The sequence below is a fragment of the Urocitellus parryii genome, chromosome 5 (genome assembly GCF_045843805.1).
Source record: "Urocitellus parryii isolate mUroPar1 chromosome 5, mUroPar1.hap1, whole genome shotgun sequence".
NCBI classification, from domain to species: Eukaryota; Metazoa; Chordata; class Mammalia; order Rodentia; family Sciuridae; genus Urocitellus; species Urocitellus parryii.
Window position 1 is genome coordinate 176,603,744 of NC_135535.1, and position 252,065 is coordinate 176,855,808.

Below are 252,065 nucleotides of genomic sequence, written 5' to 3' on the forward strand. Positions count from 1 at the left end.
ACTCTCTCCCCCTCCCCTCTCTCTCCCCTCTTACTCTCTCCCCCTCCCCTCTCTCTCCCCCTCTTACTCTCTCCCCCTCCCCTCTCTCTCCCCCTCTTACTCTCTCCCCCTCCCCTCTCTCTCCCCCTCTTACTCTCTCTCCCCCCTCCCCTCTCTCTCCCCCTCTTACTCTCTCTCCCCCCTCCTCTCTCTCTCTCCCCCCCCTCTCTCTTCTCTTCTCTCTCTCTCTCTCTCTCTCTCTCTCTCCTCCCTTCTCTTCTGCAACTGGCCACTATGGTCCTGCTAATAAAATCTGGGACAGGTAAAGCTTTTCCATTGTCCTTTACATATGCAGAAGGAGAACTAGAGCTTGTCCCACAACCATCTGTGCTGCCCACCAGATGGAGGCCCAGCAGAATCTCTCTGGGCTCCCACCTGGCCACTGGGGATGAGGGGCAGCTGTCCTGCTGTGAGACTATAGAGCAGCCAACAGGGCTCTGCAGTGAGGGGTGTGGGGGGCTGCCCTTCTACCCTCAGGCTCAGGCAGTTGATTCCTTCCTGCCTTCTCAGCTGGAGGGTGCTGCATGGCACTGTGAGACCCAACAGCACAGGCTTGCCCAGGGGCTCTGTGCACACTGCTGGGTGGGCACATGCATGCCCGGGAGGTCTGAGTACTGGATCAGATGAGGGAATTGGTGATGTTCTGGTCTTTATGATCTGCTGTTTCTATATGTAACTGGCACTTGGTCTGGGACTGCAGGCAGGGCCTGTCTGCTTGATCTGTCTGCAGTTTTTCCTTTAGACATAGTCTTGTGTCCAAAAAGATGCCCAGAATGCCTAGGAGCCATTTTGTCTCTGCAATGAAAGAAAGTACCATGTATACCATTAAAAAAGTAAAAAGCAAGCCAAAGAGTGAGAACAATAATTTTTTTTAAAAAAGTGAAATACAAATTAAAATCACAATGTATACATCTATTGTTCCCATCAGAATAACAAAAATTAAAAAGACTGGTGGCAGACAACTGCATCCCCTACCCTGCTGGTTATTAGGTACAAATTGGTACAAGTACTTCAGAAAATTGCTTTGGTGGTATCTATAGAACTCCTATGACCAACAATTTCACATTTTAGGCATACCCATGGAAGTACATGCAGGTGTGTTCCCAAAGACATCTTTAAAAATGTTTATGGCAGCATTATTTACAAATACATAACCAAAAATTAGAAAGCTAAATGCCCTTCAGCAGTAGAATAGACAAGTTGTGACAAGCAACAAAGAACAAAGAACAATTAAAAACGAAAAAAACCATAGACCCCCACACAATAAATGAGTAGATCTCACAAATGCAATTTTGCACAAATGTCAGACACCCGATAAATATTTTTAAAACTTCATTTATATAAAGTTCAGAGTAGGCAAAACTAATCTGTGCTGTTAAAAGTCAAGACAATTAAGCGGGCTTGTGAGCAATCACCTGTAATCCCAGCTACTTGGGAGGTCGAGGGAAGAGGATTATAAATTTGAGGCCAGCCTGATAACTTAGTCAGGCCCTGTCTCAAAATTTAAAATAATAAAGGGGGAAGGTTTATCTTAGTGGTAGAGCATCCCTGGGTTCAATTCCCAGTACCACAGAAAAAAGTCAAGATAGTAGTTACCTTTAGGAAATGCAGAGGGGTAGAGACCGAAGAGGCAGAATAAGGGACAATGATGTATTTTTTGCCCAAATCTGTTTATATTGTGATAATTAATTAAATTATATGTACTTCCATTTTTATTTTATTTTTGTACCAGGGATTGAACCCAGGGATGCTCTTAAACACTGAGCCACATCCCCAGCCCTTTTTAAATTTTTAAAATTTTGAGACAGGGTCTTGCTAAGTTGCTGAGGCTGGCCTTGAACTTGCAATCCTCCTGCCTTAAGCCTCCCGAGTCACTGGGAATACAGGTGAGAGCCACTGTGCCCAGTGACCTTTGCTTTAATGTTGAAAAAAAAAATGTATATTTAGAATTAGCAGCTGGACTCTGTTTAGATGAGCTCAGTTTTGTTGGCAACATCTAATCAGGAGCCAGTTGAACATATGCCTTATTCTCTCTAAGGTCAGGGTGTTGACCTTGGCCACATTGATGTCCCAGTAATTATTTTTTAGTTTTCGGCAGACACAACATCTTTGTTTGTATGTGGTGCTGAGGATCCAACCCCGGCCGCACGCATGCCAGGCGAGCGGGCTACCGCTTGAGCCACATCCCCAGCCCCCAGAGCTTCTTTACAGCCTGTTTGATCTGGTGTTTGTTGGCCTTGACATCCATGGTGAACACAAGTGTGTCGTCTTCAATCTTATTCAGGGCCGACTCAGTGGTCAGGGGAACTTGGTGGCATAGTGATCAAGCTTGTCTCTCTTAGGGGCATTTTTCTGAGGATCCTTGGGCTGCCTCAAGATCCTCAATGTCTTGGGCTACTGAAAGGTAGGTGACATGCAGATCTCTTTATGGCTGTGGAGGCCTTTCAACACTGCCTTCTTGGCTCTGAAAGCCTTTGCTTTGGTTTCAGCTTTAGAAAGTCAGGAACTTCTTTCTTCACTTTTGGTGATTAAACATAGCATTTGCCAGATACTGTAATAACTATCTTATCTAATCCAGAAGAATGTGCCAAGAAGTGATTTTTTAAATCATCTGATGGTGGAAACAAGATATTTGACACCATGCTGAAAAAGTAGCATTTAGTAACTGGATTTCTATGACGAACTTTTATTACCAGAGCTGGAAAACTTTCTCTGTAAAAAGACAGTTTGTAAATATTTAAGCTTTTCAGACCATACAGTCTCTATTACTTTGGCTCAGCCCTGCCCTTAGAGTATGCTTATGAGTCTATTTTGTGTTGCTATAACACAATACCTGATGCTGGGTGCTTTACAAAGAAAAGTGGTTGTGCGGTGCTATGCTTCCAGAAACCACATTCAAGTCTCCTAGGGCAAAGATTTGAACAGTGTGCTGAGAGTTTTTATAGTTCTCAAGGCTCATTTTGCTATTGTACATGGTTTTATGTTCTTGGTATGCATGAAAGGTATAACTAGAGAAAATAAAAACAACCCAAAGACCAAACTGACCAAGCTTTTATCTGTGCTCTAAAAGAAAAAAAATAAATTGGGGATGGACGACTGGGAATTGAACCCGGGGGTGCTCTATGGCCAAGCTACAGCCACCCCCCACCCCGCCTTTATTTTTAAATTTTGAGACAGACAGTCATTAAGTTGCTTAGGAACTCCATAGGTTGCTGAGGCTAGCCTCTAACTAGTGATTCTCCTGCCTCAGCCTCCCAAGTCGCTGAGATTACAGGCATGCACCACTCTCCCCAGTGAAAAAAAATAATAATTTTTATGTCATACACCATTATTTTTGTATTTATACTATTTCTATTTATTTATTTTTGTGATACTGGGGATTGAAACAAGGGGCTCTTTATCACTGAGATATATCCCCATTTCTTTTTATATTTTATTTTGACTATTTTATTTCCACTACTGTGCCTGGCATGTGATGAATACTATGGAGCTATGCTAGCTCAAGCCTTAGGTTCAGAAAGTTGAAATGAACAATCCCGTTTACACAAGATTTGTCTACTTAGTCATGAAACAGATCTTAAAAAAAAAAAAAAGCCTAAGTTTCCTTAATAAGTTCCATGTTTTTAGAAGCCAAGGACTTTATTATTATTGTACCTGTGAAACTGTCAGAGTTCAGATACTGGTTCAAAGGTGCCTGTTACCTATAATAAATGAAGGACTTTTGACAGTGGAGATGGGAACTTCTGACTTGGCATCAGTAAAATTGAGGTCAAATCAAGTGAGCACAAGGCTTTAATGGAGGAGGAAAATGAAAGGGAGCTTGACCTTGAAAAGAGAGAGAGCGGGCTGGGGATGTGGCTCGCTCCAGCGGTAGCGCACTGGCCTGGCATGCGTGCAGCCCAGGTTCGATCCTCAGCACCACATACAAATAAATTGTTATGTCCGCTGAAAACTAAAAAATAAATATTAAAAAAATTCTCTTTCTCTTTAAAAAAATATTAAAGTCCACTTTAAAAAAAAAAAGAAAAAAAAAGAGAGAGACAGCACTGATTGGGAGAGAGATCAGGCTGCCCCTGAACAAAGGAAGGGACTAGCCTGTTATAAGCAGCTACAGTGGGGAAGGGTCTTTCATTTTTGTGCTGATTTTGTAAAGGATTTTCTTCTATGGAAGATTCAGATAATATTTTCTGGTGTCATCCTGTGCCTGGTGCTTGTGGTTGATGTGATTAAGAACAAGTGGGTGGGGAAGGCATGGTCCACACTCTGTTGAAAGAGTCAGGAGTAGGGAGAGATTTTTAGAGGGTAACAGTTTATGAATTAAGGCTTGAGAGTTTATGTGCCCTTTTGTCCCTGTTCTGGTCTCTGTCTCATTCCCCACTGAGAGATTTTTATCTTCTTTATTCTTAAGGGGAAAAGGGCAGAGGTCTGTGTCTTCTTGTAATTGCTTCAGGCTGACACGTGGATGTCAATCCTACCTATCCTGGAGGTTACCAAATCTCACTCCCTGATCTAAAAAGGGGGACAAGATTTGCAATACAGGCTTCTGGTCTGGAACGGGTTGAAAACTGCCAGCAAGCTTCAGCTTGACTTGGAAATGAAGTCTGGACAATGAAAATCGTATAAGCATGCATAAATAGGCAGAGCCAGAAACTCAAAAGTAGGATAATAGTGAGTAATGGCCCCCAAAGTGGTAGAAGCCAGGTGAGATTCAGTAGCATTGTCTCTGGTGTAGAAGTGTCTGAAGAAGAGTCCAGGGAGTTCCTAGAGAGAAGGGGCAACTCAGGACCAGTGGGGCTCTAGGCATACATGAAATTTCAGCACACAACAAAGACAGGTTTATTTAGAAAAGAAGAGGCATGTTCCAGGGACAACATAAACTGTCTAGAGAGAGAGACACTTTGGGGCAGGGGCGGGGGGCAGTAAAAGCAGGAATAAAAAGTTGAAGAGAGCCTGGGGGTGTGGCTCAGTGGCAGAGCACTTACCTTGCACACTGGGGCACGGGTTCAATCACATAAAATAAATAAATTAGTAAAACCAAAGGTATTGTGTCCATGTTCAACTAAAAAAAAATTTTTAAAAGTTGAAGAGAGAAAGCAGGCTATCTCCAAAGGAAGAAGCAGCAACCTGTTGGTGTGGGTGTCAATATTTATAAAGAGATTGGATGCAGTGGCAGATGCCTGTAATTTCAGCTACTTGGAAGGCTAAGGCAGGAGGATCTCAAGTTCCAAAGCTAGCCTCAGCAACTTAGCAAGGCCCTATGCCACTTAGCAAGACCCTGTCTCAAAATAAAAAATAAAATGGGTTGAGGAATTAGGGATATGGCTCATTGGCTAAGTGCCTCCGGGCTTAATCCCCAGTACCAAAAAAAAATTAAAAATTATACACACACACACACACACACACACACACACACACATACACACACACACATATATTTATTTATTTGTTTGTTTGTTTGTTTGTTTGTTTGTTTATAGAGGAACTTTTGCTAGGGGCTGGACTAGGGGTGGATCAGGGTGAATTACACAACTTCTTGCCAGTTTTTCTGTATTTGTACATTGCCCTCATGTTATTTTTGCAGGCAGTGGCATGGGTCATGAGTGCAGGCCCAGTGGCTCAATAATTCCAACTATTCAAGGGCATTTTCTGTATTCCAGTGGTTAGTGGGAGCTTCCTTTGAGACTCATCATTATCTCTCCCTTTTCTGTATCACCAAATTCCTATCTTAGCTTTTGGCATATGCCTTCCATGGATCCTTTCTGGTTATATTTATGTAGCTGTTCTTCTTCCTTGTATATGTCCTTAATGTTGACCTCTACTGGTCCTAAGGTGTTTGCCCACATGCAACATAAAACTCCTCCTGCTCTGCTAATATGAAATCTAATGCCCTCTTTTTTTTTTTTTAATGCCCTCTTTTTTTTTTTTTTTTTTTTTTTGGTATTGGTGATTGAACCCGGGGCACTTAACCACTGAGCCACATCTTCAGCCCCTTTTAATATTTTATTTAGACAGGGTGTCACTGAGTTGCTTAGGGCTTGGCTAAGTTTCTCCTATTTTCTTTTTTTTAATATTATTTTAATTTTATTTTTTAGTTTTTGTGGTACTGAGGATTGAACCCAGGGCCACTTTACCATTGAGCTACATCCCCAACCTGTGACGAGCAGGCTGTCCTGCTCTGAATTACTCCATGGTGTATAGAACAGTAGTTCTTGGACTATCTTACCCTGAGTTACTCTATTTTATAAAGCAGCAGTTTGCCATTAGTTTCCCCATTTTGAGTGCAAATGCGGGGATAGACTCTACACCTTGTTTGTACAAGTAAAACAATCACTCTTACTCACCCTGACTCCACAGCTAGTCCAGCCCCTAGCAAAAGTTCCTCTGTAAATACATATAGTTATATGTACATATATGTATATATATATATATATATATATATATATATAATATGTGTGTGTATAATTTTTTTATTTTTTTGGTACTGGGGATTAAGCCCAGGGGCACTTAGCCAATGAGCCACATCCCTAACTCCCCAATCTATTTTATCTTTTTATTTTGAGACAGGGTCTTGCTATGTTGCTGAGGCTGGCTTTGAACTTGAGATTCTCCTTCCTTAGCCTCCCAAGAAGCACAACTATAATAAAGAACAAAATAATAAATAAATTGTGCTAATAAAAATGACCACCGATGGGCTGTGGCTATGGCTGTGGCTCAGTGGTAGAGCACTTGCCTGGCATGCGTGGGGCACTGGGTTTGATCCTCAGCACCACATAAATAAATAAAAGGTATTGTGTCCACCTACAACTAATTTTTTTTAAATGACTGCCTATGAACTTAATCCAATTAATGAGAAGAACATATATGTATGCACACATCAAACTTAAATTGGAAAACCAGACCCATGAGCTAATAGAACACACCAGACAACCAAATGAAGCAACCCCCACACCTGAGACAGGACGCACCCTGATCCCATCACCTGGTCACTCATAAGGAGCTTTGCCCAGGAATACTGCCTCAGCCAAGAGCCACTCAATCTCTGTCCTTGGACTTCAGCAGAGCGTGGTTTCTCTTGCCCATCGGGACCACACGTAGCCCCCTCCAAGCCGATATCTCAAAGTGAAACTTCAAGATGATGCTCTGAACTGCTGTCCAGATGAACTCTGGCCTAGAGTAAGTTCTTGCTTTGACAGTTTCCTAAACAAGTTTTTTGGCTGGTCCTTAATCTTATCTGACCACCTACATTGACTGTTTTGGTTGGGATCTGCTTTCCATATTCAACCAAGGCCTTTGCCCTCAATTCAGCCTCCAAAACCCCAACAACAGCTTACACTTTCTTAGCCTTTCTGTAACCTATGTATGTAATCGTGTAAAGTGTCATGTCATGTGTGACTTGAGTGTTGTAGACATAAGAAATTAAGACTGGAATAAAAGAACTTGAGTTTGGCCAGCGTATGACTATCCGGTGACCCACAAGCAGTCAGTCAACTGTCACCACTGAAAATGGTGTATCCTGTGAATTTGTTATTCAATGCATTCTGATATTTGTGTCTGTATTAATGACACACCTAGCTCACCCAGCCCTTTTTGGTTTTTATTTTGAAATGGGGTCTCACCATTTGCTTCAAACCTGCCATCAGTCTTCTGAGTTGCCTGCCAGGATTATAGACATACCACTTCTCCTGGAACCTTTGGATTTTCTTAATGGTATCTTTATTTTATTTATTTATTTATTTATTTATTTATTTATTTTAGACAGAGTGAGAGGGGGAGAGGGGGGAGAGTGAGAGAGAGAGAGAGAGAGAGAGAGAGAGAGAAGAGAGAGAATTTTAATATTTATTTTTTAGTTTTTGGCGGACACAACATCTTTGTTTGTATGTGGTGCTGAGGATGGAACCTGGGCCGCACGCATGCCAGGCGAGTGCTACCGCTTGAGCCACATCCCCAGCCCCTTAATGGTATCTTTAGAAGAAAAGACATTTTTAAATTTGAAAACTTCAATTTGTCCATTCTTTCCTTTAATGTTTTCTTTAATGGTTTTCTGTTGAGGCGCACACTCAGGGCCTCATGCGTGCTAGACAAGCACTCCATCACTGAGCCACACCCCCAGCCTCCAGTTGCATTTCTCCTGTTTTCTTGTAGTTTTATAGTGTTGGCCTTTTTTTTTTTTTTTTTTTTTTTTGTACTGGGGATTTAACCCAGGGGCACTTTACCACTGAGCCACATCCCCAATCCTTTTTATTTTATTTTATTTTTTATTTTGAGACAGGGCCTCACTAAGTTGCTTAGGGCCTCACTAAATTGCTCAGGGGCTGGCCTTGAACTTGCAATCCTCTTGCCTCAACCTCCTGAGAGTCACTAGGATTATAGGCATATGACACTGCACCCAGCTTAATTTTTGTTTTAATCTGTAGTCTTTTTTGAGTTAATTTTGTAAATACTAATCGGTGGGGGTTAGGGTTCAATTCCCCCATAAGAATACCCCTCATTCTAGAACTATTTGCTGAAGGATAAATGTTTCCCCCATTGAATTACAAAAACACTTTTGTCAAAAACCAATTGCCAAAAGTGAAATCAACATGTAGCTCTATTTCTGCATTCTCTATTCTATTCACTGATCTATGTCTGTCCTTGATCTAATACCACACTGTCTTGATTACTATAACTTTGTATAAGCATTCCTCTCAGGAAATATAACTTTGTTCTTTTTGGAATTATTATTATTATTATTATTATTATTATTATTATTATTATTATTATTTTGGGTACCAGTGAATGAACTCAGGGGCACTCGCCTCCCCAGCCCTATTTTGTATTTTATTTAGAGACAGGGTCTCACTGAGTTGCTTAGCACCTTGCTTTTGCTGAGGCCGGTTTTGAACTTGCAAACCTCCTGTCTCAACTCCAGAGCTGCTGGGATTACAGGCATGTGCCAGCACGTCCAGCTTTTTGGAATTATTTTAACTATTCAAGATTCTTTGTATTTTCATGTGAATTTTAAAATCAGTTTGTGAATGTCTACCAACAAAGCTTCTGGGCTTTTGATAGGCATTGCTTAGAACCTATAGATCAATGGTGGAGAATGGGTATCTTAATAATATTTTTGTTGAGGTTCGGGACACACTGCCCCAAAACATGGCACTTTGGCATTTGAGACAATAGCAGAAGCAGGAAGATCATTCTCACCTTCCCTCACCCTTCTGCCCAGGAACGGGCCCTAAAGCCTAGGAATGACTTTCTGTCATTCTCCTGAAGCTGGTCATGAGATTCATTCAAAAGGTGCCCTCCCCATACCAGGAGGAAGAAAACACCCTTTATCTCTGAAGATATAAGGTAAACACAGAAGACTGAACAAATAACCTACTTACATTTCCTTAGGTTTTTCACCATTGGATCATACATTCTTATCCAATCATACTTTTCCATGACTACCTGAGATAGGGATTTAAGATAAAGTGAGAGAGATACTGAGTCTCAAAGAAAACACCCAAGAGCCATCAAGATGCAGAAAGCACTGTTTAAATCTTCAGCAACATGGCCTTGGCCTATGCCCTTGTAAAATGAGGAAAATAAGGGAGCACAGGAAAAACTGGTGAAAATTGTTTGGTTCTACCTGGCTCCACCTCCAGCCCAGCCCCTAACTACTGCCCTTCTGTAAATACTGGACCCCAACCCAAGGCAAGGCTTCTCATCCTTGAGAGAGCCTGCATTCTCCCTTGATTGGGTCTCTGCTTCCTAAATAAACCTCTGTCTATGCCTTTGTCTGGATCTTGCTGAAATTCTTTACCCTCACGGATGCCAAGAACCCCAGTGGTCCTGAGTCGAATTCCCCCTCTCCTTTGGGAACTACTCAGACCCTTCTCTGGAGACATCTCTCGGCCCCTACAGGACTCTTCAGAGGCATCGATTTTGGTAAGTGTTCTCAAACATTTTGTTTTTGTCTTGCCAATGATTTCTTCTGTTGGTTCCTATACCTATAATAACCTCTCTCTCTGCTTTTCCTCGTTTTCAAAGTCCAGAGAGCATAACCTGTATCCGTCTCATTTGCCATGGCAGCCCTTCTTGGATGGCTGGGAAATCCCCAAGTCGTGTAGATTCGCCTGGCAATAAGGTGACAGCTGGTGTGGTCCTGGGGATCTGGTAAGGGTTTTTGAACTCTAAAAACTGTGGGGGAGCTCAGTAGTCTACCAATAGTCTTCTCTAAAATCCCTTCTTTCTCTTCTCACACTGCACAGCAGATCACATAGTTTTCTCAGTCTCTGGGACTTCTCTCTTTATCTTCTTCCTTTCCTTGGCCAAGACCCCTTTTCTCCCTTAGAAGATGAATGCTTGTTTATAAAAGCACCCAGCATATGAGATGCCCCTAGGCCAACATACCCTATTCCTGGATCCAGGGGAACATAAATTCCTTATCCAGAAAACACATATGAGGTCTCTCAGCCTCTTGAGTGCCTACTTTCACCAAGTACGGGGTTAACCCAACACACAGTGTTGGAGGGACCTGGCCTTAATGTGGCAATCAAAGACGCTCCATTGATCACCACATTCAGACCCAATGCACTCAGGGCCCAATCTCTCCATTCACTTTATCTTCAGCTCTAAATCTCCCAACCTTAAGCTGCAGCTATAACTCTCAGTTCTGAGGTCACCCTCCTGACTCTCCACTCCCTCAGCTTTTCTAACCTATCTGTACATTCTCATGTTACCTGCTCCTACTCTGTCCCATGCAGTTACCTTCAGCTACAAATGATACCAAGTCTGAGTCCTTGCCCCCAATGTCATTCCAGTGAGGAATAACATTACTGGGTGGGGAGGGTGTTTGTGGCTTTGCTGGCAAAGGAGGGACACAGGAGACTCCTGTCCCAGCAGCTGTGTTTCTCACTTGTCAGGGGAAACCTTTTGATGAGGTGATGCAAGGGCTGCATTCCAGCTGGGCCCTGTGTCATTGGGAGTCAGGATTCATTTGTAGCCTTGAGCAACAGCCATTTCTTGGATCCCCAGCTGCCAGCCCTCTACTCCTATAGTCTGCAAACTAAAGGATGGGTGGCTGGGCCTGGGATGGGAAGAAGGATGATCCTGCTTTCTCCATGGTTAGGATGGGGGTGGGGGCGAGGAAAAGATGTCAGTTTTAGTGTAGACCCTGGTGGAAGAGCAGGAAGGGTTATGTCCAAAGCAAGGAGTGGACCCCTGTTATAGGAACAAATCTCTAGTGAAACTTAAGTGACTTTGTACCATCCCCAAAGTGCCTCAAAACTCTACAAGGCTTTTTTCTTCTTTTTTTTGTCTATCTTTATTTATTGTTATTATTTAAAATAATAACAACAACAATAATAATAACAACAAAATTGTAAGTTCTTAAGCACACACAAGTTACTTGAGATCTTAGGGATGTTCTTTTAGAATTTTTTTTTCCTTTTCTCTCCTTCCTTTCTTCTTTTTTTCTTCTTCTTCATAGAGGGTTTCTTTTCTTGAGGTCTAAGTAGGGGCTATCGAGTACCCTGAAACTGCATAATGGGGACAAGTATGTTCATCCCGCTGATAATTTGCAGACAATTTGGGACAGACTTAGAAATTCAGTCCTGATGAGTGACTCAAAGAGTACCCTGAAGGCTATGTTTTTGTTTTGTATTTCTTTTCTTTTCAGAAAAACACTGAAGATGGGTAATTCTGTGTCTATCTCTGAGAACCCACCACTTGGGTGCATAATAAATAATTGGAATTATTTTAAGACAGAGGACATAAAAGAAAGAAGTTGATTTTTTTCCCCCTGTAATACAGTTTGGCCTCAATACCACTTAGAGTGAAAAAATATGGCCTAAAAATGAAAATCTAAAATTTTGGGGGGGGGGAGGTATAGAGGATTTAATCTAAGGGTGATTTCCACTGAGCTACATCCCCAGCCCTTTTTAAAAAACATTTATTTTTTAGTTATAGGTGGACACAGTATCTTTCATTTTATTTTTATGTGATAGCTAAGGATCAAAACCAGTGCCTTACGCATTCTAGGCGAGCACTTTACCTCTGAGCCACAACCCCAGTCCCATCCCCAGCCTTTTCTATCTTTTATTTTGAGACTAGGTCTCACTAAGTGGCTTAGGCCCTCACTAAATTGCTAATGGCCTTGAATTTGTAATCCTCTAATCTCAGCCTTCTGAGTTGCTAGGTTTACAGGTGTGCATCACTGGGCCTGGCTAGAAATCTAAACTTTAACACAACATGGCCAGTTTGATTTATTCTGTTAAGCCCGAAGGAAAACAGACAGAAATCCCACATGTTCAAGCCCTCATGGCCTTATACCAAAACCCAAAGTCATGGGACTGTGCTAAGATCTGTTATGCTCAAATTCCCTTGAGCCTACTAGGGCGAACCAGATCCAATGGAGGATTTATTTCTAAGAGCTCTAAACAGGCCTCCAGCACCCACGGCTCAAATTGAAGAACCAGTAGCCTCCCTATAGGTTTTTAATGAAATCTCTGGACAAAGTTCTACAGGTTCATCTGTTCCCTCTTCTCCAATGACTTCTCCCTCCTTACCACCTGCATATCAGCCTCTTTTTTTTTTTAAGAGTTATTTTTTAACATTTATTTTTTTAGTTTTCGGCAGACACAACATCTTTGTTGGTAGGTGGTGCTGAGGATCGAACCCGGACCGCACGCATGCCAGGTGAGCACGCTACCACCTGAGCCACATCCCCAGCCCATATCAGCCTCTTTATCCTCCATTACCAGAGGACCCTAACCCAGCTGGTGTAACAAGTGGCACTTTTTATCATCCAACCACTTCTAAATCTTCTCATGTTTGTTTTGAGAGGTGGCAGATGGGGAATGGAATATATTGAGGGTACAAGTTCCTTTCTCCATGACTGACTTAACACAATGTAAACAAAAATTGGTAGCCTTTCAGAGGACCCTAACAGATTGACAGTTGAGTTTCAAGCCCTTGACTATCATGTGCAATGGAACACGAGCTGGCATGCAAGTAGTCTTTTCCATTTGCCGCAACCCCGCAGAAAAGACCTGTCTATGGGCAGCAGCATACACATAGGGTGAAGTCATGCTCACAATAATGAATGCCCTGTTGGGGAGGACACTGTCCCCAACCAAAATCCTAGTTAGAATTATCAAAACCTAAGCTGAGAACTTATGAAACTATTCTTCGCATTTAATAGAGGAAATGAGAAGATGTATATATAAGTTAATTATGAAAAGACCAGGGAAAAACCCCACAAGATAAAGATAAAAATCCTGCTTCATTTTAGGGATGCTTAACTGAAACCCTCCAGAAGTACACAAATCAGACTCACAAGAGACACAAATCTTTTTAGGGACTCAAGTAGCCAATCAGCCTCCATATTAGAGAAAAACTCCAGGAATAGGTGTTAGGACTCCCCTCAATCAACTTTTGAACTTAGCTTTCGGGATTTTCAACAAGGAGTAGGAAGAAGGACATATTAGGGACTGAAAGGGGTGGAAGCAGGCACAAGAACAAGTCCAATTACTTGCCCTCGAGTTAGATAGTAAGCCCCTGCCCCCTCAGGGTCACCCAAAGGCTCCCAATGAGAAAGGGGTAAAATCTTGAGACCTGGAAACTGCTACCTTTGCAAAGAGCCTTGGTTTTGGAGCAAGAACTGCCCTAAAGGGACCTACACCTCAGTTATGCCCTTTCTATAAAGACAGAAATCATTGGCACCATGATTGCTCCTTCCTCCAAAGGGAGAAGTCATCTGTCCCATTACGGCGGCCCTGGAAGACTGAGGATGCCCAAGTCTTTGCAAAGCCCCCTTTGATCACCTCAGAGGAGCCTCAGGTAACTCTTGACATGGCAGGGAAAGATATTAACTTCCTTTTAGATATGAGGACTCAGTTTTCCTCTCTGCTTGAACCTCCTGGACCCGTTTCTAATCGAACTGGCATGTAATTGGTATTGCCGGCACCCCAAAGCCAAAGGATTTACAGAGCCTTTAACTTGCAGGTTCAGAGAGCTAGTTTTTACTCAGCCTTTCCTGGTTCTCCAAGATCCTGCTCCTTTTCTGGGAAGAGATTTTCTAGCTTTTCTGGGTGCAAATCTTCACTTAGCACCAAGACATCCTCCCCCTTTCTTAGTTGCAACAAATGATAAAGGCGTACCTGAGGATGTTCTATCTCAAGTAGATCCTCAAGTCTAGGACTTTGAAATTCCAGGAAAAGCAGTTAATTCTCAGCCTGTTTCTATTTCCTTAAAGAACCCCAAAGTTAGCCAGGCACGTGGGTGTACGCCTGTAATCCCAGCAGCTCAGGAGGCTGAGGCAGGAGGATTGCAAGTTCAAAGCCAGCCTCAGCAACTTAGCAAGGTCGTAGGTAGCTTAATGAAACTCTAGTCTCAAAAAAAAAAAAAAAAAAAAAAAAAACAACCAAGGGCTGGGGCTGTAGCTAAAATTTTATCCCCAAAAATAATATCCTGTCAAACCAGGAAGCCCTTCAAGGACTTTGGTCTCTTGTTTCTTAAAATGTGGTCTTTTTTAAGAGCTGTGGCTGTGGCTCAGTGGTAGTGCACTTGCCTGGCATTTGTGAGACACTGGGTTCGATTCTCAGCACTGAATATAAATAAATAATGGTCTATCAACAACTAAAAAACATTTTTTAAAAATGTGGTCTTTTAGTTCATTGTCAGTCCCTATGTAATGCCCCATCCTTCTGTGATTAAATCAAATGGGGACTATCAATGGGTTCAATACTCATGGACAATTAATGAGGCTGTAGTTCAATCCATGCTGTAATTCCTAATCCACATACTATTTTTGCCTCAGAACCCAGCACATCTGCGTGGTTCATTGGTTTTTGTTTGTTTGTTGGTACTGGGGATTGAACTCAGGGACACTCAACCACTGAGCCACATCCCCAGTTCTATTTTGTATTTTATTTAGAGACAGGGTCTCACTGAGTTGCTTAGAGCCTCGCCATTTGCTGAGGCTGGCTTTGAACTCATGATCCTCTTGCCTCAGCCTCCGAGCTGCTGGGATTACAGGCACGCACAACAGTGTCCGGCTGATTCACTGTTTTTTTATCTTAAAGATGCTTTCTTCTGCATCCCATTACATCCTGAGTCTCAATACCTGTTTGCTTTGGATACCTTGGCAACTGCCCAGTATACCTGGGCACTGCTCCCTAAGGGTTTAGAGATAGCTCCCACTTGTTTGGAAATGTGTTAGCAAAGGAATTAGGATCTTCAACTCTTGAAACAGGGACTCTGCTCCAGTATGTAGATGATCTCCTTATCCGCAGTCCTAATAAACAAGACTCTGATAACAACACTTACCTTCCAGGGAGTTGCTGGATATTAAGTGTCTCCACAAAAGGATATTGAGTGTCTCCCAACAAAGGGTAAAATGTTTAGGCCACATCCTAAGTCCAAGGAAACAAACTCTCACCCCTGAGAGAAAAGAAGCCTTTATTTTTATTTATTTATTTATTTTTTTAGTTGTAGTTGAACACAACACCTTTATTTCACTTATTTATTTTTATGTGGTGCTGAGGATCAAACACAGGGTCTCACATGTGTGAGGTGAGCACTCTACCACTAAGCCACAATCCCAGCCCCCCCCCCCCAAAAAAAAAGCCTTTTTAAAGATAGGAACACTGCAGACAAAAGAGCAACTTAGAACCTTTCCTAGGCATGGCTAAGTTTTCCAGAATTTAGATTCCCAGCTGTGGGCTTATAGCTAAGCCACCCTACAAAGCCTCACAAGGGCCTGAGCATGAGCCCTGAGACTGGATGGCTATTCAAAAACTCTGGGTCTGGGGCTGGGGATGTGGCTCAAGCGGTAGCACTCGCCTGGCATGCGTGCGGCCCGGGTTCGATCCTCAGCATCACATACAAACAAAGATGTTGTGTCCACCAATAACTAAAAAATAAATATTAAAATTCTAAAAAAAAAAAAAAAACACTCCGGGTTGCTGCTGCCCACCGGTGCCCTGAGAATTCCTGATCCTGATAAACCATTTACCCTATGATGGCAGAACGACAGGGTGTGGTACTGAGAGTCGTTATTCAAAGAATGGGGTACATCCCATGACCTGTGGCTTACTTTTCTAAACAGCTGGATTCAGTGTCACGCAGATGGCCTGGATGCCTGTGAGATGGGGCCACTACTGCACTCCTAGTAAAAGAAGCTAACAATTAACCATAGGATACGCACTAGAGGTCCTGACCCTCCAACAGGTTCAGAGTGTTCTTGACATTAGGGATATCAGTGGCTCACTGGAGGACAGTTATATAAAAATCACTGGAGAATGGTTATCTAAAAATCCAGCCCTCCTATTAGAATCCCTAGAGATTACTCTCAAGGTCTGCCAAACTCTAAATCTAGCAACTCTCCTGTTCACTCTAGGAGAAGGGGACAATTTGCTTCACTCTTTTTTTTTTTTTTTTTTTTGCTGGGGACTGAACTCAGGGATGCTTTCCACTGAGTGACATCCCCAGCACTTAGGACAGGATCTCACAAGTTGCTTAGGTCTTCACTAAGTTGCTGAGGTTGTTTAGAACCTGCAAGCCTCCTGAGTCACTGGGATTACAGGTATGTACCACCACACCTGGCAGTTTGCCTCCCTCTTGTGTGGAAGCTGTAGAGTCGATCTACCTTAAAGAACTGTTCACAGATGGAAGCAGCTACATGAGCAAGGGGACTTGAAAAGCAGGCTACACAGCTGTTAACCTTCAGGGAACTGCAGAAGCAAAGCTGCTTACTCCAAACACCTCAGCTGAGAAAGGTTGAAATAATGGCCCCCACCTGAGTTTTACAATTGGGAAAAGATAAACAAAATTCATATCCATATATAAATATGAATTCTAGATATACTTTCTGAATTCTTCATATTCTCATGCTGAAGAAAGGGGAACTTTCTGGAAAGAAAGGGGACTTTTTTTTTTTTTTTGGTACTAGGGATTGAACTCAGGGGCACTCAACCACCGAGCCACATCCCCAGCCCTATTTTGTATTTTATTTAGAGACAGGGTCTCACTGAGTTGCTTAGCACCTTCCTTTTGCTGAGGCCGGTTTTGAACTCGCAATCCTCCTGCCTCAGCCTCCCAAATCACTGGGATTACAGGCATGAGCCACTGCACCCGGCAGGAAAGGGACTTTCAACAGGAAAAAAATTCCCTGATCAAACATGGATCTGAAATCCTCTCTCTTTTGGAAGCCGTAAGGTTACCTACCCGAGAAGCAGTCATGCACTGCAAAAGACATTGAAAAGGCAATTCCCCCGTAGACCAGGGAAATGCACCCACAGATCCAAGTGCGAGATGAGCAGTCCTTTGAAATGTTTCAGAAATGGCTCTAATTCCTCTACCCGCAAATGTAAAGACTAGCTTATGGTACACAGAAACCAAAAGGGAATGGGCAAGTCAGAGGGGATGTAAACTAGCAGAAAATGCATGGTGAGCTAGAGAAAGAGATTATAAGGTTTGATTACTAAGGCTGACCAATGGAATATTATCAAAGGAATCCATGGTTCAGTCATTTGAGGACAGAGGCACTGAGCACCTTGGTTATCCGTGCCTTCAGAGGAAAAGGCCTCGAGACTCCATACAAGAGGTCACAAGAGCTTGCCCCCGTGCCTTCATAATAAGCCAAGGGAGGGAACTGAGCCACTGCCTTTTACTAACTCAATACAACAGTGGGACACTTTCCCTGGGAAAGATTGCAATCAGACTTCACCCAAATGTCCCCATGTCCAGAATATAAATATCTTATTTAAAAAACTTTTTTTTTTTTTAGCTACCTTTATTTTATTTATTTTTAAGTGGTACTGAGGATTGAACCCAGGACCTCACACATACTAGGCAAGCGCTGACTACCGCTGAACCACAGTTCCAGCCCCAATATCTTTGTTTTTGCTGACATATTTTCTGGGTGGATAGAAGTGTACCCAACCCAATTGAAAAGTCCCAAGAAGTCATTAAAGCCTTATTAAAAGAAATTATTCTTACCTTTGTATTTCTAGGTCACTTCAAAGTGACAACAGACCTTTCTTTGTCTCAAAGGTAACCCAGGAGGTCTCATGAGCTTTGGAAATCACTATCTTTACACCCCAGGCACCCTCAATCAGGAGGAAAAGTAGAGAGAGCTAATCTACATATCAGAACCACCCTCGGGCTGGGGATGTGGCTCAAGCTGTAGTGTGCTCTCCTGGCATGCGTGCGGCCCAGGTTTGATCCTCAGCACCACATACAAACAAAGATGTTGTGCCCTCCGAAAACTAAAAAATAAAAAGATTTAAAAAAAAATAAAAAAATTTAAAAAAATAAATTAATTAAAAAAAAGAACCACCTTGGCAAAACTATGCCAAGAGACTTCAGAGCCCGGTTACATTTACTACTTATTGCTCTGTCAAGAATCAGGATTGCTCCTAAAAAAAACTCTCTAATAAAATGAGCTCTTATGAAATGCTTTACAGAAGACCTTTCCAGACCTCAGATCCCTAGAATGCAAGAAATTATTAAATATGTAATTAATTTGAGCCAAGTACTAAAGGCCTTATTAGAATATGCCAGCAAGATTTTCCTGGCTCCTGGTGATTCAACCCGTATATCAAAAGTTTGACCTGGTGACAAAGTCCAACTCAAGACCTAGAAAAGGGACTCACCTTTAGATCAGCTCCTTCTAAAATGGAAGGGTCTTTTCAAAGTCCTTCTGAGCACCCTGACAGCTGTCAAACTAAAGGACCAAATATCATGGACCTGTTTATCAAGAATTAATTCTGTCCTTCTTGAGGTTTTGCAGGACCACGCATCACCCCAGAGACGAACAAAAAAAGGACTCCTATTCATGTGAGCCACCAGAAGATCTATGGATTCTGTTCAAAAGAAATAAGAAACCTGTTTAAGCTAAGTTAATCTCATTCCTTTTGCTCTTTCTCTGTCATATCCTCCTTTGCATGACCCTCGGGCTACTCCAGAGAAGTGCATATGCCAAGGGTAATTACCATGTGGCTCACCTTACTGCTCATCTCCATGTTTGTGTCTCCTTTCCTGGCTCAACACTGGCAAAATAATTTTCTTTATATGTTAACTCAAGATGTGCTAGAAGGTAATAACCTCACTTCTGAATGTTGGATTTGCCATCGCCAACTCACCCAGGGGGGGAAATCCAAGCCAATATTAGAAGGTATTTGGGCAAATGAGACTGATATAATTCATAATCTACCTTACCGAGCTAATGCCACCTATCCAAACCCGACGATTAAAATTGCCATCCCCACAAAGACCCCAACATGGACTTTTCAACCCTCCACCTTGACCTGGTGGACTAATATAGCTGGATCTAATTTTAGCCACTCTAGAAATCCCAGGTGTGGGTTTTCAAAATCAACGTCCATTCACATATTTAGGAAACCGTCTAAGGCCTTCTTCTCTTGTGATAAAACCATAGATTCCTGTTGTAACAAGACTGGGTGTTATTCGGTCAAATTGCCCCACCATTCCTCAAAACCATCATTATACAATGCTACAGGTTTTTCCAACTGTACCTGTGTCCCTCCCACTCTTGGCTGTGAGAACACATGGAAGATTCACGACCACTGGAAACAGTGGGTTGACAGTCTACACCAGTCAATCAGCAGAAGAGGCCTCCTTGGCCTCCTTGAAAACACTCATCTGTCGCCCTTAAGCGAATGGACTAGCGACCCTTCTCTGATTCCTAAAGATAAGATAGATGCTAGTCTTGAGCCTGGGCTTCTGTGTTTACCCAGAGGCATGTTCTTCATGACGCAAACACAAAGTCATTTAGGGACATATGAAGGATATGCTGTACAATGTATAGATTGGAAAGAGATGACTGGGACATGGGGAGTAGGGTATGTCGTCTCTCCAGCAGATAAAATACAAGTTTTCACCAATGACCCTCAAGGCGCTGTTTCTACATTACACAGGCACAGGACCAAAAGAGGTCCAGGCCTACTTATAGCTGGGGTAGTAACCCTAATTGGATCTCTTATTGGATTAGCAGGAGGAATAACTTATAATGCAGTAACTCTCAAAAACATTGCAGCAACCATGGGGGAAATTGCCATAGAAACCGGACAGGATTTTAAACTGCTGGCAAAATCTCTGGATTCACTAGCACAAATGGTGATAGAAAACAGGCTGGCTCTGGATTATTTGCTGGCCCAGGAAGGTGGAGTTTGTGCTCTGGCAAATACCTCTTGTTGTTTTTATGTCAATGTATCAGGACAAATAGAAACTAGTGCTGAAAAAATTTTACAAAAAGCTGTTTGGCTTAAAAATGTTTATCCAGGTAATACCAAGGATATATGGGAAACTGTTAGCTCTTACTTACCTAACTTCACTTGGTTATTCCCACTATTGGGACCCCTGGTAACTATATTTCTGCTCCTATTATTCGGCCCTTGTCTTTTTAATCTCCTAATAAAGTTTGTGTCTTCCAGATTACAGCAAATACATGTTAAGACGATGACAAAGCAAGGATTCGAACCCATTTCAACAACTGAGACTAAACACAGTAAATCAGGCAGGAAAACTTGAGTCCCCTGGGTAGGTAGGGACAACGACCCATATCAGCCTGAAGCAGATACAGAAGACGGAACTACCCCCTTCTGCACCCCTTAAGAAAAAGGGATCTAAGTCTGGGGGTGGAGAATAATAAAGGGATATAAAATATAGATTCTCAAAGAAAACACCCAAGAGCCATCAGGATGCAGAAAGACAAGTTGTAAATTTCTAGCAATATGGCCTGGGCCTATACCCTTGTGAATGAAGAAAATATAGGAGCGCAGGAAAAACTGGTGAAAATTGTGTGGCTCTACCTGGCTCCACCTCCAGCCCAGCCCCTAACTACTGCCCTTCTGTAAATACTGGACCCTAACCCAAGGCAGAGCTTCTCACTCTCAAGACACCCTGCATGCTCACTTGAATATGTATCTGCTTCCCAAATAAACCTCTGTCTATGCCTTTTTCTGGGTCTTGCTGAAATTCTTTTCTGTCATGCCAAGAACCCCAGTGGTCCTGAATTCCTCCTTCCCTCTGGGAACTCCTCAGACTCTTCTCCAGAGACATCTCTTCTCCCCGTGACACACCTGCTTCATTAAATCTAATACACACACACACACACACAAAAACAAACAAAAACCCAAAACTTGGATTTTTCTGGCTACTGTGGCACACGTTTATAATCCCAGCAACTTGGGAGACTGAGGTAGAAGGATTATAAATTTGAGAACAGCCTTAGCACTTGAATGAGAGCCTCAGCAACTTAGTGAGACCCTGTCTCAAAATAAAAAATAAAAACAATCTGGGGATATAGCTGCTCAGTGGTGGAACATCCTGGGGTTCAATCTCTAGTACAAAAAAAATGGATTCACCCGTTTCCTTGGGTCTTTATTTCCTTATAAAGGCTCTTATGTTGTATGAAGCTTATACAAAATAAGTTTGTATGCTTTTCTTTTGTTAATTTGTCCTTTATTATAGGGGCTTTGGATGAAAAAAGTTGTTTTAGCTCACACTCAACAAAGAACTTTGACATCAAATGTGTGTGGGTTTCCCCACACACTCCAAGAAATTCTGCAGTGAACACCAGCTGGGTGCAATTCAATTCTCAAGCATCAGATCCTACAAATTAAGGGCTCAGTCCCACAAGTCTGCCCCCCACTCAGTTCAGATGCCAATCACACGTAGTAGGTTACCACCTGTACTTCTGACCAACAGGCTATAAACTGCACCCCTCTTGGGTTTAATTTGCTGGGATGGCTCACAGAACTCAGGGAAACAATTACATTTACTTGCTTATGATGAAGGATATTACATAGGATACAGACGAACAGCTAGATGAAGGGATCCACAGGGCTAAGTAGAGTGGGAGTGGGGAAGGGGCACAGAGTTTCCATGCCCTCTTTGGGTATGCCATCCTCTCAGCATCTCCATGTGTTCAGCTATCCAGAAGCTCTCAGAAGCCTGTCCTTCGGGGTTTTACAGAGGCTTCATTATATGTGTATGATGGATTATATAATCGACCATTGATGATCAGCTCAACCATTTGGGTGTGAGGTAATGGCTACATATCTGATATCCAAACCATATATCTGAATATCCAAACCATAACACAGGGATTGAACCCAGGGGCATTTAATCACTGAGCCACATTCCCAGCTCTTTTTATTTTTTATTTTCAGACAGGGTCTCATCAAATTGCTTACAGTCTTGCTAAATTTCTGAGTCTGGCCTTGAACTTGCAATTCTCCTGAGTTCTCTGAGTTGCTGGGATCCCAGGTGTGTACCACCATGCCCAGCTTCTTCCAAATTTCTAAAAAGATCCCAGGTGCTCTCTATTACTCCAGGGGCCATAGGAAGGAGAGCTTCACTGGATTTAAGGTCTTAGCAGGCTAGGATGTGTGGATCTGGATTAATCTCCACATGCTGGGTGATCCTGCAGGCAGTGGTGATAATTAAGCCTAGAAAAGTGGAAACAACAGTGGGTGGGGGGAAAGGAGCACAGACTGTGAGATGACTGGTCTTCTACTGTCCAAAATAGGCAAAGGTTGGGAGGGTCAATTAAGATGGTGCATGTGAAAAGGTGAAAAGCAACTGCCTGATTGGGGCAAATGCTCCCCCAACTCACCAGGGTCTCCCTGTGGCTCTTGTTGTCCTCCCTACTGGAATCCATGTGGAGAAGCCTGAGGCAGTTTGCTTACTACCTTCCAGCAGCTGTTTTGAGTCCCCGCCTGGCCAACACCCACACCATGATGTCAGGATCCACAGAGCTCCTGGTTCTCTATCTTTTGTTTTTTTCCCCTCTGTCTTTAGCTGTTCACTTTCATTGGAGCCAATTTTTTTTTTTTTTTCCTGAATCTTGGGCCTGCCTATCTTTCAGGCTGGCCCAGAGCAAAATGGCACACAGAAACATATTCCTTGAATGCAGGTGGCAATCCTCCTAGTCACCCCCTTTCAGTTCTTGTTGCTGTCATGGGTAAAGGCTGAGGGCCCAGCATGGGGTTACCAGGTGAAGAGAGTCAAGGAGTTAGATGTTGGGGGCAGAAGGACATGCTGGGGGGGCTAGGCTGGGAGTAGGGGTCCACGCATGTGGGCTACAGAAAGCAATGGCAGGCAGGTTGGCTTTTCTGCTTCCCTTCTGCCCTGACTGCTTGGTCTCCTCAGGCAGCTGATGTCAAAGTAAAAGAAGGGTAGGTGAGAAGGGCAGGCTTACTAGCACCCCTCTTTGGGTAGAGAGGGAAAGTGTAAGGATCTGTGGGGTGTGGGCAAGGTCAAACCTGTGGATGCCAGGCTTAACTGAACCCAGCCTATCCTCTGGGTTGTCTGGTGCTAGAGTATCAGGTAGATAGCTATTACCTCATCACATTTTCTATTTACCAAAAATACCCAAGTATTGAATGGGTTGTAACCCATGTCCAACATGATAATCATTATTGTGGGGTCCAGGTGGTTGGGGAGTGGCTCCCTAGACTGACTCACTAGAATTCCTCACCCTGGCTTGGCAGGTGGCCATGTTTTGGTCTAGTATATGCCTCTGCGTCGGGTCCACAGCTACTATTTGTTGAGGCATTTCACATTAGTGGAAATTTGAGAGGAAATGTTGTACCTTGTGTGCAGGACTTGCTCCTTCAGCTGAGATAAAGTAGTCCTGTTAAATGGGTGACAATCTGTGACCATGATGTACAGAATAACACCCAGGCTCCAGATGTCCACTGCAGGGCTGTTATATTCTTAACCCTGGGAAGATTTCTGGGGCAGCGTACCAGAGAGTTCCTCAGATCCTGTCCAGCTTCTGCCCAGGCTGAAGTCAATAGTCTGATGTCTCCTCTGGCATCCATGAGGATGCTCTCCAGCTTCAGATCCCAGTGCACGATGCCCTTCTTGTGGTAGCAGCTCATGGCACGTATAATCTCTCCCCACTCTCTGAGTTCCTCTTCCTGCATGCTACCAGCCTCCAGGATGTAGTGCTGCAGATGTCATCCACCTGCATGCTCCATCACACAGGTAGATATTTTCAAAGGTGTCAATAACTTGAAACAGCTGAATCACATTTGGGTATTCCAAGGTCTCCAATATAACCAGTTTGAATATAATGCAAGGGAAGTTCTGCTTTATTTTGGGCAGAATTTTCACAGCCACCTAAGTTTCTGTGAGGAGATGGTAGGCCAATTTCACCTGGACAAAGTTGCCCTGCCTGATGTCTTTCAGGACCCTATAATGGTCCATGAGGGTGTCCTTTTAGGAAGAACTGACTGAGAGGCCCTATCATAACCTTACCACTCAGATCCTAAGCAGCAGTACTAAGGATGCTAGCTAAAACAAAACAAAACAAAAACTCAAAATTGAAAACCAAAATAGGGCTCGGGTTGTATGTACTTCAGTGGTAGAGTGCTTGCCTTGCATGCGTGAGGTTCTGGGTTCGATCCTCGGCACCACATAAAATAAATAAATTAATAAAAATAAAGATATTTTGTCCATCTACAACTAAAAAAAGTTAACAGAACAAAACAAAACATCCAGGTGTGGTGATGCTTGCCTATAATTTCTACTACTTAGGAGCCAAGACAGGAAGATCACAAGTTCAAAGCCAATTTAATGAGGCCCTAAGCAACTCAGTGAGACCCTATCTCAAAAAATAAAAAGAACTGGAGATGTGGCTCAATTGTTAAGTACCCCTGGGTTCAGTCTCTGGTAATAAAAACAAAAACTAAAATCAAACAACAAAACCTAACAACCCCAAAACAAACAACAAGAAACAAAACCCCAAGTCCAAAAACTAATATCAAAAGACCAAAACCAGAACCACCAAACAAGGCAGCTATGCATGAGTCCAACAGGTAACCCACAAAGAGCTCCCCCTGAGCTTATGAACAAAAAATCAGCTGCAGCCAGGACCTTGTATAGGTGATGTTTGAAATTCTCTGATTCCTTCTGAGCAAGAAATGGCTTAAGTCATAGCTGGGCATGAGCCACAGTGGTCACCTCACTTTGGCCTGCAGGACATTTTCCACTTTAATAATAAGAAAGGAGTCCAGTAGTTTTAGGCTTCAGTGGTTTATGGAAATTGATATTTACTTGATTAGAAATTAAAATTTGTAAGATACTTAAAAAAAAAGAAAAGAAAAGAAAAAACTGCCCTTCTTGTTTCACGAATAAATCAATGGACTTGGAAGCTATTATAGGAAATCACATGGATCAATAAGACCTGTAGTCTAAAGATCTGAATGGAGGTTTGAATAAAAAAAAAAAAAAGGTACTGAAAACTATAAAGGAATCTGATGGTGAAAGAGAGGAAGACAGCCCTAAATCATAACTTGGGGTTGCTCTTGACCTCCATATCATCCATCCCTAAGCACAATGCTGTCTGTGTGGGCTGAACAAATGTCCTAGGCTGAAAACAGAGGAATGGAGCCAGATGGCCAGCATGAGTAGAAGTACTGATGGGGTCAGAGACCAGAGACTGGACATCTGCCTAACCCGCAGCTGGAGATGTGGCAAGAAGATGTAAAGATTAACCGTAAAGGAGAGAGATTTTTTTATTTTCTTCCCTTTCAAGGCCAGGAAATACACCTTTCTGAGGTTCAGGTTAGTGACAATACTTACAATCTGAAATATGGATGTTTCTTTCTTTCTTTTTTTTTTTTTTTTTTTGAGAGAGAGAGAGAGAGAGAGTTTTTTAAATATTTATTTTTTAGTTTTCGGTGGACACAACATCTTTTGTTTGTATGTGGTGCCGAGGATCCAACCCGGGCCGTACACATGCCAGACGAGCGCGCTACCACTTGAGCCACATCCCCAGCCCTGAAATATGGACGTTTCTATTTTACAAAAGTGATCTATTTCTAGGAGTGTGAAATTGGTTCGTCTTCCATTCTCCAATCTGGAAGCAGAGCACAGCTGGAGCAGCAGGGATTGATGCTGGGTGGGGTGGACCTGCCGGGAGGGAGGAGGTGAGATGCTGCCCAACAGAAGGGTGTGTTGAGCATGGCCCATGTGCCCAGAGCACATCTGGTTGGCCCATGTTCCTGCCAGCTGCGAGCTTTAATATCTGGGGCTGGGCACCAGGGGCGTGGCCATGGTGCCAGACTGAAGAGTGAGGCTGTTTGAAATTCTCTAACTGGTTCCTTCTGAGCAAGGAACAGCTTAAGACATAGCTGGGACAGTGTTGGCACCTTCCAAGTGGGCCCAGTACAGCAAAGGGACCACTATGATGCCAAGCGAAAATACCTTCTTTTGGTGCCTAACCTTATCTGTAATGTCCGGATTGCCTTCGCCATCACTGCTTTCTAAAAGTCATGCCCTCCTGCCTGCTCAGTCTCCTCCTTCTACCTGCTCAGCAGACTTCTGGAAGCTTTTGTTGTTGTTGTTGTTCTAATTAGTTATACTGACAGCAGAATGCATTCTGGACACTTTTGATGGACTCGCTGCTAGAGCCCTTTATCAAGGAGCCTGGTTTGGGGCCATGTTGGACGTGCTGCTCCACCATGTGTCTGTTGGTCAACCTGACCCTGCTGTACCCTTGAGCTACCCTTTTCTTCCAGCTCAGCATGAGTTTGGAGGTGGCCAGTCACTGGATGCACCACTGCAGTTCTGTGATTGGAGGCAGTGAGAGTCACAAGATGATGGACCTGTTAGGGAATCCAGTGCTTTGGATCTATATATTTCCAGGCCTGCTCTGTTCACCCTCTGTGCTGCAAATGAGCTCTTTTACTGCCTCCTGTACCTATTCAATTTCTCTGAAGGACGATGAGTTGGCTCCAGCTCTGTGGGGCTTTTCTGAATGGGCCTCTGGGTCACTGCCCCATTCACCTTGGTCAAGTCCCTAATCAGCATTATCCACCTGATCACAGCTGCTAACATTGCTGCCCTGGACCCAGCAAACTGTGCCAAGAAATGACCCTGGCACCTCCTGGTATCCCCACCTGACCTGGGCATCTTATTGCACACAGGGTCCCCCTCTGTTCTCTTCCTCCTCTCCTATGAGGTCCATCCTCATGTCTTCCTAATGTGTCCTCCAACGGGCTGGGATGGGGGTCAGCCTCTCTTTGGTGATATCACAATCTCTGTAATCCTGAGAACCAGGTCCACCCTTGTTATGCTTGATGACCTGGCCTACAAATCAGAAAGGATGGAACACCCCGGTGGAGAAACTGAGGTCATCAAATTTGAAATATTTAAAGTGGATACAAAACTATTTCCACAATGCAGACAATTAAATGCGTTGTTGTGGGCGATGGCGCTGTTGGTAAAACATGCCTCCTGATATCCTACACAACGAACAAATTTCCATCCGTATGTACCAACTGTTTTTGACAACTATGCAGTCACAGTTATGATTGGTGGAGAGCCATATACTCTTGGACTTTTTGATACTGCAGGGCAAGAGGATTATGACAGATTACAACTGCTGAGTTATCCACAAACAGATGTATTTCTAGTCTGTTTTTAAGTGGTTTCTCCGTCCTCATTTGAAAATGTGAAAGAAAAGTGGGTGCCACTGTTCAAAGACTCCTTTCTTGCTTGTTGGGACCCAAATTGATCTCAGAGATGACCCATCTACTACTGAGAAATTTGCCAAGAACAAACAGAAGCCTATCACTCCAGAGACTGCTGAAAAGCTGGCCCGTGATCTGAAGGCTGTCAAGTATGTGGAGTGTTCTGCACTCACACAGAAAGGCCTAAAGAATGTGTTCGATGAAGCAATATTAGCTGCCCTGGAGCCTCCAGAACCAAAGAAGAGCAGAGCCGCAGGTGTGTGCTGCTATGAACATCTCTTCAGAGCCCTTTCTGCACAGTTGGTGTCGGCATCACACTAAAAGCATTGTTTAAATCAAACTAAAGGGCTGGGGATGTGGCTCAAGCGGTAGTGCGCTCGCCTGGCATGCGTGCGGCCCAGGTTCGATCCTCAGCACCACATACCAACAAAGATGTTGTGTCTGTCGAGAACTAAAAAAAAATAAATATTAAAAAAAAATAAATCAAACTAAAGATTAAAAATTAAAATTTGTTTCTGCAATAATGACAAATGCTCTGCAACTACAAACATGCACTCATGAGACAAGGCCCATAGGTATGCTTCCCCACTCGCCATACTAGTTAACTTTGAGTAATTGCGTATTGTCAGAAAGTGATCCGTACTAGTTTTTGTTGTTTAAAAAGAAAAAAAAAACACTTTTTTGGGGGGTTTAAAAGCAAGGCATGTTTGTGATGACTTTGTAACAGACTAATTTGTTGAAGCCATTCCCTGGTTCCAACCTGGAGAGTAATGAGTAATCTGGGACACTTTTGCACCCCCCCCCCAGCCTTTTTTGGTGTAGGGGGAGTGTGTGTGGGGGTTTATTTTTTAGTCTTTTTTTTTTTTTAAATTAACTGATGGACAGCCATTAGGAGAGGAGGACAAATTGATTCCACATTCCACTTCCTAGATCTAATTTAGAAAAATGTGTTCCCCACCTAGTGCTCTTAGGAAGGAGTATAGTAAATGCCTCGTTTAATAATATACTCCTTTTTGAAAGTTGCCTTTTCTCTCCACCCTTGAGTAGATCCAGTATTTGATGAAATTCATGAAAATGGGTGGCAGCTGTCTTGCCCTCCTCTTTTCTAAGACGCACTCCTATATGTGACTGTGACTTTCAAGGAAATTTGTTTGCCGTTTTTTTTTTTTTTTTTTTGGGAGGGAGGAGTTCATTTCTAACTTCTTTCATTGATAAATGAAGAATAGTATTGCACCTTTTGAAATACACCAGATGAATTTAGTTTGTAATTAAAAAACAATTTTTTTCCCGTCAGTCATTGTTTTGTATACTTAGCATAGATTTGCAACTCACTGTGTGGTGGTCCTAGAACCCAGTTGAAGACCTGGCACACAGAAGAACTTCGAGGGGTGGTGCTAGAAGACAGATGCATGCAGGATGATTGGCATCCTTTCAGGTTTGAGGATGTGGGCCTGCTTCATGAAGAAGCTGGTGGTGGATGGGGTGGGAGAACATTTACCTACAAGGGGACTGACCAGTTGGGAATCCCCTTATTTCTGTTATTCGTATGAGGCCCCCCTAGCCCAGTGATATTCTTTAATGAAAATCATGGCTTGAGTCTTGTGGAGAGTCTTCATAAGTGTTAATAGGGATTATTTTTTTCAGCTTATTTGGTTGCAATTTCCAGTTTTTAAAAATGTTTAATCTTTTTCCACTTTCCCCAAATCCTAAAACTTGTAGATTCATTAGTGTTGAACCAATGCTTTTTTCTGTCTCAGTTCTTTGTATATGCATTCTTTTCAGATGTATTAAACAAACAAAAACCCTTAAAAAAAAAAAAAAGGATGCTCAAGAGGCCCCACCCTTAAGCCAGTGCTCCTGGGTGCCGGGCGACCTGAGGATTGGGCGTCCCCATGCACCCTATTGGCTCAGCCCTGGCTTCTGGCTGGCCTGGGACTTTAGGGACACTTGAGTGAGAGAGATGGTCCTGGGGCTAGGTTTCCCAAAAGACATGTCAGTCAGACCTCTGCCCCTGGCCAGAGGAAGCCCCACACCATGCTCAGGAGGGAAGGGGCCATCTAGATCCTTCCATGGCAATCTCCTCTGTCGGTCTACCCAGGCCCTGGAAGCCCTGATAATAAAGACTAGAGCTTTCTCTTCTGGACTTGGCTTCCTTTGAGACATTTTGGATCAAGCCGAGAAGTAAAGGGAGACGGGAGAAAAAAGGAAGATCTACCTGAATGCTTTCTCCCAGTTTGCTGCTGGCTCCTTCCTGTCATTTCACAACAGAGAGAAGCCCTTCCTGCCACCCAAGCTCATGCCACATCTTTTCAGCCCACTTTCTTTATGTCCATGACTGTCTGCTTTTATATTTGCTATCCCCCCTACAGTGTAAACTCCATGAGGGCAAAGACTTTTCTTTCTTGTTCCTTTATGTCTAAAATGAACATTAACCTTGACACATAGTAGTTGATTAATAAATATTCTGGGGGAAAAAAGAGAGTGGGAAATTGAGTCATTTATTTCAGCAAATTATTGTTTCCCAGATATACTTTATATATGAATTAACTGCTTTCCACATTAGGAATAATGAAAGCAAGGAATCTTGTCAAATTGGGATGTTGAAAGATAGGCTGAGGATTGGTTTAGGATTTAGTTCACTAAAACTTATAGAAATAATACAAATGCAAACTCCAGAGTTTTAATTCAGCCAATTTATTGTAAACAGGAAAACCCTAGGACTCTATCATACTGGCTGTGTCACATGCTCTTTCACATCAACTAGTCAAAAACAAGACTTAAAAAGTCCCCAGTAACTAATAACTTAATGTGTTTCACAAATCTCATCTGCTAAACACAGATTAAATAGAAGTATTTGGGGTAGTCTGTTATTGCTCATGGACTGCAGCTGGGATCCATTTAAATGAATCCATTAGTATGCCTGAGTGACCCAACAGTAGCTCTAGATCCCATTTGGAAACCAGAAAGTGCTAGAGCACACTAAACAAGTGCAGGTTCATGGAAGACTACAAGGAATTGCTTTCAGATCTCTTCAGGTGCCTTTCCTCATACAAATGACACTTGTAAATTTTATTCATTTTTGTTTTTAAAGAGCTAAAAGTTACTCAATAGCACATAATTTTCCACAGAAAAGGTAGGTGGATTTTCATTTACTTTTACAGTGATGGATTTAAACACTCAGGACAAATTTTAGATTCATCTTGTATATATTTGTAGTTTGATGAAAAGCTGCATAGTCTATAAATGCATGAGACCAGAAGGAAGTGATAACTTCATACACCTTCTGATGGACCAAGACAGCTTCACACAAGGAGGCTCTTGAAGTTAGATAAAAAGACAGTTACAGCACCACATTGACCTGACAATAGAAAGGGAGCCCTGCTTTTGAAAGCAGTCTCCTAGGTTGTGACTAGTTATCATTCTTGCCCCAAATTGAGATAATTTGGAAAATGGAAAAACCTAAGATGTGAAAAGACATGACTCCACAGAAAGAAGTCCTGGCAAATCAAGTCATAAGGGGAGGTTACATTTCATTTGAAAATGCCATTCTTTGCCTGAGTTAGTGGACAACAGGACCACTTACTATTACTAGTGCCTGTATGTGGAAATATATTCACAATTTCTCTTGAAGCAAGTTTTAATAATAGTAAATATTTCAAAACAGCTGTTAAATCTATAATAACAATTTCACCTAAAATAGTATCTCATGAAAAAAATATTTTTAAAAGTCCACTCCAGTCATCTGTATGTATGTTTATATTTATATATTAAAAAAAATAACACTTAAGGCAAGATCAGACTGGTATCAACGAGGGATTTAATCTTATGGAACTCACTACTTAAGAATGCATATGTCCAAATAGGTGGCTTTGTATTTGCTGCCTTTTAAATTCATAAAGGGGCAAAATATTGTGGTTCACACACTGACTGCAATTTCACTGTAGTAAAAAGTTAAGGGTGGTAACAATAGCTGATGTTGGAAAAGCATGTCACACACTCAGTAGAATCTGAAGTTGACTCCATTTGTACTTGTTAAGTAAATACAGCAACATGTTGATGAGAAATGGTAAAACTGACAGAACACTGCAAACCAACTATGAACAAGAATGGCAATATAATTCAATCAAAAACAAACCACAGTAATCCTGAGAAATTCAGTTTGGGACAAAATTGATGTAGGGTAAATCTGTATTTCTAGCACTGTAAATAAGTAGGGTATTCTAGATTTTTCCAGCATTTTGCTAGTTGGAATAAAAAACATGTTCAAATTTTATAAAAAGATTAAAACCATGCCTTATATAACCAGCAATTTCACTAATAAAAGAAAATGACTTTGCTTTGTGCATTATCTGCCAAATGTCATGTTCTCCATTGATTTACATGAAACCATCAAGTAGAAAGCAAATTTGAAGATCAATTTTTAAAAAGGTAATACCTTTTTAAATGTTTTAAAGCCTTCTATGCCAACCTAGGAGGCTTTTACAAAAAAGCTAACTTTTATTTTCTTCAGACAAGTGACTATTTTACAGAATAGGGAAGAAAGATTCTATAGGAATATCATTCATCATTTTAAGCAGTTATATAAGGGAAATTTCTCTTAGTAATGAAAAGAAAAATGTAAAATATTTGAGGCATGTATTTTAAAAATATTCTACATCTCTAAGACTGTAATTTAATTACTTTGGATTTTTAATATTTCTACATAATGACATATGATAACTTCTTTTTGTCTGTGTCTCTGATAATGAACCAGAAACTATTAAAGTGGCCAAGACTGTTTTCCTAGGCTCTGGAAGACTCAGGAATACATCCTCTTTTACTTTCCCAGCAGTGAATGGGAATCTTCAGAGTTTTGCAGCCATGAAGTTAATATGTGGTTTCACAAGGGGAAATAGTGGCAAACCACGCTTGAACTCAGTCATGTTCTGAATCACTTCAGGCTGCAAAGAAAAAAAAAGTTTCCTTTTAGTGTGTTTAATTTAAAAATAGACTGAAGAGGACACCAATTTTTCTTCAGGGAAAGAAAGTACACCATATAAGGGGATACTCCATAGATTGCTATCTGTTGATCTTTTTTAGATCAGTAGGGGCAAGGGGTCATAGATTGGTTTATGCAAACCTATGGTGAGTGTCACTAGTGGGATTCTGGGCCAGCAGGCAGACTCCTGGCTTTCAAATGGGCATACAAAGGCTGGCTCATCAGGGGCTGGGCACCAAGGCTTCAGCAGAGCAGCACAAGCTGGTATGCCCATCTAGCAAGGGCCTGCTCATATTGTCACTTGCCACAGAGGCACTGTGGAAAAGACTAAGAGGTCTCACTCTAATATTCTGGGGATACATGTGGCCAGAGATGACTCAATGCAAAGTGCTACAACTGTTCAAACAAGAAGCAAAGGAAGACAAGGGCAGAACTTAAGTAATCAGACAGTGTAGGGGGAACTAAAGTAGAAGCTCAAACTCCTGGTGACTTGAAACCTCTAGGTCTTATGTGTCCTGATGAACAAGCTTTTTCTAAGTCCTCTGACAGTACAAGCTAACATAATGTTTCTTACTTGTGGCAAGGCTGGTGCTTGTGACAAATTTATATCATTTTGACAGGGGAACTCTCCAACAACAGGACCTATAAGAAAATGAAAGGTTTAATGCTTTGCTATACTCATACTTGCATACAAGAGCAAATCTGGAAAAAAAAAAAAATCCAAGCCAGATCCAATCAGGTCTAACTCATGTGCATCTCAGATTCTCTCAGGCTGCCTGCTCCCAAGTAATTGATTGCTTGTCCTGCCTTTTGAGTGTCCTCAATGATGGTTAATGATGTTACTGAGGTCATAAAACCTTGGCTGCAGCAGCAGCTTAGTGCTCAAGTTTGATTTAACAGGATGGATCTCCACACACCCAGAAGGATGCAGTAAAACCCAGAAGGTCAGGGGGGTTAATGGCTAAATAGTAAGAGGAGGAGACAAGTAGGTAAATTGCTGAATCTTGCTTCCCACACATAGTGATACCATAAAGCCTCTTTGGAGTCAGCCCACTGGCATCAGCTGTGTTTTCCTGTGAATCTGTGGCTACCCTGGCACTGTCACCTGGTACTGTTTTTTTTTTTCCTTCACAGCTTCATTTCCCCTTCCCTCTTATTTTTGCTTCCATAGAGCAGACTCTATTTCCCCTTATCTGTCTACATTCTAATGCTCTATAAGTCATATGGCTATGGCAATGGATAGCCATCATATGATTCAACATGAGCCTAAAACACAGACTTAAAAAAAAAAGTCAATATTTAATACTTACAAGAATCCATTTCCCTGGCAAGAACGTGAACGGATACCTTATGTCTCCTTGGGGCATCTACTGCTAACATTTCCTAGGCAGAAAGAAGAGCAAGGTCACCATTTTTCAAAGGGGTACAAACTGTGATGAAGGGCTGCTGGGTATGGTGAACCACACTTATAATTGTAGCAACTTCAGGAGGCTGAGACAGGAGGATCACAAGTTCAAGGCCAGCTTGGGCATTTCAGCAGGACCCCATCTCAATATTAAAAATAAAAGGGGGTCAAAATGCCAGGCTTGGTGACTCCTGCCTAGAATCCTAGCAACTTGGGAGGCTGAAACAGGGGGATAGCAAGTTCAGCAACTTAGTGAGGCCCTGCCTCAAAATAAAAAAGGCTGGGGTTGTAGATTAGTGAATGCCCCTGTTCAATCCCTAGCCCCTCCAGCATCCTACCTCCAAGACAGGGTGCGGATGTGGTGGGGGAATTGTGATAAGGTAGGAGGAGATATCTGATGCCTTAGCCAGATGTGATGTTTCACAGACTAGAGAGATCACTGGGCAAGCCAAATTCACCCAACAGTTATTTATGGAGCAGTTATTATAAGTCTGGTCCCGTGTGGCTACAAAGGAAGGCCTGATGATGTTTCACTGCAAGCCTGACCATGGTTGCCCCTGTCCTCTGTTGACAGGATGGCCCAGATGACCCCCATAGGCCTGTTCTGACCTCTCCAGCTTTTTTTAGGGTCTTAGCCCAGGCCTGCCTCCAGTAATATGTAAAACCTCATCTAAGAATGTCTTTCTTTTCTTTTCTCTTTTTGCAGTCTGGGGACCAAACCCAGGACCTTGCATATGGTAGGCACTGAGGCACACCCCAGCCCTAAGAAACACTTTTTCTTAGATGCCTCTGTTAATGTCTTGTAGAATACCAGCTGGAGCACAACTAGGGAAACACTACTCTAGATTCAGCTTAAGCAAGTTACATTAGAACATCATCTTTTGTGAACAACTGTAACTAATAATACTTCAAGATGAATATCTGAGAAACCAAAAAGTACAGAATGTGATAACCTTTTTTTTGTAGTTAACTGAGGATAAATACCTATCCCCACAAAACAAAATGGTCTTGAGTGGCAAATAAGTACAACTAAAATTTATTTTGTAACATCAAGAAGTAAAACATGGGCTGGGGTTGTGGCTCAATGGTGGAGCGAGAGTGGTGCCTAGCATGTGTGAGGCACTGCGTTCAATCCTTGGCAAAATATAAAAATAAATAAATAAATAAAAGGTATTGTGTCCATCTAAAATAAAAAAAAAATAAAAAAAAAAAAGAAACAACACATTCTGATTTATAGCACCAAAACCTTCAACACTACTTATTAAATGCTACTAAGTGCCAAATATTTTAAATACCTCATTCCTATAACATTCCAATCAATTCTACTTTGTAGATAAGGAAACAGGTTTTAGCGCTTAAGTAACCTGGCTGAGGTCACAAAACTACCAGTTGGTGTTGGGGTGGAGCCTGGCTCCACATGTTCCTGTTGCTGCCCCACAAACAAAAGAACCTCAGAAGGAGATAAGATGACAGTAGGTTAGCAGACCACTTATTGAGCTGTCTGTCAAGAAACACATGCCCTATCCCCAATCCTCTGCTCCTCACTACCCTACTGTAGCTCTCTTTTCATGTACATGAAGACCACCTGAGGTTATAGTTCATATCAAAAACTTTGTTCCAGGATCCCTAAAGCTTAGGAAATAACACCAAGAGTGAATATACAGGATGGCATCAAATTAAAAAGCTTCTGCACAGCTAAGAAAACAATTAGGAATGTGAAGAGAGAACCTACAAAATGGGAGAAAATCTTTGCTAGCTACTCTTTTGATAGAGGATTAATATCTAGAATACCTAAAGAATTCAAAAAATTTTACACCATAAAAATCAAATAACCCAATTAATAAATAGGCAAATGAATTGAACAAACAATTCTCAAAAGAAATACAAATGGCTGACAAATACATGAAAAAATGTTCAACAGCTATAGCAATTAGGGAAATACAAATCAAAACTATACTGAGATTTCATTTCACATCAGTCAGAATGGCAGTTATCAAGAATAAAATAATAAACACTCGAAAGGATGTAGAGAAAAAGGACCACTTTCACACTGTGGCAGGACTGTAAATTAACACAACCACTATGGAAATCAATATGGAGCCTCTTTGAAAGATTAGGCATGGTGTCAACATACTTTATATACAAATAGAGATATGAAAAATTGTGGTATGTATGTGTAGTAAGAATTGTAAAGCAAAAAAAAAGTACATGTATGAAGACATAAATTGGCGTGAATATACTTAGATTAGGCATGGGACGGAGGTTGCAGCTCAGTGGTAGAGCTCTTGCTTAGCACATTTGAGGCACTAGGTTTGATCCTCAGCATCACATAAAATAAATAAATGAATAAAGGTATTGTATAAAAAAAATAAAGAAAAGAAATATTACACATGGAACCACCATATGATCCAGCTATGCCACTCCTCAGTATTTATCCTAAAGGACTGAAGCCATCATACTATTCTGATACATGCATACCCATGTTTATAGCAACACCAGTCACAATAGCTAAACTACGGAACCAGTGTAGGCATCCATCAGTGAATAAATGGATAAAGAAAATGTGGCATATATACACAATGGAGTTTTATTCAGCCATAAAAAAGAATAAAATTATGTCAGTTGCAGGAAAATGGATGGAACTTGGGAACATTATGTTAAATGAAATTAGTCAAACTCAGGATGGTCAGGGTCTCATTTTTCTCTCACATGCGGAAGCTACAGAGGAAAAAGGAAAAGGTGTATATACAGGGGACTCTCATGAAAATCATAAGGAGATCAGTAGAGAAAAAGGACCAGCGGGTGAAAGGTAGGGAGAACTGCTGGGATGAGATATTGACCAAATTATATTATTATATTGTGTGTATATATGAGCATGTAACAACAAATCCCATCATTATGTACAACTATAATGCATGAATAAAAAATGTGGAAAAAAAGTTTCATATTTTTATTACTGCAAAAGAGCATGAATAGTTGAGATAAGACAGAGATGCCTTCCTCTACACAAGACAAAGGGAGAAAATAACTTGCACAGCTATCTATTTCCACCACCAAAATGGCACAATTCTCACTGCCTAAAAATAAGAATTCCAGGGGCTGGGGTTGTGGCTCAGAGGTAGAGCACTCACCTGGCATGCATGAGGCACTGGGTTTGATCCTCAGCACCACATAAAAATAAAATAAAGGTACACAACTAAAAAATATTTTTTAAAAAATGTGGGGCTGGGGTTGCGGCTCAGCAGTAGAGCACTTGCTTATTATCATGTACAAGGCCCTGGGTTTGATCTTCAGTACCACCTACAAATAAAATAAATAAAGGTATTGTGCCCAACTACAATTAAAAATATATTTAAAAATATGCATTCAAAATATTGGTTTTTGTTGTCAAATTCTGAAACTATGGTGCTACATCCATCCTCTTTTTTATCAATAAGGTGTTGTCAGCTACATTAATCATGTTTTACGTAAGAGAACAGCAGTCTTGCAGTTTTGCAGATTTTGGGGGAAGAGGTGTAAATAACTTCTAGATGGCGTAAGAGAACCACTTTCCCCTATGAAAATTAAATGGGCATTGAAAGCCCTAACATATGAGAAAAATGTGATAAGGCCTTACTGTGCAAAAATCATGCTAATGAGGACTGCAAACAGATTCTTATGCAGGCAGCTACAATATACTCTGGAAAATGACATTTTAAGTAAATGATCTCTCCTCTAAAGGGATGTGAAAATGGGATGGGATTGAGTTCCCGATGAAACAGCTTCTAATCACAGATATAATCTAGGCAAAATGGCTAGACCACTTAAGAGACAATTCTAAGGTGTTATAGTAATCAGAGTATTATTTTTTCCAGGCACAAAAGTGTTCTATATAAAGTAGTGGTCCCAATAAATTACAAAGAACATATGTAGCATTTAAAATTAGTATAAGTCCATTGCAGCATAAATTTTGAATTTCTGTATTTGACATGCTATTTATATTATATGACTACTTACTACAAATTTTGCTATTCTTAAGATTTTATTATGGAGGGGAAAATTTAGATGATGTGAACTTCTTTTTTTAAAAAATATTTATTTCTTTTCTTTTTTTTTTTTTTTTTTTTTTTTTTAGTTTTAGGTGGACACATTATTTTATTTTTATGTGGTGCTGAGGATTGAACCCAGTGCCTCATGCATGCTAGGCGAGCGCTCTACTACTGAGCCACAACCCCAGCCCCTGATGTGAACTTCTTAAAGTTGTTCTGGGAAGACTTTAATGCTTCTTTTCTCTGCATGATAAACTTTCTCATTAAGCACAGGCATTTAAAGCTCATAAGATTTCTGAACACAGTTCAAAGGGGAGTAATTATGTATTTAAAAAAGGAGGCACAGTTACGCCTAAGTAGTTGTCAGAGCCTGGAAAATAATCTGATTCTCCATTTTTTTTTTTTTTTTTGTTCTTCCTCCCCACCAAACAAGCTTAGCAATGTTCTTTGTAGTGGAGTAGAAACAAAGGAACAGCTGGGCACGGTGGCACACACCTGTAATCCCAAGGGCTTGGGAAGCTGAGGCAGGAGAATCATGAGTTTAAAGCCAGCCTCAGAAAAACAACAACAACAACAACAAAAAAAAAACCCAAAAAACACCAAGATGCTAAGCAACTGGGTGAGACCCTGTCTCTAAATGAAATATAAAAAAGGGCTGGGGATGTGGCTCAGTAGTTGACTGTTCCTGAGTTCAATTCCCTGGTACCAAAAAAAAAAAAAAAAAAAAAAGGAGGTGAGGGAGAGTTCAGAGAGGTAGATTTAGAAGGCAGGAAGAGCCAATGTAGACCTCAGTTCAGAAGAAAAGCAAGACACTACTGGGTTCAATAAAAATTGTCTATTTTTTTCTAAGAGTAATAGGTCAAAATGTGTCAAAAATACTTAAACTCACAAAAGCACCTTCATAAATCCAAGCTAAATGTCAAACAGTAACACAACATATAACACATTTCCTTCACTCAAAATGTAAATAAATATATTCAACTTACTTTGTAGAATTTGATGATGTCTTCCTTGGTAAGGGTCTTTAAATATGCAACTTCTATATTATCTGAAAAAGTAATCAAACAATAGTTTTCTAATATTTTCACATTAAGCAGTCAAAAATACTAATAAACTACAATACATTTCACTCCAAGCCTTTCAAGTATCTAGTTTTGTTTTTTTTTAATACTAGAGATTGAATCCAAGGGCACTCTACCGCTGAGCTACACCCTCAGTCCTTTTATTTTTTATTTTGAAACAGGGTCTTGCTAAGTTGCTGAGGCTGGCTTCAAACTTGTGATCCTCCTACTTCAGCACCCCAAGTTGATAGGTGATAGGCAGGCATCACCAAACCTGGCTAAAAACAAAACCTTGGTTTAGGAACGAGGCCAGCCTTGGTTACACATCATGGCTCTCTGCTATTTGCTGCTGGATTTTGGGTTAGTCACTTTGACTTTTCTATTTTTTTGTGGTGCTGGGGGTTGAACTCAGGGCCTTGTGCATGCCAAGCAAGTGCTCTATCAACTGAGCTTCATCCCCAACCCTCACTCCAACTTTTCTGAGCCTCAGTTTCCCCATCTAAAAATTGGGGGAAACTACTCAATATGGCTGTAGTGAGAAAATCAAGAAAATGACATGTGATGTTATGCACATGGTAAATGCTCAATAAATGCTAGATACATTCGTAGTGAATCCAACTTCTAGAAAAATTACAGGAAACTGAGGCCTCAAAAAGGTGATTTGGCCAAAATCTTCAACTTGTCGATATCAGAATATATACACTACTCAACTCCCCTAACTTCTAGTGTGGCTTAGTGAACTCTATTATTGATCTCTGTTCTGGAGGAAAGGTAAGAGGAAGCTGACAGGGGACTTCAGAAAGCACAGATCTTCCAAATCTGAAAGCTGTGAAATTTTTAGGAGAACCCTAAAGAAAATGTTTGAAACCCCATGCCTCTAGGGCACTACCTGGCTCAAGGGGATTAATTCATTCTTTTTTTGGGGGGGATGGTAAGGGGAAGGGGTCTTTACCACTGAGTTACATCCCCAGCCTTTTTTATTTTGAGACAGGGTCTTGCTAAATTTCTTAAGGCCTCACTAAGTTGCTGAGGCTCTGGAGTTGTGGGATTACAGGTGTGCACCATCATTCCTCACCTTAGAGGAATTCAATCTACAAATTTTTCATTTTTTCAGTGTTATGGGAAATAGGTACCTATGTATCTGTGCTCAGAGTCTCAGGGGTACACTGATAGAACAAACAAACAAATGAAATTAGATTTGTTATTAATATACCAATGTGAGTTACAGGGAGATCTAGCTGTAGTTTTGGAGAAGAAAAGGAGATAAGGTTCCTAATAGGAAATGTTTAGGGGTGGATGGGAAGAGAGGGGGCAGGGGATTAGCAATGATGGTGGAAGATGATGAACATCATTATCCAAAGTACATGTATGAAGACATGAATTGGTGTGAATATACTTTTTTTTTTCTTTCTTTTTCTTTTTTTTTTTTTTAGAGAGAGTGAGAGAGACAGAGAGAGAATTTTTTTTAATATTTTTTTTTTTTTTAGATTTCGGCGGACACAACATCTTTGATTGTATGTGGTGCTGAGGATTGAACCCGGGCCGCACGCATGCCAGGCGAGCGCGCTACTGCTTGAGCCACATCTCCAGCCCGTGAATATACTTTATATACAACCAGAGATATGAAAAATTGTGCTCTATATGTGTAATATGAATTGTAATGCATTCCACTGTCATTTATTTAAAAAATCAAATAAATAAATTACTGTACATAGATGTTTACCACAATATTATTACTAATAACAATGTTAAATATAGAATGTTCACATTTTAGTATATGTCCATAATATTTGACATATTTATTTCCATTTTTGGAATGTCCAATATAGGAAAAAGTCATTAGTACTTAAAGTATTTGTACATATTTATGGATATTAAAATGTGGCTCTGCTATATTTGATCATGAAAAGTATTTAAAGCAATGTGTACATTATTATTTCATTTCACCAAAAAGCTGTATTTGTTAGAAAATACATTTGGAAGAACTTAGAATTAAACAAAGATTTTTAAAAATTATGTATTTTGTATTTATTTATTTAGTTGTAGTTGGACGCAATACCTTTATTTCACTTATCTATTTTTATGTGGTGCCAAGGATTGAACCCAGGGTCTCCCATGTGCGAGGCAAGCGCTCTACCACTGAGCCACTATCCCAGCCCAATGCTACTTTTGTATTTTTTATTCATCTAATTAGTGTGAATCTTAAATAACAAGAAGGTTTCTTTAAAAAATAAATAAATAAATAACAGTTCTTTTAAAGTGCCATCCCTACTCTACTGCCAAATCACAAAATATATACCATTTTGTAGAATGGCCTCAATGTTCTCAAATTTTACATTTAAGTGCCATAATATATTAGGGTTCTAATTTTACCTTACCTCTGTCAAAATTGTATTGCTGGGAGATGATTTCTCCCCAATATTTAGCACACTCTGCAGATAATTTCTTTGGTTTGTCAAGTCGACGAATTGCTAATGCTTGAATATGTTTTTGGAAGGCTTCTTCTGTCATGTCCTCTATGGACTTTTCCATAGTAATTAAGAAAGCTTCCACTCTGCTTTCTAGGTAGTGTGGTGGCTTTTCTGACTGGATGATGAAGCGCAAGCCCTGTATACCATTAGCTCGACGTGGCCCACTGAAGACAATGTAACCTAAAACACAAGCATCAACCAGTCAGGATCTTGGCATTTGAGACGTAGGCCACTTTTAATCTTTTGGAGCAATAAAATCTACTTTAGAATTTTAGATTATCTATCCTTGGAAAAATATTAAGACAGTCTCAGTTTCTAAAGACAGAACAGAAGAGCTCACTGAAGACTAGTTAGAAAGTTGGAGATGACTTTTTCTTCTTTGGGAAAAACAAAACCAAAAAATCTCCAAACAACCCCATTCATCATTTGAACTCACATTCCACCTCCTCACTTTTTGTTAGTTAATCCCCTTCAATCTAAGCTTAAGTAATTCCCATTCCCATGACATGCTGTACTCATTTTCATCCCTAACTACTGTCCCAGTTATCTGCTTTTAGTATTTAAGTTTCTTATATGAACCTGGCTCTACCACTGCATTTCTTGTTAGATAATCCATTCCTGGAACTACTCTATTCAGACTGTAACTCTACAGAGACTGGGCTAACTAAAGGTTATACTTCCATTGGCATCTGGTGATGCCATGAACACAGTGCTTCAAGGACTTTCTAAACTGAGTTCTTGGCTTGCTTCCTTCTGCTGTTCTGCACCTCTGACAACTTCATTGTGTTTGGGCTCTAATTCTGAGGAAGTCATTATCTTCAGCAGAGCTTTTTAAGCCACTGGGATTACAGGAATGCTTCATGGCGCTTGGCTTCTTGAACATCTTTACTCATTTATTAAATCTGCCAGGAAGTCTAAGACTTTTACCAGTGCCTAAAATTTTGCAAATACATTCCGAGTACCTTGTATGTGTTCCAGGTTTGGGATATAGTGATGAATAAGAGAGAATACCTGCCCTCAGGGAACTTGTTTGGTGAATCCAAGCTCCTCTGAAGGGCTGCTTTCTATTTTGCTACTCGAGTCTGCCCTCAGCATTCTCTCCTCTCTACCTGAAATGTCTTCTTTATTGACATGTATGTAATATAAATACAGGGTCATCTCATTAAGAATTGCTTTGACATCTACAAGATATTGACTGCTTATCTATCTTATTTATACCGAGGGGCTGGGGATAGAACCCAGGATCCTGTGCATACAAGACAAGCATTCTACCACTGAACTACATCCCCAGCTTGCTTATCTTTTAGAAGTGAATTCTCTGTCAACAAGGTTTTCACAAGTCTCTCTTCTACATGTGGAGAGTGTTTTCTGAGGACAACTGTTTTTCGTTAAGGTCTATAGTATCTTGCTATTACCCCACTTCCTTCTCACCCAGCTGCTCCTTTGTACGCAGGGTATTGAAGCAAGGCTCAGAGATAATCTGACAGAAAAGTTCTAGAAACATGTTCTCCGAGGTGCTCTGCATGTCTGTTTGGTAGTATATCTCGATGCCACAGTTATTATGAACTTCATTCCTCTGCTGATAAACAAACCATCCTCCTAGAAGTTTCAAAAAGAGAGCAACAGGTTAAAAAATTAATTTAGGGTTTAATAAAGTCAATGCTATGTTTACCCATTAATATATGTAACTTTCTGATCATAAAATGGCAGCACTAAATTCTTATCAGAAGAGGGAGGAGAATCTGAGCTGTAAAATCCTACCCTTTCCATTTTCAGACTTTTCATTTATATAACAAATGTCTCCTTCACAGTGCATAAAATTTTTCTTTTTTAATTTTTATTTTTTGATACTGGGGATTGAAGTCAGAGGTTCTTTTTACCACTGAACCACATCCCCTGTCCTTTTTATTTTTTGTTTTGAAACAAGACCTCACAAAGTTGCTTAGGGACTTGCTAAGTTGCTGAGGCTGGCCTGGAACTTGTAATCCTCCTGCTTCAGCCTCCAAATTGCTGGAATTACAGATGTATTCTACTGTGCCTAGCAACTTTTAATTTTTAAACCATAAATGCTTTCCCATGGAGAGTTAAATGAGGGATTATTTAAGGCATTCATATCTGATCACTTGGCTAAATTGAAATAATTTCCTAACACCTGGCATTTTGAAATATGATTGATGTAAACTGTTTTTGTCTTTTTGTGTGTGTGTGTGGGGGGGGTACTGGGTATTGAATATAGGGCCTCTTACATGTTAGGCAAGTGTTCTACCACTCAGTTATGCTTTCAGCCCTTTGAGACATGGTTGGGCTAAATTACCCCTTGTTGGGCTCCACCCTGCAATCCTCCTGCCTCAGCCTCCTGAGTACCTGGGATTATAGGCTTCTGCCACTGAGCCTGGATTAAACTGGGCTATTTTGGGACTTGAGGCAATGTAGGGCCCAAAAGACAGGGTCCTAGGAGAAGAAAAAGAAAGAAGATGAGCTGGGGCTATAGCTTAGTGGCAAAGCACTTGCCTAGTATGCATGAGGCACTGGGTTCAATCCTCAGCACCACATACAAATTAACAAAAATAAAATAAAGGCATTCTGTCAACTACAAAAAAAAAATTTAAGAAAAGAAGAAAGTAGAGTGAAAGAGTTATGAAAGATTCACTTAGAAATTTTGTTTTTAGTTGGGCTCAGTTTGCCTAAAGATAAATGTTATAGACCTTTCTTTCTTTTTTTGTGTTGGGATGAACCTAGGACCTTGCACAAGGTAAGTAAACACTCTACCACTGAGCAGCATTCCAGCCCCAATGGTATGGCTCTTAAAAAGCAGATCTTGATTCTTCCTCTTTGCCCTATTTGTAATGAGAAACAAACTAGAAGATTGACAACTTCACGATGACTGGGCGTGAAGAAGAGCAGAGCTATGCTCAAGATATCCCATTCAACAAAGATATTCTGAGGTAGTGTGTAGCTATTTAGAGACAGAGACAGACTTCAGTTTTAAGGACTGTATAGTCTAATAAAAAGATGGTGGTGCACTTTTATTTAGTTGTAGATGGACACAATGTCTTTATTTATTCATTTTTATGTGGTGCTGAGGATCAAATCCAGGGCCTCACACGTGCAAAGCAGGTGCTCTACCACTGAGCTACAGCCCCAGCCCCTTGGTGGTGCACTTTAATCCAAATGCAAGAGTAGAAATGCTGAGTAGCTAAAACAGAGGTTCAGAAAACTGTTAGGAGTTTAAAAGTAGAAGTGACTACTTGTAGATAAGAGTCTTAGAAAAAGTTTAGTGGATGTTATAGTTTGGATCTTGAATGCCTCCAGTTGTGGTTTAGTTGTGGTGCCCCTAAAAGCTCACATATGAGACAAAGCAAGGTTTGGAGGAGAAATGATTGGGCTATAGTCTTAATCTAATCAGTGAATTAATCCATGATAGGATTGACTGGGTGGTAAGCTAGAGGCAGGTAGGGTGTGGCTGGAGGAAGTGGTTCACTAGGGGCAGGGTCATAGGGTATATATTTGTATCTGGCCAGTAGAGTCTCTCTCTGCTTTCTGATCACAATGTGAGCTCCTTGCCTCTGTCACACTCTTCTGCCATGATGTTCTACCTGGAGCCCTGAGGAATGGAGCCAGCCTTCTATAGACTAAGACCACTGAAACTGTGAGCCCTTTTCTCCTCTACAATTGTGCTGGTTGGGTCCATCAGACACAACAGCAAAAAAGCTGCAAAAAGCTCATGTATTGAAGGCTTGGCCCTGGCCTGTGGTGCTGCTACTGGAAGGCAGTAGAACCTTTTGGGAGGCAGAGTCTAGTGGAAAGAAGTTAGGTTATTGGGAGCATAGAAGAGGATATTGGGACCCCATTCTCCTCTTCCTCAGGCTGCCATGAGGTGAAGGCTTCCTGATGTACTGCCTCAATTACAGGCCCCAAAGTAAAAGGCCATGACTGAAACCTCCAAAACTTGAGCCAACATACATTCATCCTCCTTCTTTTTGGTGGTGGTGGGAGATCAGGGATTGAACTCAAGGGCACTCAAAACACTGAGCTACATTCTCAGCCTCATTTTGTATTTTATTTAGAGACAGGGTCTCACTGAGTTGCTTAGCACCTTGCTTTTGATGAGGCTGGCTTTGATCTCAAGATCCTCATGCCTCAACCTCCTGAGCTACTGGGATTACAGGAGTGCTCCACTCCACCTGGCCACCCACCCTTTTTATAAATTGTTTATCTTGGGTATTTTGTCAATGACAAAAAGCTAACACAATGGAGTAGGTGGTTTATATAATAAGTTTGGAAGAATGAGTAGGGTGTAGACAAGGTCCATGGGGAAGAAGGGGCTGAGGGGAACACTATTTTAGGAGGATAAAAGAGCTGAGAGAAGAAAAGCACAGATGCTGCATGAATGGGAAAATACCACGAAATTCGGCCAAGAAACATCAATGCTCTCATTCTTGGTCTAATATAACTCTCATGATACAGTCTGGAACAATATTAAATAATGTTAATGTATTTTTACATGAAATAGACAATTGTTGCCAGGTGTGGTGGCCAATACATATAATTTCAGCAACTTGGAAGGCTGAGGCAAGAGGATTGCAAATTTGAGGTCAGTCTCAACAATTCAGCAAGACCCTGTCTGAATATAAAAAGAACTGGGGATGTAACTTAGAGGCAAAGTTCCCCTGGGTTCAATCCTCAGTAGTAAAAACAAAACAAAACAAAATCATTGTTAATGTAAAAGTTACCCAATGTTGCAAAGCCAAATACATGAATAAAATCAATTATTGATGTTGATCCCTATGAAAACATTCTTTTTTTTTTTTTGCTTTTGTTTTTTAGTTATAGTTGGACATAATACCTTTATTTTAATTTTTACATGGCACGGAGGAATGAATCCAGCACCCCACACATGCTAAGTGAGTGCTCCACTGCTGAGCCACAACTCCAGCCCCAGAAAATATTCTTTTTTATGTGTGGCATTGAGGATTTAACCTGGAGCATACAACTGAGTGACACCCCGAGCCCAATTTTAGTTTTATTTTGAGCTAGGTTCTCACTAAATTTCTAAGGCTGGCCTCAGACTTGTGATTCTCCTGCCTGACTCCTGAATCACTGGGATTATGGGAATGTGCTACTGTGCCCAGTTATGAAAATATTCTTTTTTTTTAATATTTATTTTTTAGTTTTAGGTGGACACAATATCTTCATTTTACATTTATGTGGTACTGAGGATCGAATCCAGTGCCTCATGCATGCTAGGCGAGTACTCTACCACTGAACCACAACCCCAGCCCCTAGCTATGAAAATATTCTTATAATAAATATGTTACCTGCACCTATAACTTTACTAAAACCTTTTCTGCTAAAGATTATTATGGGTTTCCAGTGAAATAATTTTTCTTTCTATCAAAGTGAATTCAACCTACCTGTCATCACTCATATTATTTTATTTATTTATTTATTTTTAATATTTATTTTTTAATTTTCGGCGGACACAACGTCATTGTTTGTATGTGATGCTAAGGATCGAACCCGGGCCGCACACATGCCAGGCGAGTGTACTACCGCTTGAGCCACATCCCCAGCCCCAAATACCTAAAGTTTTAACATTTCCACTTACTGTCAGGGAGCTGAACTTCTCTATATCGAACCAGCTGACTTGGAAGAAGAGGTTTGGTGTGAGCATATTCAATAAGGGTGTCTTCGACCATTTGCATGATTCCTAATGCAGCCTGGGAAAAAGATGCCATAGCACATTACAAAAAAAAAAAAAAAAGTATCTGGTCTGTGAAAATAAAAAGAGTATACTGGACAGTCTATTACAATATTAAAAAAAAAAAAAGAAAACATGCTTGTAAAATAAAGTAGCTTAGTTTATCATAAAAATAGGTTTGAATTCCACTAAAATGGATAAAAGTTGAATCTATCAGTCAGTATGGTAGTAATGAAGAGAAACAGAGACCCACACAATTATTAACACTGATGCCAACGCTGGGGGACAAAAACACTGCCCAAATTGAAGAGGAATTGGTAATGGAGAGCTGGTCCTTAATAAATGACCTTGACTGCCGCACCTGGGGTCAAAGCCAAGCAAAGAAGGTGAGCATAAAGTTTTGTTGTGTGTGGAACTAACCTTGGCAACAATCCTGTCTCTACCGCTTACTGGAATCTGACTTTGGGCATATTATTTTGGAGGCAGTATTGCAGAGTGGTGGAGAGTGAAGGCTCTTGAGACAGACTGCTATGGAAATTTTGTTGTGCTTTCCATGTGCTTAGCGCTTGGCATGTACTATTTAATTCTTATAACCCACAATGTAGCTGGCAACTCTAACTCTACTTTTATAGATAGGTAAACGGAGCAGAGTTAAGACATTTTCATAAGATTACATACATATTTATTATTTGGCAGGGTCAGGACTTGAATGCACATTATGTGAATCTACAGAATAGAGGCAATTATTCACATTTTCTCCTATGATTGCACAAGGCACGAAATGAAAGCAGGTCTTAGTTAACTATAGTCTTCCACCTCATCCTTGCCTTCTCCCATCTTCCTCCACAGAGTAGAGAAGAATTATCTTTCTACTCATCTACTCATTGAGCGAACTCTAATGAGCTTATCACTGTGCTGGTTAATAATCTTAAGATAGACTAAAGGAAAAAAATTTCTTCCAGTGGTCTACATCAGACCACTAAAACCTCAACCACTCACCTGTTTTGTTATGTTTCCATGGAGAAGGGCCTCAATGTGCAGCCGTGACAGAAGCTGAGGTATGAAGGCCTTAAGGCGAGGAAGAGTGACATCTGTAAAGGAATAAAAAATGTTGACATCTACATTTAAGTGTAAATACAAAAACCAAGCAAGCAGATAAGAAAACTTTGTATTTGAGATAATTTAAGATTTACAGAAGATTTGCAAAAATACCACACAGTTCCTTTATTATACACTTCACCCAATTTCTCCTAACTAGTTAACATCTTTCCTAACCATAATACTCCCTGAGAATTAGATTTAAGATCTTTAGGAAAAAACCAGGACCACTCTAGCAAAATTGGCTGCTTGTCATTATAACTTTTCAATGAAAGCTACAGAAAGAGTTTGGCATATTAAAAGTCTAAAATTATCCAATAACTTTGACATAATCATCTTAAACTTGATTTTTACACATTTAGAAAAAAATCCCAAATCCAGGTATACTGAAATAAAAAATAAAACAAGACATTCAAAGAATTTAACTTCTCATAAATAATTTAAAACTGAGGAAGATAACATGAGATATCTTTATAATAACTAATAGCAAAAAATACAATTTCACATTTCCTAAACACCATAATCAAACTTAAGAAATTAACACTGATGCAATACAATTAGCTGAAAATGCAAAAGAATTATTATTTTTAATTTTAAATATTTACTTTTTTTAGGTGTAGATGGACACAACACAATGCCTTTATTTTTTATGTGGTGCTGAGGATTGAACCTGGGCCCCGCTCATGCTAGGTGAGCGCTCTACCGCTGAGCCACAATCCCAGCCCCTATTTTTTATTTTTAATATTTATTTTTTTTTAGTTTTAGGTGGACACAATATCTTTATTTTATTTTTACATGGTGCTGAGAATCGAACCCAGTGCCTCACGCATGCTAGGTGAGCACGCTACCACATGAGCCACATCCCCAAGAATTATTTAAAAATTCTTATTAATGAGCATACAGAAAAGATTAAGTAAAGTAATGATGGAAATGAAAAATATAAATAATAATGGATGATATATCAGTCTGTCCAATAAAGCAACTTTGAAAGTATTTTATTCCATTCAATAGACACATTGAAGGCATTACATTAAACTAGGCATCAAATAAAAGGATAAAAAGAAGACATAATCACAATACTAAAACAATTTAGGACTTTCAAGCAAACTCCCTGAGATTTAGATTGAAGATCTTTAGGAAAAAACAAGGACCACTCTTTAGGCATTAATATATTTTCCAAAATTTTAACTGAGCTTAACAGATCTAAAGATGCCAGGGCTTGGAAAAAATGCCTGAGCATACTTTCTATGTGATAAGACTTTCAAGCTCAGTCTTTTCCCTCTTTTCTGAAAAGTTTGATATTAACAAGGTAAACTGCTGTCAGAGCATTTTAGTCATGTTCAGAAAGCTAAGAACAGTAATAATTAACCGTATAAGTTCAGGTTGAAAATAGCAAATGTGGCTAACCTGCCAAATGCAAAAACTACTTCAAAGACCACCAATGTTTTTATGAAAAACATACAACACTGGCAAGTTTTTTTCTTTTTTCTTTTTTTTTTTTGATAGTAGGGATTAAATCCAGGGGCACTTTACCATTGAGCTACACCCTCAGCCCTTTTTATTTTTTGAAACAGGGTCTTGCTAAATTGCTCAGGGTCTCGCTAAATTGCTAAGACTGGCCTTGAACCTGCCATCCTTCTGCCTCAGTCCCCCAAATCACTGGGATTACAGGCACACGCCATCATGCCTGGCTCACAGTTGGCGTTAACAGAACTATATTATTAAAAAACATAACACTTGATACCAGTATAAACCACAAACATCTTAGGAAAAAAAATCGAGACAGCATTAATTAGGCTTTAAGCAAAAAGGGTCTCACCATCCAGGGCTTCTTTTAACTCATCTTTAGTCCAGGCCACTTCAGTCATCAGCAAGCGGAGGTAGTACATGGCATGCTGGTGAGGCTGTTCAGCTCGGAAATTGTTGAGAGACCGCATATACTAGTGAAGGGAGATATGGATCCATGAATTTTATAAATCTCATTATATGAATTATGTGTTACTGGCATGTGGGAATATTTACTTCTTTCTTCTCCTGAAGTCACATATTTAAGAATAGGGCATAACCCTCTCTAATCCTTAAACTAATTGACATGCTTAAAAAAAAAATTATAGTTGTAGACGGACATTATGCCTTTATTTGCTTATTTTTGTAGCGGTGCTAAGGATCAAACCCAGTGCCTCACACATGCTAGGCAAGTGCTCTGCTACTGAGCTCCAGCCCCAGGCTCCAGCATGCTTTTTCATTGTCAAGGTGGCACCTTTACCCTTGGCAACTGATTTGTACTGTAAATGCTTTCATTATGAGACATCTTTCACCTCTCAGAAAGTTATTTCTGGTTTCCAGGGCCTTCGTCTTTTTGGCATCCTTAGATAGTATATATACAGCCATTTCAAAAGTCTTGGTAAGCAAGTAACATGGATAGATATATTCTGGATCTTCAGTTGATAACAGACAGTAATTTTTAATGATGTACAATGAAGACCACAGTTTAGCTATGAAAGCAACAATCCATCCCATACTTTCATTACTGGGTCTAATATGGGGTGAATTTGAATGGAAGATATATCAAACTTAAATATGTCTGCCCTAATGTGACAAAGCTCTTTCGGTAAGGCAGAACCCAGTCTGTTCAAATGTGTTCATCTGAAACTCCCTGAATGCCACTAGCTGCTTCTCTTTGAAAGTCAGTACTGCAACTGCATGAGCTCTTGAAGCCCACAGAGAAGGGGGCCAGGTGTCCACCAGAGTCAGCTTTCTTTCTGGTATAGATTAAGCAAATATAAGGTGAGATGAATGCAACAGGATTATGAATGCTTCATTTACTCCTCTCTTCCTTTATCAAAAATTTTCAAAATATGCCAAATAGCAATAGCTTTAAGAATTCAAATAAAGCACAAAAATGAGTCAGAAAACTTACCGCCTCTTTGATAATTTCAAATCTTTTTTTATCAATCTCAAAGGTAGCCATTTTCTCAGTGATCTTCTTTAGCAAAATTGGCTGCTTGTCATTATAACCTTTCACTGAAAGCTACAGAAAGAGTTTGGCATATTAAAAGTCTAAAATTATCCAATAACTTTGACATAATCATCTTAAACTTGATTTTTACACATTTAGAAAAAAATCCTAAATCCAGGTATACTGAAATAAAAACAAGACATTCAAAGAATTTAACTTCTCATAATTTAAAACTGAGAAGATAACATTAGTTATCTTTATAATAACTAATGCCAAAAAACACAATTTCACATTTCCTAAACACCGTAGATAAACTCACCTGATGCCAAACTATGGCAACACACATTAAATCATCAAAATCATATTCTCATTATATCAAATTTAATCACAGAAAGTGTTTTTCCTTTATTTTTCTTTTTGGTGCTGGAGATAGAGCCCAGGGCCTCATGTATGTTAGGCACATACTCTACCACTGAGTTTTATCCCCAGCCCCTAAGTTTTATTTTAAAAAAGAATTTCTAATGAATGGTAGGCTTAAAAGTTTTTATAGCTAGTAAGAAGATAAAAATCATAGGGGACTATCATCTAGCTAACTACTGGGCAAGTCCCAAAACAGTACATAAATGTATATTTTTTTAAAAATCACCTTTGGAGAAATCAGGCAGATCAAATGATGTATTACACTCAATATTACCCAAGAAGGACCCCAAATTCTAAATATTTGTTTACTTCACAAGTTCTGCTGATATCTCAAAAGCTGATGTCAAAATAAATGTTTAGGAAGGAGACAGTTAGAATTTGCCTTAGGACAATTTACTTCAGTAATCTCTGAAAGTCTAACACTTTGAAAGCAGTGAATGGGGAATGGCTATTACCATATTTTCATATAGTAGTATCCACAGCAGTTTAAGACACACTGCAACTAGAATACTTATGAAAGTTTTATCCTGAGAAGAATAATAGTCAAGAGCCTCAGCATGAGTGAAGATCACTGACCACTGAAAACATATCATACTTGGTAGAAACCAGACTAACAATTAGCAGAAAGTTAATTGAAAATCATAAATAAAAATTATTTGTTTTAATGTAAATATACCACTAAATGTTAACAGCAACAATTAGAAAACTGATTATTAATTTTATACTTGGAGTTAATTTTGATCTCTAAATCTAAAAATTTCTGTGGATTCTGAGAATAATTAGATCACATAGATTCTTATACACTCAACAAAAGCTACTGGAAAACATATGTGAAGGAAAAAAGCCACTGCAAAAATGAATAAAATTTTAAAAATCCTAAAACCATTTGTGTGAGAATTTTTTTAGAAAGAGTATTCAGAAATGCTCCAATTTTAGTTTTCTGAAAACAATTTCAAGAAAAATGAAAAATGAATATGTGCCATAAAAAGTGTTAATTTGAACTGAGATATAATCAAGGTTGGAAAAATCAGAAACACTATTGAAGATCTAATTTTTTCTTGAGATGTACTTAATAATGCTTTAAAAACAAAAAACAAACACATGTAAAATAGTTAATGATGCATGCTACAAAATAAAATTTCAAGTGTGTTTGAACACCGGAACTTTCTATCACTGTCCACAAAACTAAAAAAAGCTGAAGTAAAATTCAAGCACCACAACAATAACTATGTATATCTTTTACTTCAGATGGCAATATAATCAAATATATAGAAAGAAAAACATGCTTTTAGGATTAGTATGTTAAACATCTCAAGCAGAAGAACATGCAAATAAATGTAGCACACATATATGTTCATAATATGCACTAAGCATTATTAAATCATGTATTAGTGGAACTAATACTAATTTGAGTTCTTCAATCACTAAAAAGGTGCAAGGAAAAAAAACCATCAATCTTCTTGTTTAAAAATGCAGAAGTTAATAGTTTTTCCAAGCTGAATATAATGTTTCAATGGTGTGGTGCCTTTCTTTGGTTTTCATTTTACTTACAAGTATTGCATTCATTCCTGATGCAATGCCATAGCTCAAACCTGAGAGGCGTGCTGCATATGTATACTCTTTTAAATCATCCTTCAATAACCTGATAAACAGGTATGTCATGTTGCAATGGAGAGGATCAGCATAAATGTAGCGACTAACAAAAAGAAAAACAAAAGAAATGCTTTGATACCTCAAGCAGTGGCATGATATGAAGAAACATGACCGAAGAGTATGGATATGCAGCCTCATGATCTGGTTTTCTAGGGAAATAGTACAGGCCAACCTTATGTTTTACAAAGAGACTTCATTCTCTTGCCGAAGATCAAGACTTCAGATACAGAATGGGTAAGGCTAAACCTATACCAGAGTCCAATTTTGTTTGAGGAAAAAAATATGACAATCTGATGAAAGATGTAAAAAAAGAAAAAGGAAAAAAACCAAGGAAAATCTGTATAATATGAATGTATATATATATCTGAATACTTATAAGAGCTAACTTAAAAAGTAAATGAGAAAATATGATTAGGTATAAAGATTTTTTTTAAAGAAATAAAACTCATACCCTCAATCAAAAATGCTTCCATCAAATCAATATAAAAAAATGTTGATGAGTGGAAGGCTCTAAGACGTGGGTACTTACATACATCCCATAGATGGTATTTTGGAGGTCATATCTCAAGCCTGCTAGCTCTGCTGCATATGCATACTCGTTGAGTGAGTCTTTGAGGAGCTCAAGGTACAAATAGGCCATGTTACAGTGCAAAGGGTCCACATAAGCAAATGGGCTGGAAGAAAACGTTGACAGTAAAATAGCTGATTTATTACTTCCCATTCTGATGTGGACTTTTGAGATGGATCAAGAAATTGCATATCAGTTAATTTAATTTCCCGAGGATAGGGTTGAATTCTTGAGTCTATTTCTTCTTCTCACGAGAAAAAAAAAAATAAAGAAAAAGAAGCCTGAAATATGCCATGTGTATGTGTCCTGGTGGCAGTGAAGGAGGAGAAAAGAAGTGTTTACCCCAGGTGGTGTGGCAGAACTGATAAATTAGAAGTGCAAGGCAGGTAAGAGTGGGAAAGGGACACAAGACATGCCTGTCCTTAGGCTAACAGAGCATTTGCAGGTTCCCTCTCTCTCTCTCCAAGCAAGTCACACCCTTGGTCGACAAGAATGTAAGATGGAGAAATTTGTATACTACAATTATATGAACTTAAAAGAGAAAAACTGAGAAGAACTGTAAAACATAAACTAATCCCTGAGTTTTTCCCAAAATCAAAAAGCCAAAATCACTTTTCAGTAGAATAATTGACAAGTTCTATCATATAACTGGAGCTAGAATTAGGAGAAAATATTAAAATAGGAAAATATTTAAGTGAGAAAGAGAAGAAATAATCATAGAATACAAAAGCTAAACAGAACTGGAGATCAACTAATCTTTATTTCCCAGATTAGAAAATCTTCATTTCCCAGATAGGAAACATACTTGTTGTCAAGTCACCTGAGCTGGTGGCAGCAGAGATGGGATTCAAATGCAAGTCAAACAACCTATGCATTTGATTATGACACTGCTTGCCTTTATCAGAAGCAAGTAAAAAATTAATTCATTCAATACATAGATATTGCTACAGTGCCAGGCTCTTCTTCAGGCACCGAGACTGGAGGAGGAACAAATCAGGCAGAGTCCCTGACCTCACAGAGCTTACACTCTGGTCAGAGGAGACAATAAATTCAAACCTGATACAACATATGGTAATAGTGCTATGGAGAAAAATTAAACTGAATAAGAGGAATAGGGAATGATAAGGTGGTGGCAGCCAGGAAGGAAGACTATGAGTTTATATAAGATGGTTAATAGGCCACTCTGATAACTTGACACCTAGGTCTTGACCTGCAGGAAGCAAGGGAGCAAGCCCAAGGGGACATCTGGAGAAGCGGGTGGAGAACCTTACAGGCTGAAGAAACAGGGAGTCACAGACTTGAGGCAGGTGTCTGCTCAGTTTGTGTAGTAACAAATTAAAATTTCACTTAATATGTAGCTCAGTAAATATAAATAAATATAACACAATATGATGTATTGATAGTAAAGCCAACAATTGTATCAAAGCTAATAATAAAGCAAAAATAGAGGTAAAATACTTTGCAATTAGAGAATTAAAATCAAAGAGAATATTCTATAGCTATTCAAAAATTTTACAAATGGAAAACCTAAATGAATATTGTGCCACTTTTAATTGTCTCCTTTTTTTGCCATGCTGGGGTTGAACCCAGCACTGTAACACTGAACTACATCTTCAGCTCCTGCTACTTAATTCTTTCAAACATGATATAATGATAGATTTCCTTCTTTAGGTGAAACAGTTCAAAAACTTAAGACATGATTCAGAAAAACAAAATCATCAAAGAGAGGCTGTGACTGAGCCCCATAGGCAACTGTGCACTTTTTAGGTGGAACTGCAGAGTCAGAAAAGCCAAGTCTGGGACCTCAAAGCCATGTGATTGAGGTCAGAATATGATTCTAGCAAGTGTTTAAAATGCTGCATCCACAATAGCTGTGCTAGTGCACTGAAGCAAGCCTTAAACTAACTTAAAATACAACATGATTCAATTGCAATACGTAAATTTTGGTTCATTTGTTAGTTTTAAAATATATTATTTTGGCTAGAAGGGATGACACAGGCCTGTAATTCCAGTGACCTGGGAGGCTCAAGCAGGAGGACTGCAAATTCTAGGACAATCAGGGCAGTTAAGTGAGACTCTGCCTCAAATAAAATAAAAAAGGCTGGAGATGCAGCTCAGTGGTAGAGCATTTGCCTAGCATGTGCCAGGCCCTGGGTTCTATTCCCAGTACCACAGACACAAAATGTAATTAGATACTATATACTTAAATACAGGTTTTAAAAAGTGTAATTAAGTACACAGAATATAATCCTATTACTTTTGAAAAAGATGAAAAGGATACACATAGACACACACATACACACTTCTACTAAAGTGTACAAAAAAACCCAATAGTGATTACCTCTAGGAAGACCAGACCAAGATAGGTAGATTTGTGTGACACAGATATTTCCATTTTTAAGAATTGTGTTAGGCAACCCAGAGGACACTCAAAAGAGATTAATAATTAAAGAAAATACTCATAATCATAGCAGCCAAGTAGAAAAGTGACAAAACTGCTAAGAGTCTCAATAATATTACTCTGAACTATCAAAAAATAAAAGCAGACTTTGTAATGCTTTTGACCAATAGTAAGCCATAATCTGATAGCCAGGTCTGGCCTAAAATTTTAAAATATTAGCACAATCCTAGAAAATATGTGCATCTGATGTTGGACATAACACCTTTATTTTATTTATATGTATATCCCTACAATCTCAACATATTTGTTAATGGAATATTAACTTTCTCTTTACAGATTCTTTTCCCCAAACACTTATAAATGCACCTCACTTTAATTTCATGTCTAACCATTCAAATAATGAAAAACTAATAAAAAGCTGATCATTATATTAAACATCAGTACATGATAGGTTTATTTCACAAACTCATAGCAATGAATTTTACAAATGTAAAGTTATAAAGTATAGATTCACAAAGTAAAATTTCAACTATACAAATAAATAAATGTTTTTACTATACAAATAAATAAAAGGAAACAGATGAAATGACAACAGAAACATTATTCATAAATTTTAATAAACACCTTCCTTTTTATTAAATAACTTACAAGTACCCAAGCCAGGAACAGAGAGAGCTCCAGACAATGAAAGGACAGGAAAGGACTCAAGATCATTGTGCAACTACTACCTCTTCTAAGCAAGTTCTAAAAATATAAAACCAAAGCAACAAAAACACCCCAAATTATGTAACTTTCTGGGTAACTCTGTAGCCTCTCCAGATTGCAAAATCCTGAAGGCTAGGAAGGTCCTCTTTTTTTTTTTTTTTAAAAGAGAGAGGAGAGAGGAGAGAGGAGAGAGGAGAGAGGAGAGAGGAGAGGAGAGGAGAGGAGAGAGAGAGAGAGAGAGAGAGAGAGAGAGAGAGAGAATTTTAATATTTATTTTATTTTTTTTTTAGTTTTTGGCGGACATAACATCTTTGTTTGTATGTGGTGCTGAGGATCGAACCTGAGCCGCACGCATGCCAGGCGAGGGCACTACCGCTTGAGCCACATCCCCAGCCCTAGGAAGGTCCTCTTAAAAGCAGCTAATACAGATCATTTCAGTAAAAGGGTATACTCATTAATGGAAAGGAAGAATAATTAATAATCTTGGTTCTTACAGTATATCTTCTCCTTTCTAGGGTAAATAACTATAATTCTTTGTATTTTTAGAGACAGATGATCAAAAATGACAGAAAACTTTAAGAGAAATGTAACTCGTTAGAAGCTTTATAGCTATATTCATCTTACATACCTGAAAAATTCAAAGTTGAGACAAGCCTTTGGCAAGAAAAACTTATCATCTTGTTTGAACCATAGTTTGCTCATAGCTGTATCCTATGATGAAGAAACAACTTGGTTAGGGAAATAGGGACACATTCAGCAAAACTGTTCAATTAAATCACTTGTCAGGAGGACAGAAACAATCAATAGCTGATGTTTTGTACTGGAGGTGGGTATTCCATGGTCTTAAAGCATAACCAGAGGATCTTGTTGAAAGCAGGAAACTTGAGAAAGAAGTCTGTTGACTCCTTTAATAGAGAGAAATCAGCTTCCTATTAGGGAGATGGAAGCCTATAGCAAAGAAGCCAATACCAACTACCTTGTGCTCATCTTTCTGGACACAGGAGGCAAAAGATGTAAGGCAATATGATAGAAGTGATGGTATGATTCCTCCAAGATTAAATTATAGAAGACTTTGGCTTCGATCTCAATCATTCACTTTCCCTTTTGGATCAATCACTTCAGGAGAAGCTGGTTGTCATGTCAAGCAACTCTATGAAGACACCCATGTGGGGAAGAACTAAGGCTGCCAACAACCACATAACTGAACTAGGAAGAGAATCCTCTAGCTCTAACTGAGTCTTCAGATGATGTTAGCCCTGGCCAATAGCTTGACTCTAACCTCAGATGGATAAAGCAATACACAATTATGAAACTTCCAGATTTTTGACCCTCAGATACTTATAAACATAGTAAATGTTTATTTATTTATTTATTTATAACACGTGTGAGTCCTTTTGTTATTTATTTATTTAGGTGCCAGGGATTGAACCCAAGGGTGCTTAAACACTGAGCTACATTCCCCAACCCTTTTAATTTTTTGAGGCAGGGTCTTGCCAAGTTGCTGAGGCTGGCTTTGAACTTGTGATCCTCCTGCCTCAGCCTCCTGAGTCACTGAGATTATAGGTGTGGGCCACTGCACTCCGACCCCCCCCCACTTTTTTAATATTTATTTTTTAGTTGTAGTTGGCATAACACCTTTATTTTATTTATTTATTTTTAAGTGGTGCTGAGGATCGAACCCAGGGCCTCACACATGCTAGGCAAGGGCTTTACCACTGAGCCACAACCTCAGCGCCCCCAGTTCCTTTTTTAAGTTTTATTTATAATACTAGGGATTGAACCCAGAGCCTCATGTATGCTAGAAAAGCATTCTACTACTGAGGTACAACCAAAGGCTGGGGGTATAACAGCACATATTTAGCATGTACAAGGCCCTGGGTTCAATCCCCACTCCTAAGAAGACAACCAATAAAAAATAGGAGAGGTAAACAAGCTTTCTCTTTGTATAACCTAATATATATCACATAAAGATGACTTGAATGTTTTCTCCTCTTTTTAAAGATAAATACTTGTCTCCTTAATAAACTAGTTACTCAAGATAAATTAAATTTCATGTTCCTAAACAGTGATTCTTGTTTCATTGATTTAATCTGAATGTTAGGTCATTTAGACGAGATAAAAACAATGAAAGATACATATCTACAGTAATGACTTTTAGTTTTTAAGTTTAGAAAAGAGAATATGCTGTGATAATTTGATTCATTTTTCTACATTCTTTATCCAAGGTGTGAAACAATGACATGAAAAGAAAATTCTGAAAAAGTGGGAAAAATACACTTTTCAGTCACCCTTCCCACTGACTTATAACACCATTAACATCACATAGCCACTGTGTCATAATGAGAATTATTATTATTATTTTGTGTGGGTGGTGCTGGGGATCCATCCCAGGGCCTTGTGCGTGTGAGGCAAGCACTCTACCAACTGAGCTATATCCTCAGCCCTGAGAATTATTTATATTTAAAAAAAAAATTTTATCTTTACTTTTTAGTTTTAGTTGGACCCAATATCTTTATTTTATTTTTATGTGGTGCTGAGGATCGAACTCAGGGCCTCACACATGCTAGGCGAGCACTCTACTGCTGAACCACAATCCCAGCCCCCTGAGAATTATTTTTAAGAGGAGAAAATCCAAAGCTTTTCTTGGGGAGGCTCTCTTCTATGTTTCAGAAATTCTTTCTTATCTCTAACTTTCATGATGCAACATAAACCTACTTCCTTATTGGGTCTTCAGAGGGTATGGAAACGAGGCTGGTACCTTTTGACAGACTTGTAGTTATAGCCCAGATGTTTTTTTCTGTAAAGAAAACAATTCTTGGGGCTGGGATTATGGCTCAGCGGTAGAGTGCTCACCTAGCACGGGCGGGACCCAGGTTCGATTCTCAGCACCACATAAAAATAAAGGCATTGTGTTGTGTCCATCTACACCTAAAAATATAATAAATATTTATTAAAAAAGAAAGCAAGCAATTCTTGGGCTGGGGTTGTGGCTCAGTGGTAGAGCGCTTGCCTAATGTGTGTGAGGCTCTGGGTTCAATCCTCAGCAGCACATAAAAATAAATAAATAAAGGTATTGTGTCCTTCTACAACTAAAAAAATAAATATTAAATAAGAAAGCAATTCTCTAGATTCTATGCTGTTTAGTAGCTTTGTTTGCTTCCTTGCTTGAATCTTTTTTAACCTTCTTATATTTCTTATTTTTTTTCTGTGACATTTTCTAAAAGATGTGAATTCTACAAATCAACTAAGTACCAAATACAAGCCAGGACAACACAGTGAGACTCCATCTTAAATAAATAAATAAATAAATAAATAAATACTGTTCTAGCACATTACCTTAATAAGAGCAGGGTATGCTGTTGCTTCTTTTTCTAATGATACAATCTCAAAATTTGTAGGAATAAATTCATTCTTTGTTGGAAGTTTAAATTTCCCATTTAGGTCAGCGTTTTGCCATTTCTAGATGAATAAAACACACACACACACAAAAGCAATTAGAATCTGATTAAGAGTTTTTAAAACAGTGCTTTTGTTCAATATCCAAACAAATATTAACGGGATAAATGTCACACAGCATTCTTTTCCATCACATATAAAAAGACTACAACTGGAACCTATTGTGGGTTTTTATGAAACTTGAGTTGGTCTTTCTGGCACAAATGAAGATTTTTGTATTCATCTGTCTTCCCCTTCCACATCTCCAAAATGACCAGCTGAGGTTAAGGAAAAACCTGAATGGGCTAGAGGAATGTAGCTTCGTGGTAGGGCACTTGTCTAGTATACACCCTGCCTTGGGTTCAATCCCCATTACTCCTATACTCCATGAATCATCTGAGACCGAAACACAAAGAAGTTGACTAGTCCACATGAAGACCATGATTATTCTAGTTCTTTAAAGAGGAAAGAATAATCTGTACAGGGGATATATTTCCACAACTGTGAGACAATAGGTCATTTAAATAAGAGTCACACTTTTGGCTAGGTTACCCCCATACATGGGTTGAAAGCCAGATTAAAGAGGACTTTTTTGTTTTTTATTTTATTTTTTCTATTTTTTATTGGATATTCTTAGTTATACATGATAGTACAATCCATTTTGATAAAATTATACAAGCATGAAATACATTTTATTCTAATTAGGACCCCATTCTTGTGGGTGGGCATGTTGGTGGGGTTCACTTAGGTATTTTTATATTTGTACATTGGAAAATTATGTTAGATTTATTCTACTATCTTTCCTATACCTACTCCTCTCCCTTTCCTTTGTTCCCCTTTGTCTAACCTATTGAACTTTTCTTCTTCTCCTCCCTCACTTTATTGTGGTTTAACTTCCACACATCAGTGAAACCATTTGACCTTTGGTTTTTTGGAATTGGCTTATTTCACTTAGCATGATGAGTGTGATAAACACACCTGTTTTGAAATAAATCCTAATTCTCCTATGTGGACAAAAAGAGCAATGATATATTAGGAGGTATAATTCACTTCCTAAATAAAGCAATTACAGTATGAATCCCAGAGACTACTCCTACTCACTGTTCCAACAAGACTTCTAAGCCCTCCAGAGCCCCTGCATCTGTTTTTCATGTTCCCTACTTCCTCACTGCTTCTTATCTTTCTTCTTATCTGTGCTTCTCTGTGTACCCTGTACTCCCATGCTCTTTGACTGCATGAGATTAGGAGTCTACTTTATAGGCCAGCTTGTTTGGCAGACACACAAGAAAGGGACCAGAGAGCCATTTCTTTATGCAAAAGCATAAATTCCACCTCTCTAGCTCCTTGTTTACTCCTCTCAGGGCACTATAGACAACAGAAGGCCATCGATCTCCACACTCTAGGCCTTGAGTTGTTTTAGAGCCCAGAGTTGGTGGATCTAGGGAGCTCATGTTCTTGAGGTTCCTCACATATCAGGCTTATTTATAAGTGTGTTCACCCTACCTTAATGACTTCATCTGGTATAGCTTCCTGTTTGTATTGGGTCCCATACCATTCTTCTGTGCGATCAGTTTTTCCTTCAAAAGATTTGGAAACTATTGCAACCCTAGAGATAGATGGAAAAAACAAATAGAAAAAACCTGTAAACTCATTTAACTGTATACACAAATTTATAGAATCTTATTCAAGGAAATGTAAACATCCAATAATGTGATGGGTCTCTTAAGATCCAACAAATCCTGTAAACTTTAGTCTAAACAGGTAATATGTGTCAGGTTTCTGATTATAGTTGCTATTATCCTTTGGTTATAGCCCCTTATTTTTAGTATGAAAAAGTGCTTACAGCAGATATTCTTATAGGAATGCTATTGACTAATTTAAAAAGAGTAGCAAAGGAAAAAGATAGAACAAGCATATTGGTAATAGTCCAAACAAAACAGTACTCTTTCCCAAGAGCGGCTCAGGATTAAGAGGAATGGCTAAGAAAACCCAATGACTCATCCAGAGATGAGACACCTCAAAGGAACCTTTATAATTACTTGCTAAATTTGTTTGTTTGATTTTTTTTCTTGCCACAGACCAGCATCAAATATATTCACTATATGCCCTTTGTCTTTTCTGCTGCTAGAGAAGGGGACAAGACCAAAAATTGCCTATTTTTTGGTTTATAAAAGCTTTTTTTTTTTTTTGGTGGGGGATACTGGGAGATAAAATTAGGGGTACTTTACCACTGGGCTACATACCCAGCCCTTTTTATTTTTTCTTTTTTATTTTGGAACAGGGTCTCACTAAATTGCTGCAGCTGGCCTTGAATTTGGGATTCTCCTACCTCAGCCTCCCCAGTCACTGGGATTACAGGTGTGTACCACTGTATCAGGCTAAAAACTTTTTTGTTAAGAGAGCAGAAATGGTCCAGAAAAGAAGTCAAATGGGAATTAAAAAAAAAAAAAAAGACTCAAGAAGGGAAGGTCGAGGTAAAACAATGTCAAAAGGTAAATGAACAGAAGATTTTAAGAACAGAGGAGCAAAAGAAGTTCTTTATTAGAGGAACTTTATAAGATCTCCCAGGGAACAACAACAGGGACATTTCTTTCTGCCTGTGCTTTCTCCTAATTAATTAAGTTGGAATCATTACAGCCATCAGCAGACTCAACCCAAGGCTGGGATCAAGTCTATTTTGAATTGTGTGATCAAAAAATTCTAGCTAGTTCACTTGGATGGTTTGGTGTGAAGTCAGTTCCCCTGTATTTGGTTCTGCTTATCCCCAACTCCTGCTTTTTTTTTTTTTTTAATACTGGGGACTGGACCTAAGGGTACTTTGTTACTGGGCTACATCCCCAACCCCCCCCCTTTTATTTTTTTAAGTTTTGAGACTAGGTCTTGCCAAGTTGCCAAGGCTGGACTTGACTTGCAATCCTCCTGCCTTAGCCTGCTAAGTGGCTGAGATTACAGAAGTACGCCACCATGTCAAGCAATTTTGCTACTAGATCCATGTCTGTACTTGCTTGTACCTGTCCTCCTAGATGTTGGTTCTAGCCTCTGAATGTTGGCCTCGCAGCCCAAAGCTTAGTATATGCAATCAAAACACCTCTCTACTGAATACACATCCATTTTTAGAGTCCCGATCTCTGTGTTCCAAACCTTGGACCCTTTTTGGACATTCCAAGCTGTAACATCTAGTTGTCTGAACTACTTTGTTTTTTTCTTATTTATTCTAGACAAGATGTTCTACCTGGCTGACTGGACTTAATCTTATCACCTGCTTTTGGGTGGAAATACTAAGCAATCTTACTCACTTGGTTGTCAATATGGCTGACTCATCTTGCAGCTCCTACTGTTCCTTGTCTGATTTACCTGCCATGACCACTACAAGTTCTAGAAAACATGCTAAAAAAGGAGAAATATATTCCATAGAAACATAGGAGGAATCCAAGGGTTTAGCAGATGAAACAGTTCTGTCATTATTTCCAGAAGAAGTAATGTGTGTTGGTAGTTCCAGAATACCTTTTGTGGGGTATATATAGAACTCACCTGGTCAATTGAAGGGTGCGACCTGTTTCTTAAGAGCATTCAATACATGACAGAGCCTACTGAGATGGCCCTAGAAACAGCTGAATCTCTCAAAGGTTCAACTGTTTGAATCTTTCAAAGAATGAGTAGATTGATTCTCAAGACCACTAAAGAACATATGTAGGGGGCTGGGGTTACAGCTCAGCGGTAGAGCATTACTTCGCATGTGTGGGGACCTGGGTTCAATCCTCAGCACCACATTAAATAAATAAATAAATAAATAAAGGTATTGTGTCCAACTAAACTAAAAAATAAATATTTTTAAAGAATGGTTTAATAGGGGGCTGGGGATGTGGCTCAAGCGGTAGCGCGCTCGCCTGGCATGCGTGCGGCCTGGGTTCGATCCTCAGCACCACATACAAACAAAGATGTTGTGTCCGCCGAAAACTAAAAAAAAAAAAAAAATATTAAAATTAAAAAAATAGTTTAAAAAAAGAACATATGTAGGAAGTAGAAGAACCTGGTTGAAATGTGTATTCCCATTTTTCTCTTCTATGAGATGACAGATTTTGGAAGAGTTCATTACATGGGTGGCTTTGGTTTCTCTGGATGATAACCACCGGCACCAGAATAATGGATAGGAAAATGAACACAAGTTAACAAAGATTGACACATTCATTTGGCAGTGAACCTGCCCTCTGAAATAAAACTTTAAACTCATTTCAGAGAGATAGTAAAAACGTTCAGGAAACGCTGCCAAGTCTGATGCTCTGGAGAAGACTATATGACACAGAGAGAAGCAAATACTGAAGCCCATCCAGTAATGCTCAGGTCAAAAAAAAAGAGAAGAAGAGAGATATGTCAGGTACAATTCTTAGGGATTTAGATAATTCCATACCAAGTAAAAAGTAAGCACATGGGTAACTTTTGAAATATCATAAGAAAGTAAATAAGTAGAAAAACAGTTCAACTAGGCACAGAGGCGCATGCCTTAATCCCAGTGTCTCAGGAGGCTGAGGTAGGAGGATCAACTTAGCAAGGCCCTGTCTCAAAGTAAAAAATAATAAAGGGTAGGGATGTACCTCAGTGGTTAAAGTGCCCCTGGTTCCCTAGTACGAAAGAAAGAAAGGAAGGAAGAAAGAAAGAAAGAGAGAGAGAGAGAAGGGGGGGGGGAGGGAGAGGGAGGAAGGAAGAGAAGGAAGGAAGGAAGTGAAAATAAAAACATAGTTCCTCAAACTAGGCACATATTAAATATTGGACTACAAAAAGAGACAACTTCGTAGACCATAAGTTTGTATATTATTAAGAATTTCAAAACTGAAATATACAATGGAAGGATATATATACTGAAAATAAATAAAGTTGGGGAAGGGAATGACAGTAGAGATAAGCTTATACACAAGTCAGATCCATATAAAGATCTATGAATCGAAGTGTGGAAGTACAGGGAAGAACACTTAAATTCAGAGAAAAGGGGAAAAAAAGGCAACTCACATTACTTGAGGTATACTGAAGACAGCTGTATTACACACCATCTCTTAAAAGCCTAAAAAACTGTTCTGATGACAGGCTCTTTTTACACATGGGGGAAGCAAGAACTGACATGATCCTTGGAAAGGTGACAAAAAAAATGACCATTTCTTTTCATATTAAAAATTTAAAGAGTAAGACAAGAAAATGTCAGCCTAGAATGAATGCTGATTGTTGACTTCAAGTCAGCACATTTAAACTGCAGTTCCCAGAGAATGGCAAAAAGTCCCTGAGAGAAAAAGAGGAAGACAGCCAACGAATGAGAACAGGTCTCATAGGCAACTGTGATAAATTCAAACAGGACCAGTGGAAAGGGCACAGACCTGGCAATCAGAGACTTGAATTCTGGTAGACATTCTGACTCACTTTCTTGAGACCTTGCCAAAATCTCAGTTAAGATCTAAATCAAGGGTTAGGATTGTGGCTCAAGTGGTAGATTATTCACCTAGCATGGGTGAGGCACTGGGTTCGATCCTCAGTACCACATAAAAATAAAATAAAGATATTATGTCCACCTAAAACTAAAAAATAAATATTAAAATAAAATATCTAAATCAGGCAAGTCAGTTAGCCTCTCTGGGCTTCAGTTTCATGACTTTTTAAATAGAGATTCAAATTAGATAAACTCTATCCTCCCACTAATAGAATCCTACAAAATCATATCAAATTAAAAAAAAATTGGGGAGGAGGCAATGCTGGAGATCAAAGGTTTTTCACACACTAAGTCCAGTGAGTGACGCCCTCAATCCCTCACATCAGGTTAAAGAAACCTAATAGAAGAAAAAAGATGTGTGTGTAGGGGAAGTGGGGGAACTCAACAATACTGATGAAATTTAAAATCAAAGAAGGCTTTAGAGCTGAAGAAATTAAGGCCATGAAAAATCCCAAAGACCATTTTTAAAGTTTCTTAAAGTAAGAAAGAGTCAAGGAGGAACAAATCAAAAAAGGTTGGGCTAAAAGCTTAAAAATTCAATCAACTTTTATTGAGCCCTAACCAGCTTAAATCTTGGGAAAGATAAAAATACAGTTACTATCTGAAAGAAACCCACAATCAATAGGATACATGACTTAAAGCAAAATGTGATGAGCTGATCTCCTGTTAGTAGATGATAGGACTACACTCCTTATTTACATTGTCTTTAAGGAAGCATGGGTCTTTAAACTGTAAAGGAAGACTAAAGTGAAAAAAGGTAAAATCCAGGATAAGTAAGCCAAGTGATTCAAATGATATCACATTTCAAAGCATATAAGTCATATTCTCTGATGCTTAGGCAACTAAAAAATTCGAAGAAAATCACTATCCATCATCTTTTAGAAATGCTGGAAGATAGTAGAAAAGAAAGAAGACTAGAGATGGGCAAAGGCTTTCATTTTCCAAAAGGTAAGAGTTTGAATACCACGGATTAGGCATTGGATTGTGATGGAATCCTACATTCAACAGCCAGACTATTAAATTTTAAGATAAGAAGACAGTTATTAGCAGGACTTGAGTGGATTTACCAAGAATAACTCCTTTCCTCAAAATGGAACTTTATTTACAGTCATGTTGTAAAGACTCTCCTGCTAGCTGGTGTGATGGCACATGCTTCTAAGCCCAGTAACTCAGGAGATAAGGCAGGATGATTGCAAGTTTGAGGACAGCCCCGGCAATTTAGTGAGACTCTGTTTCAAAATAAACCAGTAAATGGGAATGGAAACACCTTTTGACCCAGTTATTCCACTCCTCATTCTATACCCAAAGGACTTAAAAACAGTATACAACAGGGACACAGCCACATCAATGTTTATTGCAGCACAATTCACAATAGCTAAACTGTGGGACCAACCTAGATGCCCTTCAGTAGATGAATGGATAAAGAAAATGTGGTACATATATACAACTGAATATTACTCAACAATAAAAGAGAATAAAATCATGGCATTTGCATGTAAACAAATGGAGTTGGAGAATATAATGCTAAGTGAAGTTAGCCCATCCCAAAAAACTAAATGCCAAATGTTTTCTCTGAAAGGAAGCTGATTCATACTGGGGTTGGGAAGGGGAACATGGGAAGATTAGACGAGCTCTAGATAGGGCAAAAGAGAGAGAAGGGGCAAGGGGGTAAAAAAGATGGTGAAATGAGATAGACATCATTACCCTAAGTGCATGTATAAAAACACGAATGGTGTGAATATACTTTGTATATAACCAGAGATATGAAAAATTGTGCTCTATATGTGTAATGAGTTGTAATGCATTCTGTTATAAATAACAAATTAGAATAAAAAAATTTTTAAAAAAGATTATCATGTCATGTTCGTACATAAATACGCCACAGGAAATTTTATCTTGACATCTAAGTAGAAAGAAAAATCAAAAATAAATAAATGAGTGAAATTAATATCAGTAGAGTAGAGGAAGGAGAATGGTGGAAGGGGGAAGGGGAGGAATGGAGGGAAAAGGTGAGAAATGTGAACTGAAATTGAATTCCATACATGTAAGGATTTTTTGAAATGAACCCAACTACTGTGTATAACTATAATGCTCTAATAAAAATTAAAAAAAAAAAACAGTAAAAATGGCTGAGGATGTAGCTCCATGATGAAATACCCCAGATTCAATCCCTAGTATTCTCTGTGTACTTGTAGACTTAGTATGATAAAACAGGCACCAAATAATAGATCAAAGAAAGAGGGTAACAATACTGCAAATCCCTTTGAACAGGTAAAATTTTTTTCCAAAAATTTGGACTGGAGAAATGGAACTGGACACCTTGGTATTTAATAGATTTCCCTGTTCTTGGAGGAATTAATTTTATTTATTTATTCATTTTTAAATAATGCCTGGCTTATTCATTATTTTTAATTAATTTTATTTATTCTTCAGTTTGTTTATTTGTTTTTTTTAATATTTTTTAAATTGCCAATGGACCTTTACTTTTGTTTATTTATATGTGGTACTAGAATCGAACCCAGTGCCTCACACATGCTAGGCAAGTGCTCTACCACTGAGCCACAACCCCAGCCCCTTGTTTATTTGTTGATGGTGCTAAGAATCAAACCCAGGATCTCACACATTCTAGGCCAGCACTCTACCACTTAGCTACATCCCCCAATCCTTTGGTAAAAATTTTTTTTCTTTTGAGACAGGTCTCACTAAATCGTCCAAGCTGGCTTTGAACTTTGCCATCAAATTTAGAAACATGCAATTTAAACAAAAGTAAAATGTATACTCCAGCAAATTCACTCCTACAAAGAGTTACTGGGTCAAATTACTAAGTCTAGGATATGATTTAAATCATGACTTTTGGTGGAATGGAGGTATAGCTCAGTATTTAGTATCAAGAGGCTGTGGGTTTAATCTCTAGCACCCAAATAAATAATTTTTTTCCTTGCAAAAAAAGCATTTTTATTGCATGATATAATATAAAATAGCTTGTATTTGAATAATACCTTTAAAATTTGGTAAATAATTTTGCATGACACAAAAGATAAAAATATTATCCCCATTTTGCAGGTTCAAGAAAATTAAGTGAGAGCCAGTGTTCATAACATTATATTGAGTTAACTTTTCATAAGTCTCCTTTACAGGACTCTGAACCTGAGTTTCACATTAGTAATTTAATAAACACTGGATTGAAGAAAACAGGTGATCTATCCAAAATTTCATGACTAGTAGGTGACAAAACCACAAAACTAGTCATTGGAAATAAGATTACAGATCATCTACGGAGTTCTATTATTACACTTAAAACTCTTCCTTCCCATATTAATCCTTAGTGCCCTCAACAAAAAAAGAGTGGGAGAAAAAATGACACTGATGGGGTTAAAATGCAGGTTTTATTTTACTTTTTGTACTTGGGATTGAACTCAGGGGCACTCAACCACTGAGCCACATCCCAAGCTCTATTTTGTATTTTATTTAGAAACAGGGTCTCACTGAGTTGCTTAGCACCTCACCATTGCTGAGGCTGGCTTTAAACTTGTGATCCTCCTGCCTCAGCCTCCCCAGCAGCTGGGATTACAGGCCTGTGCCACCACACCCGCAAAACACAGGTTTTAATATGGTCCCACTGAAGAATGAATGAACTGAAGGGAGCCCCTGATGGTCTCCCAATGTTAAAGGACTGTATACAAGTTTGTTGTGTTATCCCAACTTGGAGGAATTCAGTCAGAATGCAGGTATTATGGGCTGGGGTTGTGGCTCAGTGGTTGAGTGCTCACCTAGCACATGCAAAACCCTGGGTTTGATCCTCAGCACCACATAAAAAAGTAAATAAATAAAATAAAGGTATTGTGTCCAACTACAACTAAAAGATAAATATTAAAAAAAACAAACAAAAAAAAGAAGGCAGGTATTACAATGACAGATATATTCTGAAATTACCTGGGGCAATGTCAGGCAAATTAATTAAGATAAAGATTAAGAAAAGGGGGCTGGAGTTGTGGCTCAGTGGTAGAGTGCTCACCTAGCATGCACTAGGAACTGGGTTCAATCCTCAGCACCACATAAATGTAAAATAAAGATATTGTGTCCACCTAAAACTTAAAAATAAATATTTAAAAAAAAAAAGATTAAGGAAAGGGCCAAGGTCTCTTTGCTCAAGCCTTTGCCAAGGACCCAAAGCCTTTTGTGCAAGAGAGAGTAAAATAATCTAGGGGTGGAGAAGAAAAGTTTCTGGGATTAAAACATAAAAATGTAAGGGTTGATAAGATTACAAAAGTTGGAATTCTTAAAGAGACTTTATATCAAGAAAGTGTGTCTCCTTTAGGTAAATGTTTTATGGGAATGGATATTATGCCTGGCTGGGGAAAACTTTGCTTACTAAGTATTATAAAATAGAAGCCCCCTTTAAGCAATATTAATTACACATGCTAAGTGGAAACTAAGATGGCCCAAATCCACACACAGTTCAAAAAGGAAGTTGAAGTGCTAGTATGGACAAATTCTTTGATAGCCCTATGTGGAATGAAGCCTGGAGCTCAGAATCAAACCCAATAAACGGTCCTCTCCAGGATAACACCTGGGACTTTTAACTAGAGAATTTCCACTTGAAAGGCATTCAGTAGTTTGCAATGAAACATTGAGACTATCTCAATGAATTAAGGACATAAAATAATCCTGAAACCTGAAATACCCACAAACATTCTGATGGCACAGCATTCCCCAGAAAAGTTCCACAATAAAATGGAAATGATTCATACAGAATCTTGTCACCTAAAGAATACAGGGAGGTGCCGAAGCCCCGCCCCGCGCGGGTTTGAACGGAGCCCCGCCCAGCGCTCGGCCAATCGGCGGGCGCGCAGCGGCGCCAAGGCGACCCTTTGCGGGCGCTGAGCGGCTCCCGGGCTCCAAGCTGAGCGGATGACCCCTTGCAAGGTCCAGTTTCTGAACTTTCCACAGTCAGCTCAGCACAGGTGCCAAGGAACACTCAGAGTAGCCTTTGGGATACAGGCAACCCTCGAGAAAACAGAGGAAGCTTTCAGAAGTCTCTAGATCAGATATTTGAGACCCTGGAGAACAAAAGTCCCAGCGCTGTGGAGGAGTTGTTCTCAGACGTGGACAATTCCTACTATGACCTGGACACTGTGCTGACAGGAATGATGGGTGGCACTAAGCCAGGCCTCTGTGATGGGCTCGAGGGCTTTGCCTCGGCAGCCTCACCTCCCGGCTCCAGCTGCAAGTCCGACCTGGCCGAACTGGACCATGTGGTGGAGATCCTAGTGGAAACCTGAGGCCCCTGGTGGGCCATGGACAAGGCCACATGCCCCAGAGAGCTTACCTGATATACTGTGGCCCATGTAGAAATGCAGGGCACCAGTCCTGTGCAGAGTTCTCACCACTGCAGCCTGCGTCCTGGCCCTGTGGGGCAGTCTGTTGATTCTGAGAGTGTCCTGGGACAGACTCAATGGCTCTGGCTCTGGCAGCAGAGGCCGGGGCTGGGAGCTGGAGCTCTCTGAAGGCTCTTCAGCCCTGGGCTAGGTGGCATCCCACAGCCCCAGGCCCTCCCTGTGCTGGCTGCACCTCCCTCGGAGATGTTGAGCCACAGGCTGCATTCAACCAACCTCATTAAAATCTAGATAGGTGAACTTTTAAAACTCAGTCTTATACATTTGGGGCAATATTTTGTCTTTTAAGATATATTTTTTAAATGTTTTATACTCTTAGATTTTTGCAGCTATTTTCTTAAAAGTCTATTTTTTGTATAAACATCATTTGCTGCTACATTAGAAATTTGTATAACCTGAACAATTGCAGTTGTGTATTTCATTGTTTGAAGGTTTAAATGGTCATTTCCCACACTCTGATGCAGCAGCGTAAGTGTTCTGTTTTCTACTTCGGTTGTTCGCAGCACCCTTATGTCATGTTCTGTGTTACAACAGAGGATGCTTAAAATGAGAACTACATGCAATTAGAACCCTCTTCACTAGACCTGCTCTGAAACTGTGTCTTTTTAGACTTAGTGAAAATAATGGAGGTTTCTGTTTATGCCTATTTATATATGTAAATGCCACTGGAGGGGAAGGTTGGGTATTTGTGTGAAATCACAGGCACCATTTGATCTTAAGAGTCTGGTGTCTCAGCTGTGTCTTCCTTGAGGTAGTCACAGAGGGCGCCTCCCATCTGTTCCCAGCACAGTCCTAGCAGAGCTGCGTGCCCTTTTTAGAGCATACACATGGGCTGCTGTGTGCCAGGCATGTGTGTTTGGAAAGAGCGTATGCCTGTGTGCTGTGGTAGAAATGCTTATACCTGCTCTGTTAAATTGGTGCTAGAACAGAATTGTAAGGTTAAATTTAAGTCCAGAATGAAAGAACTCTAATTCATGTCCTCTCAATCCGAAGGGTCACACAATGAAGGGAGCTGGTGTGGCCCTGTGCCTGGCTGTCACATCTCCAGATCCTTGTTGCCTGCCATACACGGGTTTCCTCGTGCCTCTTCTGACCTCCCATCTCTGAGCCTGACAAACGTGGTTTTCCTTTGTGCATATGACCATATTTGTTTGTATCAACATGACAGTGATGGATGTAAACCTCACTTTATTAAAAATATCCAGCACACACACACACACACACAAAAAAAAAAAGAATACAGGGAGGAGACACTCAAAGGCAGAAGGAAGCCCCTTCTGCCCAGGACTGACTCTGAAACTGAGTGAGAAGCAGCTGGGTTCCTTGATTGACTGACAAAGAGGTGCCCAGTGTATAGGTGTTAGTTTCAAGGTGAATGAAGAACATTCTTTTTTAAAAAATTTGTTCTTTTTAAATGTACATGACAATATATTTTGACTTATTATACATACATGGAGTATACCTTATTCTAATTAAGATCTCATTCTTGTGGATATATGTGATATGGAGTTTCACTAGTGGTGTATTCATATATGAACAGAGGAAAGTTATGTCCAATTCATTCTACTGTGAAGAGTATTCTTTTTGGGGAAGGATGCCACTCGAAGAAGGTAAAAACAAATCAGTTTTGTGGGCTAAACTGCATGCTGAAGGACTAAACAGTGGTAAAAGCCCCTGTGTTTTTTTTTTTTTTTTTTAAACTGGCTTTTTTACAATGGCCAAAGACCTGGACTATATGCTCACACAGGAAGGTAATGGAAAACTGGCCTATTCAAGGGATGTTGTATGGCTTTGGCCAGGTAGAAACTTGAGGGGCTCATTAAAGTAGGGCATTCTGATGTCCATCAGAAAAATTCCTTTCCAGGTTCAGAAAGCAACTGGAAATGACAAGCAGATATTTCCAAGTGTCACCTAGGATGACCATCTGGGCCCATGAAATAAATGGACATGGAATACTAAAGCAATTCAGAGATGTACTGAATCTACACATGTTCCTCGGGCACACTTTGTAGAACAAAATTCCGAAAAAGAAACTATACTGCCTGCCAGCAAAAGAGAGATTGCCAATGGCTGTGTGGCAGATTCTCTGGTGGGAAGCCCCTGAACATAGCTGGCAAGTGAGAATGGTGTGGATAGCCCTGGAGGCAGGGAGAAAGCTAAAAATGGGTCTTACTGGAATAAACACTAACTCTGGACTGTGCTTCAATTATCTGATGGAACATGCAATGCCTCAGAAGAACCAGAATGGGAGAAGAATTTGGATGGCAGAACTTCATTTTCTCAGACTAAGAAACACACTGTGCAGACTGTGATGTCCAACTATGAACAAAAAAAAATTTCCTTTACAGAGAAATAGTTTAATAAAAAAAAATATAATAGACAACTGAAAGGTTGGTTGTTTAAAATAGGAGGTGATAAAGGCCTTAAGGGTTGGCTTATGTGCCTTTATGAGTGTGTATACACCCTCAACATGAGTGGTATACTAAAGAAGTGTCTCCACTACTAGATATTGCTCCATTTTATTAGATCTGGGAAGAGGGGCTGGTGAAGGGTTGGTATGACCATACAATTCTTGGTATAATGACTTTTTTTTCCTTCCCCACATACTCTGTTCCCCCACTTCCATCTAATACAGTGGTTGCAGGACCAGGGCTATAACCCCAAATGCTAGAAACAGGAATGCAAGAAACTGTTTATTATACCATTAAATCTCTATGTCAGAATTCCTAAAGGCCTAATGAGGAAGAATTATGTCTTTACTATGTTAAGAAAAGTCAGCACTAAAAGTAAATGCCATCAATTTGTCTAGTGATCAGCATAGCCCACTGATTCTGCACCTATGTAACTCTGTCCTATCTGGAAGAGGACCAAGGGGAGGCACTTGCTATACCAGTATTGCTGTCAGCAGTCTGGACCAGCCTGGTGGCTGAACCAAATGTCCATTACAAAGGTGAGAAAAGTTTGGGTATTAATGAAGAGAAGGAGAAAAAGTAGCTGAGGGTTAAAGAACTAATAAATGGCCAGTGACACACACCTATAACCCCAGTAGTTTGGAAGGCTGAGGCAGGAGGATCACAAGTTCAAGGCCAGCCTGAGCAACTTAGTGAGACTATCAGGGCTAAGAATGTAGCTCAGTAGTATATTGCCTCTGGTTTTAATCCCCAGTAGGAGGAAAAAAAAACAAAAAAAGATTAGCTTTATCTTTTTATTATCTTTATCTTTCAGTAACTTTTACTAGTTCTTCAATAGGATTTTCCATACTGTAATCAAGTCTTGATTAATTAAGGATTAGGCAACAAATATGTAATTAAAATACTGGCAACAAGAATGACTGTGAGACCTGCTATAACTTATTGTTACTGGGTACGTGAAATAAGAGATTTAATTTCTATACAATCATCAGTTATTATCATTAAGGAAGTTTTTGGTTTTTTTTTTTTTTTTTTGGCAGTGGACTGTGGATTGAACCCAGGGAAGTTCTACCACTGAACTATATGCCCAAACCTTTTTGCTTTTATTTGACTCAGTTTCACTAGGTTGTCCAGGCTGGCCCAGAACTTGTGATCCTCCTGTCTCAGCCTCCTAAATCACTGGGATTACAGATGTGTGCCTGGTTCACTGAAGAAGATTTGTAAATTTTGATGCTTACTGTATTTTTTAAACTAGGAAATCAAGAAATCTCATTACAAATTAAAAATTCCAAGTTTAATAATTATCTGTACTTACTGAAATACTCTACTATTAAAGTATTTAACTAAATCCAGCTTCAGGTCATGTCAGATCTGCGCTATATTGCTGGTGTCTAGTGCTGCAGCACTCTTTGCTTGGTGGGTGAGCGTAAGACTCCCACATACCTGGTGTCAGAAGTGTATATTGAGTGGAAGTATAGGAGAAACTGAGTTTGAATTTGGTTTGTTTTCCTCTATGTCATATCCATCACTTAGCTTTAGACTGTACACATGAAATTCAATTTTAAGGCAGAAATATGTGGTAGCCCACAAGCTCTTTTGGGAATAATAATCTCTCTATAGCAAAAATGCTGCTAATATAAAACCTTGAATTTTTTATTTCCTGGTTATTCACTAGTCAGAAGGATTTTGGGATTGTAATCCTTACTTTACCTTGAAAAAAAGAGGTGCCACCTGGGTGTGGTGGTGCATACCTGTAATCCCAGCAGTTTGGGAGATTGAAGCAGGAGGATCTTGAGTTTAAAGCCATCCTCAACAACTTAGCAAAACCCTGTTTTTAAATAAAATGTAAAAAAGGGCTGGGGATGTGGCCCAGTGGTTAGGCACTCTTGGGTTCAATCCCAGGTACCCCCCAAAAAAGAAAAGAAAAAGGTGCCCTCACTTACTTATAAAAGCCATATAATATAGGTGAGCTAATACTTCGGTCACTTAAATAAAAAAGAAGACAAGCTAAGAAAATGTATTATATTTCACTCATTATAATACAATTATGATTGCTTTTTACTTCAACTTTTAGAAATATTTCCTCAAAATAATCTAGGAAATCAGGATGATGAATAAAAAAGGGTGAAAACAGACAAAAAGATAGGCCATGTAATTGCTGAGTCTTGGTGTTGGTTCATTATGCTATTCTCAACAACTTCTGTAATCATGCTTGATAAAAAGTTTGAAAGTATTTCATTCACCATTTCAAATTTTCAGATTCTAATCATTATTGAAAATTTTTAATGTAATAGTAAAATCTGTAGGTGACTCACCGGACATTTTCTGGTCTGAGCTTATCAAGAACCATCTCTATTAAGTCAGGTCTAAATTCTTCCAGTAAATATTCAGCTGTGAGTACTTCTTCTAGGGGATAATACTTTGAAAAAGGAAAATGTAAATAAATAAAAATTTGTAAAGCTACCATAGAGCTTCATTTATTAAAGCAAACAGATCTCTAGTATATTAAATCCATTATTTCACCCCCCCACATCCCTTTCTTAAGTTAAATTTTACTGTACTGGAAAAAAAAATCTGTATTCTTCAATCCTTTTCCTTCACTTTTTTTTTTCACTCCTTTGCAGTGCTGGGGATCAAACCCAGGGCCCTGAGCATGTTAGGCAAATGCTCTACCACTGAGCTACATACAAATTCTACCTAACACATCTTTAAGTAGGCTCATACAAATTCTACCTAACACATCTTTAAGTAGGCTCATACTGTGTGATGATTCTGCCAAATACACTTTTTTTTTATTTTTGGTACTGGGGATTGAACCCAGAGGTGCTTAACCACTGAGCTACATACCCAGCCCTTTTTAATATTTTATTTAGATACAGGGTCTTGCTAAGTTGCTTAGGGCCTTGCGAAGTTGCTGAGGATGGCTTTAAACTCAAGATCCTCCTGCTTCACTCTCCCAAGTTATGGGGATTACAGGTATATACCATCAAGCCCAGCTCCAATATACTTTTGATCTCCAAATATACTCTCAGTGTAGATAGCAAAATCACATTTCTTTTAAGGAAAAATGTGAGTACAGTACTTGGTAATGAAGAAAATTTGATAGTGAAATGCTGATACAGTTTAAATATATTGATACAATATTTTTAAAAATTTTTTTTTAGTTGTTAATGGACCTTTATTTGTTTGTTTATATGTGGTGCTGAGGATCAAACCCAGGGCTTCACACATGCCCCGTGTGGCCACATTCTGTACCACTCTCTGTCCCACCTGTCCTATTCCCATTCACTCCAGTTATATTGGCCAGACCATCTTACAGGCCAAAGAAAAATTTGAATTTTATGTCAATTCTGATGGAAAATTATTAGAGGACTTTAAATAGAGGAGGGAAACAATCTGATTTTAGTTTTGGAAAGATCATCAAGGTTATAGGAAAAAACCCACAGTGGGGAACAAGACGATGAACAAGGCTCCAGGTAAGAGCCAATGACAGTCCAGGTAAGAAAAAACTATGGTAGCTTAGACTAGAGTGGTAACAAAGGAAATGGAAGAAAGTAGATGATCTAAAGTTTTCACAGAGGTAACACTTGACATATATAGAAGTGAAATATATTAGGGAAATACAAGGAATTGATATTGACTAAATTATATTGTCATGTCATGTGTATGTATGAATATATTACAGTGAATCCTACTATTATGTATAATCACAACACACCAATAAAAATATGGAAAAAATTAAGCCAATAAACAAAATATCTATGTAATGAAAATATTATAGATGGTAATTTTTAGGATAATAAAAATTAAGAATTGAAACATATCTGGTCATTAGTTTGCCTCATTGCTATTATGTCTAAAGTTCTATGCACTATTTGAGATATTGTATACACTAATATAAAAAGGAAAATAACAAAAAACTTACATGTAATATTCCTGCAATTTTAGATGTATAACCTCGTGGCCTCTCTTTATCTTTAAACCTAAAAGCAACAGCATTCAAGTCCTAAAATAGAAAGTGAATAAAAGTCAACTATTATTTAGATACTTTTTGTATTTCAGTTGAACCATAAACTTTCTACTCAGCATTTAACTTTATCACACTTTCTGAAAAAATAGCTATGCTTAATTTAGAAATGCATAGAATATGGAAAGAAAACTTCTTAATGTGTATCAAACTCAACCCATCAATTTAGACTTAAAATCAAAGTAAAATAGGTGAACAATAGGTAAAATAGATATAATTCTATAGCTTCAATTTTTAGAACTATTACTCAAAGAATTAGAGAAACTGCAAAAGAACCTTGCTCGATAAAACTATTTCATAGATGATGATTTTGGTGACCTGGTGAAAGAACCGCAACCAGATTAAAACTTTTTAAACTTTTACCTAGAGAGGATGTTTCTCAACCTAAAATATGTTTTCAAACCTTGATAGGCCTAAATACAAAGTATACATGTATTTAAAAAAAAAAAAAAACTTTCAAAAGAAAACATCTTTTGTTTAATGTAAAATAAATGTAAAAAAAGAATAGCTAGGTTTTTCCATACATACAATAATAGAATCACTTTTAAGAACACAATCATACATAAAACAATTCACTATTTCTTTTGAGTATGCTACAGATTTTTATTACCAGATCTGGAAATGACAGACTTCATGCAGTTTCAGGCAGGGAGTAACATAAGTCCTGAAAAATACCAGCTTAACGAACTGTAGGTTTTCTTCTAAGGGATAGAAAAGCAACCCATTTTCTTTCCTTTTCCCTCCTAAAGAAGGCCACATAATGCCTTACCCTTAATTGTGCCCATGTAGCAAATCAGACTAGTGCAACTAAGTCTTAACTAATACTACAATGCATTGCAAAATTTTAGACTTTAATGAGGAAAAAAAACTTTAAATGGGCCTTAAATTTAAATTAATTCACATATATTTGTTTTTGAAAAATAGATTCCTTAAGAAAAATTTTGGTGAAACAAAAGTACCTTGCACTCTTGGAAAACCCATTCTTGAGGTCCTTCTGCACGTAACTTCTGAATGTATTGAAACATGTGCAAAATTATATCTTCAACATGTACTGGAAAAAAGGGGCACACTTAAAAACCATTCAGTCCTTGAATCCTTCAAAGCAGTGAGCTCACTTCTAAGGGAAAGTCAGGTAAGTGAAAGATGGTTCCTCTTAGAAAACAGAGTCCTCACCTCCCTGACTGTTTTTAGGTGACCCACACATGGCCCTCTGGGCTCAGGGATATGCGACAGAAGGGTTTGGGGTAGGAAATGAGCAAATGAAAAGCCAAGTACACATTTTACAAGTGCAACATAATGATCAATTGTTAAGGGGGAAAACTCATTCACAAAACAAATGCCAAGAAACACGTGAAAAATACATGAATAAGTTGTATGAATTAAAGTGTTTATAGCTTTTCCACATAAAACAGATCCACAGTATAAAGAAATAAAGAAAAATCATAAAAATTCAATTTTCATTCAAAACCAAGGTCAACCAACACTTACATAATCCTTCCTCAGTTAAGTCCACATTAATGATAAAAAACATAAAACCTCGAGCTCCTTCCTTCTGTCCACCAACCAGGGTATTTACCCAGCCTGCAACATTCAAAGAAAATTAATATGAATTCATTTGTGGTTTCTTTCAAGGCAAAAGATTTTTTAAAATTTCATTTTATAGTCTATGTTCCAGGAGATTAGGGAACCTATTGCAGGGGGCAAAAATCAGTTTAGAAAAGGGATTAAGGGATTTATGGGATAGAAGCCTTCCTAAATATTCTTCAAATTAATTTCCAATTAAGAAATTATGACTGGGCTGGGGATGTGGCTCAAGCGGTATCTCGCTCGCCTGGCATGCGTGCGGCCCGGGTTCGATCCTCAGCACCACATACAAACAAAGATGTTGTGTCCGCTGAAAAACTAAAAAATAAATATTAAAATTATCTCTCTCTCTTCTCTCTCTCACTCTCTCTTTAAAAAAACAAAAAAAAGAAAGAAATTATGACTAGTGTGCTTTAAATGTTATGTGAAAGAAAATCGTGTGAGATGGGAGGATCCCTGGAGATCATCTATTATCTAGATTTTACACCCTTCTGATCTGATGGATTACAGTAGGCAAATAAATATTATGTACTGACATTTCACCAAGATGGTAAAGAATATCCTATATAGGCTGTTATTTTTAACCTTTTTCTTATTCAAAACATGGCTGGGGGTATACTTCAGAGCGAGAACACTTGACTAGCAAGCACACATGAGATTATGGGTTTGATCCCCAGCATCACAAAACAAAAACAAAAATAAAAAACATGCTAGATGGTATCTTTTGAAATTTCTAATCTTCATGGCTCAATACTAAAGATAAAATAAAATTATGAAAAAAAAAGTCCCCAAACTAAAAAACAAAGCACATTAACAATCACTTTCACTCAGAAAGTGCCACCCAAGATACTTACCCTTTGATTTAAGTTCTGATAACAGACTTCCAGGACCTTCATGCCCAATCAGATGACCAAGATAATGACCAGGATTTGATTTATAGTATTTCTGAAGGTCAGGTATGGGAAATGTTACATAAAGATTCCTAATATCCTTAATGGGCACTATTTTATAAAGTTGCTGGGGAAAAAACAAAAAACAAAAGAATCACAAAAGATGCACTATATTCAATTCCTACTGAATAAAATATTTACAAGTTATGAAGAATACTGATTTTCATGGAAGAATCCCAAATTTAGGAGCAAAACTGATTGCCAGACCACAAAGAATTGGTCACTAAGAAATAAATGAATCAGGTTCTCAGCAGAATTTCATTATAGTGGGTAAGCTATCCCAGAACCCCAGGACCTTAAAGCTAGATAGTTTGGGATGCTTGCCTCCTGGTAGTATATAATACGTTCATAGCCTTGCTAAGGCTACAGACATCAAAAATGCTTTTAGCATGCAGAGATCAGAACATATTGGTATTTTTATGGTGATACACACTCCTAATAAATATAAAATTGATTTGATTATTCTGACAAATATATATTTTTCTGGGGAGGTGGGAACAGGTGCCAGGTACTGAACCCAGGGGTGCTTATCCATTAAGCCACATCCCCAGCCCTTTAAAAAAAATTTTTTTTGAGACAAGGTCTCATTAAGCTGCTTAGAGCCTTGCTAAATTGATGAGGCAGGCTTTGAACTTACAATCGTCCTGCCTTGGCCTCCTGAGCTGATGGGAATATAGGCATGTGTCACCACCACACTCAGCTAACCTGACAAATATTAAAAACTAAATTAAGGGGCTGAGGCTGTGGCTTAGTGGTAGAGTGCTCACCTAGCACATTCAAGGCGCTGGGTTTGATCCTTAGCACCATGAAAAATAAAAACAAATAAAAATAAAGGTATTGTGTCCAACTACAACTAAAAAAATATGAAAAAAAAAAAACCTACGTAAGAGGCTAGGGTTGTGGCTCAGCAGTAGAGCATTTGTCTAGCATGTGTGAGGCCCTGGGTTCGATCCTCAGCACCACATAAAAATAAATATATAAAATAAAGATATTGTGTCCAACTACAACTAGAAAATAAATATTTTTTAAAAAACTACATTAAGTAATGAAACCTCTATTTTCTTATAAACTAGATATATATGTTCACAAATTTAAAAAAAATACCAATAATACATGGACTTACTTTAAGATGTTCTTCTTGGAAAGGGTGCTCAGGAAATTCTGGCAATGGGACATTTTTATTCTCTACTTCAGAAAATAACTTTACCACAAGATTAGTTAAGTCATCTAAAGATTCTATAAAAAAAATACATTGAAACAGTTTAATTAATCATAATACAAAGCAAATAGTATTTAAGACCTTATGTTTCCTGAAAAGTCTAGGGGCTTTTCAAGGAGGAAAATCTGTTAATAAAAACAAACAAAAAAAGGCATCTGATAAAGATGAAACACTCAATTAAATCCTATCAGTGCCTATGTATATTCTAAAGTTGCGAAACAATACTAATTGATTACACTTCACACATATCTACCTTTTCATGGTATAAAAATTTAAACATTAAAATATTCTCAGTCATAATATTAATACTAACTCACAAATATTATCTTGCAATAAACTTAAAACATGTATTAGAAACAGTAATAGAAAATTTAGCTTTATTTGGAAATAAAACTATGATTCCCAATACTGGCAGAGTATAAGGTATAACATTTACCTTATAAATACAGTCCAAACTCACTGTTAAAAGTCAAATGTTAAAGTTTAATAAGTATTTGATTTGGGGGAAAATACTATAAAATGATGAAAAGAATCCTAGTTGAGGGATCAGGGCACTTGCTTCTAACCCCAGCTTTACCAATCATGACAACAAAATACTTGCACAAACTTAACTACTCCATAAAATAAGGCTCTCGGGTAAGATGATCAGAACTCTCTTCCAAGATCTGTAAGATTTTATATCATAATGTGCCAAAGTAACTCAACGACTTTTAACTGTTGATAAAATTATATAGCCACCTAAATGAGTTACTTTTATATTTTTACCTACATTATTCTTTTATAAAGGGTTTTACTTATAAAGTTTACAAACCTATACACACACACACATACCCACAGAATCAATCTACATGTGCTATTAAGTGAAAACTGCAAATTGTAGTATAATCTCATTTTTAAATGTTTTGAACAAACACACACAAGCATATTAACAAAATTCTACGTTTAGAAGTAAAACAACAAGCCAGGCATGGTGGCCCACGCCTGTAATCCCCAGAGGCTTGGAAGGCTGACAAAGGAGAATTGAGAGTTCAAAACCAGCCTTAGCAATTGCATGGTGCTAAGTAACTCAGTGAGACCCTGTCTCTAAATAAAATACAAAATAGGGCTGGGGATGTGGCTCAATGGTCAAGAATCCCTGAGTTCAAACCCTGATACCAAAAAAAGAAAAAAAAAAAGTAATAAAACAACAAAAACCTTAAGTTGACGATCTTTGAGGAAAGGGCATAGCTGTCAGGGGATAAAGAGGAAGAACTTACTTTTTGTCTTATACCTTTCTATGTGGGATAATTTTTTCCCTCACACACATATTACTACTCCTCCTCCTACTATTATTACTACTATTATTTTGGTGTTGAACACAGGATCTTGCATATCCTTAAGCACATACACCACTGAGCTACAACCCAGCCCCAAGAATTACTAAGCTCTAGAAAGAAAACACATATTAAAGATTCAATCTTTGAGTGCTATGGACCTGACTTAGTGAAAGAGTGTTTCCCTAGTACTTATGAGGCCCTGGGTTTGATTCTCAGCACCATAAAAACAAAAAACAAAACAAAAACAAAAATCAAACCTTTGTTGTTTACAGATAGTTTTTTTCAGTGCATCATCATCTGCTTTTTAAATTTTGTTTCTAGATTAATAAATTGTTAAAAGTCAAATTTGGGGCTGTGGCTATAACTCAATTGCAGAGTGCTTGCCTAGGATGTATGAGGCGCTGGTTTGATCCTTAGCACCACATAAAAATAAATAAATAAAATAAAAATAATTTTTAAAACGTTAATTAAAAAAAAAAAGTCAAGTCTGTCCATCTTTCTTCAAACTTCTTTTCCCTACACATACTTAGTGAGACTAGCTACTGATAATTTGTTTCTTCAGGTCTCCATTTAAGCCACATAAACTTGTTTTTGGAATACAATGAATTAAAAATTCTCATGCATGGGGCTGGGGTTGTGGCTCAGTGGTAGAAAGCTTGCCTCGCATGTGAGAGACCCTGGGTTCAATCCTCAGCACCACATAAAAATAAACAAACAAAATAAAGATATTGTGTCCATGTATAACCAAAAACAATAATAAATAATAAATAAATAAATAAAAATTCTCATCCATGTATTCTGCAATAAGTAGATCATTTTTAAAAGACCTGGAGCAGCTGGACATGGTGGCACACACCGGTAATCCCTGAGGCTCAGAAGGCAGAGGTAGGGGATATCAAGTTCAAAGCCAGCCTTAGCAATTTATTGAAGCCTAAGCAAATCTGTGAGACCCTGTCGCAAAATAGAAGAATAAAAAGAGGGCTGGGGATATGGCTTAGTGGTTAAGAGCCCCTAGGTTCAATTCCTGGCACCAAATAAATAAAATTTTAAAAACTGAGAATGTAGCCCAGTGGTAAAGTGATCCTGGGTTCAATCACCAGTATTTAAAAAAAAAAAAAAAAAAAGATTGAACAGATGAACAGATAAACACCTATATCTTATATCCTTCTTTTAATACTTTGAAAAAAGTTGAAGGAGGAGAAAAAAAAAACTTAGATTACCCGATTATGTGAAAATTTTAAAGAATTCTTACCTCGGCCCAAAACACAAATAGCCATTAAGTTGGAGGAATAATAAGTAGAATGGAACTTCAGTAGCTCTTGTCTTACATCGATGCCTTCTTGGTTGGGTCGAGTCTCTAGAGTATATTTGTTACCTGAAAGGGAAGAAAAGACATTACTTAAAGCAAAATGTGTGGGCTTGAAAGTGTTGTTAATCATCACTGACACTGCTACAAGATGAACTTAAAAAGGAGAGATCAAACTGACATATACAATGTTAGTCAAAAATGTTTAAATGTCAGTGTTATAATAAACAGGACCATATAGTACGAAACTAATAATATTTTAAACTATGGTTTTCTATAAGGAACTAAAAGTGTCTTATAAAAATTATGCTTCTAAATTCCCTATGAGATAGGTATTATCTGATTACTATTAGGCATTTTTGAGACAATAAGATCAACATGGCCTCCATTACACTTCTTTTAATTTTCAATTCCGAATGCTCTCCATAATTAATAACTGTCATTGAGGGATCTTTTTGGAACTTGCCAAGTTACTTGTGAAAAGAAAAGAAAATATTTACTATTTTGAGCTGAGGCATTATTACATTTGTGATGTGAATTCTCAGGGATTTGGTCTAGATTGGTAAAAATAGGATGTAATGTTGTTTTTATAAATCTACAGTGATGTATACCTCTATGAGCTCTCCCATAAAACTTTAATAACTAATTCAATTAGGATAAAAAAAAATCCCTGTCCAAAACAAATAGTGAAACTCTCTAAACAGTAACTTTCTGGTAAAGACCTCACAAACTAGGGACTGGGAGATGAAATTCCAATGGTTGGCATCTCTCTAAAATGTCACCTTGACTAGAAATATCCTAAGATCCTGATATAATAACCCTTGTTATTGGTCCTGCTTGCACTACTCAGTGCAGAGATAAAACTGGGAAAATGTGTTCTTCATTTGGTTTATTTTTTCCCCCTTTCTTATAATGGCTAATGAATTGGCTTTGAGAGAATATCTCTTTTTTGCTAACTGAATATCTACAGAAAACCACCAAATGATATTCTCAGAACCAGTCTTTAGTTCAGTAGTATTGTTTAGAACCGAGTCAAGATTCATGTCCCAGATTGTCTGAAGTGAGTGATCTAGTGAAGAAAAAGAACATAGAAGAAATAGCCTCGCAAGTGCTCCTTGCCCTTTTCTAGTAACAAAGCAGTCACATATTCACAACCACTAGAAGTAGCTTGCTACCCAACTTTACAGTCTTTTTAAATTAATACTATTCCTTTTCAGTTAAGCTTCAATTCAATTCCAAATCTTCTCTACTCAGAATCTGAACATATCCTCTCCTTCTACCTAAAGGTTCAGGCACTCTTAAAAATATCCACATTTCTGGGCTCGGGTTGTGGTAGAGTACATGTCTGCATGTGTGAGGCATTGGGTTTGATTATCAGCATTGCATATAAATAAAAATAGAAAAAATAAAGGTCCATTGACAAAAAATATTTTTTAAAATTCCAGATTTCCTAGAGACTATCATGTTAAGAAGCAAAATAAGTCAGATTCAGAAGGTAGCATGTTTTCTCACATATGGAGAAGCTAGAGAGGAAAAAGGAAAACAGGTGGGGGTGGATCTACTAAAAATCAAAGGTAGAGTAGTAGAGCAAAGAGATCAAGTTTACTGAAAACAGGAAGGCTGGCTTTTCTTTTCACAATGTTTCTATATTTTGATGGAAGTTCTCAAGAAACAAATGAAGAAAAGAAAAAGGAGAAAATGCACAAAACTCCATAATCAGTCCTTAAATTACCAAGCTGACACTATTAGCATCAATGCTGTGATCTCCAGATAAGAAGATGCAGAAGAACAGGCACTGGCTTTGGTACTGGCAGAATTATCATTTAATCCAGGGTCAGCCCTCTTCTGGTTGCATGGCCTTGAGCAAGTTCTCTTAGGTTTACACTTCTAGCCTGACATTGTAGATTTGTACCAAATAAGAAAAAAATAATGTAAAAAAGCATAAGACTAATATTTAACATCCAATAAATAGCAAGAATTGTAAATTCTGATAATACCAATTACTATTTAGGATGCAGAGAAATGAGAACTCAGACACTGCTCAACAGAGTGCACATTGAATCAATCACTACAGTCAACAATTTGGCAATATCTTGTGAATCTGGATATATATCTTCTATGACAGAGTAATTCTACTCTTACATATATGTACCCCAGATAAGTCTGTGTACAAGAATGCTCATAGCAATACTGTTCCAATAAGAAGAAAATGGGGGCTGGGGTTATGGCTCAATGGTAGACCGCTCGCCTAGCACATGCGAGGCGCTGGGTTCAATCCTCAGCACCACATAAAAATAAATAAATGAGTGAAATAAAGTCATTGTGTCCAACTACAACTGAAAAAAAATTTTAAAAATATTTTCAAAAAAGGAAGAAAATAGGGCTGGGGATGTGGCTCAAGCGGTAGCGCGCTCGCCTGGCATGCGTGCGGCCCAGGTTCTATCCTCAGCACCACATACAAACAAAGATGTGTCCGCCAAATACTAAAAAATAAATATTAAAAAAATTTTTAAAAAAGGAAGAAAATAGATAAACAGTAGTACACTTATTTCATGAAAAAAATTAAAAAGTAATAAAAATTTAAAAACTACCAGAGGTATACTTATCAATGTGGATAACTCTTATAAACATAAGAATAAAAAAATACAAGTGGTAGAGATTATACGTAATAAAATACAATTTTCATGAAGCCTAAAAACACATTAAAATTAGAAGCATGGGAATAAGAATCACCAAACTTAAGATAGTAGTTATCTCTCAGGAGTTGGGAGGAAACACAGTTGGAGAAGGGTATCCAGACACTCAAACTGAAATTCTAATGTTCCGTTTCTTTAAGCAGTATGACAAGAGAATGATCTGGCAAATGCCTGGGTAGGTATCTCTTTGTATGACAACAACATCATCATAAATTTGTAAAATACTAAGTATTTAACATAATACTCTGGATAGCAGAAAACAGACAATAAATAGCAGCTACTGCTGGTTATAATTTGAATTGTAGGAGGGACTCCTGGCTTCTGGGTAGATCATTCATCAAAAAGATGCACGTATTTCTCAAGGGAAAAAAATAGACACTGTGGTTAGAAAAGTAGTAAAGAAAGCTGAGTAAATGGTCCAGATGACTGGCTCCACCTAGAAATCAATGTGTGGAGAACATGAATGTGGTTTGGATATCGAGTACTAGTTCAGTTTCTAGATATGTACTGTCCTAATTTAGTGCTAATTCAGCTGGGTCATTTATATCAAGTTAAAATGCTGCTACTAAAATCTTGACTTGTACCTTTCTGGTTCTGTTGCTGTTAGGGCAAGTTCCAGCAGTGGACTGAGGAAACCAGGGTTGCTGACCAGGGGCCTGTTGGGAGAAAGCACTGCCTTGGCACTTGGAGGATTCAGGGATTCTGGTCCTGACTCCATCACATACTAATTAAGCAACTTGGGAAAAGTCTCCAAATATTTCCAAGGGGTGGTTTGTTTAATCTGTAAAAATACAGATGAGGGCTGGGGTTATGGCTCAGTGGTAGAGCACTTGCCTCACACGTGCAAGGCCTGAGTTCGATCCTCAGCACCACATAAAATAAATTTTAAAAGTTATTAAAAAAAAATACAGATGACATGGATATATGCTAGTGGTTAAGAGCAAGGACTCAATCCCTGACTCCTTCACTTCCTAGCTATAAGGCACAGACAAACTTCTTAACCTCTCTAAGCCACAGTTGACTCATAAATAGGAATAAGAAAAATACCCACTAGCAACACTGCTATGAAGATTAAAACTAAACAATCCACATTAAGGCTCAGCATAGAATCTGTCAGACAATAAGTACTCAATATTAACTCAGGTTGTTGTGAAGCTTAAGAAATGTGATAATGAGGGTTGAGAATTTAACTCAATGGTAAAGTGTGCCAGCATGTGTGAGGCACAGGTTTGCCTTGCACCAAAAAAGCAAGCAAGCAATAATGAATGTGAAAAGGGTTTTTGTGAACTGCAAAATCCAGTAAATGCTACTGTACATTTTCACTTTAACAAGTATTTAAAATTCTACTTAAAACGAAAAAAGCTTGCAAACTTAGTACTCATGTATGCAGACGCTGGTTTTCCATTATATAAAATTCTGAGGCCAGCAATACAGCAATACAATTCTTACACTAAGAAAAAAAAGGAGTTTGATGTTTTAGAAAATCTGTCTTAGAGCCCGGTGCGGTGGTGCACACCTGTAATCCTAGTGGCTCAGGAGGCTGAGACAGAAGGATCTCGAGTTCAAAGCCAGCCTCAGCAATGGTGAGGTGCTGAGCAACTCAGTGAGACCCTGTCTCTAAATAAAATACAAAATAGGGCTGGGGATGTGGCTCAATGGTTGAGTGCCCCCTGAGTTCAATTCCCAGTAGCAAAAAAAAAAAAAAAACACAAAAAACCAAAATAGGGCTGAGGATGAGGATGTGGCTCAGTGGTCGAGTGCCCCTGAATTCATTCCCTGGTACCAAAAGAAAGAAAGAAAACGAAAAGAAATCTGTCTTAGAAACTAGAGATACTTCTAACTATGTGTATAATAAGGTTCTCAGGGAAAGGTCAACTTGTGAAGTTCTAATTATGATAATCTTAAATGCTTTTTGAAAATCAGATTCTGAAGGTTAGATTAATATGTTTATAGTTAGTTTGGAATTTTAAAATTTCTTTTTTTTTTGGTATCAGGAATTGAACCTCAGGGCACTTAACCACTGAGCTACATCCCCAATCCTTTTTGAGATGGGATCTTGCTAAATTGTTAGAGCCTTGCTAAATTGCTGAGGCTGGCTTTGAACTTGTGATCCTCTTGCCTCAGCCTCCTGAACTACTGGGATTACAGGGGTGCATCATCCTGCCTGGCTGGCATAATAAACTTTTTTTAAAAATGCCCTTTCATCTTGCTACAGCAATATTCTAAAAATCCTGGAAGAGCCTTTGGATATATATGAATTTTCCTACAGAATTAAAAAGGGCAATTTCCCTGCAGATGGGTAAGTACATGCAAGTACAAAATGCACACTGTAAAAAGGAGAATTTCAGTGAAAGCCTCTTAAGTGCCATTGCAAAATCTCTACACTTGATTAATCCATTTCTTGTTTTCAGTAAACTTCTACTTTTCCATAGATACAAATTCCAAAATGGCAGGGCAGGAGGGAGGCAAAAGCTTAGGGAATAAATGAGTAAATGGGTTGAACTATATCAAAGATTTTTATGTCCATGAGTTTACTGAGATACTCAAAAAAACAGGTTAGTTATCATTGAAGGACACTACGAAATCAATTAATCATTTTGAAAACTAGTAAATGAATGGACTGAATCAAGCACTTGCCCTGCCTTTTGTACAGTAACGATACCAGTGGCCAAATAGTACAAAAGCGGTTTTCTTTTCATAGCAGCATTCAAGTAAAACAATAGAGAAGAAATAACAGAACTAAAGAATCAGAATTAGGATCATAAATACAACATCATAAATACAACACAATAAAGAGACAACCGGACATTCAATACCCAATGGAAAAACACATCACAACTTATGAAGTTGTCTTGTCCAAAAAAAAAAAAAAAAGACAAATATGAATCCGATCAAGCCTCTTTATAAACCTGTCACTCTAGAAAACACAGAAGAGTTGAGACCAAAATGGATAAAGAACTAAATATAAGAACTGAAATCATGGGGTTGGAGTTGTGGCACAGGGGAGAGCGCTCACCTCACACGTGTGAGGCCCTGGGTTTGATCCTCAGCACCACATAAAAATAAATAAATAAAATAAAAGGTATAAAAAATTTTAAAAAAAAGAACTAAAATCACAAAAATACTAGAAAAGTACACAGGGGGAAAACTCCTAAAAATTATGGCAATTGCAATAATTTTCTTACATGTTAAATTACAAATTCAGGACACAAAAGCAAAATAATAGAATTGGGATTATATTAAAACTAAAAAACTTCTGCACAGAAGAGGAAACAATCAACAAAATGCAAAGGCAACTTTTGGAATGGGAAAATATTTGTAAACCACATATCATAAGTAAAACACTAATCTAAAATTTATGCCAGACAGGGTGGTGCACATCTATGATCCCATTAACTCTGGGAGGCTAAGACAGAAGAACCACAAGTCCAAGACCAGTCTGGAAAATACTTAGTAAGACCCTGTCTCAAACTTAATAATAAAAAGAGCTGGGGATGTAGCTCAGTGGAGATATAGTTCAATCCCCAGTACTGGGGCAGTGGGGAGAAAAGAAAACCAAAAATTATGAAGAATTTGTACACCTTAATAGCAGAAAAACAAACAACCTGATTTAAAAATGGGCAAAGGATCTGAACAGCTGTTTCTCCAAAGAAGAAACAGATATACAAACAGGTGTTCAACACCAGGGAAAGGCAAATTAAAACCACTCTGATATACCACCTCATACCTATAAGAATGGCTATTATCAAAAAGACAACAGATAACAAATGCTAGTGAATATGAAGAAAAAAGAACCCTAGTAAACTGTTGGAGGGAATGTAGATTGGTATACTAATTATGGAAAAGAGAAGGGGCATTCCTAAAGAAATTAAAAATAGAACCATCATATGACCCAGCAATCCCTCTTTTGGGTATACACACAAAGGAAAGGAAATCATCACCTCACAAAGATATCTGTACTCCCATGCATTTTAGAATTGTTCCCAATAGCCAAGATATGGGAACAATCTAAGTGTCCATCAACAAACAAATGCATAAAGAAAATGTGATATAGTTACACAATGGAATATTATTCAGCCTTAAGAGAGGAGACTCTACCATTTGCCATAACACAGACAAACCTGGATGAAATTATGCTAAGTGAAATAAGCCAAACACAGAATCTCACTTAAAAATGTGGGGAGGAAAGCTCAAATACCAGAGATAGAAAACAAAACACAGTTGTCATGGGAGTGGGCTAGGAAGGGAAGAAATGGAGAGACATAGGTCAAAGGATAAAAATAACATGTAGGATGAATGAGTTTAGAGATTGAATGTACAACAGGAAGACTCCATAAAATTGTACTGGGAATTTTTGTTAAGTAGATTTGGCTAATCTCATCATCAAAAAATAACTATGTGAGATAACAGATATGTTAATGTGCTTCACTATAAACCATCACTTAAACTATATGTATCCCATCATGTCATGTTGTAAACCTCTACTATACATAACAAAACATCTGGGAGGATGCAATCAGAAAAATCTGTGCTATAAGAAGTTCTACAAAACAAATAATCTATATGTCAATAAATAAATTGTCCAGGGGAGGTGGCAAAGAAAAGGAATGAGGGAAGAAATAAAGGATGAACTTATAGACTAAAAAAGAAACTTAAAAGTCACAGCAATCACTAATATTTGAACATTAACATGAACTATGACTCAAATAAATTTTGATTGACTGATTAGCTATAATGCTGGGGATCCAACCCAGCATGCTAGGCAAGGGCGCTACCATTGATCTACACCCTTAGCCCCTCAAATAAAGTTTTAAAAATTAAGATTTTTGTAAGGCAACTAGGAATTTCAACACTAACTGGATATTTAATGATGCAATATGATAATGGTATTTTTGTTGTTTTAAAAATGAGTCATTATCTTCAGAAATACATATTAGAATATTTTTGAGTGAAATGATGTCTAGAATCTCTTCAAAACAATAAAAGAGGGTGAATGGATCACATAGGACTAGCCAGGGACAGGATGATGCACACATAGTATTCATTATAGTATCTTATGTGGTTTTGTGTATGCTTAAAATTATTCACTAAAAAAGGTGGAGGGAAGAAATAAGAGTGGGAGAGGGGACAAAGTAGAAAATTAATAAGAGTCTTAATTTTGTGTTGGTATCTTCCTTCTAGGATCAGATAGTCTTTGAATAAATTTATGATTCATATTTCAAAATTGGTACTTTTGTTCTAATCCATTTTCCTGTTGTGTTCCTTCCTACTTTCCTATGTAAAAATATACTTTGTCAATGCCAAACTATCAGTCTGGGGATGAAGCTCAGTAGAAGAGCACTTATGTGAAGCCACAGGTTTGCTTTCTAGCAACATACACACATATACATATGCACCTCAAATTATCCTAACTTATGCTCTACAAAAAATGCTGAGCTCTCTCCTTGATCTTTTATTCTTGTCATGGTTTGTTGGAAGGTCAATCTAACATAAAAAACATAATCTGAGTTCTGAATGACTTGCTGGTGCATCCCATAACCTACCTGACATTTCTACTACCACTGACTCTCTTTCTTCTCTATACTTTCCACAAGGCTCTGAAACTTTAGTCTAATTCTCTCTCAGTATCTCTCTCAAAGGAGGCAATGCAATTTCAGTACTGTACTGAAGGTTAAGTGAGATCACATTAGGTAGAGCCCCCACTTAGTGGGTAGCGCTTAGTACCCACACAATAAATATTAGTTTCCTTTCCTTTCTTCCTTCTGCTAAAGAAAATTCTACCTACTTTTCAGAATTTAAATGACATCTCCTCTGATATTCTGGAGAATTCAAACCTATGTAACACTAGAGCAGACCAAACAGAATAGTGGTTGAAAGTTACAAATCTGTGTTCAGACCTGACTTCAGTACTTAAAAGCAGAGTGACCCAAGGCAATTTAATCATCTTCTCCTGAGTCTCTACTTATCAGTAAAATAAAAATAGGAAGAGCATCTACCTACTAGGATTATTGTGAGAATTAAAGTAACTATTCCAGATACAGTGATTAGCACAGCACTCCATGAAAATCAGAGAGAGAGAGAGAGAGAGAGAGAAGAAGAAGAAGAAGGAGGAGGAGGAGGAGGAGGAGGAGGAAGAAAAGGAAGAGATGACGATCCTAGAAAATCAAACCTAAGATTATCCTTCAGTAAAATCCTGAGTTTGCCTTGCCTCCCCCAAATTTATTTACTTCTACTGCAAAGATACTAGTTACACCTCTCTCCTTTTTTTTTAAGGGGGTATTGAGGATTGATCCAAGGGCGCCACATCCCCAGCCCTTTTTATATTTTATTTTGAGACAGGGTCTCTCACTAAGTTACGTAAGGCCTTACTAAATTGTTGAAACTGACCTTGAACTTGCAATCATCCTGCTTCAGCTTCCTAAATCACTGGGATTATAGGCATGTGCCGCCACTATGTCCAGCCTTCTTTGTATTTTCTAATGGACTTTATATGTATAGGAAGATAAAAAACTACTTGTCTACTAATAGAAAAAGATTTTCCTTCACTTATTTATGGTTTTATGGTATTTGCTATAAGCACACTAGAATATATGACAAGTAAGAAAAATGTCACACATATTGAAAATACAGCTCCACCTTCTATTTCCATGTGTATTTCTACTGTACCTTTTATTCTACCTATACATCAAGGAGTGTCTGTTTTATTTCCCCCACCTCCACTTGGACTTCAACTGTTCCCACTTTTAATTCTACTGAAAGAAAAATAAATAAATAAATAAATAATGAGAACAAAACTGCACAGATACAAGGCTTCCAATTTAGCAAAACCTAGAGAAGTAAAAATAAAAAGGTATATGCGAATGATAGATGAGGGGGGAAAGCCATGTGGATATAAATCATGAGTTCAATTTAAAAGAAAATAAAACAGCACGTCTCTAATAGCTAATACATATAGTTCATCAAACCTACTGGCCCTTTAAGCAGCACTTGGCAGATCACACCTCATGGCAAGGACATTTTCAAAGTCTTAATCAAGTCCTTTGCACAGCTACCAATCAGCTGTTACATTATTATTATGAAGATTACTATAAGTTATTTAGCTTATTATAACTAGACTTCTGTCTATCCACTGCATGTGCACAATCCCATTTAATTCTCCTCTGGATGTGGGAGAAAACTGAGGCTTAGAGTAGTTAAGAAACTTGTCTAGGGGCTGGGGATGTGGCTCAAGCGGTAGCGCGCTCGCCTGGCATGCGTGCAGCCCGGGTTCAATCCTCAGCACTACATACAAACAAAGATGTTGTGTCCGCCGAGAGTTAAAAAATAAATATTAAAAAAAAAAAAAAGAAACTTGTCTAGAGTCTCTCAACAGGCTAATGGTAGAGCAGAGATTCACAGTACCGCTCAACTTCAGAGGCAAACTTTAAATCACCTAAGAAGCTGGGACTGATAGTTGAAGTTTCAGCTAGAGGGATTCAAGAAGACTTACAGGGAGACAATTTAAAAACAGTATCTATGAAAACAATAGTCAAGGGCTAGAGCTGTAACTCAGTGTCAGAGTGCTTGCCTAGCATGTGTGAGGCTCTGGGTTCAATCCTCGGCACCACATAAAAATAAACAAATAAAATAAAGGCATTCTGTCCATTTACAACTACAAACATTTTTTTTTTTTTAAAGCAACAACAACAAAGTAACTCACTCAAACCAGAAAAATTTACACCAGGTATCAGTTTGAGAATGTGAAAACTCAGAACATGTGAATCCATGACATAGAAAATAGCAATTTGAGAGCATCCTGCACTTCATCAAAGGTTTGTAAATCAAAAATTAAGACACAACAGATGACCTACAAGTTTCTTCTGACACAGATATACCTGGGTAGTAAACAAACAGTCCTCACACACACAAAAGAAAGCTCTCTCCCTGCTTATCTTGAAGAGTGTTGTACCCTCAGTCTTTTATTTTCCCTTTTTGTTTAGATAATGATACAAAAACTATTTTACGTTTCACTTGAAACTTTAAAAAAATTGTTAATTATTTTAAAATACTTATTGTTACTGGGGCTTCAGTCCAAGGGTGCTTTCACTGAGCTACATCCTTAGTCCCTTTAATTTTTTTTTTAATATTTAATTTTATAGTTGGACACAATACCTTTATTCTATTTATTTATTTTTATGTGGTGCTAAGGATTGAACCCAGGGCCCCATGCATGCTAGGCAAGCGTTCTATCGCTGAGCCATAATCCCAGCCCTAATTTTTTTTTTTGTTATTTTTATTTTTTAAAATATTTTTTAAGGGCTGGGGTTGTGGCTCAGTGGGAGAGAGCTTGTCTTGTACATGTGAGGCACTGGGTTTGATCCTCAGCACCACATAAAAATAAACAAAATAAAGATATTGTGCCCATGTATAACTAAAAATTTGTTTTAATTGTTGATGGATCTTTATTTTATTTGTTTATTCATATGCGGTGCTGAGAATTGAACCCAGTGCTTCACATATGCTGGGCAAGTGCTCTACCACTAGGCCACACCTCCAGCCCAGTATCTTATTTTGAGACAGGTTCTTGCTTATTAAGTTGCCCAGGTTGGCCTCAAACTTGTGATTCTCCTATCTCAGCCTCTTAAGTTGCTAAGATTATAGATGTGTGCCACTGCTGCACCAGGTTCTATTTTTAAGTATTTAAATGCACAGAATACTTAATATCCCTGAACTCACTATCTAATTCTATCAATCTACAGTTTGCCATGTTTGATGCAAATCTTTTCTTCTCCATTATATATAAAACTCTATAAAGATATATAGTATTGTTTTGCTTATTTCCAACTTGTATGTAAAGATACTACACTAAACATTTTCTACAACTTGTATTTTATTCAAAATGTTTTCCTCTTTAGTTTTAATACAGGAGTTCTAGCTCACTCATTTTAACTGCTATAAAACATTCTACTGTATGAATAGACCAAAATGTATTAATGTATTCAACTGCTGATGGATACTTAAGTCACTTCCTATTTTTCATCAGTACAAAAATGTCATGTGAACATTTCTGTATGTGTTCCCTGTGCACAACTGCAAAAATTGCTTCTTTCCAGGGTATATGTCAAGAGGAAGATTCTGTGGATTGAATGGCAAAGGATATCACTTTGTTAGATATTGCCAAATTGCTTTCCAAGGTGGTTGAATCTATTTACTTCCCTACCAATAGTATATGAGTCTATGATTTATAACGTCCTCACCAATATACTTGGTTTTGTCTAAATAGCTGCCAACCTAATAGTGTGAAATGATAACATTGTTTTACTTTGTATTTCCCTGATTATGAAAGATCTCAGCATTTTTCTTATGTTTATTGGCCAAATACCTTTTTCTCTGAACTCCATATTCATATCCTTTGCTTATTCAGTGAGTTTTTTTTTTTTTAAACTTGCAGAAGTTTTTCTTTTATGTCTTGCAAATATCTTTACTACATGGCCTTTCTGGCTATTCTAAATAGAAAATCTAAAATTTTAGTGTAGTCAGATTTATCTTTAAATCTGGTTTTTATCCCTGGTTGGTTCTTTGGGGACTTAAGAAAATTTCCTTTTATAAGACAAAAAAATTCTCATGTATTTTCTTCTAAAAGTTGTGAAGTCTTAGGCTGGTGATATAGCTCTCTGGTCGAGTATTTGCCTAGTGTTGCAAGGTTCAATTCCCAGTACCACAAAAAAAGAAAAAAAAGAGAGAGAGAGAGAGAGAGAGAGAGAGAGAGAGAGAGACACACACACACACACACACACACAGACTCAGAAAAAGCAAAGAAAACGATAACAAATTCTTAAACTGATAAAAGAAACCTGTCGGTCAGACATGGTGGCCCACACCTGTAATCCCAGTGGCTTGGGAGGCTGAGGCAGGAAGATCTCAAATTCAGAGGCAGCCTCAGCAATTTAGTGAGGCCCTCATCAACTTAATGAGAACCTGTCTCAAAATAAAAAATAAAAAGGGCTGGGGATGTAGCTCAGTAATAAAATGCCCCTGGGTTAAATCCCTAATGGAAAAAAAAAAAAAAAAGAGTTTGAAAGCCACTGATCTATACTATGTCTGAAGAATGAAAAACACTGTAAAGGACAAACATCTTATTGGAAATTTAAATAGATAATACAATGCTTAGTCTTCATTCATTTAAAAATACTCATTTTCTTCTTTCTTCTTTCTTTCTTCTTTTTTTAGTTGTAGATGGACACAATACCTTTATTTTTTTATTTATGTGGTGGTGAGGATTGAACCCAGTGTTCCATGCATGTGAGGCAAGTGCTCTACCACTGAGCCACAACTCCAGCGCCAAAATACTCATTTTCTTGATATTATTTAAAATCATAGTCCCTTGATGGACAAAATGGCTCACACTCACAGAAACACCCAAGGCCACTAAAAAATAACAGAAGTAAATTAAACATGAATTTCTGACAAGGACTCTTCTTCAAGGATTGCTTTCACAAAATTTTATATATGTATAATTTCTGGAATGGAGGTGTATGGCATTCATCATATTGGCAAACATGATTAGACCCTTAAAAATGGAGAGAATCTCTATGAAAACGAAAGTATTGACATTTGCATTACTTATATCACATTTTCTGTACTTGTGTACTGAGTCTAGCTCACTGATCTCATAGCTATTTATATTATCTTGCTCTTTACTAATGGCCTAACCTTGTAAAATCACAAAAACAAATATTTCCTCAAACTCTACCCATACACTTTTTGCCATGCAATGCATCTATCTTTTTGCTTATCACTCATGAAACCCCCTCTAGGACATTTTAAGATTGTTCCTTGATTACGACTAGAAGTACTCATCTTACTCACTAGATTTATTTTTGAAAGATTTGTGGCTACTTCCTGATTATCATTTATCACTAACTAGGGAGGTATTTGAAGGAAAGGAACTCCTGAAGAGGAGTTCTAGCATGTTCTGCATGATAATAACACTTTTAGTCTAAGTATCTATCTACCAAAGGGGACTATTTCAGGACTGGGAATATAGGTTAGTGGGAGAGAAATTGCCTGAGGGAGGCCTGATATTCAATCCTCAGGATCAATTAATCAATCCATCTCTCTCTCTCTCTCTCTCTCTCTCTCACACACACACACACACACACACACACACACACACACACGGGAGGTACTACTTAATTTTTATTCATTTGGATACAATAAATTGGAAATTTGTTTTTTAAAATTCACATTCCCTTTTTGACACAGTATGTATGCTGATGGATTCATGAAAACCACCTTTCATTTTACAGACATTTTAGGGACCACAGTATTCATCTTAATAATGATGCTGATATTGAATACCGTGTAGTATAAATCTAAAGAATATAATATCACTGCTTCTAACTGCCAATTTTTGAAAACTCTTAATTCTGTAAAGCTATGGTCATTTCCCTAACTGCTATTGGATGTATTAGTAGGATGTATCCAAACTTGAAGAAAGTTGTCTTTACAGTCTTAAAATTTTTTCAGAATTAACTTCTAATAAGCAGTAAAGTCATAAGTATTCTAAATAATCTATTAACGGGCTGGGGATGTGGCTCAAGCGGTAGCGCGCTCGCCTGGCATGCGTGCGGTCGGGGTTCGATCCTCAGCACCACATACAAACAAAGATATTGTGTCCGCCGATAACTAAAAAATAAATATTAAAAATTCTCTCTCACTCTCTCTCTTTAAAAAAAAAATAATAATAATAATCTATTATCATTTTCATGAAATTTTGTAATATCCAAAGTGGTAGTTTAAAAGCACAGCAACCTGTCAATAATATTCTGGTGAGTGGGACTGGCAAGAGTAGATGAGAAAAAGGGAGTCTTTTTTTTTTTTTTTTTTTAAAGAGAGAGTGAGAGAGGAGAGAGAGAGAGAGAGAATTTTTAATATTTATTTTCTAGTTTTTGGCGGACACAACATCTTTGTTGGTACCACTTGAGCCACATCCCCAGCCCAAAGGGAGTCTTTTTGATTTTATTTTATTTTTTTTATTTTTATTTTTTTTTAGAGAGAGAGAGAGAATTTTATTTTTTTATTTTTTTAAAGAGAGAGTGAAAGAGAGAGAGAGAGAAGAGAGAGAGAATTTTTAATATTTATTTTTTAGTTTTTGGCGGACACAACATCTTTGTTTGTATGTGGTGCTGAGGATCGAACCCGGGCCGCATGCACACCAGGCAAGCGAGCTTGAGCCACATCCCCAGCCCTTGATTTTATTTTTTACTTTAAATATTTTGAACTATTTAAATACTTAAATTAAGTAGCTTTTAATGAAAAATTGAATAAAGGGCTGGGGATGTGGCTCAAGCGGTAGTGCGCTCGCCTGGCATGCGTGCGGCCCGGGTTCGATCCTCAGCACCACATACAAACAAAGATGTTGTGTCCACCGAGAACTAAAAAATAAATATTAAAAAAAAAATTAAAAAAAAAAAAAGAAAGAAAAATTAAATAAAGAAAAATGGTGTAAGTATAAAATAAAGAATTTCTACATTTATTTTATTCTGTTCCCTGTCATCCCTTCTTATTTCCTTCCAGGAGACAGTAGCTCTTGAAGAACAGGGACTATGTATATCTTCCTGTGTTCTATCTCCCATACAACTGCCCCATGGCAGATGCTGCGCACCTGGATGAGTACAAGTACATGTGATAGCAGCATTCAATGAGCTTTGAAATGAGCCTTTAAAAAGCACTTCCATTTGGAAGGTAGACTTCAGAATAAAACAATCAATTATCTTCTGCCTTTGAAATGTTAGTTGTCACAACTTGATTGCTTTGCTTCTTAAACATTTAGAATCCTATTTGAATGGGATGAAAGCAGGAGTGGGAAATTCTGAAATCTTCCAACATTAACTGTAAAATACAATGCTGTAAAAAGAGGCTGTGGGTTTAAATGAGGTCAAAGAGAACTAATGCATGAAAGTCGCTGTTGACAAACCTGTCCCGAATTTGCTGAAGGGGTGTTTGGGATTCCCTGTAGCTTTTTCCAACTGGAAGAGTCTCCAGGCATCATTCATCACATTCTTCTCATGCTCTGAATCAACTGCATTCACTTCTCTGTCTTTACAACTCTCATCAAACAAGGGGCACAGGAAAAACTGTGCAAACCTAAGGGTGTGAAACATAACAATTTGAAAACTGTCATTTTTAAAAGAATAGTCTTTAAAAAATATTTTGAAACTTATTAGGATATTAATTGTATATAAACAGAAAACACCACCATTGCTAATATAAAAAAGAAATTTAAGTTGTAAGCCATAGAATAAAAATATAACTTAGGCATATGTGAATTCAGAGGACCTGACCTATTCCAGACATGCTAAATAACTAGTAGAAATATAAATAGATTAACACCAATAAATAAAGGCAGACTTACAAAGATAATAGCAGTCTATGTAAGATTTGCAATTTGGCATGTCTATGAAAACCTTATTCTGTGTACCTAATTCTCTAAAATAAAAAAGGGGCCAGATAACACTTCTTAGTTGAATAAATCTTAAAATTTACAGTTTTAGGTGCAATTTCAAGACTCAGGAACCTCAGGACAAATTAAGTGATCTACTTTTAAAAGGCATGATTTAAATACTTTTTTCTTCTTTTACAGAAAAACAAAGTACAAGGAAAAAAATGCAGTGAAAAACCTAAGGTATAACACAGCAGTTTGACTAAGCAGTAATTACGGGCTTTTATGAATTAGCAAGATAAACAGGCTATGAATTTTTAATAATCAGTGATTCAACAACTAACATGGTGTGTTAACTCTAACATAAGTAACCACTATACTTTTCTTGAGGCTATTCTATAATAACAGTACCAAAGTTTAACCAAAATATCCTTAGCTAATAAATTCATTTTTCTATATTGGATAGTGATTTAAGTTATGATTTCTTTTTCTTTTTTTCTTTTTGGTACTGAGGATTGAACCCGTGGGTGCTTGACCACTGAGCTACATCTCTACATTTTTTGTTTTTTATTTTGAGAGAGTGACTCACTAAGCTGTTTAGGACCTCACTAAGTTGCTGAAGCCATCCTTGAATTTGAGATCTTCCTGCCTCATCCTCTTCAGTCACTGGGATTACAGGTATGTGCCACAATGCTCAACTCAAGTCATGATTTTATTTAGTATTCTTCTCAAGAAAGTTTAGATCCTTTGGTACACACCTGCAATCCCAGCAACATGGGAGGCTGAGGCAGGAGGATTGCAAGTTCAAGGACAGCCTCAACAACTCAGTGAGACTCTGTCTCAAAATAAAAAACAAAGTAAAAGGGCTATGGATGTAGCTTAGTGGTAGAGGGCTTGCCTAGCATGCATGTGTGAGCCCTAGGTTCAATCCCCAGCATGTACACAGGCATATACACACCATTAAAAAAAAAGAAAAAAGAAAGAAATTTTAGATCCTATCCTACCAGAATGAGGCCCAGAATTCAGATTCAATGAAGAGCAGAGGTTCTGAATACAAGACTACTATTAAATAGACCTAAGAGACTCTTGGGTCTATAGGCATCTCATTTACTACACCTTAGTCTAGCTGTCAAAGAGACTGTTGTCATTTGATATTTGTTTTAAGTGTGTAAATTAACACGATACTGTGCTAAGTACTTTACTCATGGAAAAACAACATCTATTTGGATTCTACAATTAAAGATATATAAAAAAAGAATTATTTATAAATATGTAACCTCGCTTACTTACTTCAATATACTGAAAATGGGGAAAGTGCCTAAGAGCTTCATACTAAAGTTGTATAGGCCCAGAGAGTCATGTTTATGACATAGAATAATCAAATTTTTAAAAAGACACTTTTATACACGTGGCTTTTTGTCATAAGCCAAGTAACAAGACATCCTCCAGCACATAGAGATCTAGCAAGTAATTAAATTCAGTGTATGATCCCATGGAATTAAGGAAAATCTTTGGAATGTATATAAAAGATGATTACATCTCAAAGCTGTTGCCTAAACACTGAAATCTAAGAGAATAAGTAGGAAGTAGATTTGCTTTGATCCAGTCACATATCGTAAACCACATCTTGTCCAGTTACTGTACTTTGTGCTGAGGAATAAATATGAACTATTCATTCTTAAAAACAATTTACTACTATTAATATAATCTAAGCAAATAAAGCTGACAATGTTCAAAACTACAAAGTCAAACTTCATTACAGATCCATTCAAATGTACAGAATTATATGTTGGTAACAGAGAAAACGATAAAAATTCACCACAAAAAATTACAGTGAATAATGAAATTGAATCACTAATACAACAAAAAATTATTAGGTGTTGGCTATATAAAAAATTAACAAGAAATTAAACTGGCCTAATGGAGCTTACTCCAAAAAATTCTTTCAAAATATCCCTAAGATTGAAACAGCAGGTCAAAACATTCTACTAATTACCCTTGAGAATGTGAGGAAGTAAACAAGTAACATATTAATTTACACACTGAAAATAAATATCAAATAATGACAACAGCCTCTTTGAAGCTAGGCTGAGGTGTAGTAACTGAGATGCCTATAGACCCAAGAGTCTTTTAGGTCTACTTAAGGACTAGCATTTTGAAACAGGTTATTCTTCATAATGCGCTTTAGATGCAACACTTGTTAAAATGGGAAGTGTCGATGAGAATTTTATAAGTCGATATAATATCTTGTAGGCCTGAAGGCTGGTTAAACTCATGCCATTATTTTTCCTCTACCACAAAGTAAACACATGTCATTAATTATTTTTTTTATAATACTATTTTTCCTTTTAATAAACCATAGGGGAAAAACTACTTAACATGTCGTTTGTTAAAACTTAATGCAGGGGCTGGGGATGTGGCTCAAGCGGTAGCGTGCTCGTCTGGCATGCGTAGGGTGCTGGGTTCAATCCTCAGCACCACATAAAAAAAAATAAAATAAAGATGTTGTGTCCACCGAAAAAATTTTTTAAAATTCTCTCTCTCTTAAAAAAAAAAAAAAAACTTAATGAAGTCATCTTTGTAAAAATAATAACTATTATTTTTATTAATGTGATTAACTATACAAAGTTGGATAATTTATAGGATATTCAGCATTACCTGTCTAGGGCACCTTCTAGATGTTCATGAGAAACGTCAAAATAGTAATTGGTATGCTCTCCACTGGTAAAGGCATTTGAACTTCCTGCATGCTCACTGAGAAACTGGCTGTATTCATTTTCTTTAGGGTATTTCTTTGTTCCCAAAAAAAGCATATGTTCACAAAAATGACTTAAGCCAGCAATATTTGGAGGATCTGACAATGAACCTGAAAGAGAAAACACATAAAAAAAATCTTATTTTTATGTCAAAAATCAGAGATGAACTACAAGATGATCTGGAATAATTTTTTTTCTTTTGGTACCAGGGATTGAACCCAGAGGCACTTAACCACTGAGCCACATCCCCAGCCCTTTTTATTGTTCATTTTGAGACAAGATCTTACTAAGTTGCTTAGGGCCTTACTAAGTTGCTGAGGCTGGCCTCAAACTTGCAATCCTTCTGCAGCCTCCCATCCCTGGGATTTATAGGCATGTACCAACCTGGCCAACTGACTTAGAATTTTTATTATCATGATAACTACAACTACACAGTCAGAGAAAGTTAAGCACAGGCTGTTCTAAAATAGTATTATTTATAAAGTAAATCAGTAGTCTGACAACCTGGATTCTAGCTCTTACTCTTTTTTTTTTTTAAATATTTATTCATTTATTTTTTAGTTTTCGGCGGACACAATATCTTTGTTTGTATGTGGTGCTGAGGATTGAACCCGGGCCACATGCATGCCAGGTGAGCGTGCTACCGCTTGAGCCACATCCCCAGCCCCTAGCTCTCACTCTTGACATTACTTAGTTGGTGACGCTGGACTTTAATTTCCTCACACTAGAGGGAATAAAGCAGCTGAATTAGATGTTACAAGAGCTAGAACATTCTTGTCACAGTTTTACTGTATTGTAGGAAACCATATATCACAAGGTTAAGAGCACAGACTTGGGGATTAACAGCTCTATAGCTATGAAACTTTAAGGAGAACACTCATCTCATTTTCTTCTTCCATATATACCAATCTTGGAGGATTATAAGAACACAAATTAGATATTTGCAAAGCACTTTGCACAATGGCAGGCAGTAGTTATTTGTTCAATATTACCTTATTTTCTCAATTCTAAGATGCCAATGAGTCAAATAAAAGTTTTTATTTAACACTATAAAAGAGAAGCACTGTCCTGGTAAAAGCACACATAGGTAAGAACCAATCAATTAAAGTGACATTAAATGTAAAAGAAATGTGCATACTAGAATCTACAAAATATGACATTAATGTAACAAAGTGATGAAAATCAGAACTGTAAAGGATAGGAATGAAATTTTCTTGCTGCGAGGTCAACTTAGGTGGGAACCTAACAAAATGTTCATAGTAAATTTAAGATTAATTTGACATAGACAATTATAGTTTACCAATAGATACACAAGGGTTTTGGTACAAAATAAAGTATTAGCCCATTAATAAATGTTTTCAATTCTGTGAATATAACAAATATTTGAGTATTATTTCAAAGTTATTATAAGTGGCATATTTGTTGCTCAATTTAAATTTTTATAGGTGTTCCACATCTGGGATGATGGGACAAAATGGGTTAAAAATAAATAAGATGCATAGAACTGGTAACTACTGGGTCTTTATTTGCATTATTCATATAGAGAGTAATAATAAATGTCAACATTAGATTAATTAAACTGAACAAAGTTTAATTCACAGTTTTAAACTGTACCTATGTGTACATCAAGTGCTGCTGATGACTTATCCGTGGTGGGATCACTGATGAGAAGTACTTTGATACCATTGGCCAGCTCTAGTCCACGGTATTCTCGCTTGTCTTCAGGAGATTTGATAATGTGATTTCCTATTCTCTTGATAGCAGGATTATTCATTTTGCTGTAAGTCTTTTTTTGGAAACTAAAAAGAAAAAGATCATTACTTGTTGCATTTGCCTACTTATTTAAATATTTTTTAAAAGACAAAGAATGACATCAAGCAAATCCATGTAATACATTACCAGATAAAAGAAACACCTGGAGGAAACTTTTGTTGTTGCTGGGGATCCAACCTAGGGCCTCAGGTTAATGCTAAGCACATGCTCTACCATAAAACTATATCCTCAGCCCCGGGAGGAAATTTTTTATAGTCTATCTATAGGGTGCAGTCATTCTTCTCCTATGACTTACCCCTCATTCTTTCAGAGAAATGCTAACATTGTTTTCACAGAGACATATTTCTATCTATGGGAGTACATGGATGGGGTTCTAACACCCAGTGGGTTCGGCCATGAGTTGGTAGTGTGCTGACCTAGAATAAATTTTTCAATTTACCAATAACTACTTACATACATTTCAGGGCTATCTGATAGAGTAAATAAGGTGAGAGGTTGTGTAAGAATTATTACTAGGTCAGTCAAAACATTGCTCAACTGATGACATTCAAAAATACAGCATATCTAGATCTCATGGGTCAGATATGCACATGCTCAGAACAATAAGGAACAATCTTTTGAAATCTTAATACAATATAAGAGACATAGGCTGTCCTATGAAAGCAGCAAAAACAAGGACATAAATAAATTAAAAGTTGGGAGGATTCCAGACAATTTTCTAATCTGCTGAAGACTTGCATGCCAGTGCAAGAACAGTCTGACAATCTTAACAGAGATGTCAGATCAATTCTCTTACAAAGGGCTTCCACTAACAGGTCTCCCTGTCTTCTCTAGGAAAGTTAGAGACACAGTGATGGGAAAGGACTATAAGCATGAAGAATCCTGTAAAGGTGTTAGTTGGTATTAATGCAGTAAAGGGATTTTCCATGTATGTTTCTCTCTCTCTCTCTCTCTCTCTCTCTCTCTCTCTCTCTCTCTCGTTGGTATTAATGCAGTAAAGGGATTTTCCATGTATGTTTCTCTCTCTCTCTCTCTCTCTCTTTTTTTTTTTTTTTTTTTTTTGCCATACTGAGGATTGAACCCGAGGGGTGCTTTATCGATGAGCTTCATCTCCAGCCCTTTGTATTTTTTCAGACAAGGTCTTGCTAATAACTTGCCGAGGCTGGCCTAGAACTTGAAATCTTCCTGCCTTTCTAAGTAGCTGCATGTATTTTGGGAGTGCTGTAGATAGAACCCAAGGCCTCATACATGCTAGGTAAATGCTCTACCATTGAGTTACATTCTCATCTTCAGCTCTCCATGTACGGTTTCTGAAAGTAAGGCAGTTTCTTTTTTTCTTACCCCACTCCGATGCCCCAGTTCTTTCTACTGATGTAAATTCAGTATGTCACCAAGGTTGCCTTGAACTCATGATCCTCTCAACTCATCCTCTGGGATTGCTGAGATTATAGGCTTGTACCACTACACTCAGCTCAAATGTTAATTTTGTCTATACTGGGGACTGCCTAAGAGACAAAAAAATTGACAGCCTGGTGCAGTGGTGTATACCTATAATCCTAGTGATTCGGGAGGATGAGGCAGGAGGATCACCAAGTTCAAGGCCAGGCGTGGCAACTTAGTGAGATCCTGTTTCAAAAGAAAAGATGGGGATGTAACTCAGTGAATAAAGTACCCCTGAGTGCCAAAAAAACAAAAAGGGAAAGAGAGAAAGAGCATGAGACAGACAGACACAAACAAACACACACACACACACACACAAATTGAACCTACTACTCCAACAGGTTCATTAGGTAAACATAAGAGCATATCTGAAACTACAGAGGAAAAGTGAGCTAGCACACTGGCTTCTTACCTAGAAGATAGCACAAGTAGATTTGACTGTCAAAGGACTGGTAGTCAGATTTAAAGGTAAATCAGGGGTAGCATAAACAGGAATACAATTATTTTGGATAAAATATCATGTTAAAAGCATGAGAGATTCTGGGAGTAAAAATCTAGTTTGATTTTATCAGAACTCTGAATAAAAATTGATAAACCAAACAGGTTTGTTCCTATTAAGACTGTCCCCTCGGCTGTGTGTGACTGTGCACACCTATAATCCCAGTGGTTTGGGAACCTGAGGCAGGAGGATCATAAATTCAAATCCAGCCTCAGCTATTTAGTGAGGCCCTAAGCAATTTAGTGAAACCCTATATCAAAAAAAAATTTTAAAAGCGGTTGGAGATATAGCTCGGTTGGTAGAGTGCTCGCCTCGCATGCAAAAGGCCCTGGGTTTAATCCCAGCACCACCAAAAAAAAAAAAAGTTAAAAAAAGGGCTGGGGATATGGCTCAGTGGTTAAGCAACCTGAGTTTAATTCCTTGTAAAAGAAAGGAAGGAAAGAAGAAAAGAAGGAAGAAAGATTGTCCCTTTAATCTTCTTAGGAAAGGTGATGTTTGGAATTTTAAACATCAATACTGTAAGTCATATTAGAAGCATAATACTGGTTTATCACATAATATTTTAAACAGTGCTAAAAGTATTATTCTATTTATAGTAAAAATAATTTCTTGAAAAACAAAGCATAAAATATAATACTAACATTTTGGGGATATAAGGCCACAGTTGGGAAATTCAAAGCAATCTAGAAGTGAAAAGTCATTATTAACAACTATTTTCTGCTTCATTAACAATAAGACATTTAAATTCAATGTCAGAGATGAAAATATCTAAGTGTGAAGTCTAAAAAATGATGTTTAGTGATAAAAAAAATCTCAGATGATAGAAAATGGTCTATTTAAGACTTCAAAGAGGGTCTGGGGTTGTAGCTCAATGGTACAGTACTTGCCTAGCACATGTGAGGCACTGGGTTCAATCCCTAGCATTACATAAAAATAAATAAAACAGGACTGGGGATGTGACTCAAGCTCGCCTGGCATGCGCGGGGCGCTGGGTTCGATCCTCAGTACCACATACAAATAAAAAAAAAAAAAAGATTTTGTGTCCACTGAAAACTAAAAAATAAATATTTAAATAAATAAATAAATAAATAAACAAACCAAAGGTATTGTGTCCATTTCCAACTAAAAATATTAAAAAAAAAAAAAAAAGACTCCAAAGAGGGCACAAAGAACCTCAGCTAGCAGTTCTGGTGAATGTATTTCCCAAAGGACAATCTGTTTAAAATGCAGCCAGGCAAGATGGTGCAGACCTATAATCCCATCGACTCAGGAGGCTGAGGAAGGAGGATCACCAGTTCAAAGCTAGTCTCAGCAACTTAGTGAGGGCCTTAAGCAGCTCGGTGAGACCCTGTCTCTAAATAAAATTAAATTTAAAAAGGAGCTGGGATGTGGTTGAGTGGTTAAGTGCCCCTGGGTTCAATCCCTGGTACCCAGAAAAAAGAAAAAAAAAAAGCCAAAGGCTACTTGTTTCCATAGCTATAATTTATGACCAACTCACTCTACTGTGCTTGCCCCAGCTACTTTGATAGGGAACCAAGGATTATAAATGATTAAAATGTGATGATGATGAGGTTCTAAAACCTGTCTAATCCATAACAGTTACGAGAAGGTCAAATACAGCACACTTTGGCAGTATAAACTGTCTCATTCTGAGGGAGGTTTAAAACTCATTATATAAAGATAATCACCCTCAACTATAGTCTACATTCTGTACTTTTTTCAGGGTTTCAATGTCCCTTGTCCAGATTTTCATTTTCTCAACAAAAAATATTTAAAATGGAAACCGAGTAGGATACAGGTAGACAGTTAATATGAGACTGGGAGTTCCTAGCCCAATAAGAATCAGAGTCCACCACAGGCACGGCTATAACTTATTTGGACATTGAAGCTATGCCTGATTAATTTCCCTGGTGTGGCTGAGAGTAAAGGAATATTCGTAAGGTATACATAAAAATCAGTCTGACTACTTTTAGACATTTGTACACAAGACACAGGATCAAGAACAGCTATACATTTCTAAGCTGCCAATGCTACTAAATTATATCATGACTTCTGGAAATAGAAAAAGCCAAAAGAAACTATAATAGTATTTTCAAATAAAACCCATTCCCAAAAATTCAGTCTGGCTTTATCTATAGTAAGTATATTAAAGACTTCCTACGAAGATTTGATTCTTACCTTCTGGAAAACTGACGGAAATGACTGGGAACTCCTCCTCCTCCTCCTTTGATGAATTAATCAACAGCTTGTCTGTCTCTGTATTTATATTTATACTCATGAGATCACATGTCTATCTCAGCTCCCTCATTAGCATAAGCCTTCAACAGTAATTTTATTTATTGCAAATGTTCTCCAATAAGAAAGCAATCTGATATCTTAGATGACAAGCAAGTACTAAATCAAATGCTTTCCCAGACATTTATTTGATATTTTTAATTTGTCAAAGTCAACATTTTAGGCATAATAAAATTACTTTTGATTTTAGGGACATTACATTCAATTTTAGGTACAGAATTGTCAGTTTTCAGCATTCTGATAAGATGGAGAAATGTTTAGTAATTACAACATATTTTTTCGATCTTGTTCAGAATTTAAAACAATATAACCACAGAAGGTAAAAGCTGGAAGAGTCATTATGTTATATATCTTTTGCAGTTCAAGGACTGGCAGAGCCTCCCTGCCAGTTCATGGGTTTATCAAAAATGCAAAATATCAGAACCCATTACAGACTTACTGAGCCAAAATGTGCATGTTAACATGATCTCCAGGTGGGCGAATCCCATTTTACCCATAAGAAAAATGAAGTTCAAAGAACTTAAGTCACTTTGCCCAAAATAATTTCACAAAATGTTACAATTAGAACCATATTTAACTCCCTCCTGTCTTCAGCCTCACCTAAGACATTCGAACAAATGTTTAAGGAGGCCTGTTAAGGTCCAGGCACTGCAACATGCACTTTGGCTATCAAGAAAGATGAGCACATCAGACCCCTCCCCCTAAACGAATCCAGACCACTAACAGACAGAGAAAAACAGGACATTATCTTTTAAGAGTTCTGACAAAGTTGTCCCCAGGGCACTATAAGAGTAACAAATAGGGGGTGGGGAACCTAACCCTGTCTAAGAGAGAAGAATGGAGAAAGGAGGTGAGAAACATGACTAATAAAAGGCAAGGGGACAGGGACTAGGGATATAGCTCAGTTGGTACATGCTCGCCTCACATGCACAAGGCCCTGAGTTCAGTCCCCAGCACCACAAAAAAAAAAAAAAGCAAGGGGACAATCAAACTAGAAGGAAACACTGAGCGGGGTGTGCTAATGAGAAAAAAGCAAGAGGAATATGGTGGGGAAAAGGAAGCGTGTTGTTAATGGAACCACAACCAGAACCTCCACTTGAAAATCATGGACTTGGCTAGTGATGCAGCTCAGAGTAGAGCTTGTTATACAGTACAGGGCTCCAGGTTCCATCCCCAGCACTCCCCCCCCCCCCCGCAACACACAAAAGAAAAAAAGAAAGAAAAATTATGTACACAGACAAATCCCCAAGAAGAAAGTCATTCCCATATTCCCTCAACAAGAATAAATTTTATAACGAAGAATAATCTTATTTAGATGACCCTCCCCATCTCCCTCTGTTTTACAGCCTATTTAATAATAGATTGGGAAATTTTACTTTACCTTTTGTTCCCTATCCACACCCATAGCATGCCACAAATATAAAGTTAGGCCCAATTTAGAAACTATGACCTATAAACCTGAACAGGTGAGTGATCATGCTAATAGTCAAATTTACAAATCAAAACCTCCCTTCTGTGGAACCTGCCTATCCACTCCCAAACCATGGGTGGAAGTTGAGATCTGTGGCACTCCTGAATATGGAGGAGAGGCCCAGAGATGAAATGCCTGAGATCAGAACAAACCACAAAACATGCCTGCTTCCCTAAGAAGCCAGGGCAGAGAGGTGTCAAGGTAGTGGTGTGAGCTCTAAGATATCTTAATATATTAATATAGTTTAAGAACACAATTACCAAGTGTGACTTGATCTAAATAATAGCATGTCTACCTATGGTTCTTCAGGTTCTTCTTGTAGGAACAGATATTCCTTACTTCATAGATCAAAATCCTGTCAACTCAATCTTATTTTCCTATGGTATGCCTTATTTCCAGGAAGAATGTTAGCTGTTCTAACTCTGTGACCCTGGTCCTCTGAAAAGTAGTTTATGATCAACAAACACTTTCTACAGACTTTATAAAGGTTTAAGCAAATGAACCAAACTTTCACTTTGTACACTGCAGTTTTACCTCTTACCATAGTTAACTACATAGGTTTCTTACAGGTATAGTCTGAGGACAAAGTATTTCACAAGTACCCTTATAAATAGTATTCAACCTATTAGAGACAGATGCCACTGTATAAAACTAATCCTAAAAATCATTCCCATTTTTGAAAAAGAGTATGTACTTTATACACTGCTCATTTAATCTTTCCATTCTTCCTAAGTGGTAGTTCACAACAGCTGTAAGGGTCACACTCCTCAGTCTCGGATGAGAAACAAAAGCTCAGTGATTAAGTGACTTGCCCAAGGACAGTCACACAATTGATGTGTGGCAAAGCTGGAACTACAGAGAAAGAGGAAGCGTGGGAAGGGGAGGAGCAGTTGGTGGTGCTTAAAGAAATCACACAAGGCTTTCTTTTCCAATTCCCAGTTTCCACCCTCACAGTCCTTCCCTGACCCCATTCTCCTTTCTCACAATCCCAAATAACAAAAACCAAAAATTAAAGTAGGTCAAAACAAAAAAAGGAAAGTTTTCAGTTTTTTTACTCCTTTCCCATAAAAAACAAATATAGGTAGTGGAAGGAGTCTGAATTAAAAGGCTAATATGTAGCAGGATTAAAAGTGTATGTGAGAAAGAGAGAAAAAGAGATTGTACATAACTCTCTCATGTTGACATAGGGAACATGAAAATAATTACTACAGTAATTATGGGGGGTTACCGGTGACTTATTTTTGGAAAGTATACATTGAACTATATGAACAGAAAAAAAAGAAAAATCATAATCAACTTGATAGATCAGAAAAAGCATTTAATAATGATTCACATCTTTTAAGAAGTCAGCAAACTAGAAAAAAAAGGAGAAAATTCCTTTATCTGAAAAAATATTTACAAAAACTATAGCCATTATCATACTCATTGGTGAAATAAAGCAAATACTCCCAGTCTCCCAAATAGGATGCCTATCGCTTCTATTCTACATTGTACTGGTAGTTCTAACCAGTCCAAAGCAAGAAAAAGAAGTAAAACACAAGAAGTTGAGAAAGGCAAGGGAAAAAACTAACATGATTCACATGCAACATGACTGTGTACACAAAAAATTCTATAGGCATAGGACACAGAAGTCACAAAACACGGAGCTGGGGTTGTGTGAGGCACTGGGTTAATCCTCAGCATCGCATAAAAATAAATAATTAAACAAAATAAAGGTATTGTGTCCATCTACAACTAAAAAAAATAAAAATAAAAATAAAGGAATCATGAAACACGTGATTCAGCTTCAAAAATCTAGAAAAGGCCATGATAAATTACAAAATCACTTTTTTTTTTTTAAACACATGTTGGGGTGTAGAGGAAGAACTGAGGATTGGATGACCTGGAATTCTGGAGATGAGAGAGCCTCCAAGGTAAGCTGATGATCATCTCCTAAACTCTTCTCTGGGGGTATCTGCTAATTCTGAGTATGGATTAAAGGTCTTGCTTGGCCCAAACAGAAGGACTCTACTAGGTGAAGGGATCTCATTAAGTCTTTAGTGGTGAATTGAGGTTGATGCAATAAAGCCACAAGAGGTCACCAATTTCCAGCTAATTTTCTCTACAGCAGACTTTCTATCTATCAGAATAGCTAAAACAAAAACATGGTAAATATCTAGTGTTAGAGAAGTTATAAGGCAATCCAAACTCTCATACACTGCCATAGTTACAAACTGGTCCAACCATTTTCAAAAACTAGCACAATATGGGCTGGGGTTGTGGTTCAGCGGTAGAGCACTCGCCTCGCATGTGCAAGACCCTGGGTTCGATCCCAGCACCACGTAAAAATAAATAAGTAAAATAAAAATATTGTGTCCAACTACAACTAAAAAATAAATATTTTTAAAAAAACCTAGCACAATATAATAAAGTTGACATGTGGTATAAAAATCCTAATATTTATCCAAAATAAATGAATTTATATGTTCAGAGCAACTACTCGTGATAGCCCCAACTAGAAATGATCAAATGCCCATCAACAATGAAAAGATAAATTGTGGTACAATCACATAATGGAATAACATACAGCAAGGAAAGTGAATAATACAGAACAAAGCACAAGAATATGGATGCATCTCACTAATACAAGGTTGAGTAAAAGAAGCTAGACATAAAATAAATATTTTATCCTTCCATTTATATAAAGAACAAGTAATATCAAGCTATACCTTCATGTCAGGATGAATGTTAGCCTTGGGGTAGTAGTAGTAGTGATCAAAATAGAGTCTAAGGAGGATTTCAAGATCATGTGCACACAGGTATGTTCCTTGATGAAAATGCATCAGACTGAATATTACTGTATTTCAATAAAAACTTCTTGGGCTGGGGCTCAGTGGCAGGGCGCTTGCCTAGCATGTGTGAGGTACTGGGTCCAATTTTCAGCACCACATATCAAAAATAAATAAAATAAAGGTCCATTGACAACCAAAAAAAAAAAACAATTTTGGGGGCTGGGATTGTAGCTCAGTGGTAGAGCATTCACCTAGCACTTGCAAGTCCCTGGGTTCGATCCTCAGCACCACATAAAAAACAAATAAAATAAAGGTATTGTGTCCAGTTACAACTAAAAAAATAAATATTAAAACAAAAAAGTTTTTGAATCTAGGTGTTGTAGCATACACCTATAATCCCAGCTACATGGGAGGTTGAGGCAGGAGGATCAGAAGTTTAATGCCAGCCTCAGCCACTCAGTGAGACCCTAAGGAACTGACAGAGGACAATCTGTCTACCTCATAAAATGCTGACTCAGGAAACCTGACTTTTACCCTGCTTTAGTATGTTTCTTCAAATCTACACTGAGCTATTAACCAATTTTAACCAATGTTTACTAATTACACTTTACAAATGACATCTTTGCTCCTAAGATCCTAGATACTACTGAACTCTTTTGGTCCAACTGAACATTTTAACCTCATCTACTTTTGTCAATCAAGAGTCAGGTGAAATGTTCATATGGGTCCATTAAACGGACAGAGACACCTAAAGCTGCACCAGACTTGAGCATCTTTCACAGGGTTTGTCCTGTAAAATATGCTTAAATAATCTTTGCTAAAGCATGATGCCTGTTACATATTAGGTATCCACAAATGGCAGCCTTATCATAATCATGGATAGAATTGGTTGTAGTGATTTTCATCTATTATTTTTGGATCTTAAAGTCAGCTCTATAAAGTAGGGTCTTTCACCCTCAACATTATTGACAATTTGGATCAGATGAATCCTTGTTGTAGGGGCTGTCATGTGCACTGTAGGATACTTAGAGGCATCCCTGGCCCTACTTAAAACAAGCTGGTAGCATTCTTCATTTGTGACAGTCAAAAATGTCTACAAACATTGCCAAATGTCCCCTGGGGGAGGGTGCAAATTGTCACCTATTGAGAACTACTGACTATAAACATTAGCTAACCAACAGCAATTATGCAGGGATAATTACTTACCTGTTTTCCTCATAGTCATATAAGGTACCATACTATTACTAACCTGTGCAATGAATGTTGTTGTCCTCTGGAGATGACAATATACAACTGGAATTTCCATGAGTGTTAAGAGTGCTAGTAAAAACATGTTGATTATTGGAGGAGGTCTGTTTGCATCTCATCCCTCATAGAACTGTAATAATTATGTTTATGATAAGGCTGCCAAGAGGTCCTCAGTCAGAACCAGGGTGTACAAATAGATGCAGATGAGCCCTTAAGTGGAGATATATACCCCTGTGTACAGAACAAAAGTTAATCATTTTGTTTTTATTTGTATTAATTTAGTGCTTGCTTCTCTTGATTTTTTAAAAATATTTTTATTAGGACCTTTATTTATTTATTTGTTTATATGTAGTGCCGAGAATCAAACCCAGTGCCTCACACATGCTAGGCAAATGCTTTACCACTGAGCCATGACTCCAGCCTTCTCTTGATTTAAAAAAAAATTTAGTTGTAGATGGACACAATACCTTCATTTTATTTATTTTATGTGGCCCAGGATTGAACCCAGTGCCTCACATATGCTAGGCAATGCTTTTTACCACTGAGCTACAACTTCAGCCGCTTGATTGGTTTTCTAATTTATTTGGACACTGGGGATTGAACTAGGGGTGCATCCTGAGCTACATCTTCAGACCTTTTTATTATCTATTTTGAGACAGGGTCTCCCTAAGTTCCTTAGGGTCTCACTGAGTGGCTGAGGCTGGCATCCAACTTGTGATTCTCCTGCCTCAACCGCCCATGTAACTGGGATTATAGGTGTGTACCACAACACCTAGATTCAAAAACGTTTTTAAGAAGTTTTTTGTTGTTGTTGTTGTCAATGGACCTTTAATTAATTAATTAATTGATTGATTGATTGATGTGTGGTGCTGAGAATTGGACCCAGTGCCTTACACATGCTAGGGTGGGTGGGGGGGTGTAAGGCAGAGCCAGGCCAATGGTGCACACCTGTAATCCCAGTGACTGGGGAGGCTGAGACAGGAGGATCACCAAGTTCAAGGCCAGCCTCAGCAACTTGAACCTTTAGCAACTTAGTGAGACTCTGGCTCACAACAAAAAAAATAAAATAAAAAAGTAAAGCACCCCTGGGTTTAATCCCCAATAACAACAAACAAACAAAAAATTAATGCAGAATGCCAAAAAATACCCAAAAGCTATTTTATGGAATTGGACAAATTGATATCAAGGTTATGTGGAAAAACAAACAGAATGATAACCAGGAAAACACTGAAAAACTAGAAGTGGGGGAATAGACTTAACTGGTATTAAAACATACTAGAAAGACTGTAATGAAAACAAAATGGTACTAGAATATTAAAAAACAAATATATCAGTAAAAAAAAATTTACAAAGCACAGAACTAGACCCAAATACACATGGAAATTTAGTATTTAACAAAGGTAGAATTTCAACTCACTTTAAGACTGACTTTTTAACAAATAATATTTGGACAATTGGGTAGCCACTGTAAAAGAATAAAATTGGATTTATATCTAATTCCAGTCACAAAAATAAAGTCTCAATGGATAAGACCACAATATTAAAATTTCTTAATATCCAAGTGAAGCCAGATTTAAAATTAGGTAGTCAGTGTAGTTAGGTAAATTGGGTCTAATATCGAGTGAAATCTAAAATGGAGGCCATGTTGAGAATAAATTTTCTGGAAAAGTTGAGCAACTCTTGGAATGTTAATGAAGCCCAGGAAACAGCCCCCAACAGATTTGAAGATAGCCGGTCCCAAAGAAATGTTAATGAACAGAAACTTGACTCAGAAGTGCCCAGATTACTTCTTTGGCCCACCTGTGTCCCAGCCCTTCTGGCCTTCCCACCTACATTCCATCACCAAAAACTATAAAAAGGGGAACACAATTGCCCTTCAACGGATTCCACCTCTTGGGTCCCCTTCTTCCTCTGGGAGAAGTCTTTTCTGATGTCCTTTAATAAACTTCTAATTTTCCACTCTGACCTTGCCTCTGCGTGCTTCTCTGCTGTTATTCTTCAACATTGGGGAAGCAAGGTCTCGTCACTGGTCAACAGTGGTAACACAAGTATTAGAAGAAAAGATGGTTAGGGGCTGGGGATGTGGCTCAAGCGGTAGCGTGCTCGCCTGGCATGTGTGCGGCCTGGGTTCGATCCTCACCACCACATACAACAAGATGTTGTGTCTGCCGAGAACTAAAAAATAAATATTAAAAATTCTCTTCCTCTCTCACTCTCTCTTTTAAAAAAAAAGAAAAGATGGTTAAATTCATCTTTAACAATGGTGTAGAGAAAGGCTTTCTAACTCTTATTTATTTATTTATTTTTCAGTTTTCAGTGGACACAACATCTTTGTTTGTATGTGGTGCTGAGAATCAAACCTGGGCCGCACGCATGCCAGGGGAGCACGCTACCACTTGAGCCACATCCCCAGCCCGGCTTTCTAACTCTTGACTGAAAAAATCTAGAGCTATAGATCAAACACCTAAAACTAAGCTGGGCGTGGTAGTAAGTACATACGTGTAATCCCAGCAACCAGGAAGGCAGAGGCTGGAGGATTGCCAAATTCAAGGCCAGCCTCCGTAACTTAGTAAAGACCCTGCCTCAAAATAAAAAAATAAAAAGAGCTGGGGATGTAGCTCAGTGGTAGAGTACCCCTGCATTCAATCTCCAGTATTATAGGAGGAAAACAAAACAAAACAAAACAACTCCCCCCAAAACCATAGAACACTTAGAAGAAAACACAGGGGGAAAACTTCATGACATTGGATTTGGCAAAAATGACTTCTTGAATATGACATCAAAAGCACAGTCAAAGAAGAAAAAATAAATTGGACTACATCAAAATTAAAAATTTCTGTGTATCAAGCAATACAATTGACAGTGAAAAGGCAATCTGTGGCATGGGAGAAAATCTTTGTAAATTAAATGTGAGAAAAGGGTAAATATTCAAGAATATATAAATAACTCCCAGAATATAACAAAAAAATTTAATTATGCTTATCAAAGGTTTTTCCAAAAATAAGGCCATATGCTACTTTTATATCCTCACCCCTTCTCAGGACCATCAAGCAAGAGTTTATCCTGGGAGTTTGAAGAATTTGGTTTTCTTTTTAACTTCCTTTATTTTATAATTCCATATAATAAAGAAACAAAGTTATCTATGCCAGTTGCAGATAAAGCTTTAGGGGGGGAAAAAAAAAACTATAAGGAAGGAAATACAAATCGCCTAGTTTTCAACACCCGAGATACACGTTCTTAATGTATCTCTTTCTAGAAAATGTATTTATACATTAATACTTTTCTTACATAAATGGTTACAAATGTATGTCCAAGGAGTTCCCACTCATCATAGCACCTGTTTTATAGCCACCAACCAGCATACCGAGGAAAAAGGCAAGATACTAAGTTTTTTTTAGTATATTGCTACTCATCCTTTTCTCCATCACTCTATTCCCTGAATTCTGTAGACAACATATAAAACTAGGCCCTGTACTCAACTCTATTTATCATCTTAAAGAATATTTAAAACACACATACAAGTTTTGAAATATCTGCCTTCCTTAATAAAATGAGGAGAGTATTCTTGCCCCCTGGTGGTCCAACATGGTAGTCAAAGCCTGAGTAGAATAAGGTGTACTTCCACATGGATTTGCAAGAGAATAGTCCCAAGTCAAAAAGTTTAAACAGAATCTATCAATAGAGTCATCACTTTATGAAGCAGCCTGATGTGGGGTGACAACATGAAAAGCAACTTCAAAAGCAAGAGGATGGCAGCAGTGAAGAGATACTGGTCACACTTGGGGGTAGTGCATTAAATAAGTGTTATGTAGTAAGGATAATGAGAACCAGGGTCCTCAGAGTTAAACATATAGAAAGGACACACGCTTAAATGAACCATGAAGTTTTGGTTTTCAATATATATATGCAGATACAGAAATAAATATAAAACTTGTCTGTGTATTTATGTATTTAAACTCACATTCACAAATATGTACACACAAGTGTGTACATGAGGGGACTGGGGTTGTAGTTCAGTGGTAGAGTGTTTGCTTCGCACACCTGAAGCCCTGGGTTCGCTCCCCAGCGCCACATAAAAATAAGCAAATTGGGCTGGGATTGTGGCTCAGCCGTAGAGCACTCACCTAGCATAGGTGGGACCCAGGTTCGATTCTCAGCAACACATAAAAATAAAGGCATTGTGTTGTGTCCATCTACAAAAAAGATTCTCTTTCTCTCTCTTAAAAAAAAAATAATAATAATAAGCAAATAAAAAGAAAGATATTATGTCCATCTACAATTAAAAAAATTCTTTTAGGGCTAGGAATGTGGCTCAGAGGTAGTGCGCTCGTCTGGCATGCGTGCGGCCCAGGTTCGATCCTTGGCACCACATACCAACAAAGATGTTGTGTCCGCCGAGAACTAAAAAAAAAATAAATATTAAAAATTCTCTCTCTCTCCTCTCTCACTCTCTCTTTAAAAAAAAAAAAAATTCTTTTAAATAAATAAATATACACAGACACATATCTTCATACACACATACACACACATATACACACGCACTCGCGCGTGCACACACAATACTTATTTGTTTACATACACATATTTCCTAGTTCTGTCTATTATCTGTCTACTAAGAGGGTCTGGGTCCTCAAATCTTCTCTTCTTCCCTAAACAGCAATGAGTACGCCTAGCATGCAGAACTTGGTTTCTAGATTTTATTCTCTAAAAATTAAGTGCTAAAAGAATGTTAAATGGACAGAAGCCACTGTTAAAAGGCTCCCAATGCCTATACTTGGGACAATTTGAGTATTAGACTAAACAATAACTATATTTTTTTAATATTTAAAAATAATTTTTAGTTGTTGATGGATCTTTATTTATTTGTATGTGATGCTGAGAATTTGAATCCAGTGCCTCACACACGTTAGGCAAGTGCTCTTCCACTGAGATACAACCCCAGCCTGACAATGAATTTTTAATTAAAACTCTATAAAATAGGACATCATAAATACATGACATAGATAAATAAGATGAAAAAGTTAATAGTTTGATGAGGAACATTACATTTCAATAGTTTTAAAGTACTTCCCTAAAAGATACTTATAACAAAGGGGAAAAGTTTAACTTTAGAGGGAAAAAACCTTGGATGAACTATCTTAAACTGATCCAAATAAATACTGTCAATAAAGAGACATATCAAAATTGATGGCCACCTGAAAGAATGAAATGAGAACACAGCATCACTTCTGTGATATTCATGCCAAAATTAAGTAACCTGTAATTAATCATGATGAATAATTAATCAGACAAGCCCATATTAGGGACATTCTACAAAGTAACTGGTCTAAATTCCAAGAGTCAAGGTCATGAAAGGAAAGACTGGAAATGTTCCAATTTGAGAAGACTTAAGCAACTGAAGACAACACACTGGGACAAGTGATCTGAGGTTTAAATGGTAGTAATATATCAATGCTAATTTTCTTTCCCCTTCTCTTCCTCCCTCTCTCATTTGTTGTTCCTCTATTTTGTTTTGTCCTACATTTTTTAATTGAAAAATAACAATTATATTTTGTAGTGAGAACATCTAAATTTTACTTTCTTAGCAATTTGGAAACATACACATACTAACTATAGTCACACGGTTAAGCAATATATCTCAAAAATTTATTTCTCAGCTAGGGACATAATAGTGTAAAGTGCTTGCCTAGCATGTGCAAGGCTCACCAGAGGAAGAGAGGGGGAGGGGAGGAATATATATACTTATCTGTTTATATAGAGAGGTGGGTGGAGAGGGGAGAAAAAGAGATAGGTGTATTTTAGAAGTGATAAGTTTAAAATATATATTGACCCAGTAGTTCAAGAAGCTGAGGCAGAAAGATCACAAGTTCAAAGCTAGCTTCAACAACTTAGCCAGACTCTGTCTCTAAATAAAATATAAAAAGGGTTGTGGGGGCTGGGGATGTGGCTCAAGCGGTAGCCCGCTCACCTGGCATGCATGCGGCCCGGGTTCAATCCTCAGCACCACATACAAAGATGTTGTGTCCACCGGAAACTAAAAAATAAATATTAAAAAATTCTCTCTCTCTCTCTTAAAAAAATAAGGGGGGGGGGAGGCTGGGGATGCAGCTAAGTGGTTAAACGTCTTTGGGTTTAATCCCCAGTAAAAACCAAACAAAAATAAAATATATACAAAACATCCAAGGGGAAAGGTCGGATGGGAAGTGTATTAACTAAAGAAAGGCTCAGGACACATATTTGGGAATTATCAATATCAAGTCTACCTCAAAGAATTTCTGTGATAATGAATACGTTCTACATCTGCACTATTCCATATGGTATCCACTTAGCCATATGAGTCTTAAAATGTGGCTAGGGGGGCTGGGGTTGTAGCTCAGTGGTAGAGCACTTGCTCAAACATGTGAGGCCCTGGGTTCAATCCTCAGCACCAAATAAAAATAAATAAATAAAAATAAATATATTTTTAAAAACCTTATCTTGAAGCTATGATTGGTCAATCTATGTCATGAACTTCATCAATGAAAATGAAGAGCAGAGGGAGAAAGCCATAGTCAAAATCTATGGTACATTAACATATAACTTCCATTTAGCAATGAACATAGATCTACATGAATGGGTCTCAAAAACAGTATTTAATTTAAAAAAGCAATTCAGAAGAAAAATTTCCATAAAGGTCAAAAGTAGATTTAAAAAAAAAAAGGTAATTAGATTTAGAAAAGGGAAATATCTGTGTGTCCTGTCTGTATAAGGTCTAAAGAGAAGGAAGAATTTAGTCTTAAAAATGAGGGAAAGGCATTCTAGAATTGGGAATGAGTAGATTATATACAGGAAAGAGCAAATTGGTCAGTCTGATAAGACAAGAGGAAAACTAGTTTGAAACGTTAGGCTAGGGCCAGCAAACAGAAAGAATGCTTAAATGCTGGGTCAATAAATCTGGATTCTGAGCTGGATGCAGTGGGGGATGCCTGTAAACCCAGCTATTCAGTAGGCTGAGGCAAGAGGACAGAAAGTTTGAGGTCATTCTGGGTAACTTAGTGAGACCCTGTCTCAAAAAAAGCTGGGGATGGGGCTGGGGTTGTAGTTCAGTGGTAGAGGACTTGCCTAGCACGTCTGAGTCGCCACTGAGTTAGATCCTCAGCACCACATAAAAAATAAGTAAAAATAAAGGTATTATTTCTATGCACATAAAAATAAAAAATAAAAAGATATCATTCATTAAAAACAAAAACAAAAAACCTGGGGATGTAGCTCCGAGATATAGTTCGAGAAAGCCCTGGGTTATCCTCAGCATTGTAAGAAAAAAAAAAGTGTGCACTTGATCTTGAAGCAGTGCAGAACCATTGGTGGTGGCTTAGCAAGACACTGGCATGGGGAAAGTGGTATATTAGTAAGATTAATATGACAGTGAGGATAAGGATTAAATTATGGAGAGACAGAAGACTGATCCTCAGGTATCTCAAGTGGTTGCCAGGGAATGGGCTATTACCTCCGTATTTCCTTAACAGTTCAAATAATTCTACACAGTCCCAATTTACCTAATGTGGCTGAAGAGATGAAGATCTTTAAAATAAATTAATCTCACACATTTCTTTCTCAAGATATAAGACCAGAAAATAGATGCTCAAACACTGGCAAAGGAAGTATAAGTCTCTCATGCCAAACTGCTCTTCCTGTCAAATAGCTTTGTGGTCATCTCCATTAACACATTCTTCCCACTATAGACAGTAGGATTAAGTTCCTTAAGATTTGACCATGCAGGGCTGGGGTTGTGGCTTAGTGGAAGAGCACTTGCCTCGCATGTGTGGGGCATGTGTGGGGCACTGAGTTCGTTCCTTAGTACCACATAAATAAATAAAATAAAGGTATTGTGTCCATCTACAACAACAACAACAACAACAAAAAGATTTGGTCATGTGGTGCTTTCCTTTCTAAAACTATGTCCTGATGCCTTTGATTAAAACTGTATTTTCCTTAATACCCTCACTCATTTCTAGAAGAGAGCTTTCTAGATGGTTGATCTCATTCATTATGCTTTGAATCTTCCAAAATTCCCTCTCTGAGAACCCTATCTTGAAGGTATGATTGGTCAATCTATGTCATGAACTTCATCAATGAAAATGAAGCGCAGAGGGAGAAAGCCATAGACAAAATCTAATTATAACTAGAACATACAAATCATTTAGTTGTATAAAACTATTAAAACAGATACTTCCTTTCATACTACAAATTCTGTACGCTGGAGACAATATGAGCAAAGCCTAGTCTATCAATAGATGAATTTAGAACAAAAGAAAGCTTTCTGATCTGGAAGAGGACAGAAAGAGGCACCCTGCCTAGGCTAAATGGGCCTGCCACTTCTCTATGTCCAGGGATCTTTTCAAATGTAGTAGGATTCAGTGGCACAGTGGAGAATAGAGAAGGGAAAACAAATTCTATAGAGTCTTCATTTGTATTAGTCCATCTTAGTATTATTGCTACTCCCATGAGAGCCCAATGCAGTAAAATCTAAGACCCAATGGCAGGTTTCTCTACCCCAGGACTCTCTCTCTTACTCCCTTACATCCTGCACATAGCCACCAAAGTTTCTAAACTACCGGTTTCATTAGATCACCCCAGCTCAAAATTCTTAATGACACCTTACCTAATACTCATTATTTTTCAACTACTTAATTGGGGTGAAAATTCCAATTAAAATTCAAGGCCCAGGCTTGCACTGTTTTACTGTTATGATATAGGACTTGTGTTCCCAGGGAAATTCTCTAAAGCTTCAACTAAATTAATCTGTTCACTGTCCTCCCAACACAAAATACTTGCACACCCAGATTGGACTACACCGACACCTGCCCACACTCCACCAACTTTGCCATTCCTTCAAAGCACAGCCTAGACCCTTAATCTATCTCTGCCCCTCACCATGCTCCTAAAGTACACACTGCCCATCCTGCCCACTTTCCGACACTTGTCAAACTCATTCTTTTTTTGCTGGCTGTACTTTCATGGCATAGGCCATGAAAAAACCATTCCAACCAAGCCAGACCACATACTTACACAGTGTTATCACAGTGCCCTGCATTTATTGGTCCTAAATATTATTGATGAATGCCTGGAGGGTGAACTGATCTACTTCTAGTCACAGTAAGGGGTATTTAGCGTTCGTTACAAGACTGAAAATTTGTAGTGCACACAGAGCAGCGCAGAAGTGAAGGGAGCACGCCACCGGAGGACGGCCAAAAACCCGCGTCCTAATCCTGGTTTTACCACAATCTCTGCAATCGTGGGGAAATCACACCATCTCCCTAGGCCTCGGTTGTGTCAGGTGTAAAACAACACAGCTGTTGCGGAGGATCCCAAGGTTATCTTTCGGCTCCCAAATTTCCCTCGACAGGAAACTCAACACTGTTTCCTCACTACCGCGGAGGGAGGCAAACTTTCACAGTTCAGAGCGCGGGCATTTCCCTCGTCCTGGACACAGTCCGCAAGGGAAAAAGCTCAGAGCAGGGTGAGCATCGGTCTCCCCGGACTCCCCGGATTCCTTCACCTCATGGCAAAGGAGTCCGCCTCAGGCTGCCGGCCCGTGGCGGCAGACTGCCCGACAGTGGCGCGGCTCCTGAGAGCGGGCCGGGGGCACTCGGTTCGACCCCGCGCCCCGTGCACTTGTGGCACACGTCCCGTGTCCGCGGGTCACTGCCCCCCCGTCTGCCCTTAGCCGCCCGAGAGACGCCCTCCACGCCTGGCCAGGGCCCTCGCTCCCGCCAGGCAAGCCGCCCTTCCGGGCCCTGGGGCGGCCTTAGCGCGGCCGTCGGCGCCCCAGGCCGGCGGGACCCGCAGCGTGAGGGGCGGCGGCGGCGGCTTTAAGTGCTGAATCACCACTTTGCAACCCGAGCGCCAAACCACCGTGACCCGAGAGCCCCGAGGGCCCGAGCGCTCTGTCCACTTACCCACAGCGACGCTCCGAGGAGGGCAGGCGGGAGCCAAGGACGGAGCGGAAGGTGTTGGGTAGCGCGGGGTGCAGCAGCCACGTTAGCCGGTACCGCATACCCCGGCGCAGCCGCTGGGATCACGGCGAACGCTTCCTTCTGGCGCTGAGAGCCGGCCCTGCGTACTGCGCATGCTCACTCCTCTGCGCTGCGCCACCTCCCGGGAGCGGCCGAAGGTTTCCACTCCAGGTTTTACCTGGAGCCGGACAGGGAGGGGACTGCGGGGACCGACCGAGCCTTGTACAAACTGGCGGGCAGGTGGGACAGAATTTCGGCGGGGGAGCTTCGGAGGCCCACCAACCAGGCTTTCCTGGGCGGGGAGGGTCCCAGCAGGTCACACCCTTCGCACCTGCCAGGGCGTCTCCGTTGCATCAGTCTGGCTTGTGGGGTGGAGCGCTCTTGAATACGGTGAGGGCACACACTGCAGGTTTGCCGAGGCACCCAATGGGCTGAGGACGCGGCCCCGCAGGTGTTGGAACAAAGTCCTTGGGAACCACAGCCTCACCGAAAATGAACCCTTGGCGGGCGCAAGGCCCTCGGGCTCCCTCTAGAGTGTGGAAGGAACGTGGGCGGCGAAAGCACGGACGCACCAGGACCTGACCCAGCTGGGGAATAGGGGAATTCAAACCACAGGAGGTCCACGAGAGAGAGGGACCAGAACCCAGGGCTAAATTTCCATCCTGGGGAAGCTAGCAGTTCTTCAAAGAGGAAGGTGGGGTGGGACAGGCCTCAGCAAAACAAGGCTTTGTGGACCTTCAAATCCAGAGTAGAAATTACTACTCCCTACAAATACCACTACTGTCAGTCTACTTAAGGCATTAGTTTTAAGACAAGACTTTTCTCTGAGGGCTTCATGGTACTTTGCATCCACAAATAATCTAATGGTTGTTATGGATTGGGTGGTATTCCATTACAGTTTATAGGATTGGAGATGTCTTTAAGGAAAGAGTGAAGTTCAGAATGGTGATTCCCAGACTTGTGGACTTTCAAGTCTCTAGGCCCACTGAACACTGTAGCCAAACACAATGTTCTGAATCCTATTATTACTTCAAATAGAAATTCAGAAGGGAGAATCACTTAATCTAGTTGGTGCTTCATAAGATACCCAGGGACCTATTTTATAATGTACTTCAACTTAAAGTCTAACCTTGAGCTGAAAACGGGTAAAACAAAAATTACTGCAAACACATGATTTTAAGAACTGTTAACATACTAGTCCCATTGCAGACCAGAAAATCATCTCAGAGCAGCTACTATGAGAGTGTTAATGCAGACTTCCTGAAGGCACTTAATGCTAACTTAATAGAATCTATAAATGGGTTGGGTTAAGAGTGGATTAAATTTGTAGGTCCTGAAACATACAATTTGGGGTATCTACTTAAGAAATAGAATAGAAATTGTAACTACAAAATTATCAAAACAATATTTTAAAAAGAATAAATACTAAATCCAATTTAAGAAACAACAATATTTAAAAAGGGAAAATAAATCACAACTAATGGCTCAAGTCTGACTTATCTTTAGGTTATTTATTAGAAATGCTTACACATGGGCTGGGGATGTGGCTCAAGTGGTAGCGCGCTCACCTGGCATGCTTGCAGCCCGGGTTGGATCCTCAGCACCACATACAAACAAAGATGTTGTGTCCGCCGAAAACTAAAAAATAAATATTAAAATATTCTCTCTCTCTCTCTCTCTCTCTCTCTCTCTCTCAAAAAAAAAAAATTCTCTCTCTCAAAAAAAAAAAAAAAAGAAATGCTTACACATACTGGACACAGAGACATGTCTAATCAGGGCTACTCAGGAGGCTGAAGCAGGAGGATCAAAAGTTTAAGGCCAGTTGGGTCAACTTAGGGAAGACCCTGTCTCAAAAATAAAGGACTGGGTAAATGAATTCAGTTCCCAGTACTGTCCAAGGAGAGGGGCCGGATGTGTGGCAGGAAGAAAGAAAGAAAGAAAGAAAGAAATGCTTACATACAAATGCTTCCAAAGGGTTGGGGTATAGCTTAGTGATACAAAGTCTATACAGCATAGCAATTTCCATCTCCAGAACAGCAACTAGCTTCTCCTCTTCTACTCTCTGTCTGGGGCTTGTGCAAATGAGGGTACCTGAAATTTAAACTTCATTTCATAATAACTCTGCCTCTGGTGGGAGTAAATGTACTGTATAAGAAAAGTAAAAGTATAATATTGATACAGTCTCAATAAAGAGGATGTAGATAGAAACTAACAGTTGTGACAATCTACCATATGTAAGGCATTTTACATTGATCCTTCATTAATCTTCACACCACCATCCCCAAAAAGGATATTCCCCACTTGCCAGAGATGAGAAAGCTATGACATAGAGATTAAGTAAGTTGCCTATAGTTGTTCAAAAATAGTAGAATTGTAATTTGAATCCAGACTGTCTGATTGCAAAACCTGACTTTTTTAATACATTCATTTGTTGAGTGAACAGCTATTTATTGAGTGCCTTCTGATTGTAAAAGTGCTGAGGATAGGGCAATGGTCCTGTCTTCATAGAACTTACCTTCCAGCTATTTTGTGGAGAAACAGATAATAATCAAGTAAGTGACTACATGATATGAAGAAAATGAAGAACAGGATAAGGGAATAGGAAGCAATGCAGTGGGGGCTACTTTAAATGAGATGGTCAGAAAAGGCCTCTCTGAGGAGGTGCCATTTCAGGTAAGCCCAGAGTGATGATAAAAAGTGGATAGTGGGAGGATCTGGGGTGTAAAATTTCCCACCCTCACCTAACACCTAGTTGAAAAGTGGAAAATACTAATGGTCTGAAGTCATTCCTTGCCCCAGAAAATTGGAAATATGAGTATTCTAACATACTTTAAGACAGATATAAATTGCTTCTGGTTCATCTGTGCTATAAGTCCCTTTGATTAGCCCAGTTAGAATAGAATCCACTTTAGAGCTGACTCAGGAGTTCCTAATGAATTGGAAGGGGGAAAAAACAGAATCCAGTGATGGCAGATTGCCACTTATTTCCTAATTGGTAACATTCATAAAAGTAACATCCTTTGAACTAATCTAAACTATTTTGTTATATGTTAAAAAATAAGTAGCCTGTCCTGGTGGCACACTCCTGTAATACCAGCAGCTCAGGAGGCTGAGGCAGGAGGATCATGAGTTCAAAGCCATCCTTAACAACTTAGTGAGGCCCTAAGCAACTTAGTGAGACCCTGTCTCTAAATAAAAATATTGAAAGGGCTGGGGATGTAGCTCAGTGGTTAAGTGTCCCTAGGTTCAGTTCCTGATACCAAAAAATTAATTAATCAGTTAATTTTTAAAAATTAAAAAAATAAAATCTAGCCAGGCACTATGACTTATGTCAGTAATCCCAGTGATTTGGGAGACTGGTGCAGGATTTCAAATTTGAGGCCAGCCTCAGCAACTTTGTGAGACCCTGTTTCAAAATAAAAAAAATAAAAAGACTGGGGATGTAGCTCAGTGGAAGAACACCCTGGAATTCAATCCCAGTACTGCAAAAATAAATAAATAAATAAATAATAAATTTAAAAGACAAAAATTAAATCTGGATTGGGTGTAGTAGAGCACTTACCTAACATGTGCAGGGCCTAGGATTTGATCCTTAGGACTAAAAAAACATAAAATAGAAAATAATCCTAGGGACCATTTTCTCATCTGAATTAGAACTTGACCTCCTTCTTTTTCTTTTCTTCACCATGTGAGGCAGAGAGGGCCCTAAGCACAGCTGTTTGCACAACCCCTGACTTTGGCTGCTGGTGACTCTCAATCCGCCTAATATGCTACAGCCTATTTCCTCTCAATTACCATAGACTGTCAACCTTGAAAATAAATAAATAAATAAATAAATAAAATCTCCAGAATTCTGAATCTATCAGATCAAAATTTTGTCGTAGCTGGGCATGGTGGCACATGCCTGTAATCCCAGTTTGGGAGGCTGAGGCAAGAGGATCATGAGTTCAAAGCCAGCCTCAGCGAGTTAGCAAGGCCCTAAGAAACTGTGTGAGACCCTATCTCTAAATAAAACACAGAATTGGGCTGGGGACATGCCTCAGTGGTTAAGTGCCCTTGAGTTCAGTCCTTGGAACAAAAAAAAAAAAAAAATTGTGCTAGTAGCTAAAGAGAAAAGAGAATTAATAATGAATTGAAATTTAAAGTTAGTTTTCATTTTTCAACCTGTGTTTAACTGAGCATAGGTAAATTACCCTATGATAGTCACTGAAACAATGCTGGTCTGGGGTTGTGGTTCAGTGGTAGAGTGCTTGCCTACCATATGTGAGGCACTGGGTTCGATTCTCAGCACCACATAAGAAATAAATAAAGAGCCACCAACAACTAATAAAATATTTTTTTAAAAATCAATGCCCTTTAGCTTTTGCTAGATAATAGAAGACAATTCTCCAAAAGAAAGGACATTCCCAATGTCTTCTTATTTCTCATTGTGTCTTCTATGTGCCTAACATACTTATTAAAGAAATGCATATGATCCTATACTTAGAAGAGCCAAAAAACTCCACCAGAGACTTCAAGGGCTGATAAATTCTGCAAAGTAACTGGGTACAAAACCAACATAAAAAAATCAATAGTTTTTATACACACCAACAATGAATCTACTGAAAACTCAGGAAAATAATTCCATTCACAATAGCCTCAAAAATTTAAAAACCTAGGAATAAATCTAACCAAGGAGGAGGTGGAAAGGAGGTGGAAAGACTTCTACAATGAAAATTTTACAGTACTGAAGGACAAAATTCTTAGATATACAGAATAATATTGTAAAAATGGCCATATTACCAAAAACAATATATTGATTCAATACAGTCTCCACAAGATACCAATGACATTCTAAAAAAAAGTTCTAAAATTCTTTTTTTTAATATTTATTTTTTAGTTTCTCAGCGGACACAACATCTTTATTTGTATGTGGTGCTGAGGATGGAGCATGCCAGGCGAGCGGGCTACTAAAATTCTAAAATTCTGGTGGAAGAATAAAATATCCAGAATAGCCAAAGCAATTCTTAACAATAAGAGCAATGCTGGAAGCATCACAATTCCCAACTTCAAATTATACTGCAGAGATACAGTAATAAAAACTGCATGGTACTGGCATAAAAACAGACATATGCACAAATAGAATAAAATAGAAGACCCAGAGACAAACCCATACAGATAGTTATCTGATCCTGGCAAAGTGTCCAAAAACAGACGTTGGAGGAAAGATGTCCTTTTTAATAAATAATGCTAGAAAAATTGAATATCCTTATGTAGAAGAATGAAACTTGAGTAGGGCATAGTGATGCAGACATGCAACTCTAGGTACTGGGAGACTGAGAAATAAGCACTGAAGTTCAGGCTCAGTGTAGACAACTTAAGAGGGATCCTGTCTCAGAAACAAACAGGTCAGGGAATATAAGTCAGTGGTAAAGCACCCCTGGGTTCCATCAGCACAGTGGGGAGTGGGGATGAAACTTGACTTCTTTTACCCTGTACAAGTCAACTCAAAGTGGATCAAAGAAAGATTTAAGGCCAGAAACTCTACAAGTAATAGAAGAAAATATAGGGTCAACACTCCAATATGTAGGTGCAAGCATATCCTTCCTCAAGAAAACTCCTAAAAAAGACAACAAGAATTAATAAAAAGAGATGGCATTGGGCTAGGGTTGTAGCTCAGCAGTAGAGCCAGAAAGACAAGAAACCAGACCCCAAAGAGTACCTATTGAATGGATCCATTTGTATAAAATTGAAAGCCAGACCAAACCAATCTATAGCCTAAAAAGTTTGGTTAGTGGTAGATGGGCACAGTGGCACATGCCTATAATCCCAGCTATTTGGGAGGTTGAGGCAGGAGGAGTTCAAATTAGAGGCCAGCCTCGGCAATTTATCCAGACCTTGTCTCAAAATAAAAAAAGTAAAAAGAACTGTGATGTGTCGTTACCTGCAAAGGTGGGACTTATGCCGTCAAGGCGGAGAAATAAAGAATGCCCACATGCTTCTGCCATTTTTCAACACTTTATTCACTCAAATCACTCAATACAATTTCACTCTATAGGTTTTTAATCAAGAAAATGACAATCCTTAATGCTGGGCACTGCAATAGACAAAATCAATTCAAAGCAAACAATTCTAAGTTAATTCTAAGCACTGCAAACACACTTGATCACAACAGACTTATTATAGACATTCCCTCTGCATGCTAAGCTTAAGTGCCAGATCTGAAGTCTCGAGTCTTAGTCGATGCACACTCACTCAGACTGCAGTGATCAGGTCAGGAACTAATGGAGGCTTCTCCTGATATGGAGTTGGCTGTTGGCCAAAGAGATGGTCAAAAGGAGGGATCTCTGTCTTCACCAGGGTCAAAAGGCTGCTGTAGAGTTTGAGAGAGGTGAGGACAATGCAGGGGATCAGGAGATGATGAGAAGAGTTGGGATGTCAGTCCAGGTCCCTATCAGGCTCTCCAGCATGTGCATCACTGTCAGGTGGTCTGAATGTCTGTTCATTTGCTCCATCATTATACTAAATTTGGGGGCTTCTGCTCCCCCTTTCAGTCCCTATCAGCTGTTACCAGGTTTCTTAGTGATATCTTTCATCTTGGAGTCAGGTCATATGGTTGGGTGATTCCGCCCTGATCTTACACCTCTGACATGTGACTTCACCCTGAATCTTATCAGGGTTGTGGAAAGTGACTTGTTTTTATCAGGCTATGCCTGATTGACATATTAAAGAGCTCTGTAAGCTGTGCCTGGTGAGACTGCAGGTTTGTTTTAAAATGGAGTTGCTTAGGCTAAGGTTATCCTTACAGGATGTAATAGTGGTGAAGCACCCCTGTGTTCAATTCCCAGCACAGCTCCCACACATATAAAGATGTTTGTAGTTACCTGACTTAAGGTGGCAGTAATAGAAAGGGAGAATAAGGTGGGGGCCTTTGAGGTGTGCTTTATATGAGTGTGTACTGTTTTTGAAAATTAATTGAGCTGTACACTTAGGATTTGTTTACTTCTCTGTTTGCAGTACTTCAATAAACTATCTAGAACCAGATAATCTTCAAAAATGCAAAACAGAAAAAGACATTAACCAAATTAAATGTTTGAGACTTATTTGAATCTATATTTGAACAAATCCATCATGAAAAAAAAATCATAATCAGGAGGGATGGGGTTGTGGCTCAGTAGTAGAGTGCTTGCCTAGCATGTAAGAGGCCCTGGGTTCCATCCTCAGCACCACATAAAAATAAATAAAATAAAGATAAAAAATCATAATCAGGAAAGTCGGAACACATATATTTGATATAAAATAATCATGTTAATTTTGTGTAGAGGTTGTGTTTTTGTTAAAAGAATCCTTTGATAAACATCCTGAAATATGAAGAGATGAAATAATATAATGCTTGGAATTTGTTTCAGAATAATTTAGTAGATGAAGAGGTAGGAGGAAGTATGGATAAAACATTATTGATCATGAACTGATCATTATTGAAGCTAGATAATGGACACATTATCTTTATTATATAAAAATACTTTACTTTTTTACATATTTGAATTTTTCCATAATAAAAGGCTTTAATATATAGTTTTTAAGATTATAGTAATAAAATTCTTAAAAGCAACATAAATTTTTAAAAAATGATTTATTAATTATGAATTTGCTTATTAAGAGTTTTCCTAAATGACTCATACTTGCTTAGTCTTTAAGGATAAATTTGAGTTACTTTATAAACAGTACTTGAAATACTAATAAAAAAATCAATAATTCATATTTTTCCCACTTAAGACTAGTCTTTTTTTATATATCTTTATGTACTTTTGTGTGAGGCTGAGGATTGAACACATGTGAGGCAGGTGCTCTACCACTGAGCTATAGCCCCAGCCCAAGACTACCCTTGATTTATGTGTATAACAAAAAGCCCAGGCCTTGCTTTCAATGTTGAGCATAAACCAGAGAAAAGAACAACCAGGTTTATAAATATACTTATACTATAGTAAGATAAACTGGTAAATTACTACTTACATAACTAAACATAATATTAAAATTATATTATAAGCATGATATTAAAATAATATTTGGGTAACCAGGGTGGGTTTTCCCGTTGTCCAACTTCACCCAATTAACAATTCTAGGCCTTTTTTCTGTCATTACTACTATTCCTCAGGTGGGAACAGGCAAGGAAGATCTCATCATGTGTATTAAGGGGGCTAATGCATGTCCTGGGCTGTTAACAATGGAAGTGAGCACATGTTATAATTTAGGCGGAAGCTCAGCAAAATTTTAAAGAAACGGGTCAGTGTTTGGGCTGTGGAGACCAGCCTTTGTGGCCTTTCTCACCAACTGAGTTGAAAGGTGGAGAGGGGAAGCCTTATGCTTTTCCTTCTTCATTTCTTGTTTGAGCTCCTTTCAGGATCCTCCCTTAAGAGCCTCTTTAAGAGTTATAAACAGTGAGTTATTATTGTTTTTGCTTTACATTCAAATGGTAAAGACCTAATTACCCTTTGGTCTCTAAGGAAAGGCCCTGGGGTTTGGCAAAGAATAAAATTTTAACGTCTTCTTTTGCTATGTGAGAAAGATATAAAGATAGAAAGCCACAGTTGTGGTTTGAAAGGTAAAAGGGAGAACAGGTGAGGAAAAAAAAACAGAGGGGAAACATTAGTCACAAAGGTTTGGGACAGGAGAGATTCTGACATGTTGCAGTTCTGGGGAACTGGAAACCTTTCTCTTTCTCCCCCAATAACTTTGGCTGGTAAGATTCTGCTATTAGAAAGCTAAAAACAGTAACCAAAATCTGGAATTGGAGAAACTCTAGAGGTAAGTGACATGGGGCCATTCTTTACAAGTTTGTAAACAGTTCATGAAGTGTGTTTTCCCCTTAGTTTGTAAGCACATGTAGACATACTTACTGTTGTTCTCCTTAGCATTCATACTCACAGACAATTGGACCTAATATGACTCTGGCAATTATGAAAACTGATGGCAAAAGCCAAGTAAGTTATCAACTTTTCATTAAAGAATTGCACAGGTGTTTTTCAAGAGCCTTACAAAATCACAAAATAGACATGAGGTTTATGAAGAATTTTGAAGGTCTTGTCAGAATGCTTACATAATTCTGGATGTAAAACTGTATATCATTTATGACTTCATTTGTTTAAAATATTCATGTAAACAACTGAAAAGAAATACATCAAAATATTAGTAGTGATAATCATTAGGAAGTGGAAATCTAATATCCTATATATAGGAGTTCCAGAATGAAAAGAGAAAATGAGTGAAATGTTCAATGAATAATGAAAAACCATTTCCTAGAACTGAAGGAAGTATTGCCAGACTGAAAGGATTCTCTGCTCAGTCCAATGGATGAAAATAGATTTACACCAAAGCACTTCATTGCAAAATTTCTAGTCCAATCACTAGCATGAAATGCTCAGCTGCGAATAGGAATAATACCTAAATGCAAATTACTGATTTAACAAAAAGTTGTAATATTGGGTATATGGAAAGTGGAGAGGATGGTAAACTTAGAACTAAATCCTCATCTACCAGAAGTTAATAATGCCTAAAATTGCCCAAAAGTAACAGTATTTCTTGCAAAGGTGGAAAAGCTAGAAAAAAAGAAGAGTTGAAAGTGGTTGCTTCAGGGGTAAATGCCTGGAGGCATTGCATGGGATAAGGCACAGAACATTTTTGTTGTTATAAAACTTTTAGAACTATTTACCTTTAAAAGCTATATCTATGCCTTTATTTAGGATGTGACTCAGTGGTGCAGTGCTTGCATAGTATGAATAAGGCCATAGGTTTGATCCCTGATATCTAAAAAAAAAAAAAAAAAAAAAAGACAAGTTAAAATAACTTATATAAGAAATACACACTCTTGAAACAGAAATGTATGGGTAGTGATGTTGCATTGGTAGAATCAAGGTTAACTACACTCAATGTACTAAAAAGTAATTTCTAATTGTGGGTAGACTTTCAAGAAATGTTGATTATTAGCCTGATTAGTTTGAGCTCTATAAGGGCAGTAGAAAAGAACATTTCAGAGGCAGTCACCTGCTTACTGCGCAAAATTCTTACAAATGCCCATAAGACTCCAGTCATCTTCATTAGACTTAGTCTTGAGAGCCAGACAATAATTTAGCCTGTTTTCAGGGGCTGGCCCATAGTCTGCACTCAATAAGCATATGATGAAAGTAGACACATGTGTACTAACAAAACAAACAAACAAAAAAAGAAAAATTTGGTGGAGAAGACAAGTGTTAACAGGTTGGAATTTGTAATCAGAAAGAATTCCGAGTTTCTTTCCTGATACTTAATAGCTATAAGACTACAATGTGCTTACTTGATCTGTTGATAAAATATAGAGTTTTCCTAGAAATTAAATGAGATATTATATATAAAACTTTAACATAGTCTGACAGATAAGCCCTAGATAACTGATAGCTATATTTATTATCAAATGGAAATAGAGTTCCTTGGTTTTTTATTTTCTTGAACTTCTGGCATCAATCCAAAAGACTGTTTTTTAAAAATCTTTTAAAACAATTTATTTATTTATTCTAATTTATTATACATGATAGCAGAATGCATTTCAATTCATAGTACATATATAGAACACAAATTTTCATGTGTCTCTGGTTGGATACAAAGTAGAGTAACAGCACTCATGTCTTATACATGTACTTAGGGTAATGATGTCCATCTCATTCCATCATTTTCCTACCCCCAAACCCCCTTCCTTCCCTTCCTTCCCCTTTGCCCTATTTAATGTTCCTCTATTCCTCCCATGCTGTGGGAGGCCAACCTTATGGGTGACTGAGTTACACTCCCCAGCTGGGTGCTGAAGTGCTCAGTCACAGAAATGGGTGTGTCTTGCTACAGCCCCATGGGTGAAGCTATGCTCACCTGTTCCTTTGTTTTTTTTTTTTTTTTTTTTTAGTTCTCGGCGGACACCACATCTTTGTTGGTATGTGGTGCTGAGGATCGAACCCGGGCCGCACGCATGCCAGGCGAGCGCGCTGCCGCTTGAGCCACATCCCCAGCCCCTCACCTGTTCCTTTGTAATTTAACCCCTTGCCCTGTTTAGGATAGAATCTTCCATGGAAGTGCCTTGTGTGTGTCCCCTTCTCTTACTGTGCCCTTGGGTGTGGCCTACCCAGGTGTCAGTCAACCTGCTGACAGTGGACATCATGAAGATAGACTCAGCCTCCTGAAACCTGACCCCTTGCCTCATTTGAATAGCTTCTCAATAAAAGGGGTCATCACGTGCTCTCTCTTTCTGCGGACCCTTAAGGTCAGAGGAGCCGTCACAGCGACCCCAAAGATAAAGGTATTTGTGTCTCTTGTGTGGTTATTTCGTGCAGCCCAGTTAGCCCAGTTTAACTAGAGTGACCCCTGAGCCTTTTAGTCTCAAGAACAGAAAACCGGCACCATGCCTGCCCCCATTATGGATCAGCATCCACATATCAGAGAAAACATTCAGCCTTTGGTTTTTTTTTTGGGATTGGCTTACTTCACTTACCATGATGTTCTCCAACTCCATCCATTTACCTGCAAATGTCATGATTTTATTCTCTTTTAAGCTGAGTAGTATTCCATTGTATATATACCACATTTTCTTTATCCATTCATCTACTGAAGGGCATCTAGGTTGGTTCCAAAATTTAGCTATTGTGAATTGTGCTGCTATACACATCAATGTGGCTGTGTCCCTGTAGTATGCTGTTTTTAAGTCCTTTGGGTATAAACCAAGGAGTGGGATAGTTGGGTCAAATAGTGATTCCATTCTGAGTTTAAGGAATCTCCATGCTGCTTTCCATATTGGTTGCACCAATTTGCAGTCCCACCAGCAATGTTTGAGAATGCCTTTTTCCTCACATTCTTGTCAACACTTATTGTTGTATGTATTCTTTTTGTGGTGCTGGAGGTTGAACCCAGGGCTTTGTGCATGCAAGGCAAGCACTCTACCAACTGAGCTATATCCCCAGTCCTGTTGTTTGTATTCTTAACAACTGCCATTCTGACTGCAGTAAAATGAAATATTAGAGTGTTTTTGATTTGCATTTCTCTAATTGCTAGAGATGTTGAACATTTTTTCATATATTTGTTGATTGATTGTATATCATCTTCTGAGGAGTCTTTTCAGCTCCTTGGCCCCTTTACTGATTGGGTTATTTGTTTTGGGGGTGTTAAGTGTTTTTTTTTTTTTAATTCTTTATATATATCCTAGAGATTAGTGCTCTATCTGATGTGCATGTGGTAAAAATTTGCTCCCATCCTGTAGGCTGTCTCATCACCTCACTGATTGTTTCTTTTGCTGAGAAGACGCTTTTCAGTTTGAATCAATCCCATTTATTGATTCTTGATTGTATTTCTTGCAATATAGGAATCTCATTAAGGAAGTCATGGCCTAATCAGACATGATGAAGATTTGGGCCTACTTTTTTTTTTTTTTTTTCTATTAGGCACAGGGTCTCTGGTCTAATTCATTGGTCTTTGATCCACTTTGAGTTTTGTGCATGGTGAGAGATAGGGGCTTATTTTCATTTTGTTGCATATGGATTTCCAGTTTTCCCAGCACCATTTGTTGAAAAGGCTATCTTTTCTCCAATATGTTTTTGGCACCTTTGTCTAGTAGGAGATAACTGTATTTATGTGGCTTTGTCTCTATGTCCTCTATTCTGTATCATTGGTCTACAAATCTATTTTGGTGTCAATACCATGCCATTTTTGTTACTATTGCTCTGTAGTATAGTTAAAGGTCTGGAACAATGATGCTACCTGTTTCATTCACTCTTCTTGCTAAGGATTGCTTTAGCTATTCTGGGTCTCTTATTTTTCCAGAAGAATTTCATGATTGCTTTTTCTATTTCTATGAGGAGTGTCATTGGGATTTTGATAGGAATTGCACTAAATCTGTATAGTGCTTTTGGTAGTATGGTCATTTTGTCAATGTTAATTCTGTCTACCCAAGAACAAGGGAGATCTTTCCATCTTCTACGGTCTTCTTTAATTTCTTTCTTTAGTGTTCTGTAGTTTTTATTGTAGCAGCCTTTCACTCTTTAACTTATCCCCGGTATTTTTTTTTTTAGGCTATTGTAAATGGGGTAGTTTTTTTTTTTTTGAGGCTATTGTAAATGGGGTAGTTTTCCTAATTTCTCTTTCAGAGAATTTGAAAGACTGATGTACAGAAATGCCTTTGATTTATGGGTGTTGACTTTATATCCTGCTACTTTGCTGAATTCATTTATTAGTTCTAGAAGTTTTCTGGTGGAATTTTAAAAGTTTTGATATTTGCTAATTAGAAGAAGTTTGAGATTATTTTTGTGTCATGCTGTTGATTTTTTTGGTACCCGTGACTGAACCCAGGGGTGCTGAACCACTGAGCCACATCCCCAGAACTTTTTGTTTTTGAGACAGGGTCACATTAAGTTGTTTGGAGCCTCACTAAGTTGCTGAGGCTGGCCTCAAACTTTAGATCCTCCTGCCTCAGCCTCCAAATTAGTGGGATTCTGAGATGTGCCACCACAAGGGGGAACCTTATACATATATATTATTATTTTAAACTGTATAACAACAATAATTATTATTATTGGTACTAGAGATTGAACCCAAGTACTCTTTACAACTGAGGTACATCCCCAAGCTGTTTTTTAATTTTTTTATTTTGAGATGGATTTCACTAAGTTGTTCAGAGCTTTGCTAAGAAGCAGAAGTTGGCTTAAATTTAGGACTGCTTGACTCAGCCACCAGAGTCACTGGGATTACAGGTGTGAGCCACCAGGAAGGGCAACAATGATTATTATTTTTTAAAATTTTTTTTAGTTGTAGATGGACACAATACCTTTATTTTATTTATTTATTTTTATGTGGCACTGAGGATCGAACCCAGTGCCTCAAACATGCAAGGCAAGTGCTCTGCCACTGAGCCACAATCCCAGCCCAACAATGATTATTTTTATCTCCACAATAATAAAGATAAGAAAATCAAAGCTGAGAGATGTTAAATAATTTCCTTGCAGGTAGGTAACCAATATATACTCATTGAACAACTACTGTGTATGAGACTCCATTCAAAACACTCCAGGAGCTGGGCTGTGACTCAGTGGTAGAGCGCTTGCCTAGCGTGTGTGAAGCACTGGGTTTGATCCTCAGCACCACATAATAATAAATTAATTAAAGGTATTGTGTCCATCTACAACTAAAAATGTTTAAAAAAAAAGCACTCGAAAATCAATAGTGAACAAGACAGGGTTCCTAATGAAACATATTCTACCCAGGGAGACAATACAAGTACAGATTGTAGTGTTATAAAGGAAATAACCAGAGTTCTGAGGTAGAAAATTATAAAAGGAACATGCTTTGGACAGGATAATTAGGAAAGAAAGTCCTTTTCTCTTATTTTTGGTACTAGGGATTGAACCACTGAGCTACATCCTCAGACCTTATTTTATAGGTACTGGGGATTGAATCTAAGAGAGCTCAACCACTGAGTCACATTCCCAGCCCTCTTTATTTTAAGACAGGATCTCCCCAAATTGCTTAGCGCTTTACTAAGTTGCTAAAGCTGGCCTCAAAACTTGTGATCCTCTGCCTCAGCCTGGGGAGTCACTGGGATTACTGGTGCATGCCACCATGCCAGGCAAGCTTTCTATTTTATTTTTTCCCAGCTTTGTGTTTTAAAACACCTTTCTTAGCCAGGCAACTTAGTGAGGATCTGGGGATGTGACTCAATGGTCAAACACCCCTGGGTTCGATCTCTGGTAAGAAAGAAAAGCTGACCTGAGATCTGAAGGATAATAATGAGTAAGCTATGCAAAGTCAAAGGAAGAGAGTTTCATGCAGAGGGCACACTAAGTATAAAAAGGTCTGGATGCAAGACCAGTGGGTGGGAGTGTGTGTGTGTGTGGGGGGGTGTGGGTGGGTGTGGGGGAGTGAGGAGGTAGGGGTGGGTGTGGGGGGATAACACTTAGAAGCTGTTTTGCATGGCAGTGAGGTATGGAAAGAGTGGATGAAGTTCATGGGATTGGCAAAAAAGCAGACAAAGGGCATAATCTGATTTTTATTTTTTAAAAGACACTTCCCATGCTGAGTGAATACAGGAGGGAGAGGAGAAAAGAGTAGAAATAGGGGCACTTGTTACCTGAGAGAGCTGAAGGTTCTGGTTAGCACCAATTGTCCAGATGAGAAAGATTAGGGTGGAGGTAAGGGGGTACAGACCCCCGTTTTACCTATGTCCACTTTGAGACGTCAGTGAGCCACCTAAGCTATAAGCTGACAGACTGCAGAAGAGAGATGAGCCAGGGTCTGAACGTTAGATGCTAAAGGGACATGACAGCTTTCTAGCGCACCCAGCCGTTACTTATGAGGCCCCAACAACAGCTAGGTTCCGGTGAGTTAGGTTCCTGGAACTGACTACCGCGTAGCGACAGATTTCAGCATTTCCAGACCCAGCGACCCACACCTTAACTGGGCGAATCAAAGACGCTCACAGAGCGCCTACAGAAGGCCGGAGGCCGCCCGAGACTGGCAGGCGCGGGTGAGCAAGGCATGCTGGGTTTTGTAGGCCGCTGCTGAGTGTTTGCGTAACCTCCTCCGGACGCCGGAGGACTGCGGTGTGTCCGGCGCTGCGCCGGGGTTGTTCTAAAAATCACAAATCCACTCTTGCTTTCTTGTTTGGGATCATTTAGCGAGACTTCTTGTCTGCTAAAGGATAAAGTTCAGAGTCCATCCATGACACTCATCATGTCTATTTCATCACGATTGTGATAGTTTTACCTCTTAACACTTCCTAATTATTCTGGACTGTCTCCGGAAGTTCGGTTCGTTTCCGACTTCTCTTCTGTACTCCAATACCACTCTCTTTAAATTGAAAATTTCTTGTAATTACAACCACGGTCGGCCTTTCCTGTGCACTTACTATAAAGTGCTGATCTAAGGTACTGAGCCGCACAAGCTCATTAATTCTCACCATAACCTTCTGAGATGGCTACTATTATTTCCATTTTGTAGTTAAGGGAATTTTGGTTTAACAACGTTATGTAAGACCAAGCTTGAAGGTGACGCTTGGATCCCAGATCTCTCTCCCCCGACTACGAGTTCCGGGGGCGCGCGAACAGACGGGTTTTTCACTTTCCCGCGGGCCACGCCCCTGGGGGGGGGAAATCCGTCGATGACGTCACGTCCCATGGTGCTTTGCGCGCCCGCGCTACTATTGGCTTGGCAAATAGGCTCCTGTTTCAAATTGTGGCGCCGAGTCGTTGCAGAGTTTCTGGGCAGTGACAAGATTGGGTATTCTGTCCGGCTAGTGCGGGACAGGTCACCCACCGCCAGTCAGAGTCCTGGGTGGAGATCCAGGACGGCTAGCTGCGTGCGTCGGTCCTCCTGTCCGCGCCAGCAACCGGCGGAGGAGGCAAGCACGCGGGCCCGCATAGGTCGCCGAACCTCTTCGAGCCTCACAGCCCCCTAGTCCGCCGCCAGGCCTTGATTTTTTTGGCGGGGACAGTCATGGCGTCCCAGATAAATTCCTCCGCGAAGAAGAAAGAGGAGAAAGGGAGGAACATTCAGGTGGTGGTGAGATGCAGGTAGGAGAGACCTGTTGGATTCTGAGAGTCGGTCTTTGCTGCTGGGCTCCCTCCTGCGCAGTTCCAGGAGAGAAGAGTTTTGTTTGCGTTTCCCGAGGGGATCCGGCTTACGGGTTTCTCGGTCTGTATATGGTTACGTTCTGCTCAATAAGAATGATACTAGTTGGTGTAAGATGTAAAGTAGGGTCTGTTTTTCAGGCGAAAAAAAGGATGCTTGTGTTACAGGTTATGGTTAAACTGCTATTCAGGAGAGTTTTTGATCATTGTTCTTTACGGGAAGGTGCGTTATTTTTGAACTAATATCGAGAAAGACTTAAGTGTCAGTTTTATGCGGTTGCTACTCCATGCATTTTGTCAATTTAGAAATAGCACTGCATACCTACTTTGCAGATTGATTAGTGTTTATCTTGGGGTTATCTCCCATCACTTCGAAAAAAAGTAATTGCTTTCTTTCTTTAACTATTCTAGATGCAGCATCTTTTACATCTCTGTTAAGTAAACCTTGCTGAATTTTTTTTTAGAGAGATAATTTTTTTTAATATTTATTTTTTAGTTTTCGGCGGACACAACAACTTTGTTTGTATGTGGTGGTGAGGATCAAACCAGGGTCGCTCGCAAGCCAGGCTAGCGCGCTATCGCTTGAGCCACATCCCCAGTCCCAACCTTGCTGAATTTAAACATTGCAAGTTACGTTACAGAAGAACTAGACAGCTTAAGTTAGTGTAGGTGTCTGGTTGTGCAGCAACTTGACTTTCCTTTGTGGAATCATTTGTTCATATACCAAAGGAGACAGAATTTTCTGGATGAGGGTTGTTTAGGGGTGTGTTCAACTCCCTCCTGACTGTTTTCCAGATAACTTCTCAATCTTTGTGTTCTTTAAGAAACTGGGGTCTCGATATTTTGTCAGGCTGGCATTAACTCTTGGGATCAAGGGAACCTTCAGCCTCACCCTCTCAAGTAGCTGAGATTACAGAAGTGCGCCACCGCACCCCAATTTAACTAGTAGAAGAAGAACATAATTGTTGTAGAAACTGCTGCTTAATTAGAGATTGAATTATTCAGTTTCTTGGAGGCTCTTCACATATAGTGTATATGTATCTGTGTGTCTGTTTTTGTTGCTGTTGTTAAAAGTTGCTCTTGCTACTTTTCTGTACCCAGAAGTATCCTAAAATAAAAGGTTATTTAAAAAAACCTATATCAACAAACACTCTTTGATTTTGGTTAACTCAAATATGGTGACTTGAATTGTAGGTATCTAAGGTGATCACTGAGTTTCCAAACTAGGTGTCAGAAAGGAAATTATGTAGGAACCTTAAGCCTAGTCAATGATGACACTTGCTAGTTGAGATTCTTGGGCTTTTTAATTTTTTTTTTCCAAATGTAGTTTTTTTATTTTGATGTCTAAATATAAGGAAAAGTGCCTTCTGTAGAAAAAAGATTTCAGAATTATAAAAAGTTATGAAGAACACCGTAGCAAACATTGTGTATCTATCACCCAAATTAAGAAACATAATAATCCTTATAGCTGGAGTCTCCCATGGACCTCTCCCTATGCCTCCTCATCCATCCACAGTTAACCATTTTCTTGACCTTGATGTTTATTATCTTAATATATTTCAAGCCTTACCTTTTTAAAAAAATATCCAAGTTTTTTTTAAGTTGTAGATGGACACAATACCATTATTTTATTTATTTACTTTTAGGTGGTGTTGAGGATCAAACCCAGTGTCTCACACATGCCAGCCCCAGCCTGAAGGAGGTTTTTTTACTTTATCACCAATGAAAAATGCTCAGATCTAACATGTACAATAATTTTTATATAGAGAGGGTTTCTACTTTTTCTTTTCTGGTTAGGCTTTTCTCTTTCAGATTGCCTTCCTGGTGCAAGTCTGTCATTAAGCATAAATAAATAATAACATGAATTACTATGCCTTCAGGGATTGGCAAATCTTTTCTGTAAAGAGTCTGGATAAATAAGTATTTATTTTATTTAAATACTTTGCAGGCTCCACATGGTCTCAGTGACATATTCTCTGGTTTTATTTTTTTGAACAATACTTTGAAAACTGTAAAAATTATTCTAGATCTTTGGCAGGGCAAGAGCCAGATTTTATACAGACCTCCTATATTCCCCCTTCCAACAACTTCCCTCTTTTCTATTCCCCCAGTTTTTAAAATATTCCAAATGCATATAACATAAAATTTACCACCTTAATCCTTTTAAGGAAACAACTTCAGTAGCATTTAATATATTCATAATATTGTGCACCCATCATCTTCATCCATCTGCATAATTCTTCATCTTGAAAAACTGAAACTATATTCACTAAACAATAACTCCACATTTCCCCCTTTCCCCCGCCCCGTCCATGGTTTTTCCACTCAGTAACTCATATAAGTGGAATCATAATGTAGTATTTATCCTTTTGTGATGGATTTATGTCACTTGAATAATGTCCTGAAGGTTCATGCAGGTTGTAGTACATGTCAGAATTAGTTTTATGTTTAAGGCTATGTAGTATACCGTAGTATGTATGTATCACACTTTGTTTCTTCATTTATGTGTTTATGGACACTTGGGTTTCTTCCATATTTTAGCTATTGTGAATAATGCAACTAGGAACATGAGTATACAAATATCTCTTTTGAGACCCTGTTTTCAGTTATTTTGGGTATTTAGCCAGAATTAGGATTGCTAGATCATATGATAATTCTATTGCTAATTGTTTTGAGAGCTAATATCCTGTTTTCCACAGTAGCTACATCATTTTACATTTCTCACACAGTACAAGTGTTTCACTTTCTTCGTGTCGGTATTAATTCGTGTCTGTATTAATTTAAGTCTGTATTAACATTTATTATTTTCTGCTTTTTTTGATAGTAGCCATCCTAATGGGTATGAGGTGGGGTATTTCATTATTTTTTTTTATTGCATTCCTCTAATGATTAATCATTTAAGCATCTTTTGATGTACTTATTGGCCATTTGTATATCTTCTTTGGAAAAAGGTCTAAGTCCTTTGCCCATTTTTTTAATTGGATTTGTTTTGTTGTTCACTTTTAGTTCTTTACATATTCTGAATATTATATTAATCCCTTTTCAGATGTATGATGTGCACAATTTTTAGCCCATTCTGAGGATTGTCTTTTTGTATGCCTTGTTGATTGACAAGGGCATTTAACCACTGAGTGGCCTCCCTAGCCCTTTTAATTTTTTGAGACAGAGTCTCACTAAGTTGCTTAGGGCCTTGCTCATTTTCTGAGGCTGGCTTTGGAATTGTGATCCCGCTGCCTCAGCCTCATGAATTGCTGGGATTACATGCCAATGATTGATACAGTCTTTTGATGCCTACAATTTTAAATTTTTTATTAAGTCCAATTGTTTATTTTCATTGTTGCCTTGCTTTTGATGTGACATCCAAGAAATCACTGAAAAGTTCATTCTCTTTTTTTTTTTTTTTTTTTTTTATATTTATTTTTTAGTTCTCGGCAGACACAACATCTTTGTTGGTATGTGGTGCTGAGGATCGAACCCGGGCCGCACGCATGCCAGGCGAGCGCACTACCGCCGAGCCACATCTCCAGCCCGAAAAGTTCATTCTCATGAAGCTTTTGCCTTATGCTTTCTTCTAAGAGTTTTTACAGTTATAGGTTTAAAGATTTAAAGTCTGATCCATTATAAGTTACTTCATTCTTTCGCATGTGGATGTCCAGTTTTCCCCACCATTTGTTGAAAAGACTCTTTCCCTACTGAATGGTCTGTCTTCCTTGTAAAAAATCATTTGCCCATATATGAAAGGATTTATTTCTGGGTTTTCTATTCTAATCCTTTTGTCTATTTGTCTGTCTTTATGCCATTACCTGACAATTTTGCTTATTATAGCTTTGTAGTAAGTTTGGAAATCAAAAATTATGAGTCCTCCAGCTTTCTTCTTCAAGATTATTTTGGTTATCTAGAGACACCATATGACTTTTAGGATGACTTTTTCTATTTCTGCAAAACATGCCATTGAGATTTTAATAGGGATTATGTTCAATTTGTAGATCACTTTGAGTATATATCTTTTTTTAAATATTTTTTGGTATTGAGGATAGAACCCAGGGATACTTAACCACTGAACTATACCCAGCCCTTTTTATTTTTTTTTTTACTCTGAGACAGGGTCTCGATGAGCCTCAGTTGCTGAGGCTGGCCTTGAACTTGCAATCCTCCTGCCTCAGTCTCTTGAGTCACTGAGATTACAGAGTCACTGGGATTACCACACTTGGCTTAATGTCTTAATATTACTCCTCCAGTTCATGAACATAGATATGTTTCATTTTTAAGTACAACCCAGGTGATCCTGTGAGTGTTTTCATTCATTGTATTAATATGATATATTATGTTGATCATTTTACATCCTTGGTTAAATTAATTCGTAAGTATTGGATTCTTCTTGATGCTATTTTAAACCGAGCTGTTTTTGTAACTTCCTTTTTAATATGTAGAAATGCAACTGACTTTTTTGCATGTTGACTCTATACTTTGCTGAATTCATTTTTTAAAAATACTTTTTAGTTGTTGATGTACCTTTATTTTTTTATTTATTTATATGTGGTGCTGAGGATGGAACCCAGTTTACAACCATTAAGAAATTGTTACTACATATTCTGTTTTATGATGTTTTCATGAAGCCTGTTATACAAAGCGGCTTCTGATGAGTAATGGTAACCAATTTTAACTGCCTATATGTACCAGATTGTGAATTAACCACACACACACACACCAAAAAAACCAAAAAACCAAAAACCAAAAAACCACACAATAAAATGGAGTTTGCAAATATAAAAAATATATATGTAAGCTAATGACATGGGGTATGCTATGGGGAGTTGAGGTATCCTTTTAAAATAAGTGGTAACTTGGGTTGTCTAGTGATAAAGGGAAGATAATTTCCTATTTGGCTGTTCCTTCCAAAATGTACACTACTCAGTGAGGGAAATGAACTTGGAATAACAGGTTGTTCCCTTTGGCCCAACTGTGCATTATGTGTATAAATGTCTTAATGGATGCTGCCCAGTGGACTGTGATTCTTTTTAGTTTCCCCATCATTCCTCTTAGAATGACATTTTTTAGGGCTGGGGATGAGGCTCAAGCAATAGCGCGCTCGCCTGGCATGTGTGCAGCCCGGGTTCGATCCTCAGCACCACATACCAACAAAGATGTTGTGTCCGCTGAAAACTAAAAAATAAATATTAAAATTTAAAAAAAAAGAATGACATTTTTAAAAAAAATATATTTTTAGTTATACATGGGCACAATATCTTTATTTTGTTTATTTTTTATGTGGTGCTGAAGATCGAACCCAGGGTCTCACACGTGAGAGGCGAGTTCTCTACCGCTGAGCCACAACCCCAGCCCCTAGAATGACATTTATGAAGTAAAGTAGTAACACAAATATTTGAGAACCTATTGTATGCTAAGCATAGTAGTGAGCCCCGGGGAAACAGTAAACTAAACAGGATTTCTTTCCCTAGCAGTCTGAGGTATACTAAGAAACACTGGCAAATTAATATATGAGAAGTGATGTTTAAGAAAGGATAAATAAGGGCTGGGTTATGGCTCAGTGGCAGAGTGCTTTTGTCTAGCAAGTGTGAGGTACTGGGTTCGATCCTCAGCACCATATAAAAATAAATAAATGAAATAAAGATATTGTGTCCACCTAAAACTAATACACATATTTATTTTATTTTTTAAAGAAAGAAAGGGTACCTAAAAGGTGCTTTAGGAATATAGGGCACAATTCAGTGTGATCTTTAGACAAGTGGGGGAGGGAAGTGTCCTGGGAAGAATTCCCTGAAGAAATAATCTTCTAAGTGAAATACCTTTTTTTAGGCAGTTCAATAGAATGAAGATCAGTGATCCTATATGTTTGAACAATGTAGCCCTTCGATTCCAGTTTTTTCATTTGAAAAATGAATCTAGTGATACTATAAATGTTACAATGTTGTGAGGACAAAGTGAGTTAGCACATATTAAGTATTGGGAACAATGAGTACTTGGCACATGGTGCTCAACGTATTTGTCATTATTTTTTATCTACTTTTTATTTTATGCCAGATATACACTGGAAGTTTTGCATTTTGAATAAAAATTGACCTGTTCTTTCTATGCCATCATAACCTAACTTGATTAGATTGTAAGAATAGTGAAAATAGAATTCTGGGGGGGAAAAAACAGCATTTTTGAGAACTTAGCATCCACTCGAAGAAACTGTTAGAATTTGGTTGGCGGGAAACCATACTGGAGGTTGAGCCCAAGGACATTTTACCATTGAGCTACATCCCTAGTACTTTGTATTTTTTATTTGAGACAGGTTCTGAGACTGGCCTCAAACTTGCATTGTTCCTGCCTCAGCCTCCTGAATGACTGGAATTATAGCTGTGTGCCACCACACCCTGCAAAACTGTTAGGATTGTAATGTTTTATATATCTTTGAAAATTTTTTAAAAAAGAATTTTATTTCTGGGACTAAATCCTTATAATTTTCTCTGCTTTAGCATTTAGTCCCCACTTAATCCTCATTACCAACAGTGAGTCACAGCTTCATATTTCACTTTTTTCTTTTTTTTTTTTTTTTAGGTGAACACAATATCTTTATTTTATTTTTATGTGGTGCTGAGGATCGAACCCAGTGCCTCACACATGCCAGGCGAGCACGGTACCACTTGAGCCACATCCCAAGCCCCTTCACATTTTTCTTAACAATGTTGTTAGTGAAAATGTCATTGATAAAACTCTTGTTGTTTTTTGTGGTTATGATATGGAACCCAGGGCATCATGCATGCCAAGTAAATTCTCTACCACTGAGCCATATCCCCATCCCAAATTAAGAGTTCTTGAATAACTTTGGGTTTTTGTTTTTACAGACCATTTAATTTGGCAGAGCGGAAAGTTAATGCCCATTCAGTAGTGGAGTGTGATCACGTTCGAAAAGAAGTTAGTGTACGAACTGGAGGATTGGCTGATAAGAGTTCAAGGAAGACATATACTTTTGACATGGTACTTGCTTTCTTATAAAAGGGTGCTACTTTTTAATTATTCACTACTGTAGAGTAATCCTAATGTACATATTTCTCCTGGAAAATGGCATACTTTCAGTTATCTCTTCCAGTTGTTAAGTGATTTCTCATGAGCTGAATTAGTTAACATTACAAGTAAAATTATTAAAATGAATATCTTTTACATTTTCTTTAAGAAATTTCTTTATCTTAATAGGTTTTTGGAGCATCTACTAAACAAATCGATGTTTACCGCAGTGTTGTTTGTCCAATTCTGGATGAAGTTATTATGGGCTATAATTGTACTATCTTTGCGTAAGTTGATGAAAATATGTATATGTATGTGTTTTTTCAAATTTATGAAAAGGTTTATGTATTTGTTTTTGATCAAACACTTTGTTAATCTTGACAGGTATGGCCAAACCGGTACTGGAAAAACCTTTACTATGGAAGGTGAAAGGTCACCTAATGGAACATATACCTGGGAGGAGGTATTTTTTATAACACATTTATCTCTAATATGGCAGAAATTTAGCAGAATAAAACTTGTGTGTTGTGAGTCTCTCATGAAATAGAGAAGTTCAGAATACCCATGTCAAACATGAATTTAGGACTGGGGTATCATACTGTTCTTTGTAACTTTCATTGCCTCACTGCAAAATCCTTTCTTTTGTTTTATAAATTGGGCACAGAAAGAGTAAGGCACAGTTACTAATAATAAAATAGAATAATTATGGCATTATGACACATTATAATTATGACAATAATGTTTTATAATAAAAGTTATGTGACTGTGGTCTCTCTCTAAATATCTTATTGTACTTTTCACCTTTTCATTTAAAGGAAGCACTTTACGGCCTCTCTTTGACATTTCCAAATTGCTACCACTGATACCCTTAATGCTTTGGGGGACATTACTAAATAAAATTAGTGGTACCTGAATCCTAGGGCAGTTGATCTAATAACCAACAGGGCTACCAGAGACTAATAGGCAGGAAGCATATATTGTGTGGATGTGCTGGATAAGTGGATGATTTCATGTCCCTGTCTGGATGGTGTTAAGATTTCACCATGCTACTCAGAATGGTGCACAGTTTAAATTGTAATAAAATGTTTATTTCTGGAATCTTCCATTTAATATTTTGGACTGTGGTTGATCATGAGTAGCTGAAACCACAGAAAACAAAACTGTGAATAAGAAAGGGGACTTCTGTATTGTGGAAAAGTTGGAGCATGAATAGAACTTACAGGAAAGGATTTTACAATGAGGTAATGAAAGTTACAAAGAGCAGTATGGTGTTTTATTAATGATGACCTTGAGTGTTCAAGAAATTAAGACCACTATATGGTTTAGTTTTGAAGAAAGCATATAGAATATTTCACAAAGATTTTCACCAAATGTGTTTAATAACTTAATTCTTCAAATTATTGAGTTTTAGATAAGTCTTTTTTTTAGTGGTAACATAGCTGAGCTGTCAGCATATTCTATACATGGGTGATAAAATTATAGAATTATAGTCATTATAAGATATAGAATAGACATATCACTTCAAATTATAGAGACTTTTAACAGTTCTATTAAGGATGCTTTGATAGTTGAGAAACATCCCTGTTTTTTTTCTGACTAAAATGAACGCATTACATTTTCATGAGGATAATTGAATTTGGTTTTATAAGTAGTATGATTTAATTGGTTTCTGTAATGCTCAGATAGGAAGATGGATAAACAGTAAGACATATTTGTACAATGTTTGGAGAATACTGTTGAACAGACTGTTGAAAATGAGTTGTCTAACATTAAGTTGTTTGTTTTTAACTTGCTTTAGTATACAGTATCTCTCAGTATCCACAGGAGTTTGTTCCAGGATAACCTTCCTGCTATGTCCCCTATGTATGCACACATTGCTAGTTTCATGGTTTGTGCCAAAATATGAGGATGCTCAAGCCCCTTAAGTCAAATGTTGTATTTATATATAACCTATGTATGAAGTCCTGGATTCAATCACCAGTATTACCAAAACAAAACAAAACAAACAAACATACCTAGGAATTTAAGCATTTATCTGAGATAAAAAAATCATATAGATGACCAAAGACATCCTTCTTTTCTGTATTAATGGCACTTGGTGAACATCATTATGTTTATCATTGAATGCTTAAAGATGATTTAAGGTATATCTCCTGTATACCTTAAATCATCTTTAGATTACTTATAATGTTTAATATAATGTATATGCTATGTAAATTGCTCATATGCCATCATGCTTAGGAAATACAAAATATAAAATTACAATTTTTTTCCCAATATTTTCTATCCATATTTGGTAAAATGCAGAGCCAGTGAGCACAGAGGGCTGTTTGTACTTCTGTTTAAATATAATGTAAAGGGCTGGGGATGTGGCTCAAGCGGTAGTGCATTCGCCTGGCATGCGTGCGGCCCAGGTTCGATCCTTAGCACCACATGCAAAACAAAGATGCTGTGTCTGCTGATAACTAAAAAATAGATATTAAAATTAAAAAAAAAAAATAATGTAAAGGAGGTCCTTTATAGTTATATGAGTTTTAAGTGCCATAGTAAATGGCATTCTTCATTTATTTTAATCCTCATTGTATAATTTCAGGATCCTTTGGCTGGTATAATTCCTCGAACCCTTCATCAGATTTTTGAGAAACTTACTGATAATGGTACTGAATTTTCAGTCAAAGTGTCCCTGTTGGAAATCTATAATGAAGAACTTTTTGATCTTCTTAATCCATCTTCTGATGTTTCTGAGAGACTACAGATGTTTGATGATCCCCGCAACAAGGTAACTATCTTTGAGAATGATATGTTTCCATATTTTAATGTGTAAGGCTTTAAGAAGTCAGTGTCCTTTAAAAAAAAACCAATTTAATTGATGTTCTTTTGATATTTGATCAGAGGGGAGTGATAATCAAAGGTTTAGAAGAAATTACTGTACATAACAAGGATGAAGTCTATCAAATTTTAGAGAAGGGGGCAGCAAAAAGAACAACTGCAGCAACTTTGATGAATGCATACTCTAGGTAAGAAAGCCATAGTTTCCATCCTAGCTTCATTTTCTTTTTTAGAAAAATTAGGAAATTAGGGGAAATCCAATTGGGATGATTCAAGGTGTGTGGATTACATTCCTAGGTATGTTTGTTTGTTTTGTTTTGGTAATACTGGTGATCGAATCCAGGACCTCATACATTTTAGGCAAGCACTGAGCTATAGCACCCAGCCACCACAATGTACAAAAATGATGCTTATAAACTTTTAAAAATAGTATGAAAGCACAAAGAAGAAAATTAAACATTATCATATTCTCTGCCAACCGTCAATGACATTAACAAACATAGTGATGTTCACCAAGTGCACATTTTAATACAGAAAAGAAGGATGTCTTTGGTCATCTATATGATTTTTGTTTTCTTCAGATAAATACTTAAATGTCAGTATTTAGCTTAAGGTATACTTTTGAACACTTTATGGTCTAGCAGGGATTATTTTATGGTGTTTTTGTAGGCATGCTATTTACTATTTCTGCTGTTTAGGAGAAGGAGTTACTTATTTCTGATAACATTTTCAAAACAGAAATATACTTGTACACAACAGTAGATATGGAGGAAGAATGATCTGATGGCTTGCCTGGTGGTATCTGAATTTATGGTAATGACATATTTCAAGTGGTTCTTACAAATAGATTGATTGATTGGGAGCCTTCTGCTCTGACATACCAAGTAATTATTCTGATCCCACCACATACCCATTTTCCAGGTGTGTCTAAAAATTCTAGTTAAAAATTATTTTAGGTTATTTTCAGGTAGCTTCTTATTGGGGTCTCCTCTATAGGCGGTATATATAAGAAAGGAAAAACCTACTCATTGTTCTATACCTTCTGTCTTCTAAAATCTTAATGATATCTCCTGTCTGATAATATTTTTCTTTACCCTTATGGATTTTGGTTTTTTCTGGGTCTTAGTGTTTTATAGGAAGCAAACAGTATTTTACTTTATAATGAATGGGCAATGTGGTCTTGTTTTCTAGTCGTTCCCACTCAGTTTTCTCTGTTACAATACATATGAAAGAAACTACAATTGACGGAGAAGAACTTGTTAAAATTGGAAAGTTGAACTTGGTAAGCATCTACCTTAATACCACTGTTTCATTCTTATGGAATGGCTTGACATTTTTACTTCTAGATAATATTTCTGTAGTCACTGGATTGTTAGCCTTCTTTTTTTTTTCTTTTAAATAAATATTTATTTAATTGTAGATGAAAACACAGTATCTTTATTTATTTTTGCGTGGTGCTGAGGATCAGACCCAGTGCCTCACATGTTCAAGGCAAGTGTTTTTACCACTGAGCCTCAGCCCCAGCTCCATGGGTTATTAGCTTTCTAGAGGGAGAAGAAATTTGTGTAGAAAATTGATTTGCTGGTAATTTAGTATATTATGTGTGAGAATGCATATCTTTGAATTCAGTTCCAATAGGTTGACTTTTTATTTTTAAAATTAAAGGTTGATCTTGCAGGAAGTGAAAACATTGGTCGTTCTGGAGCAGTTGACAAGAGAGCTCGGGAAGCTGGAAATATCAATCAATCTCTGTTGACTTTGGGAAGAGTTATTACTGCTCTTGTAGAAAGAACACCTCATGTTCCTTATCGAGAATCTAAACTAACTAGAATCCTCCAAGATTCTCTAGGGGGCCGAACAAGAACATCTATCATTGCAACAATTTCTCCTGCATCTCTCAATCTTGAGGTAAACCCTAAGAAAGGAAGCTGTAAAATGTAGAAGTTATAATTCTATATTTAGCTATCATATATTTTAAAAGTTCATTTACTAGTTTCATTCATTTTATACTGTGATAAAAGAATCTGTACATTGCATATGAATATGTTCTGGAGGACAACACTGAAAATATACAGTTTTTAATCTTAGAAAGCCAATTTTGTAAATGGCTTTTCCACAGTCTTCCAAGAAAATTGCTTTGGGTCAATAGCAGTGGGTGTTGTAATTTCATTGAGAACTTAGGATCAAGTGAATTCTACTGTTGCAGAACCAAGTTGAATGTTTGAGAACCCCAGCAAAGCAACAAAGATGGTGAATTCTGTTCTTATTTTCTTGTTATCCTCTGCTTTAAATGATATTAGAAAAGTTTTTCTAAAGGCTCCAATTCCCCTTTCATTTAAAAAATATTTTTACTGAAATATAATTTACATCCATAAAATTCACCCATGAAAATTATATTAATTCAGTGACTTTAGTATATTCAGAGTTGTGCAATCATCAAAAAAAAAAATTTTTTTTTTTTCCCCCGGGGGTGGGAGGACAGTTACCAGGGATTGAACTCAGGGGCACTCAACCACTGTGTCACATCCCCAGCCCTATTTTGTATTTTATTTAGAGACAGGGTCTCACTGAGTTGCTTAGTACCTGGCCATTGCTGAGACTAATTTTGAACTTGAGATCTTACAGCCTCAGCCTCCCAAGCCACTGGGATTGTAAGCAGGGGCCATAATGCACAGTTACTCCAGCCCTTTTTATGTTTTTCTTTGAGATGGGGTCTCACTCAGTTGCATAGGGCCTCGCTAAATTGCTGAGGCTGGCTTTGAATTTGTGATCCTCCTGCCTCAGCCTCCTGAGTTGATGAGATTATAAGCTTATGCCATCACTTAACTTTTTTTTTATCATCCCCGGAGTTTTGCTCATTAATAAGCATTTTTCATCCACTCCATTTCCAGCTCTAGATTACTATTTTTTGTATTTATAGATTTGCCTTTTTGGACATTTCATATAAATGGAATCATACAACATGTGAATGTTTTTTTTTCATTTAGCATAGTGTTTTTAAGGTTCATCCACATTGTAATGTGTATCAATACTTCATTCCTTTTCATGGGTGAATAATATGTTATCACATGGATATGGATATATAACATTTTGTTATTCATCAGTTGGTGAAGCTCATTGAGTTTAAGGCTGTTCTGAACGGTCAAATTATATGGGTAAAGACCCTGAAAATTACAGAGAAGGAAGAAAACACAAAGTGAAATTGAATAGAAGAATAAAGAAGAAAGTGTTAAAGGAAGGATAAAAAGGTTTGGCATAGTAGTCTATTTTAAGATTTATAGATTAGATATAACCATGAATTATTACTTGTAAATTACATAGTACATCCTCAATGACAAAAAGTACATTATCTTCACGATGTCTTGCCTAATTGACCTTTCCTTTTTATGACAGGAAACTCTGAGTACACTGGAATATGCTCATAGAGCAAAAAACATATTGAATAAGCCTGAAGTTAATCAGAAACTCACCAAAAAAGCTCTTATTAAGGTATTGTGAGTTTTTATGGTATAATATGATTTTGTTTGAGAAGTGTGAAAACAAGGAACTGAAACAGATGATTGTTAAACAAGATTTGTTAAATTGCCTGTGATAGACATCCTTGTTGTTGTTGAGACAGGGGCTCACTATGGCCTCCCCAGAATCTAAGTCCTGCTTAAGATTTTTTCCCCGCTTTGAGTTATTATCATTTTTTTTGTGGTGCTACGGATTGAGCCCTGGCATGCTAGGCCCTAAGGCTTCCTACTAAGCTATACTCCCAGCCTCTTGGGGTTGACATTTTATCTAATGATTTAAACTGAATGCTTAAATGATATGTAAGTATTTTTTTCTAATGCTGATATGTTGAATTTACCAGTATTATTCCTGAGTTTGCACTCTTAATAGTCTGCATTTATTTACAGTTACAGTTCTGTTTATTTATTTGCATCTTTGAGGTATAATTTATATACTTTAACATTCATCTATTTTTAATGCATTTATGGATTGTATAACATTGCCACAATTTAGTTTTAGAAATTTTTATTATTCTAGTCCACCTTTGCCCTTTGCAATTGAGTGGATACTGATAGAATTTCTGTTGATAGATTTGCCTTTTCTGTACATTTCCTATAAATAGAATTATATAATATTTGTATCTAATGTTTCTTGGCTTAACATTTGAGGTTCCCTTTATGTTGTAACATGTACTAGTGGTTTATTTCCTTTTATTGCTGAATAATATCCCTTTGTGTGAATAACACTGTATCTTTTTTTTATACACTCACCAATCAGTGAACATTTGAATCATTTCCAGAAATGCCACTATGAACATTCCCATTCTCATACATGCTTTTGTGTTGATGTTTTACTTTCTCTTGGCTAGACACCTAGGGATTTAATTTCTGCATTACTTAAGGAGTTTATCCTTAACTTTCTTTTTTTCTTTTGTTTTTTTCTTTTTCTTGTGGTGCTGACCTTACCTTGACACTCTGCTTTATTCTTATTTGGTACCAGGGATTGAACCCAGGGGCACTTAACCAGTGAGCCTCATTCTTATCCCTTTTTATTTTTTGTTTTGAGACAAAGTCTTGCCAAGCTATTGGAGCGTTGTTAAGTTGCGAAGGTTGCCTTTTAACTTACTATCCTCCTGCCTCAGCCTCCTGAGCCTCTGGGATTACAGGCCTTTACAACCACACTCTTTTATTTATTTTTTAGTTGTAGATGGACACAACATTTTAATTTCATTTATTTCTTTATTTTTATGTCGTACTGAGGATCGAACCTGGTGTCTCACACCTGCTAGGCAAACATTCTACCACTGAACTACAGCCTCAGCCCGAATGCTTAATTCTTTATAAGATACCTTTTCAAGGAGATTTTACCGCTTGACTTTCTACTAGCAATGTATGATGGCTGCAATTTCTTCAATATCTTCTTTAATACTTGTTATTGTAACTTTTTAATTTTAGCTACTCTAAAATTTCAAACATTTTTCTTTTTTTGTTTTTTAAGTTGTAGATGGACATAATACCTTTATTTAATTTATTTATTTTTATGTCGTGCTGAGGATCGAACCCAGGGCCTCACATGTGTCAGGCAAGTGCTCTACCACTGAGCCACAACCTCAGCCCTAAAATTAAAGTTAATGTAAACTGATACCTCATATGGTTATAATTAGTATTTCCCTAATAACTAACGGTGAGCATCTTTTCACATACTTATAATATCATTTGTATATTTTTCATTGAAATATCTGTTCAGGTACTTTATAAAGTATTCATATATTCCAGACATGACTTTCAAATATTTCCTTTCCTTCTTGGCTTCTCATTTTTTTTCATGTTGTTTTCTTTTTTTTTTGTTAAATATATTTTTAGTTGTTGTTAGACCTTTATTTATTTATATGTGTACTGAGAATCAAACCCAGTGCCTCATACATGCTAGGGATGGATGGTAAGGGGTAAAAAGGTAGTAGTTATATGAGGGATCTTTGTGGTGATGACCTGTTAGCATCTTGAGTGCACTACCACTGGCCCCAGCCCAAGCCCCAGCCCCAGCCCTGTGTTTTTCTTTTTTAATATCAAAATTTTAATGAGGTCTTTGGAGGTTCACATGCCTTTGTAAGAAATAATAGATTCTTTGGGCATTTTGTCAAACTAGGGTATTTTACCACAGGGATGTTGACATCAGTAACGATCCACTGATTTTATTTCTCATTTTTCTTTATAGTTGCATGAGTGTCTGTGTGTAGGTCCTTTGGGTTTAGCATCCAGTCAAGATATTAACAGCTTATCACCACAAGGATCCCTCATATGACTACCTCTTTTTTACCCCTTATCTCCCATCCCTAATTGCTGTTACCCACTAATCTTGCCTCTATTTATAAAATTTTGTCATTTAAAAAGTTATCGAATGGAATTGTACAATATATAAATTTTTGTTATTTAATTTATTTTTTTACTTTAAATAAATATTGGGGATTTACCACGTTGTTGTTTGTATTAGTAAGCCTTTTTAGTGTTGTTATATTCCATGTTACTTATGTACTTGATATAGTTTGTGTAATTGAAACATGACTTTAATTTTTGCTATTACAAATAAAACTATTAGCATCCATTTATAGTGATTTGTATAAACAAATTTTTATTTCTTTGGGATTATTATTTGAATATGTTTGCTGGGTTGAATGACAACTTGAATGTTTCATTTTTTCAACCCATTAAGTCCCCAAATTTTCAATTCTGCCAATATTTCAGAGAAACTGACATAGGTACATTAAAATGGTTGGAAATCATGGTCTAGAGCTTATATATAAGATTATTAATATTATTATAAATATTATAATTATATTCTTCTTATTATATATTGTATATTCTATTTCAGATTTATAGATGTTCCATATCTGGAATGATGGGACAAAGTGGGTTAAGGAACTGCCACACTTTTTTTTTTTTTTTTAACATTTTTTAGTTGTCAGTGGATCTTTTATTTTATTTATATGTGGTGCTGAGGGTTGAACCCAGGGCCTCACACATGCCTGGCAATCGCTCTACCACTGAGCCACAACTCCAGCCCTCCCAAACCGTATTTTAGGTGCTGTACCATTTTACATTTCCATGAGCAACATGTGTCATATAATTTCTCCACATCATCACCAGCGTTTGATGTTATAATTATTTTTTGTTTTAGCTATTTTGATATGTGTGATGGTGTTAGATATCTCACTATGGTTTAACTTATATTTCTCTAATGGCCAACAATGTTGAACATCTTTCCATCTGCTTATCTGATATTTGTATATCTTGCTTGGTAAAATGTCTGTTCATATCTTTAGGCCAATTTTCTAATTGGATTATTTATTCTTTATTGTTGTGGTTTGAGAGTTTGTAAAATATTCTAAATACTAATTTTTGCATACAAAGGTTTGCATATATTTGAGGTTTGATTTATTCATCTGTCCTTCTACCAGTATTACCCAGCTTTAATTGTTGGAGCTATATAATGATTCTTGAAATTGGGTGGACAGTTTAAATGGAAGTGTATAATGAGTACATTAAAAGTAACTTTAAAGACCATTGAAAGACTGTTTCTAAACCAATTAATATTGATTAAAAATATAGTGGTGATTTTTTAAAAAGACAGATATAAAAATTGAACCATATTTTATTTGTTGTATGTGTTCCGCAAACTAAATGGGAAAAAAAATACTAAATTGACACCTACAACCTTCCTTTTGTGCAGGAATATACAGAAGAGATAGAGCGTCTGAAACGAGATCTTGCTGCAGCTCGTGAGAAAAATGGAGTATACATTTCTGAAGAAAATTTTAGGTAAACCCTTGCTATGGAGTTAATTTCCAAGAATTAGCATTTGCTGATAACAGGCTGTTTGAAATAAAATTTACCGATATAGCAATAAGTAAAGTATATCTAATGTTTATAAATGCTTCTTTTGTTTTTAACATTTAAAGGTAGTTATCAAAGAGTTTTTAGAAAATCTTTTATCTGACTTTTTATTTACTTATTTATTTTCTTTTTGTAGTAATAGGGGTTGAACCCAGAGACACTCTTACCACTGAATTATAATCCTCAGCCTTTTTTATTTTTAATTTTGTCCTTGAACTTGTGATCCTCCTACCTCAGCCTCCTAAGTAGCTGGGATTATCGGTGTGCAAGCTGATTTTTTATTGCGCCAAGCTAACTTTTTACTTTAAGTAATTATTGATTTACATGAAAGTGCAAGAAGAGTACAGAGAGGTCCCAATGTATTATGCTTCCAGTTTTCCCCAATTATTACCTCTTACCTTCCTATGGCTTAATAGCAAAACCAGGAAATTGACATTGGTAGGATGAGTGTATATAGTTCTATGCAATTTTATACATGTGTGATACTCGATGGGAAAAATGAAATCAGGTCAAGAGATTCCTAGGAATCAAACTCAGGGTTTCCTGTGGTAGGCATGCACTCTACCACTGAGCTACATCCCCAGCCCTTGCACTTAATTCTTTCTTTTGTTGGTTTTTTTGTGGGAGAGGAAAGAGGGAGTTTCCTTTTTCTTTAGTGATGCATTATAATTATACACAGTACTGGGATTTATTGTTACATATTCATAAATGTACACAACAGAACAAGGTAATGTTGATCAGCTTCATTCCATAGTACCTTTTCTTTCCCTTTCCTCCTCCCTTGCCCTGGTCTTCTACTTTACTGGTATCCCTACTGTTTTCATGAGATCCCCGCCCCATCCCTGTTCTTTTTCTTTTTTTCTTCTCTGTCTTTCTCATATGAGAGAAAACATACGATCCTTGACTTTTTTTAAATACCTTTATTTTGTTTATTTATTTTTATGTGGTTCTGAGGATTGAACCCAGTGCCTCACATGTGTGAGGCAAGTGCTTTGCCACAACCCCAGCCCCATGACCCTTGACTTTTGACTTTCTTATTTAGCTTGACAAAATATTCTCAAGTTCCATCCATTTTCCTGAAAATTTTATTCTTCTTTATGGCTAAATAAAACTCTATTGTCTGTACTTAACTTCTTAAAACTTTATATTTTATTATTTTTTTCTGTTTCTCTGTAGTGTTCATATATACTTCATCATAGTAAACATTTCATTTTTTTCTTTTCTTTTTTAGTGTTATGTTTTTTAATTGCTTCATTTTACAGAAGTCCTTATATCTACCACTTTTATGTTTTTTATACTTTGATTTTTATTCAGTAAAAGTTGTTTATATTTAAGTTTGATATCAGAATTCCCTTGCCTGGTAGAAACTCCAACTTAAACTGTCTTAAAAATAACAAGGGGATTTAATTGGCTCATAAGTATGAAAAACCCAGTGAACTTATTTGATCTGGGCTGTAGGGTCCAGTTTCTGTCTCCTCACATTGCTTTCCTGATTGGTGGCTTTCTCATAGGACTGGCTTTTCATCATGAACAATGGTCAGCCACATAGTTGTTCTGTGATTTCTCATTATGTCCAGTGCAGATGAGAAACTAACTGTCCGTTTCTTCTGTCCAAAACTGGCTGAGTAACATCACTTATAAAATTAACCCATTATTTAGTGTGTGAATTTTCATTTAAATGCCAGTCTCCAGACCCTAAGCCTTATTTTCACTCCCATTTGGGTTTAATGAAAGTGACACTGGAAGTTCAGGTAGTGAGGTAGACCAATGGCTCTCAAGGAAGGGGGGATGATGCCCTCTAGAGGATATTCAATAATATCTTTTTTTTTTTTTTTTGGTACTAGGAATTGAACCCAGGGGCCTTTACCACTGATCTACATCCACAGACCTCTTTCTCTTTTCTTTCTTTTTTTCTAATTTTATTTTATTTTATTTTTTTGAGATAGAGTCTCACTAAGTTGCTTACAGCCTCACTAAATTACTGAATCTGGCCTGGAACTCGGGTTTCTTCTATTTAAGCCTCCTGAGTGCTGGGATTACAGGCATGCATCATCATGCCTGGCTAGTATATTTCTGATGGTTATCACTGGTAGGGTTGCAGAGCACTACTGGCAACCAGTGGATGCTACTCAACATCCTAAAATGCATAGGATATTTCCATACCAAAAAATTATTGGCACAAAATGTCAGTAGTGTTGAGGCTGAAAAATGCTGCCCTAGAGTATAATCCTTTTATCTCATGAGGGTTTATGTGCTGGTATGATGATGATATTTGTTTCTTGGGGTGGGCATAACATACAGGGGTTAGGAGATGATATTATCATGCCTGCTGCTTTAGTTCTCCCTTATCTCTTCTTCTCGTGATATCAGATGTCTTCAACTATCAAGTCTTTCCAGCATTCTGGGAAGGCATCTTTATATTCCATATCCCTAATTATAGACTCTTAGGTTGTATCCCTCCTGTCTCTATTGTAAGTGAGTTACAGCCCTCTTTTAGCTTTCTGGCTTCTCAAATTTGATGTACACACACACATGCTTTACCTTTTTATGTTGGTTTCAGTTTCAGAATTGGAGTCAAAAGAAAAATGTTTCATTTATAAAACAAAGACTGAGAAAACATTTGTTTTTTGCAATTTATGTTTATTGCTTATCAAAACTTAGGTGTTATTTCATGATGGTGCTAAGTGGTGGAGATGAGTTTGTGTAACTGTCATCATTATGTTATATTCTAATATTTCTTAGTATTGGAAAAAATATTAACTGTTAAACTCATTAAAATTTATTTTAGAGCCATGAATGGAAAATTAACTGTTCAAGAAGAACAAATTGTAGAATTGATTGAAAAAATTGGTGCTGTTGAGGAGGAACTAAATAGGGTAAGCATTCGAAACATTAAATGTTACTTGAAAAGCAAATATTAAAATAAAACTTTAGAATGGGAAGGAACCATTTTTCTTTTCTTTTTTTTTAATTTTTAGGTTGTTTTTTTTTTTTTTAGGTGGACACAATATCTTTATTTTTTATTTTTATGTGATGTTGAGGATTGAACCCAGCACCTGCGCATGCCAAGCAAGCACACTACCGCTTGAGCCACCTCCCCAGCCCCCCATTTTTCTCTTTTAAGGATTTTTTTTTTCTGGCTCTTATGCTGAAAGTAAATTATATCATAATTTTACTATTATTAATGTTAATGAAAAAGCTACAAAAATTTAGCCAGGTGTTGTTTAATGACTGGGATATTTTCTGAGATATGCATTGTTAGATTAGGTGATTTTATTGTTGCATAAATATCATATACAAGCCTATACATCTAGAATATACAGTACAGCCAATTTTTATTTATATATTTATTCTTTTACTTTTCAAATTTTTTTTGTTAAAAGTTAGGACAAACATACACACTAGCCTAGGCCTATAAAGGGTGAGAATCATGAATATCATTTTCTTCTACCTCCACATCTTGGTTCCTTGGAAAGGAACCAAGTAAAGGGGCAATAAACACACAGTGAGCTGTCATCTCCTTTGATTATAATGCCTTGACCTTCTAAAGTGAGATGCCTAAGCACCTACCTATGGCTGTTTTACTATTAACTAGGAGTACACTCTAGATAGAGTATATAGTACAGTAAATACAAAAACCAGAAACATAGTCATTTATTATCATTTATTATGGTTTATACACGATTGTGTTGTTTTTTAATATGACTGGCAGCACAGTGAGTTTGTTTATACCAGCATCATCACAAACACATGAGTAATAACATATGACAGCTCTGGCTTCACTAGGTGATAGAAAATTTTCAGTTCCATTATAATCTTTTCTCTCTCATCAGTACTGGGGATTGAATCTAGGGTCTTATGCATGCTAGGCAAACATTCTACTACTCAGCTATACTGCTAGTCCCTGGCTTGTTATAATCTTATAGGACTATCACACACAGTCTGTTGTTGACTGAAACATCATTATGCAGCAGATGAGTAACTAAACTTTTAGAGTTGTTGAAGTTGTAAAGTTAATGCTGAGGAGTTTTTGTTAACATGTTTATCAGATGAAGGAATACAGAGATTGGGAGAGATTGGGTGTTAAATAAAAGTATTAGATTAGGGGGGGAGACCTGACTCTGCCATATGTCCTCACATTAACACCTTTATAACACAGATCCACTGACAGTTTTGGAAGAAAACTGAAGAATTAACACCACTGCATAGATCTGTTATTTAATTTCTAAAGTTTTGAGTAAACTTATAGGAAGAAACCAGATGCCATATAAAATGTGCTAACCTGCCTGGTAATTTGTTATAACTTTTACCTAGGAATAATTTGTTTTGTTCTCCTGAACTAACCAGGTAACTAACCAATGAGTTCAGCTTTGCTTTTTTTTTTTTTTTTTTGGTGGTACTGTGGTGCTAGGAATCAAACCCAGGGCCTCACATGTAAAGCAAGTAACTCTACCACTGAGCTCTCTCACCAGCCTCATTTTGTTTTTGGTGATTGAATCCAGGGATGCTTTACTACTGGATCTATGTCCCCAGGACTTGTTATTTTTGACACAGAGTCTCACTGAGTTATGGCCTTGCTAAGTTGCTGAGATTGGTCTTTTTTTTTTGGTACAGGGTTGAACTCAGGGGCACTTGACCACTGAGGCACATCCCCAGCCTTGTTTTGTATTTTATTTAGAGACAGGGTCTCACTGAGTTGCTTAGTGCCTCGTTGTTGCTGAGACTGGCTTTGAATTTGGGATTCTCCTATCTTAGCCTCCTGAGCCAATGGGATTACAGGCACGAGCCACCTCATCCAGCTGAGACTGGTCTTGAACTTGTGATCCTCCTGTCTCAACCTTCCAAATTGCTGGGATTACAGGTGCATACCACAATGCCCAGCTAGCCCCAGCATTTTTAAAATTCTTAAATGTTTAATGTATTATATTTAGGTTACAGAGTTATTTATGGATAATAAAAATGAACTTGACCAATGTAAATCTGACCTGCAAAATAAGACACAGGAACTTGAAACCACTCAAAAACATTTGCAAGAAACTAAATTACAGCTTGTTAAAGAAGAATATATCTCATCAGCTTTGGAAAGTACTGAAGAGAAACTTCATGATACTGCCAGCAAGGTTTGTCCTTTGTTTTGATTTGTACTTGTATTAAAGAAATTAGAGAATGGGTAGAAGTAACTTTCTATGCTTACATATTAACTATGAGATTCTGTTTATTCAACATAAATGACATTTGTGTCAATTTAAAGAATATTATTGTACTATTTTATCTATATTTTTCTCACATTAGATGCTGACTCAAGTCAAAAGTTAAAATGGAGCATGACTTTATATTTTGTGGACACTTATATTTTGCTTTGTGGTGAAGACAAACTAAATAGTCATTAAGATTTTGTTGTCTTCTAATGATGGAAGATGATGAAAGTATTGCATTTTTTAATTAGGTGTACTTTGAGGAGATAGTAAAACATAATAGAAAAAAATGTGAGGGGATATGATTACTGCAATAAATTTGCAAAGTCAATTTCCTTGTATAGATGGCTGAGGAGAAATAAACATTACTAGAGATTTGGATAAATTACCATATAAGCATTTCTTTTGATGTCTAAAATTTACCAGTTCTCATAGAGAAATTCTTATGTAGCATACATATTTTCATTAGATTGCTTTTATCTTAACATTTTTTCATGTTTTTTTATTGGTATATAATGGTCAGATTTGTTGTTATTCAATATTTATTATTATTTTTTTAATTTTATATAGTTGCTCAACACAGTTAAAGAAACAACAACAGATGTATCTGGTCTCCATTCCAAACTGGATCGTAAGAGGGCAATTGACCAACATAATGCAGAAGCTCAAGATATTTTTGGCAAAAACCTGAATAGTCTATTTAATGATATGGAGGAATTAATTAAGGATGGCAGCTCAAAACAAAAGGCCGTGCTAGAAGTTCACAAGACTTTGTTTGGTAAGTTTCAGTATTTCTAATTATTCTAGACTTTATGTGTTCCATGTGAGGCGAATTTCAAAACTAATAATTTAATACAGGAAAATAATCAGGTGACAGTATCTCTAGTACCCTCCCCAAGGCACACACTATTTATTTAGAGTGGAGATTAATGCTTTTTTTTAAAATTGTTTTTGTTGTTGTTGTTGTTGAACATAGACACAATACTTTTATTTATTTTTATGTGGTGCTGAGGAACAAACCCAGTGCCTCACACATGCAAGGCAAGTGCTCTACCATAGAGCTACAACCCTAGCCCCAAGATTAATGCTTTTTTGAGCTAAACAAAACAAACCTTAAGGGTAATTTCCTCCTGTTTTCTATATATGTTTGTTAAATAATCATATAAATTTAGAAGTTCCCTTTTTTCCTGACCCTGGGGATTTAGTACTCTTAAATTTATTGAGCTCTTATTATAGAAATTTCCTCCGCACAAACATTTTGCAACTCTTATTTTTTTTCCCCTTTTGGGAATATATATCTTAAAAGTTTGCTTTACTCTCAGAATATATATGTGTGTCATTATTTTTAACTGTTCCATTGCTCTCTCCTTTTAGAAAGAACACGCCTAAAAGTATTAGTTTACTTTTTATTAAAATATACTCAGAAAATTTAGAAGGTCCAGAAATGTAAAAATTTTTAAATCATCTAGATTCTACTCACATTCAGCCAATCACTATAAATTTTGTATTGATTTCTAGTTCATTTCTCTTCTACATTTTAGAGATTAATTTTAGTATATTCTAATTTTTGGTTTACTGTTATAGTTAAGTTTGATATACTTGTAAATATGTCAAGGGCTTATAGAACACTATAGGACATATATAAGATGTATTTAAAATCTTTTCTTCCTTCAGTAGGGAGCCATTTCTTTTAAGCTTTTGTATTATTACAAATTCCACAACAAGGATATAATTTTGCCTACCTTTTTGAAGTGGGTCTATCTGTATTTAAATATGTTTATTTATGTCAAAATTTACATATTTCTTTCCTTTTTTTTTTTTTGTCATTGTTATAGGAAATCTGATGTCTTCTAGTGTCTCTGCGTTAGACACTATTACTACAGTAGCACTTGGATCTCTCACATCTGTTCCAGAAAATGTGTCGACTCATATTTCTCAAATTTCTAATATGATATTAGAAGAACAATCATTAGCAGCAGAAACTAAAACTGTACTGCAGAAATTTATTGTTAGTAAATATCTTTAATTATTTTTGAAGGGCTTTATTTGATAAGTCATCAAAAAACAATGTTAACTACTCTTCTTTCATCTTAAGCTTTGCTAGACACAATGATATACATCTCTTTGAAAGAGTATATTTACAGTTTTAGAGACAAGTCTCTCCATTGTTTTGTTTTTTTCTCGGTACTGGGGATTGAACTCAGGGATGCTTTATCACTGAGCTACATTACCACTGTACCCCCCGCCCCCCAACCCACACTTTTTAAAAAAATTTTGAGACAAGGTCTCACTAGGTTGTTTAGGGCCTTGCTAAATTGCTGAGGTTGGCCTCAAACTTGAAATCCTTCTGTCTCAGACTCCTGATTTACTGGAATTATAGGCATATGCCACCATGCCAGCTTCCACTATATTCCCCCCCACCCCCCCGAAAGATTGGTTTCCAAATGTATGTAATTAAGTTCTGACACTTTTTTCACTTGTATCTGGTATGGTTAAGAATAGGAGTTATCAATAAGCTTTCTAATAAGTAAAGGGTAGCTTTAACTCCAAATGAATCAAAGAGACTCAAGACTTGTTAGTTGGCACTCCCTCCTCATTTCAAGGGTCTTTGGCATAATCATGTTAAACTAACTTTCAACTAGAAAGGGGATATTGGATAATTTTTAAACTATAATAGTGTATGATAATAATAGTAATGTGTGATAGTAATAGTCATATGTAATAGTAATAGTAATTTAAGAAAAATAGTAAATAGGATTCTAGGAGCACAACCAGGCATGCTGGTGCACGCCTAGAATCCCAGTGGCTTGGGAGGCAGAGGCAGGAGGATGGTGAGTTCAAAGTCAGCCTCAGCAATTTAGTGAGGGCCTAAGTAACTCCACTGAGACCCTGTCTCTAAATAAAATATAAAAAAGGGCTGGAGATGTGGCTTATGTGGTTAAGTGGTCCTAGGTTCAATCCCCATTGCCAAAAGAAAAAAAAAGAAAACGAATTCTAGGAGCACATAAAACAATTTCCAGGTTTAGATCTGTGTGACCAAGCCTTTTTTTCTTTCTTTCTTTTTTTTTTTTTTAAATTTTTAATATTTATTTTTAGTTTTCGGCAGACAAAACATCTTTGTATGTGGTTCTGAGGATCGAACCCGGGCCGCACGCATGCCAGGCGAGCGCGCTACCGCTTGATCCACATCCCCAGCCTTTTTTTTTTTTTTTTAATATTTATTTTTTAGTTGTGGTTGGGCACAATATCTTTATTTATTTTTTTTCTATGTGGTGCTGAGGATCAAACCTCGCACATGCTAGGTGAGTGCTCTACCGCTGAACCCCAACCCCAAACCTTTGATTCTAAAGCTTTTCCCCATGATTCTATAGAAATCACTCTTGTAATTATACTTAATATTACCTCTTTCATACCTGATTTATATTTTTTATACTGTAATTATATGGATTGCTAGGAAGTTCTTGACCATATTCTGTTTTTTTCCTATGCAGGCTCTCTGCCTCCCTTTTTGAGGTTAACAATATTTATTCAGTATTTTCCAAATAAATATTATAAATGTTAGCTGACCCTCATTGAAATTGACAAAGTTAAACATATTTTGTCATTACTAATGTTTCAGAAATTGATTTATTCACTAAATGGTAGTCTTTATTTATGGATGTTTTCCTGGATAACAAGGTGAAAACATTGCCTAAATCAAAAGAAGAGATGACTATTGCTCCCACAGAATTAGTTGGAATTAGTTTTCCAAAGAAAACCAGTATTCTTTTAAGTACTTACTAATTTATTTATTTATTCATTCATTCATTCATTCATTCATTCAAGTTTAAGTACTTACTAATTTATTTCTGTTTTTGTTTCCCCTTCCTTAGTGAAAAGAAGTTTAGATCAGAATTTATGTTTTAATTTTTTGATACTAGGGGTTGAACTCAGGAGTGCTTAACCACTTAGCCACATTCCCAGCCCTTTTAAAAAATTTTTTTAAAGTTGTTTATGGACCTTTATTTTATTTATTTGTATTTGGTGCCGAGAATCAAACCCAGTGCCTCACGCATGCTAGGCAAGCGCTCTACCACTGAGCCACAACCCCAGCCCTTTTAATTTATTTTTTATTTTGAGACAGGGTTTCGCTAAATTGCTTAGGGCCTCATTAAGTTTCTGAGACTGGCTTTGAAATTGGGATTCTACTACCTCTACCTCCCAAACTGCTGGGATTATAGGCATGCTCCATAGTGCCCAGTTTTTTTCTCTTTTTATAGAACTTTCTAATCTACACTACATTGTTAATTTTCCATATAACTTGATAAGAACAAGAACTTCACAAGTTCTTCTGATAGATTAGGCTCTTAGTCATCAGATCTTCAGAGTCAAACACCTCTAGCCCAAAGCCTACTCTTGGTAACTATTTGTACTCAATCTTTCTGACTGGTAACCTAAACTTAGTTGAAATTTATTTTCAAAAAATGTACCTGTGGGTTTTGAGCTTTTGTTTTGTTTTTTAATTTCCTTTGGAATGGTGAAATCTTATCAATTGACTCATTTCCTCTCTTCTGAATTTTGACTTGTTTCATTAGACTGTTAGGAATATACTATGTGGGCTGGAATTGTGGCTCAGTGGTAGAGTACTTGCCTAGTAGCATGTGTGAAGCACTGGGTTCTATCCATTAGCACTGCATAAAAATAAATAAAATAAAGGTTTGCTATCCATCTACAACTAAAAAAATAAAATAAAATAAAAAGAATATATTATGTACCAACTGACCATTTTCTTAATTACTAGATGTAGGACTAAGTGACTTATGCTGAATATTAATTTTAGGTATACAGATCAGATATCTTAGTAGATTATAAAAAATAGAGAATGTCAGTTTAGAATTTTAATGTTCATGTTTAGTTGCTGAAGATTTTAAGATATTATTATATAACCAGCCAGGTTTATGGAAGTAAAATACTTTTTACAAAGACCTGTTTTCTTATTTTTAAAACCAGAATGAATTTTCAACTGGCCTTCTAAGTTCACTGGAGACAATTTTAAAACCTGCTGTGGTGCATATATTGGAGATCAATAGTCAACTGAAGCACAGTTTCAAGACTTCATTGACAGTGGCTGATAAGGTAACAAATGTTATGTTCTTTTTTTAAAAAATTTTTTAAAATACCTTTATTTACTTTATTTATTTATTTTTATGTGGTGCTGAGGATCGAACCCAGTGCCTTGCAAGTGCTAGACGAGCTCTCTACCACTGGGCCACAACACCAGCCCCTGTTTATGTTCTTTATATGTCAAAATTTATGTGCTATTTAAGGAAGAAACTAACGTGTTTTTTTCCTTCAAAGATAGAAGATCAGAAAAAAGAAATGGATGGCTTTCTCAGTACATTGTGTAACAATCTACATGAACTACAAGAAAATACAGTTTCCTCCTTGATTGAATCACAGACACTTTGTGAAAACTTAAGTGAAGACCTGAATACCATAAAACAATCCCATTCACAGGTATCTTCTTCTTCTTCTTTTTTGTTTTTTTAAATTTTTTTAGTTGTTGAGGCTGGAGTTGTGGCTCAGCGGTAGTGTTCATCTAGCATGTATGGGGCCTTGGGTTCTATCCTCAGCACCACATAAAAATAAATAAATAAATAAATAAATAAAGGTATTGTGTCCCACTACAACTAAAAAATAAATATTTTCAAAACATATCTTTTAGTTGTTGATGTACCTTTATTTTTTATTTATTTGTATGTGGTGCTGAGGATTGAACCTAGTGCACACGTGCTAGATCAAGCATTCTACCACTGAGCCACAGCCCCAGCCCTCACAGGTATCATCTTTAACTGACATGAGAATGTAAAACGAAAGTTTTGTGATGGTCTTTTTTTTTTTTTTTTTTAAAGAGAGAGTGAGAGAGAGGAGAGTGAGAGAGAGTGAGAGAATTTTAATATTTATTTTTTAGTTTTCGGCGGACACAACATCTTTGTTTGTATGTGGTGCTGAGGATCGAACCTGGGCTGCACTCACGCCAGGCGAGCGAGCTACCACTTAAGCCACATCCCCAGCCCCATTGTGATGGTTTGATATGGTTTAATGATCTGTTACACAATCTGAATGTTGTAAAACCAATTTAGAAAACCTGTCCCAGTGGAATGCAGTATATTTTAGTAACCAAAACAGAGAATCCAAAATCAAAGCAAAGTCAGGTGCAGTGGAGCACATCTGTAATCCTAGTGACTGGGGAGGCTGAGGCAGGAAGCTTGTAAGTTCCATAGCCATTGTTCCTTATAACAATAATTAATGTCAAATATTTGAAAATACTTCTCTTCATCAGTTAACATTTGAGAAATTGCTACATGTAGAACCCTATGCTGAAGCACATTATGACACAACAGCCTCTCTTTACACCAAGATGAAAGATTAGCAAAAAAGAAAAAAATATCTTTAGAGAAAAATGATTATAACAGTTAAACTGAACATGATGTTGCAAGTTCTTTTCTCTAGAATGACATGGGTAGTAGTTAGTATCTTTCATAAACTAAGCCCTACTTTCTCTTCATTATGTCTTTTTTTTTTTCTCCTTTTTTGTACTGGGGATTGAACCCAGGGACAGTTAGTCACTGACTCACATCCCCAGTCTTTTATATTTTTCATATTGAGACAGGGTCTTGCTAAGTTACTGACGGCCTTGCTGAGTTACTGAGGCTGGCTTTGAGTTTGCAATCCTTTTATCTCAGCCTCCCCAACTGCTGGGATTACAGGCGTGCGCCACTGCACCTGCTCTCTTTATTATTTCTGTCTCATTGGTGACAGATATTTAAATTCTAGTAAATTAATACAATTTTTAATTTTTAATGATTGATTATAAATATAATTCATGACTTCTCTTCCATATAAACTATTCTTCAATATGTGCAGCTTTAAACTAAAGCCAAACCTTCAAACCATAATCTCTATTACCAGATATGTGGAAAAAAACTTCTATTATGATTAAGATTTGAGAAATGGGGCTGGGGATGTAGCTCAAGCGGTAGCGTGCTCGCCTGGCGTGTGTGCGGCCCGGGTTCAATCCTCAGCACCACATACAAACAAAGATGTTATGTCCACCAAAAACTAAAAAATAAATATTAAAAATTCTAAAAAAAAAAAAAGATTTGAGTAATAATGAAAATCTAAAGTTTTATTAAATTAGCCTATCATGAAATGACAGCACTGTGGTCAATAAAACTGAAAACTGTTGACATGATTTAGTGAGCAAAAAAGAGTTCTTTTTCTTTGGAGGTGGGGAGGAATTCATATCTATGTCAATCAAAACGAGAGGGGGAAACACATCAAGGTTTTTAGTTATGAAATACAACAACTTTAAAATAGAATATTAGTTTTTGAAATAGATAAGCATGAAACTTTTCAGGGAGGATTAACATCAGAAATTAGTAAAAATTATAGTTAACATTTGTGTATTCTGTTTATTCCTCCCATCAGTACAGATACAGATCCTATGACTTGCCCAGTTTTCTAATGAAGACACTGAGACCTTGGGAGCTCAAACAATATTTCATTTTACATATTACATATGCCTAAAAGGCATTCATTTGTGAGTGCCTCTTTTATACATTTCTTGGCAATTTGAAATTGCAGTAATTTCTTATACCTCTATGTAGGGTATCTGCCTTAAATCTATTTACAACTTTGTAGATACCTATACATATATAGATCTTTTATTGTATGTAATTCCTGAGGGAAGAGTTGTGTAGATCTTTCTCTTTCTTTTATATATATGTATATAGATTTGTTGTTGAGATTTGGTAAATTCCATCGATCTGTCTTTAAGCTGCTTTTAAGCTTGCAAAAAAATTTGTTTTATATATATGTCATATTCTAAGGCCGATCATTTTTTAATAAATTAGCTGTTTTGTAATGCTTAAAATTGGTAGCCAAATAGGAAACTTGATCCAAAATATATCTTACATGAATGCTTTGATTTCCCTGGCTTTAAAAAAGCAAATTTACTAAGTGAACTATTCCTTGGGTTTTCTAGAATTTAAAGTGAACACTAATGAAACAATTGTGTAAACTTTGAACACATATTTGTAGATAAATCTGATAATACCTGTATTACCCTCTGCTTTTGGACTAGTAGAATTACTAACAGACTTTTTCACAATCAGAATGTTAGGTATATATTAAGAGATATTAAGTGGAATGAACAGTAAATATAAGTCCTGGATATGTTTCCAACTCTTCCTTGTAATCTTTTTTTTATTTTAGAGAGAGAGAGAGAGAATTTTTTTTTAATGTTTAGTTTTCAGCTTTCGGTGGACACAACATCTCTGTTTGTATGTGGTGGTGAGGATCGAACCCGGGCCGCATGCATGCCAGGCGAGCACGCTACCGCTTGAGCCACATCCCCAGCCCTCCTTGTAATCTTTAGTGTAGCTTCTTCATTTTGCAATGTGGCATGTTATGTGCCTATAAGAACTTGTTTTTAAAGATATTATGTATAAGTAAAGATATAAGAATCTAATTATATTTTATTAATAAAACTCAGCTAGATCCTATAAATTTTTTTAGTTCCAGTAATTAATATTTTTGGATTGCTTGACCCATTAAGTTATCATCATTAATTTCCCTTTCTAGTATTATCATCAGTTAGAAAGTAACTATGTACCTGTCACAATGGTTCTCAAACATAATGTGATATCTGGATGTGTTTTGAAGTATAATAAAAGTAATTTGTTACTAACAATTAAAACAGCAAAGTTTGCAATTATAATTATTTACTTTTTAAAAAATATCTATAAATACTATCCTTTTTGAATCACTTTCACTTCTTTCCTCTATGGGAGAGAAGTGAAGTTAAAGAGCTTCTCAAGAATTTATATTATTCTCACCTAGAGAAGAAGACTTCATGTCATCCATCAGTCATATGCAGAAAAAAGTGTTCAACTGTCATAATTACAAGTCTTTTCCCTTTCTCCCATCTTCTTATAGGAGCTTTGCCAGTTAATCAATCTTTGGGCAGAGAGATTCTGTACTTTGGAGGAAAAGTGTAAAAACATCCAGAAACCACTCAGGAATGTCCAAGAAAATACAGAGCAGTAAGCTATTTTTAAATTCTTTTCAACTTTCTATAAGTCTTCTGAATTATTTTAGAAAAAAAGTTTCAAATAGTGCATATAGTTCTTATATATTTTCAAGTAAATTTCTCATTTGTTAACAAGTTAGTATGTATGTGGGTATAACTTAAGTGTATAAACACATAAATAACTTTCTATCCATATTTGTGCTTCTTTTTCAGGCAGTGAAAAATTTGGCTCTTGTTCACATATTTTCTTTTTTTTTTTTTATTGGTTGTTCAAAACATTACAAAGCTCTTGACATATCATATTTCATACATTAGATTCAAGTGGGTTATGAACTCCCATTTTTACCCCAAATACAGATTGCAGAATCACGTCGGTTACACATCCACATTTTTACATAATGCCATTAGTAACTGTTGTATTCTGCTACCTTTCCTATCCTCAACTATCCCCCATCCCCTCCCCTCCCATCTTCTCTCTCTACCCCATCTACTGTAATTCATTTCTCTCCTTTTTTTTTTCCCATTCCCCTCACAACCTCTTATATGTAATTTTGTATAACAATAAGGGTCTCCTTCCATTTCCATGCAATTTCCCTTTTCTCTCCCTTTTCCTCCCACCTCATGTGTCTGCTTAATGTTAATCTTTTCCTCCTGCTCTTCCTCCCTGCTCTGTTCTTAGTTGCTCTCATTATATCAAAGAAGACTTTTGGTATTTGTTTTTTAGGGATTGGCTAGCTTCACTTAACATAATCTGCTCTAGTGCCATCCATTTCCCTGCAAATTCCATGATTTTGACGTTTTTTAGTGCTCCGTAGTACTCCATTGTGTATAAATGCCACATTTTTTTTATCCATTCATCTATTGAAGGGCATCTGGGTTGGTTCCACAGTCTAGCTATTGTGAATTGTGCTGCTATGAACATCGATGTGGCAGTATCCCTGTAGTATGCTCTTTTAAGGTCTTCAGGGAATAGTCCGAGAAGGGCAATAGCTGGGTCAAATGGTGGTTCCATTCCCAGCTTTCCCAGGAATCTCCATACTGCTTTCCAAATTGGCTGCACCAATTTGCAGTCCCACCAGCAATGTACAAGAGTACCCTTTTCCCCACATCCTCGCCAGCACTTGTTGTTGTTTGACTTCATAATGGCTGCCAATCTTACTGGAGTGAAATGGTATCTTAGGGTGGTTTTGATTTGCATTTCTCTGACTGCTAGAGATGGTGAGCATTTTTTTCATGTACTTGTTGATTGATTGTATGTCCTCCTCTGAGAAGTGTCTGTTCAGGTCCTTGGCCCATTTGTTGATTGGGTTATTTGTTATCTTATTGTTTAATTTTTTGAGTTCTTTGTATAATCTGGATATTAGGGCTCTATCTGAAGTGTGAGGAGTAAAGATTTGTTCCCATGATGTAGGATCCCTATTTACCTCTCTTATTGTTTCTCTTGCTGAGAAAAAAACTTTTTAGTTTAAGTAAGTCCCATTTGTTGATTCTTTTTTTTTCTTTTTTTTTATTGGTTGTTCAAAACATTACATAGTTCTTGATATATCATATTTCACACTTTGATTCAAGTGGGTTATGAACTCCCATTTTTACCCCGTATACAGATTGCAGAATCACATCAGTTACACTTCCATTGATTTACTTATTGACATACTCATGTCTGTTGTATTCTGCTGCCTTTCCTATCCTCTACTATCCCCCCCTCCCCTCCCCTCCCCTCTTCTCTCTCTACCGCCTCTACTGTAATTCATTTCTCCCCCTTGTATTATTTTTCCCTTTCCCCTCAGTTCCTCTTGTATGTAATTTTGTATAACCCTGAGGGTCTTCCATTTCCATGCAATTTCCCTTCTCTCTCCCTTTCCCTCCCACCTCTCATCCCTGTTTAATGTTAGTCTTCTTCTCATGCTCTTCTTCCCTACTCTGTTCTTAGTTACTCTCCTTATATCAAAGAAGACATTTGGCATTTGTTTTTTAGGGATTGGCTAGCTTCACTTAACATAATCTGCTCTAATGCCATCCATTTCCCTCCAAATTCTATGATTTTGTCATTTTTTAATGCAGAGTAATACTCCATTGTGTATAAATGCCACATTTTTTTAATCCATTCGTCTATTGAAGGGCATCTAGGTTGCTTCCACAGTCTTGCTATTGTGAATTGTGCTGCTATGAACACCGATGTAGCAGTGTTCCTGTAGCATGCTCTTTTTAGGTCTTTAGGGAATAGACCCAGAAGGGGAATAGCTGGGTCAAATGGTGGTTCCATTCCCAGCTTTCCAAGAAATCTCCATACTGCTTTCCAAATTGGCTGCACCAATTTGCAGTCCCACCAACAATGTACAGACAGCACTTGTTGTTGTTTGACTTCATAGTGGCTGCCAATCTTACTGGAGTGAGATGGTATCTTAGGGTGGTTTTGATTTGCATTTCTCTGACTGCTAGAGATGGTGAGCATTTTTTCATGTACTTGTTGATTGATTGTATGTCCTCCTCTGAGAAGTGTCTGTTCAGGTCCTTGGCCCGTTTGTTGATTGGGTTATTGCCGCAGGCTTCTCTCGGCCGAACACTGCCTGCGGCACCCCTGCTGAGCTGTCAGTGCACGCGGGCTTGCAATCTTACAACCCGGTTGGGCACAAAAACACAAGCCAGTCAAACTGAGACAAAGTTTTATTTAGAGAGAGGCCGTGTGCGTCCCCTAACAAGTGGGTCCACCACACGTGTGTTCTACCTGAGCCGGGGGACTTCCCCTTCCCCCGGAACACCCTCCTACCATCCTTTCCCAACCAATGGGAACTCTCCCATTATAAGAGTGACATGAGTAACCTGAGTCCTGAAATGGGCCCAGCTAAACAGCATGAGTCCAATTACCATATGAATGTGAATTGCTGGCTGGCAGTCATTAAATCCAAAGGTGCCTGTATCAATATTTTTGCTGTGGCTCCTAACAGGTTATTTGTTATCTTATTGTTTAATTTTTTGAGTTCTTTGTGTAATCTGGATATTAGGGCTCTATCTGAAGTGTGAGGAGTAAAGATTTGTTCCCATGATGTAGGCTCCCTATTTACCTCTCTTATCGTTTCTCTTGCTGAGAAAAAACTTTTTAGTTTAAGTAAGTCCCATTTGTTGATTCTTGTTATTAACTCTTGTGCTAAGAGTTAATATATTTTCTTATTTTTTTTTAAATAACACGTTTATTTTATTAATTTATTTTTATGGGTGCTGAAGATTGAACCCATGGCCTCACGCATGTTAGACACGCACTCTACCACTGAGCCACAACCCCAACCCAATATATTTTCTTATTTTTCAGTCTTAAAATACATGTTGAGTAATTTCAAAATTTCTAATCTACATCACTGATTAAAAAAATATGCTTACTAACTGGAACAGGGTTAGGTAAACAATGGCTGATGGGCTGGATTCCTGTAATCATAAATAATTTGTTTATAATTTACCTGTTTGTTTACATGTTGTCTTTGACTGCCTGTGCACTGCAGCAGTATAGTTGTCATCAGAATCATTGCACCATAAACCTAAAATACTTTACATCTGGCTTTTTAAGAAAAAGTTTGCTTATACCTGCACTAGGGTTTTCTGTGGTTTTATAGCCTCATTGCTTGTCAGTCCTGTATACTTACCATATTGAACCCAGGACCTCCATGATAGGCAAGTGCCCTGCTACTGAGCTGTATCCCCTATGTTTTCTTTTAACAGTTTTAGAATTTCGTGTTTTACTTGAAATTAAATTTAGGTTGGTGTATGTATGTTTGGTATTAGAGATCAAACCTAGAGCCCTTGACACACGATAGGCAAGTGCTCTACCATTGAGCTATACCCACTCCCATCTCAATATTTTACAGTAAGTCATTAAGTCTATGATCTATTTTAAAATATGTATACATATGTATTTAAAAGTTCATAAGATTTGTCAAGTTTCAATTTTTTTTCCTATATATATTTTAAACTCATGAGAAGGATATTCTACTTACCCATATTTTTACCCTTTTAATTTTTCCTTATGGAAATCTCAAGCTTCCTTTAGAGTAGGACAGGTTTACAAGCCACAGATTCTGTTTTCCTTTGTCTGAGAATGTCTTGATTTCACCTTCATTCCTGAAAGATATTTTTATTGTATGTAATATTCAGGATTGAGTTCTTTTTTTTCAGTATTTGAAATATGTTCTTCCATTTCCTTCTGGCCTCCATAAGATCAGATTTTCATTATTAAAGTAATTGTTCCCCTATTGGCAGTTTATCTGCAGCTGCTTCTAAGAATTTTTTCTTCATCTTTAATTTTTAGAAATATAATTACATGTCTATTTAATGTATTTATTTCAGTGTGCCCTATTGGATTTGTTCAGCTTCTGTAATCTGTTGGCTGTGCCTTTCACCAAATGTGGAAATTTTCATCTATTATTTCTTTGAATATTTCCCAGTCCCATACACTCTGTCCTCTCCTTCTGTGACTTTTTTTTTTTTTTTTTTTTTTTGGTACTGGAGATTGAACTCAGGGGCACTTGACCACTGAGCCACATCTCTAGCCCTATTTTGTACTTTATTTAGAGATAGGGTCTCCCTGAGTTGCTTAGTGCCTTGCTGTTGCTGAGGCTGGCTTTGAACTCTCTATCCTCCTGCCTCAGCCTCCTGAGTCGCTGGGATTACATTAAGGCTTGTGAGATTACACACCCAGCTTCCTTCTGTGACTTTTGATGACACAATGTTAGCTCTTTTATTATGGCCCCTGAAGAGAAAGCTTTATATCTTTTATTCAGATAAATAGATAAACATACATCTTTCTTGTTCAAATTCAATCAATTCTATTGACCTCTCTTCAAGTTCACTGAGTCTTCCTCTATAATTTCTAAACTACTGTTGAACTCATCAGTAAGGTATTTTATTTATTATTGTATTTTTATAACCCATTTTGTAATTTTTATTTTATGATCAACTTTATAAGTTGCTGGGGCTGGCCTGGAATTTAGGATTTTTTTTTGTACCAGGGATTGAACTCAGGGGAACCTGACCACTGAGCCACATTCCTAGCCCTATTTTGTATTTTATTTAGAGACAGGGTCTCATTGAGTTGCTTAGCACCTTGATTTTGCTGAGTCTGGCTTTGAAATTGCAGTCCTACTGCCTCAGCCTCCCAAGCAACTGGGATGATAGGTGTGTGCCGCAGCACCTGGCAGTTTAGGATCCTTTTGCCTCAATTGCTGGGATGATAGACATGTGCTACCATTCCCAGCAAAGATTCCTTTTTATCCCTGGTAATCCTCCGTGTTCTGGTCTCTTTTATCTGAAATTAATATAGGTACTTCAGCTTTCCTTTGGTAGCTATTTGCATGATGTATTTTTCTCCATCCCTTTACTTTTGGCCTAAATATTTATATTTAAAATGTTTTTTATAGACAAAATATAGCTAGCTGCTCTTTTTTTGTCAAACTTAACAATATGGACTTCTTTTTTTTCCTTTTTTCTTTTGTATGGTGCTGAGGAGCAAACTCCAGACCTCATACATGCTAAGCAAGTGCTACCATGCCAGAGCCCCCAATTTGTGGCTCTAATCATATATTTAGACCACTTGCATTTAAAATGAAAGTTAACATGATCATATTAAAATCTGTAGATCTGCTGTTTTCTATTTCTTGCATCATTTGTTCTTTATTTCATTTTTCCCCTTTCTTTTTCCTAATTTAAATTGAACATTTTTATATTTTCATTTTCTCTCTTACATTGACTTATACCTCATATAGTGTTTTAAAATAACTTAAATCTATCATCAAATAATCTGTTCTTTCATGTTAATAAAATGGCTTTATAATAGTATATTCCCATTTCTTCCTGTGCCTGTGTCATTATTTTCCTATATTTTATATATGCTATGTATACTCACTAGAATTACCGAGGAAATCTGGGTGATACTCATGTACAATGATCATAACTGCTTTTGACATTTTAGTAACTATCTAGATAAATACTGTGAGAACTACAAACAGAAGCATCATATCTGGAAGAGGGCTAGGAAAGGTTTTATGAGAAATGACCACTTTTTCAAAAGTCATTTAATGGTAGAGGTGATGTCAGTCTGCTCTTTATGAATTTAGAAGATTCATTTAAAGCAGGAGCCACACTACCTGCATCATATCTGTCACTTGAGAGGTATATAATCTTGGGAAGGTATATATCCTTTGAGTCTTAGTTTCCCATTTCAACAATGATATTTTCTTTTTCTAGGAAATCTAAGGATATAATCAACAAAACAACTTTTCACAGTAAAAAATTTGGTACTGATTCCGATGGTTTGTCTCAAGAACTCAGACATTTTAACCAAAAAGGTAGAAAATTGGTTGAAGAGTCTGTGAAACACTGTGATACACTCAATAGTAACCTGGAAAAAATATTTCAAGAGACTGAACAGAGATGCAAGTCTCTGACTGCAAGCACAGCTTGTTTTTCTGAACAGTGGGTATCTTGCTTAAATAAAAGGGAAGAGGAACTCCAGAACATGTTGGAGGTAATAATTTTGTACCTGGAACCTACTTTGGGGAGAATAGTTATAATCAGAAAATTAAATATTCTTAGCTTAGAACTGATTTCAAAACAAATTATATTTTAAGACATAATGACTTAACTTTTTAAAAAAAATATCTATTTTTCAATTGTAGTTGGACACAATACCTTTATTTTACTTATTTATTTTTGTGTGGTGCTGAGGATCGAACCCAGGGCCTCGAATGTGCTAGGCGAGCGCTCTACTGCTGAGCTGCAACCCAAGCCCGACTTAAACTTTTAAGTAAAATACTTGGTATGCTTATACATGATCTTGTTTTATGCTTTGGTATGTGTCTTCTACATGCCTAATGTAATATCCAATTTCTGTCTTATATCTAACCTTGATTTTTTTACTTATTTCTTTAGGGAAGGGCACTCTGTCTTTAAATATTTAATACTTTCCATTTGTATTTACTTTTCTCCAGGTACTTTCAAGCCTATTGTTGTTTTAAGAATTTAGGATTTGGTTTGGTTGCTCAAAGGATACTTGATAGGCTTGTGGGTTTGCTTGAACTTAACACTTGCTTGAGCCCTTTATGATTTGTTTTTCTTTTCTGTTCAATAAAAGGATTTCACTATGTTCTCAGAAAGTAGACTCAAAGAATTTAAGTATTTTAAGTTATATAAACAACCTGGGATAAGGAGAAGAACCAGGGTTCGTAGAGAAATAACAGACAATAAAACATACAGGGTTATGAGCCTAGACAACAAGTCATACCAGAAGGAAGCTATGAAAGAATCCTGAAGTTGTGTCCAAAGAATTTAATAGCCAACCTGCTAGCATTCCCCTGCTCTAAGATGGTTTAATGGAGCATCAATAAGAATGATTAGGGCTGGAGTTGTGGCTCAGTAGTGGACCACTTGTCTAGCATGTGTGAAGCACTGGGTTGGATTCTCAGCACCACATATAAATAAATAAATAAAATAAAGGTCCATCGACAAACTAAAAAAACTATTAAAAAAACAACAACAATTATGAGGGCTGGGGATATAGCTCAGTAGAGTGCTTGCCTTGCATGCACAAGCACCTGGGTTCAAGCCCCAGCACTACCACCACCAAAAAAAAAAAAAAAAGAATAATGACTACAATAGATAAAAACACATCAATTATATTGAAGCTAATTAATTCATTAAAATTTCAGGGGTTTCTTTTGGATCATGCTAGGGAAACAATGCATTATTTTGAAAACAGGTAAATAGGGAGAAACAACATCCATCTATTTTTTTTTTTCAAAGAGCCATATCTTGGTTTAACAGGATAATTGATAAAGAAAAGTATTTCATAGAATCTCAGCAAGTAAAATGAAGGAAAAATGATACAATTAGAATATCATCACTTTGCAACTCCCAATGAAATAACCTCTGTGGCCATTAATGATTGCTAAATCATTTTATCAGATGTTCAAGAGTTAAGGGGAGAGATTAAGAGGAACTTTCTAATAGGGTAACTACTTCTGAACCCAGTGATTAATATATATATATATATATTTTAAGAGTAGGGGTTCCAGGAATTGAACTCAGGGGCACTAGACCACTGAGCCACATCCCCAGCCCTGTTTTGTATTTTACTTGGAGACAGGGTCTCACTGAGTTGCTTAGTGCCTCGCTTTTGCTGAGGCTGGCTTTGAATTCGTGATCCTCCTGCCTCAGCTTTCCAAGCTTCTGGGATTACAGGTGTGCGCCACCTCATCTGGCCCCACTGATTAATCTTTCAGATATAACCAGGGCATTGTATGCCTGAAGTACCACCTGTGAAATAGGCCTACAGAAATTAAACCTGAATTAGATCAAGCCTGTAAATTTAACCAGTTTATAGAAAATACAGATGAACATAGGAATATATGGGATAGCAATGCAATAGACCAAATCCAGAATTTGAGATATCCAAAAGGGTAAAAACCTGATTTTTTCAACAATAGTTTTAAAGGAAAAAAGATGAGGAAGGATAACTTGTAGATCAAAAGAATCTTAAGTCTTAGTTTGCTTGAGACAATCCTTCCTTATATCTGTTATGTTGGAGTAATTATTAGGAATAGGGCTTATTGCTTTGAAAAGTGTCCTAGTTTGGATAAAAATTACATAGTCACTTAATTAAGATATATTCAGTATCTAGTGATGAATTCTGGTTCATACAAACCAATTGGGGAAAACATTTGGTGAGATTTGAATACTCTAGACATTTGATCTACAGGAATAAATGTTAAATTTTTAGATAGGATATTTGTCTTAAAATGCTCTTAATTCTTAGACATATGCTGAAGTAAATGGATGAAATGATGTGGAATTTGCTTCAAAATGATCCTTATGATGAGGACTGGGAGGTCAGTCTTATTTTATCTGTGCCCACGTGTTGATAAATGTTGAGACTGGGTGATGAATACAAGAGGTTAATTATCTTGTTCTCTTTACTTTTGTATACGTTTTTAAATTTTATAATGGACAGTTTCAAGGTAAAAGGGATATGACATGTTGAATAAAGCACTTGATAACTTTAATTTTAGTAATGAAAGCTTATTTGTATCAATTACAGGTTGTAAACCAATGTTGTGAGACTTCAAGTTCAGAGATCACTGAAAAATTAAGTGGACATAAAGAAGCTAATGAGAACCAACATAATATTTTTCTTGATCAGATAACCACTGATGAAAAGCAGTTGATAGAACAAAGTCTAGAGCTTAATGAAAGTATAAAAATTGGTTTATCTAAGCTTAATTGCTTTCTGCAACAGGATCTGAAACTGGATATCCCGACAGGTAATTTAAAAAGGAAATAGAATTGTTAAATTTTTTGAAATTGAATTTAATGCTATACAGTGTTAGATTTATTTAAAACTGATGCTGATCAATTGCCTGATATGAATCTTTCATCTCACTGTAATCAATTTAATAATGGAAAAATTAGAACCTCAAAATAGTTTTAATATCAAGTATTAGGTGTCATGATATAGCTGGTATATACAAAATTTAGCATCATAATTTAGTAAAATTTCACATTCAAGGAACTGACTAATCTAAGAAAGGGCATTTTAAAAATAAATCATAAAACTGACCAGCCATCTATCTAGCACTCTGTAAAATGACATTTTTTTTTCAGGACCAAGGACCGAACCCAGGGTGTGTCCTAGGCAAGAATTCTTGCCACTAAGCTAAATGCCCAACCCCTATAAAATAATATTTGAATATCAAGAGTATTGGAGGAATTTGTTGACTAAATCCAGTTTAATGCAAAGTGTACCACATTGTACATTTTGTTATGTGTCCCTGTCATTTTGTTGTGGACTGTTAGCAAATAGGAATTATTACCATTTGAGAGATCAGAATGATTCAGAGTCCTTCATGAAAAAAAGATTTTATGCAGGACAAATAATTGGATTATTCTTTGGATTGTGGTGATAGTTACACACCCTGTAAATTCACCAAAAATCATTGAATTGTACATTTAAAGTAAGTGAACTTTATGGTATGTGAATTATACCTCAAAGCTTTTTTTTTTTTTTTAAAGAAGCAACTATAAAAGAAGATTGTGCTAAAGGATGTTGGGTTAGCTGCTGGACATGGTGGCACATGCCTGTCGTCCCAGCTTCTCAGAAGGTTAAGGAGGATCACTTGAGTCCATGAGTTTGAGACCACTCAGGGCAACATGCTGAGACCCCATCTCTGAAAGAAAAAAAAAGTTAGTTTATTTTTTCTGCCAAAGACCTATAAGGTTATTGTTCACTTATCAGTGAAATTAGGAATGTTGTTAAAATGTTGAATGAAAAGCAAGAGCCAAGTAATAAAAAGGTGTGAAGATGTAGCTAATTGTATAACATCCCTGGATTCAATCCCGAGTACCACCAAACTTTTTTTTAATTTATTTTAAAAAATAAAAATTATTTATATCTCAAACTTCTACTTTCCGTACTTGTCTAATGTTCACTATAGGCACAACACCACAGAGAAAGAATTATTTATACCCATCAACATTAGTAAGAACCAAACCACGTGAACAGCTCCTTGATCAGCTGAAAAAGAATCAGCCTGAGCTGTTAATGATGATGAGTTGTTCAGAAAACAATAAAGAAGAAAATAATCAGGTAAAATTTAAAGTATCATAATTTTAGAATTCTCCCTTAATCTTGATGTGATTGATTTCACATGAAAAATGTTGTTATTTACCCTTCAAACCTGCCCTGCATCTCATAGTTATCTACACCCACCCCCCGCTTTTTAAATATTTTTTTAGTTGTTGATGTACCTTTATTTTTTAATTTATTTATATGTAGTGCTGAGGATTTAACTCAGTGCCTCACACATGCTAAGCAAGTGCTCTGCCACTACACCACAACCCCAGTCCCTATCTAACCCTTTTTTGTGATGATTTTTAAGTATTGGACTTGATCACTCATCTGACTTATTATTTTAGGACATGGATGAAGAAAAGACAGTTCTGGTGCAATACATTGAAGAACCTCTAAATCAAGAGCCATCTGTAGATACCAGTGTGGATTGTTCTTCAAGTGGTGGGGTTCCGTTTTTCCAGGTATCTGATTATATAATTTCATATAATCCTTCCACATCTCCCACAAGTCAGTCACTTACTATTCAGTGTAAAGGCATGACTCTTGGTGTACCATAACAAACAAATTTTCAGTCATTGCTTTGGGATGGCTTATTGACTTTTCTGATTTAACTTATTTATATAGTCTGATATTGATAAGGGGTTTTCTATTGGATAAATAAAGGCAAATTTTTACTTAATCTATATTCTTAGCTGGTAATTTTTAGCTATTACATTTATCCCCTTTCTCCTTCTTATATACTCAGAATAGGTACTAAGAGGAGTCATTTCTCTCTTCTGCCTTCCTTCTCCCAAACCTTATAGATCTTGACGTGGAAGGCCTAGATCTTGTATCTGCCCATTAAATTTTGAAGGCTTAAGCGGTTTTTAGAGTGAAGTCCTCTTATATTAGTGCCTGAGGCTCTTCTCTTATTAACTATTCCTCAAAGTTTCCTGAGCTCCTTAACTGCCCTGATCTTATGCAGTTAAATCCTATGACCTCTCCTTATCCTCTTTTTAACACTGTTGGGAACATGGCACTATAAATTATCATCTTTCCCTCTATTTTGAAGATATGAGCATAGGTAAAATAAGAATTTCCTTATGTAAGACATTGACATCTACAGTTTACAGTTAGAGAGCTGCTTCTGATAGGTATTTGCGGGTACCTGTTTTTAATAGATTTGCAGGTCTTTTTTCCTCAAGGTCCAAACATTCTTCCTCTATCCCTGATTTAAACTGTTAAAAATTCTAGCACAGATGCCCTTAAATTCCTCTCTGTCTACCTCAGGGCAATTTCATCTCCAAATTCTTCCTACCTTTTGCTTTACTTTTTTGCTTTTTAAGAACTGTGAGTATATTTCAGTTTTTGATCCCTTTCTTTTTCTTATGAAGTTAGGAAAAATAGAACCTTAGTGATCACTTAATCCCCGGTCAGAAATCCTTTAATTGTTATTATTTGTGGCATTTTAAAGGTTAGACTTAGTGACTTAGCTACAGCAAGGAAGTCCCTACAGTATTGGAAGGCTTTGGGGTTTGGTTTTAGATGTTTAGGTGAAATCTAGAGGTGATTTTTTTCTCTAGTAGCAGTCTGATGTGGAGTGTTTGCTGGATATAAAAATCTAGAGGTGATTTTTTTCTCTAGTAGCAGTCTGATGTGGAGCGTTTGCTGGGTCTAAAATTTTTTTTTTTTTGGTGAGAGCTTTATTTTTGCTGTGCTGGGGGTTGAGCCCACAGCCTGATATATATGCAAGTGTTTTTTTTTTTTTTTAAAGAGAGAGAGAGAGGAGAGAGAGAGAGAGAGAGAGAGAGAGAGAGATTTTTTAATATTTATTTTTTAGTTCTCGGCGGACACAACATCTTTGGTATGTGGTGCTGAGGATCGAACCCGGGCCGCACGCATGCCAGATGAGCGCGCTACCGCCTGAGCCACATTCCCAGCCCCCTGTTTTGTTTTTTAATATTTATTTGTAGTTGTAGATGGACACAACACAATGCCTTTATTTTTATGTGGTGCTGAGGATCCAACCTGTGTCCCGCCCGTGCTAGGTGAGCCACAGTCCCAGCCCTATGCAAGTGTTTTACCACTGAGCTCATCCCCAGCCCTGTGCTGGGTCTAAAACTTGAAAGTTAGTTTAGGATTTGTCTTAACATTGACGACTGAGTACACAATCAATGTCACCACTATCTTTTTTTTTTTTTTTTTTTTTTAATAGTAGTACTAGGGATTGATGCTTAACCATGATGCTTAATGACTGAGCTACATCTTTTTATTTTGAGACAGGATCTCACTAAATTGCCAAGGTTGTCCTCAAGTTTCTGATCCTCCTGCCTTAGCCTCCAAAGTTGCTGGGATTATAGATTTAATTATAGGGATTATAAGTATAATTATACACCCAATTATCACCAATTCCTTATGGGCAGGTAGGAGGATTCCAATGAAATAAAACTCTCAAATAAGAAATGTGAAATAAATTTTTAAAAACAAGATACACCAAAGTTTCTCTTTTTTGTTTTTTCAACCTTTTAGTTTTTAAAATTTTTTTATTTATTCTTTTTGGATATACATGACAGTATAGTATATTTTGATGTATTATACATACATAGAATATAACTTATTCTAATTAGGATTATATTCTTGTGGTTGTACATGATGTGGAGTTACACTAGTTATGTATTCATATATGAATGTAGGAAAGTTATGTCCAATTCATTCTATGTCTTTCCTATTCCCATCCTTCCTCCTTTCCTTCACTCCTCTTTGTCTAATCCACTGAACTTCTATTCTCTGCCCCCTAACCCTGCCCCATTGTGTGTTAGCATCCACAAATCAGAGAACATTTGGCCTTTATTTTTTGGGGATTGGCTTATTTCACTTAGTGTGATAGTCCCTAGTTTCATCTATTTACTGGCAAATGCCATAATTTCATTCTTTTTTATGGCTGAGTAATATTCCATTGTGTGTACACCATATTTTCTTTTTCCATTCATTTGTTGAAGGGCACCTTGGTGGGTTCAATAGATTAAACATTGTGAATTGAGCTGCTATAAACATTGATGTGGCTGTGTCACTGTACCATGTTGATTTGAAATCCTTTGGGTATAAACTGAGGAGTGGGATAGCTGGGTCAAATGTTGATTCCTCCAAGTTATCTGAGGAATCTCTATACTTTTTTCCAGAGTTGTTGCACCAGTTTGCAGCCCCACCAGCAATGTATGAGTGTAACTTTTCCCTACATCCTCGCCAGCATTTTTTTTTTTTTTAAGAGAGAGTGATAGAGGGAGAGAGAGAGAATTTTTTAATATTTATTCTTTAGTTTTCGGCAGACACAACATCTTTGTTTGTATGTGGTGCTGAGGATCGAACCCGGGCCGCACGCATGCCAGACGAGCGCGCTACCACTTGAGCCACATCCCCAGCCCCTCCAGCATTTATTTTATTCTTGATAATTGCCATTCTGTCTAGAGTGAGCTGGAATCTCAGTGTGCTTTTAATTTGCATTTCTCTAAGTGCTAGAGATGTTGAATAGTTTTTCATATATTTGTTCACCATTCATATTTCTTCTTTGGTGAAGTGCCTGTTCAGTTCCTTTGTCCATTTATTGATTGGGTTGTTTGCTTTTTTGGTGTAAAGTTTTTTGAGTTCTCTCTGTATCCTGGAGAATAATGCTCTGAGGTGGCAAAGATTTTCTTCCATTCTGTGAGCTCTCTTTTCACATTCTTGATTGTATCCTTTGCTGGGAAGAAGCTCTTTAGTTTGATGCTATCTTATTGATTCTTGATTTTACTTCTTATGCTCTAGGAGTCTTGTTGAAGAATTTAGTTCCTAAGCTGACATGCTAGATATTTGAGCCTACTTTTTCTTCTAGGAGGCACAGGGTCTCTCTGGTCAAATGCATAGGTCCTCAATCTACATTGAGTTGAGTTTTGTGCAAGGTGAGAGATAGAGGTTTAATTTCATTTTGCTACATATGGATTTCCAGTTTTCCCAGATCCATTCATTTGTTGGAAGAGGATACCTTTTCTCTAATATATGTTTATGGTGGCTTTGTCTAGTATAAGATAACTGTATGTATATGGGTTTGTTTCTGGATACACCAGTTTCTTAAATAGCCTATGTACTAGCTTCTCTGTCAAAAATAGAATTGATTTTTATAAATAATAATAATCTTTGTTTCCCTAAGCAGGATATCTCAGCAGTAATATTTATATTTAAACTGGATAAATTTTGTTATAATTGTATGACGTTTAGTAGCATTTGTGGTTTTTACTCACTAGAATTCAGTAGCACCCACTTCCTAGTTAACTGCCCCAAAATGTCTTCAGACATTGCCACATGTCCATTGGGTAGAAAAATCACTCCCTGTTGAGAACCACTACTGTACAGTATAATTTGCAATTTTGTCTTAGAAAATAATGCAGAAAACTAATATTTCTTTTATCCAGTTCCTTCCATTGGTGAATATAAAGAAGACATTCACCTGTACTTGCCAGAAATACAGTTTGCTCAAATTTGTGTTGAACTTTTTCTGAATTTTTCCATACTTAAGCTGTCATGCCTACAACCCAGAAAACTTTGAAATTAAAATATAATTAATGTGTATAAAACATTATATTGCCGGGTGCGGTGCACACATCTGTAATCCTAGCAGCTCTGGAGGCTGAGACAGGAGGATCAGGAGTTCAAAGCCAGCCTCAGCAATGGCAAAGCGCTTAGCAACTCTGAGATCCTGTCTCTAAATAAAATACAAAATAGGGCTGGGGATGAGGCTCAGTGGGTTGAGTGCCCCTGAGTTCAATTCCTAGTACCAAAAAACAAAAACAAAAACAAACCATTATATTGACTTAATTTCTCCTCTTAAATCCACAGCATAAAAAATCACATGGAAAAGACAAAGAAAACAAAGGCTTTAACCCAGTGGAGAGGTCTAAAGTGGAAGAATCTACAGAGAACTCTGTTACAAAGAGCAGATTACCATTACGAGCCCAGATAAATATTTAGTTAATTTGAGAGTTGATATTTTTAAGAAAAATCAAAAATAAAACCTGAAACCCTAGAACTTGAGCCTTGTGTACAGATTAAAAAGGAGTAGAATATTTCAAGACAGTACAGTAAATGTAGTTGAATTTTAATCAATTGTTTGGTCATCCCTATAATTTCTATATATTAAGTTGGATTTCATTTGGGATTTTTATTGAGTAAGTATGTTTCTTGCTTTTCATATAAAGTAGCCTTTCTACAGCAAATGAAAAGTATTTTTCTTGTATATTATTAAATATAAAACGTATGTGAATTGTGTTGTTTTAGGCTTGAACTTACATAGATAAATATTTCCAACACTTGGCCTTGGAAAGGACCAACTCATTTATTTTCTTGATGAGACTTATCTATATTTTCTTGCCTCTTCCATAAACTCTGTTGCCTTCTCCTCAGCTTACTTTATCCCTTTTAATTTGTCACCAAACCATATGTTGAACTACAAAGTTTCCTTTCTTATTATTAGAAAACCAGAATTTTACCCAGAAATCTTAAACTATTTTTCAGTGATTATGTCTAAAATTACTGTTACTGATAAACATACTCCTGAGAGTATCCCTTCCTTCAGGGAGAATTAAAAAAAATTTATATATATATATATATATATATATATATATATATATATATATATATATATATATATTTAGTTTTAGGTGGACATAATATCTTTATTTTATTTTTTTATTTTTATGTGATGCTGAGGATTGAACCCAGTGCCTCATGTGTGCCAGGCGAGTGCTCTATCACTGAGCCATAGCCCCAGCCCCTCTTCAGGGATATTTTAATTGATTTTCCCTAGATATAAAAGCATTTCATTCCTTTATTAGCCCCCACAAAACCCAACTTTTCTACAGTATAAATTGCTATTATGGGCAAACTGCCTAGAATTCTGATTCATGGCTTTGTGGCACCACTCTAAAGGCCATGTCTTTTGGAGAAGGTCACCATAATTTAAAGAATTTTCAAAACTGTCAATTATGACTAAAGTTTATATTCTTTTGCTTATCTTTGTATATAATAAATTTGTGTATATATATATATATATTTTTTTTTTCTTCTTCTCTGTTGAAATCTTAACCTTGAAAAGAACCCTGGCATTTTTGATATGGTGACCATATTTCTGGAAGTTGAGATATTTCAACATGAAGAACCAGAGCATATAGAATTTTGTGTCTACATCAAGTTTAGTATATACATTTTAGAAAGATGATTTTTGATTAGTGATATAAAACTGTGCCATATTGGAGAATTAGAAAATTTGCTACTTCAAGGAATTAAATTTACCTTGCAGAAGTATTAATTATTTTAATAGAAATAAGGGATATAATTTTTTCTGCAAACAGGTGTCAACGTAAACTATCATAATATCTAATAAAATGCCGTTGGAACATCCATAATTAATAAATTTGGTTTCCTCATTAACTTGCTTGCCTTATAATTCTTATCTGGCAATTATTGAGTTTAACAAACTGCCTTAGTACTACTAAAATGTACTTCTACATAGGTACCACCAAGGAATAATATCCCTGGTAAACATGCCAAGCTTCCAGTTGCATTCCAAGGGGCTATTCCTTAGGTATAAGATTAATGAGAAATAGACTGCAGTTTAGCTTTAAATCATCTCATTCTAATCTATTTTAAACTTAAGACTGTTAATGCACCTAATTTAACTGCCTGACAGAAGGAAAAACAATCCATAAAATTTTAACTTCTAGAGACATAAATTAGCTATACAAATAAATATTCATATACAGTGTTAGGCACTCAAAAAGTAACCAAGAGTTGCATCCACTAAAATGGCATAGTATTGTAATCCCAGCAATTCAGGAGGCTGAAAACAAGAGGATCATAAGTTGGAAGCCAGCATAGGCAATTTAGTGAGACCCTGTCTCAAAAAAAAAAAAAAAAAAAAAAAGCTGGGATGTAGCTTGATGGTAGAGCACTCCTGGGTTCAATTCCCAGGACTGTTAAAAGCAGGGTAGGGTAAGTATTACTTGTAGTAGTTATTACTACAAGGACATGTTCTTTCACAGAAACAATGAAAAAAATGAAGTAAAAACATTGAGAAACAATGTCTTAACTTGGAAAACAGTTTATATGATGAGTCAAGAAGAAGGTAATCCCAAAACAGTAGGAAAGTGTTGTGGTGTTTTATGTGGTCTTCACCATCCCCTCCCCATTTTGAAGTCTCTTCAGTAGTCCTAAAAAAGGCAGCCCATGTTCTCCTCATGGGTTTCTGGTGGTCCCTGGTTTCTAGGGAGCAAAGAGGCTTTATTCTCAAAAGATTGTTCTAATTTGAGACAACTGAAGGAATTGCTTGTTTCACTAACTCAAAACTCAAGGTAGAAAAGAGGCAAGCATTTCTCAAAAACAAGGCAACATGGCATGGTGGTGCACACCTGTAAACCCAGCAGTTTGGGAGGCTGAGGCAGACAGAGGATTGCAAGTTCAAAGCGAGCCTCAGCAAAAGCAAGACACTAAGCAACTCAGTGAGATCCTGTCTTTAAAGAAAATACGAAATAGGACTGGGGATATGGCTCAGTGGTTGAGTGCCCCTGAGTTCAGTCCCCAGTACCAAAAAAAAAAAAAAAAACAACCATAAGGCAAATGAACAACTCACTGCCCTCTGGGGCCAACAGTTACAATTGAGGCAAAGGAAGAAGTGCTGAAAGCCTGAGAGGAAATGCAGTGGAGAGAATTTTTTAGGGAAATTAGATCATCCAAAGTACCCACAAATGTGCTGGGGGATCTAGGAAGCTACATGCCCATGGCAAGTTGCAAAGTGAGAAAAGATCCACCTGTCGGCTCTCTAGGCTGTGTAAGCAAGAAGTAAAGGCCGTGCCAGATTTTAGATGGCCTGGCTAAGTGCTGAAGGTGCAGCCCAATACAGCCAATCTACAAATCTAGGAGGGTTTTTGTTTTATTTATATTTTGGATGACTGGGTCTTCAAGGAAACCTGTCAACACATGAGCTGAACATAAGCAAAAAGAAGAGACCTTAGAGACCACATAAGTTAAAAAAAAAAACAACAACAAAAAAAAAACAGCTTAAAAAAGTCACTAGGCTACTATAACCCACAGCAAACAATAAAGCCTCTGAGAACTAAAGGATGATTTTGAGTTACCACATTAAAGATTCAAAATGCTCTCCTTTCAACAAAATGATGCATGACCCATTCACGGAACAAAGAATAAACGCTGAGAAAGTACACATTGGACTTTTTTTTTTTGTAATTCTGAAAGTGATTTTTCTTTAAATTTTTAAACATACATAAAATCTAAAAAGTACATACATTTATGGAGTACCGTGTGATATTTCAATACATGTACACCTTGTATAATGTTTACTATCAATTCAACATATCTATCTCTTTTTTTTTTTTTTTTAACTTGTACTGGAGATTGAACTATGGGGCACTTTACCACTAGCCTTTTTTATTTTTTGAGACAAGGCCTCACTTAAGTTGCTTAGGGTCTTGCTGAGTTGCTGAGGCTGGCCTCAAACTTGGAGTACTCTTGCCGCAGCCTCCCAACTCACTTGTATTACAAGTGTGTACCACTGCACCCAGCCAATTATCATTTCCTTATGGTGAAAATATTCCAAATCCTTTCTTTTAGATTTATTGAAATGTACAGTATAATGTTGTTATCTATTGTCAACCCTACTGTGCAATAGGACATCATAATTTCTTACTCCTATCAATGCTAGACAAAAAATTTTTAAGCAACTATTTCAAATATATTCAAAGAGCTAAAGGAATCCAGGAAAGCAATGTCTCCACAAATACAGACTATCAATAAAGAAATTATTAAAAGGAGATGGACAAATTAAGATCTGGAAAGTATAATAATGAGTGAAAAAAATCACTAAAGGATTCTAATAGCAGATGTGAGCAAACTGTAGAAGCAGTAGAAAGAATCAGTGGAGCTCAGACTAGGTTGTTAGAAATTATCCAACAGGAGACCTGTGGTGTGCCAACAAACATATCAACATTTGCAAAATTGGAGTTCAAGGAGAAAAGAGAGACAAAGGGACAGAAAGAATATTTGAAGAAATAATGGCCCCAAACACTTCAAATTTGTTAAAAAATTTTTTGAATCTACATACCCAAGAAGTTTATCAAATTCCAAACAGGATAAATTCAGAAGAAATCCATGCTACTAAAGTAATCATAAGAAAAATGCAACTCAAAGCCACAAGATAGCTGGGCGTGGTGGTACATGCCTGTAATCCCAGTGGCTTGGGAGGCTAAGGCAGGAGGAGTGTGAGTTCAAAGCCTGCTTCAGCAAAAGCGAGGTGCTAGCAACTCTGAGACCCTGTCTCCAAATAAAATACAAAATGGGGCTGGGGATATGGATCAGTGGTCAAATGCCCCTAAATTCAATCCCCGGTACAAAAAAAAAAAAAAAAAAAACACATAAGAGAGATCACTTTACGTTCATGAGAATGACCTCACTAAAAAAATACAGAAAAAGATCAAGTGTTAATGAGGCTTTTGGGATAGGGGAACTCTTGTATGTTGCTAGTGGGAATGTAAAATGGTCTAACACTGTGAAAGAAGGTGAATTCTAAAAACATTAGGATTGCTCAGCAATTTCACTCATAGGTATCTTCCACAAGAAAATAAAACACCCATACAAAAATCAGATAAATATAGCAGCACCACTTAAAACAGCCAAATATCCATCAATTTATGAATAGCTAGACAAAATGTGGCATATACATGTGATGGACTACTTAGCCATAAAAATTAAGTACTGGTGCATTATGTGGAAGAAACTCAAAAACATTGTGCTCAGTGAATTAAGTCAGACAAAGCTTGCATATTGCATGATTCCATTTTTATGAAATATTCAGAATAGGTAAATACATAGAAACAGAATAGGTAAACATAGAAACAAGACTGGAGTGAGGGGGGAATCTAGGAGTGATTACCTAAGAGATATGTGATTTTCTTTAGGGTATTGAATGTGTGTTAAAAATAGGTAGAGGTGGTAGATGAAAAACACTTGAATATATTAATAGTCTTTTGCTCTACCAACTGAGCTACCCAGGTACCTTATTAAAATATACTAAATGCCACTGAATTACATATTTTAAAATGGTTGTCTTTATATACTATGAACTCACCTAAAAAGACTCATTGAAAATATCAAACAGCATCAAAACTTCAAGACATCGATATTGTTGGCAGATTAATTTTTTTTTAAATAGTACAATTTAAGCAATATATTGTGTGCTCAAAAAACTTAGTAGTTTTCAGCTATTTTAAATGTATTTGAAGAGCTAAAGGATACCATATTTGTTTGTTTGTTAAATCAAGAGAAGCATGAGATTGAAGGGTTCTTAAGTAAGAGACTAATGTCTCAACAAATAGAGAGTATCAATAAGGAGATAGAAATAATGAGGAACCAAAAGGAAATTCTGGAGTTGAAAATTGCAATAACTAGCAGGGTGCAGTGGCACATGCTTGTAATCTCAGTGCCTCAGAAGGCTCAGGTGGGAGGATTATAAATTTAAAGCTGGCCTCAGCAATTTAGTGATACCCTGTCTCAAAAAAAAAAAAAAAAATTAAAAGGGCTGAGGGTGTAGCTCAGCAGTAAAGCACCCCTGGGTTCAATTCTCAGTACAAAAGAAAAAGCGGGGGGGTGTGCAATAACTAAAGTAAATTTATTAGACTCAAGAGCAGATCTGCTTAAGCAAAACAAAGACTCAGCAAACTTGAAAATAGGTCAGCTGAGATTGACCCAGAAATAGAAAAGAAGAATGAAGAAAAGTTCTGAGCATCAGAAACCTATGGGACATTGTCATACATACCAACTTATACATAATTGGAGTCCCAGAAGAAGAGAAATGGACAGGATATTTGAAAAAACAATGAAAACCTTCTAAATTTGCTCGAAAACATTATATACCCAAGAAACCCATCAAACCCCAAGTAGGACAAACTCAAAAAGGTCCATATCCATACTATTATAATTCAACTACTAATACCCAAAAGAAAAGAGACACAGGCATTTGATCACATGGATCTTTCAGAAGATTAACAGCTGATTTGTCATCACAAACCATGGAGGCCAGAAGTCCATGAGAAGACATTTAAAGTGCTGAAAGAAAATCACTGTCAACCAAAAATTCTACATCTGACAAAACTATCCTTCAAAAATGAGACTATAAGTCATTCCAAGAAAAACAAAACTGAGGCAATTTGTGATTAGGAAACCTGCCACACAAGAAATATTTAAGGTAGTCCATTGTGATGAAATGAAAAAACACTGGAGAGTAACACGAGTCCATGTGAAAAAACAAAGAATACTGGTTAAAGTAACCAGGTTAATAAAAGACAATATAATATATTTTTGTTTGTAAATCCTTTTTAAATTGTTTAGTTTTAGGTGGACATAATATCTTTATTATATTTTTTGCTGTGCTGAGGATCAAACCCAGTGTCTCATGCATGCTAGACGAGCATTCTACCACTGAGCCACAACGCCAGCCCCTTGTTTATAATTCTTTTTTCCTCCTTTCTGATTTAAAAGACAACTGCATACAACTATCATTATGAATCTGTGCTGTTGGTCACAAATGTATGATTATGTAATTTGCATGACAACATCACAGAAGGGGGAAGGGGACTGCTATATGTGAGCAAGGTTTTGTACACTGTTGATATTAAGTTGGCATTAATCTGAACTACACTGTTATATTAGATATTAATTATAATCCTTATAAACAAAAGAAATGATTCAATATATGTACATGTAAAGAAAATAAATGACTGGGCTGGCACTGTAGCTCAGTGGTAGAGGGCCTGCCTCGAACCTGTGAGGCACTGGGTTCAATGCTCAGCACCACATAAAAATAAATAAATAAATAAAGATACTGTGTCCATCTACAACTAAAAAAATTAAAGAAAATAAGTGACAAAAGAGTTAACACGGAACATTATGTTAGTGGACATGGAGTATAGTGGACAAAAAAAGTATAAAACATAGGAAACAGTAAAATGGCAGATATAAATCCTTCCTTAATAGTAATTACATTAAATGGATTGAATACTCCAATCAAAAGTGAGAGACTGGCAGAATAGATTTTTTTAAAAAAATTGTTTATTTTCTGGTTGTAGGTGGACACAGTACCTTTATTTTTATGTGGTGCTGAGGATTGAACCAGTGCCTTATGCAAGCTAGGCGAGTGCTCTACCTCTGAGCCATAACCCCAGCCTGCAAAATGGATTTAAAAAAATATGATCCAGTAGCTCAGAGGCTGTGTTTACTTTAGCATACACAAAGCACTGGGTTCAATACTAGCCACAAAACATAAAAACAACCCAATATATGCTGTTTATAAGTGGTACAATTTAGATTCAGTGTCAAAATATGTTGAAAATAAAAGGTTAGTAAAAAATTATACTGTGTATATGGTAACCAAAAGAGACTTGTAGTGGCTATTCTAATTCTCTCCAAAATATATTCTAAGACAAAAATTCTTACTAAAGTATAAAGTGGAACTTTCCTTCTTTCTTTTCTTTTCTTTCTTTTTTTTTTTTTTAAGATGGGTTTTCACTGTGTTGCCCATGCTGGTCTCAAATTCCTGGGCTCAAATGATTCTCCCACCTCAGCCCACTGAGTGCTGGGGCTGTAGGTATATACTACTAATGTCCAGAAAAAGGGACATACTTTATTGATAAAAGGATCAATTCATCAGTAAGATGTAATAATTATAAGCGTATGTAATTAACAGCCCAAATACTCCAAAAACTGATAGAACTGAAAAAAGAAAGAATAACAGTTGGAAACTTCAATTTGTTACTTTTCATAATAGAACAAATAGGAGGTCAAGAAAGAAATGGAGGGCTGGGGTTGTGTGGCTCAGTGGTAGAGTGCTTGCCTAGCATCTGTGAGGCCCTGGGTTCAATTCTCAGCGCCACATTAAATAAATAAATATGTAAGTTATAAAAAAGTATATATCTAAAAAAAAAATAGAGGGCTGGAGTTGTGGCTCAGTGGCCTAGTAAAGGTATCGTGTCCAAAGAAATAGAAAACAGGAATAATATGCCAATTAGAAGTAACAGATGTGGAAAGAAAAAAGAATATATTAATATATTAAAATGGTAAAAAAGATCTATTAGACATTTTAAAAATTGTTTTTAGTTGTAGATGGACACAATATCTTTGTTTTTATTTATTTTTAATGTGGTGCTGAGGATTGAACCCAGTGCCTCACACATGTGAGGCAAGCACCCTACCACTGAGCTACAACCCCAGCTCCCTAACGTATATTTATAGAACACTTCATTCATAGTAGCAAAACATTCATAGTAGCAAAACACAATCTTCTTAAGTGTTTATGGAGTGTTCTGGGATAGGTTAGGTCTTAAACATGAAACATGCCTCAACAAATTTAAAGAACCTGAAATCATAGAGTAGGTTGTTCAATCACAATGGAATGAAATTAAAAATTGACAACAGGAGGCTCAGTGGTAGAACACTCGCCTAGCACATGGGAGGTGCTGGGTTCGATCCTCAGCACCACACAAAAATAAATAAATAAATAAAATAAAGGTATTGTGTCTGACCACAACTAAAAACAATTGACAACAGAAGGACATTTGAGAAATTCACAAATCTGTGGCAATTAGAATCCATATTCCTAAATAACCAGGTGTTCAAAGAAGAAATCATAAGGGAAATTAGAAAGTACTTAGGAATGAGAACAAATACACAGAATATCAAACTTACAGGACACACTTAAGCAGTGCTTATAAGCAAAGAGGAAGAAAGTTCTTAAGTCAAAGGCCTAAACTTCTACAAAAAGGGCCAGACAAGGTGGTAAACACCTATAATTCCAGCAGCTCGAGGCTAAGGAGAGTCACAAGTTCAGAGCCAGCTCAGCAACTTAGCAAGGCCCTCAGCAACTCAGTGAGACCCTGTCTCAAATATGAAAAGAGCTAGGAATGTAGCTCGGTGATAAAGTACCCCTGGGTTAAATCTCCAGAAGGAGAAGGGGAAGGGGAGAAAAGGGAATGGGTTATGGGAGGAAGAGAAAGAAGAAGGTAGGAAAAAAGAAGAGCAAAACTTGAAACCCAAAGAAAGAAATAATTAAAGATTATCAAACAGTTTGGTGTGGTGGTAGATGCCTGTAATCCCAGTTACCTGGGAGGCTAAGGCAAGAGAACGGCAAGTTGGTGGGCAGCCTCAGCCACTCTGTCTCAAAATTTTAAAAAGGGAGAGGATATACCTCAGTGGTAGAGGGCTTTCTGAGTTCAATGCCCAGTACTAAAAAAAAAAAAAAAAAAAAGAAGAAGAGAAAGAAAACTGACTGCCATCATAGCACTGTATGTCTAATAAAAGTATTTTCTTTGAATGATAAGGAATTAAGTACTGAATCAAATCCTGGGCCTTGTGCATGCTATACAAGCACTTTACCACTGAGTTACATCCCAACCTATCCTTTTTTATTTTACTTTGAGACAGGGTCTTGCTAAATTGCTGAGGCCAGCTGGCCTCAAACTATCAAGAAGCTGGAATTACAGGCATGTGCTACCATACCTGGCAGTTCATGTGTCTTAAGAAATGAAATTTGAGCTTGGCATCATGAAACTGTCAATGTTAATTAAAAGAAATAGTAAAATGTGTTCATTAAGCAGAAAAAAAAATTACCAAATACCATCTCAGAAACGTAGAAAAGAATGAAGAGCAATGGAAAATATAAATGCATTGGAAAAGGTAAATTAATCACTCTAAAACAATAACAATGTTTTGTAGAGCCTAAAATTTGTATGAAATTAAAATCTGCAAGATGGGAAAAAGGCAAGAGTTTCTAAGCTCCTTTGGTTGTCAGGGACATGGTAAAGTTTCTGATTAATGTTAGACTTTGGTAAGTCAAGTATAAAGTAAATTTAGACATTGATGAGTAAAATTTTAATTGTTTCAGATAACCATTGAAAGAATAGTAAAAGAATCTAAAACTAAAAAGCTAATACAAAGGGAAGATGAAATTTTCCAAATAATCCAAAAGGAGAGAAAGAATAAACACAGAACACACAAAAGGAACATCTAGAAAGCAATATATAAGAGGGTAGATTTTTAAACCAAATATATCTAATTATGCTAAATCTAAATGGTAAAATAATTCAAGTTAAAAAGCAAGGATTATAAAAATGGATAAAGTGAAATTCAACTATCTATTGCCTACAAGAGTCATCTTTTACAAAGATGTGAAAAGTTCTTCTAATCAAAGTAAAGTTGAGGGCTGGGATGTAGCTCTGTAGATGAGTACTTGCCTAGCACCTTTGAGGCCTTGGGTTTTATAACCATCATCCCTCGTTGCAAAACATCAAACAAACCAAACAACCACAGAGTGTCAAAAAGTAGTACTAAAAATAAAAACATTTAATTTATAGATGGTAAAAGTCAATCCACTAGGAAAATATGACATTGCAAGCAACTAACAATATTAAAACACAAAAAAGCAAAAGTTCACAGGACTAAAAAGAGAAATGAATAAAAAGCTTGAACAGACTAACAAAATGGCACCATCCCCAAATGTCCTTGCCTTTTTAACTGTCTATTTACTATAATTATCTTCTAGCCTCTTGCCCACCCAAAGTCTTTCATGGATCCCTTCCTTGCCTTCCAAGTATACATCTCCAATGTATACTTGAAAAACCTAAGAAAATAAGTATTTGATCTGATATCCTGTTAATCTAACCTAACTTCCTTATTCAAAAGCTTTTGTTTTGAAGGAGACTTAAACCTTTGCTACTATGCCTTAGATTGGCAAAATAACTAATGAAGCAGGTGGCTTTTGTTCAGCAGAAGCATCAGGGACAGATCTCATTTAGGAAATGTTCCCTCTCACTGTTGTTACTGTCAATTGTAGATGAGTTGGCTGGATAAGTCAAAATTAAGCTGGTAAAGACAAAATCAGTTATCCTTCTAGAATCATTCCAATATTTCTTTTTATCAATAGGATTAAACTATGAATTGGTAAACCTAATAATCTTTCCTGAGTCTTCTATAGAGACAATGAGCCTATATATATCTTTAGTATGAAAAAATTACTTAATTAAAATATTCAGTAATTGAAATATTATGTATCATAATAATATTATACATAATATGTGATATTTGAAATAGCTTGTAATTTTTGTATTTTTTCAAATAAAAAGTAGAAATCAAATCTATTTAAATAATTTTGAAAAATATACTTATGTGCCTGATAATAGGCAATATAATTTGCATATACATTTAGATTTGATTAAAAAAAAAACTTTGCTTTTTTTTATTTTGTAGAGATTTCCTGGCTTTCACCTTTATATCTAAGCTGACCCATATGGGTGCACATCCAGGGAATACAGAAAGCTATGGGTTTCTAGTTCATAAAGTTTCTTCCATGTGTTACCATTGCTGAAACAATACCGAAGGGTCTCTGGAGCCACAGAAAGCCCTTACTTGAGATTAAATCCTTGCTTCACTGTTTATTACCTCTGTGCCTTTGAACAAGTTGCCTAACCTCTCTGGACCTATTTCCTCACTTGTAAAATGGAATTATTATCTGCTGAATTCTCAAAATGTAGCAAAAGTTTCTGAGGCTGCCAGGCTTGAAGGTAGGTTGAAAATAATGAGCCTGTAGTCACATAGTGGCTGGTCTCACGTCAATTCCAAGGCTGGAACTCCATGTGATAACCTCCTGTTTACCTCCACAATCAATGCTCCTGAAGATCATGAAAGAGAAGGGTCTTATAAACTCTAGCTCAGTGCCATGAGTCATTAGAGTTTAGGAGAAGCTGCTTTCCATCCTGTAATGATATTGTCATTGTCATTACTGCTGTTGCAGCCACAACAGCAATGCCACAGCTATCACTACAATTATTGTTGCTCCTGTCTATATCCCTTGTGTCCTCATTTCTTCTGAGAATTCTTCCATATTCCACTCCACTGGATATTCACCTTACCTCCTAGAGAAATATAATAGACTGTTTCTCACTAGAAGCCCATAAAGCCCCTTGTACACAAAGTTGGGCTTTCAGCCTGAGTACTCCTGCAGGTGACCCACGCTTGATGATGCCTACCTGGTGCCAGGTACGGTGCTGGGGGATGAGGGGACAGGGATAACCAAGATATAGTGCTTGCTCTTTGAGAACCATTAGTCCAATGGTGTCCTCTCTGATCTTGGGGACTATTCCTTATTTTACTAAATCCAGTCCCCTAAATCAATCTGGGCATTCATCAGCTTTTTTCCTTTTTAAGCTATTTCTGCTTTAACCATTCAATCCCTTTTCTCTCTCTACTTTCCCTCTTCCAGATATCAAACATGGCTCTTTCCTTTCTAGCTTGAGTGACTGTGTGGTTGGGGATACCAACAGTCAAGAAAGGGAACCCATGAGGAACCAGTCAGAATAATCTTTTCAAACTATCAAAGGCTTAGGAAACCTATCTCTGTTGTCAGTTTCTGTTTTTCCTCAACAAAAGTCATGCACAACAATTTTTTTGCATAGTTTATCAGGCTAAAAAAATTAAATCAGCCAAAAATATTTTACCCTTCAAATTCAGAGAAGGAAAGATGGGCTGAAGTAACAGCTGTTGTTCTGTCACCAGGCAAAATTTATTCCCCTCAAACGGAAGTTGAGAACTTACTAGTTTGGGCATGGAGACTAAAACTTTTTAAAGCATAGTACATTTAATTCTTATAACCATATGATGAAGGTGTGATTATTAGCCTGGCTTCTTTTTTTAAGGCTGAAATCAAAACAAAACAATAGTACAAAACAGATTGAGAGAGAACACTGGGCCACCTACCTTCTATGAATATATATAAAGATTACACAAATGTCCAGATGCTAAGCGAAGAAACCTAAGAAGATTAGAATATTGTCCATGGATATCCAGATCCTTCCCACTCTACTGACTACAGAATCTTGAGTAGCAGTTTCATTGCATTTTTAATTTTGAATCTTCATGTTATATGTTCATTATAATTAAATCCATTACAATAACAAAAATATCAGACAATCTTGAGTTTGTTTTTGAGACATTCATTTGTTAATCCTAGTCTAACAAAGCTTTTCCAGGGCAGGAACCTTGTCCTATCAACCTTTATAGCTCCCACGAAAGATTTAAATCTAGTGTGATAGAATTGTGAATTTACAATGGACTTTATTCTAGTCAAAGATTTCCAAAATCCATATTTTGTGTACTAATTCCAAGCATTATTTAACTAGATCAATATCATATTATCCTAAGAGTCAGGAGAGCCCCTCAGATAACTTCTTCTCCATCGTTGTAGTCGTGATTGGCAACAGTGGCATTACCATCATCACAGTGACCACCATGTATTGAGTGGTTACTTATACTAGCGATTTACATGTAACAACTCATTTAATCCACATAATTTAATGAGGAGAGAGTATTACAATCCATGTGCTACTATTAAGGAAACAGGAGCCCAGAGATTTTAAGAAATTCATCAGGTCTGGGGATGTAGCTCAGTAACAGCTGGGAGGCTGAGACAAGAGGATCACAAGTTCAAAGCCAGCCTCAGCAATGGTGAGGCGCTAAGCAATTCAGTGAGACCCTGTCTCTAAATAAAATAGAAAATAGGGCTGGGGATGTGGCTCAGGGGTTGAGTGCCCCTGAGTTCAATCCCCAGTCCCCCCAAAATAAACAAATTAAACCTAATAAAAACCAAAGTAAAAATGATGGACACTACACTAATTCACTTTTTCAAAAGTATCCATCAAGCCCTTACTCCCTTCCTGCATACCAGTTTAAGGACAGGCTTCAAAATTCAGAAAGTGCAGAATGGGATGCTTCATAAAGCTACTTTTTACCTTATTCTCCTCCATGTCCCCACACTACCCAGTTTTCTTCTTCTAAGCCACCTATGCTGCCAATTTCTTGGGAGACCTGTCATTTCAGCTAGGTATGTGTATTAGGGTTCTCTAGACGAACAGAATCAACACGAAGTATAATAAGGGAATTTATCAGGTTGGCTTATGCAACCAGAGGCTGGATAGTCCACAATGACCATCTGCAGGCTGGAGAGCTGGAAGAACCAGTAGCTGTGAAGTCCAAGGGCTGAAGTCCCAGAACAAGAGGGATCAATGGCACTACCCTAATCCCATATGGAAGGCTTCTGGAGAATCCGCTTTGGAAAAGTGAAGAGGCAAGAGTCTGATATCCTCAGAGGAACTGGTTGAAGAGCTTGCATCTGCTGGGGCCTCCCTGTGCTTCAACTTTTATTCCATCCAACCCATCATCCTATTGGACGGTGCTGCCCATGCTTAGGGAGGGTCTCCATTTCAGTTGGCTATCCCAAATGCCAATCATTCCTAGACACACTCTCATTGACACACCCATAAGTCTCTTAATCCAAATCAGGTGAACAATTCAAGTTGACCATTACAGTAGGTCGATTTGATGTAATATCCCTCAACTCTCCTGATAGTCCCAGACTTCTTTGATGAGCTAATCTTACATAATTCAGTATTTCAGGCCCATTTCACAGCTAGTGGAAAACACGACCTCTGGAGGACAGCTGATGGTTTGAACTGAGAGGAAGTCTCTGTGAAACAGCAGGGTAAGTTCCTGTAGGTTAATGTATTGTGTTTTTACCCAGAAGCCTCCATTTTTCTAGGAGAACATTGCCACCCTTCATAGATCCACCTACCTCAGATGGCCACAATGTTTTCCTGCCATTCTCTCTGAATTGAGGTCTCCAACACCAGCAGCCCTGAAGAACACAGGTCCTGTGACTTCTTTGTGGACCTGGCATTGTGACAGTTGTTGCTTTTTCCTTTTCTCAGAATAGAATCTTTAGAGTTAAGGATGGGGGAATTTTGTGTTCATGAGATCTCAAATGGCTTCATGAAAACTTTAAAATCAGGATGTTTTAGTCAGTGTTGTATCACTGTGACCAAAAGATCTGACAAGAGCAACTTAGAGAAGGAAAAGTCAATTTTGGCTCATGGTTTCAGAGTTTCAGTCCATGGTTGGCTGACTCCACAGCTCTGGGCAGAACATCATGACATAAGGGCATAGTGGAGGAAAGCTACTCAGCTTATGGCAACCAGAAAGGTGAGGGCAGGGGGAAGATAGAGATAGAGCTAGAGATAGATAGAGGTAGAGATAGAACACTAGCCAAGAGCCAGGGACAAAATATACTCCCCAAGCTCATGCCCTAGTTACTTCCTCCAGTAATGCCCCACCTGCCTACAGATACTACCCAGTAATCCATTCAAATTATTAATTCATCAAATGGAATAATCCACTGGTTATAATCTAATCATATCACCTCTGAACATCCCTGCATTACTTAACATGAGATTGAAAGGCACCTCATATCCAAATCATAATAGCTGCTTTCTACTTTTTGCCTATTAGGAATAATTCTGCTGTGAACATTTGAAAACAAGTTTTTATGTGAACATGTTTTCATTCCTTGGGTATATTTCTAGGAGTGGAATTATAGTAGTCTATTGCAACTGGTATTCCACGTGCTGTTTATCCTGTTTAGCCTTTTCAGGAACTGCCAGATGGTTTTCCAAAACAGTCATTTCATTTTACATTGTCACCAGCAAAGGATAAGGGTTCCAAATCACCGTATCTTCATCAACATTTTTAAAAAATTATTATGGTTATCCTACCATGTGTGAAATGGTATCTCATTATGGTTTTGATTTGCATTTCCCTGATGACTAATGATGCTGAACATCTTTTTGTGTGTTTATTGAACATTTGTATATCTTTTTTGAAGAACTGCCTATTCAGATCTTGAGCCCATTTTAACAACTGGGTGCTCCAGAGGCTGGGATTGTGGCTCAGTGGTAGAGTGCTCACTTAGCAAGTGCAAGGCCGTGGGTTCAATCCTTAGCACCACATAAAAATAAATAAAATAAAGATATTGGGTCCAATGACAACTAAAAAAATATTTAAAAAATTGATGATCTTATTATTGAGTTAGATCTTCATCACTTTTTAAATTGAACAAATAAATAACATGAACTCCACCTAAAGCTCCTTGGTCAGTAAAGTACACCCACATCACAGTGCTATGTAAAGCACACTGTCGTGTGCAAAATAAGCAAAAAGAACATGGGGAAGAGATATCAGGGTGACTACTGCCCATGTACTTCAAAGCATTCATGACATAGATGTTTCTAGTGGTTCAGATTTGCATTTCATAAGTTAGAAAAACATGAAAACTCTAATTAGATTTTGTCAAATATTAAATAAAATATAATGAAATTATTTAATTAATTAAATGCCATTCCAACAGTTGAAGGTAATAAAACTTGTATTGTCAAACAGAACTAAGTTGCTATAACAAAATGTACTGATGCTTTCAAGCTATAGCTAATTTGACATTTTACCTCTACGTATATTTAATTATTGAAAATAAGTTGCAAAACACCTAAATTCCTACTTGATAAATTAGAGGTGAGAACTACCTTTTCTTCTTACAAAATTTGGTTCCTGGCACAATAGCAATGACTAGAATAAATGGTGCCAAATTTTTGGAGTCTTGTTTAATTCGGTATATAATTAAAATCTCATGTAGCTTTATTGGTTTTAGTATCCAGCAGAGAAAAAATATTGAAACTCCAAGAGATTTTGAATTAAATAGCTACAACAGTTTTGTTTTATTAGTTCTGACTGTGTGAAAAAAATCATAAGGACAACTTTGGAAAAATCTAGTTCTTTTAGAGCCCCAAATGACTTTTAAAACAATAAAACAAACTATAAAACCTACACAAGTGATATTAAAAATTATGTAGTTCAATAAATGTGACATTCACAAATGTGGTTGTAATTTTTTTAAACAACAGCAAAGCGAACATGGATCTGATGATTGGATTTAGAAAAGGTAGTGTTATATAGCTTAAAAGAATTAAGTGCTTCAATTTGTTGGTGAGGATTATGTAGCTGAGTTGGAATGTTATACCAATGACTTTAAGATCTCCATCCATTTCCCAGAGCCTATGGCTACATCAAAGAAAGTAATGGTCTTCCTTTATTAATGACTATTTACTAATTCTATATTATTGGTTATTTTCTTAGCATGTCTAATATTCATTTTTGAAAGTTTAGAGATTTAGACCTTTTTGGATGGTGGCTGCATCAAGCACAGAATAAACAAGTACTATAAATGCATACTTTTTTTTTTTTTTTTTTTTTTTGCGGTATAGGGATTGAACCCAGGGCGTCATGCAACCACTCTGCCACTGAGCTACATCCACAGCCCAACCCATACCAATTTTTATAGCGGGGTAGAGTCCCGGAGATTGAACTCAGGGGCACTCGACCACTGAGCCACATCCCCAACCCTATTTTGCATTTTATTTAGAGACAGGGTCTCACTGAGTTGCTTAGTACCTCACTTTTGCTGAGGCAGGCTTTGAACACCAGATCTTCCTGCCTCAGACTCCTTAGCCGCTGAGATTACAGGTGTGTGCCACCGTCCCTGGCCCAACACATACTATTTTTGAAGATGGAAAATGAAAGTTCAATAGTAATTTCTGTAAAGGCATTAAATGCATTAGAGGAATCATCCCAGTTATTTGCTAGATAGAAGGGGCAGGGAAAAGGAGAAAAACATAGGAGGGGAAACCTTCTGTGAGAAAAACAATTAGTTATCTGCTTAGTTTGCTGAGGTCTCACTCTTTGAAAACTCAAATATAACTTTAGAAGGCACATTTGAACATTAGATGGTACTGTCCTTTCTTAGTCCTCAGAGACTGTGCCTGTCCCTGGATCACCGAAGAAAATACCTAATTCTCCATCAGGCCACATGATAATGATGCTGGTGGAACTAACAAACATCAGAGTTGACCCACAGAGATTGAAGATTCTCCAATCCAGTCCCCTCACTGATGTTTTCCAGGGGCAAGGCACTACCTGAAATTATATACAGACTTAACAAATAATTCAAAAAATTTTTCCCTTTACAGAATGAGGTGGTACATTCATTTTTAAAGACAAAATCGTGCTTATTTTTTTCCCAGTTTTTATATTGAAAACAGGGAAGCTGAAACTATACTACAACAAACATCCATATTCTCTCATAGAATGCGACGCTACATCGTGTACAACCAGAGAAATGAAAAGTCGTGCTGCAATTGTGTATATTGAATCAAAATGCATTCTGCTGTCAGGTATACCAATTAAAATAAATAAATTAATTAACTTAAAAATCCATATTCTCTTCACCTCAAGCCACCAAATAATAACTTTCTATATTTGGTTTACCTCCCTCTTCATGTATATATCTATGCATACTTACACAGATGGTATACATAGGCATATATACAATGTGTGCACATGTGTTGTATGTTAAAATATTTGAAAGTAAGTTGCAGATATTATGACCCATCACCACCAAAAACTTTAGTTTGCATCTTCCCAAGAATAAGAACATTTTTTCATATAACTCACACATCTAAGAGGATATTAATACTGTTGTCAAACATATAATTCATATTAAATTTCCCATGGGTTTTTAAAAAACCCAGAATCCAATGAATTGGGGTGATACTATGAGACCTTGTGGAAATCCTCATCTTTAACATTTTACCCATGAGTTGAGGTGTTCAATGATTTTTTTCTTAAATGAATTATTATGTTTTCCGATTTTAGCAAATTTTCTACATTTGTTAGAAGGAATTCTTGCAGTTTTCCCATCCACCATCCCTTTCTCTCACTTTAGGTATCACTATAGGGGCTGGAACAGAGGCTCAGTAGTGGTAGCGCACCTGCCTGGCATGTGTGAGGCACTGGGTTTGATTCTCAGCACCACATATAAATAAATAAAATAAAGGTCTATCAACAACTAAAAAATATACTTAAAAATGCATCACTATGGATTCATGAATTGTTATAATTAAAGTGTAAAAATCTGTAATGTATTTTTGAAGCTTAAATCTTCCCAAGTTCAGCCAGTGGGAGTCCCTTCAAGGCAGCCTGTTTTCTTTCCATGGTTTCTGACAAAGGGTATCCATGAACACTGCTTGTATCTTCCTAGACCTAGAATTAGTTACTTCAAGGACTTACTCCATGAAAGGGTCACAGATGCCGATGGCTCAATTCTCCAAATATTCAAGAGGTATATTCTCCCCCCGACCTCATCCCTCTCTTCATGGACAGCCAAAGGTATTAATTTTCTGTATTCTTCCATAGATAGTTTATGTAATAAAGCAAATACACAGATATATTCTTACTGGTCCCCAGTATTTTGACTAAATTATAACATATACATTTACTGGGTTTGTCTGTACTTGTAGCTCTTCATTGTCATTAGATTCCGAAAGATGCCTATGACCTATCCCAGAACGATTAGGAGGACCCTTTAGGTCAAATGTTTCAGATGAGAAAAGTCCAGGGTGGTAAATTTACCAAAGCTGAATGAGCTAACACTCACATGCTATTCTCTGGACTTGGATGTTGGTCCTCTGACTTTAGCTTGTTGTCACCTATTCATCTTTCAAACATAGCTTCTGTGGGGAAGCCTTTGTTTTTCTTAATGCTCTTCCCTCCTCCCTGCCCCCACAACTAGGTGATGTCCCTTGTTATAAGATTCCAGCACATATATATTAGTGTTAAATGTTTCCTGTCTCCGTGAATTCAGGGATTAGATCTGTCTTGTTCACTGCTGGCACACAACAACTGCTCAAAATGTACGAAGTGAAACTCGAATCCAGGATGTCCGGCTCCCAGTCAACTCTTCCTACTTCGGACCCACTGCAGTTGAAGAAATAATATTTCAAGGATGTAAATTAACCCCATACACAGAAAAAGACACACAGAAAAAGCTCGATAAGTCTTTCTATATACACGACTAATAGAGAACCTTAGCAGAAACAGCTCACCGAGAGGTGTGACCACCGCAGGAGGGCGTCAATCAAGAAAATTCCCCTTTGCCCCCGAGGCGAGTAGAGGCGCACTGGGCCGCGGCCACGCGGGCCAGCGCCACCTCTCCAATAGAAAACACGTGCAAAAAGCAGGAGCCAGGCTGCGAGTAGCTGCCACCGCCAGGGCTCAGGGACAGAGGACACGGGTCAGCTTTCTTGGATTGCATAGCCTCCTCCTGGAGCCTCAGGATCCCGGCCTTCTATTGAGTCCTGTCCAGAGCAGCTTCTGCCAGCATCCTAGGGAAGAGTCTGAGTCCGGGAGGGTCCCCAAATGAAACTAGCTGCAACAGCCTGAAGCCCGGAACACCTGAAGTCTAGTCGTTTGCACCACCTAAGGACTGCCGCTCTTTTACTTTGGGGCAGCGCTAGGAACTGCTGGCACAATCTAGCTCTGAGCTCGGGAGGCGCCTGAGGCAATAGCCAGTACCACCGTTATTCCAGGGAGCGCGCCGACCAAGGGAAGTTTCTCTCGGGCCCGTGAAGGGACGGCCCTGTTACCATCCTCCGCGCCCCTCGCCTAGGCCCATCTCCTGCCACCCTGAGGCAGGCCTGGACAGTGCTCCCGAGTTTCGTTAGAGATGCTTCCTGGCTGGGGCTACAGCTGCTTGGGTCCTGGCTCTTGACAGCTTCTTTCCTCGCACCTCTCCGACGCACTCACGCTGCCCGGCTTTCCTGGAGGGGGTCCCCGGCAAGGGTGTCGGAGATTCAGTGGCGTTGGCGGTGGCGGGTCACCTGGGCACAGGGTCCCAGAAGCCAGGGAACCGGCGAGTCCCGGGGGCGGGGAGCTCGGCCGGCGGGGGCGGGCCAGGGATGGGGGCGGGAGGCGGCTCTTAGGTCCCCGCGCCATTGGCCGCAGGGCCTGGCGGCAGGAAGGGGCCAGTGAGCGGGCCCCACCCCGTGGCCCGCGGAGCCTATCGCCGGGAGTTTGGAGCGCGGATAAATGTAGCGCCGAAGTGCGGGCGGGCAGCTCTCCGAGGGGCCGCAGCGCAGCGGAACCATGCAGTACCCTCACCCCGGGCCGCCGGCCGCGGCGGGCGCCGTGGGGGTGCCGCTGTACGCGCCCACACCGCTGCTGCAGCCTGCTCACCCGACGCCGTTCTACATCGAGGACATTCTGGGCCGTGGGCCCGCCGCTCCCACGCCCACCCCCACGCTGCCGTCCCCCAACTCCTCCTTCACCAGCCTCGTGTCCTCCTACCGGACCCCAGTGTACGAGCCCACGCCGATCCATCCTGCCTTCTCGCACCACCCCGCCGCTGCGCTGGCCGCCGCCTACGGCCCCGGTGGCTTCGGAGGTCCTCTATACCCCTTCCCGCGGACAGTGAACGACTACACGCACGCCTTGCTTCGCCACGACCCCCTGGGTAAGGCGGCCAGGTCACAGTGAGGCCAAGTCGGGGCGACGGCTGGGAAGGCGCCACCCGGCAGGTGGCAGCGCCCGGGAGTCGGCGGTGGCGGAGGGGAGAGGCAATAGAAAGTTGTGGCAAAAGCTATTGAAAAGCTGCTCTCGGGCGCGCGCAGGGACAGGAGGCGCGGGCACCGGCATCGCGCAGCCGGGGCTGACCGCACAGTGACTCAGATTGGTTTTCCTGCACCTTGCAGGCGTCGGGGCACTCGGGCCTGGCTGAGACTTCGGGCGCTGCCGCCGGGGCTAGCGGAGGAGGATAGCCCCGGGCCGCGCGTGTAGTCCGGGATGGTGCCTCTTTAGGAAAGGGACGGGGAGGAGGGTGTTGAGGCGTCCTGGGCCGGCCTCTGCGGGACAGGGATAACTGCTGGGCCCCGGGTGGTTACGGGGCTGGACTTGGTTCAACAAGCTTGTGTAGTGAAAGAGCCTGACCCTTTCCGTTCATACAGGAAATCTTGAGTTCTCGATAGGAGTAAATCTGGTTTCAGAAGCTGTTAAGTGTTTTCCTGGCTGCACGAAGCAGACCCTTCCCCCGGAGTAGTGCACGCTGCTGATTATTTTATCGACATCCTCAATACAGACAAATTCAGGAAACACTCGACTTCTGATAGCCGGGATCCGTTTTTCTGATATTGTTCATTTCCTCTGTGTGGGATGTGACTTTATGGCAGCTAAAATAACCAGTTGCTTCCTATTTTTTTTTTCGAGGCTGTTTTGCACCAGTCTGAAGCCTGACGCAAGCAAAATCTCGAAAAAACAATGCCAGCTTTCAAAGCGTTTAGGCGCAGGCCTGCAGACACACCGACGGACGGACTGACAGACAAGTCTTTGGAGTAGGAAGATGCAGACCCGGGGCACCAGTTAGGAAGGGCAGTGTGGACACTCTAGGCACATAGAATTTGTGGGACTTGTCCCCTCAGTGCAGGGGGTGGGGTGCCTGAGAAATAAGTGACTGGGTTCCGGTGGCCCTTGGCGCCTCTGGGGTCTAAAGCCCTAGGGTAAATAAGGCGCCTTGCCTGGGGCCACCAAGGTTTTAAATCAACTGTTATTGGCAGATTCAGTAGGGACCCCAGAGACAATTAACATTTAAAAAAATATATATTTTAGTTGTAAGTGGATCTTTTATAACATTTATTTATTCATACGAGGTGCTGAGGATCCAACCCAGGGCCTTACCCATGCCAGGCAAGTGCTCTACCACTGAGCCACAACTCCAGCCCTGACAATTAACCTTTGAATGTCAGTGTTATTAAGCGCGATCTTTAGCTCAGTCCTCCACTTTTCCTTTTCACCGTCAGAATTTTGGGATATGTGTTTTACAGCCTTTTTTTTTTTTTAGGCTATTATATTTGTATTTTCAAAATTCCAGCCTCCAGGATTTGGTGCCATGGGCCCCGGTGTAGCTCTGCTCTTCTGCTAGGCCCAGAGGGAGACAGACCCTCAGAAGGGCCGGTCTGGGGGCGAACGTTTTAACAAAGCGCGCCCTGGGTTTCCTTGGGTTACTGTTGGGACCGCGCAGGAGGAAGCAAAGGGTTTTTTGAGATAGACCAACAGGAAACACATTGACGGAAATGTTGCCATAGCCCACGGCGTGGCTCTAACTGGCCGCCCCCGCGGGTCGGGTGTGAAATCAGAGGAGGCCACGGCCCCCTGGGGCCAGGATTGGAGGATCCACGTGTGGGTCGAACTCGGCGCGGGCCTGGGCCTGAGCCTGAGCTGTTCTCGCGCAGCATTACCTTGGATCGTGTCCCAACCCCGCTCCTCTCCAAAACGCACATATTCGGATAATTGGAAAGTGCGGTTCACTATGGGAGAGGACTTACGGGTATAAAAAAGTTGTGCATAAATTCAAGAGCGACAGGTGAAAGCGCGTCGTGGTGTTCTAAGCGCAGCTTGTACTGGGCATTCTTTTGGAGATTAAAACATTTGTGTTTGTATCCTAGACATAGGTGTTATGATTGCTATGTGTCATCTGTAGCTCTGTGTGTCTGTGTGTTGGGGGAGATTAGTGGGAGCGTGTTGGGCTCCCGTTACACGCGTCTTGTTGCGTGGTCTCCTGGCTTCTCATTCCTCACCTTGTCACCCCTTGGGCCAGGCAGATCTGGAGTTTGGTTAGGCCGCTCCGGAGCCTTCGCTAACTGCCGCTCTTCTTGCTCGCAGGCAAACCCTTGCTCTGGAGTCCCTTCTTACAGAGGCCTCTGCATAAAAGGAAAGGCGGCCAGGTGAGGTTCTCCAACGACCAGACCATCGAGCTGGAGAAGAAGTTCGAGACCCAGAAATACCTCTCCCCGCCCGAGCGGAAGCGTCTGGCCAAGATGCTGCAGCTCAGCGAGAGACAGGTAGGCTACTTGGGTCTCCTCCCGCGGCAGGCTGCTGGGGCTGGGGTCATCAAGGCTGAAGAGAGCAGTGGACAGGCTGAAGCCACTGTGCGCTCCGGCAAGGTCGGCAAGGTCCGATTCGGTTTCACCCCAGGAGGGCGGATCTGCACCCATCGCCCCTGTCCTCCCTGGGTCTCTCGGGATTCCGGGCTCTTTGCAAGTTTGGTGGTTTTTTTTTTTTTGTGTGGGTGTGTGTGTGTGTGTCCCCTCTTTATTTTGTGTCCCCCTCTTTATTTCTTTCTTCTCTTGTAGGTCAAAACCTGGTTTCAGAATCGACGAGCTAAATGGAGAAGACTAAAGCAGGTATCGACATGATTCCGTTTCTATGGAAATAAATATTTGTATCATGTTATCTCAATGCGAGGCCTGTTATGGGTTGTATGCAAAAGTCATTTGAGAGACTATTTAACCTCTTCACCTTGATTAAAAAGACAAATAGTCCTGCTGAAATTCAGGATGAGTTGCTCAGGTGGCAGTAATGCTAAAAGCACCTAATGCAGGTCCTATATCAATTATGCTTAGGTTTTCACACACTGGCTAGTAAAACTCCCAGCTAATTGTTTTATAAACCCCCATATGTTGTTTATCTAATTAACGCAGGAAAGATAAAGTAATTGACAGTAAATGACTTAAGCAGTTATCTTTGGGAGAAAATTGTTTCTTTTATTTACACAGCCATAATAAAACCAGGCAGAACTCAAGGGTAAATAGAAGGAAACAAACACTTTTAAGTCTTGTTTGCACTGTTTTTTAGAATAATTAAATATCAAAGAGTTTAAAATTATTTTTCTGCTAAGGCTAGCTCTTAAAATGAATATTAAACATACAAGAAAACATCCAAGTAAAGGCTAATTCAGTTTTTAAAGAAGCTCTATTGACTTAAAGCTGAAGGGTTTTTTTTTAATGTCCTATTCCTGATGTTTCAAAGTTGTCTGACAATTGATGAGTTGTTTATTTGCCAATGTATATATGCTTTTAAATAATAAATACAATACATTGAAACAATGTGAGTGGGAAAATTTAATGTGTATTTTAAAATTTATTAATTATTTCTTTTTTATTAAAACAAGATGATATCCCAAAGGCTATTCTGAAACAGAAAATAAAATTCCTGTAATTTCATTATTCTAACATGATTTAAAAGATTCACAGATTTCCTCTCAGTTGCTGACCTTGTTATGTAATTGCAAATTTGGTGAATATATTACTAAAAAAACTTAGTATATGTTTTCAAAACACTTAGTATATCATAATGTCCCTGTGTAATATTTATATCCATTTTAGACAAACTCAGAATTAAAAATTCACTGATATGTTTAGTTTTTATTCAAAGACTTGGCTATAGTGTACCTAGAGGCATTCTTCCTTTTCATTTCTAGGGATTGAAGCCAGAGGTGCTCTACTGCTGAGCCACATCCCCATCCCTTTTTATTTTTTATTTTGAGATAGGGTCTCACGAAGTTGCTTAGGACCTCACTAAACTGTTCAGGCTGGCTTTGAACTTGTGATCCTTACGCTGCTGGGATTACAGGTGCACACTGTCACACCTGACTTGCCAGGGACTTCTATTTTCGATGTAATATGGGAAGATTTTTTCAGACATTCGCCTCAGATTTTAAGCAAATTGTAGTTAATTGTTTCTCTTATTAGTTGGCAGCATTCTTCAAATTCTGCATTTTTTCTTTGCCATCCATGATTTATGTGTGTAGATGTTCATGAATTTACTCCAGAAAATGATTGAAAAGGAATTCAGTCTAATAGTTAATAATTTAATTTTTTCTTAATTCATCATTAATTACTTCACTGTGTGTGTGTGTGTGTGTGTGTGTGTTTGTGTGTATGTGTGTGTGTTATGGAACTCAGGGATTTACACATGATATACCCCTAGCTTTTAACATTCTTATTCTTAAAATGTCTAGAGAACTTCAAGTATTTAAATCCTTTTTTTCTTTTTGAGTTGGAGATGATACAATACCTGTATGTTATTTATTTTTATGCCGTGCTGAGGCTCAAACCTAGGGTTTCACAAGTGCTACCAAGAACTCTACCACAGAGTGCTAGCCCAAGTTTGAAGTATTTAAAAAATTAGGATAATATAGTGATCTAAGGTTTCCCCCTAAGCTTTTAAGACTCTTGAGAACATGGGTCAGGGCTGGTTTTAAGTGTTTCACTGCTATAATACCTTATATTTGTGACTGATAGTCTTATAAGACTATATCTTTCTCTGAAGTGACAAGCTTCTCCTTCAAATAAGGAATCCCAAGTATGTATTTTCTTTTTTTTAAAGAAATTTTTTAAGATGGCCACAATATCTTTATTTAAAATATTTTATTTATTTTTATGTGGTGCTGAGAATCTAACCCAGTGCCTCACATGCACGAGGCAAGTGCTCTACCGCTGAACTATAACACCAGCCCCCCAAGTATGTATTTTCTAAGTAAAAAGATTACAGCTGAAGTATTTTTAAAACATTTTAAAAAATATTTATTTATTTATGTATCTTTAGTTTTAGGTGGATACATTAGTGTGTTTTTATGTGGTGCTGAGGATCAAACCCGGTGCCTCATGCATGCTAGGTGAGCACTCTACCACTGCGCCACCACCCCAGCCCCTATAGCTGAAGACATTTGATAAATAAAATATTGAAAGGATGGTGCTGGATGAAAAGTCATTTTGATTTATGCCTCTTCATATTTCAAGATCATACCAATCTCCATTTTCATTCCCTTCATTTAGGAGAACCCTCAAAGCAATAAAAAGGATGAACTGGAAAGTTTGGACAATCCCTGTGAGCAGAGGCAAGACTTATCCAGTGAACAGAATAAAGGTGCTTCTTTGGATAGTTCTCATTGTTCACCCTCCCCTGCCTCCCAGGAAGACCTTGATTCAGAGATTTCTGAGGATTCTGATCAGGAAGTGGACATCGAGGGAGATAAAGGCTATTTTAACACTGGATGATGATCACTGGCATTAGCATGTTCAGAAAATTGGATGGGAAATAACATTTTGCTACAGAAAACACAGAAGAACTAGAAAGCAATATGAAAAAGGGAAATCAATTTTCTGGTGTTCTGGAAACCTAAAATATTTGGTGCACTGGCTAATTAACAAACCTACATTGAAACCTTAATTTTGACTTAACCAATGGCATATGTACTGATTTTAGGTTTTTGGATAAAGTGACTAAATTCACCCCCATTTTTTAAAAAAGTAAATTGATATTTTCTATTTATAAAAAATAATTTTGAACTTTTGTTAAATTTTTAAGTTATAACTTTAATGGTTTTAATAGTTTTTTTTTTCTTGAGAGACTTTTCATAATCTGTGTCTACATCCTACTTGAGAAAGCAAAGAAATACCCCAAATTCATAGGTACGCCTTGGAAAGGGGACCCATCTTTCTGGCAGCCTTGGAATACTATAAAGAGAGACATTCTTTACTTTTCTATGACATTCTTGCACTGCTGCCTTAAATCCAAAGCCATCTCTTGTCTTGGGATGTGTGTTCCTTTTGTTTCAAAAGCAAGAATTGATAAGACTAGACCTAAATGGTTGTTTTGCACTGTCATTTAGTATCCATTTGACCAAAGGGTTAAGGGGATATAGTACCGTCCTACAGGCAGAGAAACTGACTCGCTGGTGATTAATCACAGATAAACTAGAACTCGCAGGTTAAGTGTAAGTAGATTGTAGATATTGTGTTTTATATCAAACAATGTCTATAAAGTGTGTATATAGAATTGTCACTGTAAAAAAAATGACCAAAATGTTGTTTTGTTTTTTAATGAATTACTTGTTTATAAAATAAACCCGTCCATGGGACGACTGACCCTGTCGGACGTCTCCTTCTTTGGTTTAAAAACAAAACCAAACCCACACCTTCCCTTAAAGCGCCCCGGGTGCCGGAGCGGTGCTGGGCGCTGAGCTTGCTGGGGCTCCAGCTCCTAGCGCTCTGGGAGTGGGCCAGCGGGGGTCGCCTGGGACACGAGGTTGAGCCTTTCTTAAGGTGTTTGCTGGGGACCTGGGGACGTGTCAGTCTCGGGGGCAGGGGGCAGCTCCTATTCGTGGACCCGCGAGCTGCGGGTGGCGGGAGGAGCCCGGACCGAGGTGGCTCTCCGCAGAGCGCGGGACCGCCTGCGCCCCATCGATTAGCTTCCGCTGCCGGGCTGGCCCCGGCCGCTGTCCTTGACCGGTGTGAGTCAACACTGCGTCATCCCTGAGTGGCCCAGGCTCTGGAGCCGGCTCGGCGTGGCGAGGCGGGGGGGGGGGGGGGGGGGGGATGGGGGGGGATGGGGGACCCCCGGGGGGAGGAACAGCAGGTGGTCACACACTCCCTACAGTTTGGTAGGTGTAGGGTGGGAGCGGGAATTGCATACCTACAAATGTCCAGGTGATGATGCCGAAGCTACTGACCCAGAGCACACACTCTGAAAGCCACTGTTCTAGGGTGCTCCTACCATGAAGAAGCAGGTGAGACCAGTACTTCTCCACTCCCAGCCTCGCCTGCTTCCCTCAAAGCTACTCTAACCTGGGAGATGAGGGTCTGAGAGGGAGGGAACAGAGGGAAGTGGGTGGGAGTGAGACTTGATGGCTGAGTAGAGGAGGGTTCAGGGTTCTGGATGGGTTGTTGTGAGATGGGGGAGAATGATATTGCTGAGGTGAAGGTGGCTGTGGGTTGAGACTTCTGACAGTCCTGGTTGCTAGCCCTCATCCATCTACCTGCCTAGTTGAGCCACTGGGTCTCTGACATTCCGGGAAAACCTTGAGAGACCTCTAGAGGGAGAGCCCGAAACCTCTACCTCTAGCCTTGGCCTCTGTAGAGTCCTCTAGTTTTTGTGGTGAGGGCCTGTGACAGAATGACCCTATCCCTGACCTGGCTGACAGGGCTGTGGCTCTCCAGACAGCGACACTCAGGTGAAGACTGAAAAAGTCACTGCTCTTAGTGGTTGTCACATCCTGTGTTCTTAGATTCCAGGTAGGACCCTGGAATTGCAGGTGAACTAGATTTCTGAGAAAATGAACCCTGGTCCTTAAGTTGGAGAGGTGTGGATAGGCCTGGATGTTTGAAGAGGTTGAGTTGCAGTTTTAGTCTTTGGCCTGAGTTCTCTCATCGGTAAAACAAAGATGGCCTACTTGATTTACGTGACCTTTTCTTGCTTCCCAATCCCCAATTCAGTTTATGCTCTTTATTATTCCCCCTACTCAGTGTTGGAGCCGAAAGTAGCCAGCCAGTGGGAGAGTGTTCCTTCCCATGGGCTGCAGGCTCCAAGCTCCTGACTCTGCCTAACAGGTTACATCAAGGTTTCAAAGGTCACAATCAGTCTTGTCTGAAAAAGCAACTGTCTGTATCAGATTTTTGGAGAATAGGAGGCTTGTGGATCCGATATTGAGTTAAAGTAATGCTGTAATTTGTGTGTTTTGCTACCAGAGATAACCTCTAGTTAATGTTTATTCTTAGGAGTAACTGTATCATAACTATTAAGTAGAGAAATACCAGCTTATGTATTGATTGACACTAGAAAACTTGAGAATTCTTGTTTTAAAGTAGACACTTCCCTGAAACCAGGTTTAAAGCTAACCCCAGCTCCCTTCAAATTGCTCATCTGAATCTAAACATGTCCTTCAGAATCAAGAGCATGTTAAGTGGAGGAGGTTCAGTACTCCCAAGGACACAGGTTGGCTCTAACTCTTCTATAGTGCCCCACTGCAGACTGCCAATGAATATTTACAAATTCTTCCTACAATCCAGGCATTTTTCATTTGTTTGTCTTTTGGCTATTTCATGTTGAAGCGGCATGTATGACCTTTACAGCACAACTCCTGTCTTGTTTTCAACTCTTTTTATCAGGAGATTCAACTTGAAAACGGTTATCATTTAGCAGAAAGTCAAATAGAAAAGCACATTTTTGTAAGCAAAACGTTAATGATTGGAAGAATTGCCCTAATTTCATCATGACAGTGTGTGATTAATCCCCTGGGTCATGTACTCATACTTTCAGTTATTCAGTTTGTTGGTCTTTGATATTCAGAAAACTTTCTAACTTAATAGGATATTGATTTTGTTGGATGATGTACTTTGACTCTTTAAACAACATCACTTTTAGGGATGACTAGCCTGTTGTGTAGTATTTTATTTAGAGAACTATTGCATAAGGTTTCTTTTTCTTGCTCTTTATGGTTTTCTCGGGTGAAAGCTGATAAGACATCTTGTGGGAAAAGAGGAAACCATCTCTGATAGTGAAAGTACCTATTCTCTTTCAATATTTCTGACATGCTTTTTGTTTGTGGGCTTATTACTGTGAATATTCATCTTAGTGGGAACAGGACAGGGATTCAAGAAAACATGAATATTTGGACTTTTCGAGAAATGCATGTTGCTGGGGGCAGATCCAAGCTTCCCCTTCTAGTTATACTTCCTTGTGGAAGAGAACATGAACTCAACAGCTCACCCTTTTAATTTCTCTTTAAAATCTACTAATTAATAGTTCTTTAAATCTGTGATTGGAGGTCATATTCATGTGACTCTGGATAACATGGGACAGAATATAGAAAAGTAAATAATCACCCAGATGCTTGAAAATGGTTAGGAGTTTGGTATCTTGTGGTCAAAATAATAACATATTCTACTTACATTTTTACCTTTCATCCCTTTGGGTTTTATGAAATTCCAGATGCATTCTGAAAAGCATCTCATCTAATTTTGTCCTTTGATACTTTTTTGGTTCTGTTGTTAAGTTGCATTGAGAAGCACTTTGCAGAGTCCTCCTACTTACCCAAGTATCTGGGCTCCAAGATCTTAGAACACCAGCTACCCTTTCAATATGATTGTAGGAAATTCCTCTCCACAGATATTTTCCTGGATAAGAGCTGGGATGGAAGAAAAACAGATGGGGTCCCCTGCAAGCCCCTTGCTGGTGTGGGTGGGGCAGGTGTGGAGCACCCTTGGCAAACAATTCTCAGCTTCCAACCCTCAGTTCCTGGAGTTGTGGGCAGCACACCTGAGAGTAGGCATCAATACCTGGCACCCAGCAGGCGCCAAGTGTTAGCCCCAAAGCTAGAAAGCCGCAGTGATTCCCTTCTTTTGAGACAGCTCTTTGATTCACAGTTACAGGCGGGAAACCTCTTCAGAAGTCGGATGTACACAGATCTCTGCAGACAATGGAGAGGGAAGGAGACCTTGGAGCTGGCAAAGGCATTTCCTGTCTGTGGAGGATCTTGACTTTGGAGCATCCGGCAGGCGGTCGCCCATGAGGTTTTCGAGGCGAACGAACACTTTCCTGTGTAGCGGTTTAAAAAAGACCAAGATGATGAAAGAAAAAAAGAAAAGTCATTGCCAACTTCAGGCGATTTTCCACATGAAAGCCAGCGGGGCTGCTTCCCATTTAATTTTTGTCGTTGTTGTTGAATGCATATTTTCTAACCATTAATTAGAATACTTTTTAATTTGAAAGGGAGGTTGATATTATTGAAAAATCTTAAATATTAAAAAATCTCCAGTTGGGCATGGTGGTGCCCCACTGTAATGTCAAGTACTCAGGAGGCTGAGACAAGATCTTGAGTTGGAGGCCAGTCTCTGGAATTTAGCAGACCCATCCCCTGCCTCTCAAATCTCATTACTCTCTGAAGACACATCTCAGATGAACACAGAAAAGAGTTCAGGGTAAAGGGTTTCCTCCCCATATTCATAAATACCTGCAAGAAGAGAGATGCCTATTGAGTTTGTCTCACCTTGTTTTTATTTTTCCTTTGATAGTTGAATTATGCCATTCCATCTTTTCTCTCTATTTTTCTTTTTATTCATTTCCTTTCCCCTATATTCCACCTCCCTCTTATGATTCCTTTTCCTCATTCAGCTTATTTCCCCATGAAGAAAATGGGGGCTGGAGTTGTGGCTCAATCCTAGCATGTATGAGGCTCTGGGTTTGGTTCTCATCGCCACATTTAAATAAATGAATAAAATAAAGATCCATCAACATCTAAAAAAAATTTAAAAAAAATAGAAAATGGGGGCTGGGGTTGTGGCTCAGTGGTAGAGCGCTTGCCTCGAATGTGTGAAGCACTGGGTTTGATTCTCAGCCCCACATATAAATAATTGATTAAAACAAAGGTCCATTGACAACTAAAAAAAAAAAAAAGAATAGAAAATGGAGCTAAGTGCTGTGATGCTCACCTGTAATCCTAGCAGCTGGGGAAGCTGAGGCAGGAGGATCGTGAGTTCAAAGCCAGCCTCAGCAAAAGAAAGGTACTAAGCAACTCATTGGGACCCCGTCTCTAAATAAAATGCAGCCTTTTCCATTTTTTTAATTTTGAGACAGAGTCTCTCGCTAAGTTGCTGAGGCTGACTTGGAATTTCGATCTTCCTGCCTCAGCCTCCTGAGCTGCTAGAATTGCAGGTGTGCACCATTGTACCTGGTGAGAGTTGAGGTTTTTTTTTTTTAAATTTTATTTAATCTTAACTCAAGTCTAGCATTAAATCCAGAAGGCATTGCAGTACAAAATAAGTGATAGCAGCTTTTGTGGATGTTGCCCTTTATTCTATTATATACTGGGAAACTAACCCATTTGGGTCACCATTTTCCTCTTGTTTTCTGCTGGAAATGAGCATAATAAAATACACTTTATAATTCTCAAAGCACTAAAAAATGTCTGCCTTTTGGTCCATTAATTTGATGTTTGCCCTGTATAAACTGTTCAGTATCCTATTATTTGGTCTGACCCATTGATACATGTTCCTCAAAGGACTCTAAACACAGTAGCATAGTGGCTTACTGTTATGTGACCAGTATCTAGCATTACAGTAAGCTTTTAAAAAATATTACACTAGAATGAAATTGAAAGCTGTTTGTCCTCCCCCAAAGAGAGGAGAGACACTTTCCTCCCTCCCTGAGCCCTGCACCCTCATTGTATGTCCCATTCCTTGGCCACAAGGAAACAGGGCTTCCCTAAGTGGTTCCAGGAGCACAGCATAAATCACAGTAAGTAGTGGCTACAAATACCATAGAGTCTGTACCAGGTTTGGGTCACTGTGGGAGAAGACAGGCGTAGGTCTGTTTAAGCCTAAACAAGCACTAAAAGATGTTCTCCCGCCCCCCTTTTTGTTTTACCGACGACGTGCATTCAAGAGGAAGTGTTTTTGTGGTTTATATTGGCCATCTTTCCCTTTAGACTTGGCAATGTCTTTCAATGTCCAATTTGCACTTCTCAATTTCAGTCAAGAGTTTTATTTACCATATACCAATTGACTGAAAAATGACACCATTTGAAATAGCCTGTTAGTACTATTATTTTTATCATTATCATTAATTTAACAAGTGGCAACAGGAAACCCAGATGTTTTAAATGATTTCTGAAAATATTTCATAAATTGCAGAGAACATAGTGTGTTTGCTCCATATACTGATTCAAAGTTTTAGCTTTCCTTAGCTGCTTATGGAATGTGCATTACAACAGACTTTCCATTAATTGTAAATTAGACCGGACTAATTCAATAAACGTTTAAAATATGACCCCTGAGTGCAGGTTCAGACATCTAGAGGAAGTGGTTTCTTAGACACCTGCCTCCCCAATGTTGACTTGATGGTGGAAGGGAGTGATATAGTTATGATGATGTATGGTGCTGTTGATTAGTTAATTGAAGGTAAAATTTTTAGCTTCACCAAGCAATTACCTGATCTCATTAAAGTCTTTAAAATCACCTAAATGCCATTTTGCTTGAAGCAGCTGCCCCTTGTTTAGATATTATTTCAGGCATTAAGAAATACACAATGCTAATGGTGACCAGAGAATTTAAGCATGCAATTACTGGTACATATTATTCAGTATTATCCATCCTGTCTGAACCTGGGGCACTAAAATATATTTACATTTGCACAGTGGTTTACTTAAAAATATTAAAGCACCACGTTTACAAAATATAGATTTTTTAACAAATAAAATTATTTTAAAAAGATGGGCATGTTGATTTTATTTATTTATTATTTTTTTAGTTATAAGTGGACACAATACGTTTATTTTATTTATTTATTTTTATGCGATGCTGAGAATCAAACCTAGTGCCTCATACATGCTAGGCAAGCACTCTACCACTGAGCCCCTACCCCAGCCCCTGATTTTATTTTGAAAGAAACTTTTTATTAAAGTCAAACATACCAAGAAAATCAGACATGATAGGTAAGTAGCCATAAAACAAATATACCATGTAATTGGGAATCTATAATAAAATAGAACATTACCAGACACCTAGAAGGCCCTTTCTGTCAGTATCCCTATATACCACCTCAAGGACACCATTATCCTGATTCTAAATGGTGTGGATTAATTTTTGAACTTTAATACAATGACAGTGTTTTCCCTTTTATCTTCCACTTTTTAATTTCTTTTGTTGGTAAAATTCATTTGTGCTGTTTGTTCATGTTTACTGCTGTATAGTAATCCATTGTATGAATTAAAAAACATTTTTTTAGCTGTCGATGGACTTTTATTTTATTTATTTATATGCAGCCCTGAGAATCAAACCCAGGGCCTCACACGTGCCTGGCAAGCACACTACCACTTAGCTACAATAACAGGCCCCATTTTATGAATTTTCATGCTGTTTTTCTTCTCCTGTGGACAGTGTGGGGGACCAAATCCAGGATCTTGAGCATGCTAGGTAAGTGCTCTATTACAGAACCACACCCCGAGTTCTCTTATGCTACTTTGAATACTAGATCTAAGTGTGAGAACTGTATCATAGAATTTACAAATAATGCTGTTTATATTTTCTGACCATACACTTCTTTTTCCCATATTTTTATTGGTGCATTATAATCATACATAATAGTGGGATTCATTGTTACATATTTGCACATGCACATGATGTAACAATATTATTTGGCCAACATCATTTCCCAGTGCCTATGCTTATTTTCAAAAGGCATGATCCATGTGTTATTCTGAGAATCCTTAGTACAGACAAATGCAAGGGAGCAAAAAGACCAGGCATACATCAAATTGTCAAGAAACAAATAACTAGCCAGGTGTGGTGGTGCACACCTGTAACTCTAGAGGCTTGGGAGGCTGAGGCAGGAGGTTCTCGAGTTCTCAGCCAGCCTCAGCAACTTAGCGAGGCCCTAAGCAACTTAGTGAGACCCTGTCTCTAAATAAAATGCAAAAAGATCCAGAGATGTAGCTCAGTGGTTAAGCTCCCTTGGATTAAATCTTTGGTACCAATAAATAAATAAATAAATAAATAAATAAATAAATAAATAAATAAATAAAATGTATATATACACATACATATATATAAAAATACATTTATATATATATATGTGTGTGTGTGTGTGTGTGTGTGTGTGTGTGTGTGTTTAGGTGAGCACACTTGTAACTAGCTCCTTCTCCTCAATGCAAATGATTATGGACTATACTTTTTCCCCCTACATCTTGCTTTTTTCATTGAGCAATAGATCTTGAAGATCACTGCATATCAATATAGATATAGTATTAATATAGAATGAGATGTTCCCCCCACCACTCTTGGCTGGTTGTGTTTTTAGGTCATTTCATGTCTGAATTCTAACACATTTGTTGTCCATTTTGATGCTACTACAAACAATGTTACAATAAATATCTTGTACATGTTTCATGTCTGCTCTGGCATATTTAGGACAAAATCTTAGAAGTGGAATTGAGGTATGTGTACTTTTTATCCAGAGAGATATTGCCCATTCACTCTATATTTTATCATCGAGATCATACTGAACATGCAATTTTATTTCTTGTCTTAAAAATGCTAATATTTTATGTAAATATATTCTTTTCTAAATGTGATTTTAGTAGTTGCATAATGTTCTCACGTACCAATACCATAATTCCTTTGTTGAGTTTTTTTTTTTTGTGTGTGTGTATGTGTGTGTAACCAGAGATCCATCCAAGGTTTTGCCCACCCTGGGCAAGCACTCTATCATTGAGCTATACTCCCAGCCCCTGCACTGGTTTGTAGTTACAATTTCTTAAAGAACATTAGCACAATTGCCTCCATTTCAGTCCAATTTCTTCTAGAGTGCACTAATAGAAAATGGTTCATTAATCCAAAAGGGATGAATATTTGATAAATACTGTGAAATGATTTCTGGAGAAAGTTCTATCATTTCAGGAAGTGGGTTTCTGTGTTCTGTCCAGCCTCTGGCCCCACCAGCTGCCTCATTTCGGTTATTTGGGGAATACTCTTTTCCTAATTTTCTTAATTGTGGGGAAGCATTATATTTGTTTTGTATTCCATGTCTTTTATTATAACTAAGGTTGAATTATGTTGTATGCTAACTCTTGCTATTTCTTTTTCTCCTTTAGCATTTTGACTTTCACGTGTTAGTCCTTTTCTTAGAGTTTTATTTGAACTCTTTTTGTTGGAGGAGATGAGCTTCTCCCCCCAAGTTATTGCAAAAGATTTCACATTTATTAAAAATTGTGCTTCCACTTTCAATCTAGAAAAACTGAAAATTTTTGTGTTGCCAAGTGTGACGATGTCCCCTCTATGATTGCTTCCATTTCTCTTAAGGTTAAAGGCTTTCTTCATTCAGAGAACAAATCAACACCTGCCTGCATTAGAAAATAAACAGACAACAAAAACAAAAACCAAATAGAACAAAAACCCTTCCTTTAAGACTCTTTTCCTTCCTCCTCCCCACTTTCCACTTGATGGTTAATCTACTTAGAATTTATTTGGCTCCACAGTATCAAATGAGGAACCAAAAAAATTTTTTTCCCCTCAAAGATCTAACCAACTGTCCCATTAATTCCAGAATCATTCCTTTTTATCCCTTTTCTTTCATTAGATGTCTGAAAACACATGAGTTTCTGGGCTAATTGCAGTGTGTTTATAATTGGTTCCTACAGTGAGTGCGCCTCTTGGCTAGGCTAGGATTAGAATTTACTTTTTGCTATAGAAGGAGGAGAGTCTCTGGTCCTCCCAACAGATAATCAGCTTTCTCTTCCTTCTAAGGTGTGGGCTGACTTTTAAATGGCAATAGCTAGCCCTGCATCAGATTCTACTGTGTCTGGGTCTTGCTGTTCCTGCCTCTTGCACTATAGATGAAAGGACTGTCAAACATACAAAGCACCGAATTTGATAAGCATAGAACTTAGGAAGCTTTATGTGTATCCTTGGCTGAAATCTCTGACATGCAGGGTCAAGTCTCGCCCTCCAGTCCATTCATATTTTAAATTAAGTCACTTCAGCATTGTACTAGGAAAAAAAAAAAACTTAGATTAAAAAAAATAGCTAACACTTACTGAAGGCTTGTATTTTCCCCATTTCTTTAAATCCTTATTAATGTCCTCAATAGTTTTTCTTTTATAATTCATACTCATTAATTTTTAAAAATTTATGGAAATGAAATTTACATAGTATAAAATGAACCACTTAAGACTGAAAAATTCCATGGCATTTGTTACATTCATAATGTTGTACAGCCATCACCTTTATCTACTTCCAAAACATTTCTATTTCTCTAAAACAAAATCCACTGTCTGTAGGTTTCTGTGTTCTGTCCAGCCTCTGGCTCCACTAGCTGCTTTTTTTTTAAAAAAATTTTTTTTAGTTGTAGATGAACACAATATCTTTATTGATTTATTTTTATGTGGTGCTGGGGATAGAACCCAGTGCCTCATGCATGGTAAGTGCTCTACCACTGAGCTACAACCCCAGCCCACCAGCTGCTTTTTATATCTTAGGATTTACCTATTCTGGGAATTTCATATAAATTGAATAATACAATATATGATCCTTTGTGTTTAGTTTCTAATACATTAGCACAATATTTCAAGGTTCATCCAAGTTGTAGCACATATCAGTATCTCATTCCTTTTGATGACTGGATAATATTCAATTGTATGAATATACCCAAGTTTGCTTATCCGTTCTTCGGTTGATGGGGCTGTTTGGTTTTTTGCTCTGAATATGTGTGAACAAGTATCTATTTGAGCATCTGTTTTCAGTTATTTGGGGTATATACTAAGGAGTAGAATTCCTAGATCATATGGTAATTCTATATTCAACTCTTTGAGGAACTGCCAAACTGTATTCCATTTTTACTGCACTATTTTACATGCCCATCAGCAATGTACAAGAATTCTAATTTCCCTATCTTCACTCACACATCTTTTCCATTTTCTTAGAAGTATAGTCTTCCTCATGGGTGTGAAATGGTATCTCATTGTGGTTTTAATTTATGTTTCCCTAATGATAATTATGTTGAGCATCTTTTATATGCTTACTTGCAATTTATTTATCTTCTTTGTAGAACTATCTGTCCTCCCTACAGATATTCCATTCCTCTCCCTATTTAAAAATCGAGTTATTTGTCTTTTTGTTGTTGAATTGTAAGAGTTCTTTGCATTTTCTTGATATAAGACTCTTACCAGATATATAACTTGCAATGATTTTCTCCCATTTCATAGGTTGTCCTATTTAGTTTTGTTATAATTTCCTTTGATGTACAAAAATTTTTAGTTTTGTTTTTTGGTACCGGAGAGCAAACCCCTGGGCGCTTAACCACTGAACCACATCCCCAGTCCTTCTTATTTTTTATTTTGAGACAGGGTCTCACAAAGCCTTGCTGAGTTGCTGAGGCTGGCTTTGAACTCCAGATCCTCCTGTCTCAGCTTCCTGAGCCGCTGGGTTACAAGCACGTGCCACCATGCCTGGCAAGTTTTTGTTTGATGAAGTCTTATTTGTTGATGCTCATGCTTTTGGTGTCACATCTAAGAATCCATTGCCAAATATAAGGTCATAAAGATTTACCCTTATGATTTCTTCTAAGAGTTTTATGATTTCATTCTTATATTTTAGTTGTTGATCAGTTTTAAGTTTTGGCTATGGCATGAAGCAGGGATCAACATGATTCTTTTTTATGCAAGTATCTAGTTGTCTGAACACCACTTAGAAAGATTCTTTTTGAATGATGTTGGCACTATTGAAAGATATTGGCACCCTTGCTGAAAATCAGTTGGTCCAAGTAATTTGTCCAGGGTTGCAGATCTGGTCTAGGATTCAAGCCAAGGTTATCTAACCACTCTATCTCTTGATTCTGAATCCCTGCTTCCCCTTTGGTGTGTGTGTGTGTGTGTGTGTGTGTGTGTGTGTGTGTGTTAATATTCTTTATGGAAAAATGAAAGAGAGAGAGAAAGAGAAAGAGAGATAGATAAATAGATAGAATAGATAAATAGATATGTATATTTATCTACAATAAATTGGCCCATATGACTCTTGCCCAAAAAACAAAAACAAAAAGAAAGAAAATAGATGTATGGATTTGTGTCTGGACTTTTCATTCTAGTTTATTGGTCGTTAGCTCTATCCTTATGCTAGTCCCACACTATTTTGGTTACTGTATCTTTGTAATAATTTTGAAATTGGGAAGTATGAGTTTTCCAACTTTGTTCTTTTTCAAGATTGTTTTGGCTAAGAGCTGATTATATGCTAGATACTATTATGAACCTTAGCATACATTGTGTTGTATAATCTGTGTGATGAATTATATAACAGAGTTGTGCAATTCTGTTCTGAATAATACAATTCTGTACCGTAGATATGCACATCTGCATTTGACAGGCTAAGCAATTTGTCCAGGGTTACAGATCTGGTGGTAGGTCTAGGATTAAAGCCAAGGTTATCTCACTCTCAAGCCCACTTTCTTAAGAATTATAGATATTGTCTGTCAAAGAGGAGAGACCACTGGAGCTAATGATGTTATTTACTTTAGGTTTACAAAAGGTTAGGTAAACAAAAAGGTTAAAAATCTGTTTGTACTAGTGAACATTTCTTAATTGGTAACCCACAGACTGATAAATACACTGAAACCCATTTTTCTTTTCACATTCAAGACTTCATTTTTATGAGGTTTGTGACTGCTCTGATAGTTTTGCATCCTCTTCTGCCTTCCTCTTTTTGTGATCTTATTTCTTCAGATGGATGTTTTGAGGTTATTATCTATTTTGAGAAAATTGCACAAATCTGATTTATTATCACAACAGCTCAAAAAGTGGTTCCTGTTGAAGTCTTCTGCATTGTCAAACCGTGAGCTCTTGTTAATTTCCTTCATTGGATGGAAAACTACTGCATATGGGTGATGCCCAAGAATGTTTTGTTTTGTTTTTGGAGTGCTAGGGATTGAACCAGGGCCTAGCACATGCTGGACAAGTACTCCACCACTGAGCCACATTCCCAGTCCTTTTTATTTTGAGACAGTGAATTAAGTTGCTCAGGCTGGCCTTTGCAATCCTCCGGCCTCTGCTTCCCGAGTATCTGAGATTACAGGTGTGCACCACCATGTTTGGCTTTAATGTGTTTCAAGCTAATTCATTGTTGAGAAGTCTCAACTTCCTTAGGTGGACCAGAGCATTATACAAAAATTTTTTTCTGTTGTAAGTATCCATAAAATTTAAAAAGTAAATACAAGATGCATTTTTTTTATACCAGCAAGCTGTTTCTATATCTTTTTTTTTTTTTTTTGGTACAGGGATTGAATCCGGGGGAGCTTAACCACTGAATCACACCCTCAGCCCTCTTTTATATTTTTAATTTAGAGACAGGGTCTTACTAAGTTGCTTAGGGCTGCTAAGTTGCTGAGGCTGGCTTTGAACTCTTGATCCTCCTGCCTCTGGAGCTGCTGAGATTACAGGGATGTGCCACTATGTCTGAACGTTTCTATATCTTTGATGTAGTTTCTATTGATCTATTTATATTCTACATGCAGTAAAATTCACTCGTTGTTCAATCTTCTGTGAGTTTTGAGTCAGGCATAGGATTGGGTAACCCTGCAACACACAGGATATAGAATAGTTCCTGCATCCCAAGAAATCCCCTCCACTTCTTGCTGTCCCTTTGAGGCCAACTCCTAAGCCCAATCACTGGTAACCACTCATTTGTTCTCTGTCCCTATAGTTTTTCCTCTTTTAGAATGTCATGTAAATAGAATCATAAAGTGTGAAGTCTTTTGAATGTATTTTTTTCAATTAGAAGACTGCATTTGTGATTCCTCCATGTTCTTATGATTATCAACAGTTATTTTCTTTTATTGCTGAGTATATTCCATTGTGTGAATATACCACAGTTTGTTTTATCCATTTACCACTTGGAGGACATTTGGATTATTTCCAATCTTTGGTGGATACATCTAAAGCTGCTATAAACTGTTCATGTAAAGGTCTTTGTATGAGCATAAGCTTTCATTTCTCTTGGGAAGATATCTAGGAATAGGATTCTTGAGTTATGTGATAAATGCAGTGTTAACAGAATTTGAAACTGTGGATTTTTTTTTCAGATTCCTAGAGCTGCCATAAATTATAACAATTACCTCATAGTTCTGTAGGCTAAAAGTCTGAAATCTGGGTGTTGATGGAGCCATATTATCTCTGAAGGTTCTAGGGATGAATCCTTCCTTGCCTCTTCTGAGCTTCTGGGGGTTCCTGGAAATCCTTGGCATCTCCTGACTTGTAGTCAAGGAGGCCAGTCTTCATATAGCCTTCTCTTACATGCCTCTCTGTGTCCTCTTTTCTTCTTCTTTGGGGTCCCAGGGATTGAACTCAGGGGCCCTCGACCACTGAGCCACATCTTTCCAGCCCTATTTTGTATTTTATTTAGAGACAGGGTCTCACTGAGTTGCTTAGCACCTCACTTTTGCTGAGGCTGGCTTTGAACTTGGGATCCTCCTGCCTCAGCCTCTTGAACCACTGGGATTACAGGTGTGTGCCACTGCGCCTGGCTTCTTTTCTTCTTTTAAGGAGACAGCCAGACAGCCATTGGGTTTAAGGCCCATCCTAATCTCGCATGGTCTTAAATCTGCAAAGACCTTCTTTTCTTTTTCTTTTTTTTGTGGTGCTGGGGATTGAACCCAGGTCCTTGTGCATGTGTGGCAAGAACTCTACCAACTGAGCTATATCCCTAGCCCAAAGACCCTATTTTCAAATAAAGTCATATCTTGAGGGTTAGGGTGAACATGAATCTTGGGGGGACACCATTCAACCTACTGTTTCTGTGTAGTGGCTGTACCATGTTACATTCTCACCAGCTGTGTCAGAGAGTTCCAGATTCTCCCTCAAGCACTCATTGTCGTCAGGTTTTTTATTTTATTTTTTAAAGCCCATTCTAAAAGGTGAGTAGTGGTGTCTTGTTGTGGTTAGGCGATGCATTTCTGTAATGTCTGATAATGTTGAGAATCTTTCTATATACTTATTTGCCATTTGTATATCTGGTGAAGTGTAGATTCAAATCTATTGCCCATTTAAGAAAAATTGGTTGCTTTATTTTTACTTAGTTTTGAAAGTTCTTTATATGTTCTGGATATAATTGTTTTGTCAGATATATGATTTGTACATATTTTTTCGTGGTCTGGAACTTATGTTATTGTTCTCTTAACATGTTTTTGTTTTTGAGTTTTGCAGTATGGGGGAACTGAACCTAGGAGTGCTCTACCACTGAGCTACCCACCCCCTTCCCATTTTGAGCCAGAGTCTTGCTAAGCTGCCCAGACTGTCCTTGAACTTGTGATCCTGCTGGTTCAGCCTCCTGAGTGGCTAGGATTACAAGCATGTACCACCATATCCAGCAACATTTATATTTGTTTGGATCAGAAGTCTTACATTTTGATGAGTTCAGTTTATCAATTTTTTTCTTTTATGAATCTTGCTTTAGGTGTTATAACAGAACTCTGCCTAATCCAATATCATAAATATGTTCTCTTGATGTGGCTTTGAAACAATAAAGGTTGAATTTGGCCAGATAACAAGTTGGCTTGGGAAAAAAAAAATCATTGAGTTTTCTTAGTAACAATTAATTGAGTTAAATTATGTGGTGGTGCAGGTATTCAAACAATGTCTTTAGAGCTCCATTATCCTCTTCCAGTTCTTCTCTCTTCTGAACACAGAGCCCTCTATCTCAGGCAGGGTCTCCTTTTAGGCTTAGCAACTCCAGGGTTAGCAACTTCAGGGGACAGAAGAGTTTGTCTTCCCCCAATAGTTTCTTTCATCCAAAGCTACAGAAGTTTCTCTCTTTGGACTTCCTTGGTGTTCATGCTCATTCAACACAGAACAGATTATTATAGCCCAGAAATGGAATATGACAGATGACCAGCTGTTACTCACATCCCCAGTCTTCTTTTTTTTTTTTTTTTTTTTTTTTTGTACCAGGGACTGAACTCAGGGGCACTCAACCACTGAGCCACATTTCCAGGTCTATTTTGTATTTTATTTAGAGACAAGGTCTCACTGAATTGCTTAGCACCTCACTGTTGCTAAGGCTGGCTTTGAACTAATGATCCTCTTGACTCTGCCTCCTGAGCCGCTGGGATTATAGGCATGCGGCACTACTCCCCAGATCACATCCCCACACTTAAAGGTAGGCATGCAGAAGGGTCAACCCCACATAGATATATAAATTGTGATAGACCCAACCTGATCTTTTCTTAAAATTGGGCATCTCGCCACAAAGCCATGAAAAGCTAATTTCGGCTTTACTATAAATTACTGCAAATTCTGAACCTGCTTGGAATGCCTGCCCGTGCCTTGAACTCACCCATGCCTGGCTCTCTGACCAGATAGCAGCCCTCTCTGAAACTTTAGTGACGTCTCACAAATCTTGGCCTTCCCTGGCCAGACAACGACCCTCTCTGAGGCTCTAATGGTCCTCATAAATTCTGATGTTGGGGCCAGCAAAAAAATGTAAACTACCATTAGTGTAAACTACCATTAGTGTGATGCTTGCCAGAGTTCTGTTATCTGTAACCCCCCTTTGTGTAACTTTCTGGGCTATAAAGCTGGGCTGCAGGAAAGCTGGGGCGCTGTCTTGTTCCCGCTGTTTTGGGAGGGAAAGGCAGCGAGGCCGGTTGAAATAATAAGCTTGCTTTAATTTGATTTTAATTGGAGTCAGTGGTCTTTTCTTGCGTCCTGGTCTAACAAATTAGTGGTGAATAAGTGGCTTTCTGGAAAAAAATTAGGGAGATCTTAACAGAAGAAGAGAAACTGAATGTTTGTCAGATAAAAATAAGTGAGAAAAGGCCTTTTGCAATTTGTTTTTATCAGTTTCCAACAACCACCTGAATTGAGGCAGTGGCCACCTTTTATCGAGAGCTTTCTGTGCGCCAGATGGTGTCCCAAGTGTCTTATATGACCCCAAATTTCTCAAAACCCTCTGGAGAAGATAGTATTATACTCATCCTTAATTTACATGGAGAACTAAGATTTGGACCCTGGATCCCAGGCCAGATCTTCTGACTTCAGTGCCTACCCCAGGAGTCACTATACATGCTGTTATTTTCCCCTACTCAGAACCAGACAGCCCATTCTCTTTCTACTTCAACTTGACCCTTTCATTGACATGGATGCGTTCTTGGGGTGGGGCTTGGAGTCAGCAGCATTTCAGCACTTTCCCCAATGGCAGACGACCTCTGGCTCCTATTAAGTGTTGAGAGCCACAGCTGAGTCAGAAAGACGCCTGGCATATTGCCAGAGGGAATGGTTGAAAGGTGAGGCCAGCGAACCAATGAGATGATGATTTGAGTTAAACTGTATATAATTGCTGTGATGCTGGATTGATTGAGTTGTATATGGACCCTGCTCCGGGAATAGGGCGGCTCCGGGAATCTGCTACTATGGAGTTCTCGCGGGGTTCGGAGAGATTGGGCGCGTGGAGCCCTGTGGAAGGAGTGTGTTCCCGAGTAGTGTGTGTGCAGTGCCAGTGAGAGTTGGGGAATAGAGAATTGCTGTTTGAACCTACAAGGCTTTGTGGTGGTTTGGTTATTTGTGCCCAGCCAGATTGCGGCAATTAAGTTTTGGATCCAGAGTACAGGAAGATGTCTTGACCCCCCTCCCATTTCACCTGTTTTTTTTTTATTGATAGAGGATCCAGCTCAACAGTCTCCTGTCTCTCACCATCACCAGAGATCACTGGTTTATATCAGAGTTGAACTCTGGACAAAAGATTTTGAGGAAACTAGACTTTAAAAGCTTGAGAAAGAAAAAAAGAAAAAGAAGGTATTTGTACATGGCAGATTGAGACAAAGCTTCTTAATGGAGTAAAAACAAACAAAAAAAGCCTTTAGTTGAAGGGCAGCCATGTAAACTAACATTAAGCGATTTAAACAGAATCTAAGCCTCGTTTAAAAGAGTGAAGCTGTAGGTGGTGAAAAAGTACATTTAAAAGTACAGTATAGATGATAATTGGAAGGCTTTAAAAGGTTAAATTGAAGGTGGTTGAGATACCTTCATGGCGGAAAAAAGAAAAAAGAGATATAAAAAGATTCAAGATGTGGAAATATATTTTAATATGGAAGGTTAAAAGAAAAAGAAATGTTTCTAGATGAGATAATCTTTGTGTGGTAAAGTAAAAAGTTGTAAAATGTCTAAGAAAATTGCAAAAGGCTTTAAAAGGTCAAATTGAAGGTGGTTAAGATGCCTTCATGACGGAGGAAAGAAAACCCATGAAAATGGGAAGATAATAGGATAAAAGACATTTGGATAAAGAAGATTAAAAATTTGAAGTGAGAAACTTTAAAGACAGAAGTATAGAAAGTTAAAAAGAAAAAAAGATAAAGAAGATGTAGAAAGATAGAAAAGATGTAGGAAGACAAGAATTTTAAACCCCAAAATAGGAAACAAACAAACAAACAAAAAACTAAGAGAAAAAAAAAGCAACTAAGGGTGAATGTACAAACCTTAGAAGAAAACTAGAAGATAGAAACAAGATAAAAAAATGGTTAAAAATGTCAAATAAAGGTATTTCAGATAAAAAATACAAAAAGCTAAAACAACTATTAGATACAGACATTCAAGATAAAAAAAGATAGAAGAGAGAAGTTTAAAGTCAAATATTGGATAAAATAGAAGAACAAGGAGATTATTAGTAATTTTTTTCAAAAAGCCCATCAACTTTAATTTCTGGTGGTGCAGAAATTAGAAGTCTCAGATGAGGGTGTTAAAATTTATAGACAAGAGCCAATTTAGAAAACGTTAAACTAGAAGGAAATTGGTTTAAAACCACATCAAAAAATTAAAAGGACTAAAGTAATTCTAAAAACTAAGGCAAAATGCTTTTGGAAGACTTAAATTTAAAAGGATCTTTAAATTTCCAAAGGATGCATATAGGATATTTTGGAACATCATCCCTGAAGAAAAATCAGTTAATGTTTTACTTAACAGGAATCCCATAATATCCACAGGGACAAAGCAGAGTTGAAAGAGCTCATCAAACTATTAAAATGTAATTATTAAAGCAAAAAGAGGGAATTTGAAAGGGGTATATATCCCCCAAAGATAAACTCAAAATAACCCTTTTTACTCTAAACTTTTTAAATTTGGATTCATCAGGGCTTGGTGCTGCGGAAAGGCATATGTGTACATAAGCCTAAGGTACTTTGGAAGGATATTCTAACAGGACAATGGAAAGGTTCTGACCCAGTGATTGTCTGGAGTCGGGGTTCTGTTTGTGTGTTTCCACAGGGAGAACAGCAGCCGATTTGGATTCCAGAGAGATTAACCAAAACAATTTCTACAGACCAAAAAGAAGATGATTTGACTCAAATCCATAACAGCTGATATCCAGAGCTCCAGCTTGGCTATTCTTACATCTGTGACAGTGATTAACCAGATGCTTTTTTCAATATCTATTTTATTATTGTCTTTTCTCACATCATAAAGTTCTATTTTATTTTTTGAGCTCATACAGACCTAGGTTAATGTTTTTCTGATCAGTTTTATTTTTTGACTATTGAGTTTTAAAACATTGCAATGGATATTTCACCTAGGTAAAGCTACAAGGCCTTTACTATTGTCTTATGTATTGTACATTTGTGCACTCTTGTGTTTTGTGTTGTATGTCTGTATGTGCCTATGTCCATATTTCATATATGAGGAGTGCTCATGAAAAAATGGATCCGAATTTTTTTTATTCATGTGATTTTAATGGTGTAATTTAAATTAGGTAAACAGCTGTTAAGGATTGTTTTTAAAGGAGGTTAACAGATCTGTTTGTTTAATTTCACTTTTCCTTTTCATTATATTTAATAATTCTGTTCAGGATAATGTCTCTTTAGCATCATTGCCAGAATTCCTATCTTCATCCCAGTGCCAGTGAAGACAAAGATAAAACCAAACTACAGCTTCTATGATAGCTATCACAGTAAACTGTATAAACTGATGCATCAATGAATATAACTCAACAAGTAATGCTCAATCAAGGAGTCAACTTACTTTAGGAGGAAATGGACATATTGATAGACCCCTCTGCTTTGAACTGCTTGCAGAACTTGCCTGGACTATGTATCACTTGTATGCATTGTGAACTATTGTTTGGTGCAGCGAATTGTGGTAGTGCTGGCATATCTTTGCTGATGGTGTCACCAGTGATGCAATTTTTCCAAAGGAGCCGTCAATTGGTTTGGTGTCGTGGCATTTCTGTATCCTCCTCCCTTCTGCTAGTGATGGTCTAAAATTTGGGGGCCAACAGAGGTGAGGCAAAGAACCTCACCCCCCCACTGGCACCAAGGCCAAATTTGGGGGCCAACAGAGGTGAGGCAAAGAACCTCACCCCCCCACTGGTGCATAGGCCTATCCACAAGCATGGCTATATGCTGGACCGGTAGTCAGTGACGGGTATGATCCAATTGCAGTGGTATCAACCTAAGACAGGAGGCTGACGCCTAGAGGTCAGTTCATCCCATGACGGGTAAGAACCATATGTTGAATTGGACAACCTACCAGGCATGGTCCCTAAGCCACGTTGCTTGTTGTTTAATTAATCAGAAGGGGGGAGATGCTGAGGGCCATAGCTAAGTAAGAATGACACATGGCAATTTCCTTGTCAGCCTACCCCATGTTGCTTAGAGGGAGGACTCTCCATTGTGGAATTGGGCTTGTTTGAGTAAGGTGACCCTGCTCAAGGACCAGGGTGGATCCGGGTTTAGGGAGGATCCTGCTGGATTAGGGTGGGTCCAGGTTTAGGGTGTATCCTGCTGGGAATAGGGCGTATCCTGCTGCCTCAGGCGCCCACCCCACTCCTTGAGTTCCGGTTGAGTTCTCGCGGGATTGAGAGAATATTTGGGGTGCAGAGTGCGTGTGGATTTTCCCCAGAACGTGTGTGTAGAGTGCCGGTGACAGTTCGAGAATAAAGAGTTGCTGTTTGAATCTACAAGGTGTGAGTGTGCTTCTTGTCCCTCTTCTAGGGCAGACAAATACCACTTTGTTCTCATTACCACTTTGTTCTCATACAGGGCTGGAGCTCCAATGGGCTTCTCCAGGTATTCTTGCTTCATCCTCAAACCTTAGCAGGTGCTTCAGGGCTGTACCACCACAGGGAAAAGTCCTCTCAGGTCCAGCTTCCGATATTTCTTATGGGCACCAAGTGGAGGCCAACAGAAAAGGGATGGCAAGTAGATGGAGATTTCTCTTGGATCTGGAGTACACAGGAATTCTAATCTGCCATGTTAGTTTACATTTAGCCTGTAAGAATTTGTTTTCTTCTTAACCAGTTTTATGGTGATTATTTCTTATTCCCATTCTCTGTCAAAAGAGAAACAGTTGACATGCCCTGTCTCCTTGGAAGGGTCTATCATCTTTTGGAATTTAGTTTCCTTGGTTACTTCTCTGATGGGCTCAAACAATTTATGGTTTTGTAGGTTATCTATCTTCTGCTTATCAATGTGGAAGGAACATCCCCTTTTGGCTTTTTACATTAAGTAAAAGTGGAACCTCCCACTTCAAAGCTTAGAAAAATGGCTTTCATAGGAAATGTTAGAAATATACTAGCCTATGTCAGGCATGATAGTGCATACCAGTAGTCCCTGCTTCTTGGGAGGCCAAGGCAGGAGGATCAATTGAGCTCAGGAATTTGAGGCCAGCCTGGGCAACATAAGAAGACCCTATCTCTTAACAAACGAACAAACAAACAAACAAACAAAAAAAAAAAAAAAAAAAAGGAAAGGAAAAAAGAAAGAAAGAAAGACTAGCCTAAGAGAGTTATTCCAGGGTTAAATTTGGTGTGTCTTACTCTCTTTTGGATATTTATGCAGCACATTAACATCTTGAAAGCTCTGAGTTCTATAGAAGACAAAAATATATTTAACAAAGTATCTCTATAATTTGAACCCAGTTTTGGGAAATAGAGACCTTGCTGATGGTGTTCTATTCTCTGGGACCAAAACACAGAGCAAGGATCCCTCAAAACAGTACAAGAATCCTTGGGAGATATTCCTAGAACCAAAGCACCCTGAAATTGAGTCCTGGGTGATACTGACACCCTCAGCAATGGTGTATGTCAGTAGTCCTAGTATTTAATCTGGTATGCCATGACTTCAGAGAGAATACCTGGCTGAGTGAAACACGAAGATGGAACATAAAATCAAAATGAAGTGTCTGGAGGTCTGTAGACAATTCTATCACCTCTCCTCTCTGACATACTCCACTTTGCTCTCTAAAACCAACAAGAAATCTCTTGGGGGGGTGGTGGCTGGGATTGTGGCTCAGCGGTAGTGCACTTGCCTAGCGCGGGACTGGGGTTCCATCCTCAGCACCACATAAAAACAAAGGCATTGTGTTGGTTCCATCTACACCTAAGAAATAAAAATTAAAAAAAAAGAAACCTCTTCCTGGCCACTATATTTATACAGCTTGATCTGATGTGATCACCAACCTGCAATGGGTGGGGCAAACCCTGAATATGGAGTTGGTTTGGTAAATTAGGGCTGGATGTGAACTTATTTTATGGATCCTCATTGTTGTCAGAAATGATTCCTCAGCTTTTTATTAAATCTTTAACCTCTTGGCTTTGGTTAGCCCTATGGACTTAAGAGTGGGCCTTTGTTCCTGCCCTCTATTTCCTCAGTTACATTATTATATCTTTTTTTTTTTTTTTTAGAAAGAGAGAGAGAGAGAATTTTAATATTTATTTTTTCTTTAGTTTCGGCGGACACAACTTCTTTGTTTGTATGTGGTGCTGAGGATCGAACCCGGGCCACATGCATGCCAGAATCAAGATTTAAGAGTATAAAAATAAATAAATAAAAGTTCTCATTTCGTAATGGGAAAAGGTTTCATCTCCCTAGTTTTAGCCATGGCAAAAATTAGGTTCTATTTTTAATTTTTAAAATTTTTTTAAATACTTATTTTTTAGTTATAGGCGGACACAGTATCTTTACTTTATTCTTATGTGGTGCTGAGGATCGAACCTGGTGCCTCACGCATGGTAAGCAAGTGCTCTGCTTCTGAGCCACAACCCCAGCCCCAGGTTCTATTTTTTAAATGATTATTTTTATTGTAAGATCATTAGTCCTTTTTATTTCTTGGCTATGTCAGCTAAACTGTGACCATAAATAATGATTATGGAAGCTAACAGCTTTTTCAGAAGATACTAACCTAATTATATTGAGAACATCAAGTATGAATCAAGAAGTATATCATAGCCAGGCATGACGGCTCATGCCTGTAATCCCAGTGATTTGGGAGGTTGAGGCAGGAGGATGCAGGTTCAAAGCCAGCCTCAGCAACTTAGATAGGCCCTAAGCAACTGAGCAAGACCCTGTCTCAGAATAAAAAATAAAAAAGGATGAGGATGTAGCTGAGTGGTTAACCACCCCTGGGTTTCATCTCCAATGCCAATCCCCTCACCCCCAAATAACAACAACAACAACAACACAACAAAAGAAGTATACCATGACTTAATTGTTTATTACACAAAAATGATATGGTCCCCCATGTCTTCTATGTCTCCTCACTATCTATCTATCTAGGAGGGTATTTAGCTAGGCAATGAGGGGTATTAACTATACACAGCCTAGGCAAGCGTGGCCAAATGAGCCCTGCAATAACACATCGGCAGCCTTGGCAAGGGCTGGCTATGAATAAGCACAGAGCACTTAGCCTGCCCCTTCTGATGTGTTTGCTGATACATTTGCAATTTCATGCACAGTTTTCAATGTTAAGCATTAATCTGAAATGGGCGCTGAAGCATCAATAAAGTCTACATTTTGCTCCTTTTAATGCAAATGCTAGATATAGATTTAATGCAAAACTAAACATTTGGCTCAATATGTTCTACTCCAGTAAATTAGCCAGTGTTTGTCATCTTTTTTAAAAAACCCGGTTTAATGCCTCATTTCACATGGTTTTGTTAGGGACAGATAGAAAGCTGATAAACAATCCATTTGTCCTGTTACGATAGCTCCTCGCCACACCACTGAGGTTGAGCCACAGTGCTCATTTCCTTTACAAATCCTGTTGAGTTTAAGTGGCTCAGCTGTTTTTGAATATTTGGCCAGAGTATAGCTTTGCTGGGCAGGGGCCCCAGAGCGATGGGTTCGGAAATGACTCAGTGAGCCCAAAAGGGAACACATCATCAGTAAACCCCTCTTGTGTGCTGTTGGAGATGCATTATCTTCACAATGACCCACAGAACTACCCTCCACTTGGCCTGAGGAGGAAATTGGGGTCCCAAGATGAAGCTGCACAGCTGGTGAGTCCACACTGTCCAGCAGCTAGGGACTGCCCATCCCCTCTTTTCACCAAAAGTACATTATTTGTCATTCAAGGAGATCACAAAGGCTGCCTCCTCCAGGGAATCATTGAGGACTGCCTGCCCATTGACCATCCCTCTTTGATGTTTTTATTGCACTTCATCTAGGCCTCCAATGTAGTCTTTGAATATTTTGCCTTTTAATATATTAATTGAATACCTATTTGATTCCCCTTGAAAGTGCTGTCTCTTAAATACCTTTGTATCCACTTCACGATTTTCCCTATCAAAGACACTCAATAAGTTTTTTTTTTCATTAAAATCATTATAAAGTAGATAGTTCTCAACATCTCAAATCTCACTTCCAGAATGAGGAAGTGTACTATCTTCAAGGGGGCAGGTTTGGCAGTAAGCTTGGCTAGGGTTGCATCCCAGGAATGGAGTTTCAGATTCCTTACTTTATAAAATGATAATAGTAGTAAGGGATAATAGAAGTAACTGTTTCAAAAGATTGTTGCAAAGTCCAGTAACAGAGGGCACACATAGTGCTTAGAACAGTGCCTAGTGCATGGAAAATGCTCAACATTTTCAATGACATTGGCTATTATTTTTCCTGAAAAAGTTGGAGATTTTACAGCACAAACAGGAAACCGTGTGGCACTTGATTGTCTACAATTCTAAAAATTTTTTCAACAGGAAGATTGTTTTGATTGAGTAATAGCTGAGCTGACAAAGTTCAAGAGCCATTGAATAATACCAATCGTATAAGATCATGGATAAAGACATGATTGAGGAAAGCTCAGGCCCAGGTATTGGCAAGTCCTGGGTTTGTCACATACCTGGAGTCCACGGTCCACTCTTCAATTCCAAACCTGGATATTGACAGGAAGTTTTTGTAGGGACAAAGTTTCTAAGTAATATGAATATAGCTTTCTGAGAATGACTTTCCAAATAATTGTGTACCCATTGACAAGTGAAATACTTTCCAGATCCACCCAATCAATATGTACCAGAGAGAAAGTTTCAAACACTTCAGAGAGCTAATTTGGTAACCCCAGGGGAACATTCTATCCTTTGTTATGGATAGTTAACCAACTCTTCTACTTGCTAAGTTAACATTATCTGGCTCAGGGTAAGCCCTGAATCTGCTCATAGATAAATATGTGTTAAAATTTGGATTTCTTCCTCCAAAATGAAAGCATATTCCTATTTCTGAAACTCAATTTTCTATCCATAAAATGACCAAATGACTCTCAGACTCCCCTCTAACTTCTCATGACTCTGCCTCGCCTGGGATGCTATGAAATCAATTCAATGATATTGACCCAAATGTCCTAGACTTCCTGACTCAAGACCTGGCTGGACACCCACTGACTAGAAGGGTTGAAAGATGTGCAGAGAAGAACTGTCTTCCCCAGGAAAAGGAGAAGGTGAGACAATTGGTGGTGGTTATGTTTCCCCCAGCTCCTGGGCCCCTGGCCTCTGCTTCCATATTACAACTTTCCCTCTGTAGTGGGGCAAGTGACAGGAGGGTCCCACGTCTGAATTTTCTTAAGCAGCCAGGTATTTTACAGGACCCCAGTCCTGACACAGCACCTTTGTTCTCACTAAAGGACATGACAAGTGGGTATAAATGAAATTACCCGAGCAGCCAGTGTGAGGGGGAAGAGAAGGGCAGGAGGTCTCACAGCCTGGACACTTTGGCTCCAGCCAGCTGGAAATGTCAACAGCTCTAACAGAGGTCCCCAAGCCTGGTGTGCCCCAGCAGCACCTGGGAAGATTGTTCTAAGTACAGATTCTTGGGCTGTGGCCTAGAACACTGAGCGAGCGAATGGTGGGCCTATGGTATAATATATATTATAATAATTATCATTATTATTTAAATATTCTGTTTTATATATAATATTATATAAATATTATAAGATTATAACTATATAAATATTATATAATATTTACATTATATAAATTTATATTATATATTATAAGAATAATTATTATTATAATATTAACCAATTGCTTACAATATTTATTGCAATTATATACAACTCAGAAGCTGGGGAAATAACAATAGATGATATATAGTAAATTTTGAAATTGAAAAGTGTGAGTCTTCCAACTTCGACTTTGTTAAGATTGTTTGGGGGCTGGGGTTGTGGCTCAGTGGTAGAGGGCTTGCCTAGCATTCATGAAGCACTGAGTTCAATCCCTGGCAACACAAGAGAATCAAACAAATGAAATAAAGGTATTTTTTTTAAAAGAATATATTAAAAAAAAAAGATTCTGTGGACTGTTCTGCACTTTCATACGAGATTCACTTGTCAATTTGGCTTTGGAGGTACAAGGTTGAGGGGCCGCATTTGGCAATGACCTTTTTTTGTTTGTTTTTGGTACCAGGGATTGAACTCAGGGATGCTCAACCAATAAGCCCTATTTTATATTTTATTTATATTTTTATTTTATTTATATTTATATTTTATATTTTATTTATAGACAGGGACTCACTGAGTTACTTAGTGCCTTGCCATTGCTGAGATCCTCCTGCCTCAGCCTCCCGAGACTCTGGGATTATAGGTTTGCACCACTGGGCAATGACCTTCTTGAGGGTGCGTCCCCAGGTGGTGCAGGGCATCACCTGGTGAGAGGCAAGGAGCCTGTGTGTGTCTATGTGGCAGAATCTATTTATTTTATTTCATTTTAGTGCTGAGGATCGAATTACGGACTTTGTGCATGCTGGCAAGTGCTCTACAGTGAGCTGCCCCTTCAGCCCTCAGTATATAGCTATTGATTGATTGATTGATTGATTGTACTGGGATTTGAATGCAGGGACACTTAACCATTGAGCTACATCCCCAGCCCTCTTTTCTGAAACAGGATCTTGCTAAATTGCTGAAGCTGGTTTTGAATTTTCAATCTTCCTGCCTCTGCCTCCAGAGTCACTGGGATGACAGGAGTGTGCCACCATGCCTGGTTTTTAAGAAACTCCTGAGTGTTTCTTGAGGCAGCTAGGCTTGGGGATCCCCTTGGTTTAGGTGATGAGGAGAGAGAAGAGATAAGAGGAGACCCGCTGGCAAAGCACCTGAGCTCCACCCGTGCTCCAGTGGGGCCTGCAGGTGTGGCATCCCAGCTCTTTCTAGCTGTGCCCATGGCTGAGCCTTAACATCTCAGAGCCTCTGTTACCTCATCTCTAAAGTGGAAATCATAGTAATGACCTCAGAATACTGCTGTGGAGGGTCAATGGACAAGGCCTACAAAGCCCTCAGCAGAGGGCCTGGCGCAGAGTAGGCACTGAATGGATGTTAGTTACTGCCATGATTACTGTTAACATTAGTGTGAAACATGAGCCTCTCTGATTAATAGGTCAGGAAATAGCTCTATCCAAAGAGCTTTGATGAGAGAGAGGAGGCCAGTAGAACTTATTCTAGATTTAGAAAAGAAAAATGTAAATAAGATGATAGAGAAGTCAGATTTGGGGTTGAGCCTGAGGATTCTGAAGGGCAGAGGGAGGAGCAGGTATCCATCCATTGCTGGAAAACTGTGGGTGGCTGTGGAGGGGAAGAGGCTGGCAGGAGAGTCAGGAGGCCTGGGTGTAGGTGTGGCTCTGGGTGTTTGCCACACCTTAGGTGGGTCACTTCACTACTCTCGGCCTTTGATTTCTTGTTATTTGTAGGGTCTCTTAATCACTTTGGGCTGCTCTGACATAATACACACTAAGTGACTTGAGCATTAATATCTTAGTTCTGGAGACTGGGAAGTCTGAGATCAAGGTGCTGATAGATCCAGTGCTGGTAAGGGCCTGCTTCTTGGTTCATAGATGGTTGTCTTCTGTCTTTGTCCTCATGTGGCAGAGAGAAAGGGAGAGAAAGGAAGCTCTCTCAGGTCTCTTCTCATAAGAGCATTAATTCCATGTGAATTATGTTTAGTAACATTGGGGTAGCTCTGGACAATATCTAAGGCCTTCTTTCCCAGGTGATTTACTCCAGAGCCTCTTAAGGACCACACTTCTAACACCATTCTCAAAGATGACTCTTGAAATAGAGCTGAAAATGTTAATAATATTCAATGTAGATGATGACTATGTAACTAATGATTAGAATATTCCTTTAACTTCTTATATGTTTGAAATATTTAACAACAAAGATGAACCAAGCTATCATTGACAGATGTCAGCTGGTGGCTCATATTAATCCCAGCTGGCGTGACCCTGAGCTAAATGAGGAAGCAGGCACAGTGGGCTTCAGGGTCCTCTCTTCTTTCCCTTGAGGTCCCCACACTGCCTCCCACGTTCTTCAGCCCTCCAAGACTTCCCTTCATCAAGAGACTCATTTTCCAATGCTCCAGATTTAATCATGAACTTAGTTCGAGGCTTCATTCCAATTCCTACTTCTACATGTAAACTAAATGGCGTATGTGTCAGATGCATGCCTGTGTGAGAGGGAAGCCTGTTGGAAGGTGAAGGTCATATGCTACCCCTTAAACTCCATCAGATACAAAGCTGCTCCCTTGTTGTATGGAAAAGGCCAACACTTCCTCCAAGTTTTAATGTTCTATTCCTGTACAGAGCAATTCAGTGTGTTGCCAAAACGACTGCTCTCCATTCAGGCGTGTGTGTGTGTGTGTGTGTGTGTGTGTGTGTGTGTGTGAGAGAGAGAGAGAGAGAGAGAGAGAGAGAGAGAGAGAGAGAGAGAGAGAGTATGCGTGTGTGTGTTTAACCCACCAATCTGTTGGATAGAAAAATAAGTGATGGTTTGTCCTTATGTAAACAAAAACAGTCAATTAATTGATAGGGATTTCCATTTTTTTAACCAGTTATTGCATTATATAGTCTTAGATAAAGAAAATGTTTGCTAAATTGCTTTTCTCAGTATTGCACAAATACAAATTCAAGGAAGGATTTTCCTTTTGTTAATATCTTCCCTTGTGAATATCTAATCTGATATCAAATCTTTCTTTTTTTTTCTTCCACAGTCCTCCCAATTGGCCTTGATTTCCTGAGTCTTAGTTCTCCTCTAAGAGACACTTCTCTCTAGGACACCTGCAGTGCTGCCAAAATTCTAGTCATTCCCAGACCACTGTCCAGGTTTTTGCCATATCTGAGTATCATCCTTTTTTTTTTTTTTTTTTTTTTTTGCACCAGGGATTGAGTCTAGGGGTGTTTAACCACTCAGTCATACCACCAGCCCTTTTTTATTATTTACTTTGAGACAGGGTCTTGCTAAGTTGCTTAGAGACTAAGTTGCTGAGGCTGGCTTTGAACTTATGATCCTCCTGCCTCAGCCTTCTGAGCCACTGGGATTACAGGTGTGTGCCACCAAGCCTGGCTTCAGCCTTCTTTTTAACCAGTTTTCTTTACAACAAATTTACTACAAAATGAATTCATCTTTAAATAAGACTTTATATAATTACCATAAGTATTATTTATGGTAACCAGTTATCACTCATGATAAATAAAAGGTGACATCAAAAATAAATACAATGAAAACAAAACAATGTTCCTAAATTCTAGCTGGATTTCCTATGAAGAATCTCAGTCTAGTTAGGCACAGTTTCACACACCTGTAATCCTATCAATTCAGGAGGTTGAGGCAGGAGGATGACAAGTTTGAGGCCAGTCTCAGCAACTTCGTGAGCCCCTAAGCAACTTAGTGAGACCCTATCTCAAAATAAAAAAAAATAAAATAAAAATGGGCTAGGGGTATGGCTCAGTGGTAAAGTGCCCATGGGTTTAACTCCCTGAACTTCCCCCAACCAAAAAGAAGGAAAAAAATCTCAAGCTAAGCTGGGTGCAGTGGTGCGCATCTGTAGTCCTAGCTACACAAGCGACTAAGGCAGGAGGATACCTTGTGTCCAGGAGTGTAAAACCAGCCTGGGCAACATAGTGAGACCCTGTCTAAAAAGCAAAGCAAAACAAACAAACAAACAAAACCCCACAAACAGTAATGAGAGAAAGAATCTCTAAGACCTACTTTCTCTTAGCTAAAAAAAAAAAAAAGTATCATGCGTTAAACTTTAAAAACATATCAGCACCAAACTCAGATATTTTTCCGTCTTGAATTAATCCAAAGGCATGACAACTGAAAAATGAATAACTTCTTTAAGTGATTTACTGTTATTAAACACCTACATTGACCTTTTATACCAAAAATATTTGCACACTACACTTTGGAGCTCTGGACCCTGGCAGATGGTCTTCTAGTCGGACCACTCAAGCCTCTTTTGCCTTACTTTGAGTGCCCAGGCTGCCCCCTCCCTTTCTGACTTTGTCTTCTTGCATTTTCTCTCAGGGCTCTTCAGCCAGCACTTCACCACACCTGCCACTCAATCCGATCTGCAGAGGCAAATTTTGTGAGCATTCTTCCTAATCCCTGTTTCCCAAGACTCTCTCTGTCTGTAATGTAGAGATGTATAATAACACTGGCCTCACAGATGTTGCAAGAATTAAATGGTTCAAACGAGAGTGCCTTGAGCAGTTGCCATAATAAGTGCTCAATAAATAGTAGCTGTGGTTGTTAGCCATTAAGTCATTCAGTCTGACCCAGGAGTGCCAGCTCCTTTCAAACACTCAGTCCTTAAACTACACATGTTCATTAGCTCTTACAAATGCCACTAAGCTGTTGCTTTACTTAAATTCCTGTTCAGTGATGCAATACCCTTTGTGTTTGCTTTGCACATCTCAGACCTGAATTAGCTACCAAAGTCAAGTAGTTCTGAAAGGGAGTGTGATTGGAGGTCACATCCTAATGTTCCCTACTGAGACACTCATGGCTTTATGGAAAGACCATCTATATTCTCCCTTGGTGGACTTCTAAGAAGGGATGTGGCCTTTTGCCCTCAAGGGACCTGAGTCTGAGGTGGTACATTCACATGGTAAGTTCGGGTTTCTTTGTGTGTTTTGCCTTTCACACCAGACACTTGGAAGCCAGGCTCATCCTCTTATAAAAGGACATCCAGTTGAGCCATACAGTAAAGAAGGTAAACATTCTTTTAAACTAATTTATCAATTTAGCAGCACAGTGGTGTTGGGTTACCGGGGGTCAACAGCCAGCAGTCACATTCCTCAGTTGTTTGATTGGTAAAATGCGTTAACAAACAGCCAGGGAAACCTCTTTCTGACTAATCATGTTGATAAGTTTCTTTCTAGTGTGCTATAAGCTCTTTTAATTTAATCTGCTTGGACAGCAGCCCATTGGGGTGAAGTATCTTGACTTATCTAAAGACGAATTGATGAGAAGGCTACTGGGACTGGAATTTTATGGTGATATCACATAATCATTAACACACGTGGCTACTGCTTTTCTGCATTTTGATTCCTTTCTCCAAGAAAGAGAAGCATTTGTAGGGGTATGGGCATTAGGTGAGTGAGGATGAGACCTAGATGCGATGATGGGAAAAGAGGATGCTATTACCAGCTGAGTCTGAAAACACTGTTGCCAGAAATTAAAAAAAAAAAAAAAATTGAAAACATATTTTAAGAATGCTGGTGAACAAAGGAGGGCTTCTGATCCCTGTTTCCCAAGACTCTCTCTGTCTGTAATGCAGAGATGTATAATAACTGGCCTCACAGATGTTGCAAGAATTAAATGGTCCAGAGGAGAGTGCCTGAGCAGTTGCCATAATAAGTGCTCAATGCGTACATTTATTTATTTATCTCAAAAAGCAAAAACCTACTAATTCAGTTTCTTGGCACTATTGGCTTTCGGGGCTGGACAATTCTTTGTTGTAGGGAGCTGTCCTGGGCAGGTAGGATGTTTATCCTCTGCCTCGTTGATGCCAGTAGCACCCCTCCCCCATCCAGTTGTGATAAGAAAAAGATCTTTAGAAATTGTCAAATGTACCTGAGGAGCAAAGTTGCCACCAGTTGAGAACTATTGTTCTAGAGATGTACAGTTCTAAATCTCGAATCACTGACCATGGCTCTGTCTGTCCTCTCATACCATCATTTAAGACAATTAAACATTGAACTCCTGCAGGGGGCCTTCCTGACTGATTCCTTCATCTGTCCCCTCTCTGGTGAGAACTCAGTCTACAATGTCTCCTCCTCCACTTTCTTCTTCTTCCACACACAGGACACTGTTCTGAGGAACTATTCAATCATAGCTCAACAAATAATCAGGTTATTCTTTCTCGCTTATGTTAGTGACACCTCAGAAGCAATCCAGATGAAATTTTGACCAGGCTGGCCTTGAACTCCTGGTCTCAAGTAATCCTCCTTTCTCACACCCTGGATACCTGGGACTATAAGTGTGCACCCCCATGCCCTGGGAGAAGGGGAATATATATATATATATATATTTTTTTTTTTCTTTAATTAAAAACTGACATCTAAAGGAGAGAAATTTACATTTGAGAGTTGAGAAGCTGCAGGAAGAAGTGGAAGAATTACTGAAATTTAAAATACTTCACATCCACTAAGAACTCACTAGGTGCCACGTGCATTATCTCACTTAATTCATATTGCCCCCATTTTTCCAATGAAGAAATAGAGGCTCAGTGAAATGAAGTCATTTGATTGCACAGAACTGAATTGGCAGCGTGAGGATTTGAACCCAGGCAGCTTGGCTCTGGGGCAAGTACTCAGCCCCTACCTACTCCTACAGCTACAGCCCTAAAGGGGTAGAGGATCATCAGATAAGGCCCCGGACCAAGGGGAGGGGTAACTTTTCAGGAGTTGTGAGAATGCCTTGGCTGAATATAGAGGCCCCTGCTTTCAGAGTCTGGCCCTATGCAAATCACCAAGTGAATGTGGTCCCATTTCTCTGTTTCCATCTGCCTTTGTGAAACTGCTTCTGCTTAGCGGTGTGGAGTATTGCTTTCCCAGTTTAGAAAGTTAATTTATAAAGGCAGCTGAAGTGAAGAATATGGTTCAAGAGGGTGACCCAGCTGCAGGTGTTGGGGGAATAAGGTGGGGGCAGGGGATGTAGAGCTGGAGATTCAAGAAAAAAAAATCTTGTAACTTTGAGGTACAAGAAACCTCAAAAAGAAAAAAAAAGGTGAAAAGACAAAAGTATGGATGTAAGCTCAAAGCCTTGGCAGTATCTATCCCTTACCTGTTCTACACCCTGATTTTTTTTTATATTGTATTTCTGATACGAAAGCACAAAGTTGAAGTTTCCAATTTCTTGGTGACAAAGTGCATAAAACTTTGAGAAAGATAAGGTCATGTTCATCTCTGCTAAAAAAGTAGACATGTTGGAGAAAATTCAGATATGAGGAAGAACAAACATGTAACCCGTAATTCCACCGTGTAGCAAAGTCTCTGGTTTACATATTTTGAGCCATATTCTTACGAGTCACAAAGAAAATCTTCAAGCAAATTGTAATCAAATGATTGGATGACAGGGAGAAAAAGAAAGGCCATGGGGAAGGTCACACAGAATAAAATCAGCTACCATCTGATTCCTTTAGTAAGTTGCATATTTTGCTGCCAACAGAATGGCAGTTCCCAAAGATGAGGACCCCATAGGCCCCTCCTTCACCTTGACCCATAGGCATCATCTTTACCTTGCTCTAAGCCCCCTCTCCAAGCCTTGGGCAAGCCTCTCAAGGACCTTCCAAAGCCCAGCACCTGCCCTAGAAAAACCCTCCAGGAACCAGCCACCTCTGAGTGCCTCAACACTTTTCTTCATTCAGGCAGTCTCTCCTGAATAGTGCTCCAAGAGTCATGGCCTTAAAAGACTCTCAAAAACTCCAGCATTCTCCTTGGAAACATCCTTCTTGGACCTTCTGGAGGGCCATGCTGCCGGAAGGCATAAAGACAAATGAAGCCAAATCACGGGGGAAGCTTTTGTTTGGCGGAAATCTGTTGTCAGCCTGTCTTCCACTCTATTGCGATGCTGTGTGTGTGTGTGTGTATGTGTAAGTGTGTGCTTGTGATGTGTGGTTTAGATATTTTTTTTTTCATTTGACAGAGGTGATTGTTTTTCTCTTACAATGAGTTTTTATTTGTTCTTAATAGAAAACCCATCAACGGTACAAAAGGGCATGGGTATCACTCTCCTCCAGCTGCCCAGGATGTTGGGAGGAAGGAAGGCCAAGAGGAAGAAGGTGGCTCAGGTCCTGCTGCCATGAAGAAGCAGGAGGCCAAGCAGGTGATAAATCCCATTTGAGGAAAGGCCTAAGGATTTTGGCACTGAATAGAACATCCAGCCCAGAAGGGACCTTACCAGCTTTGTCAAATGGGCCTGCTACCTCTGGCTGCAGTGGCAAAGGATTCCCTCTCTCAGTGACTGAAGATGCTTTCTGCCATTCATATGCTCAAGCTTGGGACCACCAGACAGCCACTCAGTTGCAGAAGCTAACCCAGAAGTATAGAGACACAGCAAGAGCAGAGTCCCTGGCTGAGAAGAAAGCTGAAGGCAAAGGTGGTATCCTTATTAAGAGATCATCCGTCCTTCCAGCAGGGGTTAATACTGTCACCTTGGGGTGAATCAGAAGGCTCAGCTGGTGGTAACTGTACCTGAGGTGGATTCTATCTAGCTGGATACCTAGGTAGAATACCATCTATCTAGGTATACCATACCATCAAAGAAAGCTAGACTAAAACACATAGTCCACGGAAGAAGTAAGTCACAATTGCCTTTACACAGGTCAACTTGGAATCCAGGAGCTCTGGCTAAGCCAATGAACAATATCAATTACAATAATAGATCACTGAGGAGAGGGTGTCCTGTGTTCAAAACTCTGAGGCTCACCTTGCCAAACTGGAAAAAGCAGAGGCTGAAGAACTTGTCACTAAACTGGGTTAAATGTGCACTGTTGAGTTTTTTTGTTTTTTAATTTTTATAATAGTTGGATACAATCTTTATTTTATTTATTTATTTTTATGTGGTGCTGAGGATTGAACCCAGCACTTTGCACGTGCAAGGTGAGCGCTCTACTGCTGAGCCACAACCCCAGCCTCCATTGTTGAGTTTTCTATTGACATAAAAATAATAAAATTATCCACAAGGAAAAAAAAAATCCCAGCATCTACAATGAAAATTACATCTCCCTCTCCAACCTCTGTTATCGAGTCCCCCAGTTCCCACTCTCGGAGGCAGCCATGACTAATGGCTTCTTGTGTATCCTTCAGAGATTCCATGCATATTCACAATCCCCCTTCAACCTGTTCTGTGACCAGAGAGCATTCTTTTAATAAACATGGACTCTGTTATTCCTTTTTGAGGCTTCCCAATGCGTGCAGAACAAGGGTCTGAATGCTACTGGGGCCTCCGAAGCTCTGCTAGTTCTTTAGCCTCCCCTCAGAGCACCTTTCTCCTTGTATTAGGCTCCATTCTTACTGAGAGCCAACCACCCGTGCTCTCCCCTCTTCCATCTTCTAGAGAAGCTCCTTCAAGTCTGTTTTCACATCACTTGTTCAGAGGGGCCTTTCTTACTTTTCTTCTCTGAACACAGTTCTTCACTATCAACAGAGTCAGATCATTTCTCTTAGAGGATTTTCTGTAACTTGTGGGATGTGGGATTATGTGTTTAGTGTCTTTCTTCCAATTGGACTATAGGTTCCCTGAAGGTAGGGCCCCCACCCTCCCATGTAGTACTACCACACAAAGTCCTGGCAGGCAGCATGTAATAAATTTTTGTTGAGGCAATAGATGAAGTCTTGACTGAGTATTTGGGTGGTTTAGAGGAAATTGCAGATTTCCTGCTTTTTGGCTTAGAAATAAATGAAAGGTTTCAAATGTACACAAAAGTAGAGTGCATGATACAGTGAACTTCTATATGCACATGCCCAGGGATCATCAGTTGTCCAGATTTTGCCATGTTTATATGATATTTTTTCCTCTTTTACTTAATTTTTTTCTAGCCTTTTGAAAGCATGGAAACATCAGCTACCATTGATTGTTTACTATGTGCCAGTAACTGTACTAAATGTTTCTTACATATATTGTCATTTAATTTATCTCAACAACTCAGCGGGGGGCATTCTTAGCCCCATTCTAGAGATGAGGAAGCTGAGACTGTAGTGTCCCCACCTTAACATATAAAAATTTGAGAAGCGAAAGTTCCTGTTTTTAACTACCAAAAATTGCTTGTTGAAGATTTAATCCAATGCATTTCTTTCCCACTGCCCTATACATTTTTAAGAATTGTTTGAAGCATTTTTTGACATGCCTAAACTGTAAGAATAACAGTGATAAGCAGAATCACAATTGGCTTTATTATTCCCCTATTTAAAAAATCAGTTCGGCAATAAGTATTTATCTAACCCTTTTTAATTGATCAAGTACTAGTGAAGAGCTGGGGAAACAATGGTGAGCCAGATTAGCACTGTTTCTGCTCTGGTAGATCAAAGTCGAGTCGGGTCTTCCCACATTAATTCAGATAGTTTGTGGTGGAATCCATCCTAGGTAAATACACTCTTGGTTTTTCAGCTGAGTCTGTGGGTTTAGAATGAGAGAAGTAAGGTGGATCAGTGGATGTTGACGGTTCAGAATAGTCAAGTCCATTATTCAGAGTTTCTCCCCTTGCCCTGTTTCATGACTCCTTTGGAGCAAGACTGTTTTCATCTTGAATTGGAGAGAGGGGAAAAACAGATACATAATCCAAAATTACCACGATAGCTAAACAGGGCTGCTGTGTACAGTTGTGCAGTTTGTGTGCTTCACAAGGACACCTGGTTGAGAAGGTAGACTGAGCTGAGATCCAGCCCACCCCCACCTGCCAAGTTGTGGTTCCTTCCAGGGCTCTGGAACCCTAAGGAAGAGGCTCCCTCTTCTTTCCAAGCCTCCC

The 252,065-nt window shown here is 38.1% G+C and overlaps 3 protein-coding genes, 1 non-coding gene and 2 pseudogenes across 5 annotated transcripts; 4 read left to right on the plus strand and 2 right to left on the minus strand.

Annotated features, from left to right (window-relative positions):
• Positions 1 to 26,157: 26,157 nt before the first annotated feature.
• On the plus strand, positions 26,158 to 26,917 carry LOC113188867 (CDP-diacylglycerol--inositol 3-phosphatidyltransferase-like; annotated as a pseudogene).
• A 305-nt stretch (positions 26,918 to 27,222) lies between these two features.
• LOC113188850 (cell division control protein 42 homolog pseudogene) lies at positions 27,223 to 27,836 on the plus strand (annotated as a pseudogene).
• Positions 27,837 to 30,647: 2,811 nt separating this feature from the next.
• On the minus strand, positions 30,648 to 124,561 carry Ide (insulin degrading enzyme). 2 transcript variants are annotated; one of them, XM_026397322.2, is made up of 25 exons: positions 124,391 to 124,561; positions 104,570 to 104,754; positions 102,858 to 103,065; positions 99,735 to 99,904; positions 84,027 to 84,149; positions 81,363 to 81,475; positions 80,144 to 80,306; positions 79,194 to 79,286; positions 78,665 to 78,756; positions 77,604 to 77,684; positions 75,994 to 76,097; positions 61,902 to 62,004; positions 60,300 to 60,422; positions 57,592 to 57,674; positions 53,188 to 53,332; positions 51,178 to 51,288; positions 50,077 to 50,197; positions 48,159 to 48,250; positions 47,067 to 47,178; positions 42,890 to 43,057; positions 41,366 to 41,638; positions 38,913 to 38,974; positions 33,804 to 33,876; positions 33,068 to 33,135; positions 30,648 to 32,455 (listed from the first exon to the last, which is right to left on the minus strand). In XM_026397322.2, the coding sequence occupies exons 1-25, from the start codon at positions 124,486 to 124,488 to the stop codon at positions 32,360 to 32,362; spliced, it is 3,060 nt and encodes a 1,019-aa protein (XP_026253107.1). In that variant the 5' UTR covers positions 124,489 to 124,561; the 3' UTR covers positions 30,648 to 32,359. The 2 variants fall into 2 exon arrangements, with proteins under 2 accessions (XP_026253107.1, XP_026253106.1); XM_026397321.2 differs by lacking the exon at positions 53,188 to 53,332 and adding an exon at positions 53,819 to 53,963.
• Positions 76,296 to 76,368, minus strand: Trnav-aac (transfer RNA valine (anticodon AAC)). The gene has a single exon. It is a non-coding gene; the product is annotated as a tRNA-Val (tRNA).
• A 16,359-nt stretch (positions 124,562 to 140,920) lies between the features above and the next one.
• On the plus strand, positions 140,921 to 188,136 carry Kif11 (kinesin family member 11). Its single transcript, XM_077799252.1, has 22 exons — positions 140,921 to 140,997; positions 147,906 to 148,038; positions 148,255 to 148,352; positions 148,450 to 148,528; positions 150,659 to 150,844; positions 150,958 to 151,082; positions 152,086 to 152,176; positions 152,560 to 152,802; positions 154,288 to 154,383; positions 158,116 to 158,204; positions 161,068 to 161,155; positions 163,211 to 163,399; positions 164,045 to 164,252; positions 165,310 to 165,482; positions 168,464 to 168,589; positions 168,812 to 168,970; positions 172,454 to 172,560; positions 178,779 to 179,058; positions 181,627 to 181,849; positions 183,020 to 183,171; positions 183,501 to 183,617; positions 188,005 to 188,136. Exons 1-22 carry the CDS (start codon positions 140,921 to 140,923, stop codon positions 188,134 to 188,136), a joined length of 3,171 nt encoding a protein of 1,056 aa, XP_077655378.1.
• Positions 188,137 to 209,034: 20,898 nt separating this feature from the next.
• Positions 209,035 to 215,661, plus strand: Hhex (hematopoietically expressed homeobox). Its single transcript, XM_026397367.2, has 4 exons — positions 209,035 to 209,446; positions 211,648 to 211,826; positions 212,118 to 212,168; positions 214,602 to 215,661. Exons 1-4 carry the CDS (start codon positions 209,080 to 209,082, stop codon positions 214,821 to 214,823), a joined length of 819 nt encoding a protein of 272 aa, XP_026253152.1. The 5' UTR covers positions 209,035 to 209,079; the 3' UTR covers positions 214,824 to 215,661.
• The last annotated feature ends 36,404 nt before the right edge of the window (positions 215,662 to 252,065 follow it).

Coding starts and splice junctions, on each gene's coding strand:
- Ide (XM_026397322.2), bottom strand. CDS start 124,488: ATGCGGTACCGGCTAACGTGGCTGCTGCACCCCGCGCTACCCAACACC. Junction 103,066..104,569: donor AGCACTTGATGTACACATAG/GTACAGTTTAAA, acceptor TTTCTCTTTCAG/GTTCATTGTCAGATCCTCCA. Junction 78,757..79,193: donor CTTAACTGAGGAAGGATTAT/GTAAGTGTTGGT, acceptor CCTTTTTTCCAG/TACATGTTGAAGATATAATT.
- Kif11 (XM_077799252.1), top strand. CDS start 140,921: ATGGCGTCCCAGATAAATTCCTCCGCGAAGAAGAAAGAGGAGAAAGGG. Junction 148,039..148,254: donor AGACATATACTTTTGACATG/GTACTTGCTTTC, acceptor TTATCTTAATAG/GTTTTTGGAGCATCTACTAA. Junction 168,971..172,453: donor TAAAACAATCCCATTCACAG/GTATCTTCTTCT, acceptor ATCTTCTTATAG/GAGCTTTGCCAGTTAATCAA.
- Hhex (XM_026397367.2), top strand. CDS start 209,080: ATGCAGTACCCTCACCCCGGGCCGCCGGCCGCGGCGGGCGCCGTGGGG. Junction 211,827..212,117: donor TGCAGCTCAGCGAGAGACAG/GTAGGCTACTTG, acceptor CTTCTCTTGTAG/GTCAAAACCTGGTTTCAGAA. Junction 212,169..214,601: donor AATGGAGAAGACTAAAGCAG/GTATCGACATGA, acceptor CCCTTCATTTAG/GAGAACCCTCAAAGCAATAA.